This window comes from Lygodium microphyllum, chromosome 16 (genome assembly GCF_053477565.2).
Source record: "Lygodium microphyllum isolate KBCC chromosome 16, Lygodium_microphyllum_v1.1.10, whole genome shotgun sequence".
NCBI classification, from domain to species: Eukaryota; Viridiplantae; Streptophyta; class Polypodiopsida; order Schizaeales; family Lygodiaceae; genus Lygodium; species Lygodium microphyllum.
Window position 1 is genome coordinate 52,635,587 of NC_141150.1, and position 288,358 is coordinate 52,923,944.

Consider the following 288,358-nt stretch of genomic DNA (forward strand, 5'->3'; position numbering starts at 1 on the left):
CTGCTTTACTACCATAGGGATTTTTGATTGACTCTTAGAGCCTTGGTTGACTCCCAACCTCGTTAGTAGTGATATTGCCAATGTTGTAGCGCTTTGGTCTGCGACCGTGTTATCTAGTGGTTGCTTTGCCAGGAGCTCGCTCAACATGAGATCTCCTTCTAGCGCTCTCTCTCTCTAATCGATTTCTGCTTTCTAAGGCTAGCACTCTCTAGATATCTCGCATTTCTAAGCTTTGGAATAAGTTCCTAGTTTACTGATCTTGGTTGTACGCAGCTAGGCTTTGTAGAGCTCTGCGGGCCAGTTTTCTTTCCTCCTCTAGGTCTGCCATGATGCCCTCAACTAGTCTACCGCGGTGTTCTAGCCGGGTTTGAGCATCGTATTTGTACACTAATTGTTGGACAACCTCATGAAAGTCTCCTAGGTTAAGCTCCTCGCTTCTACGACATGAGCTACCTTCTTCCATGTCTTGGACTTCCTGTTCTGCCAAGTTGTCGATCAAGTTGATAAGACCGGGGAGATCCACTTCTGCGGTATTGTCTGTCTGTGTTGCATTCAGATTATTGAATGTATTCTTTGCTTGGTCCTACCTTTGGGGATTCGATATCCCTTCTATGTCTTTGGGTCTTCTCTTATTGGTGGGTTCCTTCAAGTTCTTAAGTTCAGGTGTGTTCCTTATTACTTACAATCAATCCTCAACTTACCCTCACTTTGTGCGTGGATGCGTGTGTGCACTCTTTTTTGTGCATTGCGTGAAATCAATATTTTATCTTTCCTTAGCCAAGCTTCGAGTGATGGAAATAAGAGTGTGAAAAAAAAGTGTGTGTAGCTTCGGAGCTCTTGTCTACGGGTTGGCTTGACAGGGTTGTGTGTTTGGTTCCTAACTGTTCCCACTAGCTTCTAGGGTTTTTTGGTTGCGCTATCTCGTTTGGCTCATCGAGTTCGGGTCTTGCAATGAGCCCACAACACCAAACACCCTTTTAGGCTGTTCGATCACAATCTCTAGGTTTGTAGCTATGTGTGAGGCATTCGATGGGTTCTTGTAGCATGGGTCACGCTTCTTGTTAGCCTGGGTTCATCAAATTCTCAGGTTTCCCTTCTTAGGATGTGTCTGATTTACCAGTGTCCGATTCTGGGGATCGAACAGCATTGTGTTTGATTGCCACAATCAGATAGGTGTGTGTTTGATCAAACAGCTGGAGTTGGTCTGATTTTAGTGGTCTGATTTCCGTACGTTTGATTCTTGGAGTTAGACCCTAGGGATCGGACGTTCGATGAGATAGTGCCCAATTTTAGGGTGTCCGATTCTAGATGGTTTGATTGGGGCATGTCTGATTTGACAAGGCTATTGGTCCAATTCTATGGTTTGATCGTCGCAATTGGACACGTTGAGTGTCCGATCGGACGGGTTTTGTATCCAATTGGAGTTGGTCCGATTTTCAAAATCGAATAGGGTGTCCGATCGGACCATGTGGGTTTGTCCAAGTCCAATTCTGGGAATTGGATGGTTCACTTGGTCCAAATTTTGGGAACCGGACAGGTCTGTGAGTTCGATTCTGGGAATCAATTACTATGGCGGGCATCTGATTCCACAATCCAAAACGCATGTCAATCACTTATTTGCCAAAAATCTAAGCATAGATGTTGCCTTTATCCATAACAACAATCCAAAATCAAGAAGAGGTGTGGGCCAAGGGCATCCTATACCTGAATCTCGTAGAAAGCCCTGATAGAGATGGATACAGCAACAACCTCATGCATTGCAGTTGCCAGATATTGCATGTGACATGTTGAAATACATGTTCTTGCACATGGATATCCATCAAGCTCAAAAGCTAAACTAAAGAAGCTCAAAGACACAAAATATGTCAGTAAAGTGTTAATTTCAACTGAGTTGAAATCTCAAAGAAAAGAAACAACCATAAATTAGACATTTGAAGAAGAGATATACCTGGATCTGCAAGCTCTCTCTCTCTCTCTCTCTCTCTCTCTCTCTCTCTCTCTCTCTCTCTCGGCCAGAATTGTAAATGAGGTTTTCATTGGTCACTTAGGACCCTAAACCTTTGCTCTCCAGCACGTTAGCCTTCTCAATCGCCTCCTTGCTCCCCTGAGACCTGTGAGCTCTCTCTTTTTCCTATTTTGCCATGTTATTACTTGTGCATGGTTGTTTTACAGTAGTGAATTGTAAACTTCCCACTTTGATGTCTCCTTTCTATGATAAAGATCAAAAGCAGGACACTAAATGGATTTCTCCTACTCAACCAATAAAAAAAAACGAGGAATACTTACTTGTAACATGGATTAAAACCCAAAACCTTCTATCTATCTCAAGCTCCAGTTTGGGGATGAAACCCTTACTTCGAGGCTCGATTTGAAGCACGCAAGCGATCAAGCTTGAATCCGTTGGTCCTGGCAATAGAATCAAAATGTAGAGGCAAGCATGAGCTCTACTACCAAGACCCACGGACCGCTTATTGTTCAAGTGTTTCAAGTGAGCACTAATGGCTACCTCTCACATAGCCGACGCACCATCCCTCTCTATGAGTGTAGTGAGCTTACCTTGATGCCCGATCGAGTTGCTTCCTCTCTCAAGCACTCCGATAGCTCCACGATTCTTGATGCAAGCTCAATCATCCTCAAACCTCCATCTCCAAGCTCCATCCTCCATAGTTGTGTGCAAGATGAGATAAGAGAAGAGAAGAAGAAGAAGAGAAGAGATGGAGGAGGGCTTCACCTCCAAGATCCCTCACCCTCACACACTCCCTCACTCACTCACTTACAAGCAAGCAAGAGAAGAGAAGAAGAAGAGAAAAGAGAGTCCACTTTGCCACACACCAAAGAAATAGCTCTCATTCATCTTTTGAACTTTATATACAAAGCCCTAAATCCCCTTTGGGTGGTCAACCCCTTTTTACATGGTCGGCTATAGCCTAGGCCTTTTTTTCCATTGTCCTCCTATCTTCCTAGCTTTCTTCCTACCGCCCATCTACCTTTACAATTTGCACGGGTGAGAGCTCGGCACTCTTACAATAAATCATGGTCCGCCTTGCACTCTTTTACAAAAGTATTGACTTGCACTTTTTCTTGTGTGCCTTTCTCCTTAATTTAGGACTTTTCAGCACTTCTTGTGTTTCCATATTTTTCTTGGCCCACCTTTGTCTTTCATTTCACTTTTGCCTTGGCCTTATCTTTTGCTTTAGATTTTCCCAATTTTCTACCTTGTTCGTTTGAGGGTTAACATGGATGCTAGTTTCTGATAAGGGTTGAGAATGCCTTAAATTGAGCAGTGGTGTCTAGGGCTCGGGCATAGTCGACTAGGCCACAATTTGCTAACAACTCCTTTGGGGTTTGTGGTAAGTGCTAATCAAAAATTTGAAATTGGTAAGGGGCCAAAAAGCTATTGGTCCTACTCCTCGCATTGCTATCTATACATTAAAATCCAGCCTTTGTAGTATAGTGAACACCATTTTGTGTTCATTGAAGGGGTCTTTGATTAGAATAGGTTTTGAAATATCGAACATAAGAGGGATGGGGTCATACTGGGTTTCCATATTATTAACCCTTTCACCACAAAAAATAACTATAGGTTGATTGCTTGATGGTAAGTTCCTTGTGAAGAGGACTTGGTCTGAAGAGAATAGCTTGAAGCTCTCCTTTTTTGATAAAAATAATACAAGCTTCCAAGCTTGTGGATTGGGCTCAATGTGTGTAGTATTTTTAATGTTATTTTTGAGTCAATGGTTGCAATTTTATTAGTATGTACCTCAAGAATGGTTTTATTTATTTATAACAAGAGCTTTGACAATCCACCAATCGTGAAAATCTAGGTTATAAGTGAGCTCATCAAGTGTACTCAAATTAGTCAACTAAACCATATGGACACTAAGTAATGAAGGCCCATCAAAGTGACTAGCAATATGAAATACTTCTTTGTTCATGATCTTGTCTACCAATGGGGGTGATGGAGCAACTCTTTGAGTCGCAATGATCAATTATAAGGACATTGAATTGCCTGGCTATTACCCAAAAGGTGACTATCTTTGGTGGCCGTTTTGAGGTGTTGTTGGGTAGCACTAGTTCTATACAAAGTGACTGGAGAAGGTACATTGGCATTTAAGGTCTTCTACCTTAGTGGGGTCCTACAAATTCTCTCTAGGAGATGAGAGTAATACCCTAGAGGCATGACACCCATGTGTTGAAGAGCTCAGTTTTCTCATGATATCACCACACATAGTTAGCTTCACCAAAATGAGCTACCACTGGTTAAGAGGTCTAGTGGTCACTCATGGAGAAAAACTCCTCCTAAGAATCAACGTTTAAGATGGGCAGGGCACTCCAGTAGGAATTCGTCACATCGGGATGAGGTGTTTGATCGAGTGAGGGATAGGTGATCCTTTATCAAGTATTGGGTTACCTGGGTCCCTATGTGGGGTACTTGGTGGTGCCTATCCTTTCTAGCATAATGCTACTCTCCATGGAGGTATCGACTGAAGGGAGTAGAAATAAGTAGCATAGTCTGATAAAACCAAGGGGGTTTAAGTGTTTGGCATTGTGATATCGCTTGGACAACCTGGTTGTAAATATTGGACTCACAAAACAAAACAAAAATAATTATGTGTCTCTATCTTTGTCTCTCTTTATTAGATGATCAAAATGATCTCAAACTAACTTCTACACACTTCATATGTTCTCTCTCTCTCGGCTTAGTATGCACAAAATCTCCAACAACTACATCCACAAGTCACAATAGCGAATAATAATAACTTGAAATCTCAATCCTTTAAAACATGAACCCTTTTAGCAATATTTAGTTTTGCACTTGAATAAACAAATTAAGTACAAACTCACAAGCTCCAAAAGTCACATCAATACAAACAACCAATAACTCAAAATCTCACAATCACATGCAAATAAACTCACACATCAAGGCACACGACAAGTACAAGACTACGTAGCTTATTCAAAAATGAAAAAAAAATCTTACCCCATCAACAACCATGCTCACACCTTATCAAAATCTAGGTTGCACATCACCAACTACTTTAAGAGAGAAAGAAACACCCTTGAGTGTGGAACGATCAAAGTATCACAATTTTCCTTCCACACACGAATGTCTATTCTATTTTTCAATAAAGTCTAATAAATAAACACATGTACAAACATGTATTGCTATCAAGAAGAGCTCAAAAAACCTTGACCACTTGAAGGTCAGAGCTCACTTCATCTAACTCTCACTACTAGCATTTCCTTCACACAAATCACCACCAAGCAAAATGGACACTTTTGCTTGCTATCTCTTTGATCTCACTAGTAGATCACGTGTTAGATCTCAGAACTAGGGGGAATCATTCTTGCCAATTTGATCTTTCTTTCTTGCCTCCTTTATATTGAGGGTTCCACCCTTACAATAGTCCTTTTCACTTTTCTTTCTTCTAATATTTTAGCTTGTTGCTTTCTTGTTGGATCGTTTTGTTGCCTTTTTTTTCTTTTGATAGATTTTTCCAAAAATTTGAAAAACTAAGCCCCATGTTAAGTAGTCACACATGCAATGTCAAAATGATGAACATGTATACCAAAGTCATGTAAGGCTTCCTCATTGGAAAAAATGAAGCCACTTAATTAAGATTATCTTGCCCTCAAAGCAAGAAAAAACCCAAGTGGAGCTATAACCATGAATGTCATAAAATTGTCAAATCTTGCTTATAGGAGGAATATGGAAGCAATGCAAATGAAGAACCTCTTGTTCTCAAGGCACGAGATAGATCCAAATGAAGCCATGCTGCTTGAAGCATGGTCAAAGGGCTAAGAATTTAAGCTTAGAGAAATGTGGCAACACCCAAGTGGAGCACACAAATCTTGAAAAATCAATGAGACCTCTTAGATTATGTGTAAAATGTATCATGCATCAAAGAGGTCCTCCATGAAAATTGAATCCCATGCCTCTCCCTGGGTCTTCAAATATTTTTGCTCTTTAGTGGTACGTGTGTTTTATTTAATGCAAGAGGTGTCATATTAACAATCATACTTATGAAATGAGCCACATGCTCAAAAATCCATGTTCATTAAAGGACTACACTTTGAGAAATCATTCTTTGCAATTACGCATTCCATGCTACACACAAAAATATGGATGCATTGAAAACATCACACCCAACTATTGAGATGTCAAGCTCAAGACGAGATGACACACATATCTAGATGACCTTTTTGCATCCGAGAGTTGTCATTTATGTGGCAACATGAGTAGTATATAGTTGGCTAGGAACCTAGTGATTCATGCACACATGAAACACATTGAGGCTCATTATCATTTCATCAGAGAGTGGATCTTGGCAGGTGACATTGATCTCATATATGTAAGCACAAAGGAGCACATTGCAAATATTTTCACCAAGGCCCTAGGAGCAAAAAATCTTTGGTGTTTTTGAAGCTTATTTCGAATACAAATCATGGAGTTGAGCTTAAGGGGGAGTGTTGAGATGTCAAGCTCCATATGAGCTGAACCTCATGTACCTAGTCCACCTACTTGAGTTACGAGATATCTATCTAGTCATCTTTCTGCTTAGCATGTTCACACTATGGACCATTTGTATATTATGTATGTTGCAATCTCTATTATTCTTGGTAGAATCATATAGTGAAGAAGATGATGAAGAAGAAAGACTAAGGTTTCAACTTCCTATCTTGTGTGCATTCTCTTTGTGCATTTTGTGTCTTGCAAGAGCTCAAGCTCCCTCTCGCTCCCCCCATCTTTTCACAGCCTACACAATAAGGCAGTGCTTTATGGAGGCTCTATGCATCAATGCAAGTCACAAAGGTTCCTTCATCAAAGTTAATCCTTTTCTCTCAAATATCATCTCTCATTTGAAAAAGCAATCTTCATTTTTCCTTTTGCTCATTAACACTCTAATTTGATGATTGATGAACAATGACCCTTTTTCCTTATTGAAACAATCCTTTCATCGCCCTCCATCCCACCTCACCCCTTACCCTCTCAAGCAAATAGGGTCCCTACTTGAGTGATAAATAGCATGTGTGCTAAGTTGAAGGTGCTCACTCTAAGTGCTCAATGTGCATCTAGAACTACATATAGATACAATGTACTTCATGCCACACATTATTGCTCAATGATAGTGCAACATTGCATCTTCCCAATCCCTTAGCATGGTACTAGTTGAAATTTAGGGAGACAACCCCCACATGCAAAGCAATTGTAAAAAATGTGCTAATGAAGTGCTCAAGATATCCCTATCTCATGTTGTGCAAGCTAAAGGCACTTTTTTTTTGGTTCTCCTCAATGCTCAAATCTATGGATAAAAATACGATTTAAATTTTTTTTGAATATCTAAATTTTCTTAGTCTAAAAATACTCTAAATTGGTAACCAAGTTGAAAACTAAAATCCTAACTCCTACTCATTGTGTCCAAACCTAAGGGTTAGTTTTCATGAAAAATGTCAACAACATGGTGAGAGCGCTATAAGGATAAATATGAAAAATCAAGAAGCCAATGAATAAAGTCACGCCCCAAGGAAACTAGGAAGAAAGTTCAATAGCCAAAGTGAGTATAGGATGCGACAACATGATGAAGGAGAAAAAAGGATAAATAGGAAGACACAAGAAACCAGTGAGTAATGTCACACCCCAAAGGAAACTTGGAAGAACGTTCAATAGCCAAAGGGAGTACATGGCACAAAAACAACTAATCCTTAACAATGATCCCAACCTCAAACATAGAGAGCTAGAATGCAATCTCTAAGATGGAAGAGAGCCTATAAGTACTACAACACAAGAAGCAAAAAGCCAAGGTGGGTACCCAATAGCTAATTGCATATAGAAAGATTCTATGAAGGCAAACACATATACTTCTAATCACCATATACTCATGTTACAAGAACTTGAAAGCAATGAGGTATTAGCCAAATTGAAGGGAAAATTTTTGACAATTCCTCAAGTGGAAACCTTGAATCTACTATAAGTAAACTAGGGCCTGAAAGCAAATTGGGGCTCTAGGCTAACAATTTCCCTTCAAAGGTTTAGGATCAAACTTAATATTGTGATGCCACATTATATGAATATGAAATTAACTTTACAAAATCAACGTCACTTAGATCTTTCTTTAATCTATTGATTGAGACTTGGCTACCCCACCCACCCCACACACTCAATTCCAATCCATGCATCTAGTCAAGTGAAACCACTCAACTTTGCTTGATCTTTTTCTCCTTTAATTGAATTTTCAATGGTTAAGGAGATATATTGATAGACCTAATGCAAAGGATGAAAACCCTAGGGATTATAACATGGAGGGGCTCCATTCTCCCAAGGTGGGCTAGCCCCCAATACAATTGCATCACCATGTATTCTTGTACTCATGAGATTCATGGCTATACAAGCCTTATCAATGAGTATAATGATCAACTTTCCAAAGCTCGGTGAATTGTCCAAAAACACGCTACTTGACATAGAGTTAGCATTCATCCAAGTTGTCAAGAAAGGGATTCACTAGATTAGAAATCCAAGAATGTGGAATTGAACCATCAAAAGATTACCCAAGCACAAGAACACTAGCAAGGCAAGGCCATGAACAACTTCACTTAGTGACGAGGCAAATGGGAGACACACTGAACCAACAACTCATGGAGATCATCATTTGAAACTTTAGAGGTAAAAACTTAAAAGTAGAGCAAAATTGAGAGAACAAAGAGATATTGAAAACCCTAAAGCTTCAAAGAACAAAAGCAGAGATACAAGACTGCATCATAAAGCTCATCAAGAGCACAAATTAGGCAAAAACAAAGGAAATTGAGGATACACAAAGGAAATAGAGCTTGCAATAGAAGTCGAAGAGTTTTTCATTTGACTATTTAGATATTGACACTTTATTGAGGCACAATATAGTAGTCTAGCCTAGACTCCAAGGTCTAAAAGTCATTCACTTTTATGAATCAATAAGAATTTGAGAAAACTCCCATCCAATAATCCATTGGCATGATGATGGAGCTAACAAATTGAGAAACAAATCAAGGGCGAGTAGATTGGATGGAGATTTAAAAAATTCAAAAAGGCTAACCTATGATGCATTGAGTGTGGCATCCCTCACATCTATCATGATTGTCCTAAATGCAAGGCATTTAGTGGCACCCCATCTAGGTCTATAGTTCATATAAGACTTGAAAGGTCAAAGCCATAAATATTGACTTGAATATGAAGAGATAATACTTCCTACCTATCTTAGGGTCAAAATCATTGCCATGAAAGCTGGAAGGTTTGAGAAAGAAGTAGAGCACAAGTGGAAGAAGAAAGAAAGAGCTATGGAGGTTGGAGAAAGAAGAGAGAGCAAGATTGGTATGTGGGAACTCCACCAGTCACAATGTGTGACTTGCCTTTCCTTATTCTATTATCGTAGTAACTACATCAAGGGCACCGAGGGTACGATTGCCTTGCTACTGTTGGATTTTCATCTTGAGCAATCTTGATATGTATGGGTTATCCCACATTTAGGGAACCCTTGGTTTTCTTCATCCTCTTTGGGTTGTTCCTACCTCTATGGACAATGGAAGGATATGTGTCCTAGTTTTCCATAGTTCTAGCAAGCTATTGTTTACTTAGGCTATCATCCTCTTCCTTGTTGTAACATAATAATAGGCATGGGTCTATAATCCATTAGGATTAGGTGACCTTCTTCATTGTAGCAAACAAAGGGGTTAGTGTACTCTGCAGTGCTAAAAGAAAATGCAACTCATGGTGGTGAATGTGGATATCAAAAGAACTCCTTTGTTCTTCTATATTCTTTCAAAAAGAGAAGATGTTGAGAAAGAGATTCTCTTGAGATGACCATTCAACAATCAAGTAAAGCAATCGACTATATTGACAAATGTATACACTTGAACTTATCAAAATTCTAAATCATCTCTACCTTGAGGTTGGAGAACTTGCGAAAGGGGGAAACAAGGAAAAAACTTCCGAGCCCAATATCCAGGAGCTAAACTAGCAAGGGGAGTAAATACTTTCTCTAAAAGCTAATGAACTTGTAGAAAAATAAATCACAACATATGAGTAAGTCTAAGCCATCAAAAAAGCACAAAAAGGCCCCAAGTATCAATAGAAACCCAAAGAATATCCAAATATGGCACCAAATATAGACATCCAACCTCCCAAGGTTGTTATATTGAAGCACAAGATGCATATCATATGGAAAAGAAACCACCAATGATGGCATGCCTTGCCATAGTGGGTGTCCAAGGACCTACTCATGGAATAGGGATACTATCAATATAATTGTCTAGTGTGGATTTTGAAATATGTCCAAAAAGCCAAATTATTAGTATCATAGGAGACTAGGTCAAAATGAATAGCCTAAAAAGGCAATGGCAAAGATGCAAAGCAAGGATCTCCATGTAGTTTCTCAAAATCTTGTAATGATATACAAATGCTAGGAAGTATCCACACACATGCACACACTCGCAAATGCATTGGTAATAGCACGTGCATTAGTGTGCACTAGACCCCTAGATATACACTATACCCACCCATTTGCACTTAGTACACTCATTCATTAGTACCCTTCATACCATAGTGCTCTACGTTCGTCCTAGTGCACTTGGCCTAGTTCAATGCACTAGCACATGTGCATTTGCACACAACCCATTATCCTCATACACTAACTCTTGCTCACAATGCACTATTGTGCATTAAGGCCTCACCTTCTTATAGCCTTTTGTGCACTATCCCTAGTGCACTACACCTACATGCACTCTACACAACCTGATGTACTGGTGCACTATCCCACTTAGTCTACCACACCCCACACACAACCTTGCATAACCACTTGCATTAGACATACAAATCTTGTGCACTCACTATTAGGATAAATTCATTTAGACCACAAGTATACAAACAAGGGCATAGCATTATGCCACACCTATTTGCGCTAATCCAACACCCACCCTCTTTGCACAAGGGAGGGTTAGAAGGAAGGAGAGAGGAAGATAACATCTAGCAGTGCAGTAGTGTGCACTAATGAGCACTTGTGTGCATATGTGCACTAGTATGCACATGTGTACACTCACACCTGGTACATGTAAGCCTACACTAAGCTACCCATTGTGCACTTGTGTGCACTCATATATGGTTGAGTGCATTTGTGTGTACTTGTGTGCACTTGAGAGCACTTTACTGTACTTAGGCACATGCGCACTTAGGCTAGGCACAAGTGCACTCACACTTAGGAATACTTCCACTTGTATGTAGTTACATGCACTTGAGTGCATTGCCTCTTGCACTCGCACATGCACCTATATTTGCACATAGTCCACTATCATGCACCACACTTAGAATTACATGTTAGATTACACATAAACCACTCCATACTTGCACATTCTTACATTTATGCATGGTGCATGTGCACTGTGCACTAATCTGGCATAGTAAGTTTAGTCCCTAAGTGCACATTAGCATACCTTCTTCTCAATCTGCATCTGCTTGCCTTAAGGCACAATAGGGAATCCATGAAACCAAAGTGTGCTGCAATAGTGCGCACGATTGTACTACCCTTGCACACATGCATAAGTGCACACATGCACTAATGCACCTTTGTACCACCCTTGCATACACATACATAACCTCACACACACACACACACACACACACACACACACACACACACACACACACACACACACACACACACACACACACACACACACACACACACACACACACACACACACACACACACACACACACACACACACACACACACACACACACACACACACACACACACACACACACACACACACACACACACACACACACACACACACACACACACACACACACACACACACACACACACACACACACACACACACACACACACACACACACACACACACACACACACACACACACACACACACACACACACACACAAAGCATCTATGTTAGTGCACAGACCTTATGACACTTCACTATCACGCATAACCTTGCATTTGAGTCACTAATGTAGTGCACTATCTTACTACTAATGCACATCTTAGTGCATTAACCTAGTGCACAGCTACCTAGAACTCCACCTTAAGGCCCATTGTGGATTACCTCTTGCATACCTATTAGCATATATAAGCATGACATAACAATTGCAAGAAGTCTCCTTTTTTGAAGCCCTTGACTCTCAACCTATTTGAAAAGGGGGAGCTCTTGGAGTATCGAGAATAATGGAGGTATCTTACCAAATGCACCACATGACCATACTACACACATATTCACACCACCCTTGTGCAACACCCCAGAAGCATTATGAACACTTATGCTAGTGTACCATGTATCCACATTAGCTAGATCAAAGGATACTACATATCTCACGCATGCACTGCTATCCACATAAGCTAGAAAAAAGGGTAGTACACATCACACACATGCACTAGTGCACACCTAGTACACATCACTTAGTACTCATATGTAACGACACACTATACATTGTGCCATCCCCATATATTCATCCTAGAAAAGCCCACATGTCGAGCACTACACTTAGACACTCAAACTACTAGTGAATATGCACATTGCTACACCTCCCTTGCACGTAAACTAGGGGACATGTGCACTAATACACCCTCACTTAATCATTGCATTCCACCATCAGTACATAGTCACACATACACACTCTCGTTGAACAAAAAGTGTAATTGCCACCACAAGAGATTGAAACTCACAAGAAAGGACAAAATCAATAGGTCAAAATGAATCACTAAGAAAATCACCATGTATTACCTTGGATTCAACAATGTATTAGCTTGAAAAGTCACCATGTAGTATATTCAGTGTCTTTGCACACATTATTTGAGAAAAAAGGAAAGCCTCACTCACTACTAATTGCAGTTCTTCCCTACCAGTTGCATTTTGCATTTTCTTAGTGATAGCTCATACTTGGCTTTGATTTCTTTCTGATGTACTCTATTTTCAGGGCATTGTAATTGTAGTTTACTATACTATTTATGAGAGTGGTCATCTCCTCTTGATAGTCTTTTGCTTACAATTCGTGGAAAGCTCATTATTTTGGCAGTATCTCTTGTCTCCCACTTGATTTAGTAGTGGTTTTGGGGCTGATTTATAGGAAATTATGAAGGTCTATTTTGCCCTTCTGTGCACTTGCTTGGTCTCATTATGGCTAGTGGTTCTCATGATAGTGCTATCTTCAATATTGAAAAACTAGATGGGACCAACTATAGCTATTGGAAAACATAGATATGGCAGGTTTTAGTGCAAATGTTATAGGTACCACTAAAAATTGAGGGTGCCAAACCCAAAAACATTGAGGCCAATGACTAGGCTGCATTGGACGAGCTATGCAAGTCCACAATCATTTTATCACTCTCTAAGCAAGTACACTGTAATGTTGTAACTAAAAATCAAATTGCATATGAGCTTTGGACATAGATTAAGAATCATTATGAGTAATGTATCTCAAATGTATTGACTAAAACAATTGATGGACCTTTGCATGAAGAAAGGGACTTCTATGTCTACACATTTGAATGAGTTTCACTCCATCATCAACCATCTAGCTTCAAAAATATTAAGTTCAAGGATTCCTTGCATCCTTTATTTTTGCTTGGTACTCTACCTGAGTCATGGGAGACTTTCCGTATGACTCTATGTGCTAAGGACATGTTGAAATTGCAAGATGTTGAGAGCGCCCTCTTGACAAAAGAGGTGAATAGAAAGAATGTAGATGCTTCTCATACATCACATACATTGACTGTGAGAGGCTGGCTGAATGAAAATGGCCATGGTAGATACTCTCAAAGGTCTCAGTCTAGAACATATGGCTAATCTCGCAGTAAGTCTCATGGTCATAAGTCTAGTATTACTTGTCATTATTGTGGGAAAGCAAGTCATATTTGGCCACAGTTGCATAAAATGGGTGAAGACAAGCGTAAGGAAAAGGGAAAGGGTAAAGTGCAAGATAAGAATGATGATTGCATAGCATTATTCCTAGCAAGTGTAACATCATCAAGATTAAGGAGATTAATGTAGTGTAGCTTGATGTGTCTGATGATCTCATATTAACAGTCTCTTTCTTGGATGCTTCACAATTGGTTGATGTTTTGTCAGGATATAATCAATGTTGGTTGATAGATTTAGGGGCTTATTCTTGTTAAGAACTAGTCTAGGTATAGGTTGAAATGCCTAAGGTTAGATAATGGACGTGAGTATATCTCAAAAGCTTTTAAGAAATTTTGCGATGAGCAGGGTATTAAGTGTCATTTGACTACCCCTTACACCCCTCCCCAGAATGGTATTTCCAAACACATGAATAGGACGATTCAATAGAGAGTTTGCAATATGCTTAGCCAAGTAGGCTTGTCACAACACTTTTGGGCTGAGGTAATTACTACTACCGTACACTTTATTAAAAATTCCCCTTGCACTGTTATTGATTGCTAAGTTGCAAGGGAGGTATGGATTGGGAAACCTCCACCATATGCTCATTTGCACATCTTTGGTTGTGAGGTATTCTGCCATGTTTCCAAAACAAGTGCAATAAGCTAGATCCTAAGTCCATGAAATGTATCTTTCTTAGTTATGGAGATGCAGGTGAGATGGACTATCACTTATGGGATTTGTACACTTGCTAGGTTCTCCATAGCCATGTAGTTTTCCATGAGGAAAAGATGCATAAGCAGCTTGAGTAGGTAGTTGAGGTATGCAGGGTGATCTTTCAGGAGATGCCTTCTTCTCTCGTACAACCAACTAGATAGCCTACAACAATTGATACTCTAATGGCTCAAGATTCACCTGTTGTGCAAGATCAGCCTATTTTGAGACACTCTACTAGAGCTAGACCTCAGTTGCGGTTTACGCTCTCCACCATGGATTATGCTATTGTGACAAATGTATGTGAGCCTCTCTCTTATGATGAGGACATGCACAGAGATGATAGTCAATCATGGGACAAGGCTATCCAGTTAGATTTTGACTCCTTTTACACACAACAATACGTGGGATTTGATTCATTTGCCTAGTGACAAGAAGACGTTGCCATGAAAGTGGGTATATAAGTTGAAATGTATCCCTAGATGCCCCAAGCTGGCTTATAAGGCCTGATTTCTAACTAAGGGTTTTAAGTAGGAACATGGTAATTAATTCAATGAAGTCTTTTCTCTTGTGGTCAAAATGATGATCCTATGCTTGGTACTAGCATTGGTTGCTCAGTTAGATCTTTATCTTTATCAAATGGATGTAAATACAACTTTTCTACATGGGGACTTGCATGATGAGATTCATATGCAGTAGTCTAAGGCTTTGAGGAAAAAGGGAAGAAACACCTACTGTGCAATTGAGAAAGAACCTTTATGGACTTAATAAGGCACCTAGGGAATGGTACCATAATTTTGATGCTTTTATGCATTCCCAAATAATATAGCCATAGTGCTATGGATCCATGTTTATACACGAAGAAGGCTTGTGATGGCAATTTTATAATTTTAATATTCTATGTGAATTATATGCTTATTGCTTGGAGAGCTCATGATGAGCTGAATGCCTTGAAAACTTAGCTTAATAAGAGCTTTGAGATGAAGGATAGAGGACATGCCTCTCATATTCTTGGGATACGTACCACACACGATCGCTCTAAGTGGCTCCTTTATCTATCACAAAAGGAGTATATCTAGAAAGTCCTTGAGTGGTTTCATATGCAGGATGGTCTTGTCGTCTCCCTTCTCATGTGAAGGTTAGTAAAGTCGACTGTCCATAGTTTGATGAGCAGAAGGTTGAGATGGCTAAGATCTCTTATGCATCTATAATGGGCACTTTGATGTATGCCATGATAGCTACTCGTTCTAACATAGTATTTGATGTGGGAGTTGTGATAAGCTATATGGCTATACATGGTAGACAAAATTGGGATGCCATGAAGGGTATCATGAGGAACATGAAGGGCACAACAACTATGTGCATGTGTTTTGGTAGCCAAGATACAAAATTCGTGAGCTACACTAACTCTGATTATGCAAGATATGCATATAGTAGGAAGTCTAACTCTAGCTATATCCTCATCTTTGTTGGAGGTGTTGTTTCTTGGATGTCCAGGGTGTATAAATACACAGCTCTCTCTACTACCAAGGCCGAGTATCTTGCAGCCATTGAGGCTTACTAGGAGGCTCTCTAGTTAGGCCGTTTGGTGGCAAACCTTAGTATTATTAATATGGTCCCTACAATGCAATTGGATTCTACGAGTGTCATTTAGTTGGCCAAGAATCCGGTCTTCCATATGAAGACAAAGCACATTAAAATACGCTACCACTTTATTTGAGATGTCATTGAGGACAAAGTCCCTTGAGATTTTCAAGATCTCAACTGACCAAAATCCTATAGATTTCTCACTAAAAAATCCCTTAAATCAATACCAAACCACAAAACAAAGAATCTCGATACAGTTCTACTCTTCTAATGGTAATTCTAATTCTATTCTACTCTTCATGTTCACAATTCCTATCAAACTCACTTAGGAAGTTTTATAAATTATTTTGAAAATATATCATGTACTCCATCCAAGATAGCTCATCTTCTTAGCCTGAATTTTGGTCCATCTTGTTGACTTTGACCAAATAGACTAGAAGACCCTTCCTAATCCCTTAGGCTATGTGAGAGGCCTTAACTAGTTGGATTTGAGGTTTTTCCATTTCTCATCCTTGCACCTTCAATAATCAACATTTAATATTAAATAATTTTCCTAATCTAGCCATGTGTGTTCCAAAGACCAAAATTAAGCATGCAAAGATATAATGATCACTCACTTACATGTGAAGGTGTTTGAGAGGCCAAAAGCAAGCATGCAAAGACCAGTCGATTCCTCACTTGCATGCTTCACGTGCTTTCTATTCCTATACAAGGTATAGAAGAAAGCCCATAGATTGGTTGATTACACTCGTGTCCTAACAAGGAAACCAAAAATGTGAAGGGTTTTATGTACTCATCAATGCGAGATTAGCAAAACTCTTATTCCTTTATGAGGTCAACCATATGTGATAGACTAGCTCTAACTTAGTCACTTGGTTACCCTCTCTAAAACATAGAGCTCACTCTCACAAGCATGCAAAAGTAAACCAATAATTTCAATATTGTAGTAGATACACCTCATCCTTCTTTTCTTTGTAGTCTCAATCCAAAGTGAGGAGATGGACTCATGATCCTAGTGCTATCTCCTTTATTCCAAGGCTCCAATCTATACTTTTGAAACTCCTCCAAGCTTGAGCCAGTGTTGCAAGATTGTGGAGAAGATGATGAAGAAAAAGAAGAAGGAGATGAAGATGACACATCTATTGGAGTGCTTCATCTCTTTTCTTTAACACTCCCTCAATCTCAAACTCACTCCCTCCCTCACTCTCTCACTCTCTCAATATCCCTCTCACTCACTCTCTCAATAGATTGCAAGTAGTCACAAGAGAAGCTTGTTTGAACAGAAATTGGCACGCACTAGAATGAGATTCTATTCAATTCTTCCATCTTTATACATGGGTACTTTTTAAACATTTCCTCCTAAGTTGGGCACCTTATCCTCTCTTGAGGCTCTTAGGTGGGTCCTTTTCTATATGACACATGATGGTAGGAATCCTTGTTAACTTATCCACCAAGGATTGCAACACTGAGTGTCCTACCAAGAGATCCTACAACTTGGATGGCTCTGTCTCATAAATTTAATTACATGGCCTATACATTAGATTGTTTTCTTTTACATAAAAATCTTACAAGGTTGGAATAAATCTAGAAGCAAAGACTTTGAAGACTACTTTTCATGTTCCCATTGATGGTTAACAACCATGCTTGAAGTATGATCAAGTTTAGAATGCCAAAACCTACTCTCATATATATGATGTCCTTCTTGTTAGTATCCTCTAAGGGTAACATTGATAAAACATCATGCCTTTTGATTCTTGTCTATATGATCCCCTTCCTACTAGTATTCTCTAAGGCTAGCATGAATAAAACAACACGCCTTTCGACTCCTTCCCAAAAAGTGTTTACTCCTAAACTTTGAGTAGTACGACTAGGTGTTAGGCTTGGCATAACTATGTATGCTAGGTTGAAGCTATTGCAAATGGATTTTGGCTCCAATATTTGACCTTGTTGATCATTTTCATTTGATATTGAGAGTTAGGATATTTGTGTACTCTAGCAATCTTGGAAACCAAGGTTGCACTTTCTACACTTGAGACAAGGCTACCAATTGGAGCACAATAGCTAGCATTTCCCCTCTTTAAGAGAATTTCAGACACCCCTCATCTCTTGGCTTTCTTTTTAGTAACATTTTTGAAAACTTGGGATTTGTCCATGATTGATGGTCTATCGAGGCTTGAATTTTCCCTCTTACTCTATGTTCTTAAGGAGATTTATGTCTAATCCTCTCTAGACTTGACCCTCCAAATTAACTCAAATGTAGTGATGGCAAATTTGCATTTCTTGTGGATGATTTCTACTTAGAAAAATCTACATATTAGTATGTAATGCCACACTCTAGGCATGTTTGTTCCATGTTGTTGTCTCTATTTGGGTCTTGCTCTTTTAGACATTCTGATGGTAGGTGGTAACCACTATGATCAATGGACATTGGGTTTGAAGGTCTACCTACAGTTAATAATTTATACTATACACTCATCATTTCTTGCTTGAGTTTAGCTATTTATTGTAGTATGCTTGATTCCTTATCCTTTACTTTAGCCCTTTGAAAATCAGTTATGCCAAAAGTTTGAGCCTCGCTCTTGCTTCTTTCTTTAAGAAGGTGTTCTAGCCTAATAGATTACATGAGTAATCCACTTAGAGTTGACTTATCCCTATGATAGACCTTGTTGAATTTAGGTATAAGTAAGATTTGAGATGTTTTTGAACATTTTCATCACACTCTGTCAAAATTTCAAATTTGGAGATTGAGAAGATTCCTCATATATTATATTGAACTTCATGGAGATTATGTCTGCTCAACACCTAAAATAAAGAATAGTGGAACATGATCAATTTCAATAGTTGAGCCTCGCTCTTACTTCTTTCTTTAAGAAGGTGTTCTAGCCTAATAGATTACATGAGTAATCCACTTAGAGTTGACTTATCCCTATGATAGACCTTGTTGAATTTAGGTATAAGTAAGATTTGAGATGTTTTTGAACATTTTCATCACACTCTGTCAAAATTTCAAATTTGGAGATTAACAAGATTCCTCATATATTATATTGAACTTCATGGAGATTATGTCTGCTCAACACCTAAAATAAAGAATAGTGGAACATGATCAATTTCAATAGATTATTTTTTTGCATGATTATATTGACTATACTAATTATAACTTCAACTATGTATTTCATTTTAATCTCTAATGGAAAAGTGGGAGGATTAGCCTTAGGATCTAGAACTCCATATCAAGTAGGAGATTGTGATACTCAAAAAATTTGAGAGTCATTTTAATTCAAATGTTATCCTATCTAGCAAAGTAACTTTAGTTATCTCTTCATAAGTCCTATCTAGCAAGGTAACTTTTGTTATCTCTTCATAAGTCCATCTATTTTGCATGATGAATTTCCCATTTATCTAGTTAGGCTTGTCCCTTTGTAAGCTATCAAACTTGTAGAGTCTAATCAATTTGAGCTCTTTAACACACTATTATCTTGAGGTTGGCTCCTAGATCTTTTGTTGACTTGCATCTAGGTAAATGTAAGGGTGCATTTCTTTATGCTAAGGAAAAATACAGCCATCTTCTCTAAGATAATCATAAAAATATCTCTAAGATCCAAGATTATGGATTCACAAACATTCTCATATATGATATGGAAAATCAATTGCAGATGATGGACTTTTTCACTCAACTATAATAGAAAATTGATTGTTAGTTCTTTGTAAAAGATGATACAATGACATGGCACTTCCTAATATCCCCATACTCCAATTTATATGGGTGGGATCCTTTGAATAATAGTGGTCCTTTTTGGAGAAAGTATTCGTATCACCTAGCATTCCATGTACAATTTGCATGTAAACAAAGTTGCGACTAGCTAAAAAGGACCACAAAAGGGGTAGAATGCCTAAGAGGGATAGGAAAACCCAAACCTTAATATTTTTGTAATTACGAGATGAGAAAAAGGGTGCATATTGAATGGAAGAACATATGTTCTATGTATGGTCCACACTATCATTGTAAAACCACATGAACTAGTGCCACTTTCCATGTTGATTGTTGGCTTTCCCTCTTGAGTTGGCATGCCATGACTCCCCAAAATGAAGGTGTGGGTGCCCCATGTGTCATATTTCTGATTGGTTTCTTGCATTTTCCTTGTCGAGCCCCTAATCAGTCGTGACATTGGACACTACTATGAGCTGGAATCTTTCCTATGGCCCAAATGGTGTCGTGCAAGTTGGTCTCCACTACCAATTCCTCTGAAGAAATTGGAAATACTAGCTTTGCTTGGTTAGAAGGCAAAGGACCCTTGTAAATTAATTTTCTAGTATACTTTCTTGTAGGTTGATTTTCAATTGTGTACTCAGGTCTATGAGAGGCATTTACTTCCTTTGACCCCGCTTTTTCCCATCAACCTTTTGTTTTCTCACTACAATTATATTATTGCCTCTAAAATCAAGTTGTTGATGCATTTCAATTCCATCTATCACCTCCTCCACTATTAACATATAGCTAAATTAACTTTGTGTGCATGCATATGTGCATTCTTTTATTCTTCAAGGTAGATTTGGAGGCAACTTGGACAAAATGGCAAGCCGTGCATCAATAACAGGCTATTTTGAAGGTAAAATTTTTTAAGTCAAGGAGATTAGAGTTATTCTTGGTTAGAACTTCAATTACTTTTCAAGACGGCTTTCTCTCTGTGCTCTCTCTTTCAAGCTTTTGGCTAAAGCTTTCATGGTGGCTACCAAGAAACTCAATATCTTGCTCTCTAGTGATCTTCTTTCCTTCTTTGACCATGGGGCAATGAATCTTGAATTTTTGAGCATCAAATAGAGCACCACAGTGTGAGGCATGATTGATTAATCTCTCCAAGGACATGCCTGCATTTTTTGCTGCATTTTGTGCTGATTTCTACAGGCTTCTTCTCCATATCTAGTTGGTCATGCTTCTTTCCTTGATCATCAAGCTTCATTTGTCCACTTCTAGAAGGCAAGGCAACTACTATTTGGTCCTCCGAAGCTTCTCTTTCATCTCCTTCAAAATCTAGTTATGGTAGAATAGAGCAATAGCTTCCATGGTCAAAAATCTTGACAAATCTCATAAGATTATGCATCTTCTTCCCCTTGAGACCTTTTATTTGGTTATGGAGCATAAATGGTAGTAAGATTGACCATTTCTTTGTCTCTTCAAGCTTTCTTCACCGTCTAATGGCTACTGACATCAAGCTATTGCTAAAACTCTTTTTATCTCTTAAGATTACTCAAGAAATCTTTCATTCAAGGCCAAAGGACATTACTCCAGCAAAAGCATTGAGGTGGAAGATTGAAGAGTTGAAGAAATTTCAACATATTGAGCCTCTTGAATCTCATTATTGAAGGTTTATTTTGGGGCTTTTCTTCAAGAAGCTTGAATCTTCAACATTCAAGTGTTCAAGTAAGCCCGAGGCATTAGTTCTTCACAGATTCAATCTTATTCAAGCATGTATGGACTAGCTTTATGGATTCTTGGAGCTTCATGATGGATTCTGGAAGATTCTTCAAATAATTGGAGTGAAGCTTGCATCAACCATCTTCTTCAAGCTTGATCAAGGTATTTCACTTGCTTAATCTCTCAAATATCTCAATATCCCCTTGCTTTAAGCTTTTTCCACTTATTGATGGGAGATTTTTGGTCAATTAATCTTCTAAATTGATCAACAGATTAGAGATTAGTGCTATTCATTGATTAGAGCCTATCACATTAAATTTCAGCATTCATTTCAATCTTATTTCATCATGTGTATCATTTACAATGTCTTGATACATAACCTTGATTTGATTGTTTGGATTTCTTTGCCCAAGATTGAAATGTTGCAAAGGGTAAGTACTAGTAATCAATGAGTCACTGAACCACTATCTTGATAAAACCATTCAAGAATCCCCACGAACTGCTGCATACGTTCCCCAGTATATGTTAAGAAGACCACATCATCTGCATAAAGCAGGAGAAAGATGGCAAACATACCAATATGTGGGCTTTTGGCTTCCTCTTCATTTAGAGCCGTGAGAAGTATTTTCTCTAGCTAATCAATGTATAAACCAAATAATCTAGGGGATAGCAGGGAACCTTGTTTGACTCCCATATTACTCTCAAATACTTGTGACAGCCCGTTGCAACCTTTGAGGTGGCACACCATTCGTTGCTATATCCTATAAAAATGCCCATGCATAGATCATTTGGGACCCCTAATTCTTGCATTTGTTGCCACAAGCCAAACCTTGGTACAGTGTCAAAAACCTTCTTAAAATCCACAAAACAACAATACAAGGTTGCTCCCTCAAGTCGATTCTCATCCATAAGCACATGTAAAGTAACCAAATGGTCTATGGTGTTATGACCAAGGCGAAAACTTGCTTGTCCATAATCTCATTTGTTATTACTTTTTGCCCATTTACTCAATTGCATTTCCAAGATAGTGCTGAATAGCTTTGCCATGGTTGAGCTGACCATAATTGTATAGTAGTTTGTGAGAAAATTGCGATCTCCTCCCTTATACAACGGTTGTATCCAATTATCCTACCATTCTTGGGGAAAACCATATGCAAAAGCATGATGTATCACATGCAACATGAACAGTCTCGTCTCCTTTGTTATCCATTTCAACATCTCCGCTTTCAACTGCAAAGATCACATGCTTTTCCATTAGCCATCTTGTTGAGGGCTGCCTCCAATGTTTCTAAAGTGAATAGAGCACTAAATGGCTACGTTGTACATCACATTTGATGGACTATACCCCTTTATGCATGTAAAAGTTTGTAACATATGATAGCATGTCAGCATCTGTAAAATCCCCCATAACATTTGACCATTTGGTTTGCAATTTTCTCCATGCTTGCCTTGGACATTTCTCAAACTCCCTAGAATCTTCACTTTCTTTGGCCACTACATATTGTCATTGCTTTTTACGCGTGAGAGCATTATATCGTTTTTTGGCCTCACTTCATTCTTGTCCCTTAGGGAGGATTTTTAGCTTTCTACGTGCAACCTTACGTTCATCATCAAACCATTTCTTGCATGGCAATCCTTTGACATTTTTGTGATTGCTCTTTGGTTTCCCAAAAACCTCTGTGGCCATATTTAACATTGCATCTCTCAGATCAGCCCATGTGCTCCTAGTAAGATTGCTCATAAGACTATCCAGGTGACCAGTATATGCTTATTTCTTGTCTACATCAATACGAAATGCACTAGTACATACTGTGTCCCTTGCATGTCCTAGGTGGAAAATATCGTGTCAAGCCCAAAGCTATATTATCTGATTCTGGATGTTTTTCACCTAACCAGAACTCTCTGATCATGCATAAATCATTCATGTGTACCATTGCATAGTCTACCACACTAGAACCTCCACTAGTTAAGTAGCACGTGTATCCTTCAGTATCGGGGAAACAATTCATACAATTCAATATTGGCATGTGAAAACCATTAACCATATCTATCAAAGCACATCCATGAGCATTAATGTCAGTATCCTCAGACTGTCTACACTAACGTGCATCTACATCCACAACCTCTTCCTTATCTAGCTCATCACATGCTATGGGCTGAAATTTCATACGTCCAATATACGCATTTAGGTCACCTAAGACCATCACATGTCCTTGTTACATATATGTGCATGCATCCAAATCTTCAAAAGGTTCTTGAGAATTCACTTCATGTCATGCATAGAAGGGGGACTCCTTATGTGGAATGTAACATCCCACAATGTACATCAATGTAGTGTGCTTGAGCATAATCCATATGTACCGCTTATGTCCGTCTACTTTACATACATCAATCATTCCTTCCAAATGACATTTGTATATGAATGCAACTCCTACTTGCCCTCTTTTCCCTACATGTGGTTGATATGCGCTATGGATTATGTACCATGAGATATCCGGAATTCTACATGTCTCCCGCTCCCATGTCTCAGTGAGGAACACAATGTCAGCATCACCAACCATAGTATGCCATGAAAACCCTCTACAATTCCAAAACAACACATTCACAAGCGTGCAGCTCCCATGGGTTGTGCATCCCTACACATCCTTTGAAGTGTTATCACTAGATTTCTTTCGCTTATTGTATTGCTTCTGACGTTCCTCCTGTTGCATGGGAGTGCGATCCTCATTTACATAGAAAACTATTCCCTTGAGGTATACTCGACTACTATCTAAAAGTATAGTTCTTTTACGTGCATCCAATAGAGTGCATACAATGGCTCTTGCCTTCCCATCATCTTTCTTCTTGCCCACATGTCGAGCACCAAAGACAGGTACATCTGCCATGGCAAAATGCTTACCAAAAAACTCCGTGACTTCCAAAGTGAGAGACAATGCAGTCTCATCATCTATTTCGAGCAATCCCTAAATAACCAGGTTTTGGGCCCACTTTTCTCTTTCTTTACGTTCACGTGCATCCACATCATCTACCACTGCATCACAACCCTCTTCATGAAGTATAGGCATGTCTCCATTTGGGGGAGTATGTGCTATTACTCTAGCCCATGTTTTTGGTGTTTCCATGAATGTGTGTGGTGTTGCCATACTTGTTTCCAAGTCTGTGATTCTCTTGGCTTGTTCCTCCACAGTCTGTTCCACCCAACTATGTGTTCTTAGTTTCCAACGCTTGACACTTGAGAGCCAAGCATGTGATTTCTTGATTCTGTGCATTGATTGATCCTTGAAGTGTCACAAAAAATTTCCATATCCGATCATGTGAGATTTCTTCAACACTGGCTACTCCAACATGCCAGTATAGAGAGAGGCGAATCTGTGGTTGTCGAGTTGGCTTTGTTGCGTGCGACAGATCATCCACTTCGAGAAAGGTGCGCCTTAGTATCTCCAATCGTAGTCATGTTTCCTGGTTCTCAGCTTGTGTAGTAATAAGCAGGGGACACGTGAGAGAGAGACTGACAAACAGACAGACAAACAGAGCTTACAACAGAATCACAAAGGGTGGACAGGAGAAGAGCAGGGCCAGCATCTGTCCTCGAAGTGGTCAATCTTTTCAACTCTTTGCCATCTCCTTCCAGAGTTCATGATAGGACAGAGCGCATCTCCTCTCTACATTGTATGTCAAAGGCACCTCACAGGCCCGCAGGTATATAGTGCACAACACACACATGCACACACTGTGGGGTGTGTGTGTGTGTGTGTGTGTGTTATGATGAAGATCCAAAGCTATTAATGTAGGAAAGGGTCTAAAATAGTATTTTAAGAGAGGGTCTAAAGTAGTTTGTGTGCCTCCTTCTTTGGCTTTAAAATTTTTCGACAACTCTTTCCTATAACACTATAATATTACTTTTGGGTCTTTTCTACATAAGTTTTAAAAAGATGCCTCTCTATGCAAACTACTTTCGTATTTCTTTCTTTTCTCTCTTATTAATGATTTTTAAAAAGAAACCTCTCTCTTGTTTCTCATCAATAATTATATTTATCTACCCCTCCACACACACACATACTCTCTCTCTCTCTCTCTCTCTCTCTCTCTCTCTCTCTCTCTCTCTCTCTCTCTCTCTCTCTCTCTCTCTCTCTCTCTCTCTCTCTCTCTCGCTCTCTCTCTCTCTCTCTCTATCTATCTCTCTCTCTCTCTCTCTCTCTCTCTCTCTCTCTCTCTCTCTCTCTCTCTCTCTCTCTCTCTCTCTCTCTCTCTCTCTCTCTCTCTCTCTCTCTCTCTCTCTCTCTCTCTCTCTCTCTCTCTCTCTCTCTCCTCCCATTGATCCTAATATCCTTCCAATTGAAATTTTTGAAATTTAAAGTATTGAGAATATATTTCTAATTTTAAAGACTAGGCAATCCACTCATGAATTATTTTCGCTATGCTTACTGCTAATTCTAGCATCTTAGTCTTCTTTTTATACTAGGTATCATGACAAAACATATATGATGATGGTATGTCACCTTAAGTTCACTATAATTGTCCTTGTGGTTATTTGTTTGATGCACACACACACACACATGTGCATAACATTGTCTTGTTTTTATAACCCTTGCTTCTCAAACACATAGATACACACAACATGGACGCACGCACGCACACACACACACTCTCTCTCTCTTACTATTTAGCATGCTATCTACTATTCTACTCACATTTACATAGACATGCATACATTACAATACTAGTTCCTCTTCTTAATCCCTCTTTCTCCATCCTCACACATGTGTACACACATATGTATTATGCCTTGCACAATACACACACATGCACACACAATCTCAATCATACATCCACTTTAAACCTAGTTTACGCACTTCGGTTTATATTTTAATTGCTCAACTTATGTTGCCACAAAATACATGCATGCTTACATGCATATGTGCCCTCATGTATGCACATACACATACATGCATATAGTCTTATGCACCCAGATCCACCCATAAGCAAACACAGACACACTTACCAATTGACCTAGGTTCATACACCCATACACTTATGCACTTGACATTAATAATTAAATTTATTCTAACACGCATAAGTGTGCACACACACCTCACACATGCATATATTTTCCTAAGCACATTGATTTGAACCTTGATATTTACCACATAATTATTACTATAGTTTAACCATGCTTACGTCTTGTTTCTTCATTTGCAGGCATAGTATAGAGATAATTACCACCATAAGACACTTGGACATTTAAGAGGTACTTGTACATTCAAATCAACATTGGATGTACTTTGATATATGATACAACACAGACACATATACACAAGGATAGACATATTGATCTATTGTTGATCAACTCTTTTAGTTCTTGAGGTTTTTTTGTAATTAGTAACACATAATAACTCATGTATCTTTACTGGGGAGTAGGGTCACTTGGTGGGTGAGAGTGGATTTTAGAGAAAACTTTTGAAGTAGAAAAGAGCTCGGGAGGCCGTAAAAGACCAAATTTTCATGCAAAACGAAGCATTTGTGGATCAATGAGTTGGAGTTTTCCTAGATGGAGTTTGATGCGAGGAACCCAACGCAAGTCTCAATTCGTTGATCAGAGTCCGTTTGACCCCCCATTTAATCCTCGCAAGGCTTCGCGTTATGAAGCAGCTACATGATCTGGAAATCGAAAAGTGTGTGGTGGATATCAACTTTATAGATTTTGATCTAGGCATCCAGACGGATCTCAATTCCAAGCATGTTTGCTTCTCCGAAAGCAAAAAGTCCACTTGGCAGGAAGTGTGAACATGCAAAAGTGATCTAGTTTTTTAAAAACTTTAGTTTAATCTTGTGGAATGAAGGAATGAAGGGCATGAAGAAAAAAAAGTTTTTTTTTGTGGCTGGGTACGTGGGGTGGGGGGGTGGCGGATTTTTTCAACGCCCTCTCCAATCATTAAAAAATCCATTTTTATGAACAACAATCTCATGAGGATTGCTTTTGGCTGTGAGATCCACCATTTTTTCACTATTCATCACTGCTAAATCACCGATTTTGATGCATTAAACAAAGAGATCTATCTTTAGTATTTCTCTCTCCTCCCTCCTCTCTCCTCTTATGGACTGTTCTTATGGATCAATGTAAAAGAGAGGGGGATGGGCTAAGATAGACGTTTTTTGTCAAACGATGAATGGAGTGGAGAGACACATGAATCGGAGTTGGATGGCAATCGTCAGTGGCTATGGAAAAGCATCAATGGGCCTCCAACATCAAAATATGTGTGTCATAATGAGTAGTTTTATGAGCAAAAGATAGATTTTATTGTTTAATGATGGATTCTTGTTTGAAATGGTTAGTAATGCTTGGATTTGATTGCCAATTCTCTCTTTGATTAGTCATGTTGAAAGAATCATAAAAAAATCAGTCGTGTAATAATTGTATGCAAAACACGCAAAACTTGGGACTAGGCAGTTTAAGAAAAAATATGTGATTTTTGGGTTTTTGGTATGCATTTGTCATTTCCATGGAATGAAATATGCTAAGAAAATCATTTTTTATAAGAGTAACCAGTCTACATCTGAAAATCAGTAAATTATTGTAATTTTCTATAAATAAATAGAGAAAATTAAATAAAAATAGAAAAAAATAGGTTTTTCACATCATAAAAATAAGAAAAAAATAAGATTAATGTGTATGGACGTATGATGGAGTTGGAGCATGAGGTTTAGCCTCAATTCAATACCATTTCTTTGTTAGAGTACATTTTTATGGCTTCCAATAAAGAAAAATACATAAAAAACCATGCATACACCTATCAACGCAAGCAAAATCTTAAACGGTAGGGGGAAAGGGGTTTGTTGAGTAGTTGAAGTACATTAAATGCTAATGATTAATGTTTCATATCATATAGAGTTTGCAATTGTTTGAAATTAAAGGGACTAGTAGCACGCGGAAACTCGATGCTAGCCCTTAGCAAAACGAAGCATTCGCGTAGAAAAGAAAATCATGAAAAGAATTGTCTTCACACATTCACATTGTTGATTTTCAATGAATATTTTTTTGAATATGATGGTCATACCCTTGCATGGATGCACCTCATGGTATCATATCCTGGATGCATAGCACCTGTTTGTATGAGTGATGACCGACTGTGAGAGTATGAGGTATCCCAAGCCATAGGTCTATATATTCGGTTCGGTTCTTTCGGATTTATTTTGTGAGGATTATTCATTTATCTCCTAGATCGATTTATCAAAGGAATAGACTTTGTTTTGAAAGTGTTTTACGTTCACGACATATCTTGGGGCTAATCCTCGAGGTGTAGGAGAGTTGTAGTGGAGCCACGGTGATCAACCAAGGGGTGCTTCCTGTGTGTGTGCTACATGATGTATAACACCAAGATGTTTAGGGACTCTCTCTGAGGAGTGGGGAGAGAGATATTTGTTGGACTATGAAAAACGTTACAAACACAAAGTCTTAGATGCTCATGGCCGCGAGGCCATGTGGGGTGGTTTTAGGTGAGTAGTAGAGGCCTTGCTAGTGCTTAGAGCCAATGTCATGCCCGTTTTACGTCCCAACAGGTGGTGCATTTTTGGGAGCTACTAATAAGTGGTGGTTTCCGAATCTCGATCAATAGGGACCAATTCATTAGTATATGCTAAAAGGAAGTGAGATAAAGTCGAAAGACCATCAAGCCGAGCTTCAAAAGCAAGAAAGAGCTGAATGGGCTAGATGGCAGACTGAAATCATTAGAATATATTCTCCACAAAGGAGTGGTCCAATATCCTTACAAGGCCAGGGTCATAGCAACCCTAGCTCGATGCATAGTGTGTTAGGGGGAGGAAGATCTAGTACTTCCCCCCTTCTAATCAGTCTGTCCACTTCAAGTGGAGTGATAGTTTTGATTATTCAAACTCCTTTAGCAAATCCAGTTGTTACCATGGTGCAACCCATTGCAATCCCAGTGAGAACGCCAAAATTTTGAGCCTTAGGTACCTCTACCCATTTTTAATGGGCTAGCAAAGGAAGACACATAACTTCATATAAATGAATTCCAAAAGTTAATGTTTGCTTGTTGAATTCAAGATGAAGGACACTTGATGATGTTCTTCAACATGACTCTCAAAGGACGAGCTATAGTGTGGTATCAAAGCCTAGAGATTAGAACCATAACTACGATTGATCTATTCTTTGCAACCTTTCAAAGAGAGTTTTCCCCTAAAAGGGGAGGTTACTAGTATTAGCTATGTGTCCTCAATGTTACACGTCAAGAACCTCACGAGAATGTTTGTGGGTATGCCAAGAAACTGAAGGAAGTATTCCATAAGTTGTAAACCTATATTCCTATTCTAGCTGTTGTTCAATTGCAGTACTTTTTGAATGGGCTAGACTTTAACATTCAAGTGTAGTTGAGCAGTGTTGCTCTTGTTGACATTGATATGGCTATTACATGAGCAAAAGAGGTTGAATTGCAATTAAAGTGGCTTATACCTCTAGGCCAAACTAGAATCCAAGTTTAGGGTTTGAAAATACTTTAGCACTGACGAATGGAAGTCAACAGATGCCTATGAGTCCTCCTAATGGGAGAGGAAGCATAACTTCAAATGTGCCCATGTTGTCAGCTCCTCCCAGTGTGACCATGCCTATGGCTAGTCAAATGGCTCCACCAAACATTGGAACCCAAACGATAAATCCTACCATTGTTCCAAGGAATCAATAACCAATCCCTACTCAAGTGGTCAAGCCATTGGAATGATAGGTAGATGATTGCAGCTATGAGTCAAGTGCCTTGAATGTCCTTGGCAAAGTTAAGTTATATGATGAAGCACTACACTGACATGATTAGTGAACAATATAGAAAAATAGCCATTGCTATCAATTTCCTTAAGAAACAGCAAAATTTGATAGGAGTTAGCACCCTGAAGAGGGTGCCCTTTTAAGATTCAGTTGTAAGTGGTGTGGTGGCTAACATTTCCCTAGGAATTGTCCAAATGTTAATGAAAGGGAAGTGGAACCCAAAAGGAAGAAGCTTAGTTGTGAGAGCTATGGCGGATGGAGAGCAAGAGCCAAGAGAGAGAGAGACTCAAAAGTGGGAACTCCAACAACCACAGTGTGTGGCCGAGCCTTCCTTTATTCAAACTGTCACTAAAAGAATAAAGAATAAGTGACTGTGACGGGCGCTCGCCACCTGCAGTGTACAGTGGCGGGTACTATCAATGTAGTAATACACGGGCGGCTAGGCGGAGGCACCTTTACCCCCAACAACCTCCCACTTAAAGGCGAATCTGCCCTAGTGAGAGAAGAAAAAGAAAAGACAATACAACATGTACATATGTATAACAGGATGAGGAAAAAGACGTCATCTCATCCAATACCCATCAATCTCCTGAGGAAGGCAAAGCACTCGGTAGTGAGGCTCATCGTGAGCAAGTCTGCAAGATTCTGCTCAGTCGGAATCTTGACAAGGTAAACAGACCTGTCCTCAACGTCCTCGCAAATGAAGTGATACCTCACCTCAATATGTTTCGTCTTCGCATGGAAGACCGGAATCTTGGCCAACTGAATGGCACTCATAGAATCCAAATGCATTGTAGGCATAGCATCTGTCATACCAAGGTCTGGTATCAAACAACCTAACCAGATAGCCTCCTTGCAAGCCTCTATGGCTGCAATATATTTGGCCTCTGTAGTAGAAAGGGTCGTACACTTCTGCACGCTGGACGTCCAAGAGATAGCCCCTCCAGCATAAGTGAACATATAGCAAGAAGTGGACTTCCTACTATCTGCATGTCCTACATAATCAAAGTTAGTATAGCCCATGACTCCTGTATCCAAGTTGCCATAACAAAGACACATATCTGCTGTGCCCTTCAAGTACCTCATGATACCCTTCACGGCATCCCAATGTTTCTTGCCAGGTGTAGCCATATAACATGCCACAACCCCAACTGCAAAAGCAATATCTGGATGGGTGGCTATCATGGCATACATAAGACTGCTCACAGTTGATGCATAGGAAATCTTGGCCATCTCGGCCCTCTGCTCATCTATCTGGGGACAATCGGCCTGTGAAACCTTCACATGAGAAGGTAATGGATAGCCAATAGGCTTAACATCCTGCATGTGGAAGCGCTCAAGGACTTTATGAATGTACTCCCTCTGTGACAGATAGAGTAGTCCCTAAGATCTATCACGCATAATGTGCATACCAAGTATATGAGAGGCATGTCCCAGATCTTTCATCTCAAATCTCTTCTTGAGATGAGCCTTAAGAGCATCTAGCTCTTCATGAGCTTGTAAAATATTACACGGCGCAGCGAACAGAATCTGAGAAAGAGATAGAGAGTACACAACAGATAAGAGGACAATCAGTAAATTCTTTAACTCCAAACAACTGATACAAAGATGACTCTGTCCACCCGTGCGCTTCCACTATGTGAAGCTTAGATGGCGATCTAGACAGAAGATAGGTGAAGAGTTTAAGGCTAGCTGGAACAACAACTCTGACTGGGTGAAAGATGAGTGAGTGATGGCTGCGAAGGGGTTTAGCTTTTATAGCCCGCGAAGGTCGTTAGGTCGGCCTGCTGACCGACCTACCATATGAGCCTCCACTAGTCGGCCAGGGAATATTCCCTTTACCATCGAGCCGGGGGCGCTACCCCCGGACCCCCGCCAGGGGGGCCGCTGGCCCCCCTGGGACCCCCCAGCCAGGGGCCGCTTCCGCGGCCCCCGGACCCCACAATAGGGGCCCCTTTTAACTCCCTTACCACGCAACTCAATGCAATGTGCCTCGAGTTGCTACTAGCTTAACCACTCCATCTAACCCAAAGATTAGACCCATAACAGTCACCTTTTTGCCATCCGGTCACATAGACCTCGTCTGATATACAAGTCAGGACTCAACCAATGTCCGGGCTCACATTTGGCTTCTCCTCATAATGGGGGCCTTACAACTTTGAGCACCATGGATCATTGGTAGCATCTAATGAGGCTGGGGCATTGATCATATCTAACAGAGCTGTCCCTGCTAAAAGCATGTCATCCACTTAGAGTACCAGAATCAGTAAAGAACCGTCACACGCTTTCTTTGTATACAAGCATGGATCCATAGCACTGCGGCTGTAGCCCTATGACTGCATGAATGCATCAAACTTATGGTACCATTCCCTAGGTGCCTGCTTCATGCCATATAGACTCTTCTTTAGCTTGCACACTAGGTGTTCCCTACTAGGGCCTACAAAGCCCTTAGGCTACTCCATGTAAATCTCATCATGCAAGTCCCCATGTAAAAAAGTCGTCTTAACATCCATCTGGTAAAAGTCCGGGTCAAGATGTACAACCAAGGCCAAGACTAAGCATAGGGTGGTCATCTTGACCACAAGAGAAAAGACTTCATCAAAGTCAACACCATGATCCTGCTTAAAACCCTTAGCAACCAATCGAGCCTTGTATGCCAGCTTGGGGTGTCCAAGGGTACTTTTCATCTTGTACACCCACTTGCATGGCAAAGCCTTCTTACCATGAGGCAAGGAAACCAAATCCCAAGTCTAATTCTTATGCAATGAGTCAAGCTCAATCTGCATAGCCCTCTCCCAGGAGTGAGAATCACATCTGTGCATAGCCTCATCATAAGTGAGAGGCTCTCCTGCATCTGTAACCAGTACATAATCCATAGAGGGCGCAAAATGGTCACGAAGTCCTCTATCTCTAGTAGAGCACCTCAACCCAGGCTCTGTTGCGTGACCGACATCCTCTCTAACATCAGCATGTCTAGCATCTGGACCATGGGCATCAGGTGACGCTACGTACTATCTAGCTGGCCTTGGAGTGGCCGTGGAGTGGGCTGAATGGGAGCAGGTGACTCCTCCTGAAAGATAACTCTGCGTACCTCAACCACTTTCTTAGGCTGCATATGCATTTTGTCCTCATGAAAGATAACATCATGGTTGCGGATCACTTTCCATGCCTGCGGATCCCATAGATAGTAACCCATCTCTCCTGCATCTCCATAGCCAATGAAAATGTATGTGACACATTTAGGATCCAACTTATTGCATTTGTCATTGGGCACATGGCAGAAGGCCTCACATCCAAAGACACACAAATGATCATAAGAGGGGGGCTTGCTTGCCCATACCTCCTTTGCAACCTGAAAATCAATGCCACTAATGGGCGACCTGATAATGAGATGCACTACAGTAGTAACTGCCTCAGCCCAAAAGTGCTAGGGTAAGCCAGCTTGGCTAAGCATGCTACAGATCATTTCCGAAATGGTCCTATTCATGGATTCAACCATACCATTCTGGGGTGGGGTGTAAGGGGTGGTCAACTAATGCTTAATACCCCACTCATCACAAAACTGCTCAAAAGCACGTGATACATACTCACCCCCATTATCTGACCTTAGGCATTTCAACCTATTCCCAGACTGGTTCTCTGCTAATGCAAACCAATGTTGAAATGTGTCTAAGACATCGGATTTTCTCTTTATGGGATAAGCCCAAACCTTACATGAGTAATCATCTATGAAAGTAACAAAATACTTTGCCCCACCGAGTGACTGACAAGGCATGGGCCCACATACATCTGAGTGCACAAGAGCCAAGGGCTCACCCATGCGTTTTCTACTAGACTTTTTATGCATATTCCTAGTTTGCCTGCCATACAAACAATGATCACAAGAATCAAAATGCGAAGAGTCAAAAGGCGGAAGATACTCCAAAGCGCAGAGTATTTTCATTTCTTTAAGAGACATATGCCCCAAATGAGCATGCCAAAGGGATACATGGGGAATAGAACCCACAGACAAAACATGATCCAATGTACCTCCAGATACAAGTAAGGGATAGAGGCTGCCAGACTTGGCATCTCTTGCAAGCACAAGCTTGCCATGAGTAATCTTCCATGCAGAGTCTCCAAAAGACACAAAATACCCTGCATCATCAAGCTGTCCAGCTAACATAAGGCTGCGAGTCAACGCAGGTACATGGCATACATCATGCAAAACAAAAGAACTACCAGAAGGAAAGTGCAGCCGAATATCTCCAATGCCCACGATTCCCACAATGTTTCATACCCTAAACCAGACATAGTACGATAGGTATGAAACCAATCTCTACAGGGTGTCACATGAAATGACGCACCCGAGTCCAAGAGCCAACACTGCACATACATAGAATGTATCTCAGAAGACTATAAGGCATCGCATGAAGAAGCTACAAGTATGTAATCATCATCTAAATCAATGGCCTACATGACATTAACCTCTTCTATCTTCACACTTGACTTTGCAAATACAATACTGCGCTCAGAAGACTTTTCCTGCACTTTTTCTTTTCCCTTTTTCTTGCGCTTGTCATCGTGCATCTTATGGCACTGTAACCTAATATGTCTTTCTTTCCCACAATAATGATAGGTAAGATCAGACTTCCGTCCACGGGACTTACTGCAACCACATGACTTGGACCTGGACTTTTGAGAGTCTTTGCCCTTATGATCATTATCATGTCTGCCATATCTGCCACCTCGAATGGTCGATGCATGTGAAGAGCGGAAAGCATCATTGTTTCTCGTGTTGATTTCCTCAATCAATAAAGCACTCTCAACATCTTTGATTTTCAGCCCATCAAGCTTATTTGTGCATATGGTAGTATGGAAGACATCCCATGATTCAGGCAAGGTGCCAAGCAGAAACAATAGGCGCAAGTGGTCTTTGAACTCAATACCCTGTGACAACAGACTCTTCATGATAGCATGAAACTGACTGAAATGAGATGATAGGGAGGTCCCCTCCTTCATGCGAAGGTCCATTAATTGCTTCAGCCAATGCATCTGTGACGCAGGACTCTGCTACCCATAGAGCTCCTGAATCTTCTCCCATAAATCCCATTCACTCTGATTCTCATCTTCAACAACATTATAATGGACCTCTTCTAAGATAAACAAAATAATGGTAGACTTGCATAGCTCATGAACTTCCATCCAAACATCATCATCCATATCCTCAGGTTTGACACCCTTGAAACACAAGGGTTTAATGTCCAACTTCTACATCAAAAGCTGCCATATTTGGGACTTCCAATATCCATAGTTGGTACCATCCAACTTGGCAATGTCAAAGAGAGCTGTGTGTTTCAAATGACCAGCCATACTGTCCCAAATCAAAGCAAAAAGGAAAAATCGCAGGTTGTTGTAAGAATAATAATAATCGAATTCGGCTTTGCATAGATTTTAGAGAGCTTGATAAGTAGACGGTTAAGGATTACTATCTGCTACCATTCATTGATCAAATTTTGGATCAATTAGTGGGTAGGAAAATCTATTCGTTCATGGATTGCTTTGCTAGATACAATCAAACGGCTATTGTGCGGAGGAAGACAAGTTAAAAGTGACATTTATCATTGTCTTTGGCACCTTTGTATATCATGTGATGGCCTTTGGGTTATGCAATGCGCCTAGGTCTTGGCAACGAACAGGTAATAGGACTTTTGGTGACATCTCCCTAGAGGAGTTAAAACTCTTTATTGATGATATGGGGGTAGCCACCACAAGGGAATGATAGTTGATCATTCTAAGGAAATGTTTTGAGTGTTGTAGACAGTTTTGCATTGCTCTTAATCCTAGAAAATGTATCTTTGGAGTGACCTATGGACTATTGTTGGGCCAAGAGGTTAGTTTAGTCGGTATTGTGGGCTAACCCTAAAAAGATAAAGGTTATAGTTGCTATGAGCCCGCCACGCACTCCAAAAGATGTACACAACTTTTTATCATCAATGGGATATTATCGAAGATTTATCAATGCATTGGCAGAAAGAGCGTTACCATTGACAAACCTCGTATCTTTCAATTGTCTATTTGAGTGGAATGAAGCCTATTAAGTATCCTTTGAAGATGTGAAGTAGGAATTAGTGAAAGCGCCAATCCTAAAAGCACCCAGAAGAGGTTAAGTTTTCTATATATTTTCAGCAGCCACCACAATGCATAGTATTAGCTACTATTTAGCCCAATTTTAAGAGGAGAAATGGTATCATCCAATTGCCTTTGCTAGTAGAAAGTCGAGAATATTTGAAGTCAACTATACGTACATGGAGAAATTGTGCCTTGGAATGGTCTTTGTGACGAAGAAATTTAGGCACTATATTCTCTATGAGAAAGTGATATTTTTCACGAATGTAGAAGGACTTAGATTGTACTGAATAAGTTGTAGCTACCTGATCATTTAGCAAAGTGGTTAATCACTTTTCATGAGTTTAATTATGATATTAGGAGCAAGCCACCGAAGCTACAAGGTATTGTGGAATGTCTTGTGGATTTCGGGGAGCTACAGGACATTCTAGTTGAAGGAAGTGATGTTAAATGTCTATTTAAGATTGATACAGCTTCCATTCCTTCATGGTATGCGGCTATAACAAATTATTTATCTACAGGAGGATTTGGGGTTGCTTTATCAAAGTTTGAGAAGAGGAAGATCAAGCAACAAGCATTACATTTTTTTTTTATAGCGTGTGTTTTGTATTGGAAAGGAGTAGATGATATTTATCATCGATGTGTAGTACCCGATGACGTACCATTCATTCTTGAGGAGTGCCATGATTCAGCATGTGGGGGACATTTTGTTGGACAGCTTATCACCCAAAAAGCCCTTCGTGCTAGCTATTGGTGGCCATAGATTTTCTAGGATGCTTTCAGCTATGTTGAGCAATGTGATTTCCTTCAAAGACATGATGCGAGGGAAATTCGTGAGTGGCCTCTAAACCCTATTATGGTGACGTTACCCTTTGAAAAATGGGGTATTGATTTTGTGGGACCAATATACCCTTCATCAAACTACGTGAAAGTGATATATTATCATAGCAATGGACTACTTTACCAAGTGGTCTAAAGCTCGAGCAACGGTGAAGAACAATGGTAAGGAGACAGCCAGTTTCATCATGGAGCAAATTGTTTACCATTTTAGTCCACCGAAGGAGATTGTGTCTGATCAAGGGACACACTTCTTGAACAAAATTATAGTAGCTTTGACTAAAGCTTTGAAGATTAAGCACAGTAAGACTACCCCATATAATCCTCAAGCTAACAGTCAGGTTGAGAGTACAAATAAATAATTGTGGGAATCTTATCCAAAATAGTATAAAAAAGAAAGCACGATTGGGATAGGAAATTGTATGTGGCAGTATGGACTTACAACACGACATTCAAGAGAGCTACATGCAACACCCCGTTCAAGCTAGTGTACGGGGAAGAGTGCATTTTGCCATTGGAAATAGAGCTCCCCACTATGTGTTTTGCTCTCAATCATTCGTTGGGAGAGGTGGAAGCATTAAAAGAATGATATACTTCTCTTGTGCATCTTGATGAGATTCAGTTACAGGCTTTATTACATCAAGAAGTAGGGAAGAGGAGAATGAAAGCTCTTCATGATCTTTGGGCTAAGAATTACAAATTCATGAAAGGTTAGTTGGTGTTGTATTATGATGCTCATCATGAGCTCTTCCCAAGAAAATTGGAACCCAAGTGGGATAGACCATACAAGATTGTATGTTTAGGAAAGAATGACTCTATGGCCCTTCTAGCAAATTTGCAGGGGTAGAGTTTAAGACTAAAGTTAACTTTAATAAGCTAAAGCCTTACTATGTGTAAGGGCTGACGTGGGGCTTGGTGCCTGTGCAGGTCCTTCAGGATTCAACTTTAACGTGCAGTAGGTACCAAGATGATCAGATGGGACGAATCATTTTGTATTTGGAGCATCCATATCTTGAACAACGTTACTACTAGGGTCAAGTGATCTGGTGGAGCAAAGGATATCAAGTTATTGAGTGGAAAGATGGATCCTTCATGTGGGAGATTAAGATCTACTGCCACCATTGTCAATGAATTCTGACTAGCATTCCTATTGAGTTCAGCTAGAAAGGAGGGATTGTACCTGTTATACATCCTCTCCCTCAGCTTGATTTTGATTATCATAAGTACAAGTGAGCTGATTAGTATGGTGTGGCCTATCAATGAATCTTGGGTTTATACTTTATATTTTAACGAAGCTTCCAGAGGCCTACTAAGCATGCAAGCATTGGTGTGGTCATTAAAGACCCTCGACCTCGGTTTGTTATGAAGATGGGAGTCTATTTAGAACCCTCTTTTACTAATAATATGGCAAAATACAAGGCCTTGATCATGGGGCCAAATGTAGCCTGATGTGGTGATATCCGTCAATTATTGGTTAAAGGTGACTCACAATTAGTAATTAATCAGCTAAATGGGACCTATAGTGTGTGGGATCCCATCTTACAGATGTGCCATCGTGCAGCCTTGGATATATTGCATATCTTTGAGATGGTGACTTGTCAATTAGTTCCTTGATAGTGGAATCACTATGCGGATTCCCTGGCTAACTATGCTTTCGTTGAGGATGTCTTTTTCAATTGTGGTCCAAGGGAGCCTTTGCAATTACCTCCTAATATTATCCCTGAACTACTTTGGGGTCTTCTTGTTGACACGTCATATTTCGACCATCGATGGTTAGTTTGGGTTATGAGTCAGGTATAGCAAGTGAGCACCTTCCTACTTTGTCATGGACGCATAGGATTGTGTATCGTTCGTCGGACACCCCTTGATGTTTATGCAGGGGTTAGCTAATAACCTGAATCACTTAGTGTAGGGCCTGAAGAGCCCTTATCTTTGGTCGATTTTGTGCTTTAGTAGAATTATGATTAGGACGCAGGATTTGTTTTAGCAGTTGCTGGTGAAGTGTATTATTTCTTTAGGCCAAGAGGGCCGTCTTTGGTCAACAAGAGAGCCGTTCTAGTGTTTTCTTTCTTTAGGCCAAGAGGGCCGTTCTAATGTTTTATTTCTTTAGGTCAAGAGGGCCTGTTTGTTGGTTATGAACTGTTATATTCCTTTAGGCCAAGAGGGCCATATATCTGTTTGGTGCGGATGCGTTTAATGGTTTTTTTGTTTTAGTGATTGCATCAGACATGTTGTTGGACGAAGTGCTTGGAGGGAGCCTTTGCTACATGGAAGCTTCTTGTGGCCATTCCAGGTGGTGTCATCACCTTTTTGAGTTTTTTCCTTAAGCTGATAATGACATGTGTATATGGGGGTTATTTTCTTTTCATTTGTTAGGGACTGGCAATCAAGGCATGAAGTCTTAGGATTTGGTTAGGTATATGTGGGGGAGATTTAAAGGGTTGTCTACCTCCTATTAAAACATTGTCAGGCATTAAAGACCTGTTTTAGAAGGCAATCCTAGTGACTCTTTCCTTCTTGCTTGCTAGGTAGGTGTTCTAAGAGTCCTTGCTAGTGTGAGGCAATTAGATAAGCCTACCAAATTGAGAAGAAGAGATAGTTCTGACAATATCTAAAGATAAAATTTCATAGGCGTGTAAAAAGGGGTTCTAACCCCTTAAAAAGAAAAGAAAAGAAAGACAAATCTCAAGAGTAGTTGATTATCACCTTACAAAGGCCGGGTAGATTCCTGGGGATGAGTTAGACCCACTGATGCCTTGTCTTCTTAGGGGTAGCAGCTAGCTGAAATAAAGAAATAAGGAAGGTTGGAGCAAAAAAAAAAATGAGCGTCAAATAAGGATTAAGTGACACCTCACAAGAGCTTGGTAGGTTCTTGGGTACCGAATCAAGACATGAGGCCGGTGCCCTATTCTCCTTGGGTCGCTCTACGCTCAGCTCCCTCCTTTTTACATGCCCAAGTATGAAACCTTGAAAGAAAAGTGTGTTAAAAGACAATATCTAATAATCAGGCTATAGGAGCCCTCACCTAGTAGGAGTTCCTAGTCCAATTGTCCTTAGTCAAGTAGGTAGTTCAAACCACCACTAGGATGACCTCTTTGATAGTTCTTTTAGCCAATCCGTGTTGGAGTAGTCGGTTAGCGACTTGCTCTAGATTTGTGTCAGATTATGCTGGGCCTATCCCTTGTGGAACTTCATGCCTTGGTTTTGTTAAGGGATAGGGTGAGAGTTGTTCTTGTGCTTTATTGAATATTTTTTTGTGGCAGCTTGATGATTTGTATGGTTATTATTTGTCCAAATCAGTTTATGGGATTCGACAAGTTAAGTCACCCTATCTCGTGGTTACCAATGAGAGCGGATTTTAGAGAAAACTTTTGAAGCATCAAAGAGCCTAAGAGGCTTTAAAAGACCAAATTTTCATGCAAAATGAAACAGTTGCGGATCAGTTAGCTAGATTTTTCCTAGATGGAGTTCGATGACAGGAACCCAACACAAGTCTCGATTTGTCGATCAGAGTGTGTTTGACCCTCGATTTAATCCCTGCAAAGTTTTGCGTTATGAAGTAGCTACATAATCCGAAAGCCGAAAAGTGTGTGGCAAGTGGCAAGTGACAAGTGGCAAGTGGTAAGTGGCAAGTGGCAAGTGGCAAGTGGCAAGTTTATAGATTTTGACATCACAAAGTTAGGCGTCCATACAGATCTCAATTCCGAGCACGTTTGCCTCCGAAAGTAAAAAAACCACTTGGTAGAAAGTGTGAACATGCAAAAGTGATCTAGCTTTTTTTAAAACTTGAGTTTAAGCTTGTGGAATGAAGGGGCATGATTTTTTTTTTTACTTTTTTTTTTGGGGGGAGGGGGGGAAGGCGCCTTTTTTCAACGCCCTCTCCAATCATTTAAAAATCTATTTTTCTGATCAGCAACCTCACGAGGATTGCTCTTGGCTATGAGATCCACCATTTTTTCACTCTTCATCACCGCTGAAATCATCGGATTTGATGCATTAAACAAAGAGATCTGTTTTTAGTCTTTCTCTCTTCTCCCTCCTCTCTCCTCTTGTGGACTATTCTTATGGATCAATATAAAAGAGAAGGGGATGGGCTGAAATGGACGTTTTTTGTCAAACGATGAAGTAGGAGTGGAGAGACGCATGAATTGGAGTTGGATGGATCATCAACGGCCGTGGAAGAGCATCAGCGGGCCTCCAACATCGAAATACATGTATCACAATGAGTGGTTTTATGAGGAAAATATAAATTTTATCGTTTTATGATGGATTCTTGTTTGAAATGGTTAATAATGCTTGGATTTGATTGCCAATTCTCTATTTGATTGGTCATGTTGAAAGAATCATAAAAATTTTAGTCGTATAATAATTGTATGCAAAACACGCAAAATCCAAGGCTAGGCGGTTTAAGAAAAAATATGTAGTTTTTGGATTTTTAGTGTGCATTTGCCATTCCCATGAGATGAAATATGCTAAGAAAATCATTTTCTATAAGAGTAATCAATCTACATCTAAAAATCAATAAATTATTGTAATTTTCTATAAATAAATAGAAAATTTTTAAGAATGGAAAAAATAAGATTTTTTGCATCATAAAAATAAGAAAAAATAGGATTACTGTGTATGGACGTATGATGGAGTTGGAGCATGAGCCTCAGTTTAGCCCCATTTATTTGTTAGAGTGCATTTTTATGGCTTCCAGTAAAGAAAAATACATAAAAAACCATGCCTACACCTATCAACGCAAGCAAAATCTTAAATAGTAGGGGGGAAAGGGTTTTGTTGAGAGCGATTGAAGTACATTAAATGTTGATTATTAATGTTACATATCATATAGAGTTTGTGGTTGTTTGAAATTAAAGAGACTAGTAGCACGAAGAAACTCGGTGCTAGCCCTTAGCAATGAAGCATTCGCATAGAAAAGAAAATTGTGAAAAGAATTGTCTTTACACGTTCACGTTGCTGATTTTCAGTGAATATTTGTTTGAGCACGATGGTCACATTCTGGATGCACCTCATGGTATCGTATCATGGATGTGTAGCACCTGTTTGTATGAGTAATGACCTGACATTGAGAGTGTGAGGTATCCCAAGCCGTAGACTAGATATTCAGTTCAGTTCTTTGGGATTTATTTTGTGAGGATTGTTCATTTATCTCCTAGATTGATTTATCAAAGGAGTGGACTTTGTTTCAAAAGTGTTTTATGTTCACGACGCATCTTGGGACCAATCCTCGAGGTGTAGGAGAGTCGTAGTGGAGCCATGGTGATCAAACAAGGGGTGCTCCCTATGTGTGTGCTATGTGGTGTATAACACGAAGATGTTTAGGGACTCCCTCTGAGGAGTGGGGAGAGAGATATTCGTTGGACTACGAAAAACACTACAAATGCAAAGTCTTAGATGCTCTTGGCCGTAAGGCCGTGTGGGGTGGTTTTAGGTGAGTAGTAGAGGTCAAACTAGTGCTTAGAGCCAATGTCCGGCCCGTTTTAGGTCCTGATAGTGGGCCCCACTCCCCACCTTGTGACCCTACCCTTAGGAATGGGGTGGGACACACACACACACACATGTTACTATTTGTCTAGTTATTATTAGGTCACACACATGTATTTACTAAGTAGATGTCTAAGTTACACACGCACACACTTCTACTTGAAATATTGTTATAATGTCACATACTTATGATGGCCATACAACAACCACTTTCCTACTCAAATTTTTGTTCAACTGAGACATTTAAATAATTGTATAGCCACAAATACATATGCACAAAGATTTACCTACATGGAGAGCATTAGAATTAATTCTATCAACATCACTATACTTGATCCTTTATTAATGAGCTAGGTTGACCAAGTCTTCATGTTATACTTGTTGCTAATTCTAGCATCTTAGTCTTCTTTCTTTACTAGGCACCATGACAAAACATATACGATGAGGGTATATCACCTTAGGTTCACTATAACTGTCCTTGTGGTTATTTGTTTCACACACTCACTCACTCACATATGCATGTACATACACACACACACACATAACATTGTCTTGTTTTTATACCCTTGCTTCTCATACACACAGCATGGACACACACAATCTCTCTCTTACTACTTAGCACACTATCTACTATTCTACTTGCATTCACATAGACATACATACATACATTACAACACTATTTCCTCTTCTTAACACCTCTTTCTCCATCCTCACACATGCATACATACATATGTATTACCCCTTGCACAATGCACACACAATCTCAATTATATGTTGACTCTAAACCTAGTTTATGCACTTCTCTTTATATTTTAATCGCTCAACTTATGTTGCCACAAAACACATGCATGATTACACACATATGTGCCCTTGTGCATGCACACACACATATACATGCATACACTCTTACACACCCACACCCACCCACAAGCAAACACAAACACACTTACCAATTGACCCAAGTTCATACATCCATGCACTTATGCACTTAACATTAATATTTAAATTTATTTTTCCACACTTATGTGTGTGCACACACACCTCACACATACACACATTTTTCTACTAAGCACATTGATTTGAACCTTGATATTTATGACACTACTTATTCTTTCTAGTATCGTGATGCTTTGTGTTTCCTAGTGTCATGGCATCCAAAGTCTTTTTCTTTATCCCTACCACCTCTCTCACCCAAATCTATCACTCTTCTAGTTACCCCCCTTGAACCCATCAAAACACACACACACACACACACACACACACACACACACACACACACACACACACACACACACACACACACACATGCGAGCATACACATATGTGCATGTACTTTAATGATGTTATAGTCGCATGACAATACTCATGTGGCCTATCACATTACCATGTTTAGTATTCTTCTTGTGGTTTGATAAGGGTAAGATAGGTAGATACATCACAATATTGGATGGCTCTAGCTCATTACTTAGACTCTTGTATATTCAAAATGAGATATTTATAATGCTTGAGATATTCTCATGTTAGATGTCATGGATGGAATATAGACTTAAATCATGCCTTAAATTTCATAAGATCATAGTAGCCATCTAAGCTACAATTGAGTCTAATGGCAAAGGCGTATATGCATATGATGTAGCACGATTTAAGGCCATAAAATACCAGTTTGACCTTATATTGATAGAGTCGACTATGCCATACCAACTTCCACCATGTGCTTACAATCTGCATTGAGCGTGAAGGCTTTCACAATAAGAAACCATAGGCACACATACCTAGTTAGATGTAATCCTTGGTTGCCAAATTATCATGTTATTAACTATAGAAGTTAATCGGAAAGTAGGGATTCAAATGGACTGAAAATATAATAGGTGAGATGGCGCTCTACTCAACTGAGGAAGGAGTTCATCTCAAAATTGAGCCTCCTAGTAGGTAACAATTGGACCCTTCACCCACTCGGGCCTAGAAAGACTACTCCTAAGAACTCATTTTCCACAAAATTCAACATTTTTTGTACACTTTCTAATAATTTATTTCAATACTTTCTGAAGGACAAATCATACATTTTTTGTATCCTAATCCTATTCAATGGTAATCAATTCTTTAGTTTTTTAAATTTTTACATGATTTTAATGTTATCTCATTGGTTATCTTTAAAGTAGTTATTGGAATTATTAAGTTTATTATTTTTTTAATAATCCTATATGATTCACTTTTATGTGATAAAAATTTTACATTACACACACACACACACACTAGAGAGAGAGGTGCATACACATATGCACTGCTTAATTTATGACTTAGTTAATAGCTTAATCACTTATCATTTTTGGTTCATTATTAAATATAAATAAAAGGAGGAAGAGAAAAATAAAAATATAAAGAGAGAGAGGGAGAAGAGAAAGAAAGATGAATGTGTGTGTGTGTGTGTGTGTGTGTGTGTGTGTGTGTGTGTGTGTGTGTGTGTGTGTGAGAGAGAGAGAGAGAGATTATGCAACTTTCTTTGCTTTTTTTCACCTAGAAGGGGGTTACTAGCAACCCCTTCTCAGCGAAAAAAAATTCACAAGTCCCCTCCATCATTTCTCTTAGGGGACTTGTGAATTTTCTTTTTGCCAGATAAGGAACTACTAGCATCCCCACACCCTATTGATGTGAGCACAATGACGAGTGGGCCAAAACAATGGATGAGCCATGCTTAGATTTGGGCTTCCTACATGACGAGGCATATCTTACATGTTTATCCTAACACAAAGGCAAGGTCAGTAGGGGTTAGTACATGTTGATGTATGACCATGTGCTCCTTGGCTTGAAGGCCAAGTATGTGCATGTACACATAATACATATGTTTGCATGCAAGAAATGCCTTTTGGGTAAATTCTCTTTTCTAAAAATTAGGACAAGTGCACCTAGGCTTTTCTTTGATGTGTACATCATAACAGCTCTCTATCAAGACTTGAAGTACTAAATGTTGCTTCTCAAGTTCCATTATCTCCTCTAAGAAGGTCACAACCATGTAAGCAGCTACCTCTATTCTCTTTTGTGCTTCTTTGGAAATTCCATGCCTTCACTTGTGTCTCTTCCTACGTGAACCACCTTCTATAGAAGCAAGAGGTTTTCTCTTCTCATTCCTTGATGGTATTGCAAAGGCTGCTACACTTCCTTTGATATATCAGTTCCTATATCAAGTAGCTACAAGGATGGAACAATTGGTGATACTATCACTTGTCTCTACACGGCATTTGCATGCGTGAAATCATGATTACAAAACCACATCCATTATGCAATGGCCTTGTCCTTATAGGCTCTCTTAGACCAAAAGCATTGTGCTAGCCCTACTTGCCGACCTTGTAATTTGCACACGCAAGTCTTTCTACCCTCCATACTAAAACAGTTTCTCACACAATTAGGTGGCATCCTTCATAAAGCCCACTCCTCCCGTGCCACTTCTACCTCTTCTACATAGGTTGATATTCCCATGTATGCCTCACTTACTCCACTTACAAAGGACTTGAATGGTATCTCTTTATCCTCCTCATCATGTTGGATATATCTCTTTCATCTTACTATCATCAAACTATATGCTCCATGGCCTACCCCTATCTTTTCATTGCCTTGACTCCACCAACTATCCTAGCTTGTGAGAACTTGTAGGCGATCCACTTCCCTTCTTTTTCCTATGCACAGTATTCTTGAGATGTTGAGATCTACATAGGTTCGCATACACTATGTGCCCTGGTGATATGGCACAATATTATTCACTGGCATGTTAAGTGACCGACATGAGGATATGCCAATGATTCTACATCTGGACTACACCCACATAGTCCATCCTTGGTTATGGCACATTTATTATGCCACCTCGTCTTTCCTAGAAAGTTCACACTTTGTAACCACGAGTACATATGTTGTGGTACTTTCATATTAGTCTTTTATCATGTTGTAGACTTAGTTATTTTGTATGGAAGAAGAACAAGAAAGAAGAAAAAGAATATTTCAGCCCTTTCTCTCTGTATTCTCAAGTCTCCATTGTGTGTGTGTGTGTGTGTGTGCGCGCGCGCGCGCTCTTGAGTGCTTTATCTCTCTATCCTCTTGTCTATTTTCATGGTATCAGAGCCATCCTGCAGCTATATGGAGCTCGATTGAAGATTGAGATGAAGGCATTGGAGCACGAAAGTAAGCTATCAAGCAACAAATAATAAGCTCTTCCACCTTGCTTGATTTGCCTTAGGTTATAGCCATATGAGAATCGTAAGGCTGGCAAGGCTATAGTCTCTTATTGTAGTGAAACTTGATGAGCAGGATGAGATGTGTATATATTGTAGATCGGTCCTTTAGGTCTTTCCTTTTGTGATTTTTGGCATGTGAGGATATTTTGGCCTTCGTTCTGAACCTGCAAGTGGTCCCAATACCAATTTTTGGATATACTACACTTTTGACTGTGTCTATTGTTTATAGGTACATAGGCTACATATTTCAAATCTGTAAGTTTTCAAGTGTTTTTCAGGTTACAGACAAAAAAGGAATTTACATATAGATTGCATATTATAGTTATAGTTATGCAGTCGGTGAAAAAGATTGTGTGTTTAGTTGTGGTGCACCTAATATCAGCTTGCTTGCATATTGCAAGGTTTTCTATTTTTGTCAAAATGTCTGACTACTTCAAGTAGATTATCAGTGAGAAGCTTGATAAGAACAATTATCCTACATGGAAGTTCAAGATGAAAAATTTCTCAAATGGAAAAGGTGTTTGGAATTACATTGATGGAGACATGGCAGTAGCACCTGAAGTTATTGCATGAAATGCTACTACAAAACAATTAAAGGCTAAGAAAGATTGGGAGTAAACACATAGTAAAGTTATGTATTGACTATCTATCAGTGTCACAACAGATAGCATAATGGGCTATTTGCAGGAATCTGAAACCCCGCTATTGCATGGAAAATTTTGGTAAGGATGTTCAAAGTAAATACAAAGGCCAGAAAGCTATAACTCAAGTCACAGATGAATCAAGTGAAAAGAGAGAACCTATCCATTAATGATTGTGCCTTAAAGATCAAGAGTATTATGAACCTCTTGGATGATCTATCAGTGTGGTAGTTGTTGATGATGATGTTACGCGTGCATGCTTAGATGGACTTGGAGATAAATACAAGAGCCTCATGTCATCTATGAATAGGAGAGATGATATCTTTGATTTACAAACTTGATTTCTATGTTGATACTTGAGGAGAAGAACCTTGGCTTGGATCCTCTTCTTCTCAAAGAAAGAACAATTCTAAACAAGTGTTTTACTCTACTAGCAGAGGTAGAGAGGTTGTGGCAGAGGCCAAGGTGGTGGTTATGGTCAAGGTTATGATGCACAACAAAATAGAGGAGGACAGTCTCGAGGAAGGGGGAGCCAAAGAGTACAAGTTTCAAATTCTAATAGGCTGCAAAATTTTGATGATAATAGAGAATTATGGAATTGTGGTAAAAAAGGCCACATTTCTAAAAATTACTTCAAAAGAGGGCTGAAATTAGAAATGGAAAAAAGCAGCAAGGTAACTACGCATCCAATAGAGCAAAAACAATGATGACAGAAGTGAACAGTTGTTTGTTGTGCAACACTTTATAAATACTATGATTGCTGATGGTTCACCAAAGAATGATGTATGGAATGTAGATTCAGGTGCCTCTAACCACATGACTTCTTATATGGAGAGTGGTTTAGAGAGATGCATAGGAGTCCAGAGTCTTTGAGCTATGTGGAGACCGAGGATGATACAACTCACCCCATTACTCATGTTGGAAATGTTCCTTGGAGTATGCAAGACAGTAAAACTAAGTACTTGGCTAATGTATTACATGTACCAAAAATTACAAAAAAATTGGTTTCTGTTGATCAGGTGGTAGAACAAGGATTGCACGTTCACATCTTATGGTTGTTATATAGAAGATCTAAAAAATGATTATAGGTTGATTAGAAAGGGGAAACATGTTGGCAAATTGTTTACTCTTGATGTAAGTCTGTGCCTGAAATGGATGTTGCCATGTTTGCACAAGGTTTAGGTATTATGACTAATATTTAAATTTGGCATAAGAGAATTGGTCATGTGAATGGGCAGTGGCTGAAAGACATATAGTCAAAAGAGATTGTGGATGGCATGCCTAAGTTTAGAGTTGATGGGATGCACAAAGTATGTGAAGCATGTCAACTTGGAAAGCAAGCAAGGTATGTGTTTTCACATAAAAAACATGTATGTAAGAACCCACTTTAATTTATATATTTTGATGTGTGGGGTCCTACAAAGACTACAAATTTGAGTGGTTATAGGTATCATGTTTCCTTCGTTGATGATCATACTCACGAAGTATGGGGTTTACTTTATACATAAAAAAAGTGAGGTGTTCACACACATTAAAATCTTTAATGTTTTGGTTGAGAAGGAAATGTGGTTGCATATTAAATACGTAAGATTGGATGAAGAGAGAGAATATCTCTCCAATGAGTTTTCTAAATTTCTATAGAAATATGGTATACAGAGACAATATACATGTAGATATACTACACATCAAAATGAAGTTGTTGAGTGAAAAAATAGGCATATTGTAGAGGTAGCTCATGCATTGATATCAAAAAGAAACTTGCCTCATTATTATTGGGTTGAAGCAATTGCTACTACTATATACATTGTGAATAGGGTCCCCACCACTATTATACATGTTATGATACGTAAGGAGAAGCTCACAAGTAGAAAGCCAAATCTATCCCATTTGAAAGTACTTGTATGTATTGCTTATGTGCATATTCTTGATGACTTGCATAATAAATTGGATCCCAAAGTAGAAAAATGTGTATTTGTTGGATATTCTCTTGAGCAAAAGGGATATTGATATTATAACCCTATTACACATGAGCTGAGAGTTAGCAGGGATGTTGTTTTTTATGAAATGAGTAGCTTGTATAGTAATGTGCAGAATGTAATTAGGGTTGATGGATCATGAGAGCGTGGTTATACAGAAAACAAGTTAGCATTCACAGACATTGAGTGAACCTCAAGAGTCTTCTAATCATGGTTTTGTTGATAGACCTTGGAGTGGCAGATTGAGGTCACAAGTTACACCGCCAAGTATATTAAACATGTCAAGAAAAGGTAAACAGAAAGTTGAGGACTCGCCTATTGTGACAGATGTATCATCAGGTTTCTCTCATATTGATGTTGATTCGGATGGCTCTAAGCAGAGCTTGGATGAGGAGTTTGGGATTTCATCTATTAAAACACCTAGTGTCCAAAAGGCACAAGAGGATGCTAAAGCACTTGATAGTGATCCAAGTCCATGCAGGTCAAGTAGAGTGAGAAAGCCAATACATCGATTGACATATGATAGCTATGTAGCTGAGTCATTATGCATAATGGCTGAGGTTGTGCAGGATGTGGAACCCACTTGTTTTGAGGATGCATTGGACAATGAGTATTGGGATCATGCTATGGATGAAGAAATGCCTGCACTTATGGATAATGGCACGTGGGAGTTAGTGTCCTTACTTGAAGGCAAATGGATTTACAAGGTCAACAGATGGATCTATTGAGTAATATAAGGCTTGGCTAGTTGCCAAAGGGTATGCTAGACTCATGGTATTGATTATGAGAATACCTTTGCTCCAATGGCTAAAATGGCCACTATAAGGGCTGCATAGCAGTGCAACAGTCACTTGATTATGTGAACGAGAATCATCCAGATCACGTATGCAAGGTTCATAAGGCCTTGTGCAGGTTGAAGAAAGCACCTAGGGCATGACATGATAGGATTGCAGAATACCTTATCAGCATTGGATTTCGTAGAGCACAAGCTGATCACTCACTCTATGTATGTGAAAATGAGATAGATATTGTGATCATTACTATATATGTGGATGATTTGATCATTATGGGTGATATCAGGACAAAGATTGACAATGTGAAGAGTCTTCTCAAGGCTAAATTTGAGATGAAGGATTTAGGAGATTTGCTCTATTTACTTGGCATAGAAACAATCAAGACTCCAGAGGGTATATGGTTTTCATAGAGACAATACACATTAGATATATTGCAAAAGTATGGTATGACTGATTGCAAGCTATTTCCATACTATTGGATGTTAATGCTAAGCTTAGAGCACATGAAGTCGACTTGATTGAGGATGTCACTATATAACGAAAGATTGTGGGCATTCTTATCTATTTGATATTCACCAGACCAAACCTAAACTACACAGTTGGTTTATAGAGCTAGTTCATGCAGCTTCCACGAAATCCACATTTGGATGCAATGCAACATACATTGCGCTATGGCAAGTCCACATTGGACTATGCCTTATTCTATGGTATAGGTGTACCATTGGACTTGTATGGTAGTATTTCAGACAGGAGATCTACTAGTGATTTTATGTTTTCCTTTGGTAGTGGTTCTATTACTTGGAGCAGCAAGAAATAGTCGACAATTGCCTTGTCTAGTCGAGAGGCAGAGTATAGAGGTGCTACAATTGTAGCATGTGAGATAGCTTGGTTACACAATCTACTTGGTGATTTGGAGATGCATGTGGATAGAACACAATTAGTATCTCTCTCCATTAGTACTTTGTGCAGCAATTCTTCCATTGAACTAAGAAAAAACACATGCCTACATGAGATTCACTTCCTCCCCAATGGGCAATGCTTTGTTGCCATTGTTTTAACCACCTATCCAAACCCTTAATGTTATCCTTGTTTAGAATTTTAGTATAAGCTATAATAATGTTATCACATACCTCATATCATAAATAGAACACCCATGCACTTCCTAGATCTCCACTCCCTATTCGCCTCATACGATTCACTAAGTCCTCTCTTGATATTGGTCCCTAGGTGGACATTTTAAACAAGTAGCACTTCTCATTGGTATCACCTTGCCCATGAAATCTACTCCTATGGAAAAATGGAAAGACACATCATTTTTGCAAAAGTATATTGTCATACCCATCACCAAAGGACCTGACCTTGATTAGCTCACTCTTGTGAAACAATACCTTTGAATCTATGCATTTATTAGATGGATATTTCAAATGTAGGCATATAACATTAGTAGAAAGTAATAATACACTGTGGAGGTCCACAAAGTGCTAGTAATTTTTCAATCTACTTGGGCTAGCTTTCTCCTCAATGAAGGCCACAATGGACTTATCATAGCAAGAGAGATCCTTGCTTTGGCTAGCCACACATGGCTCCTCCTCACTATTTGTGTCATGTAGCCCCATGTGGACACCTCTATCAATGTATGTAGCTTTTGAAATTGTCACTTCGTTGATATCCTTATTATTATCTAAGGGTATATCAAGACACACTAGAGTTGATTTGCTACAACCAGGTGTATAATCAATGTAGTCTTTAAATTCATCTTTTATTGACTCAATACTATTAGATGTGTGCACACAATCATTTGAGTGCATGATAGAGTAGGTGGTTCAAATTGTACTATTAATCAGCTAGTGTGCATGCCCTTCATAATCTGATCTTGGAGACACATTGACCTTGTTTGCTTCACCTTCATTCTCTACGATGGCTTGTAATCCCTAGAATTTTTGTGTTGGAGGTAATAGATTCTGTAGGTAGTGCTCACTTAGAATACCCTCTCCATCTCTCAATGAAATCATATGCCCTATGCAATCACTAGCTATTCTCCATGTCAAAATGGCAAAACTTGACATCTTGTGCTCTCTATTGGGTTAGCATTTGATGAAAGAGAAGATAACTCTCTATTGAGCTTATGGTGTGGATTTGATCAAGAGAAGGCAATAGTTCATTAAGAGAAAACTTACAATGTGGACTTGATGAAAGAGAGGCATAGAGGTAGTCTCAAGAGGGTCTCAAGAGGATCTGATGAAAGACAAAAGGCATAGAGACGTCATTGCAAACCAAGAGGACTAATCAATGAATGAGTAGAATCATCAAAATTCAAGAGTCGCAATGAATGAGAGGATTCATTAGAATTTAATAGAAAAATTATCTCTTTTTTATATACGATAGAGAATGTTGAGTAGTGACAACTCAATAACTGTAAAACATCATTAGGCTAAGCAAGACACTTACATGATGGATCCCACCCAATTTAAGGTGATTCTACGATGATGGATCTCTTTTATCTACACTCATTAAGGTGAGGTATTATACCTAAGTCAAAAGAAAATGACACAAAAAGAAAAAGTGAAATCCATACCAAAATCCGTAGTCTTTCTCCCAAGTCGGTAAAATTCCATGGTATGCACAATCATAACATAATGCACACACTCATCCTTTGATCCATTTATGTGAGGATTTTGAGGTGTGGGGGAATACCTCATGCATAGTACTAGAAGTTGATTGTATGAATGTTGGCTATATTGGTTTGATTATTAATACATTATATTTTCCTTGGAAAATATGCTAGCTAGATTATGCTGTGTCGATTGCCTAGTGGCCTACCAAGCCCTACAAAGACGGATGGAACTACATGGATTTTTTTTTGGTATCATGTATTGTGTTAGATGTTACTAAATCATGGTGCTAGGTGTTGGTGTAGTTTTGTTGGAATCATTTATTATGTTCTAGACCACGTGTGATCTTTGTTTTGAGTAGAAAATGTGTACATTTGCATGTGGTTAAGACTTCGTGAGGTTTCAAATAGTGATTTTTGAGTGGAAAGCGTGTACATATGTATATTGTTTGAGGACTTCATAAGGTTCAAAATAGTCAAGGTACCATGAGAGCATGCATTAGAACATACTAAGGAGAATTGAACGAACCGATGATTAGGTTTGAAGAGGCAGCCCCTAAATGTTTTTCGAGAAGTTGGATGCAATCTTGTGCCATGGTAAAGGTAACAAGATGTAGTACACAAAAGAACAAGGGAAGTTTGTGACAAGGAAGGGCATGACCATCCGTCTCCATTTAGGGAGATGATTTCACACATTGTTTTGCCTCTACCATTGGAGGATATAGAAGACCATTGATCGCAAGGTATACTTCCTTTTGGGGGTTTTGGGTTGATGTGGGCTTGAGCCTCTAGAAAATGGGTCTTGTGTTGATGATCTTTTCGCTATTCAATGCTTGAGCTTCCACTGCAAAAAAAAAGGGTCAATCTTAAGGTTGAGGCCCAAGGCAATCTAATGAACTCTCCTTATCTATGGCTAAAGGTGGTTGCATGGACCATAAGTTAAGAATAGAGTTTAAAAATCTCATTTTCTTAAAATAGACATGGTGAATCCATTTTTAAAATATCTTGTGATAGAAAGCCAATCTCTAAAAATGGCCCACATGAGTTATCATAAACAACAAGATCTACAACTTTGTTGTTGGACATTTTTCCATCCAAGCAACGCACAGAGAGATATTCCAAAATTGGTGCTACAGAGTAGGTCCTAGAATAGCCACATCTTGCATGAAGATCAACCTTTCCAATCTTGGCACTCAAGTCTCTCTCTAAAAAGAGAAGCTCTTGGAGCCTATAAAAGGGAGGCTCTCCTTGGGTGTGGAGGAGGTGAAGGAAGCATCACTTTTGTAATATTTTCAAGCAATAAAATTTAGTTGGTTATTACAAAAGTTAGTTAGTCAATTAATAAGTTAGTAAGGTTACTAACTAACTAAAGTAAAAAATTTAACTAACTTTAATAACTAACTAACATTTAAAAATAAATAAATAAATAAAACCAAGAGTCATAACTCAATATTTTTTATGAATTAACAAGGACCGTAGCCACCCTTTATGGAAGTTACAACGTGAACAAGAGAGATGAGCTATATTAATCACTAATGTTAATGTGTATAGTAAGGATGGTCTAAAAATATTAGATTTTTGGACAAAACTAGAATATTTTAGATATTTTAGATATTATCCTTTTTTTTAAAGATATGAAGATTTCTAGAACTGGATGTCATTTAAAAGAAAAGACAAGTGATATGTTAGTTAGAATATTTTAATTTTTTTTAAAGAAAAAAAAAAGAGAGATTTGTGAAATTGTGCGCGCCGTGATCACACTCTACAGACAGAAAACAATAGAGAAAAGAAGAAGGAGTGAACTAAGAGCTTTCTAATCAAGCGTCTTGGAGTCTTACCCCCCTTTCGGAGTCAATGGAACCATCAGATTTATGATCTAAGCATCAGATCACTAATCTTTCCAAGATCCCCCTCCACAAAGAGCTCATGTTCTTAGCCACAAACCTTCTTCTCCAATTCACTATAAATAAGAGGTATGGAGGGAAGTTAGGGAGAGATAAGGAGACCCCGAGAGGCTACGAGAGAGAGGTAGAGAAAGAGAGGTTGTAAGAAGAAGCTTGAGAGAGAGAGAGAGAGAGAGAGAGAGAGAGAGAGAGAGGAAGAGAGGAAGAGAATTAGCTCAATTCCCTTGTCTCGATCTTCAACTAAGCCATATTCTCTTACGTTCTCGAATCTCGAATCTATTCCACCTTCCCTATGTCCTGAACCACTCGTGAAATATGGCTCCAAAGCGACGAAGTGGAAAAACCAAGGGAACCAACGGAACTGGTCAAGCAACGGGTATTTCCAATGATACAGGAGTGCCTGAGGTTGCAAGAGTTGCCACTACCAACGGAACATCGGGTGTGGCTAATGCAAGCGCGAGTAAAGATGAAATTCCTAATGTCATCATGCTACCAAACCAAGTTATTCATTACTAGATTATTATTTTGCTATATAAGATAATTACATAAGATATTATCTTTCATATTCTTCACTTACACAAATTGATAACTCATCTAGAAAACATATTAGTACAAGCATAAACAATTAATCGCTATGATTTGTAGCTAGATTAATTGAGATTCTAAGTCATAGAATCATGTTAGAATCAATAGCCAAAGGTTATTTTACATATGTCTTTATGCACATTCGATATAGTTATGGTCAAATGCGACAAGGTTAAGAGTTGACTAGAGATGGTTATAGAAACTGATTGTCTATTCAAGAGTCCTATAGGTCATCTCATTGAGTTATTGGCACAATATATTTCTTTAAGGAATTTTGCTTATGTTGGGTAAGATAGCCCAAACGGGAAATTCATGCCTTGCTTAACATGTTATAAGAGATGTACTCAACACTTCTTTATGGGGAGGAGAATCCTCATTAGAATGTAAGGTTACCTTAGGATAAGGTCTACCTTGGCTATGTGAAGCTGTGAATTGCATGATGGGGTGATTGTCATTGCATCATTTGATATACATTTGGAATGACTATTTGTGTTTGCTAGAATTTAGATCTCTAATTGAAATTATTGTCAAACAAAATAAAAGGAAGGATCGCGCTAGGCTATCCCCAAGCTAGCAGTGAGACTCTACTCCAAGGGGGTCATGATTATCGCTACGAGAGGCTTGGACCGGCTCCGTAGGCGAAAGGTCTATCAATACGAATAGTCTTGGACAGCAAGAAATGTAGATGCCAATATAAATCCTGCATTATTCCCAGAATTTGATGAGCCCCTTCATAATCCAAGATGGGATCCTGGAACCCTAAATACTAGTTATGAGGGTGGAATCTTGGTGGACAAAATATCCTTATGGAATTTTTTATATCTTCTGCTGGGACAGAAAGATGGAAATTGTAATGAGCTTCCAATATAATAAAGAAGTTTGCTTTACTGTTCGAATTGTATGCATGTCGGTGAGATAAATTATGTGAAGGAATCTGTGACTTAATGGACTAATTAAGAAAGTTGGTTATATATGTTCCAATAAATGTGCTGTAGGTAATTAAAAAACTAAAGATGACCCATTATTAAAGGAAAGCGGGTGGGCATAACCCTCGATGGTCCAATGGTAGGGTGGTCCCAGTTAGCTAGGAGCTTTTCTAAATTGGCAATAGAAATAGGAAGACAGCAACTAGTCGTTAGGTAGAACCGACTTGCATTATTTTAGGGGGCCGAAATAGGATTTTGCCTTATGTGCAGGAGGGTTGGCATACCACACTTCCCTCCGTCTTCCATTCTCTTTGAGCCAAGTGCAATGGCAAGTCCACTTCAGATCGAGTAATCCTGTAAAAGTGGGACTTAAAATTACTGACGCTAGCTAGCTGCTAGGAGAGCCATCCGATTTTAGGAACCCAAAGCTTCAAGTCGATCCTAGTGGGTTCGGACCGGAACTCTCCCATTGTGAAGTAGACTTAGTAGGGCCTAAGTGATAAACCCCGTGATGTTCCAAGGATGCACCAGGCGGCATCATTTTCGAAAGACCTACTAATGGACTACTAAAAGGTGTGACGTGGATTGAGACTAGTGAACATCTCACAAGTTTTCATGCATGTAAGAGGAGGAGAGAAGGTCATTCGAGTCTCACAAAGTGTTGCAGAAGCTCTACTAAAATCAAGTGCCAAGAAGAGAGCCCTACACATATTGTGTAGGAGAGAAGAAGAAAAATCAAGAAGATCAAAGGAGCCAACTTCCGAGTTGTGCAAGGGCTCATCAGTTATATACCGTGCAAGAATATGTGTAAGTTCAAGCTCGCCAATCCTCGAGTTGTGCAAGTGCTACAAAAGCTCTGCTGAAATCAAGCTCCAAGAGTAGATCCCTACACATATTGTGTAGGAGAGAAGGAGAGACACAAGAAGTATCAAAATGTGCCAACTTCCAAGTTATCCAACTATTAGTTGGTTATATACCGTGCAAAGAACCGTGATCTTGTTTCCAAGATCCATAAGTTCAGAACTGGTTTATGTGTAATGGAGGAGCTTGCTCCTTGTCAATAATATAACTAGCATAATATTCACCATATATCTTTTAAGTATATAAGAAGTTCGAGCGTGTATCTCGGATCTTATAACACACCTCATAGTAGCCATTAAGTCAGCATGAAGCTACATTGTGTTCCTGCGTGGATCATAGACTAAGAGGCATCAGCATGTGTGAGAACTTTGGACACTCCTCCAAAATAGAAAGGATGTGGTCCAAAAAGATGTCTCTATTGACAATGAAGGAAGCTTAATGAAGGATGTGCTGTGTCAATTTCGTGTTAAGAAGAGAATGTAGCCTCCTAATGTACCTCTTTATATATTGGTGGCTCATGAGGCAGTTAGATTTGTCATAGATGACACTTAATGGTTGATTCCTTCTTTTGACTCCACTAGTTATCTTGAGACTATGGGACACTTTCTTATGTTGAGACCATGCCTATGACAATCAGCGATCTAGATGAGTGCGGTCCCAATTGGTATTAAAAAAATGAGGAGTTTGAGAGGGTTCTTAGCAGAGAATGGCAAGACCTTAAGGGCAGGAAGTTCTTGGTTTGGGATGGGAACCACATGCTAAAAACATGGTGGAGACACATCAAAGAAAGTAAGCAATCATTCATATTTTTCCCATTATACATGTAAGCATTGAACGTTTGTATCACATTCTTATGTTTGTTGCTTTTCAATTGTAGAGTACTCCAATAATGCTCAATACCATATTTGTGTGCAGTGTCAATTCATTGAGGTTCCAAACGCGAAGCCTCTATGGCTGCAATATAATCAGCCTCTATAGTAGAAAGAGCCGTACACTTTTGCGCCCGGGACATCCAAGAGATAGCCCCTCCAGCATAAGTGAATACATAGCCAGAAGTGGAATTTCTACTATCTGCATGTCTTGTATAATCAGAGTCAATGTACCCCACAACTCCTGTATCCTAGCTGCCATAGCAAATACACGTATCTGCTGTGCCTTTCAGGTACCTCATGATACCCTTCACGGCATCCCAATGTTTCTTGCTAGGTGTAGCTATATAACATGCCACAACCCCAACTACAAAAGAAATATCTGGACAGGTGGCTATCATGGCATACATAAGACTGCCCATGGCTGGTGCATAGGAAATCTTGGCCATCTCGGCCCTCTGCTTCTCTGTCTGTGGACAATCGGCCTATGAAACCTTCACATGAGAAGGTAATGGACAGCCAATAGGCTTAACATCCTGCATACAGAAGTGCTCAAGGACCTTATGAATGTACTCCCTATGTGATAGATAGAGTAGTCCCTGAGATCTATCGCGCATATCAAGTATATGAGAGAACTATCTCAGATCTTTCATCTCAAAGCTCTTCTTGAGCTGAGCTTTAAGAGCATCTAGCTCCTCATGAGTTGTCCCTGCTAAAAGCATGTCATCCACATAGAGTACCAAAAGAAGTAAAGAACCGTCCAGGGCTTTCTTCGTGTACAAGCACGGATCCATAGCATTGCAGCTGTAGCCCTGTGATTGCATGAATGCATCAAACTTAAGGTACCATTCCATGGGTGCCTACTTCAAGCCATATAGACTCTTCTTTAGCTTGCACTCTAGGTGTTCCCTGCCAGGGTCTGCAAAGCCCTTAGACTGCTCCATGTAAATCTCATCATGCAAGTCCCCATGTAAAAAAGCCGTCTTGACATCCATCTGGTACAAGTCCAGGTCAAGCTATGCAACCAAAGCCAAGACTAAGTGTAGGGTGGTTATCTTGACCATAGGATAAAAGACTTCATCAAAGTCAACACCATGCTCCTACTTAAAGCCCTTAGCAACCAATCAAGCCTTGTATGCTAGCTTGGGATGTCTAGGGATACTTTTCAGCTTGTACACCCACTTGTATGGCAAAGCCTTCTTACCCTGAGGCAAGGAAACCAAATCCCAAGTTGGATTCTTATGCAATGAGTCAAGCTTAGACTGCATAGCCCTCTCCCAAGAGTGACAGTCACCCCTGTGCATACCCTCATCATAAGTGAGAGGCTCTCTTGCATCTGTAACCAGTACATAATCCATAGAGGGCGCAAAATGGTCACAAAGTCCTCTATCTCTAGTAGAGCACCTCAACCCAGGCTCTGTTGCATGACCGACATCCTCTCTAACATCAGCATGTCTAGCATCTAGACCATGGGCATCAGGTGACGCTACATGCTATCTAGCTGGCCGTGGAGCGGGCTGAACGGGAGCAGGCGACTCCTCTTGAAAGATAACTGTGCGTATCTTAACCACTTTCTCAGGCTGCATATGCATTTTTTCCTCATGAAAGATGACATCATGGCTGTAGATCATTTTTCGCACCTGTGGATCCCATAGACGGTAACCCATCTCTCCTGCATCTCCATAGCCAATGAAAATGCATTTGACACTTCTAGGATCCAGCTTATTTTGTTTGTCCTTGGGCACATGGCAAAATGCCTCACATCCAAAGACACACAAATGATCATAAGAGGGGGGCTTGCCTGCCCATACCTCCTCTACAACCGAAAAATCAATGCCATTGCTGGGTGACCTGTTAATGAGATACACTACGGTAGTAATTGCCTCAGCCCAAAAGTGTTGCGGTAAGCCAACCTGGCTAAGCATGCTACAGACCCTTTCCTGAATGGTCCTATTCATGCATTAAGCCATACCATTCTAGGGAGGGGTGTAAGGGGTGGTCAACTAATGCTTAATACCCCACTCATCACAAAACTGCTCAAAAGCATGTGATACATACTCACCCCCATTATTTGACCTTAGGCATTTCAACCTATTCCCAGACTGGTTCTCTGCTAATGCAAACCAACCTTGAAATGTGTCTAAGACATCGGATTTTCTCTTTATGGGATAATCCCAAACCTTACATGAGTAATCATCTATGAAAGTAACACAATACTTTGCCCCAACGAGTGACTGACAAGGCATGGGCCCACATACATCTGAGTGCACAAGAGCCAAGGGCTCACCCATGTGCTTTCTACTAGACTTTTTATGCATATTCCTAGTTTGCCTGCCATACAAACAATGATCACAAGAATCAAAATGCGAAGAGTCAAAAGGCGGAAGATACTCCAAAGCACAGAGCATTTTCGTTCCTTTAAGTGACATATGCCCCAAATGAGCATGCCAAAGGGATACATGGGGGATAGAACCCACAGACAAAACATGATCCAAGGTAGTTCTAGATACAAGGGATAGAGGCTGCCAAACTTGGCACCTCTGGCAAGCACATGCCTGCCACGAGTAATCTTCCATGCAGAGTCTCCAAAAGACACAAAATACCCTGCATCATCAAGCTATTTAGCTGGCATAAGGCTGCGAGTCAACGAGGTACATGGCATACAGAACTGCTAGAAGGAAACTGCAGCCTAACATCTCCAACGCCCACAATGTCAAGAGACCTGTCATCACCAAGACACACAAAACCAGAGATGGTACGGTAGGTATGAAACCAATCTCTACAGGGTGTCACATGAAATGATACATCCAAATCCAAAAGCCAGTACTGCGCATACATAGAATGTGTCTTAGGGCACCGCATGAAAAAGCTGCAAATATGTAATCCTCATCTGAATTAGTGGCTTGCATGACATTAACCTCTTCTATCTTCACACTGAACTTTGCAGGTACAATACTGCGCTCAGAAGACTTTTCCTACACTTTCTCTTTTCCCTTTTCCTTGCGCTTATCATCGCACATCTTATGGCACTGCGACCTAATATGTCCTGCTTTCCCACAATAATGACAGGTAAGATCAAACTTCCATCCATGGGACTTACTATGGCCACGTGACATGGACTTCTGAGAGTCCTTGCCCTTATGATCATTATCATGCCTGCCATGTCTGCCACCTCTAACGGTCAATGCATGTGAAGAGTAGGAAGCATCATTGTTTTTCCTGTTGATTTCCTCAGTCAATAAAGCACTCTCAATATCTTTGACTTTACACCCATCAAGCTTGTTCGTGCATATGGCAGCACGGAAGACATCCCATGATTCAAGCAAGGTGCCAAGCAGAAACAACAGGTGCAAGTTGTCTTTGAACTCAATACCCTATGACAATAGATTCTTCGTGATAGCATGAAACTGGCTGAAATGAGATGATAGGGATGTCCCCTCCTTCATGGGAAGGTCCATTAACTGCTTCAGCCAATACATCTATGATGCAAGACTCTATTACGCATAAAGCTCCTGAATCTTCTCCCATAAGTTCCATGCATTCTGATTCTCATCTTCAACAACATTATGATGGACCTCTTCTGAGAGTGACAAGATGATGGTAGACTTGCATAGCTCATCAAATTCCATCCAAACATCAGCATCCATATCCTCGATTTTAGCACCCTTGAAACGCAATGGTTTAATTTGCAACTTCTGCACCAAAACATGCCATATCTGGGACTTCCAATACCCATAGTTGGTACCATCCAACTTGGCAATGTTAAAGAGAGCTGTGTCTTTCAAATGACTAGCCATACTGTCTCAAATCAAAGTAAAAATGCAAAATTGCAGGTTGCTGTAATTAGCAAAAAATGCACTAAAACCACTGCTAAAACTGGCTAAAAGAGTGGATATCACCAAGAGAACCACCTGTCCATCAAATATGACCAAGATAACATCAAACAGTAAGCATTATCCTCATACAAGTGCTCGAAATCTACAGATTTCAACTTGCTAGAATAAATTACAGCAATATGTAAAACTATCCCAAAGTGAAGCAATCACTGATACATATGTCACTGCAACTACCAGGTAGCAAGATACATCCAACAATGAGTGTCAAGGGGCAAGAAGGTACCAAGAACTATCAAATCAATAACCTGTCAGGCAAGATACATCTCATAGGTCTAGAAATCATGCATGTAATGGGTCTTGGGGTAAGAGAAGAGACCAAGCACAAGCACAATTGATAGAGCAAGAAGCTCAATGCATAACCATCCAAGATGCATACAAAACTGACAAACCTGTGACAGAGATAGGTGCTTGCCCCAATAAGCATATCAAATCAACCCACTACAGACTAACTGCAGACATACAGCTCTCAAGAGAGCAAATGCATATAATTGTCCCACAAGTTCAAGCTCAAGTGTAAGTAAAACTTTGTGTACATCCGAATATGCCAAGAGGCTCCCACTGGAAGAAAAGTCAGATACAAATAGAGCAAGAAATGCTCAAATACATCGAGTACATAGCATCAAACATTCCAAATCCCAGTAGGGTATATCCGAAGCATAAATCCCAAGCTATCTCAGACCCGTAAAGCATAATCCTGAAAGCATTCAAATAGCATGTAATTAACAACCAAATGTAATACCCACTAGGTCCAAAATGCTCAAATACATCCAAAGACGAAGCTCCAAGTGGCTCTTATGCATGGGCAAACCAAGTGGCATCCATATCTGACCAAAGCATAAATGCAAGAGGCCTAAATGTCAAGCAGTGACAATAGGCATAAACCGGTCCAAAGCATGCCAGCTCAATCCAAATGCCAGTGAATGACGACCAAGATGGAGCCTAATCCAAGCTCAAAAGCATTCCAAAACCAAAAAAAAAGCATTTGACAATCTCAAAATACATCGGTATTATCATTCAAATCACCTGTAAGCACCTTGTATCCAAGAGCCAATGCATACACCAAGTAAATGAGCTTCAGTCCACTGTATTATAGCAGCATATTCACTGGAAGATGAAGCTCAATCGATGCCCAAATCTGCTCCAAATCAGTCCCAAAGCATAGACATGGCATCCCATAACATCCCAGCATCACTGGGTATCAATAGGCATCAAACGGGCAATGCTAAGAAGCATCAAACATCAAATGTCAAGTGCTGCCCTATTTTTGACAGTCCTGGGACTATGTATACAGCAATGGCTGAAGTTGGAAGCACTCATATCGATCATCGAGAGCCAAGAACCAATGCCGGGGAGTTTGAAGATGATTGGGAAGCTTGCAAACAATGCCGGGAAGCCATGGAAGGAGCTGGAAATGCCAGAAGTGGATCAGCCTAGCCCCCTAAAAATGCGCCGCATTTTGCATTGCTTGCTTTTGGGGGCTGGAGAGTCTTCAACAGTGCTACTAAGCACTTGGCAATGATCAGGGGGCTCCAATGCACTTGGCAATGATCAGGAAGATCGGGGAGGAGGCGGGAGATCAAAACATACCTGCAAAGGAAGGTGCCATGGCTGCCATTGAAGCTTGAGTGTTGAAGCTCTTCAAACCCAGGCTAAAGAGAAATGACAGGAAAGCTTCAATGCCTTTGATCTGATACCAATTGAAAGGGAAGATGAACCCATGAGAGGAAGAAGCTTGGCGGTGAGAGCTATGGTGGATGGAGAGCAAGAGCAAAAGAGAGAGAGAGAAACTCAAAGTGGGAACTCCAACAACCACAATGTGTGGCCGGGCCTTCCTTTATTCAAATTGTCACTAAAAGAATAAAGAATAAGTGACTGTGGGCACCCGCCACCTGCAATGTGCAATGGCAGGTACTATCAGTGTAGTAAAGTGTAGTAATACACGGGCGGCTAGGCGAAGGCGCCTTTACCCCCAACAAGATATCTAGGGTGTAGAAATCCATGGCCCTATCTACTACAAAGGTAAAGTATATTGCAGACATTGAGGCTTACAAGGAGGCTCCCTGGTTAGGTGCTAGACCTTGATATTACTAATGTGGTTCCTACACCGCATTCAGATTCTATGAGTGCTATTCAACTAGCCAAGAATCCAATGATTTTCCATGTGAAGATAAAGAACATTGGGTGTATTATCAATTTATCAAAGAGGTCATTGAGAACAAGTCCATTGAGCTTGTCAAGATCTCAAGTGACCAAATCCTACAAATCTGCTCACTAAAATTTTATCAGTTAAATGTTTTGCCTTAGGAAGATAATGGGCATGGAATGAGATGATGTCTTCCCTCATCCTATTGTAGTTTATGTATATTTGTACTTTGTCACTTTTTTATTATCTTTCCTCACTAGAGGCACATTTTAATTTAAGTGCGAGATTATTGGGAGTAAAGGTGCATGTGCCTACACTACCTATATATTTACTACACTTTTCTACATTTATAGTACCCACATAACTATACACCGCTGGTGGCGGCACGCACACACCTATACAATATAGGTGGCAGGTGCCCATCTATGTCATGTCATTCTTTATTTTTTCAATGACTAATGAATAAGGGAAGGCCGGTCACACATTGTGACTATTAGATTTCTAGCATCTTGAGTCTCTCTTTTGCTCTCTTGCTCAATCCATCATAGCTTGCACCTCCCTTGCTTCCACTTACTCGTGCTCCCACTCAGGCTTCTTCCTTTAGTTTGACCAAGCAAGAAAGGCCCAATGTAAATCAAGTTATAAGGAACTCCTTGAAGGAGATGTAACAAGATTATCCCAGACTCTTAAAGGAGCAAGAAGATCTATTTATGGCCATGCAACTCTCCTACCAAGAGGATATGCATAGAGGGATGAGGATGTAATAGGAAAAGTAGAAGAAGAATTAGTGCAAAGAGTAGGGAACTCTAGTAAGGGAAAGGAAAAGGTCATTAAAGAACCTTGAGAAATACAAAAGTTGATGGTCACCATCTAAGCCATGCAAGTAGAATTTTTAGATCTTAAAAGAATCTATGGAGGAGGCCATATTTGAAGGAAAAAGAGACTAGAGCATAGTCAATACCTAACATGCACCAACATAAAGATTGGGTGATTTCCAGAAGAGGAGATCATGCAACAGTGGAGCAATTCTATGAGGCACTTTGGAAGGACAAGTCCTAGGTGGTGAAGGACAAGAAAATTCTCCAAGGTAGGTGGGATGAAACCAAGATATATTATGAGGGATTTCCATAGCTTCTTGATCAACAACAATGAGATCTACAAGCCAAACTACAAGTTAGGGAAAAGGAGGTGGAGAATAAGTACAAGAAGCTAAAAGAAATGAGCTTTTAAATACATCACCTAGAGGAGGCATAAAGACAAGGAGAGGAGATTAGAGTGTAATTAGTTGATTATAGAGTATAGATGGAACAAGAGAGAGTCAAAGTAATCACATTGACAAGGGACTTTGTAGATAGTCAATAAGTTCATGTTTAGTTTTTCAAGCCACCCATTTTGGATTGGAGACTACGCTTAAAATGAGTCTTAGGGTAGTTACTATTGTGGAAGGAAAGGCTAAGTTAATCATTACATGGCTATAAATCTAGCCAACACCTTATTTTTCAAGATTCAATATAAAGAGTAGGGGGCATGTGCAAGCATGCCATCTCTCTTCAACAAAAAATATACAGTAAGGCTGTAAAAAGTGTCCTAAGACCCCAAATTGATCAAGTGGAAAAGTTGAAGGCCCAACTAGGTCTCACTAGTGTTGCCTTGGAATAGTTGCCTTGGAATAGGTTGACGTGGATGTGGTATTTAAAGTAATAATTTTTGAACTCCATGGAAAAGTTAGTGTCTCATCTCTATCACTTAGGGTACAATAGGCATGACTTGAGGGAAGTGGACTTATGGCTACCCACATCTCTCACATTCAATGATGACCACCAAAAATCAGTAGTAGAGGCATACTAGACCCTTCTTTAGTTAGGATGCCCTTGATAGAAATACCATAATCCTTGAAGCTATTGCTGAGAACACCATATTAGAGAATTTAGAAATTTCCCAGGTCCCAATTTCAAATAAGTGATAAACATTTGACCACTTGGCTAAATCTTGATCCATATTTGAAAGTGGGATTTAGGAAGGTAGCTTATATAGTATTTAGGTTAGACTCCACCTTTAAGTAAGACAACAAGATTTGACCATGTGGTCAATTAATAAAGCTATTAGGGGTTCCCAAAGTGCATGGAAATTCCCAAATTCCCTAATATAGTGTTTGAGGCAATCCCTAAGGATCCTAGCTATGAGGAGTTAAAGCAGAGTATCTTGAGTAAAGATAAAAACCCCACATTATATGCCAATTCAAGAGCAGAAAGTCCTTACATTAGCACCTTGTGCCATTTTGCAATAAACCTAGCTATTTAAATGGTAGAGGTTTTGAAAGGCTTATTACCTTCATTATACAAACCATCCTTGACTCAAAAAGGTTTATCCTCAAATATAAAATTTCACAAAGAAGTACAACATAAAAGAAGCTTTAAAGCTATAGAAAGGTCCCATGTGTTAAAGAATACCCCCTTATTCAAGAAAATTCAAATAAGAAAACTCTTCTACAAACTATCCAAACAAGGCTATAGTAGAAAAATGGCCATAACTCCTTGTAGGTAACTCCAATTTGAGCAAATGAGGTGTCATGTCGAATTATACACTAGTAACTATCACATCCAATAGAAATATATGAAATTGGTTTAGAAAATCTTGTGTATTCATCCTATCGAGAATATGTCTCGAAATATTTTCAATTCTTTGGATCCACATGCTAATACATGCTCGATCCAGTGGACCCTATGCACCTATTACACAACCATAAAAATCTAAGTTTACTAATGTCATGGTAATTTATTTAATTGTAATATTTTAATACAACAATCTATACTACATAGGAGTTTCAATATTCATCAATATTCTTTCCATATAAGCCATATAGAAACAATGAAGACAAGATAACATAAAATTTTGGTCGTGATATGTCATGTTATAGGTTGTTTCCCCTAAAAGTAAGCCTCTTAGACCAAAAGGAATCCCATCATGATGGTTGTTGTGAATAGGGAAACTATTAATGACAAAAACATCATGCATATTGTGACATGCCCAACTGAGGACTCCTCAATGGCACGATTTAGTGGTCCATCGAGAGACTTTTCCTAAGAGATTCCACTTGGTACTCGTTAGAATAATACAGGGTTTGTCACCTAGGTTCTCTTGAGTCCGCTCCATGACGGAAGGTTCCAACCATAACCCATAAGAATCGACTTGAATCTAGGTTCCTAATTCGATGCTAAGGTCACCTATCAGTTAACTAGCATCGGTCCTTGAGGCATTGCATTCACAAGTCAACTCAACCAAAGCATATCAATGTTGCATTCATAGTGAGTGAGAAATGAGAGGGAGTGATACATGTCAACCCCTCTACCCCCGTAAGGTTTAGTCTTGACTCTAGTCCCCTAAAACAATATTAATCAGGGTCTAGGATAACACACTATAGGCAATCACGCACTCGGCCCTTTCTAATTACATCGCCTTGAAGAAAAAATATTGGCTCACTAAGACCACCCTCCTTAGGATGGCCGAGACCCATAGGGGATTTTGCCCTCCCACTTTCATCAAGGGTGTGTTTTAGTTATTTAATAATCCTAACACATCTATGTTTGACATGCAAAGTTAGCTTCCTTAATTAGCATTCAAACACTAATTCGTTCACATAGTTTATTATCGTAGTCACAAAGACAATGTCAAATGATCCTTTGAAAGCAATTGTAAACAACGTATTTATCATGCATCTTCTTCAAGATGCAATGTCATCCTAGAATCCATCCCTTAATCTAAGACTCATGTCCCGATTTCGAGCACATGATATACCAATCCGCCCTTATCTAGCATCACAACCTTCTAAGAAGTCCACCCTAGCCTCATGGGGGTTATGCTGGTCCTCAACAAACCCAAGGGATTTACAACCAGAGCCCCTCAGTACCCTTATCACCTCCTAGCCTAGTGTTTTCCCTATAGAGACACCTCTTGCATCTAGGGCCAGTCCTTGCCTCTAGTGTGATCAAACAACACCTTGGTGAAGGGCTTTTTCCACTAACCTCGAGGGAGGTTTAGTGTGTAACCAAAAATCTTCCTATGAGAGCACAAGCACTTTTGTGCAAATACACAACCAAGCAATCAGCATATCTTCATTAGCTAGGAAAACATTCATTTTCCATAACCCCAATCTAAACAATCACTTTGAATACTCCATTAAAATCAACCAACTTATCTTGGGAAAAAAAAAGACCATCTCTTTCTTGAAACAATAAGCCATTTCTTAAAGACAAATTCAATAGTCCAAAACAATATCCTTTGTGTAATGTCCCCATTACTTAGTTTATTTTAATAAACAATGTGTATACATTCCAAAAATTGATTTATGTTGAAAATAAAATGATAAAGATTGAACATTTAAAGATAATTAATGAGGTATTATATACCAGTTCATGGAAGCAAGGCTTGGGAAACCCTCCCAATACAAGCTTATTAAAACTATGTTTGTAGTATAGAACAACAAAAAGAACTAGCCTAGTGGATAGTCACTTGGCAGTTAAGTGCACTTGGGTGATGACACTGCCAGGATGGGTGACCTCTCGGGAAGATTTTCCTACAAGCTAGTAAGAGCTTCTCACGCACAGCTAACGCCGCTAAAAATGAAGCCTTTGTAACCCATTGCCAAGTATGCCAAGGCCAAGATGCCAAGGTCTATGCCTTAGTCATAAGCCTTGGAGTGGTGCCCACCCAACTATATAAACAAGGGTAGAGCATCATGTTAAAGACACACAATGACCCGTGCAAAAGTCTCTCTGTTGTTGACGCAACAAAGCTCTACTACAATCAGTCAACTCTCTCTCTCTCTCTCTCCATGCCTACACAGAAGTAATGCTCGAATCCATCAAGCTTCTTCCATGGCTCCCGAGAGACGTTGAGTGAGGTCATGCTCAGAGAGCTCCCCAATGCGAGGAAGTGGCCACTGCTGCTATTGAGGGAACTCAACACAAAGTTGAAGCACAAGTGGAAGTTACCCCCAAATCCATTCAACCTGAAGGACCAGTTATTCCACAACAAACCGAGGTTGTGGTCCTCACCCATAATCATGATGAATGGCTAAATAGAGATAATTAGGTTAGTACATAAGAAAATGATTATGATTAGTTAGAACTTACTTAAACTTGCAAAAGCATGTTAGTATTATCAATTTCTTTTTAGGAATGAACACGGGAATTGATGGAGGGAATAGATTCTTTGCATCGCATACATTGACAAGTGTGTTAAAAATGTTTTATGGTTATGACTGCTTTTGGATTTGTGAATGATGAATTATGGCTCTTATGATTCCGTGCTTGCACAGATGGATGAGTTGTGGATTATAGTGGCTCGGGATGTTGGGGTCCCCAACCCAATGCTCCCTAACACTCTGTAGAGTGTGGAAAAACTCACCTACAGGGTGGGGGTCCTATGCTCTTAAGGGAGGTAGGTGTTTTTGGTTTTTGATCACTCGAGCACCAGAGAAGGCAAAGGGCCGAGTGATAAGTGCCCCTGTTATGTAGGATGGCTCCTAAGACTCAGGGAAGCTTAAAGGGACTCTGAGCCAATAAATTCCCTACTGATTGCAAATGGAGTGCGATCACATACAACCCAATCCCGAGGGATTGGAAGGTCCTATCCTAGGTTGGATAGTGTTTTTTTGTGAAAAGATGGTCTTGTACCACTCCTCAAAGTGATGGTTCTAGATGTTACTATGAAATAAAGTATCTGATTTCTAAATTGTTTGTTATGTGCTAAAGATTGAGCTTGACGAGCCCAATTTAACGGAGTAATAAAAGGAAGGTGATTTTATATGTCCAAATAACATGGTAGTATGCTTTGCTAATTAGAAAACTAAGAAAACCCAATCGAGGAAAGTGGGAGGCTTCAATCCTGATGACCGAACGCCTATGGCTGGGTGGACCTGATAAGTCACATAGAGATTATTAAATCGTAATCCTCCCAATATCAGTAGGATTAGCTACCAGGTTTAACATCATTTTAGGGGGCTGGAGCTAAGATTTTACCTTATGGATAGGGGGATCGAGTTACACTCTCCCCCATCTCTCACTCTCAAGTGTGTTGTTAACCCCAAACCTTTCTTTGATTGATTACAAAGGCGTTAGATTGTTGTTAGGGGTGACTTGTCCACGCTTCCCCTGTGAAGTAGGAGTGAGATTCCCATGTTCAACTAAGTCCAAGGTCTCCCATGGGGAAATGGGATGGTGATGTGCATGGATATGAATTTCAATCGACCTACTAAGAGGACTCCTCCGGGTCTATTGGAGGCACCTCACACTTTGGATACATTGCAAAATAAAATGCTATTCAAAACAACTTATTCTTCAATTAGAGTGCATCTCAAAGTGATATGTGCCAATCACATGTTAAAATTACACATCTCCAGCTTTTTCTTTACATCACTCTTTTTCCCTAAATGATTCAATGCTTTATCATGCACAATCGATGCATAACTCTCTTCATTATTACCCAAATATATCATGCATAAAGTGTATATCATATCCTAATGATAAGCTCCCAAATGAAAGTAAAATTTCCTAGTTGTTTTGCTTAGTTAAATTAACCCAACTCCCATGGGCTTTTCCCTCAACTAACAATAACCAGCTTTTCTTAGATTCTAGAATTATTCTTCTCTTTCAAAATGCACATAAAAGATAAAGCTTTAGATTACAAGGGTTCCATAAGAAATAGAAGAACTTGATATCTTTGTAATATAGAGCGTGTATTTACTTTTATAGTCACGTTTCCTTGACTTGAGGTTTTCCTCTTAGGTGCCATCTTGTCCTTTGTTCTTCTAACCCTTATTTGTTTCTCAGCACATCCATGAGCCTCTCTTGAATGGCATTCCTTCCCTTTTCTTCTAGTGACTTTGGCCTTGCGAGTTCTAGACACTCCTACTTACGACTTTGGTAGCAACTTGTGATAGATAGAAATAGAGATGAGATGGATCAAACTAAAAGTATCGGGGTGAGGTATGGCTTAGAAGATAATATATTTATCACTCTACCTCTCTAGCTTTGAGATGAAAGATCTCAGAGAGGCCGCTCACATACTTGGTATGCACATTAGACGCGACAGGCATTAGGGACTCCTCTACTTGTCACAAAGGGAGTACATTCATAAAGTCCTTGAGTGCTTCCGCATGCAGGACGTAAAGTCTATTGGCTGTCCATTGCCTTCTTATGTGAAGGTATCATAGGCTGATTGTCTCCAGACAGATGAGCAGAGGGCCGAGATGGCCAAGATTCTATATGCATCCGCAGTGGGCAGTCTTATGTATGCCACGATAACCACTCGTCCAGATATTGCCTTTGCAGTTTGTGTTGTGGCACGCTATATGGCTACACCTAGCAAGAAGCATTGGGATGCCGTGAAGGGTATCATGAGGCACCTGAAGGACACTGCAGATATGTGCATCTACTATGGCAGCTAGGATACAGGAGTCGTGGGGTACACTGACTCTGATTATGCAGGACATGCAGATAGTAGGAAGTCCACTTCCGGCTATGTATTCACCTATGCTGGAGGTGTTGTTTCTTGGATGTCCAGGGTGTAGAAATGCACAGCCCTTTCTATACAGAGGCCGAGTATGTTGCAGCCACTAAGGCTTGCAAGGAGGCCATTTGGTTGGGTCGTTTAGTTGATGACCTTGGTATTGATGCTATCCCTACACTGCATTCAGATTCTATGAGTACTATTCAGTTAGTCAAGAATCTGGTCTTCCATGCGAAGACGAAACACATTGAGGTAAGGTATCACTTCATATGTGGGGTCATTGAGGAAATGTCTATTGATCTTGTCAAGATCTCGACTAACCAGAATCCTACAGATTTGCTCACGAAAAGCCTCTCTATAGAGAGCACTTTGCCTTCCTCAAGAGGTTGATGGTGGGCGTGGGATGAGATGACGTCTTTCCTCATCCTGTTGTACATGTGTACATGTTGTACTATCTTTTTTCTTTTTCTTTTCACTCCTCACTGGGGCAGATTCACCTTTAAGTGGGAGGTTGTTGGGGGGTAAAGGTGCCTCTGCCTAGCTGCCCGTGTATTACTACACTGACAGTCACCACCACTGCACACTGTAGGTAGCGGGTGCCCGTCACCATCACTTTATTCTTTATTCTTTTAGTGATAGTTTGAATAAAGAAAGGCCTGGTCACACATTGTGCCTATTGGAGTTCCCATTTCTAGTCTCTCCCTTTCTTGCTTTTGCTCTCCCGCCATAGTTCTCGAGTCCAACCTTTGATCCGTCGCTCCCTTTCAATACATGTACACTATCACTTCATACGAGAGATGGTACTTGCAGGCAGATAGATCTCCTACATGTTAAAACTGAAGTCCAAGTACTTGATATCTTTACCAAGTCATTAGGTAAATATAAGTTTAGTCACTTTAGAGAGCTCCTTGGTGTATAGAGTATTCTTGAGCTTGAGGGAGAGTGTTGAAGATCAAGCTCATTAACTTACCCAACTTATCCAACTATAGCTTAGATGTACAATGTGTGTGTGGTAAATAAGTTGAGTTAGTAACTCAACCACAATTAGAACTATTGTGTGGTAAATAAGTTGAGTTAGTAAATAAACCTAGAAAACAATACTATTGTGTGTTACTCTTAGTGTGTAGAAGACCATGAAGAATAATGAAGAAGAAGATGGATGAGAGCTCACTGCTCTATTCACTGCTCTAACTCTTTGCCTCTATTCTCTCTCCAATTCTTTGACATCGGTTACATGTATAGCATGTAGGTACCTAGTAAAACTATGATCTATAGGCCATAGAACATGCATTGTAGCAGGCTATACAATTGCTCCTCGAAAATATGCAAGCATGTGATCTTCTCTACTTTTAATGTGGAGCTGACTGCTAGCTTAACAATTCCAAATGCAATTTGGGAAAAGCTAGTCTCAGTTCTTATCGGATGAGAGAAAACCTTGTCTTGGATTTCAAGCATTTTATCTAAAAATTGTGAAACATTGTGAAGCCACAAGATATGAAGTCTCTACCTTATCAATCAACCATACTCCATTCAATACAGAACCTAAGAATCAAGCTCAATGGTTTAGAATTAGATCATCTCAAACCAAGGTCAAAGTGTACCAATATAGCCATCAGATCAACTTATTCATCAAGTTTAGATCACCACGCACATGAGATAACTCAACCATTGGAGCCATTGGAGTAAAATATAGTGTTAGAGATTAGGCAAGCTCAACTAAGCAATAGGCTACAATCTATTTCTAGGAGCTATGTAGGGGACTTCACTTTGAGTTTTGGAATAGATAGTGCAATCACAAATCCCCTAGGTATGGATAGGCTTGATTTTACAACCCCTACCTGCAAGACTTACACATGTCAATCGTCTCTGATAGCTTAGTTGTTGCATTACTAATTTGCACAAATTTCTTCGAGTGAGCCCTTTCATGTGATCTATTGATCTGCCTATAGCAAAGCATTCAGGCGTTGATCTATGCACCTTATTGCTAGTTGTGACCTATGTTGTACCTATTGTGTTGGTTGCTCTATGGTTTTGCATGTAAAATTCTATCATTCTCTTGGAATGTGTACCTCACATTTAATAATACATATGCTTATAGTCAAGTAGGATAGTCTAAAAATAAGTCCCCATAGTTCTTATTGTCACATGATAATGCTCTAGCTAGGGCACTAGTAGCTGGTGCTTCTATTAACCATTGTCTACATCCTATAGACATAGTGAATACAATAATTCAAGCTCAAAGTTCAAGTCAAATATCTCTTATTAAGACTCTTGTTAATAATCTCAAACAGAGGTTCTTTTTTGTACGTATAGAGGAATTAGCATCAACCTTGCTTCATCTACCCTAGTCTATGCCAATAAAATAGGTATCATGATTTGGCTCATTACAACATGAGTGGTTGTGTGAGCATTGCGATGTCTTTTTTTTATATACCTAATGAATGCATAGATTATGTAAGACTAGCATCAACTCAAGCAAACAATTCTAAAGATTATAGGATTTTTATACACCCAATCAATGCATAGATGATGTAGGATTAGCATCAAGTCAAGCAGACAATGCTAAAGGTTCTAGGATTTTTAGATAATGTGTAAATACATATGCTTTTTGGACTTGGGGCTAGTTTTCTAGCTGTCTATGTGGACTTTTGTATTGATTTGGTGAAATCAAGAATGATGGGAGTGCTGCTACCTGGATGTGCTCCAAAAAATTTGATAATGAGTCACCAATGTATCCTCCTTTATTTGCCAATATTGTAGTGGTACTGACTAGAGAAAATAAGGAAACTGTTCTACCAAAAGCCTTTGGAGAAGAGCTTCCTCCTGGTGCACTTCCAATCCAAATGGTATCCAACTAATTTATGTCAATAGCCTCATCATATACTACTGTCAAAGCATTTGCACTATTGTCCTCGTGTTGCAGTAAAGGTTGAACCAGACAAAACTTGGAATGATCTCAGGTTGTGTATGCTAAAAAGATTTAGCACTAGCAAGGATATTGGATCCAAGATGAAATGATAAGAGATATGCAGACTGAGATCTTTCAAGCATTTGATAGTAGAGTATCACATGAAACCATTTTTTAAAGGAAAAGAAGCATATAATCCAAAAACAGAATTGACACTACATCAAGCTCAATAGACTTGATTGTAGCTATAAGCTAGATAAGGGAGCCTCTATTATGCCTTGTAGATGACCAATTCTTGTAATAATGAGCAAGCATAAGCTTCCATTACAATCATGATTGAGTTGACTCATTAATTCCTATTGTTAGTTATCCTAATATAGACAACACATTTTGCACTGATTCTAGTGAAATAGATCAATTTGTAGTTCTTTTTGCTATTGCGTGCTTGTGTAAAATGCTTGTAGAGAAGAGAGAAGCATAAGGTTCATTTGAGCAAGAACAAGCTCCTAATGACAATCATTATGTAATTATGCCATTGGAACTTATGTTTAGCAGTCAAAAAAATAGCATAAAATGTGCTAATCTGCCAGGCCACATTTTCATCACAGCCCTTGGCTAAATGGTTCTTTACCTAGTGCAAATGATTCCTTGAGAAATGATAAATGATTCTTGAAGCTCAGGTGTTACCTAAAAATCACATTGACTATGCCAGAACTCCTTGTGAGCTGCATTAGTGGTCCAAAATAAGCTTGTGCTATTGGTCCAGTTGCACTACCTAAGAAGACAGTATCAGTCCTCTTCCAATCACCAAGTCAAAAATGAATGCCCTCTAACATATTGTACATTCTTCCAAAAATCATGCTAAACTATTAGTCAAATATGTGACATTTGCTACATGAATCCATGCTTGATGTTGCCTTAAAACAAGGTAACAAACAAACAAAATCTGTCTTCACTAGTCCCTACAACAAGGTAGTTGTTACAATGCTTGCTAAAGAGTAGGCAAGCTTTGTAGCATCTAACTAAAGAATGTCTATCATATAGTTTTCAAGAGAAGATTAATTGTTGTTGTTGTTGCAACATGATTTGCATCTGAAAGTAATCCACTCTCAAACCTTGGTCAAATAGGTAATGATTTTGTGACTCTTGATGAATCTTAGATTGATGTCTTTGCTAGATTGTTGGAAAGAGAGATAGAAGAAGAAGATCCACCATGGGAGATTAAAGTAAATATTTCCAAGATATTCATAAAGTTCTACTCAATCTCTAAAGAAAAAGGCAAGAAACTTTCCCCTAAGGATAAACAAACATAATGCTCACTAGGCTTGCCTTATATGATGGAAATGGAATCATTTAGAGGCTACAGACAGACATGCTAGGCACTTAAACTGTGCCAATTTCTCCTATGTGTTGGAAATAGCTACTCTTCTTCAAGCATTTCATGTGAAGAATTCTCATGTAGCATTGCTTTTGGTCCAAGAAGCTTATGAGGGAGAAGGGAGTGGATTTCTCCATCAAACCTTGTTGGAAAAGCCCTGAGAAAGATGAGGACGAAGAAGAAGAAGAAGAAGAAGAAGAAGAAGAAGAAGAAGAAACCCTATTTTCATAAAGTAGAGGTCACTTTAGTTCCATCTAGCCTCTTACCTCTCCTTTTTTCCATAGGCCTTTAAGATAGCTCCATGATGACTAGTTAAAATTATGTACCCCTTGCCAATCTTATCAAGAATTGCTTGAAATGGTTCCAAACTTAGTAATAGTTACTTATTGAAACCTAGACTAGTCATGCTAACCGAGATTTGAGACTCTAATTACCTCCTACCCATTGCCATTGTAACTAAGCTTGAAAATGACTCTATAATAGGACCTAAAACCATGTTGTGATACCAATGTAAAAGAGGCTTACTCTAACCATTTAATCTACTTCTAAAGTAACAAAGAAATGCAAAATCATGGCCATGCCATGGATTTATTTTCCATCCATTCCATGACACAAGGTAACCATGGCTACATACAAGAATTTACAAAAATGATTCTTGATACACACCCCAAGCTGGTACTCGGTCTAGGTGATTCAATATTTGTCAAATGAGTGAAAAGTCCTTACATTGACACCTTATGTCCTTTTATAGTCAACTTTAGCTATCTAAATGGTAAGAGGTTTTGAAGAATTTATCACAAAGGCTCATGGGTCAAATTTCCTTCATTACAATTACTTGGGTACACGAAGTTACTCTCTATAAAGATCACCCTCGATTTTTCTCGAGATGAGGACATATTGATTTATCTAAGGGGAAAGGATGTAATGTATCTAATCTTCATGAAATAAAATACCCTACATTTTGTTTTTCCGCTAGCTTAATCATGTCTCAATAATGAGGATTAAAGTTACTATTTATATATTAATTCATAAGTGGAAGGTAATTGAAAAGCTCTTCCAAAATAAGTTTATAGAAACTATATTTATAATATAGAACAACAACAAGGGCTAGCTTAATGGATAGTCACTTGATAGTTAAGTGCACTTTGGTGATGGCACTACTGGGATGGGTGACCTCTCCAAAAGTTTTTTCCACTAGAAAATGGTTGCACCTTGCATGCATCCAGCAATGACAATAAAGCCTTCACAGTCTCATTGCCAAGGATGCCAAGGCCAAGATGCAAAGATATATGCCTTGGTCAGTGCCTTAGTCATTGCCTTAGTCATTGCCGTAGTCATGAGGTGCAATAAGGATGACACCACCCATCGCATTGGATGGCCACTCCATGGCCATTGTGATTGCATGACCTTGGGCTTTTTTTGGTCAAATTTTTCTTTTTCGCTTTCTTCATACAGTAAAAGCTTATCGTCTTAATAACCCGAAAGAGACCTCTCTTGACCTCATCAATCATCTAAGATTCAATGCTAAACAGGACCCCGCCTCCTAAATACTACATAAAATAGGTTAGGGGCAATCCTATGAATCCGTGATATGCCCACCATGTCAAAAAAGAAATCCATAAGTTACAAAAAGCAAGTTTCATCTATGAAATCAAGCATATCGATTGGGTGTCACCAATTGTTGTGATACTAAAAAATAACAAAAAAAATTATGTATGCATTAACTACAAGAAATTGAATGTTGTAATGAAGAGAGATCACTATCCACTACCATACACTGATCATATGATCAAATGAGTAGCAAGAAAGGAAGCTTACAACTTCTTAGATGGGTTTTTAGGATACAATCATGTCCAAGTTCACCTAAAGGATAGAGTAAAAATGGCCTCTACCATTGAATGGAGGGTTTTCACTTATATTGTCATACCATTTGGGCTAACTAATACACCCCCAAAGGCTTATATGTAGTATCTTTAAGGATGTGCTATGAAAGTGGCTCGAGGTATTTGTTGATGACCTGTGTGCCCTCTCTAACTGGGAAGAATATCTTAATAGGCTTCGCCTAGTCTTTGAGAGACACATACAAGCTCTCCTTGAATCTTCTCAAGTATTAGTTTTGGGGCAAGCATGGTATAATCTTCAACCATGTCATGTCCAAAAATAGGATCGCAAGACTACTAAAATTAAATTATCATGAATATCTCTCCACCCACCAACCCAAAGGAGGTGTAGTAGTTCCGCGACCATACCAGGTATTACTGTCGCTTTGTGCTAAACTACACTACTATCCAACAACCACTATACAAGCTATTAATTACCTAGGCCTAGACAAAGGAATGCCAAGCTTCCTATGAAGCATTGAAAACAACTCTCATGACTGCTCCTATCATATGAGCCCAAGATAATGTTCCATCTACACATTGATGCCTTCAAAATTGCAATTGGAGCAATGTTATGCCAGCTTGGTGAGCATAATATGGATTTTCCTATGAGCTTTGCTAGTTGATAGCTCACTGATGTTGAAATGAACTATTCTACCACTGAGAGGGAGGGATTAACAATGGTTTATGTTATGAAAATGTTTTGATATTATCTCATTGATATGCCTTTCACTTTCTTTGTTGACCATCAACCATTTTTGTGCCTTGTAAATAAGCCTTGTGCCATAGGATGCATCGCTAAATGGATCTTACTATTATTGTTGGAATTTAATTTTTCCCTTGTTGTGTGCAAAGGAAGCAAGACTTCATTGTCGATCACTTATCATGAGTGACTTGTGGTGGTGAAAAGGCCATAGGAGCTTATGATCAAATCCTTGATGCTTTTGTGTTCCACACATTAATCAAGAAGCTTAGCTCATCACAACTCTTGTTGTTTGCCTACCATAACCCATTGCTACTTGCCTCCAACTCTCCCTTCTTTTTAGAGACTCCTAGAAACTCTCCCTTCCATACAGATTTTGTGCGAGCTCTGCTGACAGCTACCTCAAAACTCTAGTAGATCACCCAGATGATCCTTAGCAATCATCATTTCAAGCATAGCTATCCTCAAACCCTCTATTACTAGCACAGATTTTAGTGGCTCTAATATGGCACATGCTAGAGATCTTGTTGGAATTCAATTCTTAACAACAACGACACAACTTGTGGATTCACGTAACCCTATATAAACTTTCAATGAACACATAAAACATGCTCTCATTCATTCCTTGTGGGTGTTGGAAAGGGATGTCCTAGTGTAGATCTGGCAACCTAAAGGTGTGGAGAGGTGGATTGTCATCAATAGTGCCTTCTATTTCTAGACATGAACATCCTCATGATCATGTTACACTCAAAGACATGAAATCTAACTAGCATAACTATCTAGACAATAAGGTTGGCTTCAAGGGCTTTACGACAAAGTCTACTCTGTTTTAGTCACTCATATCATTTTTTCAAGGCCAAATTGAGGTGTGGAAGAGGTTTCATAGCATGTTCTAAGTCTACATTGAAGAAGGGGTCACTCAAAATGCCAATCATGGAAAGTAGTAGATCTTTTTTTTCCCATGAAACCTAAAGAAGAGCTTATTGAACACTCCACAAAATGGTGTTTGATCTCTTGTTTGGAATGCCTAGAGACCACTAATCAATGGCACTTGAGCTCTAGAGGAGAAGGAAGAGAGATCTAAAGTGATTTCTAGCAAGGCAAGTTGAAGCAAGCTTGAGGAGAGAGAGAAGAAAGGGCTCTTTCTTGAAAAGTAACTAAGGTTTAAGCCTTTCCTAACTTTTGAGACTCCATTTTGACCACAAGCCTTCAAATTCTGCATAAAAATTGTGTGATGACTTGCTAAATCAACCTTCTTACCTCCAAATATGTCTCTAGCTCCTAGCATAGCTCCTGTACATCTTCCAAGAAAGCTGCCATCTAACTGTAGTCCTCCTTGCTATACCATTACTTACTGCTTGAGTAACTAGGCTTTCCTGCTTTTGAAAAGAGAGCTAAATTGAGAAAGACTTTAGGAGAGGGGATATATGTTGACATCAAGAAAGCAAGAAGAAAAATAAAGGGAAAAAAAGGCCTACAACTTTTGGAAAAAATAATTATTTTCATAACACTTAGTGGTATTATTTTATGAGAGTCAAGCTCTCTACCATGCAAATTGTACTTAACAACTAGCATTCTACAAATAATGTATTCTTTCATAAAGGCCAAAGCTTAGTTGCATGTAAACAAAGCCATGAGATTATGAAAAGAATCACAAAAGGGGTAGGATTCCCAAGGGAAATGGAAAAAACCTAACCCTAATCCTATTGTATTTAAAGGATGACAAAGAATAGATCATGCTATTCATGTGTTTGCAAATTTTGAGTTCTTACTTACTTACTTTGTAGTTGTGACAAAGGGGGAGAGTGAGAGTGAGAGTGAGAGTGAGAGGGCTAAGAGAGAGAGAGAGAGAGAGAGAGAGAGAGAGAGAGAGAGAGAGAGAGAGAGAGAGAGAGAGAGAGAGAGAGAGAGAGAGAGAGAGAGTGTGTGTGTGTGTGTGTGTGTGTGTGTGTGTGTCATGGGATACCTTTCATACTTGTTATATGTGCCAACATACCTACTAATGGGTTACAGTTGTAGGATGTAGAGGGTGTTTTCTTGACTAAAGGGGTTAACAAAAATAATGTTGATGCTTCTTGCACCTCTCATGCTTTGACAATTAGAGGTAATAATGGTACGAGTGGTAGTGACTACCATGGGAGAGACTCTTAACAGTGTTGCTCTCAATCACATGGACAGTCTTACAATAAGTCCTATGGCCATAAGTCCTCATTGACTTGTCATTATTGTGGGAAAATAGGGCGTATTCAGTCACCATGCCATAAGAAGAGCGAGAACAAGTGTAAATAAAAGGGCAAGGGTAAAGTACAAGATAAATATGATGATCACAACATTGTCCCTAGCAAGTCCAATGTTAAGATTGAAGAAATTAATATTGTGCAAACTGTTTCTAATGATGATTTCATTGCAGCTTCTTCTCTTGATACTTCACAGCTAACTGATGCTTTGTCAGGATATACTCAGTGCTAGCTCATAGATTCACGGGCTTCCTTTCATATGACCCCTCATAGAGAGTGGTTTCACTCCTATTGCAGTTTGACTGGCTCTGTCCATTTGGGTAATGACTTAACATTGGAGATAGTTGGTATTGGTGATGTTTAGCTATAGTTTGGTTCAAGTTGCATGTTTAATCTTCATGATGTACGTCATGTATTGACTCTCATGAAGAGCCCTATCTCTGCACTTTGGATTATGCAGGTTATGTAGTTTCTTTTGGTGATTCCTCATGGAAGATTACCCGTGGGAATCTTGCCATTGCACATGGTACTAAGTCTAATACTCTCTACCCCTTGCTTGTATCTGGATCAGTTGGCCATATTTTGACAATGGATGCAATTCCACATGTATCTTTTTGGCATCATCGCCTTGGGCCCATGTCCTTGAACATTTGCAGTATCTTCCATCCCTTGATTATAAGTGCTTTGAGTCTTGTGATCATTGTTTATATGACAGGCAGACACGTAATACACATAAAAAGTCTGGTATGACATGCATGGGTGAGCCATTGGCTCTTGTTCATTTGGATGTATGTGGTCCCATGCCCTGGAAGTCATAAGCTTGTGCAAAGTATTTTGTTACTTTCATTGATAACTATAGGCATAAGGTTTGGGCATATCCTATTAAGCAGAAATCGTAAGTCTTGGCCACACTTCAGCATTGGCTTGCTTTGGTTGAGAACCAATTGGGATATAGGCTCTGAAATATTTAAGGTTAGATAATGGGGGTGAGTATGTCTCTAAAGCTTTTGAGTTGTTTTCTAATGAGGAGATCATTAAGCATTAGTTGATCATCTCATACACCCCATCCCAGAATGTTTAGTTGAGTGCATGAATAGGACAAATTCAAGAGCGCATTCGCAGTACACTTAGCTAGGCAAGCTTACCACAACATTTTTGGGCTGAGGTGGTTACTATTGCCGTACACTTGATCAATTGGTCCCCATGTACTGCTCTTGACTATTAGGTTGTAGAGGAGGTATGTCTGGAAAACCTCTCTTATATGCTTATTTTCATGTCTTTGGTTGTGAGGCTTTCTACCATGTACCCAAGGACAAGCGCAATAAGCTGGATCCTAAGTTTAGAAAATGCATCTTTCTTACTTATGGGGATACAAGTGAGATGGGCGATTTCCTATGGGATCCACTGGCTTGGAAGGTTATCCGCAGCCCCATGATGTTGTTTTCCATGAGGACAAAATGTATAAGTAGCCTGAGCATGTCGTTGAGGTATGCAAGGTGATATTTCAGGAGGAGCCTCCTATTACTATGTAGTCAGCTAGATAGATTGCAGAGCTAATGCCCCATTGGCCCAGGTCCCTATTACTCCACATGATGTACAAGCCCCACAGCTGATCTATTAGAGATAGATGACAACCTTCATGGTTTGAGCACTCTATGGATTATGTTATAGTGACAGATGCTAGTGAGCCTCTTACTCATAATGAGGCCATGCACAGAGGTGATAGTCACTCTTGGGAGAGGGCCATGCAATCAAAGTATAACTCACTACAAAAAAATCATACATGGGATTTGGTTCCTTTGCCTAGTGGCAAGCGTGCTTTGCCATGCATATGAGTGTACAAGTTAAAAAGGACCCCTAGATGCCCCAAGTCAGGATACAAGGCCAAATTGGTTGCTAAGGGCTTCAAGCAGGAACATGGTGTGGACTTTGACGAAGTCTTTTTTTTGTGTTGTGAAGATGACTTACCCTACGCTTGGTACTATCTTTGGTTGCTCAGCTTGACTTGGATGTTTTGTCAAGATTGTGGGAGAGAGGAAGGAGTCTCACTTGTAACTTTCTTGCTTGCACAATGGGGGAATACACACAAAGGTGGAGGCTGAAAACAGTTTTCCTCTTCTTAGTTGTGTAAGCCAAAAGAAGTCTAGTACAGAGAAATAGAAGAACCCTATATATAGGTCTCAAACCAAGCTCAACTAACTAAGGTGGTATACTAATTGAGCCACAAACTAAAGTAGATAAGGATAGCTGTCATCTAGCTATTATTCATGGGCGGTGTACCAACCGCATCTGCAGCTAATAAGTCGGTGACATAAATACACAATGATCACCCTGGCATATCACGAGTGGAGCTTGATATCTCAACACTCCCCCTCGAGCTCAATCCCAATTCCTGCATAGCAAGCAGGTCTCTGAACTTGCACAGCTTCTCTGCGCCCAATGCCTTTGTAAATATGTCAGCTACATGATCCTCTGTGCTGACATAAACTAGAACAATAAGACCTAGTAAAACCCGCTCCCGCACATAGTGATAATGCACCTCAATGTGCTTTGTTCTAGCATGATAGACTGGGTTATTTGCCAAGTGTATACTACTCATGTTGTCACAATAAATGACAACTGGCCCATCTGTAGGCTGATGCATATCATAAAGTAGCTTATACAACCAAGCTACCTCACATACAGCCATTGTTGCACCCCTGTACTCAGCCTCTGTGCTCGACAAGGCAACTGTAGGCTATTTCTTGCTGCTCTAGGTGACTGCAGCACTCCCAAAAGAGAACACATATCCACTGGTAGATTGTCTATTAGAAATACTACCAGCCCAATCAGCATCAGTGTATCCATGCAATTGTATCTGAACCCCAGTCTCATAAAATAGTCCATACTGCAATGTGGACTTCACATACCTGAGTATGCATCTAGCCGCATCCAAATGCAGTTTCCTTGGAGCCTACATGAACTAACTTACCAATCCAATAGCATAGCTCAAATCTGGCCTGGTAATAGTCATATAAATCAAACTTCCTACTATGCGTCTATACATAGTAGGGTCTTCCAGAAGCTCACATGCATCTGCGCTCAGCTTCACATTCTGCTCCAAAGGAACTGAAATAGGCTTACAGCCTATCATCCCATATTTGGACAGCATGTCCAATCCATACTGCCTCTGCAAGAGTCGTATCCCACTTGGTGATCTAATCACCTCAATGCCCAAGAAATAACGCAGCTCTCCCAAATCCTTCATCGCAAACTTCTACTTCAATAGCATTTTCACATGAAGGATATCTTCACTTATCATAATCAAATCATCAACATAAATGACAAGTAGCATAATACCTTTCTCTGTTTTTCTCACATAAAGTGAGAAATCTGCCTTGGAAATCTGAAAGCCAATAGTGACAAGATACTGTTCTATCTTGTCAGACCATGATCTAGGTGCTTGCTTCAAGCCATACAAGGCTTTCTTCAACCTGCAAACAAACGCAGGATGAACAGCATGCACATAACCTGGTGGCTGCTCCATATAGACCTCTTCTTGCAAATCACCATGCAAGAAGGCATTCTTTATATCCATCTGATGTAAAGACCATCCCTTTGATGCAGCCATAGCAATGACTGCTCTTACGGTTGCCATCCTTGCAACCGGACTAAATGTTTCTTCATAATCAATGCCATATGTTTGTGCATACCCCTTGATTACTAATCTTGCCTTGTATCTATTCACAGAACCATCTGCATTGTGTTTCACCTTATAAACCCACTTACAACCAATTCCATTCTTATCTTTAGGCAAAGGTACCAATTCCCATGTAGCATTTGCTTCCAAGGCATCCATTTCTTCATCCATGGCTTTCTCCCATTTTTCTTTTCCCATGGCTTGCTCAAAAGAAGTAGGTTCTGGTTCCTGTATCACTTTGACCATATATGCATAGTGAATGGCTGTAAATCCATCATATTTTAGCCTATCCACAGGATACCTAGCTCTGGTAGACCTATGCAAAGTAGGTTCACTCCCGGATGCTCTCAAAACATCCCTGGTCTTCCTTACTCCAGGTGTAACAATAGAAGGAATACCCAACTCATCATCAATGCTCTGTTCTGAGCCACTGGATTCACCATCCACATAAGAGTGACCTGCATTCACATCAACCATGGGCTGATCTACCTTCTCTTTTCCTCTTCGTGATACCTGCATACCACTATCTGCTTTTCTTTGAGAAGATTATCCTGATCTTAATCTGCCTATCCATGGTGAAGAATGTGAGCCACTGCTAGAGGACGCTCCAAGTCCACTAATATCTTGTGACTGCTGCTATGAATTCTGTGCAGCATTACCATTTTGTGCATCTACATTATCAATCACATTTACTGGTTTATACCAGCTACTCATCTCATCAAAAACAACATCTCTACTCACTGTACACTTACGAGTAGAAGGATTATAGCATCTATACCCTTTTTGCTCTGCAGAGAATAACCAATAAAGATGCACTTCTCAGCTTTTGGATCCAACTTGGATCTCAACTCATCTGGCACATGAACATAGGCAATGCAACCAAAAAATTTCAAATGAGAAATATCTGGTTTCCTACCAGTATACCTCTCCTCTGGAGTCATGCCATGTATTCCTGCAGTGGGAGTCCTGTTCATTATGTAGACTGCTGTAGCAACTGCCTCAAGCCAGTAAAAATCCGGCAGGTCTTTTTCATTGAGCATGGCACGAGATACCTCTCCAATATGCCTATTTCTTCTTTCTGCAATTTCATTTTGCTGTGGGATATGACTACATGAATATTGCTGCTTTATGCGGTGCTCCTGCAAGAACCTTGCAAACTCATTTGAGAGGTACTCTCCCCCTCCATCTGACCTTAGGCATTTTATTTGCAGGCCTATTTCTTTTTCAACCATAGCTTTAAGAGTTTTGAAATGCCCAAAAACTTCACTTTTCTTTTTCATAAAATACACCCAAACTTTTCTGCTATAGTCATCAATAAAAGTGACAAAATAATTACAGCCTCCAAGAGATGCAACTTTAGTAGTCCACACATCAGAGTGGATTAATTCCAATGGCTTCTTACTCTCTTGAACATGTCTAGGAAATGGTTTCTTTGCCTGTTTTCCAAATTGACAAGCTTCACATACCTTATGCATTTCTGCAGCCTTGAATTTAGGCAATCCTGCAACAATATTTTGGGCTTGCATTGATTTAAGTCGCTGTACATTAACATGACCAATGCGTTTATGCCAGATATCAATATCTGCAACTACACCGGTCCCATGTGCAAACATTGATGCACTCAATTCAGGCATGTCTGCATCCAACGTAAACATTCTGCCCTTCTTCTTTCCTTTTGCTATCAAGCGACCTTTATTTTTTGTATCCTCAACAAAGCATCCATGAGAATTAAATCTGACCTGCAAGCCCTGCTCAACCATTTGACCAACAGAAACTAGGTTCTTGGTGATATTCGGGACATGAAATACATCCGACAGATATTTCTTTTTCCCATCCTGCATAGACAAAGGAATATTTCCAATCTGCACAATAGGATATGCAGTATCATCACCAGTCTCCACAAATCCTGGTTTTTCCATTTTCCTTGCATCCTGCATCCATTCTGCATGACCTGTCATGTGGTTTGATGCACCTGAGTCAACATACCACACATCGTTGCTTTCTTCTGTACTTGTCACAGAATTGGTCATGTGTTGCACCATAAACAAATGCTCATTTCTGTCATCACCCTGTCTACTAGAAGATGCATAATTCCCTTGTTGCAAATTTCATTCATGATATCATTCTGCTCTTTATGGCAGTCTTTAGCCATATGACCCATTTTACCACAGTAGTAGCATTCAACATTGCTGTTTGCATCTTTGCCTCTTTGCCATCAAGCACGACCGCTTTGGCTCCCCCTGCCTCTAGAGTTACCACGTTCTCCTCCATAGGACTAGTTTTCTTGAGTTTGCTGCATATTCTGATTTTTACCACGGCCTCCAGATCGGCCTCCTCTACCTCTGCCTCTACCTCTTCCAGCATTTGAGTAGAAGACAGTTTCGTTTGAAGTTCCTCCTGAAGAAGATGCACCACCATTTCTCTTCTCCTCAAAAATTAGAAGAGCAATCAACTCCTCAAAATTAGGAAATCTTTCACGGACAGAAATGGATGTTCGGAACTGTGCATAATCCTTTCCTAGACCATTCAAGGTCACAGAAACTAAATCATCATCTTCCACTGGCGACCCAATGGAAGCAAGTGCATCTGCAATCGTCTTCACCTTCATGTGGTACTCATTGATGCTCATACTTTCTCTTTGCACATTGTGCAACTCTTGCTTGAGCTGCATTTTCCTGGCTTGCGTATTTGTGCTATACATTTTTGACAGAGTATCCCATGCCTCCTTTGGCGTACTTGCATCCTGAATATGCACAATCATAGAGTCTGAAATACTGATAGACAGCTAGTACATAACTTTCCTGGCTCTCTCATGCCATCCTTTAAATGCCTGCATTTACTGTTGATTGGGAACATCAGGAAGAACTGGTTCTTCTTCATTTCCTGTAACGAATTCCCAATATCCTTTTTCCATAAGAAAATTCGTCATTCTAAACTTCCATGCTTGGAAGTTGTTCTTGTCAAGCTTTTCCGTGACAATCTGTGAAAGAGAATCAGATGCCATTACAGAATACTGCAAAAAATTATATCACTGCAAAAAACACAGCTTCAGCCTCACAAGGGCAAATCTGCAAAATTGACGAAAGTGGTATTTGACCACACAGTCACTTCCTAGTGACGATTTTGTATCAATAGGCAACAAGGATGATTCTGTAACTCCCAATGTCTTTGCGCACAGGCATACGATGCAATTTCTACAGTAACTTTTCACCGACCTGTAGAACAGTGGTCGCACAGCAAAAACAAGGCCTTTTCTTGAGTGCATGCGAAAAACTTGCGCCTCTAAAACAGGCATCGAAATGACCTCAAATCAAAAAAACAAGGCAGCCCTCGCCCGTAGCATATACTGCCCTCTTGCTACACCGCGAAGGGCATCTCAATCTGAGACAATGCACTCTTGCACTTTCCGACTGTGCTACCTGCAGAGACTTGTTCCCAAAACAGAAAAATGAAAGCAACACTGGTCCTCTTACCAGAACACCGCGAACTTGGTTTGCTTTCTTGAGCTCCTTTCCACGAACAAGGCTCTGATACCATGTCAAGATTGTGGGAGAGAAGGAAGGAGTCTCACTTGTAGCTTTCTTGCTTGCACAATGGGGGAATACACACAAAGGTGGAGGCTGAAAACAGTTTTCCTCTTCTTAGTTGTGTAAGCCAAAAGAAGTCTAGTACAGAGAAATACAAGAACCCTATATGTAGGTCTCAAACCAAACGCAACTAACTAAGGTGGTATACTAACTGAGCCACGAACTAGAGTAGATAAGGATAGCTGTCATCTAGCTATTATTCATGGGCGGTGTACCAACCGCATCTGCAGAGCTAATAAGTCGGCGACATGAATGCACAACGGTCACCCTAGCATATCACGAGTGGAGCTCGATATCTCAACATGTTTATCATATGGATGTCAAGATGGCTTTTCTTCATGGGGATTTGCATGATGAGATTTACATGGAGTATCCTAAGGGCTTTGCAGAATATGGCAGGGAACACCTAGTGTGTAGATTGCGAAAGAGTCTTTATGGCCTTAAGTAGGCACCTAGGGAATGGTGCCATAAGTTTGATGCTTTTATGCATTCACATGGATATTTCCACAGTGATATGGATCTATGTTTATACATGAAGAAGGCTCGTGATAGCAACCTTATGATTTTGATCCACTATGTGGATGATATGTTGATTGTTGGGAGTACTCATGGTGAGTTGGATGCCTTGAAAGGTCAGCTCAAGAAGAGTTATGAGATGAAGGAGATGGGACAAGTCTCACATATTCTTAGGATGCACATTACATGTGATCTCTCTAAGGGGCTCCTCTACTTGTCTCACAGAAGGAGTACATCCAGAATGTCCTTAAGCAGTTTCATCTACAAGATGTTAAGCCTATTGTCTATCCTTTACCTTCTCATTGAAGGTTAGTCAGGACAATTTTTCGTAGTCTAATGAGCAGAAGGCTGAGATGTCCAAGATCCCTTATGCATCTGCTGCAGTGGGCAGTTTGATGTATGCCATGATAGCCACTCATTCTAACATAGCATTTGCAATGGGAATTGTGGCATGCTATTTGCCTACACCTGGTAGATTGCATTGGGATGCCATCAAGGATATCATGAGGTACTTGAAGGGCACAATAGCTATGTGCATCAGTTATGATGGCTATGATATAGGAGTCATGGGATACATTGACTCTGATTATGCAGGACATACAAACAATAGAAAGTCTACCTCTATCTATGTCTTCATCTTTGCTTGAGGTGCCATTTCTTGGATGTGTGCACAAATGCACTGCCCTATCTACTACAAAGGCAAAGTATATTGGAGCCACTGAGGCTTGCAAGGAGGCTCTCTAGTTAGGCCATCTGGTGGCCAAAGAATTATTGATGTGGTCCCTACACTACATTTCAATTCTATGAGTGCTTTTAGTTGGCCAAGAATTTGGTTTTCCATGCGAAGATGAAGCACATTGAGATGTGCCACCACTTTATTCGAGAGGTCATTGAGGACAAGTCCATTGAGCTTGTCAAGATCTCAGTTGACCAAAATCATGTAGATCTACTCACTAAAAGCCTCTCAACAGAGCGTTTTGCCTTCCTTAGGAAGTTGATGGGCGTTGGATGAGATGACATCTTTCCTTATCCTATTGTACTTATGTACATTTCAACTTTGTCACGTTTTTCTTGTTCTCTCCTCACTCGGGACACACTCACCTTTAAGTGGGAGGTTGTTGAGGGTAAAGGCGCGTGTGCCTAGCCACACGTGTATTAGTTACACTTACAATACTCACATACACACACACCTATTCACTGCAGGTGGTGAGCACCCATCACTGTCACTTCATTCTTTATTCATTCAATGACATTTGAATAAAGGGAAGGTCGGTCACACATTGTGACTATTGAAGTTCTCACATCTTGTGTCATATCATCTTCATTGAATTCTAGGCGTGTATATTTTGAATCCTTGTCTAGAGTAACACTTTTAGGCATATCATTCAAACAAAATATGTATCTCACAAATCATTTTGTTACATTCAATACAGTGTTAATTTTTCCATTGGAAAGAAGTAGGACATCTTAGTGAGCCTATCGAACTATCACAAGGATGGTATCGTATCCTTCCCTAACAACTAGTAGTTTCGTGAAAAAATCCAAAAGTATGGATTCCAACTTCTGATAGGGTATGTCTAGTGGTTGCATTTCATCATGCATATGCTTTTGTTTGATATTTACCTTTGGCAGCCCAAACATTGACTCACATATGTTTTAATATCCTTTTTCATGTCTGGCTAAAAGAGTGAACCCTTAACCTTGTTATAAGTCTTGCTAAATCCGAGATAAGTAGAAAAATACAAGTTATGCCACTCTTTGAGAATCTCATTCTTAAATTGTGAAGCAAAAGCACTACACAAACAATTTAGACAATAGAGATTTCCTTTTAGCACATGAAACTTCTCTTCATACATCCTTCCTAGTTTTACATTTAGAAAAGTAAGGATCTTGGAATACATTAGGACTATTACACATGGGTCTACAAATTAAAGGATCAACAATATTGTTTTCTTTTCCTACCACATATTTGTTATCAAAATCATAATCACATGACAAATGTAACCATATCTTTTTCTTGCTATTAAACAATGGTTATAATGCCTACTAGAAGAGTGGATCATCAATACTTCACAATGTTGATGACTGTAACATGGGACTTCAAAGGTTAGCAATATGGAGTTTTCTTCTTTGCATGCAAGGAGTTGCTACACTTCTTCAACATCAATATCAGAGGCAGTGACCTTAAACAGGGATTATGCTTTGGAAGGCTGAAAGAATGGATGTTGTGTGAGGAGAGGTAGCAGGTGTAATAGGCCAACTTTGGCTTATTTATTTTTTTAATAATGCATTTGTTGGAGGATATTGACAGAGAACATTGGATATGAAGGGGAATCCCATGGAGGTTTGGTGGAAAGAGAACAAGTGGCCAAACTATTTCTTTGGAATGGAGGTGGTAGCCCGTCTTCTATAGGAGAGCTACTTTGCAAAGGAGTAGAGGAGCTCATGCTACAAGGGAGAAGTTGATGAGGATATTTATCACTAAGGTAGCATCGATAGACTCTTGGAGCATGAAGCACATGGCTCGTCACCATGAAGTTCAATCCAAGAGTCAACAGTTCCATGCATAAGTCCAAGAAAGCTCACTTTATTGCACGTTCAAGTGTAATTCCACATTTTGATGAGTGCTCCACTATCATGTGCCTTATGTAACAAGTACAATTCTCAATGTTTGCTCAGGACCTATGAGGAAGGATGATGAGGTTAAGGTTGTAAGAGGGGCCTTCAAAAGAAAAGAGGGAAAGGTCATCCAAGTTTACAAGCACAAGTGGAACATTCATGCGGAGCGCATTACACGAGAGAGTAAATGAAGCCATGGTCAACATTGGTATTCATTTGTCCAAAGTGGTAATCACTAAGTTGAAACTAGACAAGGATAGGAAAGCACATCTAGACAGAAAGGGCAAAGGTAGGCTGCTTAAGGGTAAGATTGCAAGATAAGGCAAGGGGCATTAGACAAATCTCAACATGAATGAGAAAAGAGATTGTAGCCTACATTGGAAAAAAAGTAAAAAGCCTTTAGGATTTTAAGAGATTTTAAAACAATTAAAGCTTAAAAAGCTTAATGGAAATCTTTAACATCGAAAAAGCCTTAAGCTTTGACAACATGTACTAGAAGAACAAAACCTATATAACTAGGTTGACAGTTGTAGCTTTAAAGGAGTAAGAAGTTGTATATCCAGCTCTTGCATGTATTTTATGTATCTTTTTCTCTAATGGTTTTTAGATATTTGACGTGTTTTGAAGTGAAGTACATTTGTAGATAAATTTTTGTGTCATTTAAATACATGGAGGATGTTGAAAGGAGAGTATGTATATATATATATACATATAGTTCAAGTCATTGATCGTGATTTTGAACATACATATTTCTTTTGGTATGCTAAATGAGGTTTATTCTCTTTAAAAAATAATACTTTTTATATCTTGTTGGGTGTCCATATAGGTTATTGTACCATGTCACGGTTGCATTTTTCTTATGGATGGTGGCTTGCTCAAAATTCCTAGCCTTTTCCATGCGACTAACTATTGTTTCTATGTTAACCTCCAAGTTATCCTGGAATGGCTAGAATGTTTCTATATCTTTCTTCATTTTCATGACATAATCTCTTTGGTGTTGTTGGACTCTTTTCTTGATGTTCCTCGTATATCGTTCTATATATTCCTTGTCGTTTTTCTTACATCTTTTGCTATAGATAAAGTACTTGCTTTTGTGTCTCTGTGTTGGCATTTGTGGATTGAATGCTCATGGATCTTGGTTGCAAATGTTGCACCTAAGGATATGGAAGTACTTGAGCTAGTGGTTGAACTTGTACCGAAAACTCCTCATGCAAGGATGCTATTATGTAATCCTTACTCCCCTCCGGTATGTTCTTCCAATGATCCAAGACGTTGTGCTAAAAAACTTGTTGGCACAACTCTCTCATGCGAGCCATCACCCTCCTCCCCTCGTCATTCATGATGATGGAGTGAAAATATACTTTAGAATTTAGTGATCAGTCCTCGATTCAAATTTCACTCCAACCAAAAGATATCTCCAATGTTTCAGAGCATGAACTGCACTAGCTCTAAGTCATATACAAGTAGTCCAACTCATGTTTTCTCAATTTTCTAAACTTATAAGCCACTTCTCTTCTTTCTTGTGTTAACACATATCTTCAATTTTCCCCATTAACATCACAAGGTAAAAACAAAAGGTGTCCCCATTTCTAGAATTTTCAAAGTACAATTTTTAGGTACCTTTTATTGTAAAATTTCAAAGGTTTTTTTATATGCACCAATCCAAAGAAAACCCTTACTCTTCTTTGTCAAATCACTTAATGGGCTTTCTATCTTGGAGAAGTCTCGAATATGGATGATCTCTCATACTAAGCTAAACCCATGAAATTTTGCACATCTGATGGGACCAAAAATGGGCCGGCATTGACTATGGCACTAGCAAACCTCATGCACATAACAAACACCTCCACCACCACATGGCCTCGCGGTCCAAGAGCATCTGCAGTAACTAAATGCACACTAGATACATCTAATATTGCGTTTGTAGCTGGATAAGAGTCCAACGACACCTTTCTCAAAACCCCTCAAAGGGGATATCCCACACATATTGGCAACAAGTGCCATGTATCACAGACATAGGAGGCACCCCATCGACTGATTGTCATGGCCCCACTGCAGCTCTCCTACATCTTGGGGATTGGCCCCTTAATGCATTGCTTTTACATATAAACACATTCGCACAAGACTCCTCTCTTTTTTCAGCGAGATCCAGGAGATACCATGTTCCCTCACCAATACTTTCCCCCAAGAAACGAACGACTAACCTACGGCAAGGGGAATCTCAACCTCTCAAACGTGGGTCAACTATAAATCAAACAATTGCTATGCATTTCCAGGAGTTGATACCATATGTATGATCAATGCAATAGTGGATGTCTCATCGTGCACAAACAATTGTGTTTCGAAATCAGCCTATGTGCTAGTACGCAAAAAGTCTTTTCATGAATTCCAACTAATACATATATACTTTGTTGCAAGAATCTAGCACCAAGGTGAACCTTGTGCTACTAGATCCCTTATTTCCAAATAGGCCGTTTCCTAAATGCTATGCATAGAACAAAACAATCAGAATTTATATTATTTCAGCCCTCAAACTGTTGCATAAAATCCTCCTCCCCCTTACCATTTAAGTTTTGCTTCATTGCATAGGTGTATAGAGGTTGTTTTGTCTTCGTTTAATGCATAAAAAGTAATAAATCACACACTATGACAAAAAGATAGGGCAAACTGAGGCCAAACCTCATGATTTGCCACTATCATACATCCACAACCACTTATTATATTTTTTCGTATTTTTCTAAGGCGTATTCATATTTTTCTCTTATTTTCCCCCATTTTTCTAATAAAAATATTGATATGTTTTCAAAGCTATGCCTCTTGATTCTTAGAACAACAAAAATATAGATTTTATTGGCATTTTATTCCATGTGTATTGGTTTACCCCACCCGAAAACACCAAAAATCCCATTTTTCTCATAAAAATTGTGTTTTACGGGTTTCTAAAAATTATTTCCAGCATTTTAACTTTATGTTTTCTGATTTGTCACTATGCAAGCATAGAACAAATAGTAAACAGTGTGTCTACTAATTTTCACTCCATAAGAACAACATTGGCTCAATCAAATATAAAAAACAAACAATTTTCATTTGTAAAATAGAGTTACCGATTTTTTTCCTTCTTTGCGGGTTTTAAAATCTGATGCGGGACTGCAGATCAGCCCTCATTCAAGGCTCAGCCCACCTCCGAATAGCCAACTCTAGCCCTCCATCTATTCGAGAGTGATCTTGTACCATGCCGGACAAGCGTTCTTCAACCAGTTCTCTTCTTGACTCTTCCCACATGAATTGCCTCTTGGAAGAGAGAGAGGGAGGAGAGAGAAAGACTGATTTTCATCCTCTATATCCAAGCAGCCATCTCAAGTGCGGAGACCAGCGATAGGAAGAGTAGACAGGAGGGAGATCAAGTATGCAATCAATTGGTGGGGTGCTTTGAAGCTCTCCAACCCCCCTCCACCAAATCGTCGCCATCTCCAAGCATGGCTTTTCTTTCCTTATCAGCGCCAAAAAAAACGCCCCCCCATGAAAATCAAAAATTAGGGGCCCCCAAAGGTCACACCCCTTTGGACCTTCCAAAGTCCATTTCCACTTGGCCATTTTGGCCCTTGGCCTCCCTTCCAGCCTATCTTTTGCGTCCAACCTCGGATTTGACCACTAGAAAATTTTGTATGATACTCTGCAACTTGGGTGGCTTGCTCTTAACCTCATAGTCAAACTCATGCAAAGTGATTAACCACTTTACCAAACAATCGGGTGGTCATAGCTTATTCATCAGCAATCGTAGCCCTTCTACCTTCATATAAAGGACAACCTTCTCATAAAGGATATAGTGCCTGAACTTTTTATTCGCAAAAACCATCGCAACGCACAACTTTTCCATATAAGTATAATTACCTTCAGATACACCCAGCTTCCGCAAAAGCAATCAGGTGATACCACTTCTACTCCCATATATGCGCTAAACAACAACTAATGCTTCGCATGGTAGTTGTTAAAAATATATTAAAAAAATTGCCCCTCTTTGGTGCTTTTAGCACAGGTGCACTTACGAGTTCTTGCTTTACATCCTCGAAAGCCACCTTACAAGGGTCACTCCACATAAACAAATAGTTGAAGGATAACAGATTTGTCAATTGTAACGTTCTTTCTGCCAAAGAGTTTATGAACCATCAACAATATCCAATTGATGAGACAGAAAGTTGTGGACTTCTTTGGGGGTGCGTGGCGGACTCATGGCGACTATAACTTTGACACAGAAAACCACATTCAAACTAGTCGAATTTGATATTCAAACTAGTCGTATTCGGCCCCTGCAATTTGAACCTGCTGGGTTGAATTTGGATTGTTTCAAAATTTCAACTTGTAGACCCTGAAACCGGCCTAAAGACTGTATAGAGCCGAAAGCACATCATAGATCTATCATCAAGCCGAAATCTAGAGTAAGTAGTTCAAAACTTGGCTACGAATGGTCCTTCAAATCATGCATGGTGTTTAGCATAGCGGCCCTGCGAGCCGAGGGGGACCCTCCCCCCCCTTGAACCCCCACAAAGGGGGCTCTGCCCCCTCCACACCTCCCCCAAGTAGGTTGGAGAGAAAATGCGCATCGTGAGTGACAGGTCCTTCAAATTAGATCCTAGTGTAGTAATGGCTCTACACAAGCATGGATTCTCACTTGCAAAACAACAACCAAAAGCCCATACCCGAACAAAGACAAACAGAGACCCTAGAACCTCAATGGGCCAATATAGCCAACAAGGGCAAAAAGGCCACACCGCAAAAACACGTATGTATTGCATTTGGACTGCATCTAGTCAAGGCGGAATGCTACAACATCAAGCTACAACTACGAGGATGACTAGACATGACAGTCCTGACAATAGATGCACCTTGAATGGCATTGCACAAATGACCCAAGACATTAGTGGAGAGTCCACATCTAGTTGTGTAGTTGGGGACTCAAAGGTATGTATCAAAAGGCTTAAATTTATAAGCCAAGTCTCGAAAAATGAAGACATAGTACCACCTGCTTATCTTAGGATCAAACTCACCGCAAAAGAAGAGCATTGTGTCGATGCTCTTATCGATGAGGGAGCTGATTTTAATATCTTGACCTATGAAGCATGGACCCTACTAGGCCAACCAGAGCTCACACCAACTGATGCAACTCTTAATCCTTACGGGGGACACCCACAAGCACTTATAGGGAAGTGCAAAATCCTTGTAACTATTGAAACTGAAATCTTGCATATCCTATTCCATGTTCCTCCAAATAGTGCTCATTGTGGAAAGGAAACCCTCCTAGGAAGACCCTTCAAAAGGGCTACGAAGTGTGAGGCCAACTATGTAGCACAGAGGATATACTTGACACTACCAAGTGTGAGGATAATCACAACCTTTAGTAAGGGTGACCTCATCAAACCTCGAGGGAAAGGCAAGGAACATTCTAACATGCCAGGCAAGCCTAGTGATAAGAGCAAGGACTTGTTGAAAGAGTTGATACAAGCGCATGTTGAACAAAGAGAACCAATGAGCGAGGCCATGCTTGAAAGAACAAGGTCAGGAGACAATGCCAAGGATAGGCTTTGGACTTACAAATATCGTAGAAGACCACAAAAAAAGCCCAAGCCTTATAGACAAAGGTATTGATGGAGAGCCATGTAAACGCCCCGAACAACGTAGTATGCTTAACAATTATGATATTCGCTTGTTTTCAAGATTTAATATAAAAGAGAATGAACACTTAAAGCTAAAAATGAAAATTACTCACAAAATTACAGCCATGAAAATGTAAAAGTAATGGAGACAAGATTGAGGATTGAAGATGGGCAACCCCCCCCCAAAGGAATGTATTTCTGCTCAACCCAAGTCCCTTAGGGAAGAGCTCAGTTACAATCAACCTGAGAGTGAGAAGAAGTAATTCTCACTCTCACAAGATCATGCAAAGATGTACAAACACACATGCATTATCTATTATGCAATGATAAGAACTGATTTCTTTACAGTATGAGAGAAGAAAAAGGGAAATTCAGCCTTTCTCCATCGTTGATCAGCAGTACATGGATAGGGCTTGCTTTTTGTAGCTAAAATGGAAGAAAGAGCTCGAGGAGAAGGTGTTGTAATGAATTTACAGGCTTGCTGTCCTATAAAACAACAGTGATAGAAGAGGGAATATGGAGGAATTTGATAATGGAGAAGTGGGGGATGATGATGGGGATGGATGGGGCCCGTTTCTGGCTATCTATGGGTGCTGTACATGAGTTTACAGCAAAGAAAAATGATTATGAATGAAGAAAAACGAGCTCTTATTTATAGGAGAGGGGAGAGCTACTACAAAAGGGGAAAGTGGAGTAGCACAAGACAAGTGTCCAGCCACATGTCATGAGATGTGACAAGTGGTGGGACACTTGGAAACTTGTGTGACAAGTGTCTTGACACTTGTCTCTTCTCTATGGCCTTCCTTTTTGGGTTGAATACTGTCAAGAATAGAAACAACCAAATTTAGTAAGCACAGTCAGAGTACAGAACTTACTATTTTTAGAATGATATCCCTATTTTTTAGGACTAGCATTTTTAGGCTAATTCGAGGCTCCTAAATTTTAGGAGGTCCCTAAAATTTAGGGATCTCCTAAAATTTAGGGACCCCCCCCCCCCAATATGGGTGTCATATGAAAGCTTTTTCCGTGTACATCGCAAAAATGGTATCCGAATCTTCATGTGACTTTCCTATGCAAAGAAATGTGCATTTCAAGCTCTCAGCCCACACATGCACATTATACAAGCATTTCATGATCATGCCATCTTGTTGATTGTAACTGTTTGTTCTGGTGGATCTAGCCCACACTTCAAGGCATCAATCCTTTCTGTGTGCGAGTCTAACCCTGATATGCGTGAGTTCTAGTCACAGGCGCCCAATCGGGTCATATAGGTGGAAGTGTGAACTATCTTTTCTCTAACCCACCGCGTGGGTCCACCATAACCTGTGACCACTCATCAGTGGCCAGCTCCAATGCACTTTTCTTTATATCTAATTAGTGCAAAGGAAATAAATTTAATAAATCATTATATAGACAAATTAATGAAAAAGGATACAAATTCTGTTTCTATAGAGTTGTGACAAGCCAGCGCAACGCCGCGATGGATATCCAAAGCATTGCTATGTGCTCAAGGGTATTACGCAGGTAACCGATGGATTTGGGTACAAAAACCCCTTGCTAAACCACCTTTGTCTGTTGAAGGCTAGGGTGTATCAAGAGCGAAGAAGCATAGGAGGAAATGTTGAGATATCGAGCTCCACTCGTGATACGCCAGGGTGACCGTTGTGTATTTATGTCACCGACTTGTCAGTTGCAGATGCGGTTGGTACACCGCCCCTGAATAATAGCTACATGATAGCTATCCTTATCTACTCTAGTTCGTGGCTCAGTTAGTATGCCACCTTAGTTAGTTGAGTTTAGTTTGAGACCCATATCTAGGGTTCTTCTATTTCTTTGTACTTGAGTTCTTTTGGCTTACACAACTAAGAAGAGGAAAACTGTTTTCAGCCTCCACCCTTGTGTGTATTCCCCCATTATGCAAGCAAGAAAGCTACAAGTGAGACTCCTTCCTTCTCTCCCACAATCTTGACATGGTATCAGAGCCTTGTTCGTGGTAAGGAGCTCAAGAAAGCAAGCCAAGCTCGCGGTGTTCTGGTAAGAAGAGCAGTGTTGCTTTCATTTTCTGTTTTGGGAGCAGATCTCTGCAGGTAGCACAGCCGGAAAGTGCAGGAGTGCATTGTCTCAGGTTGAGACGCCCTTCGCGGTGAAGCAAGAGGGTAGTATATGCTGCGGGAAAGGGCTTTAGCCCTTGGCGACCTTGTTTTTTTGATTTGAGGCCATTTCGCGGCCTGTTTTGGAGGCGAAAATTTTCTGCACGCACTCAGGAAAAGGCCCAGTTTTATGCTGTGCGGCCACTGTTCTACAGGTCAGTGAATAGTTACTGTAAAAATTGCATTGTATGCTTGTGCATAGAGACATTGGGAGTTACAGAATCATCCCTGTTGCCTGTTGATGCAAAATCGTCACTAGGAAGTGACTGTGTGGTCAAATACCACTTTCGCCAGTTTTGCAGATTTTCCCTTGTGAGGGTGAAGCTGTGGTTTTTGCAGTGACAGAATTTTTTGCAGTATTCTGTAATGGCATCTGATTCTCTCTCACAGATTGTCACTGAAAAGCTTGACAAGAACAACTTCCAAGCATGGAAGTTTAGAATGACGAATTTCCTTATGGAAAAAGGATATTGGGAATTTGTTACAGGAAATGAAGAAGAACCAGTTCTTCCTGATGTTCCCAATCAACAGCAAATGCAGGCATTTAAAGCATGGCATGAGAGAGCCAGGAAAGTTATGTACTGGCTGTCTATCAGTATTTCAGACTCTATTATTGTGCATATTCAGGATGCAAGTACGCCAAAGGAGGCATGGGATACTTTGTCAAAAATGTATAGTACAAATACTCAAGCCAGGAAAATGCAGCTCAAGCAAGAGTTGCATAATGTGCAAAGAGAAAATATGAGCATCAATGACTACCACATGAAGGTGAAGAAGATTGCAGATGCACTTGCTTCCATTGGGTCGCCAGTGGAAGATGATGATTTAGTTTCTGTGACCTTGAATGGTCTAGGAAAGGATTATGCACAGTTTCGGACATCCATTTCAGTTCGTGAAAGATTTCCTGATTTTGAGGAGTTGATTGCTCTTCTAATTTCTGAGGAGCAGAGAAATGGTGGTGCATCTTCTTTAGGAGGAACTTCAAAAGAAACTGTCTTCTACTCAAATGCTGGAAGAGGTAGAGGCAGAGGTAGAGGAGGCCGATTTGGAGGCCGTGGTAGAAATCAGAATATGCAGCAAACTCAAGAAAACCACTCCTATGGAGGAGGACGTGGTAACTCTAGAGGCAGGGGGAGCCAAAGAGGTCGTGGTGGATGGCAAAGAGGCCAAAATGCAAACAGTAATGTTGAATGCTACTATTGTGGTAAAATGGGTCATATGGCTAAAGACTACTATAAAAAGCAGAATGACATCATGAATGTAAAACTGCAACAAGGAAATTATGCATCTTCTAGTAGACAGGGTGATGATAGAAATGAGCATTTGTTTATGGTGCAGCACATGAACAATTCTGTGACAAATGCAGAAGAAAGCAACGATGTGTGGTATGTTGACTCAGGTGCATCAAACCACATGACAGGTCATGCAGAATGGATGCAGGATGCAAGGAAAATGGAAAAACCAGGATTTGTGGAGACTGGTGATGATACTGCACATCCGATTGTGCAAATTGGAAAAATTCCCTTGTCTATGCAGGATGGGAAAAAGAAATACATGTCCGATGTATTTCATGTCCCGAATATCACCAAGAATCTGGTTTCTGTCCGTCAAATGGTTGAGCAGGGCTTGCAGGTCAGATTTAATCCTCATGGATGTTTTGTTGAGGATATGAAAAATAAAGGTCGCTTGATAGCAAAAGGAAATAAGAAGGGCAGAATGTTTACGTTGGATGCAGACATGTCTGAATTGAGTGCAGCAATGTTTGCACATGGGACCGGTGTAGTTGCAGATATTGATATCTGGCATAAACGCATTGGTCATGTTAATGTACAGCGACTTAAATCAATGCAGGCCCAAAATATTGTTGCAGGATTGCCTAGATTCAAGGTTGCAGAAATGCATAAGGTATGTGAAGCCTGTCAGTTTGGAAAACAGGCAAGGAAACCATTTCCTAGACATGTTCAAGAGAGTAAGAAGCCATTGGAATTAATCCACTCTGATGCGTGGACTACTAAAGCTGCATCTCTTGGAGGCTGTCATTATTTTGTCACTTTTATTGATGACTATAGCAGAAAAGTTTGGGTGTATTTTATGAAAAAGAAAAGTGAAGTTTTTGGGCATTTCAAAACTCTTAAAGCTATGGTTGAAAAAGAAATAGGTCTGCAAATAAAATGCCTAAGGTCAGATGGAGGGGGAGAGTACCTCTCAAATGAGTTTGCAAGGTTCTTGCAGGAGCATGGCATAAAGCAGCAATATTCATGCAGTCATACCCCACAGCAAAATGGAATTGCAGAAAGAAAAAACAGACATATTGGAGAGGTGTCTCGTGCCATGCTCAATGAAAAAGACCTGCCAGATTTTTATTGGGCTGAAGCAGTTGCTACAGCAGTCTACATAATGAATAGGACTCCCACTGCAGCAATACATGGAATGACTCCAGAGGAGAGGTATACTGGTAGGAAACCAGGTATTTCTCATTTGAAAATTTTTTGTTGCATTGCCTATGTACATGTGCCAGATGAGTTGAGATTCAAGTTGGATCCAAAAGCTGAGAAGTGCATCTTTATTGGTTACTCTCTGCAGCAAAAAGGGTATAGATGCTATAACCCTTCTACTCGTAAGTTTACAGTGAGCAGAGATGTTGTTTTTTATGAGATGAGTAGCTGGTATAAACCAGTAAATGTGATTGATGATGTAGATGCACAAAATGGTAATGCTGCACAGAATTCATAGCAGCAGTCACAAAATATTAGTGGACCTGGAGCGTCTTCTAGCAGTGGTTCACATTCTTCGCCATGGACAGGCAGATTGAGATCAGGAGAATCTTCTCAAAGCAATGCAGATAATGGTATGCAGGTATCACGAAAAGGAAAAGAGAAGGTTGATCAGCCCATGTTTGATGTGAATGCAGGTCACTCTTATGTGGATGGTGAATCCAGTGGCTCAGAACAGAGCATTGATGATGAGTTGGGTATCCCCTCTATTGTTACACCTGGAGTAAGGAAGACCAGGGATGTTTTGAGAGCACCTGGGAGTGAACCCACTTTGCGCAGGTCTACCAGAGTTAGGTATCCTATGGATAGGCTGAAATATGATGGATTTACAGCCATTCACTATGCATATATGGTCAAGGTGATATAGGAACCAGAACCCACTTCTTTTGAGCAAGCCATGGGAAAAGAAAAATGGGAGAAAGCCATGGATGAAGAAATGGATGCCTTGGAAGCAAATGCTACATGGGAATTGGTACCTTTGCCTAAAGGTAAGAATGCAATTGGCTGTAAGTGGGTTTATAAGGTGAAGCACAATGCTGATGGTTCTGTGAACAGATACAAGGCAAGATTAGTAGTCAAGGGGTATGCACAAACATATGGCATTGACTATGAAGAAACATTCAGTCCGGTTGCAAGGATGGCAACCGTAAGAGCAGTCATTGCTATGGCTGCGTCAAAGGGATGGTCTTTACATCAGATGGATGTAAAGAATGCCTTCTTGCATGGTGATTTGCAAGAAGAGGTCTATATGGAGCAGCCACCAGGTTATGTGCATGCTGTTCATCCTGAGTTTGTTTGCAGGTTGAAGAAAGCTTTGTATGGATTGAAGCAAGCACCTAGAGCATGGTCTGACAAGATAGGACAGTATCTTGTCACTATTGGCTTTCAGATTTCCAAGGCAGATTTCTCACTTTATGTGAGAAAAACAGAGAAAGGTATTATGCTACTTGTCATTTATGTTGATGATTTGATTATGACAGGTGACAGTGATGAAGATATCCTTCATGTGAAAATGCTATTGAAGCAGAAGTTTGAGATGAAGGATTTGGGAGAGCTGCGTTATTTCTTGGGCATTGAGGTGATTAGATCACCAAGTGGGATACAGCTCTTGTAGAGGCAATATGGATTGGACATGCTGTCCAAATATGGGATGACAGGCTGTAAGCCTATTTCAGTTCCTTTGGAGCAGAATGTGAAGCTGAGCATAGATGCAGGTGAGCTTCTAGAAGACCCTACTATGTACAGACGCATAGTAGGAAGTTTGATTTATATGACTATTACCATGCCAGATTTGAGCTATGCTGTTGGATTGGTAAGTCAGTTTATGCAGGCTCCAAGGAAACCACATTTGGATGCGGCTAGACGCATACTCAGGTATGTGAAGTCCACATTGCAGTATGGACTATTTTATGAGACTGGGGTTCAGATACAGTTGCATGGATACACTGATGCTGATTGGACTGGTAGTATTTCTGATAGACGATCTACTAGTGGATATGTGTTCTCTTTTGGGAGTGCTGCAGTCACTTGGAGCAGCAAGAAATAGCCTACAGTTGCCTTGTCGAGCACAGAGGCTGAGTACAGGGGTGCAGCAATGGCTGCATGTGAGGTAGCTTGGTTGCATAAGCTACTTTATGATATGCATCAGTCTACAGATGGGCCAGTTGTCATTTATTGTGACAACATGAGTAGTATACACTTGGCAAATAACCCAGTCTATCATGCTAGAACAAAGCACATTGAGGTGCATTATCACTATGTGCGAGAGAGGGTTTTACTAGGTCTTATTGATCTAGTTTATGTCAGCACAGAGGATCAGGTAGCTGACATATTTACGAAGGCATTGGGCGCAAAGAAGCTGCGCAAGTTCAGAGACCTGCTCGGTGTGCAGGAATTGGGATTGAGCTCGAGGGGGAGTGTTGAGATATCGAGCTCCACTCGTGATACACCAGGGTAACCGTTGTGTATTTATGTCACCGACTTGTCAGTTGCAGATGCGGTTGGTACACCGCCCCTGAATAATAGCTACATGATAGCTATCCTTATCTACTCTAGTTCGTGGCTCAGTTAGTATGCCACCTTAGTTAGTTGAGGTTGGTTTGAGACCCATATCTAGGGTTCTTCTATTTCTTTGTACTTGAGTTCTTTTGGCTTACACAACTAAGAAGAGGAAAACTGTTTTCAGCCTCCACCCTTGTGTGTATTCCCCCATTGTGCAAGCAAGAAAGCGACAAGTGAGACTCCTTCCTTCTCTCCCACAATCTTGACAGGAAATCTAAACGAAAAACCAAGTCTCGAGTCAAAAACATTGGAGTGACTGAGCCCCTCATGATTAAAATCAAGAAACCAAACGAGACTATTCGAAGGGTAGATCCTCAGCCTAGTGTGCTTAACAAGCATATATCATATGTAACCGTCAAGTGTGTACAAAAGCCGCTAGTGCCCAAGGAGCCTTTGACTTCCCAAGGGGATAATGAGCACCACAGGTGCAATGTTGCTCATGATAAAGCTAATTTCTCAACAAAGCAAATGGCAGAATCATCTAACAATCATTGGCAAATCTTCTAGCCAGTAACAAGTCCGCCTAGGAGTCCTAAATCTCCTACACCCTCTTTCTCTAAATGGATACAGGAAGCACAACAACAGTTGTCGTACAGCTGCTCAATCCCAATCTCTATCTCCATCTGAGCTTCCAAATGTCCAAGATGCGGGACATGACAACACCCCTAATTCTCAACCTAGGGATATGCTTGTGCAATCCACTGGGACTAGCTCAACTGATGCTCCGATTTGCACAAGTGAATGTGCAAAGGGCAACAAATGATACAACCACTTCTGATCTGCTTAAGGACTTGACACTGCAATCTACCAATATTAGCTAGTCCACTCAACTAGCCGCTACTACTTCCAATCGAGAATCACAGAAGTCTGACAGCCTTTGGCCATGATGATGCCCCTTGCAGGATGTGTCCTTAGCAATTTACATGTGGAAGAGGTGTCGCAACCAACGTCCTTGACACCTCCAGCACTTCCGAATCATCTAAAGCCTAGGCTTGACGAGAAATCTCTCAAATGTTTGGTCAAAGAGATAGCACATCTAACCAATGAACCGGAGATGAAGTGCTTGATGAAGCTTGATCACAAGTTGACAGCCATCAGACATGCATACATCCATGTGGACATTGGAAGGCCAATACCAGAGCACACAAATCTCATAGTAGTCGAATCCTTGACTTGGGACGACAACAACAACATGTTTGTTCCCACTATGTAGCTATTGTTGAAGAAGTCATAAAGGATATCCCAAAAGCCATAGCTAGGGAATTGTGCTTGATACCCTCACTCTATACTGCTCAATGTGAGACAAACAAGGAAAAGCTCGAAGCAATCAAACGAAAAGGGAAAGGACAAGGTGAGTTTGTGCAAAAATGGCACTCCAACCAAAGTTTGGCAGGCAAAATTGGCCACCGACTAATGACACTCGTTGAGCAAAGGAAAGCCCTTTGGATATCAATACATGATCCCACGTATGTTGGCCCAACCTTGTTAAGAGTGTTGGCAATGGCCCATGAGGTCCAGCTTTCTACCACTATCCAAAAACATCCCTTGTATGATAAACTGCTTCTAGAAGAAGAGCTACATATGGCTAGTAGGCTAGGAGTAGCGAGCATGGTACTTGATGTTAGTGCATATGTATTTTGCCTCACTCAAGACCCTGCAATCCTAGATCTCTATGCTTTCCATCAATACAACCCCGACTTCTTCAACTGGTTTCATCCAAGCCTACATGGGAGGAACCCTAAACCATCTCTTAGTTTTGCACTAGAGTCATGCAAACCTCTAGAGCAAGAGAAAAATAGCTCTAAACACAACACATGCTCTGATAAGAAGCAAGGGAGGCATGTTCCAATGGGTAAGGATAAGAGTCTAAAGCAAATGCCTGACCATGAGCAATTGCCAATGCAATTGGATGAGGGGCTAAACAAAAGAGAATTGGCTAAAGAGCTAGACTCTCCACAAAGAGAGGCAGTAGTACCCTCATAACCTAGCGAGGCTATTCAACAGGCCATGACTATGTCCCATGAGGACACACTAGAGAAAGAGAATACTAAGGCCAAACTAAGCACATCAATGACTGACCTAGTTCAGGGTCCTAAGTCTTTAAAGGATACACCTCAATTGCCCAAGAAAAAGAGGAGAAAACAACGAAAACAATGGCAGTTGCAAGTGGTTGTAGACACTAAGAATATTGAGACCAAGAGTGCTAAAGAGCTGATGAATAAAGCATTGAGTCCACCCCACGAATAAACCCATTGCCATCTCTCCTAACAACTGTGAAACCTCAGACACATCCATGTGTTCTGATAAGTCAAAGCAACCACTACCATCAACGGTTGGTTGCAACACTCAATCCACCGACAACAGAACTTACATTGACTAATCAAGAGTGGATACAATACTATCACAACAGGTTGACAAAGCTATACCAATCACATCCGAGGAGAACCGTGACACAATAGTAGCAAAGCCTCAGGAGAAACATGAAAAACCCAAAAGCAGGAGCAATCCTAGTAGTGACTAATTCTGCTTATCTAGGCCTGAGTCCCTAGTTATGCTGAAGCCTCGGGAAACTCCCAGAACCTTGCATGAGATAGCAATCGAGCAAGCCCTCAATGAACATAGAAGTGTCACAGAGTGCTTGACTGTGTTGGATGGTAAACTCAAATTATTTGCACGTGTCTACGTCCTTGTAAACATGGGCACATTCCCTAGGAAGCAACTTGAGGAATACTTGCCATATCCGCTATCCTGTGAAGAGCAAGAATATCTTAACGAGCACTATGACAAGCTCCTACATGAACGCATGCAACTCATCTTTGACGAGGAGGCCGACGAACTACGCTTAACTATGACATTCAACGAAGCACTTTGCCAACCAAATCTCTTAGAGATAGAGCAACTAAAGCGACAATCAAAGGGTTGAAGTCAATTTGAAAAACATTGGTTTGAAAACCGCGCTACAATGGTGGCTGAACTTAGAGCCCAAATTATGACAGTCTCAGAGGAGCAATTGGCCAAATGGCGATCTCAAAGAGACCCAACCTATGTGGCTCCAACTTCCTTTCGAGTACTAACTAGTGTTTAGGGTATGGACTTAGCTGAAGCTAGCTAAGAGAACTCTTTGATTGATAAAATTCTCACTGAGGAGGAGCTATATGTTGCCAATAGACTCGGACAAGGTAGCATGCTACTTGATGTTGCAAAATATCTATTGTTATTGAGTAGGTTGCCACGAGTACTAGATGGTGCCACACTCCAATACAATCTTGAGTTCTACAATTGGTTTTTATCCTCACTAAAGTGACATGGATTTATAAATGTGTATATAAATAAACAATGTGTTTTGTGACTATGTATAGATAATACCAAAAAAAAAAAAACAAAGCCAGCACACACACAAGCAATGGTAATCAAGTGCAGGTGATATGCATCAAAGTCAACACCATGGGATCAGATAAGTGATGTCTCTTTGAGCTGCACCTGTTCATTATAGTTGAAGCATATGACTTGCATGTACTCTCACGAGTTGTTAAGTGGATACAAGACGACACATGTCCAAGTTACCACAAGAACACTAACCCCACAAAGAGCCATTTTAAAAAAAGCAACAGAAATACCAAGAATATAGAGCGGACGGAAGCCCCACTGCTGGAAGAGAAAATCACCCTTGCAGACAGCACACATTGCATTTGAGCATGGTCCAAAGCATAGTCATTGGCTACTCTCTCTTTCTTGGCCAAACTCTACATTTGGCTCATTGCAATTGCTACCTCAATTGTATCAATATCTCACATGTTACAAAGAGGTTTGCAAAATCTCAAGTGTATCTCTCCATCTCAACAAGTGTTCCTCTAGCATCGAGGCTAGTGACACAATCATCCTTGTAATATCCATTTTTCATAGCCTTTGGATCTCAACATTTCTCAGTCCAAATGAAAGGCCGATAACCTCAATGTATTGCATTGGTTGTATTCATGTTATCCAAAAAAAAAAGAGAGAAAAAAAAACAATAAGAAAAAAAAAACACTCATGATCACAACACAGCACCTAGGGGTCCTCAAATTAGGTATGTCCAGTGACCTTGGTTGGCTGGTTTCGTCCCTAGTCCCCTAGCCCTTTACACATCCCCCACAATTATTCAAGGCACATCAAGGACAGGACATACCTAGGGAGCTTGTCTTGCCTATGGTTAGACCTGTCACCCTGAACCATTCGCACAATTCTTTTTTGCACTCCATCTCAGTAGTACCATTGCAATCAATAGTGGTAAGCAAGGCACAAAAGACCATGAAAAGTACATTGTACTCTTCAAACACTATAAGTAGCCACTAGCTACCAAAAGCTAAGGCGTCAATGAGCTCAATTACGCTACATCAAGTTGTCAAAATCACAAATGATGTCTCAAGAAGCCTTCGAGTGTACTTCTCCTCAACATTGACAAAATTTTCCACCCCATTGAACCCTTGCTTCATCCACACATTGCTATGAGGGACCAGACCAGCAATCTTCTAACTACGTAATATCTAAGTATGCACGTACACTCACATAATATCTGCACTACAATCTATATACAGTTTGGGTCCTCAAGTGTAGGACATTACTCTCGGCTTTCTTAGAGTTCATCGACCTGTCTCCCAAACTAATCAAACTATGTATTGTGCACGATAAGAAGACTAGCACTAACCCTTAGGGGAAAACCATATGGAAGGTTTTTAATTGCAGGTATTGAAGACTCCAACGAAAGTACCGTCAGCTCTTCATCAACACTCGACTCTGAACTCCTGTCCTTTATCATCATGCAAGGCAAGCCCACAAAGGACTCGTCACATGCAAAATCCCAAAAAAAAAACTAATACATGGGCCAGCCATGAGTGCAACTCCCAATAAAGAACAACCCTATCACCAACTACAACAACCCTATCACCTGCCAATCATGCCAACAAAGTACCCCCAACGACCTTCATCCATACCACTACCAAAACTCCTCCACGGCAAACCACAATAGTTCATTCCAACCATGTCTTCGGTGCATGCCAAAGCCTGCTATCTACGACGAAGAGTGCCATGGGACTGGCACTCGTCTAGGAGGGGGGTAATGTTAACCCTTAGATGAACAAGGTGGAAAATCTGGAAAATCTAAAGCAAAAGACAAGGCCAAGGCAAAAGTGAAACGGAAGACGAAGGCATGCCAAGAAAAATATGGAAACACAAGAAGTGTAGAAAAGTCCTAAATCAAGGAGAAATGTGCATAAGAAAAAGCGTAAGTCAATACTTTTGTAAAAGAGCGCAAGGTGCACCATGATTTATTTTAAGAGCGCCGGCCGTGTAAATTGTAAAAGTAGATGGGTGGTAGGAAGGAAGCTAGGAAGATAGGAGGATAATGGGAAAAAGGGCCTAGGCCATGGCCAGCCATGTAAAAAAGGAAATAAGGGGATGACTGCCCAAAATGGATTTAGGGTTTTTTATATATAGTTGAAAACTAAATGGGAAACTCATTCTTGTGTGTGGCCAAAAGTAGCTCTCCTCTTCTTCTTGTTCTTGCTTGCTTGAGCTTGTGCTTGAGAGAGGGAGTGTGAGAGTATGAGAGAGTGAGTGTGTGAGGGTGAGGAACCGTGGTGGAGAAGCTCTTCTTCTTCTCCTCTCTTCTTCTCTTCTCTTCTCTTGCTCGCGGCAATGGAGCTTGAGGATGGAGCTTGCTTGAAGCTTACAATTGGATTGTGGAGCTATTAGAGTGCTCGGGAGAGGAGGCAACTCGATTGGGCATAGAGGCAAGCTCATTACATTCATGGAGATGGATAGCACATCGACTATGTGAGAGGTAGCCATTAGTGCTCGGCTTGGAACACTTGAACAATAAGCGGTCCGTGGGTCTTGGCGGTTGAGCTTGAGCTCACCTCTACACATTCCCCTTAAGAGTTTTGTGGTAAAAATAAGAAATGATTTATAGTCTCTTTCCCCTACCTAAATTTTGTGGAGTTTATTATCATCATTTTTTAAAATTAAAATTATTTCTTCACAATCTATCGATGCATGATTATCGATCAACCAATCCATTCTGATTATTGCATCCTTTTCTCTCATGTTCATCGCATAAAAATCTCCCTTATGTATTTCAATCTTCAAAGGGAAAGGTAAATTTTGTATGAGTCTCTTTATTTAACATTTTTCTATGTTTGCTAACCCCACAAGTTGTCTTATTACTTCATCAAATTTTAGTTTTAGATTGTTAAGGGCCTTTGTTGATATGAAACAATGTGCTACTTGAATCAATCAAGAGCTTTACCTTTTGTTCCATAATTATTATTGAAATTCTTATAGCAAAGGGCCTTAAGTGCTATGGAGAAGAAAACATGCATCATATAGGAGAGTTAGGGCACTTACCTTGATCGCTCATCTCTTCAATAGTCATATCCATCTTGTTATTCTTTGACTGCCATGGTTTGGATATTCAAAGGAATGATGTCATTACTCTCCACAACAATAGAAGAATCCCAATCTCCTCACTCTCTTTAGAAAATTTGGCTCTTGCTACCAACATATAGATTGACTCTTCTTCTAGTAATTACTATTGTTTGGAGTATTTTGATTTTGCATTAGTCCTCTTTGAGGATTGTTTTTAGCTTTGTTGTTGTTCAAATTTTGATTTGCCTTTGTTCATTAGTTCTAGATAGAGGAACTTTGTGAAGGTTACCCGTGGAAGTAATCTAAGGGCCAAACAATGAGGTAGCTACCTTCTTTTCATTATAGTTTTGCATCTTCTCATAATTTTCTGCTTTGGCTAATTCGTCAAGGAAATTGATACACCCTCATTCCTTGATGTGATATTTCGGATCATCATTTAGTCCTTCAATGGACTTGCTTTCTAAGGCATCACCAATCACTTTAGGAGTATACTTATGAAGATGCAAAATCTTTTCATGGTAATCATTGTGAAAAAAAGATTGTGCTTACCTTTTTCAAACTTAGAATTCCATCTTCTTTTGTAATGAGGAGAGAAATACATTTTCTTGACCTAAGTATAAAATTCCTCCCATATTGCATGTCTAATTCGAGGCATAGTTGCATAATCGCAATCTTTGACATCCATTCTTTGAAGAATTCCCACAATTGTAATCATTGCTATCCATTCTTCAAAGAATTGCCACAATCGCAATCTTCTTCTCAGTATCAAACTCATTCAACTTCACCTTCTTGAAAACCTACTTAAAAAACAATTGTCCACCAACATCATCTTCAATATATCTTTTTCTGGTATTCATTTATTGTGATCTAGATTATTGAGGTGGTTCTCCACTTGATTAATTGATACAAATCATATTGGTGGCAAGACCACCCAAATCTATGATAATGTCTAGCACCTTCACATTTCTTTGTTAACTTGTTCTCTTCTCAAATTAGCAAGAAGGCATTGAATTAGTCATTGTTGCTCCTTAATTCTTTGTTTGAAGGTCTCCATCTTCACAAACTTGTACCGCTTTGTTGTTGGATTTAGGGATGTAGGAATGCAAGTGCACAACTTGGAGAAGAATAAGCTTGATAGAGCACAACTCAAAGTATATTGAGAGGTATCAATAGAGAAGAGTTACAAGATGAAATATGCCCTAAAAATGAACAGGTATATATACAAGAGTGAGGAAAAAAAAACCTTGTAAAGAGGGAAAAAGGTCCCCCAATGTTCCTAAGTGTATTCACACATATCACTACCAAAATATAGTAGCAAATCCCCCCTAGGAGTGATGCAATGAACTAGAGCTGGCACTCATGTATAGGGAAGTGCCATGCCCAATAGACTAGATCTATAAGGTTGCTTTATGTTGGCATATATGCCAAGATGATCTTTCTTGTAGATAGTCTCTCCCTAACATCATGATAGTGCACCTCAATGTGCTTAATACATACATGCAATACTAGATGTAGTACAACTAACAATGCATTATGATTGTTAGTGAAGATGGTGGTGGTGGATGACTATCCAACACCCAAATCAACCAAGAGGTGTCTAAGCCAAACACACTCAATTGGACTTGTGAAAGATACCATGTACTCAACTTCATAACTAGAAGTAGCCATAGTGGGTTTCTTCTTGTGCTTAACCACAATATGCATGCATTGCCAAGCATGAAGTAAAAACCACTCGTGGATACATGAGTATCATAGTAATTAGCCCAGTTAGAATCTGAAAAAACATGTAAATTTGGTGGTAACAATCCCCTCTTGGGATAAAATAGCCCAAGGTGTTAAGTACCACTCAAGTAATAAAAGATCCACTTCACTGCTTGTCAATGCTTAGTGCCTGGCTGTGTATAAACTTGCTCATCTATGAGATTGTAAAGTGAATGTTATTTCTACATATGCAACAAACTAGCAAAATTTAGATGACCTAAACACACAAGTTAAAGTTTTGCATCTGAAACTGCTTATAAATCAACAACAACACATGCCATGTCTTCCACACATTTCCTATAATAGTTGCAATAATTGTATCATCACAAGATAGATCATGAACTGTACATCTATCATCAACAAACTTCACAATCAAGTCAACTTTGGCAAGTTTAGAAATTGATAGCAAGTTCTTTTTTATCTTTGGTATATACAAATCATCCATAAGTGTGAAAGTACTACCATTAACAGTAGTCGACACAAATTTTTCAACTCTTTTGATAGGATAAGAGGAGTTACTAGCACATGGTACAATACTACCCTTAAGAAAAGGCTCAAGAGAAGTGAACCAATTGCATAGAGAAGTAATATGCTTCATGGCACCACTGTCAATGTACTATACATTTGAATCTACAAAAGACACGTTAAAATCATGTAAAGAAGGGTCATAACTGTATTGCATACTAAATGTCCATTCTGTATCCTACACAACATTTGCATATTTTGACTTAGAAGAAGAGGCATCCACATTAGCCATATTAGTCTCTTTCATAGCCAATTTTCTTTATGACATGATCTTTTTTCTTACAATACTATTAAACATGTGATCTCTTTTTTCTTCTCATCCTTATCAACCCTCTTTGCGCAAACAACATTTGCACATTTTTGTTACAAGCAAGAAAGGAAGTATGCATGTAAGCAACACACTCCTAATTTCTTCATTGATACAAATGGTTGAGAGTAACCCTAGCATCCTTAACTGCCTTATATGCTACAATATATGGGATCATGATACATTTGATAGACAATGCAATCTAAGCATAAGCCTTTGCATCTCTACCATCCCAACAAATCTGCTTAGGAGTAGGTGGTGGTGGCCCTCTAGCATTAGTTGGAGCAGAACCTAAACCTAAAGCATCCTCAACATCATATGTTTCTATTGGTTTTGTTGCACTCGAAGCTTTTGAAACCCCACTAGGACGTCTTTTAATTCCATGTACAATGTTCCAAAGCCCCTTTGTAACCAATATATGAGACATCATATAAGCCCACAATGGATAGTTGGTTCCATCCAGCTTATCGTCAACAATGCCTCCCATGCACTACCTCTATCTCTAGTGCAATGGCATCCTATCACTATGGCCTTACAATGTGTGTGTGTGTGTGTGTGTAGAGAGAGAGAGAGAGAGAGAGAGAGAGAGAGAGAGAGAGAGAGAGAGAGAGAGAGAGAGAGAGAGAGAGAGAGAGAGAGAGAGAGAGAGACACACACACACACACGCACACACACACACACACACACACACACGGAGTATGTGTTTGGGATCAACCTATATGCACCATGTAGGATAGAGCTTGAGTTTGATGGATTTGCCAATTATAAGATAGTATAGATAACTAAACATCAATGCACCTTAGATATAGTAAATACACAAAATTATACTTGAGGATAATCAATTGTCCAAATGAATCACACTAGAAAGCTACAAAGGAAGCATCCTCAATGTTAAATAACTCAACATGCTTTATGGTATGGAGGATGATCCATACTTGGTTGGGTATATAGTGTGAAAATGCATACACATTTAACTTGTAAATCAAATGTCCATTGGTTTGTACAAATAACATATTACTCAAGGGACTTGACAACCATTCTACTTTTTAACTTCTACAATCAAAGCTTAATTCATGTGAAAAGTCTTTGTGTTTGATGGCTAGATTTGTTTCAAAACTCTATCCCAACATATTAATTGTGGATATAGTGATTGTGATTCTCTTTTGCCCACGATCAAATGTTCCCTCACCCTTGAGCAAGTTATCGAACCTTGCTATACTCTTATCTTGGCAAGGCTTGTGGTACAATCACCTTGTTTCACTAGCCACTAGTCTATTTAATCATGTCAATGTGTTAAGTGAGAAAAGGTGGTAAATGTTATAGCTGGTGGCCCAGAGAGAGAGGAGAGAGAGAGAGAGAGAGCTCTGTCAGATGAATTTTCCTAGTGGGAGGTGTCTGCACACGACGCCTCGCATCACAACAGGGCGCGTTCACCCTCTCGCATGCACCATCACAGCCTTGCAGCTATCAGCAGCTACCACTCAATGGGGAGGTATTCCATTGCTCTCTTTGTGAAACATTTATCTTCGTCTCATTTTGCAAAATTGTCTGTTAGATCTTCTTTCATCTTACTGGTGATTATGAGGTGCCATGTGGTGGAATTTCCCTGTTCTTTGGGGGGCGGGGTAGAGGGAAAGATGCTGCAATGCTTCTTTCGTATTGTTCTTAGCACATTTTTTGTACATCGAATCAGTTCAAGCAGTTCATGCTTAAAACAGATTCATTATAAACCTCTTACTAGAATTGGTGGGGTGGAATGATGTCTAAAGCTTAGACATCTACCTAATCCACCTGAAATCGAGATAGATTTCCCACTCCAAAGACAAGTTCGGATTCATAAAGAAGGCAATCGAGATTTCTATGATCATGATTATGAAGCTAAATGTCATTAGGATGCATATGCACCAATCATATCCTATACACTTTGTAAATGTAATCTGGGACCTGACCACAAATGAGGAAGAGATGGGGGGGGACGTGCCGAGTGCACTGATCTTTGAAGGGAAAAAGGACTCGCATATTGCCTCACCTCTTTACTATCTTGCAGAGAAGGCTGCGACACTTTCAATCTGTGTCCATGAAGCGCTCAAGGGAGTCTTACCCCACTCCATCGTATGCCTTTTCAGAGTCCAAGGGGGGTGGGTGGGGGGGAGTCCTATTTGCTATATTGGGCTCGCTTTACTAGCTAATGGAAAGGTGAAGATGCCATCCTTATTGCTGTGGTCCTGAACAGAGCTTGTCTAAGTGTCATATATTGAGTCTAGAAGGATCACCTTCATACAAGAGCTAATTAACTTAACTAGGACTCTGTTGGTGGTGGTCATCAAGGTGATTGGACAGCCCCATATAGTATCTAACTTTCCCTCCATCATGGAAGTAGACCAGTTAATTTAGTCTTCAATATTCAGTTAATGTAATCTTCAATAGGACTAACATAGACACCACTTTCATTGCTAATGTTAGACAATGTATTATAAGAATGGTCAGACTACTAGGAGAAAATAAATAGATTAAGCATCACAGTGTGATAGAAGCTTGCACGAGGTCCATCCATAGGTTCATGATTTGGGCCTTAGTAATGGCTCTAGTTGGCTATTTTCATTTAGTGGGATTTGGTCATTATGAAACTTATTACGACATTTTTGGCTATTCAAGGCCACTCTCCCAATAATTGTAACTTGTATAGGTTAAGTCATCCATACTTGATGATACCATGTGAACCGTCACAGGATGAAGTTTCATATCACATGAGGATGCTTAGACAAAGATGCATTGCACATAGATTCTTGAAGAGACACTTGTGGAATTTGAGCGAGAGGGAGATGTAGGGCTAATCTAAACGGACTTAGACGCCCTCAAGTCTTGAATGGCTAGCTTGAGTCTATACACTTACAATTTCTACTTTGACTTATTTTGAAGCTTGGGACTTCCTTAGATTAGAAAATTGTGCCTTTTTTTATCCTTTCCGTGAGGACAAACCTCCTTCACATGCCCTTTCCTTCTTTCATATGATTGTCTAGCTACTTGTAGGCATGCACTCTCCCTATTGGAGATTGGGTTCCTTGATTGAGAAGTTTGCAAGTTCTCTAATTGTTTTCCTTATAGTTTGGTGGTGATGGAGGTTCTTTAGGAGTCATACTAGGACCATCTAAAAGGCTACTAGCTAGGGAGAAAATTGTGAATGAGAATCCCTACTTAGCATGCCTATGTGCTTGAAGGGCGAGAAGTGCAAGCGGGACCATGTGTTATGATGGAAATGAATGTCATAGGTGGGAATGCAAATGCCATCAAATGAATTCTCTAAAATTCAATTAAAGCTACACAAATCGTTGCTCTTTGTAGAATTATGATCCATTAGATCTTAGGCATGCCTATGTGTCTAAAGGGCGAGAGGTGCAAGCATGACTATGTACTCGAAGATGGAAATGAGTGTCGCAAACGTGAGTGCAACATGTATTAACTGAATTTTATCAATTGAATTAGTTCTTCACAAAATTGTTGCTCTTTGTAAAATTATGATCTATCAAAAAATTAATACATTAGAATATAAAAGAGAACAAGAAAGAAGAAAATTAGAATCCTTCCCACCATGTACATGAAGACAATGCAAACATTTAGAAATGGTGGAGCTCCATCAGCCCGGTGCCCACTTGAGTCAAGTTGTTCATCCATTCAACAATATTATAATAGCTGTAACAACTCAACTAATCATCACACCTTCCAAGAATTGGACGTGCAACTTTTCAAAAAGGATGTTTGACTAAAATCTCTTGTCAGCCAATCAAGGTCGCTGCCTCAACCTTGTGAAGATATGCTAGGGTTTGCATCGAGAAAACATAAAATGTATGAACATTACTAGAAAACAATAACTTAGATAGAAATGCAAAAATGCAAAATAGAGAGGAAGAGAATTTGCTGAAATTGAATTAATGCTGAAAGTAAGTGAATTTATGTACACAATGCTCAAAGGCAAAGTTGTCCAATAGCCGATGGCTTTTGTGGGACCCATTATTGCAGTAGATGGAAAAACTATCATGCTTGAAAAGGTCTTATATGTGCTTGGCATAAATAAAAACTTGCTTTTAGTTTCAGTCATTGCATGTGCTAGTTTTGTGGTTAATTTCCACATGGATCAATGCATTGTCTATGACTACAGTGATGGTGATGCCCTCATTGTTATTGGCACATTGTACAATGGCCTCTATCAGCTTGATCTATATGAGAGGAGAGCATCAGAGGATGCATTATAGATTGATGCCACCATTATGGATGACACTGAGTTATAGCATGCTCAATTTGGTCATCTTAGTTATGGTAGTTTGCTTTGCTTGGGAAGCAAAAATATGGTGCTTGATCTCCCTCCATTGAAAGCACCTACTTATAATGTAGGTGAGAGTTGTACTTGGCAAAATGCATTGTGCTTCATTTTCGAAAGGTGGACCTATGTGTGCCGATAAGAGATTATAGCTTGTGCAGAGTGATGTTTGTGGATCCATGCATGTCAAATCCATTGAAGGATCGTTGTACTTTGTTACCTTCATTGATGACATGACTTATTGGATAAATGCTTTCAGGCACAAATCAGAAGTGCTTGCATGCTTTAAAACCTTCTTGGCCTTAGCTGAAAATGGTAGCGGATGCAAGTTGATTACACTCCATACATATTGAGGGGCGGAATACATATCACGAGTGTTTAACTCTTTTTTGACTGAAAGGGGCACTACACATCAATGTTCTATGCCTTACGCACACCTCAACAAAATAGTGTGGTTGAAAGAAAGAATCACACTTTGATGGAAATGGCACGTTGTATACTTTCACATAATAAATTACCCCCAAAGTTTTGGCTTGATGCTATTATATTTGCAATGTATGTGCTAAATTGTAACCTCACTAAAGCATTGGCTGAATGCACGCCTAGTGAGACTTGGAATGGCGGAAGACCAATGGTGTCCCACGTTAGTGTCTTTGGTTGTTTGGCATATGCTTTAGTGCCATAACTATGAAGATATAAATTGTAAGAGAAGGCTGTCAAATACATTTTCATTGGTTACTGTGCAGAATGTAAAGGCTACCACTTATATCAACTCTCCACGAACAAGATTTTTGCTAAAAGAGATGTGATATTCGTTGAACATGTTGGTCAGCCCTTCATGGACTGCAAAAGTCAGCCCAATGTGGGGCCTATGGATATGTTTGATAGTTTGTTGCCATTGTTTTAGAAAAGTGCATTTGATTTTGATCCATTTCAGCAACCTATTGAGGGTTTATAACAGCAAAATCAGCATTAAACACATGCTAAACAATAGCCTGATTTTCAGCCCATTGATTAGCAAGGTGGAGGATTGCGGATGCTTGAGCCTGCATCTCGAATTGTGGGGCTATCGGAGGGCTTGAGGGAGGAGGCTACTCCATTGAGCATTAAGGTAAGCTCACTACACTCATAGGATCGAAGGTGCGTTGGCTAGGTGAGAGAGAGCCAATTGTGCTCACTTGAAACACTTCAAACAATAAGCGGTCTGTGGGTCTTGGTAGTTGAGCGTGAGCTCCTACTACATTTTGGTTCCGTAACGGATTTAAGCTTTAGCACTTGCGCGCTTCAAATCGAGCGTCCTCGAACAGGTGCTCTTTGTAGGTAGGAGATTTGGGAGTTTAATCTTCGAAGCAAGTATGTATTTTGAGTTTTAAATGATTTAGGAAGTAGGAGAATCATTTCAGTACACTCATAGGATCGAAGGTGCGTCGGCTAGGTGAGAGAGAGCCAATTGTGCTCGCTTGAAACACTTGAAACAATAAGCGGTCTGTGGGTCTTGGTAGTTGAGCGTGAGCTCCTACTACATTTTGGTTCCGTAACGGATTTAAGCTTGAGCACTTGCGCGCTTCAAATCAAGCGTCCTCGAAACGGTGCTCTTTGCTAGATAAGTATTAACCTAGTGACGACCCATATAGCTTTGTAGAGCAGTTCGAGCAAGTCTGTAAGGCAAATGGCCTCATTGACCTCGCTCAACGCGCACAAGCTTTTGGCTTATGCCTAGGCGATAAGGGCAAAACGTGGTATACTAGCTTAGATGTAGCAGATAGGACCAACTTCAACGACCTCAAGAATCTCTTCATCAAGAGATTCTCTGAGGCAGGATATTCCAACAACCTCATAGTCAGGCGTCAAGCAGAGGGACAAGGAGGACATTAGGGACTACGTTACTCACGTGTGGAGTCTCTTTAAGAGGATCTCGACCAATGAACGACCAACGGAGAGAGCTATATCCATGGTGTTTATCAATGGAATCCACAGCAAGAAGCTCTATAAGGCCTTAGTAGGCAACTTAAGTTTGTAGAGAGATGTGCTGGCTAGTGTCTTTGAAGAAGCTATATGACTGGATGATCAGCTAAAGGAGAGAAGCTCCAGGAGTACAAATTGAGATGAGGATAGGTCTAGAACTTCAGAGAGAGCCACTACGTCTAGCGAACAATTAGGCTAGATCACGCAAGACAAGGGAAAGGCCATTGACTAGAGCTAAGAGTTGGTAGAGATGAAAATGGAGCTAGCTAGATTGCAGGAATTAGTGAGGAGACCTACATGGCCTCATGTCCAATGTGTGTATTGTGGCGGAAACCACCTTCCAGCTGAGTGTTAGAACCCTAGGTCTCGACCTTTTGCTAATTGTGGTAGGTTTAGCCACAATGCCATGCATTGCAGGCTACCAAGGAGAATCCCATACCCGCAAGCCTATAACCAACCATACCTAGGGAACCGGCCGCCAAACTTCTTCAGGAGGGGAGCCCCATTGGCTCTTCCGACACCTAATGACGCTAAACCAGCCATTCTTAGGATGGAGATCAATCCCACAGGTATATCTAGGCCACCAGGATCCTTCGTAACCCATCCATTGAGTGACGCTCTAGTCCACTATGTGGAGGAGCCAAGTGAAGAGAAAGCCTACATGAACCCTTATGTCTCGTACAATGAAGAGGGCAACACCGGTGATGGTGTTAGGAAGAGGTAGGGGTAGAGGCTTGGGTCAGCAATCCTAAGATCCAATTACTTGTTGGACATGTGGATATGTTGGACATGTGGACTAGGGAGGTTCAAATGACTAATAAGAAGATTGCTAGTCCTTCAGCGAGACGAAAGCGAAGAGGACATTGATACGATCAAGTATGACGCTGATGGACAAGTAATAGAGCAGATATGAGCAAACTCCAAGCCAAGGGAGGGGAATATCTTTGGAATTGAACGTGGAATTATGAGAACGGAATGTGATCGTGCCTGACTGGAGCATATAGGAGCAATCGATTATGAGCAAGCTGGCCTTACTCAACCCGGTGTCGCATCACTGCTTTGGGTAGAGACATCATCTGAATTAAGACCACCTGGAGAGACTCCCTCTTCTAGTGAAGATGGAGAGTTTGACTTAGAATCAGAGATAAGCTCTGATAGTGACCTCGAAGTACCCTGACCCCCTACAACCAAATGCACCAAGGGAGACTTGCCAGTCCACCTAAGGCACAGGCGGTTAAAAGGAGGAAGCAGACTAAGGAGTTAGAAGCTAAAGAGCAAAAGAAACTACAAAACCTACCAAAGAGCTTCACAAAATTCAAGAAGGGCGATAGGGTAGTGATCTTGCTAGGAGCCAAATGACAAGGGCAAGCGAGTGAGCCAATAGAAGGAAGCCAGAGTCAAGGAGGTTGATCTAGACAAGGAGGGGAGACACCGCGACTTGTCTTTATAGCTGATGACTTGACAAAGGAGGAGAAAGCGAGTCTCATTGCTTTCTTAAGAGAGTACATAGACACATTCACTTGGTCCTCGATGAGCTAAAAGGAATAGATCCGTGTGTAGTGACTCATAACATCCCTATGACGCCAGATGTAACGCCAGTCAAACAGAGATCGTATCCTATGAATCCCAAACACGCATATGCTGTGAAGGGGGAAATAGACAAGCTAATGAAGGTTGGGTTCATCTATGAAATTGATCACACGGAATGGGTTTCACCCATTGTCCTCGTTATGAAAAAGAATGGAAAGATCAGAGTGTGTGTCAATTATAAGAAGGTTAATGCTGCCAGGAAGAGAGACAATTATCCACTACCGTACATAGAGCACATGCTAGAAAGAGTGGCGGGTAAAGAAGCCTACAATTTTCCGGATGGCTTCTCAAGATACAACTAAGTGCAAGTGCATCTTGACGATAGGCATAAGAGTGCATTCGCTACTGAGTAGGGTGTCTTTGTCTATGTAGTCATGCCCTTTGGGCTGACTAATGCACTAGTCACGTTTCAACGGCTCGTGTGCCATTTTCAAGGACATGCTTAGGTGTGAGCTAGAAGTATTCGTAGATGATCTTTGTGTCCATTTCCAGCTGGCAAGAACACCTAGATAAGCTCCTCACTGTCTTTGAACGATGTCAATTATATCGTCTCTCGTTGAGTCCCCTTAAGTGCCAGTTTTGGGTAAAGCACGGCTGCATTCTAGGGCATGTGGTGTCGAAGAACGGCATTGACACGGTCTTCTTGAAAGTCAGGGTAATTGTTGACCTTCCACCCCCAACTGATTATAGGGGAGTTCAGTGCTTTTTAGGCCATACAGGATACTACAGGCAGTTTGTGCTAAACTATGCATTGATCGTATGAGGAGTTGAAAAAGGCTCTAACAACACCACCTATCTTGAGAGCCCCAGACTGGACCATAACCTTCAATGTGCATATTGATCCCTCAAAGTTTGCCGTGGGGGCGGTGTTGTGCCAGCCTTGTGAAAGGGAAACTAAAGAAAGAATGACAAAGAAGGAGAAGGAAGAGCTACTGAAAGTGCAAAGAGAGTCCAAGAAAGCCAAAGAAGAGAGAAGAAACAAAGAGAAGGCTGAACTATAGAGAATAGTAGAAGAATCAAAAAGAGCAGAGGAGGAAAGGAGAAGGAAGGCAGAAGAAGAAGACGAAGAGTTGAGGAGGAAGGAAGAAGAGGACTTGGCACAAGCTGTGCATATGTCCATTGAGCAGCAATGTAGACACGAGGAATTGGCAGCAATGAGCCCACCAAGGCAAGACAGGCCCGAGACCAGTAGTCAAGTGCCTGAATACTTGCCTCCACCTGTTTCAGAAGGAAAAGGCAAGGCCGCACTCCACCCGATCCCACCCATCATATTGCTAGCCACCCCAGCCATTGCAGCGACACAAGGCACCCCAACCACAGTTGATGCCAGCAACCTCATGGCATGGGTGCAGTTCTTAGTAGACAAAGCACATACCCCAATACCCGACTCTAGTGCAAGGATCCCAATGACAAGAATGAAAAGACCAGCAGTTGCGGATGCCGAATCCCAACAGGGGCCCTAGTGACAAAGAGTCGAGGTTACCACCACTGTAGGGCTGCAGCCCACTGATCATGATGAGCATGTCAAGGAGCTTTACGCTCAATTGGAAAGAGCAAAGGAGGAGAAGAAAGCTGCGGTGGCAAAGCTAGAAGCTGAAAGAGAAATGTCGGCTGCTTTCCAACTAGAAAAGACACGCCAAGTGGCCATACAACGAAAAAAAATCAAGAAGCTAAAAGTAGAGCTCAAGGCCAAGGAAGATAAGGAGGAATACTGGCGAGAAAGACTAGAAGAAGAGAACCAAGAGCTAGTAGGAATGCAAAGGGATTACAAGCTCCTGATCCTACAGCAAGAGGAGCTCGAAACGTGGATGAGAAGGCTCCAGGAAGACACGAAGGGCTCACTGTACTAGATGCAGAGAGAGCACAAGAAAAAGAGGAACATCAAAGAGAGAGGGAAGAAGTGGAGTATAGAGTGCAAAGGGAGAGTATAGAGTGCAAAGGGAGATAGAATAACAAGGGAGATTGGAAAGAGAGATCGAGTACCTAACAAAGGAGAAATAAGAAATGGCATAGAAATGGAAGGGGTAGGAGCCGATGATAGTGGCCCTGTCACAAAGGCAAAGTGAAGGCTTGGAAGAAATGAAAAAGAAGGCAAAGGAATGGGAGGCCAAGAGTGAGAAGAAAGTGAAAGACCTGGCGAGCCATTTGGTCCTTGTGGAAGGAAGCAAAATACTAGCAGAGTGTAGGGCAGAGGCAACTCTAGAGGCCCAACAACATATCTTTCTCAACACAATCTTGGACATCACACTCTCTAAAGAGGAGGGGGCAATTGATACGCTTAAAAGCAAGCTAGAAATAGCTCGCAAGGCGATAAGGCAAGGGCTGTGCTCCCAAGTCCAGGCAACAAGAGTTAGTCTGACTTGGCAAGACCAATGAGAAAATTTGCTGAGAGCGGGCTTGACGCCGTAGGAAGTGAATGCATTAGGACCCCAAGAGGAACAACCACAGGAAGCAGAAGTAGGATCAAGCCATGATAGGGCGCAATGAGATGAGGAGTTGGTCCCACCACCTTCGTCGCTACAGCCAGAACCCCCTCAAAAACAAGATACCATAGCAGAAAGGAAAGCCGAGGCTAAAAAGAAAAGAGCTAGAATGCTTGAACAGGCACGCAAAAGAGCAAAAGCGCAACCGCTTGTAGTCCCAGAGTCTCCTATCCCATCGAAGAAAGACTGCTTACCCATGAACTGGAACATGGAGCAATCAGTGTGGGAGCACTGGGAAAATTTCCGCCTATGATTTCAGTTTCCGATACCTAGCGGCCTTGAGCAGAGTGCTATCAATCGAAGTGGTAAAGGAAGTGATCACCATGGGAAGAAGTCTTGGTGACCGATGGCTCGCCAAAAGAGAGAAAGATCTAACTGCATGGGGGATGGAATCGCAAGACTATTGGGAAAATAAGGTTGAGGAGCTACCCCACACGGTGAAAGGCTATGAAACCCAACCTAAATGGAGGAGAAGAGTTTGGAATGGTAATGTAGATACCTGGATGTCATTTTGTGGCTCCTTGCCCTTCGAGCGAAATGATCCGATCTACCTCCCATATCCTAGGAGGATAGGAGTAGATTTGATCCTGACATCCATGGTCGATACGTCTTCCCTAAGATTTACAACGTCAACGGCACAAAGCTTGAGGAAGCACTCACTTTCTCAGAAAAAGATTTAGGGGACTCTATGGCCTACTTCTTAGGTGAATTCTCTTCCTGCCCAAACCTCGCCTTTGTAACAATATGGAACTATATTAGATTACTTAGGACATTCCTCAAGCAACACCCCGCACTTGTAGAATACCATCTTCCGTTGCTCTTTTTTGATATTAATGCAGGAATAGATAGCTGTGTCATGAATCGGCTGATGCTGCGTGCTACTCTACTCCTGTCATTTTGCATGTCCATCCTTGAGGATATGAACGATAACCGTTTCACCAGTTGTAGCCATCCATTTTTGTCCACCACCCCTCTCCATGTTAGGATAGGCCAAAAAGGGTATATGCTAAGTAGGAAATTCCTTAGTAAATCATTGAAGCCCGCTACCTCCCCATCTCACACTCAAGAGCCCGAGGAATAGATCCTCAATTTTGTATTGTCCCTCGAAGGTCGTAATCAAGAAGAAGAAAAGAAAGAGCTTTAAAAAAAAAAAAAAAAACAAGGGCAATCTTTCTCCACTGAGAGTCACCATCACTGCACCTAGGGTGTACCCTAGCCCTTTTCCCCCATTGCACACTTAGGGCACATCAAGTGCAGGACACACCAAGGGGAGCTCATGCTCGCCTTTGGTTAGACCTGTCTCTGTAAGTCACGTCCACAGCACCTCCCCTTGCATAAACTGGGTTCTTAAGTGTGGGACGACGCTTGGGTTGCTTGACCTAACTCCTAGTTTCCCATCATGAGCACATGAACGCAGCACAGTAAGGTAGGCACACCCCTAGGAAAGTGCATAATCTTTCCTTTTTCAGGTACAATGAAGGCATAGATGAAGGGATAGGGTGGAATAGAAAGGAATAAGAAAAGAGGACCTTGGCAAGATGCCCGGTCATGTAAAAAGGGGATGGATGTCCAAAAGTTTTAGGGCTTGTATATAAACCCAAAAAGTGAAGTAGAAGCTCATTCTTTAGTGTGTGGCTAAAGTGGTCTCTTCTTCTCCTCTTGTCTTCTCTTCTTCTTGCTTGCTTGTGCTTGTGCTTGAGAGAGGGGGTGTGAGAAGGTGAGAGAGTGAGCGAGTGAGGGTGAGGGACCATGGTGGAGAAGCTCTCCATCTTCTCCTCTCTTCTTTTTTTCTTCTCTTTTTCTCTTCTCTCGTCTCGCATGCGTGGCTATGGAGGATGGAGCAAGGTGGAGGATTGAGGATGCTTGAGCTTGCATTTCGAATGGTGGAGCTATCGGAGGGCTTGAGGGAGGAGGCTACTCCATCGAGTATCAATGTAAGATCACTACACTTGTAGGATCGAAGGCACGTCAGGTAGGTGAGAGAGAGCCATTTGTGCTTGCTTGAAACTCTTGAAACAATAAGCAGTCTGTGGGTCTTGGCGGTTGAGCATGAGCTTCCACTACATTGTGTTATTGTATTGTATTAGATCACCCATGATTCGAGAGAGGGTGTTAGCAGGATTGTCAGCTTATGAGTGAGTCTAGGCCATGCCTAGTAGTACTAGCTATTTTAGGCATTTTATTGTGGCTTGTATGATGCATATTTGGGCATTTATTTTGTTAGCTGACCTGATGCATTATTAATATTCTTTTTGGCCTATTTATTTAGGCTCCTCCATAGTTTCTTATTCATCACTTGCAGATTCAATGTATACCTTGGTGGAGAGAGGAGTTGGTGCCAGTGCCATGAGGACGCGAAATTTTCAGATGCTTTAATCTTGCTAATAATATTTGATTAAATTATTTATCAAATGTGCAAGTTTGCTTAAGCACGTAATGCACATGGCAGATATTCCATAGTAACAGGCCAAGGACCCGAGGATGTAGTGGGTGTCAAAGGCAAAAGTTGTGATAAGTTATGCTAGCTAGGCTTTGGGGGTCAATTGGTGTGAGTTTTAACCCTGGGACAATTATTTGGCCAAGAAGTGTCAGTGGTGACACTAGGGAGTATCATTAATGAATAATTAATGCCAGTCTAAGGGTCGATGGAGGTTGGGAACCACTCCAGGTTGCAAATGGCCTAGCCAATTTAATTATGGATGGGCACATTTAATTTTGGGCAAAGTCAGAAGGGTTGAAATTAATTTTCAGGATTATTTAATTTTGAAAAATAATTAAATGATTGGATAATGCTGAAAAATGGATTAAGAAGGCTGCCACTTGGAAAAAATCCCCATGCAAATTGAGAAAACGTTTTCGGGGGTTGGGTTTAATTTTACAACTTGAGAGAGAGAGAGAGAGAGAGAGAGAGAGAGCTGTTGGTCCATTTTCTGATCAGAGAACAACAATTTGCTATAGAAGGCAGCCATCTGGGGGCCTCAACAAGGAGGGAACAGCAAGGAGTCACATTCCAGGGGCTGGCAATGGCATTGCTGATCAGGTGACAACATTTTGGAGGTGCTTGGTAGTAGGTGACTGCATTAAATGCAGGCTGGAGCAGCCAACAGGGAGAATTTAGGGTTTTCTCTTGAAGAAAATCGGATTTCTCTCTTATCTTAACTTTCTCTCAGCTTCTTGAACCATTCTTAGGAGATCTCAGCATTTCTCAACCATTTTGACCAAATCCTAGCCAAATTTGGTGGACAGCAGAGAGATCTCTGCTGTAAACCCTATATTTTTGTAGAAATTAGGGTTTGACAGCCACCTCGGGACTTGTACCAGTTGGTGAAGGCATTGTACACTGAATTGAGCACTTGAAATTTGTGTAATTGTCAGGGAATTTAGATACTAGCCCATTCATTGTAATTTGGGGAGTATTTGGCCAGTTGCCAGTTCCATTTGTGCAAGTCCTAGGTGAAAAATCAAGGGGCAATTGGCCCAAATTGATTGCTGATTGTTGCTTTAACAAAGAGGCTTTTTGGAACAGCAAAGGAGATTGTGAATCTTAGCTTGTACTCATTACATTAGCAATCGAGTTAAAGAAATACCGAAAGGGGTGCCAGTTTTGGGGCCAATAGGATGTCCAATGTCCGAGATTATTAAGGTAAATTGTGCATTTCAATTTAGGAAACTACCACCCTCTCCAAGAAGGAAGGCTGGTTGTGTCCACATGGCCAGTGACTCACTGTTGTATGTGACTCGTGTTTGGTATATGGATTCCATTTTCCGAGCACATCTTTGAGTTCCCTTCTTTTGCAGTGTTCTACGTTCTCTCTTTCTTTCTCTTTTGTCTTGTGTTCAGCAGTTTATTTCAACACTTGATTATGCTTCCATTGCTATATCCACTTTTGACAAATGTAAAACACAAAACACAAAATGCAAACTGCAAAAACACAAACAAAGAAGAAAGAGAATTGTGAAGTGAATGAAGAAATGCTGTCCAACAATCGGTGGTTCTTGTGGGGGCGGGCTGAGGGAGGTATCAATGTGTGTCATCCTTTGGAGATGGATCCAGAGTGCTTTAACCATGAGTCCAAGCAAAGGCTGATAAAGAAAAGTGCTGAAAATGTAAAAACGACCTGTTGTGGACGATGGTGGCGCTGATAAGTTGGGGGAAAACGCAGCCTATAGGAGTCACTAGGCCAAAGGATGATAGCTAGAGTTGACCGGGTAGTAGGTTGAATGAGGCGGCTAATGGATGGAGGTTAGGAAGAACTGGGGTAGCCTGCAAAACAAGGGATGGGATTGAGTGGTGGGAAGCCTATCTGTTAATAGGCGAGTGGATCCTCCCAAGTGAGGGTTTGGGAAATGGGACACAGACACTCTCTAAGAAAGTGGTCATTTAATGAGACTTTTGGTAATAATGATGTTTTGGCGTTGTTTTAGTGAGCTAATCAGTTTATAATGCATTTTGAGCTCAATAAGATCACGGTATACCATGGTTGTGTAGATGTGGCAAGGTTTTGCCTCTATTTGGCCCTGAAAACCCATGGCCTTCACAAAGCTGATGCTGCACTCTAGTGCTAAAGCCTTGGACATCGTAGATGGGTGCCCACAACACTCACCATTGACCATTGACCAGTTGGTCACTAGGTGTCAATGCATCCTAAAAGCTAGGATGGTTAAGGGGTCTTGTAGTGTGAATGCAAGGAGTCCTATAAACAGGACCGATGACTTATTTGTGTGACATCTCTTGTGAGATCCACTATTGGACCCTTTGACCCTAGTCAACTCCATCCACACACCAAGATGGTGGATGGGCTGGCGGAATGAGATATTAGCCCTTGTCAAGGGAACTTGGCCTTGATTCCAGGCTTGGGGTTGAGCTTGTTTGGATGTATGCTAGAAGGTGAGTCTGGTGTGTCTCTTTATACTTCTCTCTATATGTAGCATTTTATGGCTTGTGCCATATCATATGTGCAAGATGGGCACTTGGGTGTCTTGGATGGGTGTTTGCAACATTGGTCATTGGCCACTAAACATTTGGTCACTAGGTGTGAATTTGTCTTAAAAGTTAGTACGCTTAAGGGGTCTTGTAGTTTGAAGTTGTGAACATGCCCTAAGGCTAGGGTGGTTAAGGAGTCCTATAAGGACTTAGAAGGACATGGGGCTCATTTGTGTGACATCTCTTGTGAGATCCACTCTTGGACTCTAGACCCTAGGCAACTCCATCCACATAGTGGGATGGTGTGGGCTAATGGTATGGGATGTAAGTCCTTGCAATGGGAGCATGGACCGATATGCTATTGGTCCTAGGCTCAGGGGCGAGCCTGTTTGGCTATGGCTGGAGGTAAGTTTGATGTCCATTTCTTTATGTTTTTCCGTGCTTCTATGGCTTGTGCCATGTCATGTGTGCAGGTTGGTGATCATGGAGGCCTTTCACTAGCAAGTAGCTATGTTGTTTACAAACACATGTATTGAGTGTCTCAAGATGCTTATATTATAGTAACATCCAGGCTGCCCAAGTATGTAGGCTATTGCACTTATTTCTTTAGAAATAATATTTTTTTCCAAAGGCTCAAGTTTTCTGTATTTTATTATCTAATTACTACTGTTGTTTTTTTGTATTTTGTTAGCAGAAATTATGTCATCAAGGTTAAACTTAGCTACAAGATATGACAACTCTGTGGTAATGTCACCAAGTCTTTTCTTTTTATTGCAAGTTTTGAAGTGGAACTGTCTTAAGTCAACAATCTGTAAGGCAACTTGTGACCTTATCTTCATACAGTGTGCATTGTGTTTGTACTAAGTAATCTCTGTATGATACAGGTTGCTTTGCGATGTCTCGAAAATGAGCCTTCTCTTTGGAAAAGAGAGAGTCTGAGAAAGTATCCTGCTGCAGACCTTTCTGGAAAAATAGTTTTAGTTAGATGTGATTTATCTGTTACTGTCAAAGATGAGAATGATGTCAATGCAGAGCATATCATACACTCCATTCCCACAATATCACACTTGATTAGGAGTGGTGCTCGGGTTGTGCTCTGCAGTCACTGGCATCCCTTTCATTGCATTGGTGGGCTCACTGATACTGAGTTTATTGCAGGTTGGCCTGCAAATTTGGGTACTAAAACTGTGGTTTTCCTAATCATATCCAACAGCTTGAACTTAACATGAAGGCATAAGCTTTATATTCAACTGAAGTATTCTTTTTAGAATGAATGTGATGTGGATGGATGACAAGTCTGAATCAGTCTAATGCTTGGAAAATGTTCTCTTTTCAGGTTCTTTGTCAGAGCATTTAAAGAAGAAGGTTTGTGTGTCAGTTGCAGTTGTTGGTCATGCAGTTGAGAAGAAAATTGAACAGCTTTGCAATGGAGACGTGCTGTTACTTGGAAATCTGAACCTGTATAAAGAAGAAGCAGCTAATGATAAGCAGTTTTCCAAAGCCTTAACAGAGAAAGTTGATATCCTTGTGAATGAAGCCTTTTCAGTATCACACAGAGTTCTTGCATCAACCGTTGGTGCTGCTTGTTTTACTGGTGCTACTCTTGCAGGTTTTGAGTTTGAGAGGGAACTCTTCTTCATCACTAAAGCTATCAATGCACCAGAGCATCCGTTTGTTGCTATTGCATGTCCTATTTCCTTAAATTTTCCTCTCTTCAACCTGTTTATCATATTTTTAAAGATCTATTTCTTATCTCATCACTGTCAGCAAAGTGTCATTTTCTAATGTTCAATCCACCACTGCTTTTAAACTATGGTTGTAGTTAATTCTCTCTATTATTGATATGCAAAATATTTTCATGCTGTCTGATTTGTTGAAGCCAATTCATACTGTTTTGTTACATTTGGCACAGGTTGGTGGATCAAGAGTCTCACAAATTATTGGTGTACTACACAATCTTTTGGATAAGTGCAGCACGATTGTCATAGCTGGTTCAATGGTTTATACATTTTTCAGTGCAATAGGGCAGTTTTGCCCTTCTGATTTTATTGAGAAGGATTTTGTTCCTGATGTCTTGTGCTTTCTCAAATCTGCCATGACGAAGAAGGTGGATGTCATCCTTCCAGTTGACTTCACGTGTGTCAAAGAAGGCCATGTATATAAAACCTTCAGAGCAGTTGATCTCTCTGCAGGTGAGCTTGCCTATTGCTTATCTAATGTTTACTGTTATCTTTCCATCTGATTAATTGAATGAAGTTTGAAGAAGTACAAATCACACTTGTAATTCTTAGGAATGAGGCCTTAGTAAATACCTGCTAGACAGAAATAAGGGATTGGTAAGTGGTGCAAATTAGAGTTTGTATAAAGTAAAGTTTCAAGCAGTACAAATCACAATTGTAATCCTTAGCAATAAGGTCTCTGGAAAGTTGCCAGTTTCTGATACATGTAGTGATTTCATCATCCTAAAGGTGTCTTACAATTGTGCCTACATAGATAACATACTCCTGTGGAATGATGCTATGCTCCTGTTTCTGTTATCTTTTTTTGAGGTTTTTGTCCTTGTTCTGAAGAGGGGTATTGTCCTGTTCCCGCTTCCCAGTTGCATGGCGACTATTCTACGTTGGGATCTTGAGAAGATCCTTGTACTATACTTCAGAGGCTCCTTTATTGGAGGTCATTGTGGTGGTGGTTTCTTGATGACCACATGGTACATTACTTCTTGTCAGGCTTTCTTCAGATACTGGGTTGGAGAGGTTAATCGTGTCATTTGACTTCATCTTGTCATGTGGTGATGGGTGCATAGCTACAGTGAAGGGTTCTTGGAGTGTCATCATTCAGCCAAAATTCAGAGATAGACTTGGGATCATTGATTAAGATTGCTAGATAAGAGCCTTACTTATCAAGGTTATTGTTGAAAGCTTCTTCTAAGTATGTTGTGTAAAAAGGTTAAATTCACAGCAATTAGGAGTGTCTGGAGTAGATGGCGATGTGAAGAAGAGGCCCAGAATGAAGCCGCCTGCTGGTATGGTGTCATGATCAGCTGGACAACACCACGAACCGAGATATCCACTAGGTTAGGGGTGTGGATAGTAGTGGGAGGGCCAGGGCTGAGTGTGTGATGGAGTATGAATTAATAAAGAATGAAGCAGATAGAGTGAGGATGGATATGCAATCACTAATGCCCATGCCCTATTATAGGCACACTCATTGAACTATCCAGGGTGCCTCTAGAGCTATCTCAGGTGGTGCCCGGACACTAATAAATAATACAAATAAAGCCTTTTTGGGGCTGTGAATGGAGACCAAAATAGGAATTAATGTAATACAATGCACTTAATGACTGGTACCTCAGCACCCCCTCTCAGGCCCAAAGAGGTGCCCCATGAGGAGTGCGAGACATTCACTTTTAAATGTACAAGAAGTAGAAAATACAGTAGAAGCCCAATAGGGTAACACATGTTAGCCAAGAATTCCACTTGACAAGAAACCTGTGAGAAAGAACAGTAGATAAGGTGAACCGATGGTGCCCGAAACTTGACCTTAGGAGAGAAGCCAATAGCTCTGTGTTTCCAAGTTGGTAAGAATACAAAGGCATGCATGATCCTGGGCCTCAAGGGTGAGGGCACTTTTCCTGTCTTTTTGCCTGACAAGATGCAAAGGTGTAGCCACCAAGTCATAGCTGAAACATCCAAGGCCCCAATTGAGTTAGAACCTTTAGGTCCTACGTGTCAATAGGTGAGAGGGCAGCTCAAGGCCGGCCACCCCATGCAAGGGTAAATGAAGAAGGACAAGGTTTTTTGCCATGGTGTGTGAAGGAGAGCACGAGTGGTGACCCTCTTTGAAAGGCCTAGGTGAAACATCCAAGGCCCCAATCGAGTTAGAACCTTTAGGTCCTAGGTGTCAATAGGTGAGAGGGCAGCTCAGTGGCCACCCCATGTAAGGGTAAATGAAGAAGGAAAAGGTTTTTTGCCATGGTGTGTGAAGGACAACACGAGTGGTGAAGAAGATCCCCTTTTGAAGTTAGAGGAATAAGATTCCCCTCTGAAGCTCCCCTTGAATCCCCCTCTGACAGAGATAGGGAGTCTAAAAACTCACAAATCATGGTCTTTTTGAGCTTTTTCCCTTAAGCTGCTTATATATATGTATTTGTGGGGTTTTATTTTATGTTATTAGGGACTAACAAGTCCTGGCATGAAGTCCCAGGGTTTAGTTATGTATGTTCGGGGGGAAGGTTCGAGTAGCCACCTCCTAGGAAACCATTGTCTAGCATTAAAAGAGCCGTTTTGAGGAGTCTTGAGTGACCCTGTCTTGCTAGCCTCCTAGGCAACTATTTCTAGGAGCTTCTATTAGTGGTGAGGCAGCTATTTCTAGGAGCTATCAAGAAAGAAAGATCTTAAGAAAACCAGTATAGAGGTGTGTAAAAAGGGGTTCTAACCCCTAGCAAATAAAAGCTGAAATAAAAAGGGAAAAATTTTCCTAGAGCAGTTGTCTATCACCTTGTGAAGGCCTTGTAGGTTCCTAGGGACAAGTCAGCAGACCCGGGGCCGCGGACTAGAGTCAAGCTCAACAGGATTTTCTTTCCCCGCTGATTCTTCCAAGCCCGTTCCCTTGGCTGTGGTTTTGCTAGACACTAGATAGGAACAGTGGGAATCTCGATAATCCATTCATGCGCATCACTAATTAGATGACGAGGCATTTGGCTACCTTAAGAGAGTTATAGTTACTCTTGCCGTTTATCTGTGCTTGGTTGAATTTCTTCACTTTGACATTCAGAGCACTGGGCAAAAATCACATTGCGTCAACATCCGCAGGGACCATCGCAATGCTTTGTTTTAATTAAACAGTCGGATTCCCATTGTCCGTACCAGTTCTGAGATGGTTATTTACCGGGGAGGGCAGACTCGGGGTCGATGCCTTGCCCTTCCTTGGGGTGACATCTTGCCACAAAAGAAAAGAAAAAGGAAGGTTGGAGCGAAAATCAAAGTGAGCATTAAAAAAGGATTAAGTGTCGCCTTGCGAGGGCTTGGTAGATTCTTGGGTGCCGAGATAGGACCCGAGGCTGATTCCTTATTCTCCTTGGGTCACTACATCAGCTCCCTTCTTTTTACACGTTCGCGTATTAGGTTCTGAAGGAAAAGAAAGCTAAATAGAAATAAAATAATAATAAATAAATGAGATTAGGCTAAAGGAGTCCTCGCCTAGTGGGAGATTTTGGTTTTGGTATCCTCGGTTAGGTGATGACCACTTAGGACGATCTCTTTGATAGTTCTTTTTAGCTAGGTTGTGTTGGAGCAGTTGGTTGACAGTTGACTCTTGACCTCTTGATCAGATACTACTTAGCTTTTCCCTCATGGATTGAACAGAGGCTAGATGTGTCTAGCTCCACATCAAGGCAATGTGCCCATGTCCATGGTGGACCTATTTTCCTTCTTTTTTCCCCCTTTTTTAGGTTGGACCATTATTGTCCCACTGGTCGGCTAGTTTCTCATTCTTTTGCCTATTTATAGGTTTCTCTGTGAGACACACTATCACCACTATCGCTCATCTCTCATTGTACACACATACCAACTTATTCATTGTACATATCAGATTTGTGTTCCTCTCCACCTCCATGTTTCTATCTTCCTTCCTTAAGGCACATACACATCTTTTTCTGCTTTGGTTTCAAAGCTTTCCTTCAATTTTCCTTTGGCTACCTTTTTGGATTTGAGGGGGGGTTGAGCTACCTTAAGGTTAGGCCACAACTCAATATATAAGATCTAGTGGCTAATTTAGTCGGCTCTCATACAACCCCAAAATAATTTTTAGTAAAATTTAAAATAAATACAAAACTTGAGAATTCTGGTAGGACAATTGGCTCAACAAGTTCTATAAAGGAAGATCATGGGCTGGTGACTTCTTTACCCCAGATCACCATACTTTCGTAGCCAAACCCATTACCATCATCAATGTCACCCGCCATCAGCATCGCCCTGCCAGCAAGTCCTTGCTTTAAGAAAGAAATACAAACCCATGACTAGCCTTGGAGTGGAGGACATTGCTGCTGCTGCTGCCACCGCCTCTGGTGCTTCACTCCCTGATGCTCCAACCTCCCATTTCTGCTATAAACGCAACCTAGTGCTTTTGGTAGAGTGTTGAGCAAGTAAAATTAAAGGCCTCAATAAAGAGGAAATTATCGTGCATTTCGGCCTAATGTAACTCCCAAACACAGCCCCAAAAACAATTATTTATGAAAAAGGCTTTTATTTTTGGTGGGTAGGACAAATGTCCAAAAATCTCCTATAAAAGGACATGTTGTGGACATCCACTCATCATCTCTAATCATTATTACTTTCAGCCATAAGTCATTAGCCACTTTCACCTCATCTTGCTGCCACACCCTCATCAAGAGCCGCTGCCCACATTCTAGAGGTGCCACCCACCACCTGGAGGTGTTTCCCAGTTGCCTAGCTGCCACCTTGATCATCAGAGGCTGCTGCCAGCATGGTGGCAGAGCTGTAGGCCACCTTGCTTGGAGGAGCTGTTGTCTGTTGTCCCAGCCAGCTGCCTGCTACAGTCATTGTATGGCAGACTTTCTCCCTGCACTTTCTGCTTAGCAGGCTGCCTTTTCAACTGCAGCTGCATTTGGAGTAGCAGCAATGAAATGCAACAAATGTGGACCTCTGGTGCAGTTGATGCAAGCAAATCCTATGACAAACATAGAGAAACACAGATGGACAACACACAAAAAACACAATCCGATGGAAGCTCAATGAAGACGAGTGTATAGAGATGAAGAATGATACTAGGGGCCTCAAACCTCTGTCTTAAGGGCCAAGGTAGAGGTGAGCTGAGAGTGGTGTTGGAGACACCAATAAGAGCTCCAAGGGTGTGTCATACTCGAGACAGATCCACCAAGAACAGTGATGACGTGGGCCTCAATTGAGGGAGCGAAATGCAGTCCTCAGGCAGCACAATGTTGGTGAAGACTCTAGGGCAGCACTGCACAGGTTTGAAGTCTGAAATGCAGCCCAATCTTGATCAGATGCTGAAGATAATGATGACATCAGCAATCCTCATCCCTGCCTGTTCAAAAGACAGCTGATTGGTGGCTTTCTGCCTACTGAGGGGATCCATCAGAGTATGGCACACTCCTCCAGATTCTCTCAGCCTGTTCCCTCAAGAGACAATGGTTGTTGGGTGGCCCACTCCTTGAGCATTGATTGTCAGAGTGCAGCGGTGCGGAAGCGTAGGACTGAGAGAGAGAGAATGCAGAGAGAGAAGGGAGAGAAAGAGACAATGTACACTGAAGATCTGCTGTATAAAGAATGCTGAATACAAAGATATACACGGGCGCAGTGCGCTGGACTGCGTGTCTCCACCTCGACGATGCGACCTGCTGTCCACCTCGAAGTCTGCTGCAGTCTGCACTGTCTGCTGTCTGAAATCTGTGAACAGAGACAGAGATCTGCACGGCACCGGTCTGTAATCTGCGACAGAGAATGGTGGCCAGACTGCTGAAAACGTCAGCAATAAATAGGCGAAAAATCACCTAGAACGGGGCGCCAAAATAGGGCGCAGCCTGGAATAAAATGGCTGCAGGCAGTCAGACTGCCACGTGGCAGTCCGACAGCTGCAGGTCCGACTGCAGCAGTCCGACTGGACTGCACCTGCCTGGCTGTACCTGCCTGGCTGTGATCCTCTCTAACACCCCCTCTCAGAGCCTGGGCAGGGCAGAAGCCTGAGGGATCTGGAATGTTGCCGAAGTAGAGCCTGAGGAAGCGCCTTCGTAAACAAATCCGCAAGATTATCCTCCGTCTTGCAATACTCCACAGTGATGGTCTCATCCAGAAGCTTTTCTCGGATGAAGTGGTACTGGATCTCAATGTGCTTCGTCCGGGCATGAAAAACAGGGTTCCTCGCCAAGGCAATGCAACTTTCATTGTCACATCGCAGCAATGTAGGACGAGTCTGGGGGCACCCAAGCTCCTCCAACAATCTCCGAAGCCACACAACCTCGCATGTGGTGGAAGATGCGGCCCGATACTCCGCCTCAGTAGACGAAAGGGCTACCGTGGGCTGCTTCTTGCTACTCCATGAAATAACACCTGCACCCAAAGTAAAGCAGTAACCTGTTGTAGACCGCCTGTGGTCCACGTCACCGGCCCAATCCGAGTCGCTCCAACCTGCAAGTACAAGATCTGACCCATCTGTCCCTGCGGGGTAATGAATCCCCAAATCAGACGTCCCCCTCAGATACCGAAGTATCCTCTGAGCAGCCTGCCAATGCACCGTCTTAGGTTCACTCATGAACCCTGCCAAGAGCCCAACAGCAAAACATAGATCAACCCTGGTGTTGAGAAGCCAAATCAAAGACCCTATCAACTGTCGATAGCGGGAAGCATCCGCCAAAGGAGAAGCTGAGTGGGAAGTGGCCTTCCAGTTCGGATCCATAGGAGTAGAGAGGGCCCGACAATCTTCCATCTCAAAAGACACCAAGAGCTCCTGTACATATCTCTGTTGGGAGAGAAAGATCCCCCTCTGAGACTGAAAAATCTCATGTCCTAAAAAGAAATGGAGTAGCCCCAAATCCGTCATCTCGAACGTCCGATGTAAAGCTGACTTTGTCTTCTGGACCTACTGTGCATCATCACCTGTGACAATCAAATCATCAACATATAATACAAACAGCACACAACCATCCTCGGAAGTGTGAACATACAGCTGCGGATCGGCCTTGGACCGTCGATATCCCAACTGAGTCTGGAGGAACGAATCAATTTTCTCGTTCCAAGCTCGCGGGGCCTGCTTGAGACCATACAGGGCCTTCTTCAACCTGTAGACTTTCCCATCCGAAGAACCAAAGCCAGGAGGCTGCTCAACGTAGATCTCCTCCTTCAAATCACCATTCAAGAAGGCCGACTTCACATCCAGCTGATAAACAGGCCATCTCCTATGGCCAGCCAAAGCAAGAACAGCTCTAATGGTTGCCATACGAGCTGTAGGGGCAAAGGTGTCATGACAGTCAATCCCTGGGCGCTGGGCAAAACCCTTAGCAACAAGGCGAGCCTTGTGCTTATCCAAAGTACCATCACTGAGATATTTGGTCTTAAAGACCCACTTGACTCCAATCACCTTCTTCTTCGGGGGGCGTGGCACAAGTGACCAAGTGCCATTCCTCTCAATAGCCTCCAACTCAGCTTCCATAGCTTTCTTCCATGGGGCGGACTGTAAAGCCTCCTTCACGGAGGTGGGCTCTCGATCCTGCATAACTCGGGACATCAAACAATAATTGGAGCAAACAAGCTCCGAAGAATGCACCTGGTGCCTCCGTGACCGCCGCGGACCATCCTGCGGTCCCCACTCCTCAGGAACCCCCTCGATCCCTGAATCACGGAGTGTGTCACGGGCCCAGCGAGGAGGAGGCCGAACCTCCCCTCGTCGTTCTCCAGCAGTAGAAGACTCTGGAATGTCCACCGGTGGTAACTCCTCAGAAGGATCCGGTGGAACAGTAGACTCTGTGTCAGAAACAGAATCATAATCAAACGGCACAGGCTCCAGTGGAACTGTAGAAGGAGCCAAACTCTCCCCTGGATCTCCAAGAACGGGATGCTCCTCACCCGTTGAAGAAGCCGGAACCTCCACAAACCGCACATCACGGCTAGTATATATATCCCGCTTGACGGGATCATACAGTCGGTAGCCTTGGGACTGGGAGCTGTAGCCAACAAATATCTGTTTGCGGGAAGCCGCTTCGAATTTGTCACGGTGAGCTTTGGGAATGTGAACATAGGCATCACACCCAAAGACCCGAAAGTAAGAAACATCTGGCTTCGTTCCAAAATAAGCCTCAAATGGAGTCATCCCTTCCACGGCCGAAGTAGGGGATCGATTAAGAATGTGGACTGCAGTAGCCACAGCCTCGGCCCACAGAACCTGAGAGGTCTGTCGGTGCTCCATCATGGTGCGCGCCATCTCGATCACACTGCGGTTCTTCCGTTCTAGAATACCATTTTCTTGAGGAGTATTGGTATTGGCAAACTCTTGGTGAATTCCTCTATCTGCACAAAACCGAGCAAATTCATTAGACACAAATTCACCACCCTTGTCGGATCGCAAGGTCTTCAACTTCCGGCCTGATCGGTTCTCCTCAAAGAGAAGCCAATCCTTGAAGTGCGAGAAAGCTTCTGACTTTAGTGCCAAAAAGTAGGCCCATGTCATCCTGCTATAGTCATCCACGATCAGCATGAAGTACGAGCTCCCACGCAGGGACTCATTCCTCATAGGGCCACATAGATCCGTAGATACTAACTCCATCGGTGAAGTAGACCGCCGCGAAGCGGTGTGGGGAATGGCATCCCTATGCTGCTTCCCCCTTATGCAGGAGACACATGGCTGCTGGCTCACCACTATATCCGGCAACCCTCGAACAAGCTGTCCCCGTGACGCCTTCCGAAGATAGTCATAGTTCAGGTGACCAAACCTAGCATGCCATAATTCAGACTGTGACTGTGAGGTAAGAAGAAGAGTGGAGAGGGCAGTGGAAGACTTCAGTTTGTAAATGCCGTTCTCCTCATATCCAGATGATAGAACCTTCCTCGATTCACGATCAAGGACTCGCACTGTAGAACTGTCAAACTCCACCAGAAGACCAAGGGAGCAAATCTTATGGACTGAAAGGAGATGGTACCCCAATCCTGGTACATGCAAAACCTCTGAGGTATGGGTGCCACCTCGTCCATCCGGAATAAGCTGCATCTTACCCCGACCTGCAATAGAAACTGAAGAGCTGTCTCCAATGAGAACCTGCCCACGCGAAGGTCGCAGCTGGGCAACACCATCTGATGAAGGAGTCATGTGCCGTGAGGCACCACTATCAATAATCCACTCTCGAGATTGGGAAGCCGCCATCGCAGCATCAGAAGCATTCGGTGAAGCGTCCTCAATGACAACTAAGTGTAGAAATGCAGCTGATGAGGGTGCAGCCACCGCTCCAGAATCCTTGGTTTCCTTCTTCTTGGTGTCCTTCAAGTCTTTGTCAGGGCAATCCTTCTTCCAATGGCCAGTCTTTCCACAAATATGGCATGTGGAGTCTTTGTCCTTGTCCTTCTCCTTGTCCTTCTTGGACTTGTTATCCCCCTTCTTCTTCTTTTGGTCCTTCCCCTTCTTCTGAGAGGCTTGACTTGTCAACGCCTCCGTCTTGGAAGCATTCTGTCCCTTTAACTGTTCCTCTTGGTCCAAGACCATAGGAACCAACTCCTCCCACCGAAGAGTAGACTCTCGCCCCGAAGCAATAAGGGCAGAGTAAAATGTACCGAATCGTGGCGGCAACTGGGACAATAGTGTGATCGCCATGTCTTCGGAGGAGATCGGCTTCCCGCATTCTGAACCTGCATCTGTAGCTGCCTTAGCTTGTTAATGTGTTCCCTTAGCGAAGAAGACTTATTGACGGACAAGGTCCGCATCTGTACCTCCAAAGAAACCCTCTTCATCAGGGTCATCCGATTGTACATTTGATCAAGCTCCAGCCATATCTCACGAGCCACCGTCAAGTGCTCGATGTGAGCAATCACGGCTGTAGTGCATGATAGAAAGAGAAAGGATCGAATCCTGGCATTCAGTTTGTCCCAATGAGACTGGGCCCTGGCCAACTCCGCACGAGCATCGGAAGAGAGTTTGGACTCATCTCTTACCGAAGGCCGGTCAATATCTTCCTGTACCAACTCCGCCAAATCATAGGACTCCAGAATGGCCAACATCGTAACGCGCCAAATGCGGTAGTTGTCGCCGTCGAGCTTCTGATCTGTAGGAAGAGCCGGTAAGACAGGCACCTTCCGGTCCATAATCGCCTGGAACTCCAAGTCCATCTCTGTAGACATCTTCACCTGCAATGCCTTCTCAAACGCAAAAGCAACCCCCTCTGACTGAGTAAACTTAGCCTGCTAAGGCTCTTCCGCGTCCCGAAGCTTCTTCACCCGCCGGAGGCGATGAAAAAGCAAAACCTGCACTTTTAGGTTGAAAACTCAAACTTCCTCCGCGTCAAACAGCAGTAAACAGCAGCAAATCCACCACCTGTACTCCTTTCCTGTGCGCCCACACTCGTTTCAGCCTTGTTCCAAGGCGCAGCCCTCGTGTCTGCCCTTAAACGCAAAAAACGCAAATTTGTGTCGCAATGGAAACTCCTCTTCAGGTTGATTCTGCGCTCAGTCAGCCCTCAAACACTGCTCTGATACCATGTCAGAGTGCAGCGGTGCGGAAGCGTAGGACTGAGAGAGAGAGAACGCAGAGAGAGAAGGGAGAGAAAGAGACAGTGTACACTGAAGATCTGCTGTATAAAGAATGCTGAATACAAAGATATACACGGGCGCAGTGCGCTGGACTGCGTGTCTCCACCTCGATGATGCGACCTGCTGTCCACCTCGAAGTCTGCTGCAGTCTGCACTGTCTGCTGTCTGAAATCTGTGAACAGAGACAGAGATCTGCACGGCACCGGTCTGTAATCTGCGACAGAGAATAGTGGCCAGACTGCTGAAAACGTCAGCAATAAATAGGCGAAAAATCACCTAGAACGGGGCGCCAAAATAGGGCGCAGCCTGGAATAAAATGGCTGCAGGCAGTCGGACTGCCACGTGGCAGTCCGACTGCTGCAGGTCCGACTGCAGCAGTCCGACTGGACTGCACCTGCCTGGCTGTACCTGCCTGGCTGTGATCCTCTCTAACATCGATTATGTTTTGCTCATTGAATTCATATATTCATTCATCCATTAGTCCATTTATTCTCTGAGATCATTTTTTAGTCTTGTTTGTACAATATGTCTTCTTTGCAAGCCCTAGTGTTTCCTCACATGTCCTTCGATGGGCGGCTTTCTCATGATACTCTAGAAAAACCAACATTGTTTTAGTCAGTAATCAGTAGCAGAACAAGAGATTGGTTCCTTTTAAAAAAGTGAACAATGTAAAAAATTATGCTAATATTTTGTACACTCTGTTTATGGTCCACATAAGAAATTTGAATGTATCCATGTTTTTATTCATGCCTGGTGTTAACAATTATATTGAATATTTTCTGTAGACTACATCTATCGAGCTTGAATACTGACGATAGTTATTCAAATTAAACAAGCATAACTAAGGCATCTTTAGCGCTACTTCCACCATACATTCATAGCCCAAAATGTAAGCTATTTATTCAGAAACCAATGGATTGAACATGTTGTCGTAAGCAATGTTCACCTTACAACAAAGTTCCAACTCGTGGGAGGGTAATAGCTGTAAAAGGCAGCCTCAACAAGCAATTTTTTAGGACAGGCCTGAGGTTTTTCAAAGGCCTGTCAATGATTGTGAAAGTTTTGCTTGAAACTTGACTGGGGAGGGAATCAGTGATGTAACTAGTGGGTATATTGAGACATACATGACTTTGTTATACAAGGAAAATCAATCATATATCTGTGGCCAAATCCGAGGCCTTTCAGTTAGTTGTTAAAGTCATTGGTTGACAGCTTACAAAACCAATGACATGTCAAAAATTTCAGAAGACTGATGTTCTGATTTGAAACTTCTCATTCAATGAATTTTAATTCTCCCGGCTAACAGATGATTTTGCTTTTAAAGGTTGGGATACGATTGCCTTCGGAGAGAGTACATTGGAAAATATCAGAATTGCACTTCAAACTGCCAAAGTACGGGACTTGGAACTTGATTTTTTACATATACATGAGCAGTCCATAATGATCTACATAAGAATAACTGTTGAAAATGTAACTGTTAGTTCTCTAAGAAAAATCAAATATCTTTTTTGTACTTCTTTATTTTGTGGATTTTGGCTACCCAAGCCTCCTCTTACAGGTCAGATAGTTAGAAAAATTCTGATTCTGTAAGTATAGTGAGTTTGTTTTCTTTAAACTAAGGAACTAGGAGGTACAAACATGTAGGGATGGGCGTGGAAAAAAACTACTATGTGCTTGCTGGATGTATCTGTGTTATTCCTGCGTTTGTTTTGCAGTAGCTCTATCAATCTATTAGCCTTAAGTTGGCCAGGTGTTGCCTTTGGGATTATAGAGAAGGTGACATGTCAGATATCTAGATCTTGCTTGAGGTCCAGAATTGAGCATAACAATTGTGGTTTACATTGGATTTCTTTGGGACTTATTGTAGTATAGAATGTGAATAAAGAAACTGATAGTAGGGTAGGGTTGCAGGAATTTCGAAGTGCTACATGATGAAACGTTGAAGATGAGTTCATGAGATTCAGAAACTGAAAATGCTTTTTTTCTCTCATGTTAATGGTTTTTGGGTTTCGCATTTACGGTTTGTGCAATCATCAATTTGGAATTCTTTGCAGAAAAGAAACTGGGTTGTTTGATGGAATTAAGTTTTAAGTGATGTGCTGAGTTCAGCCTGAATGCTTAACAGAAAATCTGCAGGCAAATGATGACATTCACTTTATTTTCATTGAACAGCTCTTGATAGATAAGCTAAATTTGAAATCTTTAGGGAAAAAGAGACTGGTTTGTTTGTTGGAGTTTAAGTTCAAAGTGATGTCTTGAATTCAGGCTGAATGATTTGACAGAAAGTCCATAGGCAAATGATGATGTTTATTTTATTTCGATTAAACATCTAGACATCATCTAGCTTTCAATGTGCAAGGGGTGCCTGAATCTTGAAATTCTCACGATGTTTTTGTTGTGTTTATGATAGATGGCGATGTGGGTTGGTCCTCTTTCAATGTCCATCAAAGGAGTGGATTCTCAAGCATCTGAGAGAGTTGCCAAAATGTTTGTTGATATAAGTGAAAGTGGGTGCATGACCATTGTTGGAGGAAAAGAAGCGGCTTCTGCTGTTAGAAGGGTGGAAAAATCTGAATCAATATCCCTCATCTCTAGAGGGGCTGCTGCTTTATTGACAGCCTTAAAGGGTGTTAGTTTGCCAGCAGTTTCGGCTTTAGATTTTGTGGGTATCATAGCTCATACCTCATTAGTTCAGGTGTCTCTTGCTTTAGATTGTACGCTGATTTGTGATAAACATACCACTTAGGATGCATACAAGATGGATAAGATCGTTGGTAAAAAGCCTAAAAGTTTTTTTTCCCAAGAGAAATATGGGTATTAAATAACTGGAATCTATCACCTGAACTGGTTGCTGTAGGAATGCTGTTATGTACCAGACTGGGCACAAATTTACAGGAAGGTTGATCTTCCTTTGTTTGTAGATATTGGCAGTGGTAATTATAATATTTTTTGAAAAGTCCAACCTTCTCTATGAAATAGTAGTTGGGTTATATGTCCATTGATTATGTTTCTTCTTGCAGGAAATGGTGTTTTCATCATGCAAATGGGAAAAGCATATGAAAAATCCCTAAATTTCCTAGGCTTGGAAATCAGGAAAAAGGTCTCTCTCTCTCTCTCTCTCTCTCATAAAGGGTAGTATTAAGTACTAGGAAAGTACAAAAGTCACAAATAAATTAAATGGGCAGCAGAGGAACTGAAGAAACTGCCACATGCCAAGAGAGCAAATCATTCCTGGGGAGAACTCCCACATACTGCATGAGACCAAACTGCGAGTCAAGAAGACCTCTCAGTCAAGCATCGTGACTTTGTGCTCTGGAATGGGAATAAAAATGAACACATTCTGGCTAGTCCAGGTTTGTCAACAACCCGAGAAATGCAGGAAGTGAAACACAATCTTCATATGCAGCTGAATAGGATCTGGCCACTTAGGCTTTCCAAATACCCAGTCGTGGGGACACATGGTCATCCAACCACATGCTGCCAAATCTTAGACAAAAGGGACCAGATCTTCCTTGTCATTGGGCACAAGATAAATTGATGATGACATGTCTCCACACTTGTAGTACAAAGGAAGCACGAACCATTAGAAATATTGCATCTAGAAACTGCAGATGCAAGAGGGAGACCACTCCAGCATTCAAAGGGTTCACTGAAAGCCATCACCTTGGTTTTACCAAGGTTCACTGAAAGCCCATTGTCCAATGCATAGGAGTGTAATGCATCCAAGTGTCTTTGTAGTCCATTTGAAGAGTCAGCTATCAATACAATGTCATCTGTATACAGTAGGAGAGGTATCCAAGTGCCAGCTAGTGGAGCTCCTTTGTCTCCTCTCTGTGAGATATAATTAGCAATCCCATCAATGTACATGCCAAATAATGTCGGATAGAGGGGGCATCCCTGCTTCACCACCATGGTGGAGTGAAGTGTTGAAAGGCCCTTAGGTGTCCATATTCTACCCATGACTCTCTCATACAACGCCAAAATACCCCAATTGAGCTCTTTCGATACTCCCATGGTATGCAATTTGTGTATCAACTTGTCTCTCGGCATTGTGTTAAAGGCTTTGTAGAAGTCCATAGAGCAAGCAGCGATGCGGAAGCGTGGGACCAAGACTGAGAAAGAGAGAGAACACAGAGAGAAGGGAGAGAGAGAAAGAGACAGTGGAAGATGAAGATCTACTGTATAAAGTGTGCTGTATACAAAGATATGCAGATATGTACACGGGCGCAGTGCGCGGGACTGCGTGTCTCCACCTCGACGATGCAACCTGCTGTTCACCTCGAAGTCCGCTGCAGTTTGCACGATCTCCAGCCTGAAATCTACAAACAGAACTATGGAAAACTGTGCAGAACATCGGCTATAAATAGCCAGCCAAAATGCGCCTAGAATATGTAGGTCGGCTGCATTAAATGCAGCCGATTGACCAGTACAGGTCGGACTGCCACGTGGCAGTCCGACTGGTCAGTCCGACCAGGCTGCCGTACTTGGTCTTGAAGACCCATTTGACGCCAATCACCTTCTTATTCGAGGGGCGAGGCATGAGATATCAAGTGCCATTCCTCTCAATAGCCTCCAACTTGGCTTCCATAGCTTTCTTTCATGGTGCGGACTGTAAAGCCTCCTTCACGGAGGTAGGCTCTCGATCCTGCATAACACGGGTCATCAAACAATAGTTAGAGCAAACAAGGTCCGTAGAATGTGCCTGGTGCCTCCGTGACCGCCGCGGACCATCCTGCGGTCCCCACTCCTCAGGGACCCCCTTGATCCCTGAATCTCGGAGTGTGTCACGGGCCCAACGAGGAGGAGGCCGGACCTCTCCTCGTCGCTCTCCATCAGTTGAAGACTCTGGGATATCCACCGACCATCCTGCGGTCCCCACTCCTCAGGGACCCCCTTGATCCCTGAATCTCGGAGTGTGTCACGGGCCCAACGAGGAGGAGGCCGGACCTCTCCTCGTCGCTCTCCATCAGTTGAAGACTCTGGGATATCCACCGGTGGTAACTCCTCGGGGGTGACCGGTGGAACAGTAGACTCTGTATCGGAAATAGAATTGGAATCAAAAGGCGTTGGCTCCAAAGGGACTATCTCGGAAGCCCAACTCTCCCCTGGATCTCCAAGAACGGGATGCTCCTCACCCGCTGCTATGGCCGGAACCTCCACGAACCGCACATCTCGACTGGTGTACATATCCCGCTTAACGGGATCATACAAACGATAGCCTTGGGACTGAGAGCTGTAGTCAACAAACACCCGTCTCCGGGAAGCCGCTTCAAATTTATCACAATGAGTCTTGGGAATGTGAACAGTAGCGTTGGAGGGATGATTGATCGCGGGCAGACCTGATTGGGAGGATTCTTAATGACAAAAGTTTGAGTTTTCAGCCTTTGGAGGCTATAATGAACAGGTTGTGGGTGGAGTAGGAGTGAAGTGGCTGTTTTTGCAGGTCTTTGCTGTTTGTGAAGGAGGAAAGGCTGCGCTTTCAGCCTTTTGCTGATTTTGAGTTTTCATTGCCTCTAGTGGGTGAAACTCTTTGAGGACGAGCGGAGGAAGCCCTAGCAAGCATTGGCACCGTGCGCAGAGTCAGAGGGGGACTGCCCTAATTTTTATGCAGGTCATTCTATTTACAATGTTGACCGAAATTGACGTGGAGTTTTAGGCTATTATGGATCGTAAGGTCCCCATGTTGCTGGCTTTTTCTACAGATCAAAAGCTTGATGGGGAGAATTACCACATCTAGTGTGTAATGATGCTTGCCATCTTGGAGCCTTATGATTTGGCGGAGCTTGTGACTGAGGCTATAGACCGTCCTACAGCTTGTGATCCCTCCAAGCTTTCTTCAGATAAGAAAGCCGAGTTGATGAAGGTACAGGCACCTTGGGACAAATTGAATGCCTGCATCCATTCTTTCTTATTTCTCTTCTTTACTCCAGCCGTCATTGCTCACATTGAGCACTTGACTGTGGCTCTCGGGACACATGGCGGGAGCTTGATCAGACATACAATTGGATGACCATGATCAAGTGGGTGTCCCTGGAGGTTCAGATAAGGACTTTAAGTCCTAACAAGTTTTTTTCAATGTGGGAGCATGTTAATAAGCTTCGGAAAGTGTAGATGCAAGCCCCAAACGAAGGGAGGGCGATTACTTCGGAGGACATGGAGATAACTCTTCTTTCTCAATTACTGCCCCAATTCAGTGCATTTTACTCCGCCTTGATTACTTCAGGGTGGACAGAGACTCTTCGTTGGAAAGAGTTGTTTCCTATGGTTTTGGACTAGGAGGAGCAATTGAAAGGATAGAATGCTTTCAAATCGGAGGTATTGACAGGTTAGTCCTCTTAGAAGAATGGGAAGAACCGAAAGGAGGAGGACAAACTGAAGAAGGACAAAGAGAAGGATTCCACTTGTCACATCTATGGCAAGACAGGTCACTAGAAGAAGGATTGCCCCGACAAGGAGAAGAAGGACAAGGAGAAGAAGGAGAAGTCTTCAAAGGATTCAAGAGCGGTGGCTGCTCCCTCATCAGTTGCCTTCCTCCACTTGGAGGTGATTGAGGTATCAATTCCTAGGGCTTCTGATGCTGAATTGACGGCCCCACATTCTTGTGAGTGGATTGTTGATAGTCGTGCCTCTTTGCACGACTCCTTTTGTAGCAGGTGTTGCACATTTGCAACCTTCACATGGATAGATTCTCATCGGCGATAGCTCTTATGTCCCTATTCAAGGGAGGGGTGATATGCAGCTTATTCCAGATGGGTAGGGTGGTGCTCATACTTCAGAGGTGCTTTATGTGCTAGACTTGGGTTACCACTTGCATTTGGTACACAAGATTTGTACCTTGCCTCTTGGTTGAGTTTGACGAGGATTGCTTTTGGATTCTTGATTGTGGATCGAGATAGATGCTTACTTCTAGTTATGAGGAGAACGTAGTCTACAAGTTAAGGTCTCCTTTTGCCTTGACCTCTCTTCTTCTTAGCTTGCAGACATAGTTCGAGCTTTGGCATGCTAAACTTGGCCACCTAAACTATGATTACCTTCGGAAGGTTTCTAGGGGACAGCTTGTTCGAGGTCTGTTGGACATTGTGGTGAGCCAACAGCCGTGTGTATATTGCATTTGTGGGAAACAACATTGTGATGCCATTCCCAACAAGGCTTCGAGGTGGTCTTCAGCACCCTTGGAGCTTGTATCTACAAATCTGTGTGGACCTATGAGGACGGAGTCCCTTAAGGGGAGCTTGTATTTCATGCTGATTGTGGACAATTTTAGTAGGATAATATGGGCTTGTTTTTTGTAGTTGAAGTCAGAGGCGTTCTCCCACTTCAAGGATTGGTTGCTCTTTGAGGAGAATTGATCGGGCTGGAAACTAAAGACATTATGATCGGATAAGGGTAGTGAATTTGTTTCTAATGAGCTTGCTAGTTTTTGTGCATATCATGGTATCCACCAGGAGTTTGCAAATACAAACACACCTCAAGAGAATGGTATATTAGAGCAGAAGAACCGAAGTGTGATTATGATGGCTTGCACCATGATGGAGCATCAACAGACACCTCAATGTTTTTCCTCATCGTTTCCAAAGTGAAGGATTAGAGCTTTGGACTTAAGAGTCCTCTTTCCCCACCCTCCAAGCACTAACTATAGGTATTTATAAAACCCAATTTTGTCTGCTAGTATCTTATATTCATTACTTGAGTCTTGTTCATTGATGTTCCCTTGTTCTTTTTTTACTACAATCCATGGGCTGGCCTCTTCTATTTGCTTTTGTATTCTCCTTCCCACTTCTGCCCATGAGTGGACCTCCCTTTCACATGCCTTCAGTGCCTCTTTCTCCTTCCGTAGTTCTTCTTGCACGTTTATAACTTTTTTCTTACATGTATTCAGTTCTTTTCTCAATTTCAAGATTTCAGATTTGCAAGCATCTACCACTTTCTGCATTTCTGTTTTCAGCAGGTGCATTTTGGACAACATTTTTGTTTGCAATTCATTCTTAATCTTTATATGCATTTCTTGCCTTTGTGCCTTCTAATCTGTTTATGATTTGGCCTTGACCCGCTCTCACAGTTCTTTTTCCAATTCCCTCATAGTTCGTAGTTCAAAGCGGATCATGAGATGAATTTCTTCATACTTCCTTTCATTCATGGTGCATGAGGTTTTCCCAAGCCTGTCAAATCCTGGGGAGATCCTAGGGAGACCGTCCAGTCACGGACCCTATAGCCATAGGTTTTGTACCATGCGTTCTTAGGAGGGGTGTGGTACACTGCTTCCATGGACGGTTGTGTCAGTTCTTGATCAGATTTGTCTCCCAAATGTTCCTGTTCCATGGTTTGATGTTTACATTTGTCTGCATCATCCATCCCCATAGTTAATTGTAAATGTACACTGTGCAAACGACAAACCACATGCTGTCACAGACCAAATCAGATCATCTCTCACTGCATTCACTTGTTCACTGTGTGCCCGCACAACCTGAGCATTCCTGCATAAACCTTAGAGCAGAAAACTTCCTCTCTCACTGCATTCACTTGTCCACTGTGTGCCAGCACCACCTGAGCATTCCTGCATAAACCTGAGAGCAGAAAACTCTCTCTCTCACTGCATAAAAACCTGATCACATCAGTTACTGTTCTATCTCAGTCACTGTCTCACTGCACAAAAACCTGAGCATGGTGGACCGAATTTAGACTGACTGCCATTTACTGTCTGTTCAGCATGACCATGCCCAGGGCAACCTCAATCAGACCCCAGTCCACTGCCTGTCCAGCACAAACTCAGGCCAGGGTGTTCAGCACAGACCAGTGCAACACTGAAGTGGCAACACATTGGTGATGTGCAGTTCGTGCCAGCATCAGTACCCTTCATGTGAGCACTAGCAGTTCGTGCAAGGATCAGGTCCAGTCACGCCAGCATCAACAGCTCCATTCATGCCAGCATCCAGGAGCTTATCCATGCCAGCACTAGCAGTTCATGCAAGGTTCAGGTCCAGTCAGACATTTTCCTCACCATCTGAGCTTTTCATGACCCTGTTCATGATGATGACATGCTCATTCTTTTCTTGTTCTGTCATTTGGGACATGATGCAATGTTGGTTTGTTTGCCAGTCTAGTCTTTGAACTGAGCTCAATCTTGCTGCCAAAACTTCTCAGCTTATGATATCATGTTCTTTTCTCATAATGCAACATAGTTCATCTCTTATCCAGGTATTGAGGCCAGAAATGGCCTATGAGACATAACCATGTACAATAATGATCGTCATTGAGTAACAAAATGTGACATACTGAGATGGCATCTATGATGGCAAGACGTGATGTGATGGTGATCTATAGTGCCAAGGGAAACTACCAAGATATTCAATACAAGGTAATGTGAGTACAATAGGGAGATAGTGGGACATTTTAAAAAGTTGTGCATTTGGTAGGTCATCATTGATTTCCTGTCCAACGGCTTCTCCTATGGGAATGCGGGACATATGGTCTGCCATTTGTTTGCCTTTGCATACGATCATAAAGAAGTCAAATTCCAAAAGCAAAAGTGACCATCGAGCAATGCGTACCATTGTGTAGGGTTTATTCACAAGATAAAGCAATGCTTGATGATCCACAAAGAAGGTGAAGGGCATCGCTAGAAGATAGTGTCTCAACTTCTTTACGACGAACACCATGCTAACCCTTCCCTCTCCGTTGTGAAGTAGTTCAATCTATGGATATGCTAACTCCATGAAAACTTTGAAATTTCTGTCTCTCTAGCTTCCTCCTTCTCCTCTCAGCCAATTCATAGCTTCCCTCAAGAGATCTTAACCAAATTTAGTCCTAGGAGGATGCAATTGAGGATTTTTTTTTTGCTAAACCCTAATTTACTGCAAAAATTATTAGCCACCCTGGGAAGATTGCTTAGAAATTGGGGCCCAGAACTTGAAATTCAGTTGCAGAAATTTGGGTATTTTAGAGAACTTATAAAGGCTAGCTAGTCAACATTGGATTGGGGCAAAATTTATCATCCAAAGAGTGAATTGAAGGCACCAAGGGACAAATTGAAGGCATCCTACTCAACATTGGATTGGGGCAAAATTTATCATCCAAGGAGAAAATTGAAGATTAATCCTAGTCAAATCAAGGGGCAAATTGGTTTGAAGGCTTGTTGTTTGCTTTAGGTAGCAAGAGGCATAGGATAGTGAAGGAGATTGGAATCAAATGCTAGTGTACTGCATCCAATTCTAATGGAAGCTAAAGATATACTGCAAGGGGTGCTAGTGTTTAGGGGCATCCAAGATTGATCGGTAACAATTAAACTTCAGCTTGTAGGAATTTTATGCTTGCTGTAAGTAGTGTTAGGTCAGGTCATTATCACCCATTCCCAAAAGGATTGGCTGGTTTATCCATATATCTTGGATGAACTATAAAGCTATTCTTTGTAGTGTGTAGAATATGCTTTAAATAAAAAGCCATCTTTGCCCCCAACTTGTGGATTGGTGTTAGCCAGGCCCTCATAGTATCCAACTGAATAACATCCTGCTTGATGATCCTGCCACTCTTTGAGTTGCTGAGAGAAGTGCATGAAGAAAATACTGCAGGGTGGTCATTTGTGCATACTGAAACCACGTGGCTCGAACTAGGACGACATCTGTGCATACCAATGAAGTATGTCTTTCACTAGGTAGCTATCGTGAGGACCCAAGAACCAATTGTGCATATGTAAGTCTGAATAACTTCCACAAGGTATGTATGAATGAAACTGATTTGGTGAGGGCCTCTACTACAATTGGTGATCTTGACAACTTTGGTCAAATTTGGTTATTTTTTTTCTTGACATTTTCGGCAAAAGAAAGAAAGCTCTAAAGAAGAGAAGCTTTTGGACACTTGTCATTCAAGCTTCCAAGTGTCCCTTTGTTTGACTTCATGATTTGTGGTTGGACACTTAACTTCACTTTCCCTCTGTACTTGAGCCTTCCTTTCCTCATAAAAGAGCTCTGTTTCGCTCATTTTACATTTGTGTGATCTTACTTTGATTAATGCAACTTACAGGGGAGGTGTACATTGGTCAATTGTGACTGGTTCAGTGCCTATGTAGGTCTCCCAGACCACTTTTGTCTTTATCTCAGTTTTTTAGTTCAGTTTTCACTTATGTTTACAATCATATTGTGGATGCAATAAACATGTGATGCCTGTAAATTATCCGTGATATCAGCACTAAACACGTTCTGCCTTGTGAGAGCTGGTATGGTTTGCTGCATTTGAAGAACCATTAGATGAACAACTCTTGGTTTTCACAAAATTGATGCAACCAAAGTAAAAGAATAGGTTTTCACTGGATTCCTGAAAGTGCTGCGAAAACATAAAAGTCTTGTAGCTTGAAATTCGGACATTATCGAGTTTACTGTAGAGATATTGCCTGAGCATGATGATGGTAGTAGACAGGTACTCTTGTTTGTATGAATTGCAAAAGCTTTTTTCGTCTGTGTTGGATAAGTGCATGCAACTTACCAATTGCAAAAATCATTATGGGCATGTGACAGCAAATGTGTGTGTGTCTGATTTTTGTCTTCTTGAATCTGTGCAGCTTGTTGACCGCTCTGTTGTTTCTGCTCAATGCCAAAACCTGCAGAATGTGTAAGTTTCAACAATTCAAATTCACACAATGTGTGAGATTTTTAATGCAAAGAAAGAGAATTTGTCCAGGGGCCTTGTTTAAAAACCACTGTTTCATTCAGCTGAAATGACTGGCCTGCCAGATTCATTGTTTTTTGCATATGTCTACAGTTAAGTACGTCATTTCAAACCTGTTAAAGCTCTGTTTCAGTTAGGTAATTTTTAGGACTATGAGAATGATTTCGAGGGAATTCCTTTGAGGTAAAATACTAGGTACATTGAACTTTAGAAAGAGTGTCTAAGTACATTACAAATACAGTGGTTGTGTGAACAACCAATTTGGTGGACTATAATTCCAAACCATTGGAGGGGCCATGCGGAAAAAAGTGTCCAATTCCTAGGTCCACAGGACAGACTTTCCCCTCCTCCTATCCCTATGTCGTCTCCTATCTTCTATGGAGAGAGTGGATGATCTCTATCCAAATCCTCAAAAGGGTCTTTGCTTGGATACATCGTGGAGGTCTATAGCACGACTGCATTCTGTCCAAATGTACCAAGCGATAACACTAGCAATCAGCTCCCACTTGTGATAGTGTCCATGGGTCCATAGTGCCTACGAATAATGTTGAGTGGGGATCTTGCTCAGAAGCTGTCCAATAATGAGGCAAAGATAAGCTGCCATGAACATCCTCATAGCCACATGCTAGGCCTTTGTGACCCAAGCTACAACCCCCCAAGTCATGACCATGGTCTTTGTTGTGTTGTGGAATATCATTTGGAGGGCTCTCCTCCATGCCTCCTGAGCTTTGGGACACTTTCATAGGGAGTGTCTCTGGTTCCCTCCATATCCACTCTCTGGGATCCCACTGTAATCTTTGTAGAGGCCTCCTTTGATAAGCCTGATATTTCCATCCATCTACAATGCAGGTGGTTGGGTTTTGGATCATTATGCCACTTCCTCTCGCAATGTGCCCCTTGGGAAATTAAATGTCCTCTTTGCTACCAAGAAAGTGAATGTCAAGTCTCTGCTAGTTGCAATGACCACTAGAAGAATGTTCCCTTTGGAAAACAAATCAACCTAGGTTTGAGAAGTGTTTACCTCTGTCGGCCACTTAGGAGGTATTTCCTCTGTCATAGCCCTAGCTCCCTTAAAGACCCTATAGTCCTTTGTCATAGAGTGTGGTCCGACTCTGATGTCAAAAAGTGATTGAAGAGAACGGGATGCCTTCTCTTTCTCTTTGGCTGTAGTTGATGTTAGTTGATAAAGGCCGAATGAAATAGATCTCCATGCTCTAATAATAGTAGCTGCAAATTTGACTTGGAAACTCCTCCCCAAGTCTTTGGTTGTGATTGCATAAAAATCTAGTGAATGTGCAGCTGCTAGGGTCCTCCTTGTGTAGATGTGATAGATTTAAGCCTTGCTATTAGAAGTACCTTCCAAGGTTTCTCGCTTGGAAGAAGATCCATGACATTGAGCTTAGCTAGCTAGGCTTTGCTTTGGAAATCTGGATCTATGATCCCCAAGACACCTCTAGATTTTGTTCATATCATGACATCTCGAGCATGCTTCGCTCTAGGCGTCCCGTCTCCTCTTGATCAAACAAAGTTCCTGATATGATGCTTCACCTGGCTAATGTAGGACCTATAAAGAAAGAAAGAAATATTAATGTTTTCTAAGGCCAAAATCGGCCTATGAGACAAAGTTAGGTACAATATTGATTGTCGCTAGGCATCCAAGTGTGACTTGCTAAAAGATGATCAGTGATATATAGTAAAAGGAACCTAAAGTGATGTGCAAGACAAAATAGTGTCCATGTAGGGATACAATAGGAGGATGAAGGAGTACATGTATAGCTGTGTGGCTACAGGATATCCATATATCTAGTTCCACCCAATCATGGTCAGTGGATAGAGTATGCGATACATCTCTGATGAAATAGTATGGGAGTAGTATCTGGACAAAGCCTTCAGCTTTGACATGGGCTGCTTATATTCTTAGCAGATCTCCCCCATCTCTCTTTGGTGTACATTTGAGTGTGGTATCCTTGTATTCACGGTTAGCATGCTGCTTTGATCTCCTTAGTTCTCTGGATTGTCACCCCTCTCCATGTTGTTGTTGTATGTGAAGTCACTGTCTGGATTGGTAAGCTATGGATGGCGTCCCTCTCTGTATGGTGCTTGTCTACAATAATGATGCGCAAAGTCTTTGAATCTCGACTAAGAATTGGTCTAGGCGAGCTCCGATTTTGCTATAGGCTCTGCATCTGCAGATATAGTGCTCCTCGCTCTCCACCTCCTCTTGGCATAGTCTATAGATTTGCTCAACTCTGGGGATGTGCATATCTAGGTGTCCCAGTCTCATGATGAAGCCATCCCCTGTAGTCCTCACAAAGTGAACCTTGTAGTACAACATCTTCGGTGAAAGAGTCCTAGGCAACATGCTCCCCTCCTCTAATGGTCCTTGTCTATCTCCCTCTCCTATCCTCCAAGGCCTCCACCATGTTAAAGTGGACCCCTACTATCCAAGAATCAACCTTTGGTAATGATGGGTTGAAGATGGTCCAAAACTCTCATCTTGTTGGCCATTTGGGGCAGAAATGACCAATAGACAAATAAACGTGTTCTCCACTCTCGTAGAAATGCACATGGCTCTCCCTAGGACCATGATATTGCAGCTCTGCATTGATTGGCCCACGACAGTTGCCCAGTAGGTGTAGCTTTGTCTTGGCAACAACTTCCTGTAGCATTGGAATATCCTCTTTGCTGAGAGATGACGCTCTTGCAAAATGAGAAAATCCACGGAACCTCCCATTAATGCTTTGTGCAACTCTTGTCTCATGAGCTCCTTGATCCTACTTAAAGATTGACGTGTGAATCCTTGTACATTCCATGAGAGGATCCTCATGAGGTGTATCTAAGTCTCTCAAATTAGCGTGGCTCTGGAATGTAAGCTTGTCTCTTGAAGTGACAGGTGGGTAGTGGAGATGCGATGGTTAGCAACAATGGCAATGGCACACACACAGAGAGAGAGAGAGAGAGAGAGAGGTGTGAGCAGCAGTAGAGAGTAGAGGGTGAGAATGATGCACAATGTGTGGGTACGATGAGTTGTCCCTCTTTTGGGTTTTTAGTGATAGTTATATGTAAAGTACAAGTGCTAAGGGTGTGTTCACACCTGAGCACGTATAAAAGGCATGGTAGCCCTTTATTCCCAACAACCTTCCACCTAAAGGCAACGTGCCTTGAGGTTGAAGAAAAGAATCAACTAAGTCTAAGTATGTACAAAGCTGAAATACATATACTATCAAACTCCCATAATTTGTCATTGGCAGTGAGTAAACCGCTCTGTTGGAAGACTTCGTGAGAAGATCTGTAGGATTATCATCTGTATGTACCTTGACAAGCTCAATGCTTTTCTTGTGAAGTACATCACTGATAAAGCGATACTTTACTTGTATGTGCTTTGTCTTTGCATGAAAGATGGGGTTCCGTGCTAGCATAATAGCACTCTAACTATCACAATGGAGGACAGTGGTCTCGGTAATGCCAAGCTCTCCCACCAAACATAAAAGCCATAAAGCCTCCTTGCATGCCTTTGTGACAGCCACATACTCTGCCTCTGTAGTAGACAATGCAACACACTTCTGTAGCTTGGAAATCTAGGGAATTGCTCCCCCTATAATGGTGAATGCATACCCTGAAGTAGACTTCCTGCAGTCAGCATGACCAGCATAGTCTACATCCGTAAAGCCAACAAAAAATGGCTTTTGCTTTTCAAGGTAGATGCACAAATCCTTTGTGCCCTTAAGATATCTCATGATACCTTTCACTCCTTCCCAATGCTTTCTACCAGGATGTGCCATGTACTTGATAACCACTTCCACTGCAAATGCTATGTTAGGACATGTAGCAACCATAGCATACATCAAGCTACCCACAGTTGAAGCTTACAGAATCTTGGCCATTTCAGCCTTTTCATCATTAGATATAGGGCTGTTCTTTGCATTGAGTTTCACACATGGAGGCAATGGTACAAGAATTGCTTCCCCCCCTCCATATTGAAACATTGCAAAATCTTGGATACATACTTTTGTTGTGACAGATAAAGGCCTTTCGATCTGTCCCTGAGTATATGCATGCCAAGAATGTGATTTGCCTCACCAAGATCCTTCATGTCAAAACTGCTGTGTAGGTTCTGTGTTTCAATGTATCCAAAGCATAAACATCCTTACCACCAATCAGCATGTGATCCACATACAAAACCAATATAATAAGGATGCCATTTGCTGCCTTCTTGGTATAGATTACATGAATGTATCAAACTTATGATACCATTCACACAGTGCATGTTTCAGCCATACAAGCTTTTATTGAGTTTACATACCATCTTTTCCTGCCCTTTGGCCACAAAGCCTTCTGGTTGTTGCATATATATGTCCTCATGCAAATCACTATGTAAGGAAGTAGCTTTTACATCCATCTATATAAGTTCCATATCCACACATGCAACCAAGCCCAATATGGTTTGCAAAGTAGTCATCTTGAGTATAGAAGAAAAGATTTCGTCAAAGTCAATCCCATGTTCTTGCTTGTACCCCTTTGCAACAAGTTGTGCTTTGTACTTTGGTGAGGAATTGGAAGTGACTTTCATCTTGTAAACACATATGCATGGTAGGACTTTTTGCCCTTTTGGCAAATGCACCAAATCCCAAGTACCATTTTTTAGAGATTCCATCTCTCACAACATAGCTTTATGCCATTTCTTGTTGTCCTCTCTATCCATTGCTTCCTTGAAGCATGACGGTTCACGACAATCTGTTAACATGACATAGTTAGCAGCATAATTTGCTGTTTGGTATTTCTGGTCGACCTATGGACCCAATGATCAGTGTTTGCTGGCTATTCAGCTTGCAAATCTGCATTAACAGCTTGCTGTTCAAATGGTTCAGCATGCTGTCCTGCTTGTTTTGGCTGTTCTAATGGCACATTTTCTTGCTGAAACTGTGGTATATCATGGGCAACTTCTCGCTGATCAATTTCAGCATCATTTCTTGCATTAATAGGGTCATTTACAATAGGTATTTGCTGTTGTGCTGCGGGCACTCTTTGCTGGCCTAGAAACCCTTTTGACTTCCTCAATCTTTTCACGTTGTTTATGGATATGATCTTCCCAGAAGATAACATCATTGCTATGTACAAATTTCCTTTTCTCAGGATGCCATAATCTATACCCCATTTCACCCTTGTCACCATATCCTAAGAAAATGCATTTACAGGACTTTGGCTCCAATTTGCTGCATTTTCTTTGTGTATATGCACAAAAGCCTCGCAACTAAACACTCTCAAGTGTGCATACGAAGGTGGTTGCCCGATCATACTTCTTGAGGAAATCCCCCTCAAAGACCTGTTCGGTGACCAATTTATCAAGTGTACGGTTGCCATAACAGTCTTTGTCCAAAATCCATTAGGTAATGCAGCATGAGACAACATAGTACGGACCTCCTTGTGAATAGTTCTATTCATATGCTTTGCAACACCGTTTTGGAGCAAATTACAAGGGGTAGTTAGCTCCCTCTTTATCCCTTTGTTGTCACAAAAGGCCTGAAAGGCTTTTGACACATATTCCCCACCGTTGTCAGAGTGAAGAGGCTTTAATGTCTTGTTGGTCATATTTTCAGCAAGTGCCACGAACTTTTTAAACTTATCTAACGCCTCGTCTTTACGACGAATCGGATATACCCATACTTTGCATGTGGCATCATCAACAAATGTGATAAAATATTTCTTTCCCCCTAGAGACAACCTTGACATCTCACATACATCTGAATGTACCAACTCTAAGGGTAAAGATTTTAATGAAAGAGACTTTTTATGCGACGTTTGAGCATGCTTACCAAATAGATCTTCTTGATCTGGGATGATACATGCCTCACATTATGCAAGGTGAACACTCAACCATGCTGAAATGCCAACTGCACATTGCGAATCCCTGCAATGTCACATGCATAGTTGTCCCCCAAGTGGACAACACCATGTCTACTACAATTGTAGTCAGAAAACCACTCACGGTGTGGTGTTACATGGAATGAAGCACCTGAATTAAGAATCCGAGTGTGCATGTCATCATTAGAATTTGCAATCAATGACTGTACACTGAAAGAATCTGCAATCAATCACTACCGTGGTCACTCTTGTGACTAGCTACATTGACTTCCACTATCTTTACAGTGCTCTTCTTTGGCTATCCTTTTTCTCATCTTTGCTATCGTTAGTGCTTTTGCCCTTGCCCTTCTCTTTCTTCCACTTAAAGCAATCCTGCTTGAAATGCCCTTTCTGACCACAATGATGACACTCTACATTTTTCCATGAGACTTGCTGCGTGCTTTGTTTTCAAAATTACCCTTTTGTTGGTATCCGTCTCTAGTATGTAGTGCATTAGAAGACTTGTTTGCTGAATTATTTTGCTTGTTTAGCTCTTCCATGAGTAAAGAACTCTCCACATCTGAATATAACAACATGGCATTGGAGTTACTCATTGCTGTCCTAAAAGTGTCCTAGCTTTCAGGCAAAGTGCATAGCAAAAATGTTGCCTTGAACTCCTCATCAATGTGGAACTCCAAAGCAATCAGTTGGCTGAAAATAGAGTTAAACTCATTCAAATGTATAGACATGGCATTACCTTCCCTCATATGAAGGTCCATCAAAATTTTCAACCAATAAACCTTGCTCGCTGCACTTTTCTGAGCATATAACTCCTCAAGTCTTTGCCACATATCACAAGTAGATTTCAATTTCTTTATGTTAAATAACAAAGTGTTTGACATTGAGAGCTCTATGTTAGAGCGTGCAAGCTCACCTAAATAATCCCACTCATCTTGATCCATGGTTGTTAGTTTTATCCCTTTTGTCTTTATGGGCCTCACGTGTTTCTTCTGCACCAAGACATTATAGCGCTGCTTCTACCATATAGCAAAGTTGTGTGCACCCTCAAGCTTCTTAATGCGCAAAAGATTTATGCTATCACTATTGCCAGGCATGATTCACAGCCCGGAAGTGACTCAAAAGTCAACAAATGTGAGCTCAACTGTCACATAAATTGACCAAGGTACAAACCAAGTACCAACCAACAATGAAAAAACAAGTAATTGCAGAAATTTTAGATCCTCAAAACAATATTCCGAGTCATAAAATGTGTTTTATAGCACTCCACAAGTAATTACAGCTGCACCACGGACTAATACATCAATTGCATTAGAAAGCCCCAAATTTTAGCTGCAATTTCTGCTCCAAATGCATCCACTTGTAAAAATTTGACACTCACAGTTAAAAGCCCGAAAATTTCTTTGCTCAAATTGCATCAAACATGACTTCCAAGTAGATTCCACAATCCAAAAATTTCACAAATTCGATAAAAGCCCCAAATTTGTCTGGGGTCCAATGTGCTCAATTTGCATAGAAATTACACTGCAAGTACATGCCAAGACCAAATTTGACACACATTTTGCAAATTTTCCAAAAACCCCAAATTGTCGGGGTCCAATGTGTCAAAATTTCAGGAAATTGTACTTGTCCCATTGCAATTTCTACAAATACATAAAAAAAGGCCCCAATTTATTGGGACTCGAATGTGTGCAAGTTCCACAAATTTTGCTCAGTCGAGTAAAATCTTCAAGCATATGCTAGAAGCCCCAATTTCCGGGAGTAAATGCATGCACAATCTATAAGATTTGTCAAATTGTGCTTACACATGCGTGATAGCGCGCCAAAATTTACCAAAGGGTAATCTTTTTCAAAACAAATGCAAATTTTTTGTCTGAAAAAAATGTTGAGTGTTGAAGACTGCTACACATGACCAACGCCGACCTGGAACTGACACGGGAGGTGCCATTTGACTATTGCTGTGACTGCCGGGGCACTTGTGCGGACATGCGGACCTGCGTTGACTAGAAAGAGTTGTTGCTTGACCTGCGACCTACGATTGCACGTTGCGATTGATTGCAGCTTGCGACCTGTGATTTGCGCATTGCCCCTAGTGACTAGCGCCTGATCCGAACTGAAGACGACCTACTATTGGCATATCTCGAGTGAACTCTTGGAAGCGCGTATGTCGATAACCTTTGCTCTGATACTAGTTTGAATTGACAGGTTGCACAGTGGAGTTGCGATAGTTAGTAATGGCAATGGCACACACAGAGAGAGAGAGAGAGAGAGAGAGAGAGAGAGAGAGAGAGAGAGAGAGAGAGAGTATATTAACGTCTCTAAAAGGCCAATGTGGCCTATGAGACCAAAGCAGTACATACAATGATGGTGTGTTTCTCATCTGGAACGAGAAAAAGATGAAAAACATGCCTATAAGACTGAAAAAGAACGAAATAGTGTCCTATAAAAGGGAAACATGTTAGTGATCTGAAAAGTGATCTAAAAGTGAGAGTAGAGAAAGGAAAACTCTCCATCAATGATATGTTTGTTCTCTAGGGAGGTGTATCTCTGCATGGCTGAGGCGTCTCGCCATTTGTCTCCTGTGGCGCTCAATGATGGCTTTAATTTGTCTGTGGTGTGGATGTCTAGGCCTTCGTCTGGGTGGACGTGGGCGCCTAGACCAGCTAAGTGCCATTGCTCTATCCAAAGGGACACCTACAAAAGATGAGGTCCAATGATGATGTACTCCTGTAGGCTGTGTGACAGTAGTAGTGGTATCTGCCATACTCTGTCGTGTATCAGTGAAAAAGTCAGTGACTGCTCTTTGTCTATGTGAGCCGAGCTGTAGGGGCCTCCTACTCCGTAGAATTGTTGCTCTGCGCCTTTGGAGCTCCAAGAGGAAAAAACCCAAGCATCTCTGACCCTCAAACTGCATGATCCATCGCAGGGGTCCAAAACCCTCTCGAAACAGACAGTGGTATCTACCTCGTATGTCATAATATATAGTGCATCAGCAGATGTAGTGTTCCTCTGTCTCTGGCTCTCTGTCGCATAGTGGGCATATGCGTTCTTCTGTCTGTATACCCTCCCATCTGCCTGTCTCAATCCTCAGGTGGTGGGATGAGGTGCGGATCTGACCAATAACTGTGCGTAGTCCATGAGGCAGCTGTGTGTCCATGTAATTGGGTCGGGTGATGAAACCATCCTCAGATACCTGATGGAAGTGGGTCTGGTAGTGAGCCATCCTCGTGCCATGGGGGGAGGGGGGTCGGATCCAAGTCTTCTCCGTATCTAACTTCAGTATGTCTGCTCTGATCACATGGTTTAGCTCTGATCGGCTTAGGTCAAGTGTAGGGCAATCCAAGCTATAGTCAAAGGGGGGTAGTTTGTCAATTTGCAGCCCATGTAGACTCATCCATGTACTCATCCGAGCATACCAACAGTGTCTGTCATCACTGTCTGCTGCTAGTTGTCTAGAAGAGGCCAGGGCTAGCCGTGGGTATCTATCTTGGGGGAGCTCCCATAGTCTATGTATGAAAGTCACTGCTTGGACCAAGGCCTCAGCCACCATGGGTGATGCTCCCAACTCAGCTTTGATAATCTCATGTGGGGTCGAGCTCTTCGCTCGTATCATGCGTGAGATCATCATGACTAGTGGTCTTTCCATATGCTCCCATCCGTCATAGTATTCCTTCTCTGGTCCATCATGGTCTCCCAAAGGCTGTCTCCTCGTGTGAAAGAGACTCAGACCCCAAATAGCTGCCCCATATAGGAGTGTGGGTGTAACCAGGGTGTCAAAAAGCCACAGTTTGGTGCGCGGCTCATGAAATTGTATGTGAGCACATTGCCTCTCCAATGCACCTAAGGCTGCATATGCTTTTGCCAAACGAGCCTCTGATGTCTCTCTCCAAGAGAACTGTGGTCCCTTCAATGTGACCCCCAAATAGACATATTGCCTAACCATCTCCACTGGCTCTCCATCAAAAGTAAACTGATGCTCAGCTCTTGTCACCCAAGCAACTGAAGTGTTAAATACCATAACTTTAGTTTTCCCAGGGTTCACCTTAAGATCTCTATCTCTGCAAAAAGCTGATAATGCATCCAAGTGTCTATTTAGTCCCTCAGGTGAGTCAGATATAAGTACAATATCATCGGCATAAATCAGTAATGGTATCAGCACTCTAGCTAGGCTGGCTCCGGCCCCACCAGTCCTATCCACATCTTCTGAAATTTCATCTATATATAGCCCAAATAGTGTCGGTGAAAGTGGACAGCCTTGTTTCACCCCAATGGTGCTATTGACTGTATCTGAGATGCCCTCAGGTGTTCGTACTCTGCCTGTCACTGTCTCATACAAGGCATAGATACTCCACTGTATCTCTACGGGCACATCAATGTTTTGCATTCTTCTCATGAGTCTAGCACGTGGCACTGTGTCAAAGGCCTTGCAAAAGTCCACAAAACAGCAATAGATCTTTTTCTTGAATGCCTTGCCTTCTTCGATGATTGCCCTCAATGTAAAGATATGGTCTAGAGTTGTATATCCCCTCCTGAAGCCAGCCTGGCCTTTTGATCTCAGGCCATGCATCTCGGCCCATTCACTCAATGCTTGTTCCACGATAGAGCCATATATCTTGGCCAGCATGTGTCCAATCATGATAGTTCGGTAGTTACTAGGTAGCGCGGGGTCTCCACTCTTAAAGAGCGGCACAATAATATGGTCTGACCAACAGGCTGGAAATCCCTCACAAACTGCCCTATTAAAGATGTGAGCCAGCGTTGGTGCCAGAATATCACAGGCATGCGTGAAGTGTTCAGCCACTAAACCCTCATGATCTTGGGCTCTTCCATTTTTCAGTTTCCATATGGCATTCCTCACTTTTTTTTCTGTGAAAAATCTGCAATTTGTTGGTCTTGAGGTCGAGGGGAGTGGCATAGGCTCTTGGCCAGGAATATCATAGAGTGTGCAAGCATATCCATGCCAATCATCTGGTCTAGTAAATTGTAGGGGTGGCTGGTTCTCGTGCATCTTTTTCCATGCTCTCTTGCTGTCCTGCCCCAAGAACATGGAATACATTTCTGTTTCTAGTCTACTCAAGTATTCCCGCTTCTTTTTGCGTACCAACCGTCTGAAGAGTGTTCGAGCATGCTTATGTGTACATATGCCAAGTGCCATCTCTCGCTGAAAATGTGCTCGTGTCTCTCTGCACTCATCATCATACCGGCCATTCTGTGGGGCATTAGCTCGTGGAGGTTTATCTGACAGTGTAGTGTGTGGGAAAGCGTATGCTGCTGAAGTGTGTATTATCTCGGCCAATTGTCCTGTAAACTCATCTAGAGAGGCCTGTGTGTCTAGCTCCCTCAATGCATCTCGCACAGTAGTGCTGTATATGTGTGAGGTCGCTTCCACAAAATCATAGTGTGGTAATTTTGGTATGCGTGACTGTGCTTCGTGTATATGCCCATATTGCATTGTGAAAGCTAGAATAGCATGGTCTGCTACTAATCCAATTGGTCTGTCTGAGATTTCAAAGCTTTTTATGTCAGGTAGCAAGTTGGGTGATCCAATCAAATAGTCCACTGTGCTTGACCCTTTCTTGTTATTCCAATATGTGAAGCCATTAGATCTTGGCCACTGTGGTAGCCCATTAAGGATGGCCAAACCATGTGCACTTCCCAATGCACAGAGAGAGAGAGAGAGAGAGAGAGAGAGAGAGAGAGAGAGAGGTGAGTGATTACGAAAAAGAGAGAGGTGAGTGATTCTACAAGTAGCAGGTGAGAGTGATGCATGATGTGTGGGTACAATGAGTTGTCCCTCTTGACCCCCAACCCTCCTCTAGATTTAGGCTGCATGATGCCATCCCAAGCAACCTTCGCTCTGGTCGGCCAGGCTCCTATCTCCTTTGAACCAAATGAAATTCGTGATAATGTGCTTCACATGGCTGAAGCATGACTTGGAGAATGCCAACAGGAAGTGATGTACCACATGGTTGCAATAACCTGGTTAGCAACCATTACTCTCCCTTCTAGTTAGAGTCTTGCTGAGCTCCACTAAATAAGCTTATGTTTTATGCTCAAGAAGAGAGGTGCCAATTGTTGCTTTAAGGCAATGTCAATTCCCACATGGCATCCAAGATATCTCATAGTGGTCTCACGGGGAACGCAAGTGAAATCCTCATGCGATTGCCTCTCTGACTACCTAGTGTCACATACCCAAAATCCATAAGACTTGTGTCAATTGATTGAGGTACCTACTACTTTGCAAAATATCTCCATGGCTAATACAAAGGCCCTAAGGTTACTCTCATTCGTGTCTAGATAGACTGCTATGCCATCAGCAAACTCCACATCAAGAAGATCCTCAATTGGATGTCTTTGATACGTGTAGATCTCTCTTTCAAGGAGCTCACAGCCTTTGCTACAAATAAGAACAAGAAAGGATTAGTGGATTGCCTTGTCTATCTGATCTCTGAATACTGAGTTTGTCTCCATGATAAAGTGGACAGCTCCATGACAAATACGTGTAGATCTCTCTTTCAAGGAGCTCACAGCCTTTGCCACTGTTTCCCTCATCCACTACTTTGGAAATGCCATCCTCAATATCATGCCCTCTAAGACCTTCTAGTCCATGCAGTCATATGCCTTCTCAAAGTTCAAAAGAAGCAGAATAAGGTTTTGGTTCTTGGATTGAGCGAAAGGGGTGGACTCCTAGAAAGTGACGATGTTGTCCAAGATGCTGCGCTCTTGAACAAAACTTGTTTGGGTGGGGTGTCCAATATCTGACATCAATGGGGTTAATCTAAGACTAATCAACTTTGTAAGGATCTTATAGGCAGTTCCAAACAAAGTGATCATTCTTCATTGTGTGATCTCTAGTTTGTCTCCACTTCCTTTGGGAATGAGGTGAATCAATCCCTTAGAAAGTCTCTCTGGCATAACCCTTGATGCCATAATCTCCTGCAAAGCTAAGATAGGTGTGCACTGATAAGATCCTAGTAGCTCAAAAAGAAGGATTTATTAGTTTGGGACACTTGCATCAAGGAAGTGCCAGAAGTGCTTTCTCCAGCTCCTTTGTAAAATGGGCCATCAATCATTCAGCCCGTCACCTCTTCTCTCCAGCCTCTCCACCACCCTCACACCCCTTTAGAATGACATTGCAGTTTGTGGTTCGTCGTAGTCTTCATCATCTTCCATGTGCTACGACACCCTTGTTCCCTTGTATCACATTCATTCCATTCATCAAAGTTTCTACTCTCTTCTCTTCTCTTCTCAGTGTTTGCCAAGTTCACTCCGTGTTCCTCCCTGCAAACTCTACTGTCTCGCTAGTACGTTGTCTTTTGACACCCTCTTCACCCACTTGAGCTTCCCAATGTCCTCCATGAGCAAGTCCAACGGAGGTGGTGTTTTAATATAGTGATTTGTATTAGTAGTGCTGGTGGACAGCCATAAAGGTGCCCACCTTCACCATGAATGCATGCCATAACCACCTTGTTATGGTAGATCATCTTGACCCTAGTAAGCACCACTTGGAGGCATCCAATGGCCTCCGAGTCCACATTGAGTGTCTCTTGATAGAGTATCTTGATTGGATCACCTTGAGTGCATCACAATCACCACACCTCCATGATAAAGTGGATAGCATCATCCTAACTACAACACACAATCACCATGACTAAGTTGGATATCAACACGATTGGGTTGTAGACCACCACGATTGAAGGTTGGAGCATAAGACCATTATGACTAATGCTTATCACCTCCATTGTTGATGTATGACCACCATGAGTGATGTGTACGTCACTCTAAGTTGAGATCTTAACCCTAAGTTGCCTTCACAACCTCAAGCAGAGACACTCTAGTGCTTTGGTAGGTCCATGGAAGGAAGGAAGTTTGTCACTCTCAAGCTTCAATCCCTTAAAGAGCTAAGTGCAAATCTCTTGACACCCAGTACTGAGATTGCAATCATTGTGTCAAAGCCTAGGGAGAGATTGCAAATCTCTACTGCATATGACCCTCATACTCTCTTGAGAGTAAATGCAAACTGTAGTGCCTTGTAGGCAAGCATTGTTGGACAACAATGCTTGCCCTTAATTTAGAGATCCTAATCTCAACCGCAAACTAGAAAGCAAGGACCATGGTGGTGTAGACTCTAGAAATAACCATCCTTGACACTAGTAGCTTTTGACGAAGTGCATTGAGACCAGGGAACTACGCAGGGACTGTCAGAAGTGGGGCAGCGGTGGAAGCATAAACATGTGCTGAAATAAACTGCTGAAACACGAGACAAAAAGAAAAGAAAGAAAGAACACGATACAGATGAGAACTCAGATGTATGCACAGGAAATGGAATCCATATATCTGAATACGAGACAGTCGCATACAACAGTGAGTCACTGGCTGCATGGGAACTGGCACTGGCTCCTCTCTCCACAGAGTCTGCAGATGGTGAAGATGATGATACTGACTGAGGAGGAGCACTGAGTATAAATAGGTTGAAAAAGTGGGGAGCAATAATGTTGGTTGGCCAGCATTAATGCTGGCCGACTGGTGCATAAAAATGCCCCAATGGCATAAAATGCCACACAAAAAAAATACCTAAAATACCTAATAAAAATGCCCAGCCCAGATCAAGCTCAGACTCACACATGAGCTGACAAATACTCTGCTAACACCCTCTCTCAGATCATGGGTGATGTGATACAATATAATAGTACAATGAATAGGGATCAGAAACTATACAACATAGAACCACCAAGTAGAACCATGGATACCCAAGCAGTGGGTGATCAAGCCACCACCAAGGTGCCTCAGAGAGAACCTGATGTCGATGTCGATCGTACCAAACACCTGAAAATAGAGAAGATCATAGAATGTCTCTATGTCCATTACCAATGTCTCGCAGTAGCATACAAGACCATCCTGTCAAAAATGCCCCTGAACATAGGTGACCATGGATTCCCCGCCTTTGGCCAGACCGCCAAAGTGTCCCCTCATGTGAGCTCCAGACGAAAGCCTCCCGCTCTCTGTCAGATAACCAGCTCATCATGAACTTGGATGTCAATCCCAGCTCCAGGATTTGATTCCGCCAGACTGAAGTCGATGCGTCAGGGACGTCCCTCTCTGGAACCTGTGCACCTGTATAAAAGTATAGATGAGGCATGGCTGCCCCATCTGAACACCCGCTCACACTCCCTCTTTGGCACAAGAGAGTCGTGAGGGATGACCTCATCACCACCACTAGAAAGCAGTCGAGGAAGGGGCCACCAAGTCCTTCCCGCGATCCGAAGAAGAGGATCCCTTCCGCGCGTTGGACTTCTCCTTGGGCGGAGGATCTGAGTCGGAGTCTGATGAAGGAGAGGACTCATCGGTAGAGTCAACATCCCGCTTCTTCTTCTGCTCCTTCTTCCTGGAAGCCGCTAACTTCGTGCAGTCCTTCCGCAAATGTCCCTTTTTGCCACAGTGGTAACACTGGGCCTTCGACTTCTTCTTCCCGGCACCCCTCTCTGAAGCTACATAAGCCTCACCTCCATAATGCGCCGGAAGCCGCCCCTGTAATCTCAAGGATGTCTCATGCTCAAGAAGCATCGAGGTCATATGTGTAAAACTAACAGGAGTTGATGATGTCTGCGCCCGCAAAGCATTGGCCACTCCATCAAACTCCGGGGGGAGCTTGTAGAGGACCGTCCCGACGAGATGCGTCTCGGGAAGAGCAAATTGCATGTGCCGAAGCTGGTCCTGTACCTGCGTAACACGAAGAAGAAAAGACTGAATAGTATCTTTCGGCTCAAACTTCATCTGCTGGAGCTGGCCATAAAGTGTGACTGCCCGCATGGTGGAAGGTGCTCGTACATTTGTTGCAACTTCTGCCATACGTCAGGAGATGTCCTACAGGAGGTAACCGCCAGTAAGACCGCTTTAGAAATACACCGCAGCAACGCTGAGTAAGCACGGGCATCGTCTGAGTCCCATGTGAGCACCACTTCCTCATGGTTGTCCTCATCAAAGGCTTCAGGAAGAGGAAAAGGACGGAGAGGGCGAGGGAGAGCTCCACAGACGATGTACCATAACCGCTTCTGCACAAACCAAGCTTTCATGACAGCACTCCATGTGAGATAATCAGGTCCATGTAACTTATCATCAGTGGAAGTGCACGGAGGAGCCATATGGAGAGGATAAGAAGAGAAGTAGAGAAGAGATGGAACTTAGAGAGGAAACACAGCCAAAACACAAGCACAGACTGCAGAAAATGAGAGTTCACATGCAATATAACCCAAAATCTGATCAATAGAAGACAAAATCTGCTCTGCAGAAAGGCAAAAAATCAGTCAAAAACCGCCAAAAACAGCAAAAACGGCATGAAGTAACAGTCACCCAGCCACGAGAGACGCTGAATCAGCAAAACGCAGGCTGTAAACTGGAGAAAAACAGGTAGAAAACTATCGCCAGCAGCTGCAGATGAAAAATGCAGGCAGCAGAGGGTGCGTAGGCAGCAGACGATGGCAAAACTGCAAAAAACGCAGGCTGAAAACAGCCCCAAAACAGGGCGCCTGGCTGCTACAGCAGTCGCCTGATCAGCAGGGGTACAAAACAGTCCTGAAATCAGCAGTAAAACACAGCAGAAACACAAATCCTGAAAATTGATACCATGTCAGAAGTGGAGCAGCGGTGGAAGCATAAACATGTGCTGAAATAAACTGCTAAAACACGAGACAAAAAGAAAAGAAAGAAAGAACACGATACAGATGAGAACTCAGATGTATGCACGGGAAATGGAATCCATATATTTGAATACGAGACAGTCGCATACAACAGTGAGTCACTGGCTGTGTGGGAACTGGCACTGGCTCCTCTCTCCACAGAGTCTGTAGATGGTGAAGATGATGATACTGACTGAGGAGGAGCACTGAGTATAAATAGGCTGAAAAAGTGGGGAGCAATAATGCTGGTCAGCCAGCATTAATGCTGGCCGATTGGTGCATAAAAATGCCCCAATGGCATAAAATGCCACACCAGAAAAATACCTAAAATACCTAATAAAAATGCCCAGCCCAGATCAAGCTCAGACTCACACATGAGTTGACAAATACTCTGCTAATAGGGACAAGTAAGTAATATCAAACTAGGGAGTTTCCATTGTTTCTAAGGGAACTCATAGACCAAGCTTCCAAGCTGAATAGGACCCACCTGAACCTACAAGGGCATACACTCACTCTAGGGTTTGACCATAGTAGTGACAAAGAGGGATTGGCATCCTGCCTTTGGATTCATGACTTCACGTAAACCCTGCAAGTAGTATACTGTGAATAGAAGAGACCTTAGCAGGACATTGGGAGTGACCTTGACCATCTAGTGGATCAAAAGGATACTCTAAACTGCTGGGCTGCTGTGGTATCAAATTCCACTTGCAATCCAGCTGAAACCCAAGTGCACTCCCAATCAATGCCGGTGTTGGGATCTTTAAGAAAACCACTTGACTTGCACCAGTTGATTTTTGCACCTGCTGCCATGCAATATACCTCCAGTGCCAGTCTCACTCTCTCCAGCATCACCTCATAACCTCAAGGTAGAGGTCCATATCATCAGCATACTTTGAATCCAGCAGCTAGAACTAGTTTGGACTAACTCTGGCAGCTAGGAAAGGAGCTTCAAATCCATGTTGTGAAGCTTAGTTCCATGATTTATTGCTAGGATAGTCATTGCAGCACCTTTTTTTACTAATAAAAGGTGTCAACATGCTCTTAACATAGATTTTTCAACAAATGATTGTTGTCTTCTGCTAATTGTATGCCAAATCAAAGGTACTGGAGTGATTAATGATGAAGACTTCCATTACCTTTACCATGGCAAGACATTGCCTCTAGGCTCTGATGATGTGAAGTAATGGTTGCTGTCCTGCTCCAGAGCTGATGCTTATTCTCACCACTGTTTGTATTGCTAAGGGATCCTGAAAGATAATTCAAAAGCATCTAATGTGCTAATTGTGATTTATCAACAGTAAAGGTGAACATGGTATGTTCACGAAGGCAACAAAGCTAGTAGTACCTCTATTTAAAATGCAAAAACACGTTAATCAAACCAAAAATGTCTAAAGCTGGAGACTAAGATCAGTCAGTATCAAGGGCCATGATGTAAGATAGCTGAATGTTTGCATCTTTGTGCCATGCTTCAGCATGAGTTTGCACTAGGTACTTTTTGTTGTGAGCAAGTCCTTGGCACGTGCTGTACCAGTCATGGTGTTGCCTTCAGGCTGCAAGTAATTTGAACCTGAACCAAATGATACAATGTTTTCTTTAAACTTGTTCAGGCACTTCATACATGCAAATGCCACAACAGCATACAAGAAAATTGTATCAACGTATCCTGGTCGGGTTGCTTTTGTTGCCATCCAGGTATTGTCTCTACTGAACTTTTTCAGACTTTGGCTGCAATAACCTCATTCCACATCATTAACAACAGTCATACTAGATGTAAAGAAATGATCAATTTCTGAACTGAAACAGTGCTTATGTCTTTCTTCCTCAACACAGTTTTAATGTTCTCATGTAAATTATTGACTTCGTTTCCCATCTTGTTTTATCTGAAATCTCAACAAAAAGCTTCAGGTTCACTTGAATGTGGCATTGTGCACAGGACATCCTCTGATATTGATGTAATGTGTGTATAATTAGGGTGCACTCAAGCTATAGCGAATAATGAACTATGTATGATCAAAACAATGGCAATATCAAGTAATGTCAGTTTTTCAGTACAATGAAGAGCAACTTTTTTTTTTTTTTTTTTGGGTTATTGGGGGGATTTGAGGTAGTGACCCCTTGGAGAGAGCATCTTGTTTAGTTTGTTTGTCTGTGATGTTTAGATATCACTGTAGATCCTTCATGCAAATGATTTACCAGCTCAACTCACAATTTCTTAAATCTATTCAATTGATATGGTTGTTGATCCTGTTGGCCCTTCTTGCACTAAAGTTTGGCACTAAATTTAGTTACTGTTTTTGTTTTTACTTGTTTTTCATGTTCGTTCAATTCCTTTGAGATCTAATTATCCCTGTGAACGTTTGCATAATCATAGTCATAGGGAACTATTTAAGGCCAAAAATCTTCTGTTTCTTTTGCCTCTTTCCTTGGAAATAAGCAGAAACTGCTGCAATGTCAAAAGTGGCCTGGGGAATGGTCAAGGGACAGCCAAGGCCATTATGTTGCAACAACCAGTTCCTGTGCAAGGTCAGGTGTTTCACAAAAATGGCCCAGGGAATGGTCAAGGGACAGCCAAGTCCCATTATTTTGAAACAAAACCATTTCCTGTGTAAGGTCATTTTAATCTGAAAGTTTTGGGTTGGCCTATGAAATGAGAAAACTTCAGGCTAAAAAGATAAGATTAGCTTTCTCTTCTATCCGAGGTGCTTGGCTAGCGGTAGATGCTTGGGTTCATGATCGTGACGTTTTTGATTCAAGTCTGCTGAGTGTCTCAATTGATTGGACAGCTACGCTCACATGATTTGTAAATCCAAAATTTTGCCCACTTGAACACTTGGTTGGTCCTTTTCTTGGTAGGGTTACTGAGGAGGGTCCTAGTATGATCAAGCTCCACTGTTAATATGGCATGTGAGGTATTTTATCTAGAATGTTCACTTGGAGAATACCAGCATGGCACTTGCCAATTGTCTCAGCTAATGTCAGCAGGGAGGCAGCCCCCTTGTGGGCATTTGAGTGTGTGCGTCTTATCTCAGACAAAAAGGGCAAGTTACTGCTTCTCTACCTTTCAGTTCTTCTTTTGTTGGGCTTCTCGTTTTCTTTTGGTTCTCTTTGACTTTGCTAGAGGTTTTGTTTGACGCCATTTCCCTGCTGTTTAGGACTTTTTCCTTTTCATAGTCTTGAGCCATTGTAATAGCAAGAATGCCAGCTACTGCCGTTATTGTTTCTACTACCATTTCTATTACTTGTCAAGTTGTTATTTGGAAAGTTATATGGCAAGAAAACAAAGATGCACCTACATTAGCAAAAGGTCAATGGATTTTTTCTTTTTTCCAGTAAAATGTGGCTGATTATATTACTCAAAAAGACTGATTACAACGGAGTGCTCATGCTCGACAGACTAGTTGGAGCTGATGCGAAGTCACAAGTACATCATGTCTGCAAGCCTCTCAAGGCAGTCTGGGGGGATGGGGGCAAGAAGCCATGGAGGGGGGGGAGGTTGTATCGCCATCTGGGGCTGCCTGCTTGCATCATGAAGAACAGGTCCTAGCCTCCCCAGGTGCATAGGAAGTGAAAATGGAGCTCTTGACGAGCTCGAGGCTCGCCTTGCACTTGGTTCCATCGGCCGCGGAGGGAGTGGATGATGGAGGTCCAAAGCTTTGCCAAAGTCGCCTGTACTGAAAGGCTCTCCCTGCCAAAAACCTCTTGGCAGTGCGCCTTCTAGATGTGCCATCCAGTAAGACTCCTTACGATCTCCCATACCTCTGAGCGGTCTACTGTGGGCTCTAGTACCTGGTGGTTGGGTAAAGCCTCCAAGCCAACCACTGCGCAAGACCCAGCCTCAATGATGAAAATCGTGTCCTGCATCTTGGCCTCATACAAAAGGTGACAGACGTGACTGCCTGCGTGCCAGCAGAAAGCTCCCCACGAGATACATCCAAGGCTGGGTGCTAGACGGCGGAGAATGCAGCATACTCCTCTCCTGAGCCGTGGATCTATTGGGTATTACATTTGGTTGTTAGTTACATGCTCTTTGAATGCCTTCAGGCTTATGTTTTACGGGTCTGAGATAGCATGGGATTTATGCTCCGGATGTATCCTATTGGGATTTGGCATATCTGATGCTATGTATTTGATGTATTAGAGCGTTGCTTGCTCTCTTTGCATTTGATTTCATTTCTAGTGGGAGCCTCTTGGTATATTCGGATGTACACAGAGTCTTATTTACAGATGAGCTTGAGCTTGTGGGACAGTTACATACATTTGCTCTCTTGAGAGTTTTATGTCTGTAGTTTGTTTGTAGTGGGCTGATTTGATACGCCTATTGGGGTAGGCACCTATCTCTGTCACAGGTTTGTCAGTTTTGTATGCATCTTGGATGGTTATTTATTGAGCTTCTTGCTCTATCAGTTGTGCTTGTGCTTGGTCTCTTCTCTTACTCCGAGACCCATTACATGCATGACTTCTAGGCCTATGAGATGTCTCTTGCATGATAGGTGATTGGTTTGACAGTTCTTGGTACCTTCTTGCCCTTGGAAACTCACTGTTGGATGTATCTTGCTACCTGGCAGTTGCAGTGACATATGTATCAGTGATTGCTTCATTTTGAGATAGTTTTACATACTGCTGTCATTTAATTACAGCAAGTTAAAATCTGCAGATCTTGAGCACTTCTATGAAGGTAATGCTTACTATTTGATGTTATCTTGGTCATATTTGGTGGACAGGTGCTTCTCTTGGTGAAATCCACCCTTTTAGCCAGTTTTAGCAGTGGTTTTAGTGCATTTTTTGCTAATTACAGCAACCTGTAATTTTAATTTTTTGCTTTGATTTGGGACAGTATGGCCAGTCATCTGAAAGATACAGCTCTCTTTAACATTGCCAAGTTGGATGGTATCAACTATGGGTATTGGAAGTCCCAAATATGGCAGGTTTTGGTGCAGAAGTTGCAGATTAAACCCTTGCGTTTCAAGGGTGTTAAACCTGAAGATATGGACGATGATGTTTGGATGGAAGTTGATGAGCTATGCAAGTCTACCATTATTTTGTCACTCTCAGAAGAGGTCCATCATAATGTTGTTAAAGATAAGAATCAGAGTGCATGGGATTTATGGGAGAAGATTCAAGAGCTCTATGCGCAGTAGAGTCTTGCGTCACAGATGTATTGGCTGAAGCAGTTAATGGATCTTCGCATGAAGGAGAGGACCTCCCTTTTATCTCATTTCAGCCAGTTTCATGCTATCATGAAGAGTCTGTTGTCACAGGGTATTGAGTTTAAAGACAACTTGCACCTGATGTTTCTGTTTGGCACCTTCCCTGAATCGTGGAATGTATTCCGTACTGCCATATGCACGAATAAGCTTGATGGGTTGAAAATCAAAGATGTTGAGAGTGCTTTATTGACTGAGGAAATCAACAGGAGAAACAATGATGCTTCCCGCTCTTCACATGCATTGACCGTTAGAGGTGGCAGACATGGCAGGCATGATAATGATCATAAGGGCAGGGACTCTTAGAAGTCCAGGTCCAAGTCACGTGGTCGTAGTAAGTCCCGTGGATGGAAGTCTGACCTTACCTGTCATTATTGTGAGAAAGTAGAAAATATTAGGCCGTAGTGCCATAAAATGCGCGATGATAAGCGCAAGGAAAAGGGAAAAGAAAAAGTGCAGGAAAAGTGATCTGAGCGCAGTATTGTACGTGCAAAGTCCAGTGTGAAGATATTCGAGGTCGCCATACCTCCATGTGCCAAAAGCCATAAGAAATACGATACCCTCCTCGGCCTCTAGCTCTCCCATAGGTGGTGCTAGAAAGTCCGATGGAAGGCATCCATGATGTTGTGCTCCGCCCAGTATTTGCTACGCGAGGGCGCACAGTCCATGTGCCCAATCAACTCTGTCATAGGCTTTCTCGAAGTCCAGGAGAAGTACAGCCAATCCCTGACTATTGTGCTAGGCCCACTCAGTCGCCTCAAAGAAGGTGAAAGCATTGTCTAGGATGCTCCTATCTTGGACAAAACCTGTCTGTGTGTCATGAATGATGTCTAGAAGCACGGGGTGGACTTACCTACCGAGCATCTTGGCCTCCAATGGGATAGCTCCAATTGGTCTCCCCCTTTGGGGAGGAGACTGACAAGACCTACCGATAGACTCCTTGGCATCCGTCTTGAGATGAAAATCTCTTGAAAGTCCAATAGTAGGGGGTCCTCCACCTCCTAGTAGGTAGTGAAGAAGGCCTTAGAAAGACCGTCCTCTCCTGGGCATTTCTGCCCGTCTTGTGCATGGAAAGCCTCCTCTAATTTCTTCTTTGTGAAGGGGTCTAGGAGGGAGCGTCCCATCTCCTCTGTGACGAGGGATGGGATGTGGTCCCAAACGTGCTACCTACAGTGCTGTCCTCTGGCTGCGACTGTCTCTTGTTGGAAAAGGTATCTGTAGTAGTTAGTGGCAATCTCCATCACCTCATTTGGGCTAGAGCGAATCCTCCCATATTGATCCCGAAGGCTGCGTAACTGCTCCCTTCAGGTGCGGGGCTGATGTACATGGAAAAACTCCATGCACATCGTGTCCCCCTTCCGCGCTCAAAAAGCTACTAAGGTGCGGATGGAAAACTGCGAGCATCTATCCTCAAGGCCAGCGAGGGCTGCCCGTGCGCACACCTTCTATGCGTGGAGAGTGGGATCCCTTGGTGCCTCTTGGAGTAGTCTCTGCGTGGCTGCTAGGTCTCGCCGGAGTGCTCTCTCCTCCTCCCAGCTCTGCTGCGTGGCGTGTAGGGCTGTCTCCTGGCAAATCCTGCTCGACTCGGCTAGGACCTCTGCAACCTCCTCTACGATCCGGTCCCTCCTGTCCCACTCCTTGTCGAGAGCTGCTCAATGTGCCTCTTCACCTCCTCCCTCCTGTGGACTGAGTCAGGGATTTGATAGGATCGTGTGTCAAGGGTTGAAGTTGGGGTATCAAGTGTCAGGAGAACCGGGCAGTGATTAGACAAAGTAGTGCCGGCCAACTGCCCTACCTGGGCTCCGTGAGAGCATCCCCACTGTCCCACATAAAACCTGTCCAGCCGCTCCAACAAAACTCCGCCCAACCGCTTGTATTCCCAAGAGAAGTCCAATGACCTCTCCCTCGTGTGAAAAGCTGGGTCTCTCCAAGCATCACGTGCTCCTACTACGAGGAGGAAGACCTCCCATGCATCTTGCTCCTCCCCAGCCATACCCTGGTAATTCTTGCCTCTGTCCTGTTGGTCCTCTAAGACCTCCAAGTTGTTGAAGTCTCCTCCAACAATCCAGGAGTCCACCTCTCGGAGTCCTTCTGCTATCTCCACCCAGAACCTGCTATGTGCCGTAACCTCAATAAGGGCATAGACATTGAGGACTCTAAGGCACGAGTCCCCAATATCCAATCTGATCCATAGAACCCTCCCTGCCACTATCGTCCCATGGTCACATACACAGGCGGTAAGGCTTGGGCCAATAGAGGTGCATACGCCTCCACTCCTACCGTGGGCACTGATGGCGTATTCCCAGTAAGTGTGTGAAGTACCTGGGAGTACTTTCTCTACCCGTTGGGCTGGGGCGGGGGTGAGCTTGTGCTCCTACAAAAGTAAGATGTCGATCCATCCGGCGAGGGCAGGCTGTAACTCTTGCCGAACAATCAACTTCTTGGAACCCCGTGTCCCATTGTAGTGGAGGCTATTCACATTCCAAGATGCAAGATGTAAATTCATGGGGAAACCTGTGACTGATTGAACAAGCATTTGTTGGGTGTGAAAGTTGCTAATGAGGAAGAAGAGCTATGGGGCGTGCATACATGCTTTGTTGTAGGCCTGGACGGTGAACTCCATTTCCCCATGGTGGCCCTCGGGAGGGACCATGGGGGTGATAGATGCTCGAGGTGGTACCACCAAGGCATCTATCAGCTAGGCTGAGAGGTGTGACTCTCTACATTGGTAGAAACGGGCTGCCTGTGCCAGGGGCCACTCAATCACATCCATTGGTGCTCTCCACTGTGGAGGGGCTGGAAAGATGATGTCAGATGTGGGATCTCGGCACCAGCCCACCATTTAATGTTCATCATGCAACCTGGCCATTGCTGGGAAAGGAGTGCTAGTCCTCCTCCCTTCCATCGGGAGATGTGGTCTACCCCCTGACTCTTCACCTCCTTCTCTATCTGTCATTGTCTAGTCTCTTGTGTGAGAGGTCTGAAGGAAGAAAGCATAGTTTGGTCCATCCGTTTGTGCTAGTAAATGGACCTTGCCGCTCTTTGATTTGCATACCACAAAGATCCCCACCTCCAAAGGAAGTGGAAACTCTCCACACTCCGCAACTCTCAGGTAGGACCACGGACCACTGCAAAAGAACTCCTGTGGAAGCAACCGTGCCTGTCTCGCGAAAGTGTGACAGGCGGCAGGGACAAATGAGTTGGTGGCTGTGTGGGGAGGGGGAGGGGCCCTAGGTTTCTGGTGAATGGAGGATGTCAGCGTATGGGGTTTCTTACCTCCTGTGGAAAGGGGGGGGGGGGGGGGGGAGGGGGTCACTTGTACTTGGTGGGGATTAGGGGGGGCTGATCGGCAGGGGAGATGGTGGGGAAGATGATGATCGAGGGATGGTGGGGTGGTCGGAGGTACGAGGTGGGTGTTTGGGGGGGGGGGGGCCCGGTGGCTATAGAGAGAGGGGGATGTGGGCTAGGGTTGGGGGGGGGGGGGGAGCCGTGGGGAGGGGGGTGTGGGTGTGGGGGTTGTGGGATCTTGGATGAGGTAGCCTGTGACGCCATGGGTGGTGGACGTGGAGGCTTGTGATCTTGCCGGATGGGACGAGCAGGGGGGGGGCTGCGGGGTGCTTTGCCGGGGGGACCGCTTGCCTTTCTGCTCCATGTTGCCGTGGCTGTGTTTGAGGGGCTGACTGTGGCCCCCCTTGCTGTCTCCCTCTTTGTCGTCTCTGGACCCCGTGTAAAATTGTCAGCGTCCACCTGTGGGCCTGTCGACGGAGCCGCCTTGGCTCCGAAGCACATGCAATCTGTTGCCTGATGCCCAAAGTCATGGCAATGCAGGCACTGCCATGGCTACCCAGTCACAATAACATGCTGCTTGAAAGAGTGGCCGTCTGCCTCAATCTCCAGAAACTTTGGTATATTCTTTGTATCTTTCGTTGCCACCTGTACCTTTGGGACTCTTGCGCGGCTATCACTGCATTTGCGAAGGAGGCGGGAAGAACTATGCGGAAGAGCCGTCCAAAGTCTTCTACTAATTGGTGGTACTCTACCGCCAGTCCGGGGAAGAGTAAGGTGACCGGATGTCTAAGGAACCTGTTATGGAGCGTGAATGCCTCCACTATGAAGCCATTGTACCAAGGAACCATGTAAATGACCCCCTTCGTGGAAGCATAGGGTGAGTTATTCACTAGCTCACGGGTTGCGTCTGTAGAGGTGAGTCGAACCATGAAGATCCCTTGACCCATGAGAACTACCTCCACGATCTGTGTTGTGCCAATGCGCAGGGTGGAGTGAAGCCAATCCCGAAGCTAGGCCCTAGATGGGGAGTGTCCTACTAACCAAAGATTGTTGTTTCTTTCAGCTCCAGCTCTGTGGCACGGACGGCTAAGAGCTGTTCGAGTTCCTCAGAGAGGACGATGCGCAAGGTGTTTGACTGGGGGGCACTCGCATAATGCAGCGGCGTCTGTTGATTAGAGGATTCCAATGCGCGTCCCCGTTGAGAACCTAGGAATCACGCTACCGTGCTCATGGAGGGGGGGGGGGGGGGTTGCTACAGAGGGAGGGAGCAATTGGAGCGGAGAAGGGGGCCGATGGCGAGGGAGGAAATGCTTTTTTCTGACGCTGGGGGAGGTGTTGGACACCTTTGATGGCCGGCTCTCAACGGGCGCAATGGGGGTGTTGGGCTTGCCGGACGGGGCCGAGGGTTAGGGCAGAAGAGGCGGGGGGTTAGGGTGGAGGAGGCGAGGAGTCATGGCAGGGGAACTGGCATAGGAAAGCAAGCTGGGCGAATAGGGCAGGGGGGGATCAGGCGGAGAGAGCTGGCGGGGGGGGGGGGTCAAGCAGGCGGGGGTGGGTGAGGCGGAGGCCACGTTGGGGGAGAGTAGGCGGAGGCAGAGGCAGTGCTGGGGGTGGGTGAGGCAGAGGCAGTGCTCCACAGGGGGGGAGTAGGCGGGGCAGTAGGCAGAGCAGAAGGCGAGGGGGAAGACGGAGGAGACAATGCCACAGGAGGAGGGGGTGGGGGAGAGAGGTGGGGAAGAGTCACACGGCAATAGGTGGGGGGGAGAACTGATGCGATGGTGAGGGCGGAGCGCAACGCATGCGACGGCAAGGAGCTCGTGTTTTTTTCTTTCACATGACACTCTAGTTTAATGATAAATACGTATGCTAATGCTCACATCGAAAGGTCAATGGATTTAAAAAGGTTTTCACTATTTGCATCACACTTAAAGGACCCAAAGATATGGTAGATCTAAAAGCGTTCATTGAAGCCACATTTTAACAAGCTAACAAATGTGAAAGCATGTAGAGAATGGCAAATACAAGGATATGGCATAGCCCAAGGAGGGGACAATACTATTACTCCAAGCAAGGAAAAAGTGAGGGAAACCAACCAGAACATGGCATGCTATTTGACATTACTTCGAAAGACTTGTGGCAATTCAACCATATTATTTAAGTTTTGACTGATATGTTTTTAGAAGAGGCAAGAAGCTATAACAAGTGGAACTCAATTCATTAACTTCATATTCTATTGGCAATGTAGAGGCATACTCATCCTCAATGAATATACTTTTCCTTGGATGATACCCATTGGGAGACTTCTAGCGGCTACAATATTCCATGCAGTCGTCACATCAACAAACATATATTAGCATCAACACCACCAAAATATCATGAAGGCGTGCAATCTTTTGTTATCTTTCTGAGAAAGTTTCTTGGCTTGCAATATGGTTCTGGCACAAGCTGTTCTAGCGAAAACTCTTCCTCAAAAATGAAGGAAAATTGTGGTGTAGAATTTGAATATTTTGATGTTACCAATATGTTTGAAGTGCCTCAGAATATTCTAAATGGCATTTGAATCACCAAAATTGGAGATTGGATGAAGGAGAAATGACAGTTATATGAGTAAAGGTTTCCTCTAAAACAGATTGATACATGCACTAAAACAAGTAATGGAACAAATGGATAGAAGTCATATTTGAGTACCATAGTTGATCTTAGAGTGCAAAGAGTCTCCTCCAAGGTGCCATCTAAAGGAAAAACATTTTCATTGGCATAGCTATGTGGAAAGCCATGCTCAAGAAGTGTGGAACGGGCCTCTACTTTTACCATGTCCTTGTTTGTTCCATGAGATCAATGAGGAGCTTCCTTTTTTTTTTGCAATGTGGATCAAAACATTTATTTGCCTTTCCACAAATTTGAGAAGAGTTTGATTTTTTGTATTGTGCAAGTTTCTTATTCTTTCCAAATGGTATAATCCTCTGGCTGAGGCTGTCACCTGTTGGAAAAGGTGTCTGTAGTAGTTAGTGGGAATCTCCATCACCTCATCTGGGCTAGATCGAATCCTCCCATACTCTGGCTGAGGCTGTCACCTGTTGGAAAAGGTGTCTGTAGTAGTTAGTGGGAATCTCCATCACCTCATCTGGGCTAGATCGAATCCTCCCATACTGATCCCGAAGGCTGCGTAACTGCTCCCTTCAGGTGCGGGGCTGATGCACCTGGAAAAACTCCCTGCACATCGTGTCCCTCTTCCGCGCTGAAAAGGCTACTGAGGTGCGAAAGGAAAACTGCGAGTGCCTGTCCTCAAGGCTGGCGAGGGCTGCCCGTGCGCGCACCTTCTATGCGTGGGGAGTGGGATCCCCTGGTGCCTCTTGGAGTAGTCTCTGCGTGGCTGCTAGGTCTCGTCGGAGTTCTGTCTTCTCCTCCCAGCTCTGTTGCCTAGCCTATAGGGCTGCCTCTTGGCAGATCCTGCTCGACTTGGCTAGGACCTTTGCAACCTCCTTTGCGATCCGGTCCCTCTTGTCCCACTCCCTTTCTAGAGCTGCTCAATCTGCCTTTTCACCTCCTCCCTCATGTAGACCAAGTCAGGGATCTGACAGGATCGTGTGTCAAGGGCTGAAGTTGGGGCATCAAGTGTTAGGAGAACTGGGCTGTGGTCAGACAAAGTGGTGCCGGCCAATTGCCCTACCTGGCCTCCGTGAGAGCATCCCCACTCTCCCACATAAAACTTGTCCAACCGCTCCAACAAAACTCCGCCCAGCCACTTGTATCCCTAAGAGGAGTCCAATGACCTCTCCCTCCTGTGAAAAGCTGGGTCTCTCCAAGCATCACGTGCTCCTACTGCGAGGAGGAAGATCTCCCATGCCTCGTGCTCCTCTCCAGCCATACCTTGGTAATTCTTGCCTTTTCCCTGCTAGTCCTCTAAGGCCTCCAAGTTGTTGAAGTCTCCTCCAACAATCCAAGAGTCCACCTCTGGGAGTCCTGCTATCTCCACCAAGAACCTGTTGTGTGCCCTAACCTCAGTAAGGGCATAGACATTGAGGACTCTAAGGTATGAGTCCCCAATATCCAATCTGATCCATAGAACCCTCCTTGCCGCAATCGTCCCATGGTCACGTACACAGGCGGTAAGGCTTGGGCCAATAGAGGTGCATATGCCTCCACTTCTACCATGGGCACCAATGGCGTACTCCCAGTGTGTGAACTATCTGGGAGTACTTTCTCTACTCGATGGGCTTGGGCGGGGGTGAGCTTGTGCTCCTACAAAAGTAAGATGTTGATCCGTTCGGCAAGGGCAGGCTGCAACACTTGCCGAACAATCAACTTCTTGGAACCACGTGTCCCACTGTAGTGGAGGTTATTCACATTCCAGGATGCAAGATGTAAACTCATAGGGAAACCTGTGATTGATTGAACAGGTATTTGTTCGGAGTGGAAGTTGCTAATGAGAAAGAAGAGCTATGGGGCATGCAGATATGCCTTGCTGCAGGCCTGGACGGTGAACTCCATTCCCCCATGGTGGCCCTCGGGTGGATCATGGGGGTGGTAGATGCTTGAGGTGGTACCACCAGGGCATCTATTAGCCAGGCTGAGAGGGGCCACTCAATCACATCCATTGGTGCTCGTTGTAAAGAAAATACCCTAACACAGAAGCATAAACAAAAACCGTACAACAAAGCACAGATTGATAAAAGAACACAGTCAAGGTTAGGGTTAGGGTAACTCAGAGACAATGAACACAGTTAATAAATGAAATGGTATGACTACTAATAATATGATGCTCATGCAACAAACACACTATGCAGTGAATGAATACTGAACCTCGAACTCCTGTATCTGAAGGATCAAGGCAGGGGTAATGAGCAAGAGAGTGTGTCGTACTCCGAATGACGGATCCCGAATCGCAGCAGGGCAGCCTCCGGATGTCGAACACCAGCAAATGCAGCAGTGAGAAGTTGGATCTGATGCAGACAACAGTGAGGAGAGAGAAAAACTATAAACGCAGGCAGGACAGCCTGCAAGAGAGAAAGAGACTAAAAACGCAGGCAGCAGGTGAGAGAAAAACTGCAGTGACTGCAGCAGGAGAGAGAAAACTGTTAGGGCGGCAGCTGGGGCCTGCAAACGCAGCAGTTTGCTGACGTGGCAGGCTGTATGACAGCAGTGCAGATGATCAGCAGTCAGTCGCCAGGCAGAAACAGCAGCAATCAGCGTGTGGAGGGCTGGAAAGAGGCGCCGGACTGTAGGGAACAGTGATGGACAGCAAGGGCTGAGATGTCCTCCGTGAACGGGGTGTGGGCAGCAAGCTGATAACACTTGAAACCTGCAAAAACGAGATTCAGGGAAGAGTGGAGGGCTGGCTGCCAATTTATAGAAAATTAGGGTTCTAGATCCTCTCCCACTTAACTCTCTCGATCTGCTCCCCGTTTTAGGGTGTTGGCTAAAATAAGCCTAAAATAAGCATGTTTTGGGGGTGTTTAAGTGGCTAAGAGCAAATCTTAGCACAACACTGTGGAGGGGCTGGAAAGATGATGCTCAGATGTGGGACCTCGGCACCAACCCACCATTTAATGTCCATCATGCAACCTGGCCATTGCTGGGAAAGGAGTGCTTGTCCACCTCCCTTCCATTGGGAGATGTGGTCTACCACCTGACTCTTTACCTCCTCCTCTATCTATGTCATCGTCTAATCTTCTGTGTGAGAGGTCTGAAGGAAGAAAGCATAGTTTGGTCCATCCGGTGGTGCTAGTAAATGGACCTTGCCGCTCCTTGACTTGCGTACCACAAAGATCTCCACCTCCAAAGGTAGTGGGAACTCTCCGCACTCCGCAACTCTCAGGTAGGACCACGGACCACTACAAAAGAACTCCTGTGGACGCAAATGCGTCTGTCTTGCGAAAGTGTGACAGGCGGCAGGGACAGATGAGCTGGTGGCTGTGTGGGGGGGGGGGACCCTAGGTTGCTGGTGGATGGAGGATGTCGGTGTATGGGGTTTCTCACCTCCTGTGGGAAGAGAGGGGGGGGGGGAGGGTGGTCACTTGTCCTTGGTGGGGATCAGGAGGGCTGATCGGCAGGGGAGATGGTGGGGAGGATGACGATTGAGGGATGGTGGGGTGGTTGGAGGTACGAGGCGGGTGTGGGAGGGGGGGACCCAGGCTCTAGAGAGAGGGGGCTGTGGGCTAGGGTCGGGGGGGGGGGGGGGAGCCATGGGGAGGGGGGGTGTGGGTGTGGGGGTTGTGGGATCTTGGGTGAGGTAGCTTGTGGTGCCTCCATGGGTGGTGGATGTGGAAGCCTGTGATCTTTCCGGATGGGACGAGCAGGGGGGTTGCGGGGTGCTCTATCGGGGGGCCGACGCTTGCCCTCTTCCTCCCTGTTGCCGTGGTTGTGTTTGAGGGGCTGACTGTGGCCCCCCTTGCTGTCTCCCTCTTTGTTGTCTTCGGACCCGATGTAAAACTGTCAGCGTCCACCTACAGGTCTGTCGATCGAGCCGCCTTGGCTCTGAAGCACATGCAATCTGTTGCCTGATGCCGAAAGTCATGGCAACGTAGGCACTACCATGGCTACCCAGTCACAATAACCTACTGTCTGAAAGAGTAGCCGTCTGCATCAATCTCCAAAAACTTTGGTATATTCTTTGTATCTTTCATTGCCACTTGTACCTTTGAGACTCTTGCGCAGTTGTCACCGCATCCGCGAAGGAGGCGGGAAGAACTATGCTGAAGAGCCATCCAAAGCCTTCTACTAATCGGTGGTATTCTACCACGAGTCCGGGGAAGAGTAAGGTGACTAGATGTCTAAGAAACCTGTTATGGAGCGCGAATGCCTCCACTATGAAGCCACTGTACCAAGGAACCATGTAAATGAGCCCCTTCGTGGAAGCATAGGGTGAGGTATCCACTAGCTCACGGGCTGCGTTTGTAGAGGCGAGTCGAACCATGACGATCCCTTGACCCATGAGAATTGCCTCCGCGATTTGTGTTGTGCCAATGCGCAAGGTGGAGTGAAGCCAATCCCGAAGCTGGGCCCTAGATGGGGAGTGTCCTACAACCTAACCAAAGATCGTTGTTTCTTTCAGCTCCAGCTCTGTGGCATGGACGGCTAAGAGTTGCTCAAGTTCCTCAGAGAGGACGATGTGTAAGGTGTTTGACTGGGGGGGGGAGGGACTCGAATAATGCGGTGGTGTCTTCTGACTAGAGGTTTCCATTGCACGCCCCCATTGAGAACCTACCAATTACGCTACTGTGTTGATGGAGGCGGGAGTTGCTACAGAGGGAGGGAGCAATTGGAGGGGAGGAGGGAGGCGATGGTGAGGAGCGAGGAAATGCTTTTTTCTGACGCTGGGGGAGGTGTTGGACACCTTTGATGGCCGGCTCTCAACGGGTGCAACCGGGGTGTTGGGCTCGTTGAGAAGGAGGCGAGGGGCTAGGTCGGGGGGAACTGGCATAGGAAAGCAGGCCGGGTGAACCCGGGGGGGGGGGGGGGATCAGGCGGAGAGAGCAGGCGGGGGGGGGGGGGGAGGCGGAGGTCGCGCTGGGGGGGGGAGTAGGTGGAGGTAGAGGCAGCTCTGGGGGTGGGTGAGGCGGAGATAGTGCTTCACAGGGGGGGAGTAGGCGAGGCAGTAGGTAGAGCACAAGGCAAGGGGAAAGACAGAGGAGACAGTGCCACGGGGGGAGGTGGGGGGGGGAGAGAGGTGGGGGAGAGTCATAGGGTAGTAGGCGGGGGGGGGAGAACTGATGCGATTGTGGGGGCGGAGTGCAATGCACGCGACGGCAAGGAGCTCGCGTTTTTTTCTTTCACGTGACACTCTAGTTTAATGATAAGTACATATGCTGATGCTCACATCAAAAGGTCAATGGATTTAAAAGGTTTTCACTATTTGCATCACAGTTAAAGGACCCAAAGATATGGTAGATCTAAAAGCGTTCATTGAAGCCACATTTTAACAAGCTAACAAATGTAAAAGCATGTAGAGAATGGCAATTACAAGGATATGGCATAGCCCAAGGAGGGGACAATACTATTACTCCAAGCAAGGAAAAAGTGAGTGAAACCAACCAGAACATGGCATGCTATTTGACATTATTTCGAAAGACTTGTGGCAATTCAACCATATTATTTAAGTTTTGACTGATATGTTTTTAGAAGAGGCAAGAAGCTATAACAAGTGGAACTCAATTCATTAACTTCATATTCTATTGGCAATGTAGAGGCATACTCATCCTCAATGAATATACTTTTCCTTGGATGATACCCATTGGGAGGCTTCTAGCAGCTACAATATTCCATGCAGTCGTCACATCAACAAACATGTATTAACATCAACACTACCAAAATGTCATGAAGGCGTGCAATCTTTTGTTATGTTTCTGGGAAAGTTTCTTGGCTTGCAATATGGTTCTGGCACAAGCTGTTCTAGCAAAAACTCTTCCTCAAAAATGAAGGAAAATTGTGGTGTAGAATTTGAATATTTTGATGTTACCAATCTGTTTGAAGTGCCTCAGAATATTCTAAATGGCATTTGAATCACCAAAATTGGAGATTGGATGAAGGAGAAATGACAGTTATATGAGTAAAGGTTTCCTCTAAAACAGATTGATACATGCAGTAAAACAAGTAATGGAACAAATGGATAGAAGTCATATTTGAGCACCAAAGTTGATCTTAGAGTGCAAAGAGTCTCCTCCAAGGTGCCATCTAAAGGAAAAACATTTTCATTGGCATAGTTACGTGGAAAGCCATGCTCAAGAAGTGTGCAACAGGCCTCTACTTTTACCATGTCCTTGTTTGTTCCATGAGATCAACGAGGAGCTTCCTTTTTTTTTTTTTTTGCAATGTGGATCAAAACATTTATTTGCCTTCCCACAAATTTGAGAAGAGTTTGATTTTTTGTATTGTGCAAGTTTCTTATTCTTTCCGAATGGTACAATCACATAGGGTTTTGGATGCGAAAGCTCAGAACCTGTGTTGTATTAATTTACTTTTTATTTGGATTTGGAATAGTCCGAACCTCCAAGGAATTTAACTAATGATTAATATATAATCATTCTTCATTTAAGGATTCTAGAGTCTAAATTTCAAAAGCAGTGACCAAGTCCATGTTGGATTTCGGGTTACGAGAATGCACACAAACAACTTCGAGATGAAGAAGCTTAAGAGTGCACAACACAAAATGTATTGAAAAGTTTCAATGTAAATCCAAACTTTGTCCTAGGGTGAATGGGTAGACATACAAAGCCAGGGTAAAAAGCCTCCTAGTGAGGGAAAAAAGTGCTCTAATGATTCTAAATGTGTTCAAAACATTTGTGCCAAAGTATGGGAACGAATCTTCTTCCCCCCCTTTGGAGTGATGCAGTGACCAAGAGCTGACACTTATGTATAGGACTATGATCAATCCACAAAGACAAGTAAGTACCAAAGCTTAGCTAAAAGCTTCAAACTTTTCACAAGGCAAAGCCTTCGTGAAATGGTCTGCACTGTTGTCTTACCTTCACAGCTAGAAATGGCCATAGTGGGATGCTTCTTGCCCAACTATGATATGCATGACTTGCCAAGCATGAAGCTAAAACCACTTATCTATCAACCGGTGTCATGACAACCAGCCCAATTAGAGTCTGAAAAAGCTTGTCAATTTGTTGGTAATATTCTCCCTTGGGACAAAACAAAATAGTGAAAGATATGCTTCAGTGCCCACCAATGCTTGGTGCTTAGGCTATACAGCCTTGTAATGCATACATAAGTCAAGCATCTAACAACTTGTTGATAGAGAAAGACATCAAAGTAGTCTTCGCCATCATCAAGGCTCAATTTCAAACCTCTCACAAAAGTAGTAATAGGCTTGCAATCGTCAAGTCCAAATCTCTGCAATAATGTCTCAACATACTTCTTTTGGCACAAAGCACCGCCTAAATAGGTCCGAATTTTCCATGTCAAATGCTGAATTCCAGCCATGAAATAAATAGTATATGTCTCACTAAGACTAGTGAGTAGCGCTCCTACCATCACGCCGCTGCTCCATCTCCCTCGACATCGCCAGTGCGCCCCTCCGCTGACCCGTGGCCCGCCTTCTATGCCACTTGTCCCCTGTCTCCCCCCAGCGCAACCCCCCGTCTTCCCCCCAGCGCGTAGCGCAACCCCCTCCGTCTTTCCCTCAGCACGACTCCTCCCCCCCAACACGACCCCCCCGTCAGTCCCCGCCCGACACCACGCCGTCTGCCCCCCTTGCACACCTTGCCTCCCCTGCTGTAGACACGATACTACCGTCCCCATCTGAAAACCTGTTCCCCCCACCCGCCTGAACCCACAATGTGTCCTCCCGCCCGAGGATCTAGTTCCCCGCCCCTCCACACCATCGAGAGCCTAGCTGCAGGACTAACTCCACTCCACGCTGCGCGTTGGCACAACGCAGATCTTGGAGGCAGTTCTAATGGGCCGAGGGATCTTCATGGTTCGACTCACCTTTGCGGACGCAGCCCGTGAGTTGGTGGAGAGCTCGCCCTATGTCTCCACGAAGGGGGTCATCTACATGGTTCCTTGGTATAGCGGCTTCACAGTGGAGTCATTTGCGCTCCACAACAGTTTTCTCAGACACCCAGTCACCCTACTTTTTCCTGGACTGGCGGTAGAATACCGCCAGTTAGTGGAGGACTTTCGACGGCTTTTTGACACAGTTCTCCCTGCTTCCTTCGCGGATGCAGTGACAACTGCAGGAGTTCCAAAGGTACGAGTGGCCGTGAAAGACACAAAAAGTATACCAAAGTTCTTGGAGATTGAGGCTAGAGGTCACTCCTTTAGGCAGCAGGTCATTGTGACTGGGCAACCAGGGTAGTGCCTGCGGTGCCATGACTTTGGACATCACGCAGCAGATTGTATGTGTTTCGGGGCCAAGGCGGCTCCCGCGACAGGCCCACAGGTGGACGCCGATGGCTTCACATGGGTCCAGGGACGACAGAGAGGGAGACAACAGGGGGGCCGCAACCAGCGCCTCAGTCGTCGCAGCCTCGACAGCAGGGCACAGGAGGGCGAGCAACGCCCCCTCGGCAGAGCACTCCGCAGCCCCCCTTGCGCGTCCCACCCGGCAGGACTGCAGTCCCCCACAGCCACCACTCGCGCCTTAGACTACCCCACCTGAGATCCCACAGCCCCCACACCCACCCCTCCACCACCTCCCAAGCTCCCCCCATTGACCCTGGCCCACAGCCCCCCCTTTCCATGGCCCCCCCCCGCCCGCCACATACTTCCGACCATCCCTCTTTCCATGTCCATCCCCCTTTCCATGGCCACCCCCCCCGCCCGCCCGCCACATACTTCCGACCATCCCACCATCCCTCTATCCTCTTTCCCCCCACCATCTCCCTTGCCGAGCATCCCCCTGATCCGCACCCGTTGTAGGTGATCCCCCCCAGACCCACTCCCGCTCATCCCACAAGAGGTGATGAGCCACACACGCCTACATCCTCCTTGCACCAGCAGCCTTCCCCCTCCCACACAGCCACCAGCTCATCTGTCCCTGCCGTCCATCACACCTTCCCAAGATAGGCAGAGCTGTTGCCACAGGAGTTTTTCCGTAGTGGCCCGTGGTCCTACCTGAGAGTTGCAGAGCGTGGAGTGTTCCCACTACCTCTAGAGATGGGGATCTTCGTGGTTCGCAAGTCAAGGAGGGGCAAGGCCCATCTACTAGCACCATCGGATGGACCAAACTACTCTTTTTTCTTTCAATCCTCGCACTTAGGGGATTGGACGACGACACAGATAGAGGAGGAGTTGAAGAGTTAGGTGGTACATCTCCCAGTGGATGGGAGAAGGACAAGCACTGTTTGCACAGCAATGGCCTAGTAGCATGATGGGCATTAACTGGTGGGCTAGTGCTGAGGTCCCACACTTGAGCATTATCTTTCGAGCCCCTCCACAGTGGAGGGCTCCAAGGGATGTGATCGAGTGGCCCTTGGCACAAGCGGCCCATTTCTATCAGTGTATGGAGTCACGAATCTCAGCGTGGCTGATAGATGCATTGATTGTGCCACTTGGAGCATCTATCACCCCTATGGACCGGCCGAGGGCCACCATGGGAGATTGGAGTTCGCCATCCAGACCTGCGGCAAAGTGTACCTATATGCCCCATAGTTTCTCATCCTCATCAGTAGCTTCCACACTGAACAGATGTCTGTTCGGTCAGTCGCAAGTTTTCCCATGGGCTTACACCTTGCATCATGGAATGTGAATAGTCTCCACTATAGTGGAGCACGTGGATCCAGGAAGTTAATTGTTCGGCAGGAGCTGCAACCTGCCCTTGCCGGACGAATCGACATTTTACTTTTACAGGAGCACAAGCTCATCCCCTTCCAGGCCCAGCGGGTAGGGAAGGTACTCCCAGGCAGCTCGAACACTTACTAGGAGCACACCATAGGTGCCCATGACAGGAGTGGAGGCGTATGCACCTCTATTGGCCCAAGTCTCACCGCCTGTGTATGAGACCACGTGACAATAGTGGCAGGGAGGGTTCTATGGATCAGACTGGATATTGGGGACTCGTGCCTGGGAGTCCTCAATGTCTATGCCCCTATGGAGGTTAGGGCACGTAGCAGGTTCCTGGGTGGAGATTGCGGATGGACTCCCAAAGGTGGACTCCTGGATCGTTGGAGGAGACTTCAACAATTTGGAGGCTTTGGAGAACCAATAGGGTAGAGGTAGAAACTATCAGGGCATGACTGGGGAAGAGTAGGAGGCATGGGAGGTATTTCTATTGGTAGTAGGTGCACATGATGCTTGGAGAGACCCTGCCTTCCACAGGAGGGAGAGGTCGTTGGACTTCTCTTGGGGATACAAGCGGCTAGGTGGAGTCCTGCTGGAGCGGTTGGACAGGTTTTATGTGGGAGAGTGGGGAGGCTCTCGTGGGGGCCAGATTGGGCAGTTGGCAGGCACCATGTTCTTTGATCACTGCCCGGTTCTCCTGACACTAGATCCCCCAGCATTTGCCCTAGACACTCGATCCTGTAGGATCCTTGAATCGATCTATAGGAGGGAAAAGGTGACGAGGCAGATAGAGCAGCACTGGATTAGGGAGTGGGGTAGGAGGGACCGGATTGCAGAGGAGGTTGCAGAGGTCCTAGCCGAGTCGAGCAGAATCTGCCAAGAGGCAGCCATGTAGGCCAGGTAGTAGAGCTGGGAGGAGGAGAGAGCCCTCCGGTAGGACCTTGCAGCCACGCAGAGATTACTACAGGAGGCGCCAGGGGGTCCCACCCTCCATGCACAGGAGGTGCGAGCACGAGCAGCCATTGCTGGCCTAGAGGACAAGCGCTCTGAGTTCTCTTTCCACACCTTAGCAGCTTTTTGGGCGCGGAAGGGGCACACGATGTGCAGGTAGTTTTTCCAGGTGCACCAGCCTCGCACCTCATGAGTGCAGATACATAGCCTTCGAGATCAGTATGGGAGGCCTCGTTCAAGCCCAGACGAGGTGATGGAGATTGCCACGGATTACTACAGATGCCTTTTCCAGCAGGAGACAACCTCAGCTAGAGGACAACGATGTAGGCAGCAGGTCTGGGATCATATCCCGTCCCTTGTCACAGAGAAGATGGGACGCGCCCTTCTAGCCCCCTTCACAGAGAAGGAACTAGAGGAGGCTTTCAGAGAGGATGGCCTCTCTAAGGCCTTCTTTACTACCTATTGGGAAGTGGTGAAGGACCCCCTACTGATGGCCTTCCAAGAGATCTTCACTTCAGGACAGATGCCAAGGAGCCTTTCGGTAGGCCGTATCAGTCTTCTCCCCAAAGGGGGAGACCGATTGGAGCTTTCCCAGTGGAGATCGATCACCTTATTATCAGTGGCCTATAAGGCACTGGCAAAGATGATTGGTAGGTGACTACACCCTGTGCTGCCAGACATCATCCATGATACACAGATAGGCTTTGTCCAGGATAGGAGTATCCTAGACAATATATTCACCTTCTTTGAGGCGACAGAGTGGGCTCAGCACAGTGGGTAGAGATTGGCCGTACTACTCTTGGATTTCGAGAAAGCTTATGATAAGGTGGACTGGGATTTCCTAGAGGGCACCATGGTGAGGTTGGGTTTTCCCCAGGCTTGGATTCGCGGGGTTGTCGCACTTTACAGATCGGCCACCAATAGGGTTCTCATAGGTGGTAGGCGAGGGGAGGAGTTTCGGCTGGAGAGAGTGGTTCAACAGGGCTGCCCCCTGGCCCCGTACATATTCCTACTCTTTGTAGAGGCGATGTCTCACTTCCTCAGGTCCCATGTGAGCGGATTACGCGGCCTCCGACTTCTCGTGAGAGAGGAGACTGAGTTGCTAGACTCAGAGTATGCAGATAATACATCACTTTACATAGAGGACGATGAGTTGATGTTGGAGAGAGTGAGGCTGGCTCTTGAGGTGTTTTGTTCCGCAGCAGAAGCGAAAATCAACTTGCGAAAGTCGGTTGGTTTTCTCACAGACCCGAACTCTAGCACGGAGTGGGGCGTCCACCTAGGATTTAGATGGGTGAGCAGAGGGCAGATCGTCCAGTACCTAGGGTTCTAGGTGGGACTCGACATCACTCCCGCCCAGCAGTTTCTTCCAGTCCTTGATTCTATTCGGAAGAAGCTGACTTACTGGAACACAGCTTGCCTCTCACTAGCCGGTCGAGCCCTGGTGGTTAACCAAGTTCTCCTAGTGACGACCTGGTACATCGCCTCGTGTTGGTGCTTTTCCTCATCCTACGTAGTGCAGCTTCGCCGCCTAGTGCGGAACTTCCTTTGGTCTGGGTTAGACGGCTCCAGGGATTCCCGGGCCAAGGTGGCATGGGTGACCATCATACGGCATCGGTCAGAGAGAGGGCTTGTTGCATAGGAAAGTCACATGAAGATTCTGATACGTTTTTGCGATGTACACGGAAAAAGCTTTCATATGACACCCATATTGGGGGATTCGTAAATTTTAGGAGGTCCCTGAATTTTAGGAGCCTCAAATTAGCCTAAAAATGCTAGTCCTAAAAAAATAGGGATGTCATTCTAAAAATAGTAAATTTTGTACTCTGATTGTGCTTACTAAATTTGGTTGTTTCTATTCTTGACAGTATTCAGCCCAAAAAGGAAGGCCATAGAGAAGAGACAAGTGTCAAGACACTTGTCACACAAGTTTCCAAGTGTCCCACCACTTGTCACATCTCATGACATGTGGCTGGACACTTGTCTTGTGCTACTCCACTTTCCCTTTTGTACTAGCTCTTCCCTCTCCTATAAATAAGAGCTCGTTTTTCTTCATTCAGCATCATTTTTCTTTGCTGTAAACTCATGTACAGCACCCACAGATAGCTAGAAACTGGCCCCATCCATCCCCATCATCATTCCCTACTTCTCCATTATCAAATTCCTCCATATTCCCTCTTCTGTCACTGCTGTTTTACAGGACAGCAAGCCTGTAAATTCATTACAGCACCTCCTTCTCGAGCTCTTTCTTCCATTTTAGCAACAAGAAGCAAGCCCTATCCATGTACTGCTGATCAACGATGGAGAAAGGCTGATTTCCCCTCTTTCTTCTCTCATATTGTAAAGAAATCAGTTCTTATCATTGCATAATAGATAATGCATCTGTGTTTGTACATCTTTTCATGATCTTGTGAGAGTGAGAATTACTTCTCCTCACTCTCAGGTTGATTGTAACTGAGCTTTTCCCTGAGGGACTTGGGTTGAGCAGAAATACATTCCTTCGGGGGGGGTTGCCCATCTTCAATCCTCAATCTTGTCTCCATTACTTTTACATTTTCATGGCTGTAATTTTGTGAATAATTTTCATTTTCAGCTTTAAGTGTTCATTCTCTTTTATATTAAATCTTGAAAACAAGCGAATATCATAATTGTTAAGCATACTACGTTGTTCGGGGCGTTTACAATAAGCTCATCCAAGTTGCCATCTATGAGTACTAACAATCCCTCTCAATTGCCTTTGCAAACTGTCTAAAGAAAGTTAGTGCCAATGTGAGATATCTGTGGTCTGGGAGCTGCCATATCTTGTGTAAGAAAGTCACTCCTCTAAGGAGTGTCTCCACAATTGTAGGCGCTACCCCTAACTCTAGTATGATGATAGGGAGTGGAGTGGAGGGCTTACTCCTGATCATTTGTGATGTCATCATTGTCAGTGGTCTCTCTATGTGGTCCCAACCATCATAATGGTCTCTCTTTGGGCCAATTTGATTAGTTGAGCGGGTCCAATTAATTGTGGTATAGGTTGCCACTTTAAACCTTAGCTCCAAATAGCAGAGTAGGTGTGACTGGAGTTTGAAACAACCATATTTTTGTGTGAGGTTTCTAAAATTGTATATGGCCATATTTTCTCTCAAGGTCCCCTAGGGTTGCATAGATCTTGTTGACCCAGGTGTGAAGTAATTGTGTGATTAATTGATAGAGAATGAAAGATAATGAATGAAATTTGAATTAATCAATGCACAATAACTCAATCAAAAAATGAGAGTCGATGTATTAACGAGTGAGAGAATACAATGCCCATGGCGATCACAAAAAAAAGCTGCAATTATGTGCTAATGGTGCACAAAGTATATTTTTATAATATAATAAAACCCTAAACAGCTTAACTGTCACAGGAGACTCTAAATAAAACCCTAGCCCTAGTGTCATTAAGTGCCTAGGACACTAGGGGCAATGACTGCATCTAGTTTAAATGCCTAGGGAGCTTGGATCATGGATCCAAGGGCACCAACACATAGCCCATGAGATGGCTTATGAATTCCCCTCCATGAAATGGATTGATTGATCTAGGAACAATGACAAAATCCTAGAAAATGAAAGAAAATATAAGGTTATGGTTGCACAAGTTCATCCAAGTGGATATAGCAACCTACGACGGTACAGAGTATGATAGATCATGGAACAAATGGAATTAAGTTCAAGGCTTGCCGAAAAGTATGAAACTTTGGTTGAGGAAGAGTCCTTGTGAAAAGATCTACTAAGTTGTCTTTAGTGGGTATTGACATTGTAACGAATGCTCAAGCAAGGATAGCCCTTGGCTTAGATGCAAGCTGGTATGGCCCCATGAAGTTTCTACGACATTCTAGAACATTGTAGAAGATGTCTATATCATTGCTTATGTCATTGCTGATGTTAGCATACCATGTGTTAGCATGCATGTCATACCATGAGTTGACGCGTATGTCATGCCATGTGGCATCCTCTTGTAACAACATGTGCCCCCTTAACCTCCCTAGGCTATAGTATAAATAGGGGTCATGGGCTACTAACCTAGTCTTGCCAACACCAGTTGTGAGGATCTTAGGAGGTAAGTTCTCTTCCAATTCTTGTCTTATTGTAGTCTTGTCTTGTAATCAAGCCATGCTCTGGTGAGCATTCTCTTGCAATTGAGTTATCTCGCAATCAAGTTCTAGTTCAATTTCTCTTTCAAGTTCTTCTCTTGTAAGTAGTAAGAGCAATCTCCTCGCTCTCGAAGAGCACTTGCTGTGCCCATAATAGTTGGGCAAGACTCTTCTCACATGATCTTGCCTATTCGTGATGGAAGGTATTGTTGCTTCTTTATAAAACATCCAACAAAAAATCCAAGAGTTTCAAGCAAGTAATGCAAAGCTACAAGCAGAGTAACCACAAGCTTTAGGCTTAGCTGTGCAAGACCTACAATGACAATTCAAGAGACAATCCTATATCAAGCTAGAGGTCCATCAGCTAATGGCAATCTTTATGATCAACATAGGAAAGAATCAAAGGTCAATCTTCTAGAAAAATTTGATAGCACAATGTTAAAATTCAAAGTTTCGTGTAGTATGTACAATTGTTTATATGTATACAGCAAGATCATCACCCAAATGATGCTTCTCGGGTCGGACTCACAGGAACTCTCCTCTTAGGTACAACTCTCTCTTGGTTTGCCCCCTTGCTTGAGAAGGGATTCCCATTGCTATATAATTTTGAGGCCTTCATATAAGAGTTCTTTGCCACATTAGGAGAAGCAGACAGAGCAAGAGTTGCTGAAACAAAGATTAGAAATCTACGCCAAGGGTCAAGGCCCGCCTTGGTATATGCATCATAAAGTTGACAATTCACATGCGATTTAACATGACATGAGGATTATTTTATTTTTAAATTTTGTTGGGAATTGAAAGAGGATGTTAAAGATCTTTTACTCACTATGCCAAAGGTGCATACACTTAGTGGGTCTCTCTCTCAAGCAATTGAATGTCACAATTGCCTATTTGAGAGAAGACAAGAAAGACATTTGGGAGCTGCTTTGAATTCAAGCATGATGAAGGCTCTGAAGACCCAAACATCCAAGAAGATCACGTATTTGAGGCAGAGCCTATACAAATTGATATGACGCCGTTCAAGCCATTCATAGCTCAATAAAAACAAAGGCGGTGCATTAATGGATAATGCATGTATTATGGCTACATAATTGCCTAGTATGAAAGGTACGATATAGTACAATACGATAAAATATGGTACCAAATGGTACCTTATGATTTTATAAAATATGGTACGATATTAGTATGAAAAAAAAATTCACTTGATTTAAAAAAAAACCATAAATCATTAAATGATACAACACATGTTTAAAGTGAAAAATACATTGCAAAATAAGATGAATACATGAGGGTGGCCCTCGCGGTTGCATGCATTGTGCACAACATGCAATATAACTAGAGTCTAGAGACTAGTACATACATGGATAATGGATGATAGTAGCATATGGATACAATGATAGTGGATACAAAAAAGAGAGAGACCTATGAATCTATAGATTATGAGGATGCATCACTATCATCATTATCATTAGAACCATCTGTGTGCTCATCAAGAGAGTTTGAAAATGACTCCTGCGCATTGGATGATGTGACGCTCATACTCATCCTCATTGATGAGGTTACCATCATCATCAAATGATGGCTCCCTAGCCGTCGATTGTGTAGGCAAGGAGGGGATGCCATCATGAGGCACGGGATGGGACCTACTAGAGCCTCGCCTTACATAAATTTGCAAGCCACTCGAACTACCCCTCCTTGATGTCGGAGGGCGTCAAATGATCATTCCCCTGCTACCACCTACTCGAACTCCTTGCCCACAAACATGCCAAGTGTGAGTGTCACAAGTATTTGCTACTATAAGCTCTCTATAGAGCTCCACAAAGATCATTTCCTCCTCCTCATCCATCTCCTGATGTACACTTGAAAGAGTGTCACCCGTCAACTTGAATGTATCGACATTCACCTACACAATGCATATAAGATTGTAAATGCTAAAGTCTAAATTATAAAGTATAAACTTTAAAGTTTAAAATAACAAATTTGAAATTTTATGGTTAAGTGTTTACTTGCTTTGGACTACCCATGCTCATCATAGCCCTCATCATGCATAAGTTAGTGTGGCAATAGACTAGCGGCTCTAACTGTCGTATGCTAAGCTGAGTGTGAATCTTCGTATGAATGAGAGAATAGACACTCTGGTTTCTCTCACATACACCCGAAGAGCAATCCCGAGCAAGGACTCTCATGGCTAAGGACTGAAGGGTCTCTAGCATGTATCCAAAGTTTTGCCACCAAAATAGAGGCTTCACAGGTGACTCTCTCCTCCAACAAACGGGAGAAGCAGAAGCCACATGCCCTCTTTGATCGGCATAGCATCCTAGCTTCTGTAGCACTCCATTGTGGTCATCAAGGACCACACGAGTCAAATAAGCAAGGTGGTTTGAACGGAGCTTTCTATCGTCCATGACCGCTAGCGATTTGTAGGCCGGATGTATCAATGTGGCAAAACCATGGATGGGCTTATGCATCCATGCCCATCTCCTCTCTGCTGTCTCTAGAACATGTGTATGTTGTGTCTCCGTGATCATTGTGCAAGCACGTGGCTCCACCAATGCCGTTCTAAAGAAGTGAATGAGAAGGCCCATGGTGGACCCCTCGCAATCACTCCTACGTAACACCCTATAGTGACAATGGCACAGACTTCCTGCCAAAACTGCTCATTGAGGCACAAACATTGCATGGCTTTGGGCTCCTTTATCTTATGCTCATTCCACTCATTCCATAGAGTGGACACCATCGTCTGCTAGACCATACCTCATAAAGGTGCTCGAGCAACAACCACATGTAAGCAAACCAAGGTGAAAAAGGCTTTTTCAACTCGAGTGCACTATGCTTGCGATACATCACAAGCACCTTTACCTTTACCATGAAGAAGGTGACAATTGATGTAGCTTTTTGGACCACCCTCTTCACTCACTTGACATTCCCGATGTCCTCCACGAGCAAGTCCAAACAATGACTTGCACATGGAGTCCTGTATAACCGGCCTGTTCAATGGGAAGGGCGGTAGTGTACAACCAAAATACATAAATGCTTTCACCCAATTTACAGTCGTCCACTTTACCTGAACTTAAAGACACAGAATCAAGAAGAAATACAGGAAGCTAGAATGCTCCTGTTGCCACACGGACACCTTGTTGGCCCCTAAGTTAGGCGCCCCTTGCGGCATTTCTTTATTTTTTAAAAAAAGAGAGAGAGTACAATGGGCTGTCTTTCACCTATTCTGGGTGAAATTTGGCAGCATAACAGTACAATTACTGACCCAAAATAAGTTGACCAGGAGGGGAAACTCTACCCAAGTCTGAAACTTCTGGTTGAAGTGCAGAATTGACCAATTCAATCTGCTGTAATCACTGGTTCAGACCTGTTCTGAGACCTGTTTTCAACTCATACTGTCCCCTGTACTGTTCAGCCCACAGTAACTACTGGTTCAGACCTGTTCTGAAACCTGTTTTCAGCTCATATTTCCCTGCACTGTCTTGCATCATCTGGGCCAAGTGCCCCTTGATTCTGACATCAATTGGGCTCTGAAATAACCTCTGAACAGTCATAAAACCGTATTGATTCAGTGCTGTTTCAGACACTTACTTGGTGAGATTACCACCCTCACCTGTCCCTGCTGGGACAGCATACAACTGCTCCTGTTCCTGGAGAAAGGAGGCTCTTGCCTCATGCAAAAACAACATATTCCACACAGCTATACCTGAATCAGAAGAAAGGCCCTTGATTCTGCAGCATAACTATACTGTCAGGGAGAGAGAGAGAGAGTAGGAAGCAAGCTCAGCCTTTTGTGCACCATAGACAAGGTAGACCAGCTCTCAAGAGCTCTCCATTTGCAGTTGCTTTTCACAAATGAGTCCCTTTCAGCCCAAAAACTGCACGCCAGCCCTCTTTAAAGAGGTAAGTGCACACATTTGTGCCAAGTGGCAGCACTAGAAGATATTTCCTGTTTCAGCCTTCCGGTCTAAAATTCTCCATGCTCGGTGCAGAATTTGACCTTGGCACAGACCAGAGGATTGATCCTCGTGCAAAAACGAAGATAATGACGCGAACAGATTCTGAGGTCCAAAAATAGTAACTCCCTAAATTTTAGGAGTTGCTTCCATTGCATCCCACTAGTCTTTTGACCATCTTTGCAGACTATGGCTACATCCAAATTTGCAATGTGGCTCAACTGAAAGTGAATTTCCACTGATGACCCCACATGGACTAATCTCTTGAAGATTTGTCCATCTTCACTTTGAACTAGTCTCTTCCAGGCTAGTTCTTCAACACACTTGTTCATATACACTTTCACAAGTCTCTTCTAGGCTTGTCAATCTACAGTGCCATCAGTCTCTTCCAGACTTGTACTGGACCTTAACTGTCCAGTCTTGACTCACTAGACATTCCTGTCTGTTTCACATACTGGCCATGCAACTTGGGCGTTTAGATTTCAAGAGGGATCCTTCCAAAAAGAAAAACCAAATAAAATATGTAATAAAGAAATCAGCAAAAAGATAATAGTTGTCACAGTCTTGTGACAGAGTCCACACAATTGTGGGAAACTCGGTCTCAAGCAAACAACCCATGTGCCAACAATTTGATGTATTGTCAGTAACAACTTGCACCACATTCAAGGGGCTTGCCTACAACCACAAATTATAAGTAACAATACTTGGAGGTTAGAGAGAGAGAGTTGACCCTCGAAAGATTCAAGAATCGAGAGAGAGAGAGAGAGAGAGAGAGAGAGAGAGAGAGAGAGAGAGAGAGATTTGGGGGGAAGAGAGAATCGAGATAGATATTAGAGAGAATAGGAAGATAGATAGTTATGCATAAATTATAAGAAAAGAATGTGAAACAAATTTAAAAGACAATATAAACCTAAATGATAGCTTGCCGAATGTGGTGGTAGATGAATACGCCTATCGTTTTCCTTCCCCTCGTGCTGGTGTCTACGGCCCGCAAAAAGTAATTGCTGAGTGGACATGAGACGAGTATGTTGATGATACCCCGTTTCTTACGATCACTCCATCCGTCGGTGAGAATGGAGCAACCATATTTAATCCATGCAGCCCGAATGGGATCAAGGGCTCTATCAATCCTCTCCTTCTCTTCATCAGTCTTCTTCATCCTCATGTCATTGTATGTGACACTGATCCATCCTTCACATGGACCCACATTAGCAATGGCTTTAACCATCTTCTTCCGTTGCTCTTGCTTTAGGACATTAAATGCAAGATTGCACTCAATCATCGTGTGTGCAATTTCAACATCTGCAAGTAGTTGCATTTTTTCAAGAAAGGCAATTGATCCACGCACATGACCGGGAGCTTGAGAGAGAGGATTGTCTCTCGGGTGCCACATGAGTCTCCACTCTTTATCTTTTGCTGGAGCCGGATGCAAATGTGGAGTCCCCACACCAATGATGGAGACCTCTTCGCCATCAGTTGAAGATACACTCACATTCGATGCTTCCTTATTAGTAGGCATAGGAGTTGGTGCCGACATGCCACTTCCTCCTCTTGTGGATTCCCCTCTCATCTTGGCGAGAATCTTGTCTGCGATGTTTTGAGGGATTTCCTTGCATGGAGCAACTTGCCCCCCTGTCTTGGGAAGATGTTGGAGAAACAGGCTTGCATCACTTGTATAGGGCTTCCCACAATACTTGCATGTCCAATGGTGGGAGTTGGACTTCTTTGTGTCCCTCTCGACATGGATGGCGTGCAAATTGAAGGCCTCATGCTTCTCATGAGTCATGGTGCCGATGTCGAATTGAGAGGCCCCAAGGGAGAGGGAGAGAGAGAGGGAGAGTGAGATGCTTGAGTCTTGGCTCTTGAAGTTGAAAGAGAGAGAGAGGGTTGGGGCAAAGTTGAAAGAGCAAGATTGAGAGAGAGGGGATGGGAGAGGGTTGACCCTTGAGCCTTGATAGGGTGGCGGGAAAGAGGAGAGAGTGAGAGGCAAGAGCTTCAAGATCCAAGAGAGGGAGATGAGAATGGCAAATGCATGCCGAATTGGTGTGGAAGCATGGAGGAGAGGAGCACCTTCTATAGATGAGAGAAGGGTCAAATAGTCAAAGAGGGATCAAACAGTCAAATAGGCTTGTCAGTTGGATGGAATCCAAGGGGGGTTGGGGAGGAGTGCATAGCTAGAAAAAGGGGTGGGTGGGCTGAAGTATCGAAGGCTTCCCACCCCCCTAAACTGCCATGTAGGACGACACGGACCCAAAAACGCGCAGGCAGGAATGCGTAGGAACATGCAAAAACACGCTAGACACGATGGCTAGAGACGGCCAGTTTGATTGTACGAAATCATATAGATACGTATTGTATTGTACAATATGTACAATACTGTACAACATATGGAGGTAACTATGTGTGGCTAGTCGAGACACAGCTAAATATTGTAAAAAACGAAGGGAGGATGAGAATTCATGGTGCCACTACTCCATCATTGTTGGGAAATGTCAATGTCCAACCTCAGTAGAGACCATATAGCTGGACAAAGCTTCAAGAAACCTAAAAGGTTTTTTTCTATTCGTAGATCCATCGTTTAGCTTTATGTTATCAATAAAGATTTACCTGGAGGGAAGATAGATAGACAAGCTTTGTTAGACTCTGGAGTCAGAGCATGTTTTATGAAAGAGAAATTTGCGTAGTAACATAATATACAACTTGTACGAAAAGTAAATCCGGTATGTGTAGGAGTAATTAATGGTTGACATCTTGCTTCGGGAGATGTCAAGTATGAGACTCAACCCATAAAAATTACCCTAAGGATTGTTGTATCAAATAAAGCCTTCAACATCATTCATTGCCCAAATACTCCCATTGTTATTGGGCTACCCTGGCTGGAATTACATAATCCCGACATCAATCGGGGGTCTAGAAAGGTCGAACCAAGGCGAGTGCAAAATAAGGAAAGGAAGAATTCTCGACTAATATACATTGGGAAAAAGGTGTTCGTGCATTCATTGTAGATCCATTGAAGCCCTTTATCATGGAGATAGATGCCTGAGATTTTGCACTTGGAGCTATTTTCTCCCAGATTGGTGATGACAATTGAGTTCATCCCCCCTCATTGGCATAGAGAGGGAGTCTCATATGAGTTCCTATATGACTGTTGGAGGCGGCTACATGACAGCTTCAGGCCCAAGAAGATATCTCTCTTTCTATGGCTTTTAGCCCATAGGAGTTTAGCAAAGTTGGCACTTTGGCTTGGACATGGTAGGGACCACCCAGTGGCATGCCCACTATGTGGTGAGCTAGAGGAGACACGGAGACATTGCCTCTGGGACTGTCCGAGAGCCCAAGAGATTTGGAGGAGAGCTCTTAGGATAGTATTCCATGGTACAACGGAGTCCATGGTGGCGGGGCTATAGCTTGGGTCACAGATAGAGGTCCAGCATGCGGCTATGAGGACATTCAGGGGAGCATTTCTTTTCTCATCATTGGACAGCATTTGAGTAGGATCCCTACCCCAGACTACTCATAGACATAGTGGACTCAGGGACATTGTCACAGATGGGAGTTGATTTCCAGCATTATAGCTTGGTACATATGGACTGCGAGATGTAGCCAGGTCATTGATCTTCAGGATATACCCACTGGGGAGTCTTTATCGAGGATTTGGACAGAGATAGTCCACACTCTCCGTGGGAGATGGGAGAGGTTGCAGGGCAGCTCTGAGAGGATGAGAAGGAAAAGAGAGGCTTTCTTGCGGATTTGGGATTTAGACACCTTTCATACTACCCCTCAGATGGTCTGGCACTTTAGCCCACCAGATTGGTTGTTTACACAACCATTGTATCTTTGATATACTTAGTTACTCTTCACAGAGTTTCTTGTACTTTGTATCTACCTTAGGGGGCTTTCTCCGAGGTGTTATTAATAGAATTTTATTTTCTTGAAAAAAAAAACAATTGAGTTCATCCAGTAGCTTTCCACTCGAGAAAATTCTCTGCCTTAGAAATCAACTATGAAATTCATAATAAAGAACTTCTAGCTATTGTGGACTCCTTGGAGGATTGGCCACATCTACTTGAAGGCGCCCCTCATAAGATCACTATCTATACGTATCACAAGAATCTGGAATATTTTATGACTTCTTGTGTCTTGAATCATCACCAAGCAAGATGGAGTTACTTCCTATCAAGATTTGACTTCATCATTACCTATAGGCATGGAGACCAACAAGGAACGCCAGATGCTTTATCTAGAAGATCCTCCTACCTAGCACCAAAAGAAGGCGATGAAATCCATGACCAATAGAATTCAGTAATCTTGAAATCTAAGCAATTGAAGTAAAGGGTAGTTATTCAGCAAAGCCCGAGAAGACTTTGGATTCTTCTCAAAGGTCAAGAAGGAAATTACAAAGACTCATTCGCCAAGGACATAAGGAGGCAATTATATCAAGGCCAAGAATAAACTTAAAGGGTTTTCTAGGACATTGATGGGCTGCTCTATTATAAAGGACTCCTCTACATTCCTCTTGGTCCTTTGCAAGTGGATATACTCAAGAAGAGATGATCTCCCCTTACAAGGACATTTTGGGATTACCAAGACAATCGAACTAGTTTCAAGGGATTTTTGGTGGTTGCAAATGTGGAAACTAGTCAAGGACTTTGTGAGTTCTTGTGACACTTGCAATCAAGCTAAAGTCCCTCATCATCGATCTCATGGCCTTCTTTAACCATTACCTATTTCAAGTAAGCCATGGCCATCCTTATCCATGGACTTCATTATTGAATTACTTCTTCTTGAGAGTATGATTCTATCTTGGTGGTGGTTGATGGATTCGCAAAAATGACACTTGTTATTCCAACAACCAAGAGTATCAATGGATAAGGGACAACAAGGCTCTTTCTGGAATAGGTATATCAACACCATGAGTTACCTGATGATATTGTCTGTGATTGTGGCTCCTAGTTCATATTTGGGTTTTGGAGAAATCTCTTTAAACTTCTGGGAGTACAAGTGAATCTCTCTTCAGCCAATCACCCACAGAGTGATGGACAAATAGAAGAGTGAATCAAGTCTTGGAGCAATACTTTAGATGCACAATCAACTTTCATCAAGACAATTGGGTGGATCTATTACCCCTTGCTAAGTTTGCATACAATAATTCCTTCCATACCTCCACTCAATTCACATCATTCTTTTCTAATTATGGTCAACACCCAAGGATAGACAATTATGTAAGATCTGGAGAAAAATCCGATTGCTAGAGACTTAGCTCAACACTTCTTTGATATTCATAAAGAGTTGCAAGCATAGATTAAACAAACTCAAGAGAAACATAAGAGAAATGCAGATAAGCTTTGCATGCAACATCCATCATACAAATTTGGAGATCAAGTTTGGCTTCTTCAATGTGATCTATGTTCTTCTCACTCCTCCCAGAAACTAGATTATCAACGACTTGGGCCTTTCAAGATTCTTGGCCAAGTAAATCCAGTTACATATTGTCTCCACCTTCCCTAGTCCATGAAAATCTATTATGTATTCTATATTTTTAGTCTTGGAGCCATATCATACATCCAGTATCCCTGGAAGAGTACCTAAGCCATCACCTCCAATCATAATTGAAGATCATCAAGAATATGAAGTAGACAAAATATTGGACTTGAAAATTTCAAGAGAAATTACAATATCTCGTCAATTGGAAGGGCTATGATGCAAGTGAATGAACATGGGAACCGGGTTCACATCTTTAAAGAGCTCTTATTAAGATTCACAAATTTCATCTTCAATGCTCAACCAAGCCAAGGCCTATTCAAAAGCACAGCACTGCCCCTCATGGAACTTGATGCTAGAAGGGGGGGTAATGTAACAGATGCTCAACCAAGGATAACCCTTGGTTCGGATGAAAGCTGGTGCAAAATGAAGTTTCTAGAAGATTCTAAGACATCCTAGAACATTGTAGAAGATGTTTGCATCATCTTCGCTAATGTCAATGTGCCATTTGTCAACATGGATGTCATGCCATGTGTCGACGTACATATCATGCTATGTGGCATCCTCTTGTAACGATATGTGGTCCCCTTAACCTCCCTAGGCTATAGTATAAATAGGGGTTATGGGCTACAAACCCTCTAGTCTTGCCAACACTAGTTGTGAGGCTCCTGCGAGGTAAGTCCTCTTCCAGTTCTTGTTTTGTTGTAGTCGTATCTTGTATTGAGTCTTGTCTTGTAATCAAGCCACACTCTTGTGAGTATTCTCTTGTGATCGAGTTATCTCGCAATGAGGTTCTAGTTCGATTTCTCTTTCAAGTTCTTCTCTTGTAAGTTGTGAGAGCAATCTCCTTAGTCTTGAAGAACACTTGCTATGCCCATAATAGACATCCACTCATGAACATAATGGTAATGAACTTCTATATGCATTATGCGGGCATGGAACACTAGGTTCCTTGCAATGGCCAAAGCAGTTTGGCTGTTAGTGCAGATGAGTGTTGGAGCTGTTTGGTGCACATGAAGATCTGCATGTAACTGGTGGAGCTAAACACACTCCACTATGGCTGTGAATGTTGCTCTGTACTCAGCTTCACAATTGGAAGTAGTAACTATAGTTTGTTTCTTGCTGAACCAAGAAACAAGAGATGTACCCGAGGAGAAGCAGTTGCCAGGATTCGCTACCATCATTAGAAGTGAAGTTGAAACCTCGCTCCAAGGGAGTAGACACGGTCTTGCAATCCTCTAATTGAAAGAGCTGAAGAAGCTGTCCAATATACTTGGACTGTATCATAATGATGCTCCCCTCAATGGTGGCAAATTGGATACCTAAATAATAGTGAAGTAGACCAAGATCTGCCATGGCAAAGGTTTCCTGTAAATTAGTCTTAAATGCTGCAATTTGACTAGCATTGGTCCCAATGATCAGCATGTCATCAACATAAAGTACAAGAATAATAAAATCAGATCCGTGATGTTGTTGAATATAAGGAGTAGCCTTAGTAGGGCTGTTTTGAAATCCAAGATGCAATAGATGAGAATGTATGCGGGCATACCAAGCCAGTGGAGCTTGCTTTAAACTATACAAAGCCTTCTTGAGATGACAGACTTTGTGCTTAGAGCCTTTGACTTTCAATTCTAGAGGCTGAGAAACATATACCTCTTCAGTGAGATATCCTTGGAGAAATATTGTCTTGATGTCCAATTGATGCACCTCCCAATGAAAGTGGGCAGCAAGGGCAATAATACTCCTAATGATAGTGATGCGAGAGGTAGTGGCAAAGGTCTCCTCAAAGTCAATTCCTTGTTACTGGGCATAGCCCTTAGCAACGAGGCGAGCTTTGTACTTGTCAATAGAGCCATCCAACTTTCTTTTAATTTAATAAACCCATTTGATACCTACTGCACACTTGTGATGAGGCAAGTCACATAGCTTGCAAGTGTCATTTTGTTGGATGGAGTCAATGTTTGCCTTCGTTGCTTCCACCCAACAATCATTTGAAAAAGCACCTTTATGACATAGAGATTCTTCATGGCATGCTATAGCCACCAATGTTGCCCCGAAGAGTGTCTAGCAGCTAATGAGGGACTCTTTTAGGTTGCTGAATTTCAGCCCTTGTGTGCTCCAAGTCATTGTGAATAATGGGCTGCTCATGGGACAAGGTATCATGCTGTTGTTGTGGCTGTAAATCAGGCTGAATAGGCAGTTGTAATGTATATGTAGGTGGTGGAGATGAAGGCTGAGAAGAAGGATTAGCCACGGAGCCATTATGGAAAAATGGTAGTAGGCTATCAAAGATGTTTGAAGCATCAAGAATAGGCTGTTTTTTATAGTCCAGCAGGGGGTGGGAAGCATTTTCAGTGAAGCTAACACCTCTGCTGACAATAATCTTGCTTGTAGAGGATTGATAAAGGTGGTACCCTTTGCTTTTAGTGCTATATCTAATAAATATGTTGCGAAAAGCCTTATCATCCGGTTTGTGCCTTTTTTGAGAAGGCACATGAGCATACGCTAGTGAACTGAAAGTTCTCTTATGAGAGAAAGAAGGCTTGGAGCCCGTTCATGCCTCATAAAGAGTGATGGTGCGTAAAGCTCTTGTGGGTCACCTATTCAACACATAAGCAGCACATAGAATACCATCGAACCAAAAAGAATGCAACTACCAATGTGCTTTGACTGTCAGTGAAGATGGTAGTGGAAGATGACTGTCCAACATCCACATCAACCAAAAGGTGTCTAAGCCAAAGACACTCAACTATAGCTATGAAAGCTTCCCTATATTCAGCTTCACAAGTGAAAGTGGCGATAGTAGGCTGCTTCTTGCTTGATCATGAAAGGGATATTGCAAAAAAATAAGCAGGCAGAACAAAAGAAAAACTTACAAAGTCCTCCAGATATGTCCTGTGGCCGCAACTCCCAAGATGTTGGACCACTCCGGCCTCCAGTCGTGCCCTCGCCGCCTCGCATTGTTGTCTTCAACGTCCTGGAGAATCTATAGCCTCCTCCCTGAGTCGGTGCCAGTCGTCCGTGTCTAGCCACTCGGGCTTTGAAGCCCCACTCTGAAGTGCCTTGCGTGCGTCCGATCGTTTGTGTGACATGTACGCACGCATGTACTCCATCATCCAACCCGTGGAAAACCTATCTGCTGCAGCTGGTACCGGAAACTTCTCATGCAAGGATGCTACTATGTAGTCCTTACTCCCCTTCGGTATGTTCTTCCACCTTTACTATCTCATCAAGAAGTGCATCATTTATATTTGCATTAGAAATAGACCAATTTATGGTATCATGAGAAACTTGTGTATGCTGAAAAATTGCCTCATTTGGTGCCACATGTGATTGCACAACACTGTAAAGAGGCAATTAAGTGTCATTTATATTGTGTGAGTACACATTTATCTCTTTCATACTTGAAAGTAAAGACTGAATAGTATCTTCCACAATGGCAACATCATGGCTAATCAAGATACAATTACTTTGTGGATGGTATAACTTATAACATTCGCTCTCATTACCATACCCAACAAAAATGCATTTTATAGCCCTGTCATCCAACTTATTGCATTGTTGCACTAGTACCAAAGCATAATCCACCAACCAAAAACACATAAGTGAGCCACATAATGCTTTTTACCATGCCAAGTATCATACAAAGTGATAGAATGCAATGTCTTAGTGGGGCACATGCTAAGTACATAGACTGCACATAAAATAGCCTCAAGACAAAAACTATGGCAAAGCTTGGCTCTTAATTATGCATCATGTCATTTCCATGAGAGATCTATTCTTCGTCTTCGCTACACCATTTTGTTATGGTGTATGTAACATTGTATACTGGTGTTTTATCCCACGTCTAGTTGGATATGCATTAAATTCCTTAGACCCCCCAGTTCGATGGAAACTGTTCGATTGTTTCAAGTGCCTGTTTGTGACCATTTGGGGTCACTTTTGGGGTAATTTGTAGGTGTTGTTTAGGCTTCCTCTCTACAACACAGTTGTACATATCCCAAATCTCTCTCTCTCTCTCTCAGGAGCGAGGCCGTTGTGCACTTCCATTCAATCAGATATGTTAAGAGGCTTTTCGTCAGCTATCATCGCCCTTGCCTACTCATCCAGGATCGTCAACAACAGGTATGATCGGACTCTGCGTTTGCTGTGAGTTGCTTTTGAAAGGGTCAACGTCTTGCGTGTCCTCGTCTCAATCAATAGGTCGGTGAAGTCAAGAGACCAGCGCACAGGCCTGTGGGCAGTGGCAACGAATAGGCGCTCCCTCTCTCCCTGGTTCTGTGGCACACTGCGAGACTACTGCAGGGCAGCGCATGTGCAGGTCAGGCCAAGATAGGCGCAAGAAGTCAGGCTGAGATCGCAGCTAGGGAGGGCTTTGCAGGATGGAATGATGCATAGCAGTTCACAAGACAGTTCGAGCAGGCTGTTTACAGATAGCGGAGGCCAGGGCTTGAGAAGGGAAGAAAAGACCCTGCGCTGGTCTGACGAGAGGTCTCAAACAGATCAAACGGCTGTTCACAAATAGACGAGAGCAGGGCTCAAACAGGGCAGAAGAGACCCTGCACTGGTCTGACGAAGGTGTCAGGCAGCGCAGGAGGCAGGCGACATGCCGCTCGAGCTCCATAACGTGGAGCTTCTAATCAGCCAGGCTATCAAGGAGGCGAAGAAAGATTTCAAGAAGGATGCGGATAATGCCTTGAACCAAGAAACCCGCCGGCTCCATGAGAGGATCCGGCGACTGGAGGAGATGGTGAAGACACTCGCGGAAGAGAAGAGGGATCTCATAACCGACCTGGACAAGCTACAAACGGAAGTGTCACATCTACGGGAGGCAAGAGAGGACGCGGATTTCAAAGCGGACCTCCGAGAGGGTATCACGAAGGAATGCCGAGAGGACCTCCAGGTATGCATTAAAACCGAAGTTGAGGCTTCGAGAGAGGGATGGGAGGAAAAAATCAAAGCAAACATGAAGGAAGAATTAGAAGGGAATAAGGAGGGGTGGATTGAGGTAGTGAAGAAGAACATTAAGAAGGAGGTCCAGGAAGAAAATAAAAAGGAGGAGGTAGTCCGGGTTCAGGAGACCTTAGAGGAGGAGAGGCTCAGGAACGCGCGTAGATTGAACGTGCGTATTACCGGGCTCCCCGAAGGGGCCTCTCCGGAGGAGGACGCACGCAGGCTATGCACCCGACTAGGGTACACGAGCATGCCCTTTACTCAGGCATGGCGTGCAGGACGAGATACTACCAAGGTCAGAGCTCTGATATTACAAATGAGCACACCGGAGGACAGAGCCGCTTTCTTTCGGAAGCGGATTTCGCTCCGAGGGATGACTAGGGCTCCCATCTTCATGGATGAGGACGTGACTCAGATGCAGATTGCACACAGACGAGCATGCATGCCACAGATACTCCAAGCATGTAGAGAAGGCCGTAAGGCCTTCTATCGAGATGGCTGGATTTTTATAGATGGACGCCCCACCAAATAGGGGGGCGTGGCCTATGAGACGGGGCAGGACTGTACAGGAGATCCCGATACGTGTGGCAGTTTGGAACTGCAACGGCTCCCTATGGTCATGATCGGACAAACTTGAGGAGATTTTACCCGACCATGATGTTATATGCCTCACAGAGACACATGAGAGCCCAGAGAGAGGGCTTCCACGCATTACAGGATTTGAGTGGGTATCTGTATACTGGGCTACTACTAGGCAGAGTACATCTAGGGGCTCAGGAGGGGTGGCAGTTCTATTCCGTCAGGGGATACAGAGACATATCCAGTTAGTGAGACGAGATGAGGAGGCCAGTTACATATGGATCAGAGTGCAGATATCAGATAAGAGATGGATCTATATGGCAGTATGCTACTTTTTACCACGAGGGTCCAAATATGCTACTATGCAGGGTGATATTCAGGCCAGAGATTCCCCCTCCCCTTATTCACAGCTCTCAGAGGACATTATTCTGTATTCTAGTTTGGGTGAGGTCTTCCTTATGGGGGACTTCAACGGGCGCACACAGAGCCGACAGTGTGAGAGTTTTGATATGGAGCAGCCAGAGATCATGAGAGCATTAGACCCTGAGGAGTTGGGGATCAGTCGGGAGTCAGCAGATACTGGGCTAGACGCCACAGGGTATGAAGGGCATTTACTTGAGCTTGGTAGTAGACATCATCTCGTTATTTATAACGGGATGGCACGATGGCCATATTCAGGAGGTCTTACATGCTTCCCACATGGGGGGGGCGAGAGTACTGTAGATTATCTACTCGGACCGATCGATGGGATGCATACTATCGAGTCCTTCGGCCTTGGGAGACTTCCACTCGGTGCCGATCACACCTTTCTCAGTTTCTCACTCCTCACCTCATTACCATCACCACCTGCAGATATCATACTCCACATGCATACTACCATACACTTCACTCATGAGCTCTCACATGTTTACTCACAGCATCTGGAGGAGCACATCACGTCACTTGATCCATACGCACCCCTTGATACACTGACCACTGATATCATACGCATTCTGCATGATTCTGCTACACTCAGTTTTCCACATCATACATACACGCACCCCCCTCGGACCGGTACCATGCCACAGATTAGGTGGTATGATGATGAGTGCAGAGATCTACGTTGACAGCTACGCGATTTGGAGGCCAGAGGAGAGATCACACACAGACAGGCGCAGAGACGCATGCACCGCTTGACCCGCCGTAAAAAGCGGGAATGGGAGGAGGAGAGATATTGGGATATATACCACCTTCTTATGAGCAGAGATTGTGCAGAGGCATGGAGGCAGATCAGAGAACCACGCTCACCCACACCGATACATGACCCTGCAGTATGGCATGGATACGCACAGAGTTTATATCATGTACCCGCACAGCCGCTGATACCCACACCATGTACACCAAGACCGGGTATTTCATCCTTTTTTACCACTAGTATGGTGAAACATGCTATCTCACAGTTATAGCATGGCCGCGCTCGAGACCAGTTTGATCTTCAGGCAGAGCATATTATATATGGCAGAGACACATTGGCTCCACTCATTGCTCACCTCTTCAACCGTGCATTGTCTGAGGGGTTCCCTGACTCGTGGACAGAGCACACCATTGTACCTATCCACAAGTCAGGGGATCCTATGGATCCTAACACGTATAGGACTATCATGATTGGGCCAGTTTTGGCCAAACTTTATGGCACGGTGATGGAGGAGGAGCTCAGCACGCTGGCAGAAAGAGAGTGCATGCGCGCACCCGGACAGGCAAGGTTTAGACGGGCATTTTCTACCATAGACCACATCTTCACTCTCCGTTGTCTGATCGACCAGACACGAGTGAAGAAACAGAGATTGTATTGTTGCTTTGTGGATTTCCGCAAAGCCTTTGACACGGTTCCGAGAGAGAGGCTTTTCAGACGCCTACTTGATCTGGGGGTGGATGATGACATGATGTGGGGTATTTATGCACTATATGAGCGGGTTACTGGCAGAGTCAGATGTTCGGGAGGTATATCAGATCCCCTTGTGGGCACCATTGGTGTGAAACAAGGATGCCCACTCTCACCGACTCTATTTGGGCTATACATTGATGAGATAGCAGAGTTTATTCAATAGCAAGCCGGTGGAGGTATAGATCTCAGTGGAGCCACAGTTCATATCTTACTATATGCAGATGACATTGTGTTGGTCTCAGATTCAGCTCAGGGATTACAGCAGCATTTATTAGCATTGGATGATTTTTGCATACAGAGAGGCATGACAGTGAACCTTGGTAAAACCAAGGTTCTTATATTCCATACATTAGCTCAGATACGCAAACAAAGTATTTTCATGGCAGCAGGAGGGAGTATTGAGGTCACTGGATCATATGTATATTTGGGAGTCACCTTTACAGCAGCTTCAGGGATTTTCTCGATGACACAGGCAGCTCGTGACCGCCTCACTAGAGGATACTCAGCATTGGCTCTTATGGAGCGACAGTGTCATCAGGCACATTTCCAGGAGCCCCGCACCAAGGGGTGGCTCTTTGATACTCTAGTCACTCCAGCACTGATGTATGGAGCAGCTATATGGGGGCCAGGCCTTGCCGATTATGTATGGACATTGATGGAGAGACCTCAGGTGATCATGATATCTAGATTGATTCGCAGCAAGGTCTCAGTCCCACATGACATTGTGCGAGTAGAGCTTGCCACACCGCCCATGCTAGTCGAGGCATTATTTCAGACAGTCTGCTTCCTACACAGATTTCAGGATATGGACAGAGATCGCATTGCATACAGAGCATATATGGCATCTCAGGAGATGGCTCGATCGGGGGATACCACATCATGGTATGCACAGACTAGAGCTTGGTTTGACAGGACATTGATAGACTCCCACCTCTTTTATATGATACTCAGGCTCCCACTTACACCGTCTCTCTCTCTGAGAGGAACAGAGTCATCAAACAGGAGATATGGCATATTTATATACAGAGGACATGGGTCAGCCCTGCACAGCCACAGCCATCGTAGATGGCACATTATTATACACAGTTCTTGAGCATATCAGAGCAGGGATTCATAGAGATTCCGAGATATATGCAGATCTATATGCCACATCGATTGAGAGTTCTTATTGGACAGCTCAGGGTATCATCACATCAGCTTATGATTGAGAGTGGTAGAGCCAGTGGCATCCCACGGGAGGAGAGGATATGCCTCCTTTGCAGATCAGAGGTGGAGAGTGAGGAGCATTTTGTTCTTAGATGTCCGGCATACTCAGAGTTGAGATCTAGATACACATTGAGTAGCTCACTTCAGGGATGTATGACTGATATGGATCAGAGATCATTTGGCCGTTTTCTGGGAGAGGCATGGCACATCAGAGAGCAGAGCACACAGCGGGTCCCAGTCAGAGAGGGGCCCACCCATACGACTATTACACAGTTCTTTCAGACAGACAGAGTGAGAGCTACTGTACCAGCCTCCAGCCAGACCTCCGGGCTCACACTACAGCAGGCTGAGGACTAGCGTACCCAACGCCGCACGAGGATCCGTGGGTTTCGGACCCCACAGCCACACCGACAGGAGATCCGGAGGATTCTTGATCTACATCGACAACAGACTGAGATCCGACGACACTCAACACATTGGATCTCAGACCTCCAGTTTGCTCTTTCTCCACCGCCGATGTACCACATCCTGCATCCAGGAGGGATCACCTGCTATTAGCGACTTCGACGACTGCTACTACATCCCAGGATAGTATATCTCCCTGCATCTGTTACATATACACATCGCACCACTTTATCACAGCAGACAGTTGTTTCCCTATCACAGCCGACATTTGTTCCCCTTTTGTAGCCATTATCTGGAGTACCAGAGCTACATACGCACATACACATACACGACACTTATCACACTCACAGCACCGTATTTTCAGTTTCCAGTTTTTAGCTTTTCATTCAGCACTTTTATTTTGGATAGCTGGACCTCATCAGTTGTATCACAGTTTGTCTCATAGGCCAGTTTTGGTCTTTAGAAGACGTTAATATAACTTTCTTTCTTTCTTTCTTTCTCTCTCTCTCTCTCCCCTCCCTCTTGCCTCCTTTCTAGCAATATAATCTCTTCCTCTCTTTCTCTCTCTAATTTCAAATTCAAATTTCAAGCTCAACTTTCAGACTCTCTATTCTCAAACTCTCTCTCCTCAAGCTCTCTAACCCCACTCCTTGAAGATCTCCTTTGCCATATCGAGATCTTGCCTCCATTTTCAAGCTCTCCATTGGCCACCCTCTTTATCCTCAAGCTCGTAATATGTAAACTTCTAGTATAAAGTCTCTAAATGTTTAAAGTATATTACTTTGAGTCCCAACATTCGGTATAGGTATTAAAATTATATGTACAATTTTTTTTAGCGGATGTAGCATCGGACATAGGTCCAAGATTTATTAGTCCGATTGGTACCGTACTAGTATTGGACGGTACTAATTGGACGCCATTAGATGTGACAAATCCCCCCCCCCCCCAATTTAAAAAAAAAACGATTAGACTTTACAATCTAACAAGTTCTCTTGAAGTACAAAAATACTTTAGACTTATCTTTCAAACCATATATCCATGTATACTTGGAGTATTCATCAATGAAAGTCATAAAGTATAAGTAGTTGCCAAAAGATGTTGTTTGCATGGACCATAAATATCAGTATGTACAAGTTGTACCTTATGAAAAACTCTCATTGAATCATCTTTTGGAAATGAAGCATGTTATATTTTACCCAATATGTAGCCTTCACAGATGTGTTTTCTAGGTTCCTGAAGAGTATGCAATGAAGACACCGTATCAGATTTCTGTAGGCATAGTAAACTAGCAAAATTCAAATAACCAAAACATGCATGCCAAGGTTTTGCATTTGAATTTGCTTACAAATCTACAATTGCACATGTCATGTCTTTCACACATTGACCATAGTTATTGAGCTTATATGGTCCACGACATAGTGAATCAAATGCAATAATCGTATCTCCACAAGAGAGATCATGAAATGTATATTTGTTATCAACAAACTTTACAATTAAGTCAACCTTGGCAAGTGTGAAAATTGATAGCAAATTCTTTTTTATCAACATCTACTATGTAGCACAGTACAAGGGAGTTTGTAAGGGCTCTTACTTGTAGAATTGACTATAGTTGAAAATTCTGCACAAGAGGACAAAATAGCTTGTGTAGTACTTAGTAGTGCAAACACATGCCAAAATAAACTTGAATACAAAATCCGATGATATCAAGCCCTTATGGACTTGCCCACGGTATTTATCGAGCTGAGAATGCTTGCAAATCCTCATTCCAATGTGAGAAAATCAAACAAAGGATATTGAGGTCAAAGCCTGTCGTGATACTAATTGTTCGGTTTAGGGTTTGTAGAAATGCAAGTACACAACTATAGGAGAAGAAGGGGCTTGAGAGAGCACAACTTAAAGTGTATTGAGAGGTATTAGTAGAGAAGATTTATGACACTAAGTATGCCCTAAAATGAATAGGTATATATACAAGGCCGGCGGAAGAAAGCCTCCGATAGAGGAAAAAAGTGTAATATATACCAAAACACTACCCGCATGAAACCCCTTTTAGGTAATGGGGATAATGATATATCAATTTTGAAAATTGCCTAAGGATAATGCAAATTTTTTTTATTATTCCCCTCCCCAGCCGACTGTTGTGCTGGAAGGGAAGGGGAATAGAAAGGAGTCGGAAGCTCCTCGGTGGGAGCTCGCAGGTGGTAGTGCCATGCATGCTGACACGAAGGAGAGAGAGGACCCCTCTCCCCCCCTATTTAACCAGAAGGGCGCTGCCGTGAAGTGGAGGGGGAGGGGAATGAGGGCTGCCAAATACCCTGCGCTGCTGCCGTGAGGAAAGGAGGACGAAGGGACGGAAAGGCTGCGCCTTCTGCTGCCGTGGGGGGATAAGACGAAACGGGAGGCTGCTACGATACCACTCTATGCAGTGGGTAAGAGTGAGAGGGGGGCTTGAGGAGCATTCTGCCCAAACGAGGGCTGTCCTCCCAGCGCCGCCGCCTGACTACACGCCGTCGTTGCCGTCGGAATCACACCCTCCCCCCCCCCCCCTTTCACCCCCCGTGTTGTAAAACCCTCCAAGGGCCCTACTTATGACTATTATTACCCCCCCCCCCCCCCCCCCCCCCCCCCTCGTGTTTAAAGGTCTATAGGCCCTCTTTTCCCCCCAATAAGAGTGGGGCTTAGAGGTCCTATTATAACCTCCCTCCGTTTTATAAATTTCCTTAAGCCCTTTCCCTTGGACTTTGGGATTACTCCCCATTTTCCCCTGTGGTTAAACCCTTAGCCGTTCCTTGCCTATGCAAAATACCCTTGGGCTTTTGTTCTTTTCCCCTACTCGTAAAAGAGAAGAAGAGTGTTGAAGGTTTTTTTTTAACACCTCCCTTTTCCACTTAAAAAGCCTTGAGGAAGCCTTCTAAAACTACTTTCAACGGACAGTGCAAGGGAGCGACGGTGGAATTCCAAAGAGAAGTTGTAAAGCTGCTTCCACGTCCGAAAGACTGTAATTGCGATGCCTCCTAAGAAAGTCCAAGGCGCAGCCGCGGGAGGGTCGTCTCCCAGCATCCATGTGGATATCTCACCCCAAACCTAGGTTTTCCTTCCTAATTTTTATTTGATATTGTTGTAATTCAATCATGCAAGGTTAATTGTTAGAAATAGAATATATTTTTGTCCTAGATGCTCACAACGAAGGAACTTAGTCGTTAATACTTTTAATGAAACATGCAAAATAAAGAAAGCATAAAAACATTTCTAGCAAATAGCTTATGCATTGAAATGAATTATAAGACTAGATTATTATCCATTAAAATAGTATACTTCGGTTAAACCTAGAAGTATAAACTGCATCTCACACTATTAACCCATATCGCAATGAATCATCATGGAAAGTGTAAAGCATGAAACGATTCTTACGATGCATAAACTCTATGAAATTATCATTGTCAATTGCATAAATTAGCAATAAAAAGGTTGCTTATTTAGCATGAATTTTGTTCGCAAAGAAAAGGGAAGATTAGTTGAAATTAACCTAACCTATGCCTGACCTCAAACCGATAAGTTAGGGTTAAAAAAATCAATTTACGCATAGTCAACGAATCATGTGGAAGTAATCTCGAATTTTCTTCTAGAGTTAACCAAATTGGCATAAACCAAAAACACCTAAGCCGCAGAATACTCGTTCGGAATAAGTTAAATTCCAAGAAACGCCTATACCTTAAATACTTGCCCACATTCACTGAATGTAGAGACAGTGAAATGCAATCGTAAAGTGAGCTAGGGTTTGTCCCTAAGAATCTTACAAGATGAAACTTGGAAACCCTAGGTCTAACGACGCCAGCCTAGTAACCTGAAACAGACTGTTTCGTGACTCCATTGTCTCATAGTTCGAAGCGTCACTTGCGCAACAAATGCGGAGTCATATGATCTTGTGATTGGATCACAAGGGAATGGCCAAGCTCTTGCCCAAATTGGCATAAACCAAAAACACCTAAGCCGTAGAATACTCGTTCGGAATAAGTTAAATTCCAAGAAACGCCTATACCTTAAATACTTGCCCACATTCACTGAATGTAGAGACAGTGAAATGCAATCGTAAAGTGAGCTAGGGTTTGTCCCTAAGAATCTTACAAGATGAAACTTGGAAACCCTAGGTCTAACGACGCCAGCCTAGTAACCTGAAACAGACTGTTTCGTGACTCCATTGTCTCATAGTTCGAAGCGTCACTTGCGCAACAAATGCGGAGTCATATGATCTTGTGATTGGATCACAAGGGAATGGCCAAGCTCTTGCCCAAATTGGCATAAACCAAAAACACCTAAGCCGTAGAATACTCGTTCGGAATAAGTTAAATTCCAAGAAACGCCTATACCTTAAATACTTGCCCACATTCACTGAATGTAGAGACAGTGAAATGCAATCGTAAAGTGAGCTAGGGTTTGTCTCTAAGAATCTTACAAGATGAAACTTGGAAACCCTAGGTCTAACGACGCTAGCCTAGTAACCTAAAACAGACTGTTTCGTGACTCCATTGTCTCATAGTTCGAAGTGTCACTTGCGCAACAAATGCGGAGTCATATGATCTTGTGATTGGATCACAAGGGAATGGCCAAGCTCTTGCAATGAAGTTGGCAAGTCCTTACGCAAGTTATCTTGCAAGGGGATGAATAATCATCCCAATTTAGTATTTTTCTTGAGTAAAGAAGATTGATTGGAAACTAAAGACCAGCCGATAAACTGAAGTACCCAATGAACTTAAGGTTTGACCAAGTTGGGTTATTAGGGTACGCCCTAACTCAAGATATAGGGGATCTTGCCAAGTTGCAAGTCATCCCGGATCGAGTGCTAGATGCGTTCGAAAGGAAGGATTCATTCCTTAGTAGTTTGCCAACAAAAATGATCAATGGAAATGCTTGTGCTTGCTATAGATTTTAGAGCACTGTTTGGCTTTATTTGATTAATGAATTAAAAGATAAATGGATATCTATACTTCAGGTTGAAGTACTGAAGGGAGAGGCAGTTTCAGTTACCCCCGACTGCCTGCCTAACCCTAACCAAGGGGGTTGATGACCGCGCCGGGCAAGTGGACCGAACCCGCCGCGAGAGGTCTCTCCGTTGAGCGCTACTTGGAGCAGGAGGACGCTTGGGTGCCAGGGGGGGCTCTGGCCGTAAATCCCTCGCCTTCTGGGACGTGCACAAGAGGCTAACGTGACTCGGGATTGGATCTTGAGGCCCGCATACTAGTCTACGGGCAGAAACTTGGAATAGTGATCCCTGTGGATTGCTGGATAGCCTTCGGGCGGATTGTGGATAAGCCTACGGGCTGGACTCTTTGTATTTCAAAGATAAATATGATAACCTGTTAATAAGGAACTTGTCTGATATTGTTTTTCTATGTCAAGTGATAAGATTACGTGAAGGAACCAGTGCCTAACGGGTTAATTAAAGAAGCTGGTTGTTACATATCCAACTAATGTGTTAGGTAATTAAATAACTAAAACAACCCGAGGAAAGTGCGGAGAATGGGCCATAGGTTCGTCCTACGGATGGGTGGTCCCGGTTGGTCGGGAACTTTTCTCAAATCACGATGGACAGCAGGAAAATCGTCAAAGAACACGAGCAACAAAAGTGTTGACCTAGAGTTATATTTGAACTCGATTTACACTGTTTTAGGGGAACAGAATGGGACTATGCCTTATGGCAGAGAGGTTGAGCTTTGCATCCCTCTCGTTTCCCATTCTCCTTGAACCAAGTGTAGCGTGAATCAGCTTCGGACCTGGCGTTTCTGCGTAAAGTAGTTCGCTTGGGTCTAACGCTAATTGCTGTTAGGAAATGGCCAATCAGGAAAACCCTAATTCAGGTCGATCCTAAGTGGGAACGGCCGGAATACTTCCGCTACGTGGCAGACACGGAAAGCCCTAGATCACAAACCCCGTAACATTCCATGGGAGTGCCGGGCGAAACTTTTTAGACATGCTTTCCGATGGACTGCTAAGACGTGTCCTGAAAAGGCAAGTGGACACGTTACAAAAAGTGTCCTGGAGATCCAAAGTGTGTTCACACACATTACTGTAGAAACATGGTAACAACAATTACCCTTCACCCGGGGGGGTTTCAAAATATGCGACGGTGTAGGGAGACAGTAGGGTTTGCAGGGAGAGACACAGAGTGTGTATGGTAAACATTGAGAGAGAAGAAAAACTCAAAAACACAATAACACAGTGATGATGCACTGAATCATGCTATGAGAAGAAAAACTGAGACAGCAGAGTGTCGAAGCTCAGAAGATAACTGCATTGTCCTGTTTGAATTAGGCGACAGCACCTGTGAGAAATCTGCATAGTGAAGGGAGTGGAACATAGTCCTTCTGGCAATAGGCTATCAAAGTAATCACTGGAAGGTGAAGGACAACTATCGAGGGAGCGAATTGTAGTCCTCTAATGCCGTCAGAGATAAGGAAGATGATCAGCAGCTGACGAGGGAGCGAACCGCAGTCCTTAAATGTCTGGGAGATGAGTCAGATTGCAAATGCAAGTACTTGAGCCTAGAATGCTGAAATTGCAAATAGTAGAATGTTGACGCCTGTGTGGGGTAAGGTCGGGAGATGTGGAGGTGATGCTTGATGATGGCAAAATGCAGACTGTAGGGGGTCTCCTTTGTGCAAAACACAAGGTAGATGATGATGCCAGTTGGTGGAAATTGTCGCCAAGTGGAGAAGACCCAAAATGCAAGTAGATTGATGCTGCCTAGTAGAGAAGAGAAGTCGCTAGCTATCAGATGATGACGCCAATAGGGTAAAGCCTCCAAAGGCAGCCTGAAAGGTAGCAAGAATAGGGCACTTGAAGGAGAAGGGGAAGGGTGACTACGAACTATGGTGTCCTCTTGTAGGGATATGGGCATCGGTGGAGTGAAGAGAGATGAGTGTCGGAGTGACGGAGGAAGAGGGGTGAAGAATGATTGAAAGTAGAATGAGAATGAATGAAGTGAATGCCGATTTATAGGCATAAGCTATCTAGGGTGGCACACTACTGTGTGGGCACCCACCGAAAAAGTGACCAAAATGTTGACATCAGCCTTGTTTGGGACTGTCAGTGCGAAACTCTAACTGAAGTGTGTAAACTGAAGAAGTGGTTTCTCAATAGGGGGAACACACACACACACACACACACACACATAAGGGGGGGGGGGGGGGAGGGGGAGAGAGGGGATCCCTACACCATTGCCATTGTCCTTGTACTAGGAGTTTTGAGTACTCTCATCATGATGCTAGTATTATAAAGTGTATTCTAGATGGATGATGTTTGTGTCTACTTGTTGCTAAATTTTGTAAAGTAGTTGTGAAGATTTTTAAGTTGGAGGTTATCTTATGCAGTGTCCAGATCCTAACTTTACAAATAATTTTTGTCGAAGGAGAATTGTACAAAAGCAATTAATTGAAGCCATACTTCAAACCATCTCCCAAGATGGCAAGGTAATGTATTTTATTTTTTTCTTAGTAACTTGTGCGTTGACCATCCCAAACAATTAATGACAAGGGGTTTCTTGCTAGGGCAACACAAACATGCTTATGGATGTGTTTTAGTTTGTGAGCTAAAGGATTGGATCAATGACAATGTGATCTTTTTAATGAGTGTTTTAATATTAGTAGGCTGCATTGTCCTTTGGTATTCAACCTCTTTGTAAATTGACTTTAATTAATTAGTTTCTCACCAAAAAAACACACACACACACACACACACACACTCAAATATATATTCATGTCTTTTGAGGGAAAATCAACCTATGAGATTAAACCATCTATAATGATGATCATCACTAGATGATGTGCTAAAAGATAATCAAGGATATACTATGCAAATAAGCTAAAATGGTGTATAAGGCAAGACAATGCCCATATAGGGGTACAACATAGGGATGATGGAGTGGCTATATGAAGTAGTATATGTCTAGCTGTGTGGCTGATTATGAATGCGAGCGATAACTGGCTCCACTTGGTCGAGTTTAGCGGGTAGAGTATGCCATACATCCTTCAAGAGATAGTATGGGGGTAGCATTTGTGAAGTACTGCTCATGTCGCTAGTGAATCTCCCTCATCTCTCTCTGGTGTAGCCTTTGTATGCAATACCCTTGCATTGGTGGTTGGCAAGTTGCTCTAATCTCTTTAGTTCTTTGGACTATCACCACTCTATGTGTAGGTGTTGTGTGTGTCATCACTATCTCAAAGAAATCGGTGGCTGTGACTGTCTTGCCCCTCTTTGCAGGCTGTCTATTTGTAGTAATGATGTGTAGAGCCTCAGACTCTCAACTAGAAACTAGTTCCAAGTGATGCTAATCTAGGGACTCCATGAATAGTATTGAGGGAAGTGTCACCCCCCAAATACTGTGGGGTACCTAGCTCAAATTGTAGTGTAGGCTTTGCATCTGCAAATATAGTGCTTCTTGCTCTCGAGCTCTTTCTAACATAGTTTCTAGGTCTACTCAGCTCTAGGGATGTAGACTGCTCTCTTGGTCTCGATCTCGAGTTGATGAGAGGAGACCCCAAGCTGGCTAATGGCTGCCCACATCTCATGTGGCATTTATACGTCTAGGTATCTAGGTCTCTCAATGAAACCATCCGTTGCAAACCTCATAAATGGTCCTTGTACTATGACATCTTCGGGTATAGGAGTTGCTGGGGTGAGATCCATGTATGATGTATCTGCAACTATAGGGGTCTTGTCGCATGATCAAGTTCCTCTCTCTATGCTAGAGGTGTACAAAGTGGGAGTCATAGTCATACTGAAAGGGGGGGAGGTGGTTCATGGTGATCTTGTATCTTGTGAGCCACTGCTTAACTTGTGCATTGTTAAGCTAAACATCCATTACATACTAATTAGCTCTTTAAAACAGCCCCAAAATAGTAAATTACCAAAAGTGTCATTAAATAGGGAGTAGTTCTAGAGAGTTTCTGTGTCCCACATGCAAAACCCTAATTTGGAAGGATCCTTCCACATCTATAAATAGACAGGCTGCCCACCATTCAGCCCCATCCTTATGTGCAGGTTTCTCACTCCCACGTGCAGATTTCAGGCATCAGCCTTCCACTTAGTGGCTGTCCAACCCATGCAACTTCTGCCACATCATCATTATCCTTTCCAAGACTTAGTGTCTCCATCCTTGCTATTGCCTTGCCGCTTGGGAGCCTCACATTGCTGCATTTTCAGCTGCCAATTGTCACCAACAGACACCCGGATTACCTTACATTTACAACTCCAAACTTGGTGACGAGCTGATCTCCACTTGGCAACTGTATCAGTCTGCATTTTTGCATTTGGTGTGGCCACTTGCATCATCCTCTACTTCCTCTATTGTCGTCCAACATTTTGTATACTCTTTTCTTCATTTACAGCATTCATCCATTCACTTTAGAGTTTTCTCTCTTCTCTGTTTGTGTTTGTGATTTACGTTTTGAGTTTTGTGTTTTGCTTTTTGCGTTTTGCGTTTAGGGGTTGAGTTTTGCACCTCATTGTTTGAGTCTTTGTGTTTTAGTTGCGGTTGTACTTTTTGTGTTTCCTCAATGCAAACCCTAGCATATCTTCACATGATACCAAATCCGGTGCTATTGTAAAGAGTATCCTACGGATATTGTGGAGACTTGGTTTTGTGTGAGATACACGAATGACATGTAATCGATTCATAATGTGTTAGAGACCTTCTTGGGTTCCCATATTGTCTTATGAGGCTTCCCCATCATTGGAGGCCCTAAAGAGGCATTATGGACTCGGCAAGGAAGATGACACCCCACCTTTACCTTCACTTCTTTTCTATTCCTATTTCAAATTTTAGTCACACGATAAAGGAGGAGCTTGAAGAGTACTTGCGCATAATGAATAGTCGAGTTTACACCCCTCCTAGATTTGCTACTACATCCTTACTGGTTGGTGAGATTGATCACCTCTCTTATCATAGAGGATACAACATTTGGGATGATTGGCAACCCATCTCAGCTAGGCCTAGTTTCAGATCCGTACTCTTTTGTTTCTCCTTCAGGTGTGAAGGATATGGATGATTTTCAGTATGTAAACTTCAATAGAGGGGGCTCTCGAAGTAGATATCTTTCATCAGGTATATCAACATCTTTTGTTTCATTTGAGCATGTAAACCATGATTCTCAAATTCCTCCCATTCCACCCTGTTCTGATCCATATCTCAATTTTCTCTCTTCTTGGTCCCAAAACCTTGGATTACACTCCACTTCTGTATCTAGCACACTATGAGCTGGATCCTTCATCTCTACTCCATGTGTCCCTATGCTTTGCTTATGGCGCATCATCATACACTCCATGGATCACTCCTATGGAGGGATTTCCATCTTCTGCTCCATGTGTCCCTATCTCTCCTCCATGGGCTACTCATGCGGTCACCATGCCCATCTTGTTGGATAGTTTGGTGGGGCTACACCTCCCGTTGCTGTCCTAGTGGCCATTGGACATGTAGGACACAGCCAACCTCAATATCCTATGTCTTTTAGTACTCTTAAAAGGATTAGTTTTTTGGTTTTCTAGTTTCTTACCCATTGCTCTCTTTTCATCCATTCCTAGGTCACTCTCTACACCTCCGTCTAGGATTACTTGTCCATCTCATCAGCAACAACAACCTACTGATGAATATACGTGATGGTGGTCATATCCTTGGTCTCTCCTTCTTCAATCTTCTGCTACATTTACTCCTACATGCATGCTCATTGCACATCTTTCATTTAGCTTTCATTTTCTGTTTTTCTTTGCTTTGGAGTATCCCACTACTGACCGTTGTTTTGTAGATTTTGATCTCTCTTGCAAGGTTTTTGTATTTCAATGTAGGGCTAATATGCAAATTTACATTGGTCCTTCTAGGGTTGGAGACTTGGGATATACACCGTTTCTTTTGTGGTTTCATCTTTCTAGGAGATTTACTATTTTTCTAGCATGGAGGCTTCCCCTCTCGAGGCAGATCATGTAGGATCTCTCTTCATGCTATCATGGCAATGTCTTCTACCTTGCTCTTCCAGTTGGGGTGCTTCATGCTCTTCTTCATTTGTCACCGTTGTTTTTAAAACCACATGAAGATTGACATTAAGCTCCTCTTTCTTCTTCGGCCTCAACATCCAGGATTTAAAGGGGATTCCTACCCTTTTGTGGTATTCTATAGGATTCGGTACTTGTCTTCGACATCAGCCTCCCTTCCCTGTTGTACATTCTCTTTGCATTGCATGATCATCATCATCTTTGTACAAGGGCACTTGGACAAGTTAACAAATTTTCCATGAGAATACTATCCAAGTGGCACTTGCTACATGCACATTCTCATCATGTAGCATGTTATTCTATGTATCTAATTATCCAGAGTACACTTGGGTAGATCTTGAGCTGTCTCTACTAGTGGTTTCTTATCGCCACCTCACCATACTTTATCACCCTTTCCAACGTCATTGACATGTGGTTGGGTTAGGTTGTTTGTTTTATGTTGTGTTAGATCTAACCATTCCTTTTCATTCTCCCCACGGGGCACAATTACTTGAAAGGCAACAAACCATCTCTTCTCACCTTAAAAAAAAAAAACCGAAGTTCCTTGTGGTTCCATCTGACTTTGTAGGTCTTGGTAGACCATGAGCATCCTTTGTCTAATACCTTGGCCTCTTTGAAGTGGTCTCTTGGACTCCGTTGGTAAGATAACCATCGCCTCTATAGTCTTGGTAGGCCACTAGGCAGCTCATGTGCACTGTTTATCCAATGCCTTGGTTGCTTTGGGGTTGCAATGCCTTGGAGTGAAAATGGGCTTGAGCATTTCTTCTAGTCCCTTTCTGGTCTTAGCTTTGGGCTTGAGAGGGGTTGTTGAGCTAAAAATTCATTACATACTCATTGGCTCTTTAAAACAGCCCCAAAACAATAAATGATCAAAAGTGTCATTAAATGGGGGGAGCGGTTTTAGAGAGTCTCTGTGTCCCACATGCAAAATCCTAAGTTGAGAAGATCCTTCCACATCTATAAATAGACAAACTGCCCACCATTCAGCCCTATCCTTGTGTGTAGGTCTCTCACTCTCCTCAACCATTAGCCTTGCACTCAGTGGCTGTCTAGCTCATGCAACTACTACCATGTCATCATCATCCTCTCCCACACGTGGTGTCTCCATCCTTGTTGTCGCCTTGTAGCTTGGGAGTCTCATACTGTAGCATTTTCAGCTGCTAGCTTTCACTTGTAGTTTCCTCATCATTGACACATGGATCATCTTGCATTTATAGCTCCAGACTTGGCGATAGGCTGATCTCCACTTGGCGATTGTATCAGCTTGTGTTTTTGCAGCTAATGTGGCCGCTTGCATCTTCCTCCACTTCCTCTATTGTCGCCTTGGTCCCCTACTGCCTTGGTGCTTAGTGTTTTGCAGTTTCTCACATCTGATATCTCTAGCTGGTGTTTTAGCACTCAGGATTTGTCTTCTGTGGATGTCACACTCCAACACTCTTCAACTTTGCCCTTGAGCATTTTGTACATTCTTTCGTTCATTTACGGTATTTATCCATTCACTTTAGAGTTCTCTCTCTTCTCCATTTGTGTTTGTGATTTGCATTTTGAGTTTTGTGTTTTGTGTTTTGCATTAGGGTTTGAGTTTTGCATGTCACTATATGAGTCTTGTGTTTCAGTCGTGGTCGTACTTTATGTGTTTCCTCAGTGCAAACCCTAGCATATTGTCACATGCATACCATGAAGTCTTATGTTCTACTTGAGCTACTTGCTTGAAGGCCTCGAAGGCTTTTCTAGGTAGGGTGTACTTTGTGTATGAAGTTGATGGTCTAGAAAAGGGCCTCCAACATTGTGAGGGGTGCCGCGAACTCTGCTCTAAGGATCTCAGTGGTACAAATGCTGCCTCTCTTTATTCGGAGTAGAATATTGATGCAGTTCTGTTTTAGGTAATTGAACTCTTTTTCAATCACATTATGATAAAAAGCATTTTGCTCGCTTAATGCTGAGCTTATTCATTCACCAAAGATGCACAGATCCCTCAACATGGTAAATATTCAGATTCGTATTCTAGCAATATGGCAACTTTATTGCTGAGCAAACTCAAATCTGCCCTCATTTAACTCACCTAATACAAGGCTTGAAAAAATGATTTTTTGTCATACTCATTGGTTTGGGTCAGATGGCAACTTAATGCATTTGGAAAGGATACATTGAGTGTGATCTTTGATGAAGCAATAGCAGTGCAAGAGCATGTATGGCATATAACTTTTCTATTAAGCATTGGTAAAATTTTGCTCAGCTGGGTCAGATTGGCTGACATTTATGCACTATTGGACTTGAAATTTTGGAGCTTTGTGCAGAATTTGGTAAATTTCTCTAGTTTTTGCTCGTGTGGTGGTTGGTTCATGTACAAACAGTAAAGATTTATTATTGTTTGAGGAAGAACAGTAGTGTATTTGCTGGTTCAGCTTGTGCTTTTGTAATCTAAGGTATTTACTCTTGTGTTCGTGATAAAATGGCTGCAACTTCTTCCAGTTCAGACATCAAGAGTTTGATGGAAATCAAATGGTTTGATGGTCATGGCTTTGACCTTTGGAAAGACTGTATGCAGGGCATATTATTCCTAAAGGATTGTGAGGATGCTTTGCAGGAAGATAAACCCACACAAATGTCTGATGTAGATTGGACCTGAGTTAACAAAAGATTGTGACTTACATTAAGATGGATGTCACTAATGACATTTTGACAGACATTAAGGGTTTAGATACAAGTTATGCAATATGGGAGAAGCTAAAAACTACCTATGAGATCACCACACCTGTTAATCAAGTGCATTTAATGCGCAAGTTGGTGAATATGCGATTGAATGAGTCAAAACCTGGAGCTGAGCACTTGAGTGCATTTACTGGCATTTTAAATTAGCTCAAGGATGCAAATTTGGATTTTGATGATAAGTTGGGCGATCTTTTTGATCATGACATTGCTTGATTCTTGGGAGACCTCGGTGGTTTCTCTCAGTAATAACCCCAATCTCTCATATGATGGGGTGAGCGGTTCAATCTTGAATGAAGAAATTAGACGTATGATTAGTGGAGAAGGCAGCAACTCAGCTTATAATGTAAGAGGCAAGGTTGAAAAGAAAAATGTAAATGCTGGACAAAGAAATAGAAGCAAGAGCAAAGGAAAGGAAAAGAGTGCCATTACTTGCTATCACTATGGTCGGAAGGGCCACAAGAAGCCTGATTGTAGGTATTACAAGAAGGAACAAGAGAGAAAGAAAAATGCAGGAGAGAAAAAGAAGAAAGAGGATAAGACAAATGTATCTGAGACAACCAAAGGCAAGGAAAAGGCCAATGTGGCCTCCAGTGTAGTCATAGAGGAGCTTTCGGATACAAAGGCTGATGTATTATGTGTAGTTGATTATGATGCCCTTGTATGTCATATGCAAGATATACAGATTACCAAGGCTGATGTGATTGATGCACTTTTGTCAATTGATGATGGTATCACTCAAACTTGGATTGTAGACTCTGGTGCCTCTTTCCATGTAACTCCTTACTTGGATTGTTTTGCTATGTTCAATGCAAGCAACTATGGAAAGTTGTATCTTAGAAATAACCATGCTTGCAGCATTGATGGGATTGGCACTGTACACTTGTCTTTAGATAATGCGCAAGAGCTTGTGTTGAAAGATGTCAGATATGTGCCTTGCATTAAAAAGAGTTTACTATTTGTTGGTCAGCTTGACTTGTAGAGTTACACTATATTGTTTAGTGGTGGTTTGTGGAAAGTGAAAAAGGGTTCCATGCTGATTGCAAAAGGAACCAAGAAGGGCACTTTGTATTGCTTGCACTGTAAAGCTTTGAATGGCAAGTTTCTTGCAGTTGCTGAAATTGGCTGTTATTTGGAGTTATGGCATAAGAGATTAGGCCATATGAGCTGGAAAGGACTTGATGCCCTTACCTCTTTGAAGAGGGTTGATGGAAAACACTCTAAACTTGAGTTTTGTAATGAGTGTCAGTTTGGAAAGCAAATAAAAAAATCCTTTTACTCTAGTGTCTCTTGTAAGTCCAATGTCTTGGACTTAGTGCATTTTGATGTATGTAGTATGCCCGTGAAATCGTTGGGTGGTGTTGCATATTTTGTCTCCTTTATTGATGATTGTTCCAAAAAGATTTGGGTATACCTGTTGAAAAAGAAAAGTGAAGTGTTTGTTGTTTTTAAAACTTTTCATGCATTTGTGACCACTCGGACAGGTAGAAAGCTGAAGTGCTTGAGAACTGATAATGGGGGTGAGTTCACATCTACTGAATTCAAGTCCTTTTGTGGCTTGCATGGAATTAAGAGGGAGCTTACAACTCCTTATAGCCCTTCTTCAAATGGGGTGGCTGAAATATATAATAGGACTTTATGTGAAAGAGTGCGGTGCATGCTGTCCACTGCTAATCTCCCTCATGAATTTTGGGGAGAGGCACTTAAAATCGCGGTTCACATTTGCAACTGCTCTCCAAATAGGTTCTTAAATAATGGCATCCCTGAGGAGATTTGGTCTGGCAAATCGGCCTCATATGACCATTTATGGATATTCAGTTGTGATGTCTTCGTGCATGTTAGAGATGAGCTGAGAAACAAACTTGACCCAAAATCCACCAAAGGCATTTTCATGGGCGATAGTGATGAGGGTGAATTTGGCTATAGTGTGGTTACCTCAGTCCAAGAAAATTTTTTGCAACTGTAATGTTGTGTTTAATGAGGCAAAATTGCTGAAAGGTACTTTAGACTCTAATGAAGATATGAAAAAGGTCAAATTTCAGATTTTGTAGCCACTTGTTCCTTCAGATGATGAGCCTCATGGTGCTGTACCACAAGCTGAAACTGATGATCAGCCGGTTATTTTTTAGCCAGATGATGATGGACAGCAAATAGGAGCATAAGGAGGTCATGGACAGCAAGATAGACTTGCTGATTATGAAAATGCAAGTACTGGTAATGAAAATGAAGGTGCTGTACAGCATGAACAACATGTTGAAAATGGCTTACAGTAGCCAATAAATGTTGAAAATAACATGTCTCCAGATGTAGACCCAATTCTTGAAAATGTAGATCATTGGGTATGCAGGTCTATACTCGTAAGAAGGCAACCACACAGGTTTGATCCCTCCTTGCATTATGTGATGCTTACAAATGAGGGTGAGCCTCTTACATATAAAGAGACCAAGTCATGCCAATTTAGTAGTAAGTGGGAGCTAGCTATGCAGGAAGAAATTAAATCTTTGTATGCTAATGATACTTGGGATCTTGTGTCGTTGCCCAAAGGAAGGAAGCCTCTTTCAAACAAATTAGTTTACAAAGTAAAGATAGTTGATGGGCAACTAAGGCAAGACTGGTTGCTAAAGGGTACGCATAGAAGGAAGGGATTGACTTCCAAGAGGTCTTCTCACCGGTTGTGATGATGACCACACTACGTGTGCTTTTTGCTCTCACTGCTGTATTGGACTTAGGGCTATACCAAATGGATGTAAAAACAACTTTCTTGCATGGTGACATTGATGAGGAAATTTACATGAAACAGCCCGAGGGCTTTGTAGTTCCTAGAAAAGAGCAGATGGTGTGTAAACTAAGACGCAGCCTGTATGGGCTGAAGCAAGCACCACGACAGTGGCACAAAAAGTTTGACACTTTTATGCTATCTCATGGGTTTACACGCAGTCATGCAGATCATTGTTTGTACATGAAAAATGATACAGATGGCAGCCCTATCATACTTGTTTTGTATGTGGATGATATGTTGCTAGCTGGGAAAAGAAAGACTAGCTTGGATGCTCTCAAAAATCGGCTGAAATCAGCTTTCTCCATGAAAGATTTGGGGAATGTAGAGCATATTTTGGGCAAGAGGATTTGTAGAGATAGAATGCAAAAATTGTTGTATTTATCTCAGGAAAAGTACATTGAAAAGGTACTGGACAGATTTAACATGGCTGAAGCTAAGCCTTTTGGGGTACCCTTACCTCCTTATCTTAAGTTTAGTAAAGCCAACAGCCCAAAAGATGATGTGGAAGCAAATGCTATGAAGGGAGCCCCTTATGCGTCAGCTTGTGGCTCTCTTATGTATGCTATGGTTGCTACTTGTCCAGACATTGCTCATGCAGTGGGAGTTGTTAGCAGGCTTATGTCAACTCCTAGCAAAACACATTGGGAGACTGTCAAGTGTATTCTTCGATATCTAAAGGGTACACAAAGAAAGTGTATTTGCTATGGGCAAGGTGCACTTAGTTTGCAGGTTTATTGTGATGCAGACATGGCAGGTGACTTGGACACTTGTAGGTCCACCAGTGGGTATGTCTTTATAATTGCTGGTGGAGCCGTTTCTTGGTGTTCTAGGTTGCAGAACATTGTTGCACTGAGTACTAATGAAGCTGAATACATATCAGCTACTGAAGCTTCCCTAGGTTGCAGAACATTGTTGCACTGAGTACTAATGAAGCTGAATACATATCAGCTACTGAAGCTTCTAAGGAAGCTATCTGGTTGAGTAGACTTGCAGAGGATCTCGGCATGTCTATGGGTACTGCAGTTTGGGATGATAGCCAGAGTGCTGTGTATTTGGCTAAGAATGCCATGTATCATTCATGCACAAAGCATATAGATGTGCGATATCACTTTATCAAACAAATTTTGGAAGATGGTCTAATCACATTGACCAAGATCAAAACATAGGACAACCCTGTAGATGTTCTCACTAAAAGTCCAAGCAAAGCACAACATGAGCATTGCATACGAATAGTGGGAGTTGGTTAGAGGTTCACTTCAAACCTTAAAGTGGGAGGTTGTTGGGATAAAGGCCTGTTTTCACCTCCGTGTATAGTACACACACACTATTCAGTTGTACATGTGAATGCACCCTTATATGCCCTAAGTATAAATACATTTTATTCTTTGTGTACCAACACATTGTTGGTACACTAAAATCTAATCCTAACTTCACTCTTCCTCTCTGACTCTTGGTCACTCTCACTCCTCGAACTGCTACTCATTCACAGCTGAGCTCCAACATACCTTAGTGAAAGTTATCACCGAGGTAAAATACGAAGTACACAGTCCGAACTAAATTAAAAAAAGGTTGTATCATGGGATGAAATTTCCTTTGCTATCCATTCAAATCAATGTCAAGTACAAGGCTGATGAAATAATCACTTTCAGGGGCTATGCCAGATTAGCCTCCTCGTGTGATTGGATTCTCCTTGTAGTGTCTTCCATCTACCGGTGAGGGGGAATGATTTTGAACCATCTTGTTGCTTCCTCAGATGCATTGCAGCTGTAGGAAATATTCCATCTGCTTGGCTTACAGCGACATGCTCTCTCTCGTCGAAAGATGGGAGGCAGAGTCACAAATCTTCATGGTTACTTTTTCTCTTTGGCAGCTGTAAAGGAACGCATTATGAACATACACACTTTTTTATGTGGACAATATTTTGAACCTGGTGGACTATATGGACAACTGGCAATCATACGTTGTTTGCAAATGCAACCTTTAAACCTTCTATTTCCTTCCACAAATCATTACATGACCAATTATTCAAGTTTATTTGTGTTTCCCAATTCTTCTGATATTAATTGCAATGTTGGCCTTGTTTAGTTCATCACCTACTTATGTAATAAGACCATCGGTTTGAGATAGTGTGTGGTGTACACTAGTGTGAAGGTGATGAAGCTGACCATCTTTTGCTGCTGCTTTCCTTGCCCCAATTTTCTGATCTGTACCCTACATATCCAATGGTTTTCAGCATCACGACTTTGCATCGTAAGTACAATTTTCTAGATATCCAATCATCAAAGAAGCCAAAAAGCCAATGATGGGACCTGAGTTATTTGCCCCTTCCTATTGGCTCAACCTGACCCCTAAGCATCAAAATGCTATCTTTGGGCAAATTCCAATGGCCAAAAGATTACCTTTAAACTTTGATTGGACTTACCAAGGTTTACATGTCAAACTGAAGTCATTCCGAATTGCCAAACAGTTACTTTGGTCAACTTGGATTGGCCAAAGGTAACTTTTGGTCATATGTAGTGGCAAGAGACTTGGTGGCCAATGACTCATCTGACCTTCGCCATTATCCATCTAAGTAGGCACATCCAAGCTTACAATACACTTTGTAGTTGCTTAGTTATTTGCCTATAACACACACAACAACGACATATATGGCACACACATATCCAAGCTTATAATACTGTTTGTAGTTGCCATCCTATTGTAATTGTACAAGCACAAATGCACACAGCAATTGTTTGTATTCTATTTAGGCTGATCAATTCAAAAATGGGTCTTTTAAAATTTCCAGTGAATATGTTTCTCCAAATGTTGGTTCTTGTCGTGTTAATGTTAATACACTTACTACACCACAAGATTAAGGGTGTCGTACACCTGCGTTTGCCACTAAAGCCTTCAAAACAAGAGTGAAATATGGTTAAATAAAGAACTAATAATTACACACACACACACACACACACATACGTACACTATATGTACAGAGGGAGAAAGGAGTCCTTTTGTACTTATTGCTATCTTTGTTTCGATACTTTTCATGGGAAAAAAAGAAAAAAGAGAGTGGGAGCAAATTGGCCTGGGAGACAACCTGCACAAGTCCATGTCCTGAATATCACTGGAAAAATACAGAACAGGAACTAACTCGAGTAAATGTATCCCATGATCATGCCCTATCTAGCGTCCTGAGACCGTCCAAATAAACTTATCGTTAATCAATAGGTGGCTAAATAACACCCAAAATCCCTCTAAAGAGTATGTGTCTTTAATTGGTCGTATTGTTAGGTACCATATCTGATATAGTAAAGTAAAAGAAGTAGAGCATATAAGTGTTGTCATTGCACTGAAGATGAGGGAACCTTGCTCAGGTATTTCTGCAATCGGACGTGAGGTCAGTGGCAGAGCAGTTACGGCGAGAATTCTTGGAGCAGGGGAAAGGCCAGCTTTGCGTCTGCCCAGATGATCATGATGCCGAAGGATGGCTCCTCCACAACCCATTCCAGGTCACGAGTGACTGGGAAAGCCATGCCCTCCAGAGAAACAAGAGGATGTTCAGAGTGCTCCTGTCTCGACTCTAGGCAGTTGTTTTCCTGTTTCCTTCGTTGTGGTCTAACAGTTCGTACTGCCGGAGGTACTTCTTTCTTCTTATATGTCTGTATCTGTTTTATGTAACAATTTTTGTAGTGCATAGAGCTAGATTGAGAAGGGTTTGTGCAAAGCTAGATTGAGAGGGGGGGGGGGGGGGGGGGGGGTTGTTCCCTTTCCGACCTAGCAAAGCTAGCCTTTGCATTCATTCTTCTTTTAAGAGGGGTTGTGTGCTCCCTTTTTGACCTAGCAAAGCTAGGACTTGATTCTATTTCTCTATTTCTCTATTTCATCTTTGTAACTGCCAATTTGTCTCTTCACAATAATACTACATCCTTTAAGTTTTTCGTGGTATATGTTTAGTATTTCACAATGTTGACCTTCCTATGCCCCTTTGATTACGGCATTGCATTCTATTCAAGAGAAAATGACAAGGAGAGACTCGACAATGAAAGGTTTTGGTAATGAGATTGAGGAGTTCAGCTGATGAAAGCTCAAGGGTCATATGAATGCACTCACAAGTCCTATAAAAGGAGACTTATAAGAGCATTGCGGCAAAGCAAGGATACAAAAGCCATTAGTTGTGAAGTAGAAGAGCCACTTATTAAAGTAGTTAATACGTGGCGCTTCTAATAGAAGAGCCACCATTAGTTCTCCATAGGTAAGCTCCTTGTAATTAACAGTACAATATCACGTTTTGTCCATGTTAAAATTGAAAATGACCTATTCAATGTTATTGGTCAAACCCATTGTCATAGATTTCATTGAGAAGTAAAGATTACTAATTGTTGAGAAATAAACCAAAACTAGTGAAAATGCAAAATGACCTATCAAATATTATGAATTGAACCCATTATCGTGGACTTCAATGAGATCTAAAGATTAGAACTAGTGAAAATGGAAAATAACCTATCAAATGTTATTAATTGAACCCATTATCATAAACTTCTGTGAGAACCAAAGATTACTAATCATTGAGAAGTAGACTATAACTATGTTCTTTGGAGTAAAATTTTAATATGTAATGCCATCCTTGACCAAAAGTGAGCAAACAAGTCAAATCAAGCCAATGGGATAATAAACCAAGTTGCTATGAGTAAATCATAGATGCAATGTTGTTTTAGGAGAGTGGGTGAAATATAGTGAGGTAATTAGGAGTCAATCATGTGAGTTATAGACTATGTAAGAAGGTGACTCTTGTTGAAATGTTACCCCATTAATGTATCACTCTACTAATCTAGTTGCCCTTAAAACATAATATCTTTAAGTAGCTCACGTTTCTCTTTGACTACCACAATGCAATCGCCCTTAAAATAAATCATTTTAAGATGATCACATATTCCATTGCAATCTTATCCTCATGATGCTAACAAACATTCTTCTAATGCTTTATTTACCAATGAGCATGTAGTGTCTTAACATTAATTGTGATTCTATTATTATTTTTGCATTCTTATTGATGGATATTTCCTTATTTGATAAGCTTATTCAATGTATTCAAGCCATGTATGAAAAGTCTTGTGCATACACATCCTAAATTTTAATATATTGTGCTGAAAGTTGGTAGGATTAGCACTTTCATCACAACAAAGACTGATTGCAATGTTGCAAACTAAAAAATTTGAGCTATAGGGATATGTGTATAAGCATTGGCCTTTTGAAAAATTTGATGTTGCCCTTGACAAATTTACATTGGATAATATAAACCCACTAAAGTTTGTATTGATTTGGAGCTCATGTAAATGTAGTTTAAAATTTTGCATTTCTCTCATGATCAAGAACAACAAAGTTGTCTAGATCCTTTACCTACTTTGGCTAGAGCCTTAATTTTTCTAGCCATTCTTATGGAATCTACTCAATTTAGCCTTGACATGTTATGTGCATGATGCAAGTGGTAAACATAAGGTTCCACTTCTCTTTAAATGGAATTTTTTTTTGGTAAGCTTGCTTAGGCAAGCTTTTTTGGATTCTTTAATATTTCAAGCGAGCCTTTTCTCAACTTTGAAATATAAATGTCCTCTTTGACCTCCACTTTAGGTTGACAACTTTGGCACCTCATGTTCTTGGAGTGGATTTTTCCCTCATGGGTTCTCCTTGGTTTCACCCCAAAATCCCCTCCCCCTCGGCCGTCGCTTGAAACACTATTTTTTTCCTTGTGGAAGACCCTCCATTACATGTCGCGGGTCAACTTTCTATTTTCCTTAATCTTTGAAAGCCAAATCCATGTGGCCTTTTTGCATGTTTTGTCTTCTCTAAAGTGCTTGCCCTCTTCCTTTTGGGCTACCCTTCCCTGGCATTATGCAATTGTCCATATTTTGGTATCTCCTATGCATTCTTTACTCTCAGTCAATCCTTTACATTGGCCACCCCTCTTTTTTCTCCCTTGGATTGTCATTTTTATCTTCACATCCACCTTCTCAATCTGCTTACACCTATCCTTTTTGGCCCTATTGATCCCCTGCATCTTGATATGGCTACCATCACACACACACACACACACACACACACACACACACACACACACACAGAGCCTTTTAGTTCCTAAACCCTAACCCAAAAAATCTAAAATCCATGTAGCAAACATAAATAATTCATAGCATTGGCAATCAAGGCTTTATTATTTTTAGGATCATCATTGCCTTGGTGGCAAAACATGCGTATTTGTTACCTACTTATGCTTGTGAGGACTCTTGGACCTTACGTCGGTTTATATTGAAAGTATTAAATGATAATATTGGAAAAATATAGCTTGGATTTACTAGGATCTCAAGACTAGTTAAAAATTTAGAATCATACAAAAAGTTATGAAATTTGGTGAGTTTGACCACAAAATTGAGCTCAAAAATTCCAAAAACAACAATAAAGATGACTTATTTCATCGCTAAATAAAGTTTTAGGGTAACACTTTTGTATGCCTTGGGATGGTTGCCACACTAGCAAGACCACTTTCGGGCTCAAAAAGTGTGATTTTGATCCCAAAAATAAGCTTAGATTGTTAAAAAACCTCAATAACAATTGTAAACATAACATGTTCCATCCCATTGTAAGCAATATAAAAATGTTTTTTACAAACCCAAAATACATTTTCCATGCCTAAAGCTCTATATGCATATTTGATAAAATGGCATGAATTTTTTAAATGGTTTAGATGTGTGTCTATATCTCGTAATACATAAAAATGACTTTTCTACTTATTGAAATAAAATTTTTTACCTTCTACCTTTTTGATACATGGTTAATTGATTTTTGTTTCATTCACTTTAGTTTTAAAGAGGCTAACAACACACATTCCGATGACTTCTATTGACAATTGGCCGTCAACATAAGGTCTATTTTTTATATTTGTAATTGCTTTTATTGTTTGGTGATAGCATTTAGTACTAAATGGCATGCATTGAAAAAAATAAATGCTTGCACTTAACGCTTTATATGCAAGTTTGCAAAAAGTAATTCAAGCCTAATGGTTGATGGTATAGTAATAAAGTTGCGCACACACGAAGTATTTAACCACTATCATACCTAGTTGGTTTTCCGGTCTCCAAATAATGGTTGAGATTAAACATATTAGTCAATTGTGAGCAATCTTGACTTTAAGGTATAATAAAAAAGGACATGTTCTAAATGTTAAATGAATACACCACTTTGAAAACTAATAGAGAATATAGATACTTATATAATCTCAAAAGATCATACTGTTATGATTAAGATAGGTACTTATTGTAGAGAACGACACTTTTGTAGGCTTAGTAATTGAGGTAATATTGTTATAATTTCTATAAAGAAAATCATGTAAAATTAACAGATAAGATTATTGGAATAGAAAAACATATATTGTGTTGCTTTTGTTTTGTTTTGTTTTAGTAGCCTTTTGGCTTTAAATATGTCTACGTAATAATGTTTAGGTAACAAATTGCATTTGGGAAAGAAAGTTAGCTAGACAAATAGCCAAGTCCGTTATTCTTTCTTTTTGCCTAACACAACTCTTAATCATTTTTTACGTGATCGACTTGGTGATTACAACAACAAACTGTACAATCATTAAATAAAGGTTTATTGCATCATTGAAATAAATGCAAATCCAAATTATAAATACATAAATCTATGACATAGCTAAGCTTGGTTGTAAACCAATTAATGCAAAGATAATCAAAAGAGGAGCAAAATGTGCTAATGAATATGGTTTGAGAAAAACTACTTGGGATCTTGGCGAAATTGGAACTCACAATCATATTAACAAATAAGCATATTTCTAAGCTAAATGCATAGGGAGGATAAGGGATTAGCTCCACAAATTTTAGGAAAAATACTAACAGTAAACGTATTTCCAATAATTGTGAAAAGCTTAAAAAATGAAATCCATGTGTTTAGGACTCTTATGACTCCAAAGGGAAAAGAAATTAAAGGATCCAAAGTAATAATACAATAATTAGCACTATATGCTTTGAAACAGATATTAAAGGAACTAAAGTAATAATATAATGACTAATACTATAGGATAGAATACCTTACAAGTTACAAAATATTAAAAAATTAGAACTGATAGAAAGCAATTAAAAGAACTATTGTTTTGGGGCACTTGTAATCCATTTATTTACCAAATTAACACAAATTTGTAGACCATCACCACAAAAACTTACCAAGCATTCAATACTAAGTGTCCTCCATTCAAAACCACCAAATGGATTGAAAGTAATACAAAACTTATTATGGATGAGTGAAGAGGGGTTGATAAATAAGAGATAAATATTCCCTATATGGATGGAAATCAATGGAATAATGACAAATTATTTTAGTGGATGAATGAAGAGGGCTTAATAAATAAAAGATGAACATTTCATATCTGAATGGGAATTAGTTGAACAATGGCCAATTATTCTAGTGGATTGTAAGTCATAATAATGAATTAAAATAGGTTTTCTCAATAGAAGAGATAAATGCTTTCAATGTTTATCAAGTGTTTGAGTTATAGTCATTGGGCCATGTTTAATTCAATATTTTAAAACCCTAAACTATTATCCCATATCTAGCCTTCAAGATTTACTTATTCCTTGATGTTGCTAAGCTTGATATATTAACACTAGTCTTGTAGCAAAAAAGCAGCCAAAAATCTTATATTACAACCTAGTTGTCAATTAATCAATAAATACAGCAGCTAAGTAGTTAAAAATTTACCAAACACGAAAAAATGCCAAGACAAAAGTAACAAGAGGAGATAAAAAATGATGAAAAGTATCTGAGTATAGCAATTTTCCATAAAATTCTCTCATGCTCATATAACAACTAAAAATAAAAAAGCGTTAGAGTTAATGGATCTAATAAAAAGATTAAAATTAAGGACATGATATTAAGTATATAATTACATAGGTCAATAATGACTCTATTAATGGTGTAAATTTAAGAAACAAGTATAAATAAAGTAAAGGTTTGACCAAAAAAGAAATCTGGAAATAGATAAAACATAAACCATATTGAGCTAAAGCATATTAGTATCCAAAACCCATGAATGATTAGTTCTCATATGATTATTTTAGATTTAAAGTGTTTCATCTATTTTAAAATAATTAATCAATCTTATAGCGATTTTGGCATGAATTTATCTCAAAATCATGAAATGGATATAAGAGATATCTATGGTAATTCTCCAACCAAACTACGTATTATCAATTTTTGTGCCTTGGCTAGTATATGGTAAGTGGTTGTGTTACAAGCGAAGCTATTCTCATGATTGCTTGATTAACCATGCTATATAGAATGATCTAACAGGCTAGGCATGTTTAAAAAAAGGCTCCATTCAAGGTGCTTTGAGGACAAACAATTTATCACCAACATACCAACAATCAAAGTTTCATTAATCAAGTTAAATGCTAAATCACACATTTTTTATAGATGAAGGCTTGATTCCAATTTCTTTACATGGAAAAATGTATAAAAAAAAGTGTATCAAGTGAAGGAAATTTCATTAGAGCACTTTTGATTGAAGACATAAAACTAAACAATTTTCAACATTCTTTAGCATCACATGCTACAATCATTTGGTGCATTATTGGTGACATGCCTTTAGGTTCTCGTGTTTGTCTATTTCATTAATATATTAGTTTAGGTTAAAGTGAGAAGGTTTTGAGTTATAGTCAACAAAGCCTTCATTAAACATTTGAAAAATAAAGCTAGCAAAACAAAGTGCCCAACAATCCATTGATTGCACCTTACCTTAATTGGCTAAGAAAATTGAATTTTTAAAAATAGCCAAGTAAACATTGTGGAAGCAATCACATATTACTCTAATTTTGTCACACAATATTTGATACAATGATACTAACAGAAAGAAACTCTCTTTTAATTAAGAATTTGTATCAAAATTTCTTGCCTTGTTTCTTGAATCTAGCTTAGCAGGAGCTAAGGAATATTTGTAAAGCTAGGCTAAATGACTTTTCAAAAACCCATATAACCTATCATATGATGTACATTTTCATTTCTTTATCAAGGAAAGCACTCAATAATTCTTGTCTTTTCATAGTTCAAATTGACGGGGTTTGGGCATCCCATTGTGAAATCTAACACCATGATATCATGTTAAACCCATTCATTAATGTGGTAAATCAAGAGCTACTAGAAACTAGATACAAAAACTACCCAAGCCAATGAAAGAGGCAAGTAGATTTTATGTAAGTATTACTAAATAATCGTAACAATATCATAAAAATGTTACACAAACCTGTATATGTACAAATAGAAATAAAATGACCTTTATACTAAAAGAGATTGTGCTTGAGGTCCCCTAAAAACTAGGACTATTGAAAACAAATCACCAACCTCCCAAAAAAAAACACTTTACATAAAGTAGAAGAGTAAAGGCATGGTTGTATGACCAAATGCCCAATGTAATAAGGCCTTTGGGTATTTCTCAGAAAATCGTACATAACACTTTGACATTGTATGCCTCTATTAAAAAAGTGGACTAAGAAAATTACTTGCTATAAGAGCAATAATTCTATACTTTCTTCTTCTATCGGCCTCCCTTCACTCACAACCCTTTAGACCAAAATGCTAATATATGGCATAAGAAAGACCACAATACTTTCTTCATCAATCGGCCTCCTTTCACAGTCTTTAAGACCACAATGCTAATATATGGCATAGGAAAAACAACACAAACTTTGAATTTTGTTGACAATCAATTGAGCTTCTTTCATACAAAGATTTCTTTAAAAGAAACAAAACTAAAAGTATGAATGGTTTTATGCTTTCGAATGTTATTGTCAAAACAAATGCAATAAAACAAAAATTACCTCATCAAGTCCCACCCCCAATCTATCACCAAAAAATTTTAGGTAGCTTAAAAATCTAACAACATATTTCAAAACAATCTACAAATCATTGAATGATATGAGATCAACGGGCTTTGTTAGATCCATAAACCATGGTTAACCTAAACCAATTTGTGTATATGAAACTATTGAACTAGGTCCTTTTTTGGTATATTGATGATTAGCTTTTGAAAATACTGCATGTGCACATTCAATCTAGAATTTCATATGCATCCCCCTTGTCCAAATCCTTTCTTACGAAGACATTTAGCATAATGTCCTAAGCATCATGCTACAAGGAAATTTTGCAAGGACTTCAATGCTTTCACTGACTATGTGTAAGTTTTTGAAATTCTTTGTGACATAAATGAAGATTAATGTTTATAAGAAAGAGGAATAGAGTGGATTGGAATATTTGATAGTTAACAATAATTCAAACCTAATAAAAATGGTCGCAACACCCAACGTAAGATAGCCATCTCTAAAGCTCACCAATTGCTTTGTCTCATGCATTAACTAAGCAAGTATGGACGGAATAGGTCATGTTCACATTCATTCTTAATGTTTTTGGGCACTGTAAGCTCAATTTTGGGATCAAAATCACACTTCTTAAGCTCTAAAAGTAGTCCATCCTAGAGTAGATCATCCCAAGGCTTGTATAAATGTATATCTAAAACTTTATCTAGAGTCAAAATAGGTCTTGTTTATAGTCATTTTATGGATTTTTGGGTTTTTGAAGCTCAATTTTGGGGTTAAATCTTTCTTTTCATGCATTATAATTTAAAATTTGGGGCATTAGTAGGTTCAAGGTTTCTTCATCTATATACATACAAACATATGTATGTATGATTGTTTACAAAAAAAATTATTTGGTTGCCTAAATATGCATTTATTCTTATCCTAAAATCATATCGCATTATATTCATTTTGGCATTTAACAGCCAAATAGATATGCCACAAGCTACAATAGACCACTCAGAGCTTAAAAAGTGTGAAGAATAAACCACGCTTTGCAAGCTTGCAAGGCCTTGAAGGGGGGGCTTGTGGGATGGGGGTAGGAATCGAATATCAAAGTTCAAGGGCCACAATGAGATGATTTTTGGAATCCCCTTAAACTTCATTTATCGAAGATACTATTCCCATTCCAATAAGCTTGAGGTATGAAGGCCCAAAAGTGGGGTGCTAAATTTGTGGGGGGCATTCCTTTGTGCATGAAAGGATAAGCATTGTAGGGACCCTATTTTATGATGCAGGGGTGTTTCCATCCATGCATATATGTATATATGTTACATAGACACACATACACATATAACACACCATAGCAGTTAGCAAAGTATATTTTCTAAACACACACTTTTGAAAGAATGATTGCAAAGCCACTTAAAATTATCAAGCTCCAATATGTTCTTAAACTAGCAATTGTTCCGATTGAGCTTGTATAATGCTAGCAAAAGTCAAAATTCATTTTACTAGTAGAAGTTCAATGGCTTTAAGAGCCACTTATCCTTCCAAAAGTAGCACATTTGTTGAATGGATAATGGGTGCACCAAATGCTAAGAAAACCTAATCTATTTTCTCTCGTTGGTCCTATTCTCTCCCAAAGTTAGTGATTCAACACATGAGAGCTTATAATTGAAACTCATCCACTAGTAATAATGGGTAGGTAGAAGAGAATTGGAATGCTACAAGTTAGCGTAAAATGGTAAACAAAGTATGAAGGAGTTATTCACCTCACAATAGTAGGCATGATAGTAATGGAGGGAAGAGAGAAGAAAGAATGCAAGATAGAAAAGGAGGAGAAGTTCTCTCACTTACATACCACAATAGAGTAAAACTAAAATGCATATTTTTGCATCATCCCAAGTGATACCCTATACACCTAATCTTAGGGTTCGACTTTTGAGTCTTTTATCATAAGTTGCTTCTATTCTTGACTTTATTACAACAAAAGCTTTGTTAGGTGTTTTATTATAATTAAGAATATGCAAGGTATCACATGGATGCGATAAAGGGATATTTAGACTTTTAACTCTAGCCATGCTTTATTGAGCTTTATACACATTTTCTTCCATTTTCCTTCCTTCAATCTGCTCTAGCCTTCATTTAAATGGATGTTATTATCAAGGCTTCACACTAAGCATTTATAGAGGAAGCATGCTTGAATAGGGCCAAACAAAACTGTTACTTATAGGAACTTTTTTTGTATCACAATTCATGTATTTGTGTCATACAACCTCTTGACATTACACCACTAAATCCCCATCTAATAATAATTGTTTTGAGAGTCCAGAGTTATTGGTTGACATCTCTTCTAATTCATCAATACAAGAAGCACATTGTTATAAACATAAAGCATTTTCAAATGTGAAAACCATTATGACTTAAAATTTGACCCACCCCTTGATTAACATATCATCAAATTTCATAATTAAAGTGATGAAAATAGAGACAAAAATATCTTACATGCATTAATTCAAAATAGTGAGTATGAAATTTGTATTTGAATATCTTGCATTCAGACCCTACATTGTCAATATGTTGTTAGCCAAGATTAGCATCCCGCACCTACTAAAGCACTTGTTAGGTTAAGCATCATCACAACACCCAAATTGATATTTCTTTATGGATTAAGAGGATCTTAGATCCCATTAATTTTGTTATTGGATAAGACCAAACAAATCTATAAATTATAAAGAACAACCTTGTAGTTAAAATGAAGCCTCTCTTATATGAACTAGCTATCAGAGTTTATGAAAAATGTGCCTAACAAAAGGATGCACATATTCCAAGGGATGCCATATTATAGTTTTGTACTCTATATTACACTCTTTACTTAGTTATGTGCATCCATCTTGGTTTTTCTCATTTTTCCTCCCTTTGAAGTGCTCTTGCTTCTCTATATTAAGGTGCCACACTTCAAAATTGCCATGAGATTTTCTTCTTTAAAATTGAAATTTGTGTTGTCCAACCATTAGCAATAAGCAAGTGTGAGCTTTGCTCTTGACTATCTAGAGCATTGAAAGTGAGGCTTTTCCATTTGTGGAGTGCAAGGAAAGAGTAGCCATGTGTATGTGGTTAGGTTTTGTTTCATATTCTTATCTATTTCAACAGTAAGCATAATCATCTACATTCATCCCTAGAGCCAGACTTGTGTGTCTTACCTTTGGGACACTTTGAATATCAAAGGAACTCTTGGGATATCAACCACCCTTAACTTCCTCTATTGTGCCATGTAGTATTGAAGCCCTAGTGGATTTGTCTTAGATTTCTAAAGTTGATGAAAGAGTTTATCGATAACAAGAGAATCAATTGAGTGCATTATGTTTGAAGACCATTTGATAATCGCTAAAGTTGCATTTTTCTTATCTATTTCAAAGGTAAGAACACTCATATTTATTCATCTCTAGAACTAGATTCATGTTCCACATCCTTGGGACACTTTTATATCCAAAAACACTTGGGCGATTGACTCTTAACTTCTTCCATTGTGCCAAGTAGTATTGAAGCTCTAGTTAAATTTCTTGGATTTTTAAAGATCATTAAGGTGTTTTAGACAAGAAGAGAATCAATCAAGTGCACTTAAGCTTGAAGATCATGTGCAAATTGCTAGAGTTGTGTTTGTATGTTTAAAAAAAAAGTTTCAATTGTTTGATATGGCATTTGCAACATGCTAAATTGAACTTTGAGGCCAACTAAATACATAGGCCAACTCAATTATACATCATGAATCTAAAAGTGCACTCAAATCTCCAAAATGTGATTCCTTAAGTGTCCCCTTGCTATTTAACTTGAAAATGGTTACACAACAAACACTTCATGAAATCTCGCTTACATTTGGCATTTACTTTGCTTGGGTAAACCTAGGAGCCAATTTGGCTCCTAGGTAAAGGTAGGAGCCAATTGGATCTGGTGCATAATTTCACTAAAACCAACCTCAAAAATTCTTCCAAGTTAGATCTTCAATATTCCAATCCTATGTGCTTCAACTAGGTATAGCATGCTAGGTTGACTAGGTATAGCATGTTAGGTTGACCAATTAATAGACCCAACCTAAAAGCATAAGAGGAGAATCACATTGACAAATATATTTGTTTATCAGTATAAGGTATTTTTGGACATAAGAATAAAATGAAATCAACAAAATAAGTTTTGTATGTGTTATGTGCTTTGTCTTCGCATGATGGAAGACCAGATTCTTGGCCATTGAATAGCACTCAGAATTCGAATGCAGTGTAGAGACTACATCAATAATGCCAAGGTTTGCTACCGAACGACCTAATCAGAGAGCCTCCTTACAAGCCTCAATGGCTGCAACATACTCTGCCTCTGTAGTAGATATGGCTATGCATTTTTGCACCCTGGACATTCAAGAAACAACACCTCCAGCAAAGGTGAAGACATAGCCAGAGGTGGACTTCGTACTGTGTCTACATGTTCTACATAATCAGAGTCAATGTTTCCCATGACTCCTATATCTTGGCCACCATAATAGATGCACATAGACGTTGTGCCCTTCAGGTACCTCATAATACCCTTGACGGCATCCTAATGCCATCTTCCAAGTGTAGCCATATAACGTGCCACAACTCCCACTACAAATGTTATGTTAGGACGAGTGGCTATCATGGCATACATCAAACTACCCATTGCAGATCCATAAGGGATCTTGGCCATCTCAACCTTGTGATGCTGATCAAACTACAAACAATTGGCTTGACTAACCTTCACTTGAGAAGGTAAAGGACAGCCAATAGGCTTAACATCCTGCAAATGAAAGTTGTTAAGGACCTTCTAGATGTACTCCTTCCATGACAAGTAGAGGAGCCCCTTAGAGTGATTGCACATAATGTGCATCCTAAGAATATGCGAGGCTTGTCCTATGTCCTTTATCTCAAAGCTCTTCTTGAGATGACGTGTTATGGCATCCAACTCATCATGAGTGCTCCTAGCAATTAACATATCATCCACATAGAGGATCAAAATCATAAGGCTGCCATCACGAGCTATCTTCGTGTATAAACATAGATCCATATTACTGTGGGAAGATCCCTGCAAATGCATAAAGGCATCAAACTTGTGATACCATTCCCTAGGCGCCTACTTAAGGCCATAAAGACTCTTTCGCAATCTACACACTAGGTGTTCCCTGCCAAGGTTTGCAAAGCCCTTAGGTTGTTGCTCTATGTAAATCTCATCATGCAAGTCCCCATGAAGAAAAGCAATCTTAACATCCATTTGATAAAGAAATAAGTCAAGTTAAGCAACCAAAGCCAGTACCAAGCATAGGGTAGTCATCTTCACAACAAGAGAAAATACTTCATCAAAGTGTACACCATGTTCCTACTTGAAGCCCTTAGCAACCAATTTGGTCTTATATCTTGACTTAGGACATCCAAGGGTACTTTTCAACTTGTACGCCCACTTACATGGCAAAGAACTCTTGCCGCTAGGCAAAGAAACCAAATCCCCCGTATGATTTTTTGCAATGAGTCATACTCTGACTGCATGGCCCTCTCCTAAGAGTGACTATCACCTCTGCGCATATCCTCATCATAAGTAAGAGGCTCCCATAGAGAGCTCAAACCATGCAGACTATCATCTATCTCTAGTAGACTGCCTCAAAGCTGACTGTGGGGCTTGTACATCCTGTGGAGCATCAGGGACTTGGACCACTAGGGCATCAACTATTATGAGACAGGCTGTCTAGCTAGTTGTATAATAGCAGGAGGCTCCTCCTGAAATATCACCCTGTGTACCTCAGCAACATGCTCAGACTGCTTATGCATTTTCTTCTCATGGAAAACAACATTATGGCTGTAGATAACCTTCCAAGCCTATGGATCCCATAGGCAATAGCCCATCTCACTTGCATCTTTGTAACCAAGAAAGATGCATTTCCTAGACTTAGGATCTAGCTTATTGCGATTGTCCTCAGGTACATGGCCGAAAGCCTCACAATCAAAGACAGGTAAATGAGCATATGAGGGAGGTTTTCCAAACTATACCTCCTCTACAAGCTAATAGTTAAAAGTAGTACATGGGGACCAATTTATCAAGTGTACGACAATAGTAACTGTCTCAATCCAAAAATGATGTGGTAAGCCTGCTTGGTTAAGCATACTGCGAACTTGCTCCTGAATTGTCCTATTCATACGCTCATACCATTCTAGGGTGGGGTATACAAGGTAGTCAATTGATGCTTAATACCCATCTCATCAGAAAACTACTCAAACACTTTAGAGATATACTCAACCCCATTATCTGATCTTAGGCATTTCAGCCTATACCTAGACTAGTTCTCAACCAAAGCAAGCCAATGCTGAAATATAGCCAAGACTTTTGATTTTTGCTTAATAGGATATGCCAGACCTTATGTGTATAGTCATTAATGAAGGTAATGAAATACTTCACACCACCTATCAATGAACAAGAGCCAAAGGCTCACCCATGCATGTCATACCAAACTTTTTATGCGTATTGCATGTTTGCTTGCTATATAAATAATGATCACAAGACTCACAACATTTATGGTAAAGGGGTGGAAGATACTACAAATGGATAAGCATTTTCATTCCTTTCAAGGACATGTGCCCAAGGCGACCATGCCACCAAGATACGTGTGGAGCTACATTTGCTATCAAAATATGGTCACCTAACCCAGATACAAGCAAGTGATAGAGAGTATTGGACTTAACAACCACGTGCAATGACAAAATTCCCAGAGTAAACTTCCATGAGGAATCACCAAAAGAAACTACATAACCTTCATCATCTAAAGTGCCAGTAGAGATAAGGCTCTTTGTGAGAGTCGATACATGACGTACATAATGAAGAGTAAACATGCAACCTGAACCACATTGTATTCGGACATTACCTATACTAACCATATGCAATGACATGTCATTACCAAATGGACAAATCTAGTCATATTGCGATATGAGTGAAACTACTCTCTGTGAGGGGTCATATGAAAGGAAGCCCTTGAATCTACCAACACTGAGTATACCCTAACAAAGCATTAATCAGTTGTGAAGTATCAAGAGAAGAATTTGCAAGTGTAAAATCATCATCAGATTTAGTCTGCACAACATTAATCTCTTCAATCTTAACGCTTGACTTGCTAGGGACAATGTTGGCGATTATCATTGTTGTCTTGTACTTTACCCTTGCCCTTTTCTTTGCGCTTGTCTTCATGCATTTTATGGAACTACGGTTGATTATGTTGTGTTTTTCCACAATAATGACAAGTTAATGAGGACTGATGGCCATGGGACTTAGTGCAAGATTATCTACATGACTGAGAGCAAGACTGCTAAGAGTCTCTCCCACGGCAGGCATTACCGCTCCTACCATTATTGCCTCTACCTATCAAAGCATGAGAGGTGCGGGAAGCATCGAAATTGTTTTTGTTAACCTCTTCAATCAAGATTGTATCCTCTACATCCTGCAACTGTACCCCATCAGTAGGCATGTTGGCACACATAGCTGTACTTACTTAATATATATCTCATGATTCATATAGTGTAACTAGGAGGAACAAGGGGAGTAGAGTACCCCTAAATTCAATCCCTTGCGAGGACAATTGACTGATAATGGATTGAAACTCATTTAAGTGAGTTGACATAGAAGTGCCCTCCTTCATGAAAAGGTCCACGAGTTGCTTTAGCCAATACATATGAGAAGCGGGGTTCTGCTCATCATAGACATTGTGAATCTTTTCCCATAAATCCATGCAAATTTCCCATCAGAGACAACATTATAGAACACCTGCTTAGAGAGGGACAATATGATGGTAGACTTACATAGCTCATCTAATTCAGCCTAATCCTTTGTATCAATAGGTTCCGGCTTGACATCCTTATGTTTCAAAGGCCTAACCTATATTTTTTGCACTAAAACTTGCCAGATTTGGGCCTTCTAGTAGCTGTACTTGGTGTCATCCATCTTGTCAATATTAAAGTTAACACTATCACTCGAGTTACCACTTATAATGAAGGCAAACATGTGCATAAATTGTCAAAGCTAATTACTACAAACAGTGCTAAAGCCACTGCTAAATCAAAACGAAAACCAAGAGTATTGACCAAGTAATGAATTGTCCACATACACTGAAAACTAAAATCCAAGGGCTGTCAGAACTCCTATGTCTTGGTAAGACTCTGATGGACCTCATAACCAAGAGATGACCAGCATGAAATGCACAAGAATGCTAATACCCCCCTCAACTCTTGGGGAGTGCTTGAAGACCCAACAATCTCATGTGATAGAGCATAAAATCTTGAGATAAAGGCTTCATGAAAGGATGTGTTGCATTGTTCTTCATGGGATAATAGATCACCACTAGCTCGAACTCCATGAGCGGCTCCCGAACATAATAGTATTGAACCTTGATGTGTTTTGTACAAGCATGAAACACGGGGTTCTTTGCCAGAGCAAGAACACTTTGGTTATCCCACATATAGCATTGTAGGTCTTGTCTGTGGATGTTTGCTACGGGGACATGAAATTTTAAGATGCTTTAATCTTGCTGATAACATTTGATTAAGTTATTTAAATTTGAAAAGTATAAGTGTAAGAAATCAATGCCAAAGATGGACAATCACTAACATAATACAAACTACAACTGCCAAGGAAGAGCTCCAACTAATAGTGAGTAAATATGTGGCTAGCACTCAAAACTATCAAAGAATCAATGTGTTAGACTGGGATATATTCTATAGGCATAACCATTATGCATAGAGTGGGTCTCACGGGTAACAAAAGAGACCAACTAAAGGCACAACGGACTAAGCAATGTAATGGAAGCTCAATACATAACCAACCAAGACGCATACATCATGAGGTGACAACATTGTGACAGAGATAGGTGCTAGCCCAAGAGAAATGTCAAATCATCCCACTAAGCATCAATTGTGTACATAGAGCATGTATATGTCACCAAGTTCCATGGTCTCATTGGAAGACCCTCAAGCTCAATTGTGTAACCAAATGCTTAATGCAATATCCAAGTGTCAAGTAGTGGCTCCCATTGGAACAAAAGTCGAATGCCAGATGAGCAAATAAAGCTCACAACATCATTTGGAAGGCATCCATACATCCAAGATCCAAGTAGCATATATCCAGGAGCATTCGATCCAAGTAACTTGGAAAGCTCTTACTAGAGCATCAAGTAGCCATACGTAACATTGAATGACATCTAATGTTAAGATTTAGAGCTCTAATCTCAGCTCAAAAGCAAATTGCAAAGCATGTAACATGAACCATAAGCATTGGTATATCAATCCCAATAGTCGATAAGTATCCAAGAAGCAATAGACATGTATTCCACTGACCAAATGAACTTCGGCCACCTTGCTTATTATAGCAATGAAAAACCTTTGTAAGACAAAGTAAAAGAGTGCTCAAATCAATCCCATATAATTCCAGTACATTGGCATAACATCCTCAGATGATCCGACATTAAATAAACATCTCGAGAAGCATAAGTGACCTCCAAACAATGTGAGTGAAGGGTTGTCTTGAACTAAATGACATGAAATGATCACAAATTGTGAATCAATGGCTCATCGCATGAGCTTCAAATGATGTGTAAGATGATAAGATCGATGTCGAGAGGATCTCAAAGATTTCTAAGTGATTAGGGCAGGGCCAGGAACTGGAGGAGGATGGGGTTGAGACTATCAAGAAGTGGGCAACCCAAATGAGTGCAATCATGTGGATTGCTACTCAAGGGGCTGCCTCAAGTGCTCGCCTCAATAGGCCTTGTGGCAATGCTCAATGGCCTCTAGCAAGACCCTAGATCAGGCTTTAAAAGGGGGGAAGAAGTCGGGAAGAAGATGGAGTTCAATGCATACTTTGGGGTGAAGAATTCATGGTTGCCATTGAAACTGTGAGTTGAAGCTTTTTTCCACAAGTTGAAGCAATGTCAGGTCGAGCTCGAGCTCTTGAGGAAGATGGATCTAATACCAATTGAAGGGAGGGAGTCCTGAAGTACGGAATAAATCCAATGATATCTATAGCTCTAGTAAAAGACCTCTCTATAATCTTCATATTGAGTTGGATAGTGAATATGAATCAATAAGGAAGAGAACAAAACCCATTACTATTACAGAGTCTACAGAACATATACTCAGGTTTGAAGGAAAGAAGAATCAAGTTCATTGGTGATGATTATAATGGGTTTCTAGGTTATACACTTAACTTGGTTGCAGAAAAAGATGTCCTCAGATTGGAGAACCATCTTTTATCAAAACATAACAATGAGTTATTGCACAAGCTAGAGGGTTGTCAATAGAGGATTCATTCGTTGGAAAACACATCAAATCTTATCAACGAAAGCAAACTATTTTAGGCCTTCGAATTTGACAAAGGGCTCTTAAAAATATTGAGAGTCTCAAATGAGGAGGAGGTGATTGTAGTAACACAATTCAAGTAGTAAGGTACATTTTTTTAAAACTTTAAAAATATTGAACATGAATTTATTTATAATTAATTGTATTGATTTATGATGTTAATTTTGTTTAGGTCTCTTCTTCAACTGAATGCATGTGAAATAGATTCTTTAAAAGCATGTCAATTTTATTATCGTCTTCTTCCTTCAGTAGTTTCAAAAGATATTTTGAAGAAAAAAGAATTTAAAAAGGGAAAGAAACAATGCTCGGAGTCATTTATAAAGGATCATTCTTTGGATATTGAGTTAGTGCATAAGATGATAGTATTGGTATCAGCTGAGATGCTTATATGTAACTTTTTCAGCTTTTACAATCAAATATGAAGCAAGATAGGTACACAATTGCATACTTCCAAGGCCGTATGTGGTTGGAACTATCAGATAGAGAGTGAATAACAAAGTGATGAAGATTTTGGGTGAGGCTTTCCATATCAAGGCTAGCTTCAAGGGTAGGAAAAAGAAAGTTGTATTCAATGAACTTAACAATATTTTCCTTGACTTGCCCACTCGACAATGTTTAATAATGAGATTCTATGACTTGCCACTAGAAGAGGCACAAGGAGTGGCTAGATTTGTGGTTAAACTTGATGAAAGTGAGATTCTAAAATGCACAAAATTAGAGAGGGTCTCTATTACCTTGATAAATAGAGCACTTTCATCAGGTTATTGCAATCACTCAATGTTATTTAGTGTTTAATTTGAATATAATATCTGGTGGCTAGGAGCATTCGAAGTAGATACCAAAGATTTTGATATATTGTATTGGGTTTTTCATCAAAGACCAATACTTAATGTTATTAAGAGACAACATGCAAGAGAAGAGCTATTTGTTGAAGGATTTGGAAACTATAAGATTGAGTGGAACATAGCTGGTGACTTAAAGACATTCAAATGTATATACAATGTGTCAAAGGGAACTCAAGTTCTCCTTGCTATATTCATGTCCCCATCCATAGAATTGAACTCAAGCAATTGGAATAGAGCTCCTTCTAGGCACAACAAGGATCCACAATTTAAGCCAGTCCTAGATATTCCTTTAGTGAATGCCCATATATGTACACTTCATGTACTTTACAGGATAATTGAAAAGCTTTTTTATCTTTATATAGGGTTTGCATTGGAATCTAACACCATTATTAGCTAGAACATATGCTATAACAAAGATTGAAAAGTCTTATATGCAATTGGTCTGCATGGTGGTAATGCTGTTATTGAAGCAGATATTCAAAAGTTTAAGGATGGCAATTGTGTCTCCAAAAAGCCATCTATTTGTGGAGTGAAGGCTAGAAGTTTCCTAAGCTTTCATGGGAGACTTGGTAAGATAAACTCTAGGAATGGTGACTCAACTATTAGATACAATCAGTGTAAGTCCTTACATAATGCAGTTAAGGATCATACTGACAATGGACAAACTCGGAATTGAAAAGCCAATGTTTGAGAAACACTAGACAAAGTATTCTTTTATTGTGATAAAACTAAATGGAATGATGATGATCTCAAAGACTTCAAAAACTAATTGAACCTTCTTAAAAAGGCAATGACGGAAGCTTGGGGTGATCAACAATTCATGCACTATATGGTAAGAAGTTTGCATATGTATGTCTCTTCATTGTCTAACTCATATAAGGTTTTTTAATTAACTTTCTTTATTTGTTAACTATGCAACATATTTTATATAACCATGCTCCTTATTTTATCAAGAAATGTGGATCTCTATCTATCTAGTCAACCCAAGGTATGGAAAAATCACATAAGAACAAAATACTTTAGACACACAAGACATGGAGGTGGAGGATATAAAGCAAATAGTCTATTAGAGGCCTTCCAATGTTTCTATAGAAAATTTGGCACAAATTCAAGCTCAAAGACACAACCACATCATGTAATACATTTATTAGAGGTCTTCCAATGTTTCTATAGAAAATTTGGCACAAATTCAAGCTCAAAGACACAACCACATCATGTAATACGTTATCTTTTGGCAAGGACTATATAAATTTTTACCCAAAGAAGAAAATAGGGATATTTAAACTCTAATGCAAAGCAAAGATTTTCAAAATGGTTACAAGCTAGAGAAAGAGATGGATTTCAAGAAACCCTTGACATCTTTTAGTCTAACTCTATTGTTGCAGAAGAGTCTCTAGTTTCAAGTAACTCACTAGGGCCTCTAGAGGAATCATTTGTTTCATTCCACTCAATGAGACCTCTACATTTCAAGAACTCTTGTTTCCTATAGCTTGGAAGGAGCTTCAAATTCTTGGCATATTCTACAAGGGAGAGCAAATAAGAGCCAGGAACTCCAAAGTATCTTGCCCTAGATCCACTATATCCAAGCATGAAGCAAAAAACTCTTACAACTTCTTTCTTCTCCACCAAAATTATCTTATCTAATTCTCTATTGAAAACTTGGGATCCAATCACCTTGGAGATAACTTTCACAAAGCCGTCACTGGTAGGCTTGGAGAGCTTGATAACCTTTGTTGTGATGAATTGCAAATGTTTGATTATTTAAGCTTCTAATATAATGACCAAGGCCTTGACTTTTGCTAGGTTTCAATTCCAAGAAAGTTATCTGCATCTTCAATTTCTATATGCACGATAAATCACAATAGTGTAAGATGTCAATATATAAATATCCAATAATATTTTTCTATAATGTATAACAAACTCTAATATAAACCACAATGGATATCTTAAAATTATCTTCCATACCTTAGGGTTTTTATCTTCTTCAAGAAGACTATTATCATAAGATTTCTTGAACTTTTTGGTTTCTCCTTTGATAGAGACTTCACTTTCACTTCATATCCCATGTCATCAATACCAAGTCTCTACTGAATTTGTAAGAACTCTTCCTCTCTAGGTAGCCTCTCCTTTTCATATTCCACGATATGATTAATACATGAATGCAAGGCTATAGAGCTATCTTGAAAATTCTCTCCCTCAACATCAAGACTCGCTACCAATTTCTATTAATAACCTATAAAATTCTTATCATTTTAGCCCCATCATGCAAGGTTTACTAAGTAGTAATCTTCTCTAAGATTAAAAAGATGTTGAATAGCATTTAGAAATACATATCTCTTTTTGTTGATGAGATAAGTGGGAAATATTGGGACACAATCAAGAGGACCTTCTTCAATCTCTTCACTCAACTCTATCACATTTTCTTCCACTTTTATAATATTCTCACTTTTAAACAAAGCAACATAAAATCCTTGTACTAGTTGGTTCGCAAGCATGGCCTCATCATAGGTAAGAGGCTCACTAGCATCTGTCACACCATAACATAATCCATAGAGGATGCAAACCAATTAGGCTGATGTCTATCTCTAGTAGATCACCATAAAATAGGCTATGGAGCTTGTATCTCCTGTCTAACATCATGGTCATGGCCATTGAAGCATCAATTGTTAAAGACTGTCTAGTTGGATGTTGTACAGTAACAAGAGGTTTCTCCTGAAATATCGCCCTATATACCTTAACAAGATTGTCTTCAAGATCCTTCAAGAGCTCTTGGAAATCAAAGGGAACATTGAGCATATATTTGATGTAGTTGATTCTGGATAAATTTCCAATTTCATGGAGAAAATCAAAGAGCTTCTCATCACATGTATCCTCCAAATCCTCTTCCTCCATTCCCTCTAGAGAAATCTTCATTTTAGTCGTCTTGATTACTCACAAAACCAACAGAAACAACAAGATAAGTTTATGAATACAAAGAACCAATCCACATTTGCTTACATCCAAATAAACAATCTAAATTTGTATAAGTCCTGATTGCCTTCAAAATGACTTCAAAGTGACTTATGAAATGCAAGTTGAGTATTCAAGCAACAAACCGTGGTATCATCTTTCGCGTTTCATTGGGCATCCATGATTTATGACTTAATGACTTATGAAACATGATTATGGAGGTCAGAGGAGCTTTGTGGAGTCTTACTGCATTTCATCAAATAAAATTTACTGTTTAGCAATGGGAAAAAGTAGCATAAGTAAAGATAGACTCCTTAAAATAAATTATTCAATCATTTTTATTGCTCTTAGTGAAATTAAGAATAAATCGCAACGCTTCTGCATAAGAAAAATGACCAATAGAAGTTTGTTACCTTAGAAATATATTGCTTTGTGAGCATGAACTAGTTTGATCAAGAGCACACGTATTCTTGGCTTACGATGTGCAAGGTATGTGGTTGTGGAAGAGAAAAAACAATGTGTAGAAGGAAAGTTTGTGTAAAAACCAGTCTCACTTGGCTTCACAATGTGTATTTATTTATAAATGATCACCTTAGAACTTGCTCAAAATGTACTATGCACTAATTTCACAAGTCTATATTTAAATTATAAAAAGAAGGCTTAAAAATATTTTCTTTCACTTGAAAAATAATGCCATAAAAGTGTCATAACGTTTGGAATAGTCAGTGACATGTGGCACAAGTTCCGAGGTGACAACAATATATCTGTCACACATGCGAAGTATAATTGCTCATCATACTTCAAGAAAAGGTCCTTTTAAAAAGAATTTTTAAACCATTAAGCTCTTTCTTGCTCCAATTTAGGAGTGCGAAGCAGCTTCATCACAAACAAGGTCCCAACACACAGTGTAAGATTTCATCACAAACAAGGTCCCATAATGCATAGTATTTTCTATAGTCTTAGGCTAAAAAGTAGAAATTTTCTCTATAATAATGTAATTTCTTCTATAGTGATGTAATTTTCTTTGAGAGATCTTGGCTAGCTTTATATCATTTTTTATTTACAAATTTTCTCCCAAATAAAACCAAAAATTATTTTGAGACATATGAAACACGAAGACGATGGCTCTCTCTCATGCATAGGTCTTCATTTTGCATTTCATACATGATATTATGCAAGGGTGTTGTCATGCACTTTGAAGCAAATCCTAGTGTCATATACTTTGAAGCAAATACTCTATATATGACTTCTAATGCTTTTTGCTATGGTTTGTCATATACATGCTAGCCACTTCCATTGCATAGACAATGTAAAGTGTGTAGCAATTATGGCATACATTAAGCTAACAAGTGTGGATGCATAGGATCCTTGGCTATGCCAACCTTTTGCTTGTTTGGTCCTAATTTTGAGTTTTTTTTTTTTGAAGATTTTAAATGGCTAGAACCAATGCTACTACAAGAAAGCAGAAAGTTGATCCTAGAGGCCTTGCTTTAAAGATCCAAGCCTTCTAAACCTCCAAGGAAATTAAAGCCAAGGAGAAAGTTTTCACAGCATGTTAGATGCTTGAAGGAGATTAGAAGTGCAATGAAGGTTCTAGATAATGCGATTTCGAAATTGCCCTTTCAAAGACTTGTTAGAGAAATTTGTGACAAGTATAGTCTTGATAGTTTTAGATGGACAAGGATAGCTCTCAATTGCATCCAGGAGACTGCATAAGATTTTTTGATTGAGTATTTTCAAGATTCCTATGCTGCTCATGCACATAGGCTTATACTTATGGACAAAGACATAATAATTCTTAGGAGGTTAAGATATATATTTTCAAAGGTCCTTGAGCCAGTCTCCCTTACTAATGAGAATAATTTCAATATTTTAAATGTGTCTCCATATAGAAAAAAGAAAGGTGATCCAGATCCTAAGGTTGAAGATGAGAAGACTACATGAGAAAGAGGCAAAGTCCATAGAAGAGCAGGCAAATAAATGAAGGGAGTATAGAAGGAAGAAGGCAGAAGAAAAGGAAGTAGAGCAGCTACCATATTTTGAAAACGAGCTATCTACCCTTTTTGAAAGGATTGATCGTGAGGGCTCCAATGTCTTTTGCTTTTTACCTGGTGATATTAAAAGATGATCTAATATGATATTTTTTGACTCTGACTATGTTCGGATCCTCAAGAATAAAATGAGAGAAGTAAATGACTCTATTCTTCTTGCTAGGATGAGATATAATATACCCAAATTTATTTTTACTTACTATATTTTTCTAGCAATAGGCTTTCATGTTTATGCTCATTATCTCCATTCCTTTACTAGGTGTGTAATGCATGAGCTCCCCTTTGATATACAACAAAAAATTGAGGTTCTTAATCTATCTATCTCATGGTATATGAGGAGTGAACTTGATCCAAGTATATTTGATCATTGGTTCAATTCAATTGACTTTGAAACTTTGGAGCTCCTACTAATTCCATATAATAAAAAGCAAGTAATTTGTTTTTTTGTTAGATTTTATGAGATTTTGTTTCACCAAATTATTGAAGTATGATTGTTTTCAGTTTTCATTGCAGCCTAATTTAAATAGACTATGTGGATAAGCGATATTTCCTCATCAATTCTTTGAAAGGAAGCCATGGATTTGTTAAGTTTTGTAAGTTATATAATCTAGGGTCTCCTTGATATTTTGATCTTTTTTTTGTAACTACTCTAAAATTTAATGTCTTTTTGGTGTAGAGTTGTAAAGACATTGATTAAAGTGCTATAGAAAAAGCCTTCCATGTCTTTTGATTTACTTACAACAATGCAATATAGACAAGTTGTGGTAAGGTCTTGATTAATATGGTTGAAACATAATAATAATATTTATTCTATAAACAAGTTTCACAGTTTAACTTTATATTGTTGGTTACAGTGTCCTCATCAGGATGATAGTCGCTCTTGTGTGGCTGGAGAGTAATTGCAAATGCCAGAAGATTGGTTAAGTTTATTTATATCAATGATGATAAACTTGTAAAGGTAGTGTGAAAGATACTAAACTTTAAGATAGATGTTCATTGCAAAATAGTCCAATTATGATAATAATATAGTCCATTGTAAAAAATAATAATGAACTAAAAATATTTTCTTATAAATGTATGACAATTTTCAAGGGATTGATATACAAGTGAGCATGTTTGGTATATAAGAGCAAAGGTCATAAAGTACATAATGATCAGTTGTATGAAACTAAGAATGGACAATAGTGGGGGCTTTGACAATGAAGGAGAGAAGGTGCATGTAACTATAGTAGGTGAAGCTATGCCTTCAACACCTAAGGTAATCAAAGCATCAAAGAAATGCAAAAGGACTCCTTGAGAGGATGTCCCTTCTCCTAAGAAAATTCCTTTAAAAAAGTAGTTTTGTCTCATTGCTTGTAAGCCATTGTGTGCATAACTCATAGAGATGTCTAGCATAAATTTGCCAAAAAATTTATACATGTATTTTATATTGATAGTAAAGAGAGCTTTTCTTCAATATCTTTGCATTGTATATTCTTCTCTCTCCTCGTTGATTTTTGAAAAAAATATGTTATAAATGTTTGTTAATCAAGAAGTGGAATCAGATATACACCTGAGTGGATATAATATGATATAAAAACTTACTCATTTGTTATTAAGTTGAAACACAAATGAGCATGGTAGTTCAATATCTTCATTATGTAAATCCATCCTCACTTGATCTAGCGTACATGATGATCTAACCTTTAGGATTACAATAATGTCCTCATTGAACCAAACATCAAGTTTCACTATACGATCTTTGCTAAAAGTATCAAGATTTTGGTCTAAAGCAACTACACTATCATCAATATAATCCCATCTACTATAATAAAAGCTAAGTATGAAATTTTGAGTAGAAACCACATATTTACAAGCTATAGAGTCTTATAAATGTTTGTTAATCAGGAAGTGGAATCAGATATACACCTGAGTGGATATAATATGATATAAAAACTTACTTGTTTGTTATTAAGTTGGAACACAAATGAGCATGGTAGTTCAATATCTTCATTATGTAAATCCATCCTCACTTGATCTAGCGTACATGATGATCTAACCTTTAGGATTACGATAATGCCCTCATTGAACCAAACATCAAGTTCCACTATAGGATCTTTGCTAAAATTATCAAGATTTTGGTCTAAAGCAACTACACTATCATCAACATAATCCCATCTACTATAATAAAAGCTAAGTATGAAATTTTGAGTAGCAACCACATATTTACAAGCTATAGAGTCTTGATCTATCTTACATATATTCTTTCCTTCTGTCTTAGTATCCCATCCCTCATCAACAAATTGTATGACATGATCATATGTTAGTCTCTGCACTGAAAACATGGCATTTGATATTCTTATCTCAGTATTAAAAAAGAAGTCAATAAATATATTAATAGACATAAACAAAGTAACTTTGCTTAACCTACTTGAGATATTATATATATAGCCCTCACTAGTAGCTGGACTTGGTAAATGCCACTCAAAGCTTGAAAAATCTGGCAAAGAAAGGGGGGATATTGATCCCCATTGGCTGTGGTGCATGGGGACAATATAAGAATGGCTATAAAAGGATATTCCATTCTCTGCAAGCTCTGCCTTTTTTCTACCTTTATATGTTTCTTCTCCGGTTGAACCATATATAGCATCAATAACATCAACAATAGACTCGATCGGTTGCCATTCCTCAAGATTAGAGGGGTAGACATCTACAAGACAACAAATGTTATAATGGAAAACCTTAAACCAAGTTCAAGAAAAGAAAGACTTGAAGAGTCAATTTTTTACAATTTGGTCTATGCATTGGAAGATTTGAAGTTCCAAGTTTTAAATATAGCTCTCCATGCATAAACACATGTTGCACTAGTATCTCTTTTATGTTATTCTTATTTACTCCAAGCTTGAAATCTTAGATTCTATCCTTCTAAGCAGAGATAAGTGAGCTCTCATATCTTCGTCTTTTCCCATGTTTTGTCTACTGCATATGGTGATCCAACTGCCTTTGCTAATGATAGTAGGAATCCACCTTCCATCTTTTTGGAATAAGTTAAACACTGATATGGATGTGATTTAGGAGCTTGGATGCCTTGTTGAAGGTCAAATTTTTGTATCCATGGCAAGGGGGGAGAGAGAGAGAGAGAGAGAGAGAGAGAGAGAGAGAGAGAGAGAGAGGACGACTAGAGTACCACAAAGAAGAGAAAAACATAGGAGGAAAAAAATGTGTATCAAGATTTTTACTCATTTGAATTGAGATTAAACCGGTCATTATCATTAATCTAGACATATCATTAAATAAAAGTGGCCAAGACCGTATGCTGTTAATGCAAAGAATGTCATAATCATGAATAAGAGGCTAAAAATAGATATTGATAATACAAATTTGTAATATTATTATATACATATCTTTTGTAAAGTGATTTTTTACATTTTTTAAAATAGAAGTTCTGTTATATGGAGGCTTTGCTCCTATTGGTTTATAGCACTCTCTCTCTATCTCCTAAAAGGCATTTTTGAGACCTCAAATCTCCCCTAATGTGAGCTTGAGCTTATTACAGTGAGACAATGGGACTCATTATGACATGTACATGCTCTCTTGATACTCTTTCGATGTAGTTACCCTATCAAGGGCTGATTCAATCTTTTATCTTGGATTTAGCACTTACGTCTATGTAATGTTCCCATTACTTAGTTTATTTTAATAAACAATATGCATATACATTCCAAAAATTGATTTATGTTGAAAACAAAATTGCACATTTGAAGATAATTGAGGAGGTATTATATGCTGGTTCATGGAAGGAAGGCTTGGGAAACCCTCCCAAGATAAGCTTATCAAAACTATGTTTGTAGTATAAGACAACAAAAAGAACTAGCCTAGTGGATAGTCACTTGGCAGTTAAGTGCACTTGGGTGATGACACTATCGGGATGGGTGACATCTCGGGAAGCTTTTCCTACAAGCTAGTGGGAGCTTCTCGCGCGTAGCCAACAGTGCCATAACAAAGCCTTTGTAGCCTATTGCCAAGTATGCTAAGGTCGCCCCTTGGTTGTTGCCTTAGAGTGATGCCTGACCACATGATGCACGATGCTCGCCGTATCTTTATCTCCACGCTACGTTTCAAAAATGAAGCCCCTCGTTGACATCATCAATGATGTCATCAAAGAACACTAAAACTAAGCATTCTCTCTTTAACCCCCCCCCACTCTAAAAGCAAGTGTTCTCTCTTTATCTCCCCCCTGATTACTATATAAATAGGGATAGAGCGTCATGTCAAAAATGAAGAATCCATGCAGATGTCTCTCTACTGTTGACACAACAAAGTTCTACTGCAATCAATCTCTCTCTCTCTCTCTCTCTCTCCATACCTATGCAGAAGTACTACTCAAATCCATCAAGCTTCTTCCATGGCTCCTAAGAGATGTCGAGATGCTGAGCGAGGTCATGCTCAAAGAGCTTTCCAATGCGAGGAAGTAGTCGCTGCTAAAGTGCAAGCGGAAGTTATCACCAAATCCATTCAACTCGAAGGACTAGTTATTCCACAACAAACCGAGGTTGCAGTCATAAACCGTGATGGTCAAATAGAGATAATCAAGTTTAGTACATAAAAAAAGGATTACTTTTAAGCTATTAACTCTACAACTTTTTAATTTTTCTATTTGATATCATTGATTTTTTTACATCTTATGATAGAATGAGGGATAAGTTAGTAATGTTAGAAAAGCCCATAGGATAAGTTTGTTACATAGATTACGATTAGTTAGAAGACATTGGGATCCCTAACCCAATGCTCCCTAACACTCTACAGAGTGTGGAAAAACTCACCTGTAGTGGGTGGGGGTCCTATGCTCTTGAGGGAGGTATGTGTTTTTGGTTTTTGATCACTTGAGTACCTGAGAGGGCAAAGGGTCAAGTGATGAGTGCCCCTATTATGTAGGATGGCTCTTGAGGCTCGGGGAAGCTTAGAGGGGCTTTGAGCTAGTAAATTTCCTATTGATTGCAAAGGGAGTGCGATCACATATAGCCCAATTCTATGAGATTGGAAGATTCTGGATAGTGTCTTTTTGTGGAAAGACGGATTTGTACCACTCTGCGGAGTTACCTGCTAAAGATTGAGTTTAACGAACACAGTTTAACTGAGTAATAAAAGGAACATGTTTTTTGTATGTCCATAAAGGTGGAGTCTACCCTAAATGCTATATAAGCTACCTTCCCAAATCCCACTTTCAAATATGGATCAAGATTTAGCCATGTGGTCAAATATTTATCACTTATTTGAAATTGAGACTTGGAAAATTTTCAAATTCTCTAGTATGGTGTTATATCGTATATGTGGGATTTATGGCTCCATTTGGTTGAGTTTGCTTATATAGCTCCACTCATGCTAGCATTGGAGCATCCCCCTTTAAGGCCATGTATGGGTATAGGGTGCATCTTCTTACGATCATATAGTGAGAAGTTGAATCCTCATGGAAGAGAAGAAGTGGACCGCATGCAAGCCCCACTTCCGCAATGTAAGTTGAATCTTAAGAAGGTAGGGGCACTCGTATTGCCTATAGAGAGAGATTGCTTTGGGAACTTGGACACATAGCCAAGCAAGGAACCCTTCAGATGCCTAGGGCAAAAGAAGAAGTGATACTATTTAGCAAAAATTTAGACATACACATACTAGTTATTTTTGGAATGGGATAGGAAAAGAGCATGGAGAATGTTTCATGAGAGATAGCCCCATGTATAAATTACATCACTTGATGCTTGGTTTCATTAGGGGAGACAGTTATATGATGTACTGGGACAAACACCCATACAACCTCCACAACCCCATAGACCAATGAAGTGGTCTTTCTTTACTAGTAAGATGGTTATAGAGGCTATCTACAAACTAAAAAGTGGGAAGGTATAAGATAAGGATGGTCTAGTGGAAGAGCACTTCTCACATGCATATCTCACATGCATATGACACACTGGAACCCATATTGGTAGGTATGTTCAACAAAGCAGTATGTGAGGGATTCCCAAAAGTATGGTTAGACCATACTATACTCCCACTCTTTAAGAGTGGCAATCCTTTGATTCCCAGTAACTATAGGACCATCATGATTGGCCACACACTAGCTAAGATATATGGATTGATATTGGAGCATGAGCTTAGTGCATGGGCTAAGATGCAAGGTAGGAGAGCACAGGGGCAAGCTAGTTTTAGGCATGGATACACCACATTGGATCATATTCTCACACTTAGGGCAATCATTGAGGAGGGCTGAGCTCAATAAAAGAGGATTTGTTGTTGCTTTATGAGTTTTGCACGGCATTTGACATAGTACCTCAAGCACATTTCATGCATAGAATATAGGAGATTTGAGTGCTAGAAGGTATGCAGTGGGGGATTCGTACATTGTATAGCGGGTCGTATGTACACATCTAGGTGGATATCTAAGAGGATTGACAGTATCATAGGAGTAAAACAAAGATGCCCACTTTCATCCATCCTATTTGAACTATACATAGATGAGATGTTTGACTACATTGATAGGGGAGGTGGAGCTAGACCTAGCCTAGCTAGAGTGTTAATACCAATACTATTATATGTCGATAATATTGTACTCATTTCAGACTTACATAGGTCCTATAGTGTCACTTAGATGCACTATATACCTTTTGCAAAGATAGCGATCTCTTAGTGAATCTTGGAAAAACCAAATTCATGGTACTGAACACCTTAGTAGCATGGGTGACCTGATCTATCTATAAATTCACATCGGGGGAAATGTAGTGGAGCATGTGAAAGAATATGTATAATTAGGAGTCATTTTCTCTAGTTCAAGATTTTCACTAAGGGGGATAGCTAAGGCCTGGTTGGTGCGAGGCTATACAACACTAGGGTCCCTTGAGAGCCAGTGTGCCCATATATAGTTTCAAGAACCTCACACCAAACTATGGTTGGTTGACACACTAATCATACCTGGTTGTAGCCTATATCACAAAAAATTGAGCATTTGTTGACCAAATTGGTCCAAAGAGAGACCATTATGATGGTTGAGACCGCATAGAGAGACCATTGGTGATTATAATATCATGCATGATCAAGAGTAAGCCCTCCACCCCACTCCCTATTATCAAAGCAGAGTTAGGGGTAGCACCTATGGTTGTGGAGACACTCTTTAGAATAGTGAGTTTCTTACACAAGATATGGGAGCTCCTGTGCCACAAATATCCCAAATTGACATTGACTTCCTCCAAACAACTAACAAAGGGAAGTGAGAGGAATTGTTGATACTCATAGATGGCCACTTGACGAGCTTACATGGGCTAGACATCAACCAAGACATCAACCAAATCCCACCCTTTGACTATAGCTTGAACTATCCTACACCCCCTCTTAGTTTATTTGAGCTAAATTCACTCATTAGGGATGATAACTTGAGAGTTGAGATAGGGAGGACTTGGATCCAACTAGCCTTCACTCCCTCGGACTAAAGATGAAGTTTTACTAGAGCCACTTCTTACACCTCTCTGAGGATGGATTTATTGTCCAACCATAGTATATGGACATGCACCTCTCCCATAGTATAGAGGCTATTATTGGATGGATACACACATCCTCCCATCATTTGAGGATAGAGACATGTAGATGGATAGATATTCTAGTGAAGGATAGGATATGCCAACTGTATGACAAAGAGCTTGAGATGGAGGAGCACTACATATGTAGATGTACAGTGTACTATGACACACATGGAAGGTATCACTACCTTTTTTGTGAGGGCTTTGGACCTCTTCGTTGTGTCATGGAGTATGAGGACCTAAGATGTCTAGGGATTTCCCTCCTAGAGCTCCAAAGGCACAACATAGTACTACCATGAGACACGAGACTAGCTTTCCTAGAGGGACCTAAGTAGAGAGTAGTGATGAATTTCTTTCATAGATCAGACCCCACAAGCACTACTAGCTCAATAGACATAGATCCATCTTGTGAGACCTATGCTGTGGAGTCACATTAGAAAAGGTCATTGCACTTTGTCAAGCATAGCAACCTTGATCACGTAGTCAATGAGTAAGGGGTCCATACTATAGTCAAATCACAATCAAATCAAAGCCATCATTTGAGACATAGGAGACTCACCCTTGGATACATTAGTAGGGCGGCCTTAAATCATATCATGGATGGGATCATGTGTTGATCTTGGAATTTATAGAGAAGCTACTATAGCTAGACATTTTATACATTTAGTTTTTTAGACATAAAGATCTTTAGATGTTAGCCTTATACTAGGATGCCTTTTTCTTTCACTTTCATGATGAGATGACATCATATAGAGATGTACTTTGGTTTTGTCTCATAGGCCACATTGGCCTTTTGTAGACATTATTGTATATATATATATATATATATATATATATATATATATATATATATATATATATATATATATCTATCTATCTATCTATCTATCTATCTATCTATCTATCTATCTATCTATCTATCTATCTATCTATCTCTCTCTCTCTCTACTTCCTTCTCCATCACCCTTCCCTCTCTATCTCACCCTCTCTTTCCCTTAACAATCGTTTTCCTTCTCTCTTTCTTCTCTATCACCCTCACTATTTCCCCTAAATCTCCCTTCTCACTTTATCTCCACTTCCCTCTTCTTTACTTCCTTCTCTCTCACTCTCTCTATCCTTTTACCTTCTCTTCTTCCTCTTTCACACACACACACACACACACACACACACACACACACACACTCTCTCTCTCTCTCTCTCTCTCTCTCTCTCTCTCTCTCTCTCTCTCTCTCTCTCTCTCTCTCTCTCTCTCTCTCTCTCTCTCTCTCTCTCTCTCTCTCTCTACTTCAGTGCTTCTAGAAACCCTCTCGGTTTGTCAAGCCACAAGACGATTACCCTACACTAGCTTAAGCCTTATATAGCCCTCCAACTAACTCCACCCTGGACAACCTTTATGAGGTCATGTGCCAATTTTGATCCGCAATGATTAGTCTTGATCTCCTTTGTGTTGATTCAACGATGGCTTATTTGGACTCGTCATCATGCTAGCTTTGTGGTCATCTTGTGATGGCATCCATGAGGTGACAACGACAATTAAGCCCTACTTGATGACAATGACAAACCGTGCTTGTGTGATTTATTGTTAAACATTTTATTATAATGTCATTACATGAGTTCAAATCTCCATAACCATTTCTCTCTTATCTCCCACTTGTACTTCTCTCTCACTCTCGCTCTTATTTACCCTTTCAATTGGTATCAGAGAAAGCATTCAAGGAGCTTCAACCATTCTTCTTCAACTCGAGAAAAAGAGCTTCAACCGAGCTTCCATGGCAGCCACACCTTCAACTAAGGTATGTAGTAGCTTCCCACCTTCTCTAGCCTATTTCCTAGCTTTTGGAGGATCATCAACCATTGCCAAGTGACCCAAGAGGGTCAGTGTGGTAGCAAGTGGAGCCCTAGGATAGTAGACCACAATTTGTGATGTATTTTTAGGGGCATGTATCCTACATTGGTTACATCATGCTCTTGCTCCTAGCAATTCTCATGTTCACTACCCAACATTTAGGTTTCTTCCTTACATCTTACATTTATACTTGGAAGGACATGCCTCTAAAAATATGTCACATTCATACATTGAGCTTTGATTTCAAGCTTTGTAAGATTCATACTGGGCAGAGATTTCATTGGTCAGTACTTTACCACTTAGGGATTTGGATATTTATATCATTTGGATGCTCTCAAATTTATTACTTGGCATTATTAGAATTTTGGATGTTGTGATGTATATGCATTGATCTTACCTTACTCTCAACTCTTTTGGTTTTCTTCCAATGGGAATATATTTTAGTTTTGAATTGCAAACCTTGGCCTTTGGAGCTCATGGCATCTCTCTTTATGCTCTTTGGTTTATGTAGAGCTTGTCCTCGTAGTCATTGATCACTATGGATTGATCTCTATTTGATTTTTGGGTCTCCAATACTTCCTCTTGTGAGACAGATTATCTCATCGTTGATACATGCTTCATTATGTACTGAGCTTCACTATTCATGACCAACAAGTTGATTGCAGTATGATAGATCTCATAGGTGTTTGGAGATCTCTTGTGCATAGTTTGCTTATGTGCATAGTTACCTCATGGTTGGGATGCATCTGCATTTGATACCTTTGGATTCTTTGACAATGTTTAGCACTCAAAGTTGCATGCTCTTGTTTGGACAGTGCTAGTTGCATTGCAAGTCTGGACTTTCCTACCAATGGGAGCACTCTATTTTGGATATTTTTCTATAGTTGTCTCATTATTTACTACAATTTTATGGGTAGCATTGTTCAAATTCAAATTTGAGTTATTGAGAGTAAACACTTGTATCAAGCACTCTATGCTTTTATTTAATGGAGAGCAATGCATTGGGTTGTTCTCCCAATGTTGCATTCCTTTTTGGCTCAAATTTTTGGGATGCTTTAATGTTATTATAGGAGCTCATTCTCTCTTTGCTTTGCAGTCATAATGGCAAGTGCTTCTAGTACCTATGGTGATAGTGCTATATTTAACATTGATAAGTTGGATGGTAATAACTTCAATTATTAGAAGACCCATATATGGTAGGTTTTGGTGCAAAAGAAGTAGGCTAGACCATTGGAATGCAAAGGCATAAAGCTAGAACATATGGATGATGACACGTAGGATGACCTTGATGATATCCAAGTCCACTATAATTTTATATGAAGGGAGTGAGCCCTAAAGTGGAAGGACAGAGTGGAAGCAAGAGCCATGGTGGAGGGATCAAGATCAAGAGCAAGAGAGAGAGAGAGAGAGAGAGAGAGAGAGAGAGAGAGAGAGAGAGAGAGAGAGAGAGAGAGAGAGAGAGAGAGAGAGAGAGAGAGAGAGAGAGAGAGAGAGAGAGAGAGAGAGAGAGAGAGTGTGTGTGTGTGTGTGTGTGTGTATGTGAGAGAGAGAGAGAGAGAGAGAGAGAGAGAGAGAGAGAGTGTGTGTGTGTGTGTGTGTGTGAGAGAGAGAGAGAGAGAGAGTGTGTGTGTGTGTGAGTGTGTGTATGAGAGAGAGAGAGAGAGAGAGAGAGAGAGAGAGAGAGAGAGAGAGAGAGAGAGAGAGAGAGAGAGAGAGAGAGAGAGTGTGTGTGTGTGTATGTGTGTGTGTGTGAGAGAGAGAGAGAGAGAGAGAGAGAAGATGCGTAACTGGCTATCATGAGCCTTTTTTGTGTATAAACACTAATACAAGAATATCCCTATGAATGTGTAAAGGGATCAAACTTGTGGTACCATTCCCTAGGTGCATGATTATGGCTATAAAGGCTCTTTCTCAATCTACACACTAGGTGGTCCTTGCCAGGTTCTTCAAAGCCCTTAGGTTGGTCCATGTAAATCTCATCATGCAAGTCCCCATGAAGATAAGTTATCTTGATATCCATTTGATAAAGATCCAAGTCAAGTTGAGCAACCAAAGCTAGTACCAAGTATAGGGTCGTCATCTTCACAGCAAGAGAAAAGTCTTCATCAAAGTCTACATCATGTTCCTACTTGAAACCCTTAGCAACCAATTTGGCCTTGTATACTGGCTTGGGGCGTCTAAGGGGTACTTTTCAACTTATACATCCACTTTCATGGAAAAATATGCTTTTCACCACACAAAGGAGCCAAATCCCATGTATGATTTTTCTACAATGAATCCACTTGCTTTTCTATGTGTACATCTTTACCATATCGAGTTCAAAGGCATTGACCATAAAATGTAATGACACATTGGATAGACAGAAGGATACACAAAATGGTAGGTAATTCAAAGCTTGGAGCATTTGTGGGTATCTGATGCATGATTGCATTTTATGGCCAATGTCTCCTAATTTTGTGATGATCATAATTTTGAGTTCTATTATTTTGAGGTTTTCCTTACTAAAATTTTTTAGTTCTATCCCTTGGGTTTGTTACCATTCCCATTCTCTAAGTTTTCCCCTACTCCTAAACATGTCTATGTGATTTAATCAAGCAAAGAAATTTTTTTTAAATTAAGTAAATTTACATTTTAAACTTTTAATTAAATAACTTAATTTTATTTTTAAATTATCATTAATTTAACTAAAGTACCGTTACTAAAAATAATTTTAAAAGACTCATTAATGTGGGGTGCTTGGTAATATGCATCCTCTTCTAAAGGTACTTGATCAACTTCCAACTTGGTTTACACAAATTTGAACTATTGGGTGTCAACTTTAATATATTCTCTGAAGTCCATGGCATCCTCATAAGATATTATTGTACCCTAAATGTCTTCAAGCTACAAATTACAAACTTCAAGGAGTAGGTCCTCTAAGACAAGAGGAAATTCATTGGTGATTGCTAGCATTGACAATGCCTCCTCCTCCCTTAGTTCAAACGTTTTCTCCACACCATGGAAAAAGAAATTCATTGCCATCAATAAACACCTCACTCATGCTATTGACAGAATAGTTTGCATCCACTTTTGTTGGCATGTCCTCTCCTCCACCCAAGGTACTATCCAAGCTCCTCTCCATGGTTGTTATGGCTCCCTTCACAATAAGATCTAAAGCATTCTATTTAGGAGTCACCTCAACTTCTTCTCTTGCCTCATCAATGGGTGCAACATTTGGATTGAGAGCATATTTAATTAACTATCCCACCTCGGCTTTAGCACTTACCTTTACATATGAGAAATCCTGCCTTCATTGAGTATCAAAACAAAAGTGGGTGTTGTCCAAGACAAGTAGTCCCTACCAAGCTTCTAGTACATGTATAATTTGACCTCTTAGGTATTGTTCGCAAAAGGCTCACTCCTTATTGATGTAGGTAAGGAGGTTGCATGGGATCCTCAAATACAAATATATATTTTCAAAAGTGGTCATTGATCACGTATTATAGAGAGGATATTCTAAGCAAGGGCATGCCATAACACCATATAATAGCACCTCTAATATACAGAAAAGACTTGGTAAATGTCTAATCTCCTTGCAAACTTAAAGCCTTGGAAATTATACAAAACTAACAATTGTAGCTTCCATTGCTTTAGGGGATAGAAGGCAAAGTGTAAAGGATGTTTAAGAGAGTAGTAGTAGTTGGAAAGTTAAAAAGTGAGAGAAAGAGCTAGTTATAGATGTGTTAAATGAATTTACAAAAATCATCTAAAAATAAATTAATTAAATTATAAAATAAATTAAAGTGTTCAATGTTAGCGAAATAAAATAAATAAAAATGCTCAAATAATAGAGGCTCTTATTGTGAACTTCAGATACATCATGTATCTCAACACAAATTTTGACATGTTGCAAAGCACTCGATACCATCTATTATTTTGCCCATCTAAAAGAGGCAAATAAGTTACAAGGTCTAAAATATAATTGTCTCTAATTTTTAAAAAACAATTCATATATTAAAGAAGATCATCTTTCTACCACAATTCAAAAGTTAAAGCTCTCCATACTTACACTTTCCATCAATACAAGATACTCCCACAAGCTCAATAGACTCCAACAATCACTAGATATGACTACTAACTCAATCATTCCATGTGGCATATGAATTTTTATATCAAAGACTTGTATGATGTGTTCATTCTACTCCAAGAGAATCCATTGGCCCACCTTCTTCACCCATCAAAAGCTCAAGTATAATAATGAATGTGTAATTAATTGGCAAAATATAATACTAGGGGCCTCCACTCTATCTATACAAGAAGATGCCACCTTTTTGAACCCCACCCACCTCATTCCATCCTTCTTTAAATATTGAAATGAAGAGTTCTCACCTATATCCTTACAAACAAAGATACAGGGATAATGATATGTATTAGATGTTATATCCTTACAAACAAAGATAGAGGGATAATGATATGTATTAGATGTTTTGAAGATATGAGCGAAAATACAACTTGGCACAAACCATGTTTTGAAGATATGAGGAAAAATACAACTCGGCACAAACCATGGAAGGCCCATAGATCTTGAGGCTAAAAAATGACCACTCACTCGAAATAGGCCATTCAATAGAATTGAAAGATGGAAAAGTAAGAGAACCATATGACTTTACCACTATAGGTATTATATACATGTACCCAAACAAGAATCTTATGATCTAGAAGTATTAATGTGTTGCCTCTTTAATCATCATGAACTCACCCACATCCACATATAGAGCTTTTTATATCCCTTCTCAAATGTTGATCCTTGACAAGTTTCAAAGGTAAAATTATGATAAAATAGAAGAATTAAAATCTCATCAACAAATTGAAAACTAAGAATATGAAAATTGTGACATGCAATTTGAGGAAAAGACACATCAAGTTCTAAAAATAGCAAAACGAAAGAAGGATTACTTCTAAATTATGAAGAGACAATATCTGATTGATATAGAAAGATGACAAGATTCAAATGTAAAATATATGATAAAAGAGAAGAATTAAAATCTCATCAAGAATTTGAAAACTAAGAATATGAAAATTCTGACATGTGATTTGAGAAAAAGACATGCCAAGTCCTCCTAGGAGGTAGTTTCAAGTCATTTTTACTGTATACATGCTAAACTAAAGAAAGAAAACCATAATCTCAAGCCTCTTGAAACCCAAGCAATCTACCCATCCAATAAATTTGTAGTACACCAAAGTAATGAACTTAGTGAGGACCATTTGTTAAAGGTTGCATATAAACCCATGAATCCTTCCCAAATATTTTTCATTTTCATTTATTGTGCTCATTCTTTGCATTACATACATAGATAGCAAATATATATTCACAAGGATGTCTTTGCTCATATAGATGCCATTGGAATGGACTTGAGAAGAATGGTACTTAGAGAGAGAGGAATGCCACTTAAGAGCAAGTAGGAAGACTATAGAATACTAGTAGAAATGGAGATACAAGAAAGAAAGAAGCTGAGAATTGCATAGAAGATATTGGTGGTTGTATGATTTTGGCTATGTACACATAGCAGGAGAGATTAGGTGGAAAGGTATATGAAGCAAGGAGGCAAGAGAATGAAGATTTGAAGCCTCTCTTCTCCATCTGTCACCTTTCCTCTCTTAATTCCATTATGCACTATACCAAGATCCTCCTTCTTGGCACCTTTCTTTCCCCTTGGCTCCTTTTGGGCTATTTCAATATGGATGAAAATATCCAATTTGATACCCACATCATTACTTTTTCTTCAAGAAGCCTATAACTAGCTTACAAACTATAGCTAGCAGTATAGAATCGTATGACTATACAAGCAAAATATTTGAAGAGATAATCAATGTAATTTTTATGGGCGAAATTCTGCAAATTTTTCCATAAAAGATGTTTGTAATAAAAAAATTTGGCTATAATTCATGCACAAAATCACCCTTTATCACTAAATATGGCTATAAGCCATGTTTTGTGAGGTATATCACCAAGAGTCCCTAAAATTGCAATGTAAAGAGGGATTTTTTTTTGAGATATATTGCCAAGAGTCCCCAGGATTTAAATGCAAAGAGGGATAGTAAGACATCAACTTTTTGATTTCCATATATAGTTTTCTCATGAAGCATTCATTTCATGTGTTGTGTAACATTAGATGATCACATGAGCATGTGAGTACATATATATACATATGTATATCTTACCTAAATGATGTATATATGTCTTACCTGCTAGCACATGTTTAGATAATAAATTATCTTTGATATTCAAATCTTTAAGCATATTCTTTAGTAGAGGCTTAAAAAAAACATAGGAGATTATTAACTTGTTTTGTTGAAAACAACCAATTTTTAGTTCATTTTCAAAATATTTGCATGTGGTAAAAAATCTCAAGATATCTTCAAAATATTTAAATTGATTGGAATAAATAGAAGATGATGGATTCACGCATGTGAGTGAAAAATGGAAAAATAATGGAGAATCTTAAGAGAGATGCCTCTTAATTGTGATTATTATATAAACATTATTACTATAATACAAACATTGTAGGCACCATTTATGCTTCCATTGGAGCATTTTCCTTAACCATATGTGAAACTATGGTATCTAAGAAAGCACTTTATTTCTTTTCTCCTTTCACATTTTTTATCTACATTTCTTCAATTCATTTTCAACTTCTATAATCCACAAATAGAAAAGAGCCAACATATGATTGTTGATAGTAAGGAGCCTAAAATATAATGATATTCACATATTTTTTACAAAAAAAATTATACGTTTCAATATGAATGTCATGAGCAACCCCAACTGAAATCTTATGCTTAAGTACATGTCATAAAACTTAGAGAGATCAATCATAGTTGAAATGATGGAGCCTTAATGAATAAATGCAAGAAAAACTAAGCATTATAAAAGTATAAATAAATGAGGGTGTGAGGGGTAGAGAGGGGGTACAATATTGAAAGACATCAAAATATGTTAATCCAATGGATATTTTGAAGACCCTTATTTGTGAATAAAATGACCCCTTACCTTTACAAACTTACGGTTTTACTTTTCAAACCCAAAACAAACATTTTTGTGAGCACATATATACAAATTTTTCTTCACAACATTTTAAACAAGGTACCCTCCATTAGGCTGCCAAATTTGAAACATGCAAGATCTCTAGTATTATAATAGCTAGAGTTCTAAGTATATCATGACCACAAAAGGGGTGCAAAAACCCCTTTATTAAACTCAAGTAAGTATATTTAACTTGAGCAGAAGGGCCATGAACATGTGCCTAGCATTTTATTCTCTCTTTATGACATTGCAAAAAGTTAAAATATAACCCAATACTTTTATTGTTATGGTTGTCTTTGTCTTTGTTGTTGTTTAGACATTGAATGGTAAGGAGTTCTCAAGTTGCTATTTTGTTCTTGTTCTAATTTCTTCTAGTGTTTGTTGTTACTCGTTATTTCTAGGTCTCCTCATGTTCAGTTACGTCTATCATGTCCTCATGATAGTAATTATTATCATTAATATAGCAAACAATCATGTCAATATCATAATTTTCAATACTGTTGCTATTATAACTATAGTGATTAGTGGTGGTATTGAGTCAATATAGTTGCAGTGTTAGTGGTGATAATATAAGCAACATAGAGATTATTGATCACCTTTTTGTGCTTGTTAGTTTCGAGAATGAAATCCACCTTTGTCATTGTTATTTCTAGTGTTGATAACATATGTATAGATATAAAATAATCAGACATTACTGGCATTATTGGTGTGGTCAAGCTCACGATTGTCTTCACTCTATTGTTGCAGTCCTAGAGTTTCAAGAAAAAGCAAGATGCTCCATGCTCGGGCTTGTTAAGATATACAAAAAGCCTTCTCAAAGTAGCTTGAGAAGGAAAGGGTGCTTAAAAGTGTCTTTGAGAAGAAAAGTCTCTCTTTGGGGACATACAATTTTAGTTCGGTTTTGAGAAGAAAACTATGTCTAAAAAAGAAGACAAATTTAAATAAGGAATGATGCCTCAAATGCTAGTGGTAGCCTGAAAGGTAAGAGTCTCTACGACTAGAGTAGAGGAGGAGGGCATTACCATGAGAGCCTCTAAGACTAGAGGAGGAGGGCATGACATTGCCATGGGAAGGCGGAGGATATGAGGCGCCTCATCCGTGTCTATGAGAGCCTCTAAGACTAGAGGAGGAGGGCATGGAATGACCATGGGATGGCGGAGGATATGAGGCGCCTCATCCGTGTCTATGCGAGCCTCTAAGACTAGAGGAGGAGGGCATGGCATCACCATGGGATGGGTCTTAGAGGAGGAGGGCATGGCATCACCATGGGATGGCGGAGGATATGAGACGCCTCATCCGTGTCTATGCGAGCCTCTAAGACTAGAGGAGGAGGGCATGGCATCACCATGGGATGGCGGAGGATATGAGGCGCCTCATCCGTGTCTATGAGAGCCTCTAAGACTAGAGGAGGAGGGAATGGCATCACCATGGGATAGCGGAGGATATGAGGCACCTCATCCATGTCCAACTGAGGCCCCTACGCACGGCCTGCTCCACCATGCGCCAGCGCTCGACCCTCCAATAATCCTCGTCAGAGTCTTCATTCTCATCCTCGTCGTCACCGTCCTTCTCATCGGTGCCAGAGTCATCCTCTCCTCTCACGGCTCGGACGAGCATGGCAGTAAAGACGGCATCGACGAAGTGCAGTGCGCACGAGAGGTACCAGAAGGCAAAGCGGTGGAGGGCAGCCATGCGCTTGCAGAGGCGAGACAGGCGCAGGAGGGCGGCCCCAAAGGCCGGGTCGGATGCGGCGGCGCGTGCCCTGTCGCGCCACACTCGGTTCACTAGCTCCTCGTAGATCCCTGAGAACGTCTGGTTGAAGGCCCACGTATGGTGGTGCTGCATGGCCACCTCGAGGGTGATCACATTGCACGTTGCAAGCAGCATCTTACACAATTTTCACAAACAGAATGAAAAATAGGGATTTAGTGTCAAGTGAATTGTTGCCTTCGTAAGAAAACTTGACTCAATGCTCGTTAAAGATCGAGCTATAATGTGCCCTTGTGGTCATGGCATGGCAATTTGAGTGTGAGTTGAGTTATATGGGTCCACAAGTTCAACCCTGGCTCAGTGCATCCCATAAGGCATAATAAAATATCTATTTACACATTCAAAATTGAGGTATAATGCCACATGAGTATTATGGAGCAATGTTCATAAAACATGGAGAGTTAGTGTCTAGTGAATCGTTGTCTTTAGAAAAAAAAAACTACGAGATCTGTGAAGATAAGTTTTTCTCAACTCAAAAATTTACATTAGTTTAGTTAAACCCTAACATACAATCTAAGTTGAAGGTTTTTAGAGTTCACTTTTAAAATCAAGGTTTTAGTGTCAAGTGAATTTGTTAAAATTGAAAAGAACAAACGACAATTTTTAAGAGAGTTTTTAAATTTTTAAATATAAGGTCATGTGACCAATTTTGATTTGACAAGTTATGGCAAAAAGATGTCCATAAGGAGAAGATTTTTAACAAAATCACATTTTCTTTAAAATGTGATAATCTATTACACAAGATTCAAGGAAAGGAGTACAAGCATTAGTGTAGGTAATGCATCAAGGCATAGCCTAGGGTTTGCAATTAGCCAATTTCTTACAAAATAACTTGAACATCCAATGATCAAATCTCAATTTCCTAGTCAAAACACTATGGGTGTCAAAAAGGTCCCTGTGTCTATCCAACCAAAAGGCTCCCTATGTCTATCCATTGGGGTTGATATGGGCTTCTTCCCAAAGACCACCTCATTTCTCACTTTCCAAATAGATTTCAAGGTAAGCACTCTAATCAAGTTGACTAACTTTAGTGTTTGTCGTCAAGGGATCCCTTGTCACCAAAAATGACCGATTTCATAGCACGAGTGTCATTTGAATTAGCAGCTTTGAGATAGTTCTTAGCCTTCCTCCAAAAAATAGGCCTCACTTTGAACACAATCCAAAATATTTCTTTCGAGCTAGTGGAAACTACTTCTTCCACCGAACCCATGCTTGCATGAAGACCCATTCTTCCAAGCAATCTAGGAAGCACATTGAAGAGCCTCGACAATGGGTCGAAGGAGTTGAAAGGGGGACACATTGCCCCATGGTTATGACCCCCCCATATGCCCTAGCTAAGGAGAAGGCTAGGTTGTCTAAGGCAATTCACATGAAATTCGTAAGGCAATGGTCTTATGTAGGGAACAAAGATACACATGGGTGAAGATATTTGCATTGAGATGGATTGGATTGTTGGGTGTAAAGTCCCTTCGTCTCCGTGTATACCGCTATATGGGTATGAACACACCCTTACTATACCCTAACATATAAATACATTATTTATTCTTTGTGTACCATCACAATTCAGTACACCTCACCTATCTCTGCATTCACTCTCTCTTACTCTCAATACTACTGCTTGAGCTTCAGACTCGCACTTCCATTACGCACTCTCCCCTTCAAACGAGTGTCAGAGATAAGGCTAAGGTGTGCATGCTTCGTGAAGTCCATGTGGGTCAGTTTGAGCTCACGTGTGTGAAAATGGTAGTAGGTAGTCACTTGAGTAGGTAAGTGTGTGCTAAGCGTGTGCATGCATAGTTGTCCATGCAGTCTACAACATGCAAGCGATAGCAAGCGGTAGTCAGACATGACCAGCGGGATCCAAGCCATAGGTGGCAAGCAGGGGATAGAAGGCGGCAATCAGACGTGACTAGTGGGATCCAGGTGATAGAGTGGCGGCAGGCAAATGCCAATAGGCGGTAGTCAGATGTGACCGGCAGTATCCAAGCGGTAGCACTCGATAGTCTGTAGGACCCAAGCGGCAACACATGATAGCCGGCCAATAGTTAGCTTGATATTTTTCGGTGACTTGGCACATCTCCATAAGCCCTAGCTCACGCGTGGAAGCAGAGTCAAGTTTTCTTCAAAAAATTCATGGATGCAATCTGGGGCTATTCCCAGATTTGATGTTGTTCATCCATATCAGTGATATTTGACTCGAAAATTGCAAACATAGTGCACATTAGCTCTGAAAAATTTCGGGGCTTTTCATGTATCAGTGAAATTTTCTTAGCTAAGCCAAATTTACTAGCATTGGTGCACATTTGAACCTAAGAAATTGGGGCTTTTGCAAAATTTTGTGAAATTTTGCTAAATTTGCCTGCTTTATGCTCTCACAAACACGTGTCAATGCAATCAAGGCAGATTAGTCAGTGAAATCTTAGGGCTTTTGCCGAAATTTGTGGATTTTGGCAAAATTGATGTGTGAAATACACTTTGAGGACATTGCTGAAATAATCTTGATGCTAAAACTAGTGTAATTTGAATTATTTATCTCCCACTTGTGAGATTTTGGAGAAATTGTAGAGAACTTCTTGATTATTTATGTATCAGAAGTTGATTTGAACACATATCTGTGCAATACACATGTTAGGTAGCTCGTATATTGAGTTAATGTATTGATGAATATTCATGGTGCATCAGTCTTAGTGATCATTTGCATATTTGGGATTGTTGCAGATATATTTTTGGTGATATTGCTAAAGTGGGAGTCACCTGGTAGTGATGTATACATGTAATGTATGCTGAAATTTTAGTTATATTACTAAAAGTCATCTTTTATACTACTCTATATGCATTTTGGCACTGTCAATAATACATTGACACTAAATCTTGCTTTTATTTCCTGAAATTTTGGGTTGAACTTAGATGAATATTGAGCTTGTTGTTTGGTGTCATAAATTACAGCACTGGTTTTTTGGTGCATTACTGAAAAATGGCAACTAATGCTTCTAGCAGCAATGGCATTAAATCCCTTCTTGAAATAAGAGGTTTGATGGCACTAGCTTTGATCTGTGGTGGAAGGATAGGATGCAACACATTTTGTTTCTCAAGGACTGTGATGATGCTCTCTTGGAGACCAAGCCTGCTGCTATGACAAATGAGGATTAGGCTAGACTCAACAAGAAGGCCATTGCATACATTAAAATGGTTGTATTTGATGATGTACTTTTAGACATTAAGCGTCTAGATACAACTTATGCTATATGGAAAAAGTTAATGGATACTTATGAAAATAGAAATCCAGTGAATCAAGTGCATCTCATGCTCAAGCTTGTGAACATGGAGTTGGACGAGTCTAATCCAACATATAAGCATTTGAGTGCTTTCATAGGGATTTTGAGTCAGTTGTTGCAAGACTCTGATTTGTAGCCGTTCAATAATAATCTGAAGGCTACTTTCTTGTTTATGACTTTGCCTAATAGCTGGGAGGCTTTGGTTGTTTAACTTAGTAGCAACACTGCTTTAACCTTTGATGGTGTTAGGGACTCTATCCTCAATGAGGAGATCAGAGTGGAGAAAGTAGTGGTTCTGCCTATCATCTTAGAGGCAAGTTAAAGAAGAGGGGTAATGCAGCAAATAGAGGAAAAAGTAGAAGTAAAAGCAAGGGCAAACAATAGGATGTTACTTGCCATCAATGTGGGCACAAAGGGCATAAACAGCCCAATTGCCGGTACTACAAGAAAGAGCAAGAAAGAAATAAATAGCAAGGAAAGAAAAAGAAGGATGACAAGAAAGATGATGACAAGAAAGAGCAAGAAAGAAATAAATAGCAAGGAAAGAAAAAGAAGGATGACAAGAAAGATGATGACAGCTCTTCCTCAAAAGAAGTTGCAAAGGCAAATGTTGCATCTAGTGTCGTCATTGAAGAACTTCTTGACACTAAAGAGGTACTTGTTGTAGCCTCATGCAATGATGTAGATGTTATGGCAACATCAGGTGATATGCACATCAACAAAAAGGAAGTGATTGATGCCTTACTTTTATCTCATGATGGGTTGTCCTAATCTTGGATAGTGGATATCAGTGCCTCTTTTCATGTTACTTCTTCCTTGGAGTCATTTTTTGAATATGCAAGTTGCCTAGGCAAAGTTTACTTGGGTAACAACTATGCATATGAGATAGAGGGTGTAGGTACCATTCACTTGGCCCTTGAAAACAACCAAGAACTGATTTTATAGGATGTTAGGTATATACTTGGCATAAAGAAAAGTCTACTATCAGTTGGGTAGCTTGATGCAAGAGCGTATTTTACAACCTTTGGTGGTGGATCTTGGAAGGTCCACAAGGGCTCTATGATGATTGTTAAATGAAGCAAAAGGGGGACTTTGTATTATTTGCATTGTAAAGCATCACTTAGTAAGTTCTTGATTGTGGCTGAAGCTCATTCACAAATGGAACTTTGGCACAAAAGACTTGGCCATATGAGTCAGAAAGGCCTTCAAGTTCTCTGTTCTTTAGGGAGATTTGATATAAAAGGCTTTAGTCTCAAATTTTGTAATGATTGCATATATGGAAAACATGTGAAGTCTCCTTATTACTCTGGTGTCATTAAGAAGTCCAATGCTCTTAATTTAGTACACTCTGACATGTGCACTATGCATGTTAATTCATATGGGGGTGCATCGTATTTTGTCACTTTTATTGATGATTTCAATATAAAGTCATGGGTGTATGTAATTTGAATTATTTATCTCCCACTTGTGAGATTTTGGAGAAATTATAGAGAATTTCTTGATTATTTGTGTATCAGAAGTTGATTTGAACACATATCTGTGCAATACACATGTTAGGCAGCTCATATATTGAGTTAATGTATTGATGAATATTCATGGTGCATCAGTCTTAGTGATCATTTGCATATTTGGGATTGTTGCAGATATATTTTTGGTGATATTGCTAAAGTGGGAGTCACCTGGTAGTGATATGTACATGTAATGTATGCTGAAATTTTAGTTATATTACTAAAAGTCATCTTTTATACTACTCTATATGCATTTTGGCACTGTCAATAATACATTGACACTAAATCTTGCTCTTATTTCCTGAAATTTTGGGTTGAACTTAGATGAATATTGAGCTTGTTGTTTGGTGTCATAAATTACAGCATTGGTTTTTTGGTGCATTACTGAAAAATGGCAACTAATGCTTCTAGCAGCAATGGCATTAAATCCCTTCTTGAAATAAGAGGTTTGATGGCACTAGCTTTGATCTGTGGTGGAAGGATAGGATGCAACGCATTTTGTTTCTCAAGGACTGTGATGATGCTCTCTTGGAGACCAAGCTTGCTTCTATGACAAATGAGGATTAGGCTAGACTCAACAAGAAGGCCATTGCATACATTAAAATGGTTGTATCCGATGATGTACTTATAGACATTAAGCATCTAGATACAACTTATGCTATATGGAAAAAGTTAATGGATACTTATGAAAATAGAAATCCAGTGAATCAAGTGCATCTCATGCTCAAGCTTGTGAACATGGAGTTGGATGAGTCTAATCCAACATATAAGCATTTGAGTGCTTTCATAGGGATTTTGAGTCAGTTGTTGTAGGACTCTGATTTGTAGCCCTTCAATGATAATCTGAAGGATACTTTCTTGTTTATGACTTTGCCTAATAGCTGGGAGGCTTTGGTTGTTTAACTTAGTAGCAACACTGCTTTAACCTTTGATGGTGTTAGGGGCTCTATCCTCAATGAGGAGATCAGAGTGGAGAAAGTAGTGGTTGTGCCTATCATCTTAGAGGCAAGTTAAAGAAGAGGGGTAATGCAGCAAATAAAGGAAAAACTAGAAGTAAAAGCAAGGGCAAACAATAGGATGTTACTTGCCATCAATGTGGGCACAAAGGGCATAAAAAGCCCGATTGCCAGTACTACAAGAAAGAGCAAGAAAGAAATAAATAGCAAGGAAAGAAATGTCACGATTGTGGGAGAGAAGGAAGGAGTCTCACTTGAAGCTTTCTTGCTTGCACAATGAGGGAATACACACAGAGATTGAGGTTGAAAACAGTTTTCCTCTTCTTAGTTGTGTAAGCCAAAAAGAACTCTAGTACATAGAAATAGAAGAACCCTATATATGGGTCTGAAACCAAACTCAACTAACTAAGGTGGCATACTAACTGAGCCACAAACTAGAGTAGATAAGGATAGCTATCATCTAGCTATTATTCATGGGCGGTGTACCAACCGCATCTGCAAACTGACAAGTCGGTGACATAAATACACAACGGTCACCCTGGCGTATCACGAGTGGAGCTCGATATCTCAACACTCCCCCTCGAGCTCAATCCCAATTCCTGCACACCAAGCAGGTCTCTAAACTTGCGCAGCTTCGCTGCGCCCAATGCCTTCATGAATATGTTAGCTACCTGATCCTCTGTGTGCTGACATAAACTAGATCAATAAGACCTAGTAAAACCCTCTCCCGCACATAGTGATAATGCACCTCAATGTGCTTTGTTCTAGCATGATAGACTGGGTTATTTGCCAAGTGTATACTACTCATGTTGTCACAATAAATGACAACTGGCCCATCTGTAGGCTGATGCATATCATAAAGTAGCTTATGCAACCAAGCTAGCGCACATGCAGCCATTGCTGCACCCCTGTACTCAGCCTCTGTGCTGGACAAGGCAACTGTAGGCTGTTTCTTGCTGCTCCAAGTGACTACAGCACTCCCAAAAGAGAACACGTATCCACTGGTAGATCGTCTATCAGAAATGCTACTAGCCCAATCAGCATCAGTGTATCCATGCAACTGTATCTGAACCCCAGTCTCATAAAATAGTCCATACTGCAATGTGGACTTCACATACCTGAGTATGCATCTAGCCGCATCCAAATGCGGTTTCCTTGGAGTCTGCATAAACTGACTTACCAATCCAAAAACAAAGCTCAAATCTGGCTTGGTAATAGTCATATAAATCAAGCTTCCTACTATGCATCTGTACATAGTAGGGTTTTCTAGAAGCTCATATGCATTTGCACTCAGCTTCACATTCTGCTCCAAAGGAACTGAAATAGGCTTACAGCCTGTCATCCCATATTTGGACAGCATGTCCAATCCATACTACCTCTGCAAGAGCTGTATCCCACTTGGTGATCTAATCACCTCCATGCCCAAGAAATAACGCAGCTCTCTCAAATCCTTCATTTCAAACTTCTGCTTCAATAGCATTTTCACATGAATGATATCTTCATCACTGTCACCTGTCATAATCAAATCATCAACATAAATGGCAAGTAGCATAATACATTTCTCTGTTTTTCTCACATAAAGTGAGAAATCTATCTTGGAAATTTGAAAGCCAATAGTGACAAGATATTGCCCTATCTTGTCAGACCATGCTCTAGGTGCTTGCTTCAAGCCATACAAGGCTTTCTTCAACCTGCAAACAAACTCAGGATGAACAGCATGCACATAACCTGGTGGCTGCTCCATATAGACCTCTTCTTGCAAATCACCATGCAAGAAGGCATTCTTTACATCCATCTGATGTAAAGACCATCCCTTTGATGCAGCCATAGCAATGACTGCTCTTACAGTTGCCATCCTTGCAACCAGACTGAATGTTTCTTCATAGTCAATGCCATATGTTTATGCATACCCCTTGACTACTAATCTTGCCTTGTATCTGTTCACAGAACTATCTGCATTGTGCTTCACCTTATAAACCCACTTACAGCCAATTGCATTCTTACCTTTAGGCAAAGATATCAATTCCCATGTAGCATTTGCTTCCAAGGCATCCATTTCTTCATCCGTGGCTTTCTTCCATTTTTCTTTTCCCATGGCTTGCTCAAAAGAAGTGGGTTCTAGTTCCTGTATCACTTTGACCATATATGCATAGTGAATGGCTGTAAATCCATCTTATTTCAGCCTATCCATTGGATACCTAGCTCTCGTAGACCTGTGCAAAATAGGTTCACTCCCAAGTGCTCTCAAAACATCCCTGGTCTTCCTTACTCCAGGTGTAACAATAGAAGGAATACCCAACTCATCATCAATGCTCTGTTCTGAGCCACTGGATTCACCATCCACATAAGAGTGACCTGCATTCACATCAAGCATGGGCTGATCTACCTTCTCTTTTCCTTTTCGTGACACCTGCATACCACTATTTGCACTGCCTTGAGAAGATTCTCATGATCTCAATCTGCCTGTCCATGGCGAAGAATGTGAACCACTGCTAGAGGACGCTCCAGGTCCACTAATATCTTGTGATTGTTGTTGAGAGTTCTGTGCAGCATTACCGTTTTGTGCATCTACATCATCAATCACATTTACTTGTTTATACCAGCTACTCATCTCATCAAAAACAACATCTCTGCTCACTGTAAACTTACGAGTAGAAGGGTTATAGCATCTATACCCTTTTTGCTGCAGAGAGTAACCAATAAAGATGCACTTCTCAGCTTTTGGATCCAACTTGGATCTCAACTCATCTGGCACATGTACATAGGCAATGCAACAAAAAATTTTCAAATGAGAAATATTTGGTTTCCTACCAGTATACCTCTCCTCTGGAGTCATCCCATGTATTGCTGCAGTGGGAGTCCTGTTCATTATGTAGACTGCTGTAGCAACTGCTTCAGCCCAGTAAAAATCTGGCAAGTCTTTTTCGTTGAGCATGGCACGAGATACCTCTCCAATATGACTCTTTTTCCTTTCTGCAATTCCATTTTGTTGTGGGGTATGACTACATGAATATTGCTGCTTTATGCCATGCTCCTGCAAGAACTCATTTGAGAGGTACTCTCCCCCTCCATCTGACCTTAGGCATTTTATTTGCAGACCTGTTTCTTTTTCAACCATAGCTTTAAGGGTTTTGAAATGCCCAAACACTTCACTTTTCTTCTTCATAAAATACACCCAAACTTTTCTGCTATAGTCATCAATAAAAGTGACAAAATAATGACAGCCTCCAAGAGACGCAGCTTTAGTAGTCCACACATCAGAGTGGATTAATTCCAATGGCTTCTTACTCTCTTGAACATGTCTAGGAAATGGTTTCCTTGCCTGTTTTCCAAACTAACAAGCTTCACATACCTTATGCATTTCTGCAACCTTGAATTTAGGCAATCCTGCAACAATATTTTGGGCATGCATTGATTTAAGTCGCTGTACATTAACATGACCAATGCGTTTATGCCAGATATCAATATCTGTAACTACACCGGTCCCATGTGCAAACATTGCTGCACTCAATTCAGACATGTCTGCATCCAACGTAAACATTCTGCCCTTCTTCTTTCCTTTTGCTATCAAGCGACCTTTATTTTTCATATCCTCAACAAAGCATCCATGAGGATTAAATCTGACCTGCAATCCCTGCTCAACCATTTGACCAACAGAAACCAGATTCTTGGTGATATTCGGGACATGAAATACATCGGACATGTATTTCTTTTTCCCATCTTGCATAGACAAAGGAATTTTTCCAATCTGCACAATACGATGTGCAGTATCATCACCAGTCTCCACAAATCCTGGTTTTTCCATTTTACTTGCATCCTCCATCCATTCTGCATGACCTGTCATGTGGTTTGATGCACCTGAGTCAACATACCATACATCATTGCTTTCTTCTGCACTTGTCACAGAATTGTTCATGTGCTGCACCATAAACAAATGCTCATTTCTGTCATCACCCTGTCTACTAGAAGATGCATAATTCCCTTGTTGTAGTTTTCCATTCATGATGTCATTCTGCTTTTTATAGCAGTCTTTAGCCATATGACCCATTTTACCACAGTAGTAGCATTCAACATTACTGTTTGCATTTTGGCCTCTTTGCCATCCACCACGACCTCTTTGGCTCTCCAAATCGGCCTCCTCTACCTCTGCCTCTACCTCTTCCATCATTTGAGTAGAAGACAGTTTCTTTTGAAGTTCCTCCTGAAGAAGATGCACCACCATTTCTTTGCTCCTCAGAAATTAGAAGAGCAATCAACTCCTCAAAATCAGGAAATCTTTCACGAACTGAAATGGATATCCGAAACTGTGCATAATCCTTTCCTAGACCATTCAAGGTCAGAGAAACTAAATCATCATCTTCCACTGGCGACCCAATGGAAGCAAGTGCATCTGCAATCTTCTTCACCTTCATGTGGTAGTTATTGATGCTCATACTTTCTCTTTGCACATTATGCAACTCTTGCTTGAGCTGCATTTTCCTGGCTTGCGTATTTGTGCTATACATTTTTGACAAAGTATCCCATGCCTCCTTTGGCGTACTTGCATCCTGAATATGCACAATCATAGAGTCTGAAATACTGATAGACAGCCAGTACATAACTTTCCTGGCTCTCTCATGCCATGCTTTAAATGCCTGCATTTATTGTTGATTGGGAACATCAGGAAGAACTGGTTCTTCTTCATTTCCTACAACAAATTCCCAATATCCTTTTCCCATAAGGAAATTCATCATTCTAAACTTCCATGCTTGGAAGTTGTTCTTGTCAGGCTTTTCACTGACAATTTGTGAAAGAGAATCAGACGCCATTACAGAACACTGCAAAAAATTCTGTCACTGCAAAGAACACAGCTTCAGCCTCACAAGGGCAAATCTGCAAAACTGGTGAAAGTGGTATTTGACCACACTGTCACTTCCTAGTGACGATTTTGCATATACAGGAACCAAGGATGATTCTGTAACTCCCAATGTCTCTGCACACGAGCATACGATGCAATATCTGTGGTAACTTTTCACCGACCTGTAGAACAGTGGTCGCACAGCATAAAATAGGGCTTTTTTCTGAGTGCGTGCAGAAAACTTCCGCCTCCAAAACAGGCCCCGAAATGGCCTCAAATAAAAAAAAACAGGGTCGCCGAGGGCTAAAGCCCTCGCCCGCAGCATATACTGCCCTCTTGCTTCACCGCGAAGGGCGTCTCAACCTGAGACAATGCACTCTTGCAATTTCCGACTGTGCTGCCTGCAGAGATCTACTCCCAAAACAGAAAATGAAAGCAATACTTCTCCTCTTACTAGAACAGCGCGAGCTTGGCTTGCTTTCTTGAGCTCCTTACCACGAACAAGGCTCTGATACCATGTCACGATTGTGGGAGAGAAGGAAGGAGTCTCACTTGAAGCTTTCTTGCTTGCACAATGGGGGAATACACATAGAGATGGAGGCTGAAAACAGTTTTCCTCTTCTTAGTTGTGTAAGCCAAAAAGAACTCTAGTACATAGAAATAGAAGAACCCTATATATGGGTCTCAAACCAAACTCAACTAACTAAGGTGGCATACTAAGTGAGCCACGAACTAGAGTAGATAAGGATAGCTATCATCTAGCTATTATTCATAGGTGGTATACCAACCGCATCTGCAACTAACAAGTCGGTGACATAAATACACAACGGTCACCCTGACGTATCACGAGTGGAGCTCGATATCTCAATAAGAAAAAGAAGGATGACAAGAAAGATGATGACAAGAAAGAGCAAGAAAGAAATAAATAGCAAGGAAAGAAAAAGAATGATGGCAAGAAAGATGATGACAGCTCTTCCTCAAAAGAAGTTGCAAAGGCAAATGTTGCATCTAGTGTCGTCATTGAAGAACTACTTGACACTAAAGAGGTACTTATTGTAGCCTCATGCAATGATGTAGATGTTATGGCAACATCAGGTGATATGTACATCAACAAAATGAAGTGATTGATGCCTTACTTTTATCCCATGATGGGTTGTCCTAATCTTGGATAGTGGATATCAGTGCCTCTTTTCATGTTACTTCTTCCTTCGGGTCATTTTTTGAATATGCAAGTTGCCTAGGCAAAGTTTACTTGGGTAACAACTATGCATATGAGATAGAGGTGTAGGTACCATTCACTTGGCCCTTGAAAACAGCCAAGAACTGATTTTATAGGATGTTAGGTATATACTTGGCATAAAGAAAAGTCTACTATCAGTTGGGTAGCTTGATGCAAGAGTGTATTTTACAACCTTTGGTGGTGGATCTTGGAAGGTCCACAAGGGCTCTATGATGATTGTTAAATGAAGCAAAAGGGGGACTTTGTATTATTTGCATTGTAAAGCATCACTTAGTAAGTTCTTGATTGTGACTGAAGTTCATTCACAAATGGAACTTTGGCACAAAAGACTTGGCCATATGAGTCAGAAAGGCCTTCAAGTTCTCTATTCTTTAGGGAGATTTGATGTAAAAGGCTTTAGTCTCAAATTTTGTAATGATTGCATATATGGAAAACATGTGAAGTCTCCTTATTACTCTGGTGTCATTGAGAAGTCCAATGCTCTTAATTTAGTACACTCTGACATGTGCACTATGCATGTTAATTCATATGGGGGTGCATAGTATTTTGTCACTTTTATTGATGATTTCAATAGAAAGTCATGGGTGTATGTGTTAAAAGAGCAAAAATGAAGTTCTAGATGCTTTTAAAAGGTTTCATGCTTTTGTTACCACACAGAAAGGGCTTAAGTTAAAAGATATAAGAACGGATATGGGGACAAGTATGTTTCTAATGAGTTCAAAAAGTTTTTTGTAAGAGAGTTAGATGCATGTTGTCCATGGCTAATCTCCCACATTAGTTTTGAGGAGAGGCTCTTAAAACTGCAATTCATGTATGCAATCACTCTCCAAATCATGCATTGGAAAATGGCATTCCTGAAGAGGTTTGGTCTGGCAAACCTGTTTCATATGACCATTTGCGTGTCTTTGGTTACGATGCCTTTGTGCATATTCTTATAGATCATATAACTAAACTACATTTGAAATGCATAAAGGGAATCTTCATGGGATATGGAGATGAGGGAGAGATAGGTTATAGAGTTTGGCTCAAGAAGATAGTACACAGCCAATACGTAGTATTGAATGAGGCAAAGTTGCTGAAACATACTACACAAGATGACCTTGATAAAAAGAATGTCAAATTTCAACATGAATAGCCAGCCATTCAGTAGCCATTAGCTGAAAATTATGTTCCTTTTGATGTTGAAAATGAGCAACAACCCATTGTGCTGCAACTAGAAGATAATGGAAAGCAAATATGTTAAAAGCACAGATGTAAAGCATGACAAGAGCTATGGAGGATGGAATATGAAGGCTAGATTAGACTCATAAACACAATCTTGTGTAATGGACTGTCAATTATAATGACACTAACTGAAAGAGAAAAGCATCGTGATATTGCATTACTCATCATGAAAGTGATAGTCAAGTACAATGCTTTATAGAAGCTCCATAGATAGCATTTTGCACCACTATCACTACAAGGGAAGGGGATAATAGTGACGCCAAGTTCTGATGCAAATTTGCGGCATCGCTATTTGTGTGCTAATAGCGACGGTACTTTAAAAAAACGTGATTGAAACCTAAGCGCAAAATTTCTTGAAAGAGTTTGCGAAGGAGAGAGCCAAAGAAAGAGCGAAAGAGGGAGGGAGAGGGAGAGAAAGAGAGAAAGAGAAGGAAGGAGAGCTTCTCCCCACCGTCGCCACAGTGCCGCCATTCGCGAAGAAGAGGAGGAACTGTATGAAGGGTGAAGAGGAGTCATCGCGAAGGGGATACAAATAATCCATCTTTGAGCCTTTGCGGTGAGTACATTGCTCCCTCTTGCTTTGTTCT

The 288,358-nt window shown here is 41.3% G+C and overlaps 2 protein-coding genes across 6 annotated transcripts; one reads left to right on the plus strand and one right to left on the minus strand.

Moving 5' to 3' along the window:
- Positions 1-114,184: 114,184 nt before the first annotated feature.
- On the plus strand, positions 114,185-233,163 carry LOC148022826 (uncharacterized). 5 transcript variants are annotated; one of them, XM_087695757.1, is made up of 13 exons: positions 114,185-114,375; positions 128,852-128,904; positions 129,045-129,336; positions 129,497-129,843; positions 130,073-130,352; positions 141,751-141,818; positions 142,837-143,088; positions 143,284-143,359; positions 143,447-143,526; positions 151,978-152,027; positions 170,227-170,311; positions 220,312-220,372; positions 232,794-232,931. In XM_087695757.1, exons 1-12 carry the CDS (start codon positions 114,255-114,257, stop codon positions 220,336-220,338), a joined length of 1,731 nt encoding a protein of 576 aa, XP_087551883.1. In that variant the 5' UTR covers positions 114,185-114,254; the 3' UTR covers positions 220,339-220,372; positions 232,794-232,931. The 5 variants fall into 5 exon arrangements, with proteins under 5 accessions (XP_087551883.1, XP_087551882.1, XP_087551878.1 ...); XM_087695752.1 differs by having other exon boundaries at positions 114,187-114,375; positions 220,274-220,372; positions 232,794-233,163; XM_087695754.1 differs by having other exon boundaries at positions 114,188-114,375; positions 128,855-128,904; positions 220,274-220,372; positions 232,794-233,163.
- Positions 156,903-163,151, minus strand: LOC148022827 (uncharacterized). The gene is made up of 3 exons (XM_087696539.1): positions 163,145-163,151; positions 161,219-162,230; positions 156,903-157,143 (listed from the first exon to the last, which is right to left on the minus strand). Exons 1-3 carry the CDS (start codon positions 163,149-163,151, stop codon positions 156,903-156,905), a joined length of 1,260 nt encoding a protein of 419 aa, XP_087552665.1.
- Positions 233,164-288,358: the final 55,195 nt, after the last annotated feature.

Excerpts from the sequence above, each read along its gene's own strand:
- LOC148022827 (XM_087696539.1), bottom strand. Across the intron at positions 157,144-161,218 it reads ATCAGAGCAGACATACTGAA|ATTGAGGAAGTCAAAAGGGT; the intron begins GTTAGATACGGA and ends CAACGTGAAAAG.
- LOC148022826 (XM_087695752.1), top strand. The coding sequence starts at position 114,255 with ATGAATTTTCCTAGTGGGAGGTGTCTGCACACGACGCCTCGCATCACA. Across the intron at positions 114,376-128,851 it reads AGCTACCACTCAATGGGGAG|CAGAAATTATGTCATCAAGG; the intron begins GTATTCCATTGC and ends GTATTTTGTTAG. Across the intron at positions 143,527-151,977 it reads GCTTGGAAATCAGGAAAAAG|CTTGTTGACCGCTCTGTTGT; the intron begins GTCTCTCTCTCT and ends GAATCTGTGCAG.